Source organism: Sander vitreus, chromosome 6, assembly GCF_031162955.1.
Source record: "Sander vitreus isolate 19-12246 chromosome 6, sanVit1, whole genome shotgun sequence".
Classification (NCBI taxonomy): Eukaryota; Metazoa; Chordata; class Actinopteri; order Perciformes; family Percidae; genus Sander; species Sander vitreus.
Genome location: NC_135860.1, coordinates 28,820,568 through 29,046,459, shown reverse-complemented (window position 1 = coordinate 29,046,459; position 225,892 = coordinate 28,820,568). Strand labels below are relative to the sequence as shown.

The 225,892-nt window shown below is 41.6% G+C and overlaps 8 protein-coding genes across 13 annotated transcripts; 6 read left to right on the top strand and 2 right to left on the bottom strand.

Moving 5' to 3' along the window:
* The first annotated feature begins 1,660 nt into the window (after positions 1–1,660).
* LOC144520029 (aldehyde dehydrogenase, mitochondrial-like) lies at positions 1,661–26,484 on the top strand. Of its 2 annotated transcripts, XM_078253621.1 has the most exons (13): positions 1,662–1,842; positions 5,082–5,186; positions 8,470–8,610; positions 13,374–13,453; positions 14,248–14,359; positions 16,955–17,083; positions 19,412–19,525; positions 21,887–21,989; positions 22,864–23,048; positions 23,700–23,864; positions 25,239–25,396; positions 25,492–25,606; positions 26,259–26,484. In XM_078253621.1, exons 1-13 carry the CDS (start codon positions 1,726–1,728, stop codon positions 26,289–26,291), a joined length of 1,557 nt encoding a protein of 518 aa, XP_078109747.1. In that variant the 5' UTR covers positions 1,662–1,725; the 3' UTR covers positions 26,292–26,484. The 2 variants fall into 2 exon arrangements, with proteins under 2 accessions (XP_078109748.1, XP_078109747.1); XM_078253622.1 differs by lacking the exon at positions 8,470–8,610 and having other exon boundaries at positions 1,661–1,842.
* Positions 26,485–30,593: 4,109 nt separating this feature from the next.
* On the bottom strand, positions 30,594–41,877 carry LOC144519077 (zona pellucida sperm-binding protein 3-like). The gene is made up of 8 exons (XM_078251960.1): positions 41,655–41,877; positions 40,072–40,643; positions 38,370–38,482; positions 36,793–36,896; positions 33,081–33,255; positions 32,874–32,982; positions 31,573–31,643; positions 30,594–30,679 (listed from the first exon to the last, which is right to left on the bottom strand). Exons 1-7 carry the CDS (start codon positions 41,875–41,877, stop codon positions 31,599–31,601), a joined length of 1,341 nt encoding a protein of 446 aa, XP_078108086.1. The 3' UTR covers positions 30,594–30,679; positions 31,573–31,598.
* LOC144520028 (uncharacterized) lies at positions 41,153–53,482 on the top strand. Of its 3 annotated transcripts, none has more exons than XM_078253620.1 (8): positions 41,153–41,928; positions 44,047–44,187; positions 44,299–44,977; positions 45,154–45,307; positions 45,480–45,646; positions 46,284–46,433; positions 46,613–46,779; positions 48,468–53,482. In XM_078253620.1, exons 2-8 carry the CDS (start codon positions 44,143–44,145, stop codon positions 49,749–49,751), a joined length of 2,646 nt encoding a protein of 881 aa, XP_078109746.1. In that variant the 5' UTR covers positions 41,153–41,928; positions 44,047–44,142; the 3' UTR covers positions 49,752–53,482. The 3 variants fall into 3 exon arrangements, with proteins under 3 accessions (XP_078109746.1, XP_078109744.1, XP_078109745.1); XM_078253618.1 differs by having other exon boundaries at positions 41,155–41,928; positions 46,613–46,797; XM_078253619.1 differs by having other exon boundaries at positions 41,156–41,928; positions 45,154–45,292; positions 46,613–46,797.
* Positions 53,483–54,176: 694 nt separating this feature from the next.
* On the top strand, positions 54,177–63,740 carry LOC144520027 (dysbindin-A-like). 2 transcript variants are annotated; one of them, XM_078253615.1, is made up of 10 exons: positions 54,177–54,388; positions 55,780–55,833; positions 58,360–58,410; positions 58,504–58,564; positions 58,786–58,918; positions 59,526–59,658; positions 60,767–60,789; positions 61,416–61,562; positions 61,645–61,773; positions 62,219–63,740. In XM_078253615.1, exons 1-10 carry the CDS (start codon positions 54,333–54,335, stop codon positions 62,476–62,478), a joined length of 1,047 nt encoding a protein of 348 aa, XP_078109741.1. In that variant the 5' UTR covers positions 54,177–54,332; the 3' UTR covers positions 62,479–63,740. The 2 variants fall into 2 exon arrangements, with proteins under 2 accessions (XP_078109741.1, XP_078109743.1); XM_078253617.1 differs by lacking the exon at positions 54,177–54,388 and adding an exon at positions 54,763–54,794.
* A 489-nt stretch (positions 63,741–64,229) lies between these two features.
* Positions 64,230–107,534, bottom strand: LOC144520026 (IgGFc-binding protein-like). Its single transcript, XM_078253614.1, has 36 exons — positions 107,489–107,534; positions 103,063–103,113; positions 102,834–102,964; positions 101,749–102,407; positions 99,348–99,781; positions 98,410–98,576; positions 97,442–97,618; positions 96,132–96,357; positions 94,969–95,217; positions 94,686–94,787; positions 93,132–93,279; positions 92,758–92,878; positions 92,305–92,637; positions 91,373–91,544; positions 90,665–90,762; positions 89,921–90,051; positions 88,588–88,757; positions 86,674–86,888; positions 86,352–86,546; positions 83,808–83,996; positions 82,625–83,037; positions 81,311–81,429; positions 80,741–80,937; positions 78,015–78,153; positions 77,541–77,723; positions 75,707–75,849; positions 74,632–74,978; positions 73,404–73,627; positions 72,433–72,574; positions 70,842–71,178; positions 70,209–70,325; positions 69,982–70,089; positions 69,524–69,719; positions 69,027–69,290; positions 67,117–67,259; positions 64,230–64,912 (listed from the first exon to the last, which is right to left on the bottom strand). The coding sequence occupies exons 2-36, from the start codon at positions 103,109–103,111 to the stop codon at positions 64,709–64,711; spliced, it is 7,242 nt and encodes a 2,413-aa protein (XP_078109740.1). The 5' UTR covers positions 103,112–103,113; positions 107,489–107,534; the 3' UTR covers positions 64,230–64,708.
* Positions 107,535–115,401: 7,867 nt separating this feature from the next.
* On the top strand, positions 115,402–152,370 carry taf2 (TAF2 RNA polymerase II, TATA box binding protein (TBP)-associated factor). Of its 2 annotated transcripts, XM_078253613.1 has the most exons (27): positions 115,402–115,789; positions 115,986–116,040; positions 117,508–117,668; positions 119,818–119,936; positions 120,244–120,385; positions 121,083–121,314; positions 123,568–123,752; positions 124,880–124,993; positions 128,155–128,254; positions 130,472–130,557; positions 130,868–131,003; positions 131,135–131,289; positions 131,792–131,906; positions 132,396–132,505; positions 133,099–133,164; positions 134,480–134,606; positions 136,073–136,198; positions 140,201–140,341; positions 140,774–140,884; positions 141,184–141,377; positions 142,276–142,415; positions 142,894–142,963; positions 144,362–144,471; positions 148,826–149,055; positions 149,759–149,923; positions 150,047–150,149; positions 150,361–152,370. In XM_078253613.1, the coding sequence occupies exons 1-27, from the start codon at positions 115,740–115,742 to the stop codon at positions 150,657–150,659; spliced, it is 3,642 nt and encodes a 1,213-aa protein (XP_078109739.1). In that variant the 5' UTR covers positions 115,402–115,739; the 3' UTR covers positions 150,660–152,370. The 2 variants fall into 2 exon arrangements, 1 of the variants encoding a protein (XP_078109739.1); XR_013502165.1 differs by lacking the exons at positions 149,759–149,923; positions 150,047–150,149; positions 150,361–152,370 and adding an exon at positions 145,586–145,762 and having other exon boundaries at positions 148,826–148,916.
* Positions 152,371–155,236: 2,866 nt separating this feature from the next.
* On the top strand, positions 155,237–191,475 carry enpp2 (ectonucleotide pyrophosphatase/phosphodiesterase 2). Its single transcript, XM_078251937.1, has 25 exons — positions 155,237–155,254; positions 156,610–156,715; positions 162,615–162,770; positions 164,715–164,840; positions 166,123–166,183; positions 166,668–166,765; positions 166,950–167,029; positions 167,909–168,028; positions 169,322–169,377; positions 172,116–172,181; positions 173,217–173,289; positions 173,395–173,503; positions 173,680–173,805; positions 174,764–174,795; positions 174,997–175,124; positions 177,463–177,538; positions 180,741–180,828; positions 180,949–181,118; positions 184,868–184,913; positions 185,965–186,104; positions 187,403–187,538; positions 188,324–188,401; positions 188,599–188,731; positions 189,464–189,617; positions 190,559–191,475. The coding sequence occupies exons 1-25, from the start codon at positions 155,237–155,239 to the stop codon at positions 190,727–190,729; spliced, it is 2,547 nt and encodes an 848-aa protein (XP_078108063.1). The 3' UTR covers positions 190,730–191,475.
* Positions 191,476–195,648: 4,173 nt separating this feature from the next.
* On the top strand, positions 195,649–206,930 carry nod1 (nucleotide-binding oligomerization domain containing 1). The gene is made up of 12 exons (XM_078253612.1): positions 195,649–195,696; positions 199,072–199,268; positions 199,387–199,561; positions 200,351–202,160; positions 202,243–202,326; positions 204,036–204,119; positions 204,237–204,320; positions 204,825–204,908; positions 205,000–205,083; positions 205,173–205,256; positions 205,360–205,443; positions 206,698–206,930. The coding sequence occupies exons 2-12, from the start codon at positions 199,092–199,094 to the stop codon at positions 206,768–206,770; spliced, it is 2,823 nt and encodes a 940-aa protein (XP_078109738.1). The 5' UTR covers positions 195,649–195,696; positions 199,072–199,091; the 3' UTR covers positions 206,771–206,930.
* The last annotated feature ends 18,962 nt before the right edge of the window (positions 206,931–225,892 follow it).

The following is a 225,892-nucleotide window of genomic DNA, read 5'->3' as shown; positions in this document are numbered from 1 at the left end:
TGACAACTCTGTCTGTCCTCACCTCCTCTATCCCCTGTAGCCTTAAAATAATAGCAACCATTTCTGCTGTATATACAGATAATTTATCATCAAGTCTTTTACATATAACTACATTAAACTCAGGTATATACACTCCCGAACCTACACGTTCACTCCCTGGATCTTTTGATCCATCTGTAAAGATTAGCATATAGTTGTAATAGTTCCTCCTCACATAATCTTGAACCAAATATCTTTAATATTACTTTCACTCCATTCTTTCTTCTTCTCTAGTAGCTTCAAGTCCACAATAGGCACAGGAAATATCCACAGAGGAACGTTACCCCATACAATAGCTGGTCCACAGTCTATGCTATTTAATCCGTACTCTTAATAGTCCAACCAAATCCTTTACCTTTCAGTTGTTGTTCATATTCCCAACAATCACACAAAACCTTTGTTGTAGGTTGTTCCTCTCCAGATCCTTTTAACTTGACCCAATATGCCAATGACAACTTAGACCGTGGTGTGGAGTGTGGATCACAATATCTCATTTGTACAATATTCAAAATAGCCTAACACAGGCCTAATAATAATAATAATAACAAATAACTGAATGCATATATTCTTAATCATATCAACGTGTCTAAGATACTGAAATAGTACTCGATAACTCAATTTCTTGGGTTCTTTTGCAGAATATCTTTTAGATCACACTTTTATCTGAGTGAGGTTTTGAATCATATTTAAAGGCCTTTCTCTTCTCATATTTGTGACAGTAAAGTAACAGCTGCTCTGGCCTCAGTATAACATCCACCTGTGTTGTGCTGACCTGTTCTGAATCTGAACACTGTGCTGTGGAGTCCAGTGTGTCACAGTCCAAGTCTTGATATTATTCTCTCCTCTGCTTTCCTTTCAACTCTGTAAAACTATCAGACTTTGCTCTCTTCCTCCCGTTGCTTTTGCCCCCCCGTTCCTTTAATCTCTGTTTAATAATGCTCTGAACTTCTGTTTTGCTGAACGTTTGTTGTCCATATCGCGTGTAGTTATTTTCCCTACATACAATGAAACAGAGCGTAAACATAATCAAGTAGCCTACAGAATGAGGGTCATTCATGTATTCATATTAGTACAGAACTGCCTCATTCAGTTAAATGGATCAATATTCATTATTAATTTTTTTTAGGATTCAAATAAGCTAAACATAGATTACATAGGGCCCTACATTAAGTCAGTGCTAAAAGCTAACTGGAGATTTCAAAATATGACTAAGTGTTAGTTTCAAACCGAGCCGCCCCACTGTACCACTGTAGTTAAAAAAAGAAAGTCTTAAAAAATACATTCAAACATAATAACATGTTTATGTAACATAATTCTTCCCAGTGGATTAGGCCTAGTGTGGGGCAACTTAGGCCTGGTAGGCCACCAGGCTTGCAATACACTGGGGGGGAACCCTGATATTAGAGCAGAACTGCCTCATTCAGTTAAATGGATTCATATTCAAAATGATTTTTTTTTTCACAATTGATTTATAATTAACATATTAGTCCACGTGACCCTGGTTGGACCGATCTGTTTAACGCATATAGACTGTATAAATAAAATATTCTTACACAGTTTATGGGTTTAACGTAGGGCGCTGACGTCACTGGTGTGGGCGGGGCCGGAGCTCCAGCTCTGCCTGATCCTGCCTCCAGGGCCCACTGGCAGCTTGTTTGTGTCGGCTCTGCAGTAGAAAGAAGCACCATGCTCCGCGCCATCATTTCTCATGCCCTTCCCCGACTGAGCCGGCCGCCGGTGTGTCACTACTCTGCGGCCGCTATCCCTGCACCCAGCGGCCAGCCCGAGGTCCATTTTGACAAGGTACAGACACTGGCAGACACACTGATACAAGCACTTTTAGACGTGACTTTGGACATTGGCCAACTGCGCAACAAGTGCGTGTTAATGCAGAGCAGCATGGGAACCGTTACACAGTGGAAGTGAGGAGGGGTTGATTGGTCAATTGTCACTGATTAGGCCGATTAGTTAAAGTAATGTTCCGATGTTTGCTTCGTGGTGCAGCAGGACACGAGGTGAGCTCCAGGACTAGACACACATTTCATTTCTCTGCAACCACTTCCTGATCCAGTCAGGAGCTGCAGCTGCAAGGAATCCAGATAAACTCCCATTGCGAAATCCTCCTGGAAAGTTTCTTAATATTAACTTTATTTTTACAAATATGCGATACAAAATCGTTTGAACAATTCGGCATGGTACTTAAAAAACATAAATAAGGCAGTCATTTCCATTCAATGAGAATTACAACCTTACATAATAACGTAACAAATACACAAAATGTTCATATTATGCTCATTTTCAGGTTCATAATTGTATTTAGAGGTTATATCAGAATAGGTTTATGTGGTTTAATTTTCAAAAAACACAAACGCATCCTTGGTAGGATTTCTGTGAAAAGTAGTCAGCTACTGAAGACAAATTACATGGCAACTTTCCATTGGGTTGAAAACATGTAATCTAATTTGAATACTTTAGGATTACTTCAAAATCAAACATTGAAACTAGTGCACCTTATACTGAAAGAATGGATGCAGGAACACACATTTGCGTTCCACAAATATTCGTTTTTAAACATCAACACATTTCAATAAGATAAGATAGACTTTATTAATCCCACACTGGGGACATTCATGTGCTACAGCAGCTCAAAAGAAAAATGTACACACATCAGAATAACACAAATACACATTAAGTACACATAGGAGAAAAAATATACATAAAGTATAGGGAATGGAAAAATAGAATAGAAATCGTAATAATATAATAATAATAATAATAATAGTAATAAAACCGTATTTACACAATAAACAGACAGTATATAAACAGATATACAGATAAATAGAAATGACATTGTACAGTTGGAGGTGAGAGTAATAAATAGATAAATGTGCATAGTGCAGAATATGGAATGGATGGTAGCGCTCCTTCTTGCACTGAGGGTGCAGCAGTCTGCTGCTAAAGGAGCTGCTGAGGGAACTCATAGTCTCATGTAGGGGGTGAGAGGTGTTGCCCATGATTGATGCAGGCCTGACTAACATCCTCCTCTCCCCCACCTGCTCTATGGTGTCCAGAGGGCAGACCACAACAGAGCTAGCCCTCTTCACCAGTCTGTTTAGTCTTTTCCTGTCCCTCTCTGTGCTCCCAGCTCCCCAGCAGGCTACTGCATAAAAGATTGCAGAAGCAACCACAGAGTAGGAAAATGTTTTTAACGGAGTCCAGCACACACCAAAGGTCCTCAGCAGGTGGAGACGGCTTTGGCCCTTTTTTTTTTTTTTTTTACAGGATGTCTGTCACCTGAAAGCACAGGAGAAATCAAAAAACATGACCCTCACAGTGCTCCCAGAGTTCTCCAGATGTGACAGTGATCTGTGTGATAGATAGATAATGGCATCCTCCACCCTTATGCCTGGTTGGTAAGCAAACTGTAGGGGGTCCAGTTCTGAGCTCACCAGGGTTCTCAGGTGTTGCAATACAATCCTCTCCAAGGTCTTCATCTGGTGAGAAGTTTAGGCCACCGGTCTGAAGTGGTTGGGCTTCCTGGGATGCGCAGTTTTTGGAACTGGAACAACACAGTCTTCCACAGGACTGGAACTAGCTCCAAACTCAGGCTCAGGTTGAAGATGTGCAGGATGACCTCACTGAGCTGATCTGCACAATCTTTAAGCAGTCTGGAGCAGATTTCATCCGGGCCCAGGGGCCTTCCTAGCCTTGATCATTTTTTAGCTTCTTCTTCACCAATGCAAATAAAATGCAGCATTTTGCATATTCAACATTTACAATCCAATTACCCGTACTAAAACACTCCTGGCCCAAACTACAGGTGTGCTGTGTGTATTCTACAACACGTCATGAGCAGTTTCTTTTGTGTAAGTTTTAGTTCTCCTCTTGCGTTACAAGAGCAAAGTCCTCTGTGTGGCCTGTGATTAAAAACTGCAGCAACTAAAACTTACACAAAAGAAACGGCTTCTCAGGTGTTGTAGAGTACACACAGTGCACCTGTAGAATAGGAACTTTGTAAAGGTCATTTTCAGTGTCATGAGCTACAGTTCTCCTCCCTTTTATTGGGCTGGTGACAGAAACCAAAGCACTAAAGAAATGTGAGAAAACGCATTGTTTTTATTTGGGTGAACTGACCCTTTAAGGCCATTTGTTGCTTATTTGCAGCATATTTAGTCAGATTTGTTTTTAGGTCACTGTCATTACTCAGCTCTTACTGTCAGTAGTTACTGTCAGTATCGCATACAGTGGCAGGGATTTGTTCGACCCACATCAGTAACCCTGACCCAGTCTAAGCTACAACACAAGGTTATACATTGATGGCAAAAGGTCTGACTTTATTGATCCACGGGACAGGTGGGAGATTTGCATGTCACATAAACTGTGAATTCTTATTTAGTTTTGTTATTTAATTAAGAAAAAATGAAATTCAAAAGCGGGATACATGATAACCTATGTCAGATTGCAGGGAGCCAGGTTCCATTCAGCCCAAGATGATTTGTTCTGGGAGATGGGTCAGTCCTAAGCGGGATGGATAAGAACATAAGAAGCTGGGTCCAGACTAGTTTAATGATAGCCAGACAGATTCTTTTAGGACGATGGAAGAATGAAGGGCTGCCGTCTATCCAGGAGTGGGCTTGTGAGATGGCTAGGGTGGCAGCGTTTGAAAAGATGTCATATAAACGGTTTGCCAGATTGGATGTCTATAGTAGAAAATGGGGAAAGTAGCTGAACTTCCTGGAGGGCTCCTAAGAAGCTTTGTGAGAGACGTGTATGATGGGCTGATGGTGTCATTTATACATATGTTTATTTGGTTTACTGTCTATATTGTTATTTTGTTGTATGGTCTTGAATGCTGTGGTTGCTGTGTCATCTTTTCTTGAATTTTGTCTGGGTGGGTGGTGGTGATGATGAAGGGGGGGATGTTCATGTTGCGAATTGTATATTTTGTCTGTTTTTTATATATATAAAAGTTTTACAAATCCTCTAACTAAAACATTTCTTCAGCAGTGTGTGAAATGTAATGATCCATTTGACTATTTCAGCTGTTCATCAACAACCAGTGGCAGGATGCAGCGAGCGGAAAAACCTTCCCGACCATCAACCCCGCCACTGGGGAAGTCATCAGTCAGGTTGCCGAGGCTGATGGGGTAAACAAGCTCTCTGATATTTTCATTCATCCATCATGTTCCAGCTGGAATTTACCATTAAACTGAAATTGATCTGGGTTGGTCCCACTGAAATAAAATAGAATAAAATCCAATGCAAATAAAAGCCACAAGTGAAAAACAATGTATAATAGAGGCAATACAACACTGTGAAATAGTACTAACTACAACTACTAACTGGCATGTGGATCGGAACAAAAACTCTTGCACACATATTCCTAGTGTGCCATTGGTTGAGCTACTGGCACGCATGCCGTAGGTTTCTATGGTAACAAGTTTAAAGCAGTCCTACCCAAGTCCAGTTATTCTAAAGCTGAAATGTCGATCATCATCATTGGCTTATAGTGACACACAGTTGTAGATCAAATACAGCGTGCCATTTGTACTTGGAAGTCCGATTTTCCGAGGTCAAAGTCGGAAACGCCCCCTGACCTCAAATTTCGGAGCTCGGAACTCGGACAACCACCGAGTGGTCAAAATCCAACATGGCTGCTCCGTGCATCAACAGTTGAGAAAGCTGTAGTAACATACAGTTATTGGCACTTCTGTCTTATTTGTGTCTCACTAAATCGGTCGTACACACAGTGCTGTCCATCTTCTGTCTGTGGACATGTTGATACACTGTCTGTATGCACAAAAAACAGAGTGATGCGTTAACTGGTATTGCTAACAATAGCTTACCTGGCTACAGCTAACCCCAGAATAAAAAAAAATTGATTTATAAATGGAACGCATTCATCTCGGGTGTGATGTCATTCCCAGCTCCGGCTTCTGAGTTTGGAGGTCAATGGAACGCACTATTAGACAGCAGCAGTTAGCTAGAAAGCTAATGTCTGCTTCTGTTCTACACATTCAGAGGCATGGCCTGGCTTGTTGATGGGCTGCGCGGGGGAAAATGTCCCTGCTCTGCCATGGCAGGAAAACATTTCTTATCTCGCAGCATGAACCTTAACATAAATGTTCCAAACTTTCACTGAAAATGCTACTTCCATTTTTAGCTTCAGACCTACAAGGTGGTGTGATTATTAATATACAGTGGGGCAAAAAAGTATTTAGTCAGCCACCAATTGTGCAAGTTCTCCCACTTAAAAAGATGAAAGAGGCCTGTAATTTTCATCATGGGTACACTTCAACTATAAGACAAACTGAGAAAAACAAATCCAGAAAATCACATTGTAGGATTTTTAATGAATTTATTTGCAAATTATGGTGGAAAATAAGTATTTGGTCAATAACAAAAGTTCATCTCAATACTTTGTTATATACCCTTTGTTGGCAATGACAGAGGTCAAACGTTTTCTGTAAGTCTTCACAAGGTTTTCACACACTGTTGCTGGTATTTTGGCCCATTCCTCCATGCAGATCTACTCTAGAGCAGTGATGTTTTGGGGCTGTCGCTGGGCAACACAGACTTTCAACTCCCTCCAAAGAATTTCTATGGGGTTGAGCTCTGAAGACTGGCTAGGCCACTCCAGAACCTTGAAATGCTTCTTACGAAGCCACTCCTTCGTTGCCCGGGCGGTGTGTTTGGGATCATTGTCATGCTGAAAGACCCAGCCATGTTTCATCTTCAATGCCCTTGCTGATGGAAGGAGGTTTTCACTCAAAATCTCACGATACATGGCCCCATTCATTCTTTCCTTTACACGGATCAGTCGTCCTGGTCCCTTTGCAGAAAAACAGCCCCAAAGCATGATGTTTCCACCCCCATGCTTCACAGTAGGTATGGTGTTCTTTGGATGCAACTCCGCATTCTTTCCCCTCCAAACAGGACGAGTTGAGTTTTTACCAAAAAGTTCTATTTTGGTTTCATCTGACCATAGGACATTCTCCCAATCCTCTTCTGGATCATCTAAATGCTCTCTAGCAAACTCCAGACGGGCCTGGACATGTACTGGCTTAAGCAGGGGGGACACGTCTGGCACTGCAGGATTTGAGTCCCTGGCGGCGTAGTGTGTTACTGATGGTAGCCTTTGTTACTTTGGTCCCAGCTCTCTGCAGGTCATTCACTAGGTCCCCCCGTGTGGTTCTGGGATTTTTGCTCACCGTTCTTGTGATCATTTTGACCCCACGGGGTGAGATCTTGCGTGGAGCCCCGGATCGAGGGAGATTATTAGTGGTCTTGTATGTCTTCCATTTTCTTATAAAGGCTCCCACAGTTGATTTCTTCACACCAAGCTGCTTACCTATTGCAGATTCAGTCTTCCCAGCCTGGTGCAGGTCTACAATTTTGTTTCTGGTGTCCTTTGACGGCTCTTTGGTCTTGGCCATAGTGGAGTTTGAAGTGTGACTGTACTGATAAGTTCAAACAGGTACCATCAATACAGGTAACGAGTGGAGGACAGAGGAGCCTCTTAAAGAAGAAGTTACAGGTCTATGAGAGCCAGAAATATTGCTTGTTTGTAGGTGACCAAATACTTATTTTCCCGAGGAATTTGCAAATAAATTCATTAAAAATCCTACAATGTGATTTTCTGGATTTTTTTTTCTCATTTTGTCTCTCATAGTTGAAGTGTACCTATGATGAAAATTACAGGCCTCTCTCATCTTTTTAAGTGGGAGAACTTGCACAATTGGTGGCTGACTAAATACTTTTTTGCCCCACTGTATATGAATCAACCAGCGCTCGAAGAAGTATCCAGATCTTTTTTCACTTAAGTGAAAGTAATAATACCACACTAAGAATACTTTGTTACTAGTAAAATTGCTGCATTGAAAATGTTCTTTAAGTAAAAGTGTGTAAGTATCATCAGGAAAATGTAGTTAAAAGTATTAAAAAGGTAAAGAACTCTGGAAAACGATCCAAACAGTTGTGTGTTTAATGGTCTAATCATTTCAGCTGGACTTGTAGGCCGTTATATTGTTGGCTAGTTTCATTTAGAATAAAACAGATTTGATAAACTGTTTGTGTGCAGAAATCTTAATGTGTAAAGTAACTAAAGCTGCCAGATGAATGTAGTGGAGTAAAAAGTACAATATTTCTCTCTGAAATGTAGCAGAGTAGAAGTAGAAAGTGGCATGAAAAGAAAAGACTCAAGTAAAGTACCTCAACATTTGGACTGAAGTACAGTACTGGAGTAAATGTACTTAGTTACATTCCACCACTGGAATCAACAGAGAAGAAGTGGGATTATACTTGATATAATTGAGTGTTTTGACCCTTGGTCACCGTTGGAATCCTTTTCCTTAACCTCCGATATTTGATGTCTCAGGAGGATTTCTTTTAAAAGCATCAGCTGACTCATGTCGTGCGGTTATGTTCCAGGCAGATGTAGACAAGGCGGTGAAGGCAGCGCGGGATGCCTTTAGGTTGGGGTCACCGTGGCGACGGATGGACGCCTCTCATCGTGGCCTGCTACTCAACCGATTGGCCGATGCCATTGAGAGGGACTCTGCCTACCTCGCTGTGAGTCATTAAATGTCAAAACACAAAACAGAACGAAGCTATTTCATCATAAGTCCAGACAGAAGCCACACTGACTATCCAGTAATTACATTTCTACTGTATTAATTTGACTTTCTATTGGACATCTCTTTTAAAACTGTCTTGCTCTTTGGCACATCCTTCAGAGAACAAATCAGAAAGAAAAGATGAAGAATCCAAACAATCTTGTATCAAAAACAAAGATATTTACTATGTGCTTGTATTGAATAAGAATGCTCACATACGTTATAGGAGCCATGTACAGGTGCTGGTCATACAATTAGAATATCATGAAAGAGTTGATTTATTTCAGTAATTCCATTCAAAAAGTGAAACTTGTATAATGTATACATTCATTCCACACATACTGATATATTTCAAGTGTTTATTTCTTTTAATTTTGATGATTATAACTGACAACTAATGAAAACCCCAAATTCAGTATCTCAGAAAATTTGAATATTACTTAAGACCGATACAAAAAAAGGATTTTTAGAAATGTTGGCCAACTAAAAAGTATGAACATGAAAAGTATGAGCATGTACAGTACTCAATACTTAGTTGGGGCTCCTTTTGCCTGAATTACTGCAGCAATGCGGCGTGGCATGGAGTCGATCAGGCTGTGTCACTGCTCAGGTGTTATGAGAGCCCAGGTTGCTCTGATAGTGGCCTTCAGCTCTTCTGCATTGTTGGGTCTGGCGTATCGCATCATCCTCTTCACAATACCCCATAGATTTCCTATAGGGTTAAGGTCAGGTGAGTTTGCTGGCCAATTAAGAACAGGGATACCATGGTCCTTAAACCAGGTACTGGTAGCTTTGGCACTGTGTGCAGGTGCCAAGTCCTGTTGGAAAATGAAATCTGCATCTCCATAAAGTTGGTCAGCAGCAGGAAGCATGAAGTGCTCTAAAACTTCCTGGTAGACGGCTGCGTTGACCCTGGACCTCAGAAAACACAGTGGACCAACACCAGCAGATGACATGGCACCCCAAACCATCACTGACTGTGGAAACTTTACACTGGACTTCAAGCAACGTGGATTCTGTGCCTCTCCTCTCTTCCTCCAGACTCTGGGACCTTGATTTCCAAAGGAAATGCAAAATGTACTTTCATCAGAGAACATAACTTTGGACCACTCAGCAGCAGTCCAGTCCTTTTTGTCTTTAGCCCAGGCGAGACGCTTCTGACGCCGTGTCTTGTTCAGGAATGGCTTGACACAAGGAATGCGACAGCTGAAACCCATGTCTTGCATATGTCTGTGCGTGGTGGTTCTTGAAGCACTGACTCCAGCTGCAGTCCACTCTTTGTGAATCTCCCCCACATTTTTGAATGGGTTTTGTTTCACAATCCTCTCCTTGTGCAAGGTGTCAATGGTCGTCTTTTGGACAGCTGTCCAGTCAGCAGTCTTCCCCATGATTGTGTAGCCTACAGAACTAGACTGAGAGACCATTTAAAGGCCTTTGCAGGTGTTTTGAGTCAATCAGCTGATTAGAGTGTGGCACCAGGTGTCTTCAATATTCAACCTTTTCACAATATTCTAATTTTCTGGAGATACTGAATTTGGGGTTTTCATTAGTTGTCAGTTCTACTCATCAAAAGTAAAAGAAATAAACACTTGAAATATATCAGTATGTGTGGAATGAATGTATACATTATACAAGTTTCACTTTTTGAATGGAATTACTGAAATAAACCAACTTTTTCATGATATTCTAATTATATGACCAGCACCTGTATATTATGTTTGTTTATGGTTTATAGTTTTCACCCATTATGTAACGTAGGACGTCATGGGGGTTGGTCTCACAATAAGCAGTCTATTTATACACCTGCATGGCGGAGGCTAGAGAGGGGGTGAGCTTGGGTTTTTGCATTTTCTGTTGACCGCAAGTTTCTCCACATTTACATTCACCTTTTTGCATTATTTTTCAGGCAATTGTATTTTGTTTATTCATATTTTTTCCGACTTTCAAACAAACAATAAAAAGTTGAAAGCATATCTCAGAGTGGATCTGAATTATTCGAACGGCGCGTCATGCAGGTGATTGTTCCCTGACTCAGCATCTTGGCGGCTTATGGAGGTTGCAAAGAAGCCGCTACATACATAGAAATGACTTGAATGAACACTGTGAGCTTTTTGTAAAGTAGACTCTGGGTTTCTGGCACAACCTCACCTACTTCCAAGGTGCATGAAGATGAGAAAGAAGTCTGAAGAGGTCAAAACTCCAGCAACACTATACAATATACAGAACACATGCATTGTTTCGGCTTGTGACCCCAATGAAGGCAACAAGCTTTAACTATAGTTGTTTTTTTATATCGCAAGTGTTGTATTTATTGTCAATAAATACACATCACTTCCTCAACATTCAGGGTTTCTGTGGGGTCTTAAAAAGTAAAAAAAAAAAAAAAAAAAAGTCTAAAATTTTAAAATCTAAATTTCAGGCCTTACAAAGTCTTAAATTCGCTGTATTGTGTTCTAGGTCGTCAATACTTTTTTAAAAGTGAATTTTTTGGCATTTTTAGGCCTTTATTTCTGACGGGACAGCTTAGACTTGAAAGGGAAGAGAGAGTGGGAATGACATGCAGCAAAGGGCCGGCGGCCGCTGCGTCGAGGACTGAGCCTCTGTATATGGGCGTGCGCTCTACCAGGTGAGCTACCCAGGCGCCGGTCTTAATTTTAAACGGGTCTTGATTTCCTACATCCATGCTCCCTACTTTTTGATTCCCTGGTGTTGTAGTTTTATATTATCTTTTGGGCATTTTAGGCCTTTTATTTTATTTTTTTTACCAGCAAAAGGGTCGTACCCGGGCCCGCTGCGTCCAGGAGTAAACCTCTATATATGGGCTCCCGCTCTACCAACTGAGCTATACGGGTGCCTTAGTTGTTTATTTCCCTAGTCCAAATATAATTTGCTATATTACAAATACCAACATGCTAATTATATTGCAGCCAATCAGCTTTCTTGTTATTGGTGTGAGTCTCTTTCAGGATTGTACCACAGACATAAAACAGATTCTATTCTTCAGCTATGGGGAAGTGCAAGTTTAGCGATACTTGGCTTGAAAGAAAAACTGAATTTAGGGCTTGGTTAAAGCCAGCTGCTAACATTTTTTTTTGTTTTTTGTTATATAGGTCTTAAATTTCATTCATAATAGTCTTCAAAAGGTCTTAAACAGTCTTAAATTTGACTTGGTGAAACCTGCAGAAACCCTGAACATTGTCTCTTCTGCTGCTGCTTTTTATTAACAGCATTCTATGATATTTGGAACTCATCATATCGTACATGTTACACTTTTAAGAATGAGGTGACGCTCACTCTTGGAATAGCACATTTATTTCCTGTAGGAAATATGAAAACACAGTTCAGATCAGGAGCTGTAGCATGTACACTTAAACTCGTTCATCACGTACTGACTTCTACTTCGGCACTACTGGTTCAAAGCATATACTTTCATAACTCTTACTCAATTACTATCAATAACAATACACAACTCATACACTAAACAAACATGCTACTCTTGGTACCATACTCACTATTGCTTCCACTGTTACTTTGTGTCAATACCCATGTTAAGTACCCAAATACATGTTTACTTACTCTTACAGGGACTACAGGTAAGTATTTAGCAAGTGACCGTAGCTACAAAAATACTGTCTCTTTTTAGTGTCAAATTACTCTTTTTAACATACACACAGGTAAGTAATGTATAACTTGAAATTACATAAAAACATGAAAATAACAGTTCAGTAATACTACATTACTCCAGACTGAATAATCTCAATGCTTTTACTGTTTTTAAACCTCTATGAATTATGTTTATGAACTGAATTATGTAACATAACTAATCTTTAACCCACAGCCAGTTACTGTATTATTTTCACAAATATTTCACAATTAACGTTTTAAACACCGACTACCGCACACTCCACTTATCAAAACATCACGAAATGCTCCTTTAACCTTCATGACGCTCAGGCTGTGGCGTTAGCATTTACCGGTGATTAGCATTAGCTTGGCCTGCTAAACAATACACACAGTTAAACAGTTTCCTACAACATTCACTCGGTTCATCCCGTTTCACACCGTTTGTCCTCACTACTGTCTTAACCACATATGTCTCCAAACATGCGTTTCACTCCTTACAGCTCACACAGAAAGGTAGTAGCTTGTGTTTAGCAACCGAAGTCATTACTATCGGCGTCCGCCATCTTAGACACACTCATAACACGGTCAAATTCAATGTCTCTTAATGTCACAGTTGTTAGCTAAAGCTCTAATAAAACAAACTACTGATGTCTATTACCCGGGTTCTGATTAGTCAGCTTACCTGTAGGAAATACGAAAACACAGTTCAGATCAGGAGCTGTAGCATGTACACTTAAACACGTTCATCACGTACTGACTTCTACTTCGGCGCTACTGGCGTCAGCTACTGATACCCAGTCAAGTGTAAAGCTTAGCGCGCCCCCTGCTGGCAAAGCTGAGTTAAGCCAGACTAATATCACCCATTCAAAACACATTCATTCAGAATCCCTTGTGGTATATTATAGACAATAGAGACAGTAGTTACCTCGTGTTTTTAGACGTTAGCTTCACTCAGTTCAAAATTTAGAGGGGGGGGCAAATACTTAACACACAAATATTTAACACACAGTGCCACATATACAGTACTATTGCACAGCTTTAATTGGTTCACTGTTGTACGAAGCATGTCAAATTGATATTGTGTTGTTTGCCCAGGAACTGGAGACCCTTGACAATGGGAAGCCGTACGCTATTTCCTACATGGTGGATCTGCCCAACGTGGTGAAATGTTTCAGGTAACAACACCCACCACACAGATTTTGAAAGGCATTTTAAAGCTTTATTGTTTGCCTTTTGGGCCACAGGGAGGTAGAAAGGTTTCAAATAACCCCGCCTTGTTACCTCTCACCGAAGCCCACGGCTGTCTCAGTCCAGGTGGACAATTCTCTCAAACAGAGAATGGGAGGAGTGGATGACAGTTGGATGTAATCCATAACCATGGCAACCTGATTGCAGCTAACGTGGAACTGGATTTTCTGAATTTACTGTTTATCAGACCACAAATGAGACTAGAATTAGCACAACACAGACTCTGTCTTTAAGTCGTATAACTGCTGCTGCACAGAGCAGCCGCACTGCTGCACCGCAGGAAAGATAGACATCAGCATCGTCGGCTCTCGCCTCAGCTCCCAGCACCGACACCGCGTCGTGCTGCACTGTGGTTCTTTTTATTCTCTGACGGGACGTTTCTCTTGTTGCTGCACAGAGATCTTCTTTCTGTCAAAAATGTCAAAATACACTGTAGTGATGATTTTAATGCAGTGTAAATCTGCCCCATCTCGCAATGTTAACAGAAGTGAAAAATAATTTGTGTATCCGCCCTGTGATTCTGATCGGCTCCAAAACGTAATGGGTTCCTCCTCAGCCAATGCTGCACCCTTCCACCAAAGTTCATGAAAATCAGGCCAGAAGTTTTTCTGTCATCCTGCAGACAGACAGACAAACCAAATCGAAAAACATGACTTCCTCCTTGGCGGAGGGAATGAGCTTCTGCCTTGTTGTAACCCATGTCCCAACCTGCTGTGTGTAGGTACTACGCAGGCTGGGCTGACAAATGGGAGGGAAAGACCATCCCCATCGATGGAGAATATTTCTGCTACACCCGACATGAACCCATCGGAGTCTGTGGACAGATCATCCCGGTGAGGAGGGGTGGGGGGGGGGAATAAACTGATAAATGAGAATAAATATGAAAGAAGGGAGTGGAAATGCATATTGACTGACTGACGAGCTGGAGACAGACCGAGAAGCTCTTAATACCCCTTAATTGATCCATCGCAAAGCTGTAGTCAGGTTTAGATGCATATCCAATCTGTGTATATAAGCTTAGTCACAATGCAGTGACTGGACTGCATTTAGTGCTGTTCGGTGTGTGGAAAGTGTGTCTCTGTGGTGCTCTTAGGCTTAGATCCAAGTGTACATGGGTTCAAAGACACTGAGGCACTCAGGTGGACACAGTTTAAAAAGCCTTTATTATATTTCTTGGCTAAATCATTAAAACAAGGCAACGCGGTTTGATTTATTGTAAGTTGTGGATATAGTTTAATGTTTATATCCCCTTTTCTTAAAACTTTGGCTCATGTCTTGAGCATTTCTTTCAAAATCTTCTTCTGAATCACAGATGCGTTTAGGTCTCTGACCAAAGGGCATGTTATTTATTAACCAAGGAGGGTGAAAACTGGCTGCTCAGTTGGTTTTCTAAATATTGTAGTATGTAAATCACCATAACCATCTTTAAAGATCTTTAAATCAAGAAAATGAATTTGTGAAAGTGAAAAGAAATCCAAACTAAGCTTCAAGTTGCTGCGTTGCCTTGTTTTAATGATTTAGCCAAGAAATATAATAAAGGCTTTTTAAACTGTGTCCTCCTGAGTGCCTCACTGTCCTTGAACCCATGTACGCATATAAGCTTGTTAGGTAAATACAGTGTTCCACACGCCTCTGCTGTAGCTGTAAACGCCCTGTCGTTGGATTGATTCATACCATGATTACCCACATTCTGTGTTATTCAACTGATATAACAGGAGTGCAGTGCACACAGAGCTCAGACGGAGGAGAAGAGGCTCTGTGTGTATGAGTGTTGTGCCTTTAGGTTTGACTAATGTTTTGTCCTTCTGCATGCTGTCTCCTCTCTCTTCCACTAAAGAATCAAAGCCAGCCATTGCTATCAGAACTTTTGCAGTTCTTTCAAGTTATACTTTGACTGTCCCAGGATTCAGCGTTAAACCAGCGCGGGGGGCTGCGTTGTTGAAGGTGGAGCAGCAGATTAGTGTGTTTAAAGGCTTATCAGATGCCAAAATGGTTTGTAATACTCAGCAGGGTTTTACAACTCTGAAAAGCAAATAATTGATTGTATTATTGTTATGATTGCGAGGAAAACCATAGAAATATGGCGTTCACATTACAAAGTAATCTACCAGGAATGTTGGCTCACATGTATTTGATTGACCAGCACAGCAATCCCACCAATCATCCCAGTTAGAGAGGAAATGCCCTAAACATATTCTTTGTAAATCTTTACAGTCGTTCCCTGAAAGAACCAAGCAGGCCTGCCTCGTTGCATGGTCTTATCGTTTCTTCAAAACGTTTGGTTACAGTGTAACCTTGGTTCTCTGAGTGAAGAGACTATCTCTCCAGGGCAAGGCTGCTCGGATACCGTTCCAATCAGTGTAAATCAGTGAACCCATGCCCGAGCATGGGCCACGTAGTGGCGTGTCCACATCAACTGCCCTCAGTGGGTCAGTGGAGAGATAGTCTCGATACGATAGAGAACTTGCCATTTTCAGCGTGTAACGTTAGCTTGCTAGCTCAGTGGTTGTTCTTGTTGTGAACGCCGGATGTCCGGCTTATCCTGGCAACATACTTCAGTTGATCCAGACTAGGGCTGCTCGATTATGGAATAAAATCCTAATCACGGTTCTTTTGGTCAATATTTACATTAGGAGTGTAAGAAAAAATCTATACACTTGAGTATCGTGATATTTTATTTAGAAATACTATATCGATTTTCAAAAACGCAATATCGATTTTTATTTTTTATTTTAAAAATATTCATGTAAGACAGTGGTTCACGTTTATGTTGTGTTTAAACCCCCTACCGCTAGATGGCTATGCTGAGACGCACCGCTAGTGTCCCTGCCTAACAGTGCCTAGCAGTGCCTGACCTTTAGCTAGAAGCTAACTATGTAGCTATGGCTGAACTTTGGCCTACTTTAGCATATAAACATTAGCTCACTAAGAACCTTTGAACCACAATCCCAAACTGGCAGTTTGATTTTCTGTGAATTGTTTACCTAAAGTAAATTTCTTTGACTTTTATGAACAACAAGTCTTTTTTTTTTAAATATTAGTTTTTCTAAAATTATACTTTAAAAAAATCCCAATATATCGCCTTACGCACAGTATTGAAATATATTGCAATATATTGAATCGTGACCCATGTATCGTGATACGTATCGTATCGCCAGATTCTTGCCAACACACAGCCCTAATTGACATCACAAAATAAGAGTTTACTTGCAAAACATAATGTGCAAAAAAAAAAATTGTTTTTGTGATCATTAGGAGCCAAAATCGTAATTGTGATTCAAGTTTTGATGTCTGATTTGTCTGTCACTCACTTTGCTTATCAGGAGATGCATTGAAACGTCTGCTTTAGTATTATGGGGTTAAGTGTCAGAAGTTACTCAGTAGAAGTGAAGTGTGATGTGAACATACCTTTCCCCCCCGCCCCGCAGTGGAACTTCCCTCTGCTGATGCAGGCATGGAAACTTGGCCCGGCCCTGGCGACCGGTAACACTGTGGTGATGAAAGTCGCGGAGCAGACGCCGCTCACAGCACTCTACGTAGCCAGCCTGATTAAAGAGGTACTTTGTTTCTTTTCTTTTTTTTTCTCCAGTTATTGTGACTTTAACTACCATCAGTGCAAGACACAGGAACATTAAGACCTTTTTTTCTTTTTCACAAATATATTATTTCCGCCTAACTGTTGAGTGGTTAAAATCAGTTGGATCAAAGCAACACATTCTTTCCTCGTTCAACCTCTAGTTTTGGTAGGCTTGTGTTGAAGCTTGCACTAGTCTGCCGTGTGTCCACAACATTAGAAATGTCTGATGGGAAAAGTTATAGAATTATGCAATCCGTCTTTGCTTTCCAGGAGATGAACTGCAATGGTTAGCCTCGGTATTATGGGCATAAATAATGTGGTTAAGTGTCAGAAAGTTACTTTCCATCCTTCAGAAGAACTGTCAGACGGGTTCCTCTGACTGGTGTTTTTTAGCTTAATTTACCTTAATGAACAGCTTCAGAGTCATTGGAATGGTTATATGACTTTTTTTGAGTTGAATGGTGGTCGTCTCGCTCCCCCCTAGTGCCTGTGAGCTGAAAAACTACCCTTGCAACTTTCGGCTGGCGAGTCGCCGGCCTCAGCGTCAGGAAGTATTGCGTGACATCAGGTCTCGCGATGTAACGAATTGCTTCACGGCACTGCACACATACGCCCATTCAGGAACCAGCTAATAAGGTAGCGAGGGAGTTTTTCACACTATCATCACGGCTGAGCTGCCAAAAAAGAAGCAGAAAGCTAGGAAAGCATTGTCGGAGGAACAGAGAAAGAGGAAACGGCAGACTGACCGAACGAGGAATCAGACACGAGTAAACATAGGAGCTGCCAAATATCTATTCTGAAGCTGTAGGTGGAGCTCTACAGAGAAACCTGCCAGCAAAAAGAGAGAAAACAGCGAAAAAATGGCCAAAACTGCATAGCGCCCCTTTAAACTATGAAAAAGCTGGGTAGGTTTTATATTTTTTTTATTTCTGAAGAACCTATAGGGTGTTTGATTGAGGCATCATTCTCTCTGAGGTTATTACAGAGCTCTTCATCCTCCTCCAAGGGTGGAATGTAATGAAGTACATTTACTCAAGTACTGTCCTTAAGTCCAAATGTTAAAGGTACTTGTACTTTACTTGAGTCTTTTCTTTTCATGCCACTTTTCTACTTCTACTCCGCTACATTTCAGAGAGAAATATTGTACTTTTTACTCCACTACATTCATCTGTTACAGCTTTAGTTACTAGTTACTTTACACATTAAGATTTCTGCACACAAAACACATGTAGTTTATCAAATCTGATGTTTTATTCTAAATGAAACTAGCCAACAATATAACAGCCTACAAGTTAAATAGAAGATTAAACACTTAGTTGGTGGACAGAACTGTTAGGATCGTTTCCAGTTTCTAAAATGTGAGGATATTTTCTGCATTGAGTACTTTAAATTGAGTACTTTAAGTACGTTTTCCTGATGATACTTACATACTTTTACTTAAGTAACATTTTCAATGCAGGACTTTTACTGTAACAGAGTATTTTTACAGTGTGGTATTAAAGCTTTCTGAATACTTCTTCCACCACTGGTGACTCTTCAGTCATGCAGTCGACCCCACACTGTAAAACATGTTCTACAAGCAAGATGTTGTGTAGTCTAGAGCAATGTGTTATTACCAAATCCAAACACCTGCTAATGGGCTCAGCAAAAACGACTCGCTAAGATTTCTTCCAGAGCAAAAAAAAATAGGCCACTACGAACGACTCTGACCTTACAACTAGGGCTGGGCGATACTGAGAAAATCAAATATCACGATATTGTTGACCCAATACCTTGATATCGATATTGCGGCAATATTGTAGGGTTGACATTTGGTGCTTTCACAAAATATTTTATTAGATTTTTGATATATAATCATCAGTAACATGGATTTAATGACTAAGTGGGTAAAGGCAAATAATAGAACAGCTAGAACAGTCTGGTAAGTTCACAAACTGACATCATTTTACTGTAATGCAGCTTATAAAACCAGGAGAGACAACACTTGTGTCATATTACGATATCCAAAATCAAAGACGATATCTAGTCTCATATCACGATATCTATATAATATTGATATATTGCCCAGCTCTACTTACAACTACTTAAACAGACCTGAAACAAGCAATGAAGCTTCACAAGTTCAACGTAAAGGTTCCTTAATCTATTTTATCTAGTCTTTTAATTTCCTGTGCAACTTCAGAGTTGAGCATTGTTGCAGAGAAGAAGGGAGAAGATTGGTCCAGATATAAGAAAATATAAAGAACACAGAAAGAGCTGACACAGAAGTTACTTGTTTTTTCTCAAGCTTGTGTTGACTTGTTTCCAGGTGGGTTTTCCTGAAGGTGTTGTGAATATCTTGCCAGGCATGGGACCATCAGCTGGCGCTGCCATTGCTAGCCACATGGATGTTGACAAGTTGGCCTTCACTGGATCAACAGAGGTGGGATAATTCTCAGTTTTTTAATACATATATTGCATATATAAATAACATGCTGTCTACATAAAAAAACTAATTCAAAAGCCAGGAGGTATATTTATGACCACGTGGGAGCAAAAAGACTCTCCAAAGTCTCTCCGTTCAAAGGGGACTTTTCAAGAATAGAAACTCTTAAAGGTCCCATGGCATGAAAATGTCACTTTATGAGGTATTTTAACATTAATATGAGTTCCCCCAGCCTGCCTATGGTCCCCCAGTGGCTAGAAATGGTGATAGGTGTAAACCGAGCCCTGGGTATCCTGCTCTGCCTTTGAGAAAATGAAAGCTCAGATGGGCCGATCTGGAATCTTCCCCTTATGACGTCATAAGGAGGAAGGTTACCTCCCCTTTCTCTGCTTTGCCCGCCCAGAGAATTTGGCCCGCCCATGAGAAAGAGAGAGACATCATGGCTTGAAAACGAGCAAAGTGGCAGTTGGTCAAGGCCAAACCCCCACCCTTCACCTTGCCCCCCCCTCTCTCCTCCTCAATAGCTACAGACACAGAAATGGCACATCCTAAGTAAAGCTCATTGTGGGACTGGTTCTAGTGGCTGTAATTCTGCACCAAGGCTGAATTCCGGGAAAGAGACTTCAGATACAGTATTAGGGGACCACTAAGGTCTATATAAAAGAGACTTCAGATACAGTATTAGGGGACCACTAAGGTCTATATAAAAGAGACTTCAGATACAGTATTAGGGGACCACTAAGGTCTATATAAAAGAGACTTCAGATACAGTATTAGGGGACCACTAAGGTCTATATAAAAGAGACTTCAGATACAGTATTAGGGGACCACTAAGGCCTATATAAAAGCATCCAAAGAGCACCATGTCATGGGACCTTTAAGATACTAAGTGTCATGTAGCATGTGAGAGAGCATTTTATAAGATTTTGGATTTGTTAGATCATTTTTGCAGTGGAATAGGTTGCTGTATACAGCAGCTGTCATCACCAATGGGCTCATATCCTATCAAGTTGCACCTTGATAACAAGATAGGGAGACTCACTCTGACCCAGCTAAATTGGTACTGCAGCTGTCCTGGAGTACATATCAGCCCGGTCATATATATATATATATATATATATATATATATATATATATATATATATATATATATATAATATATATATATATATATATATCAATAAATAAATAAAGATCCGGAGGTCTATGAGAATGGAAATGGTAACGGATTGTATCTGTTGATGATAAGGTATTCACCTGTGCTACATTAACTTGTGGGGTACCCTAGGGGTCAATTCTTTTATTTTCACTATATATGCTCCCCCTTAGAACACCTGATCCATCAATTTAGTTCTGTGTTTTATCATTGCTACGCTGATGATACACAGCTATATTTATCTTTTCTCCAATTGTACTACTATGCACAAGTGTCTGGCCCGAGATTAGTAACTGGATGTCACAACACTTTCTTCAGTTGAATCACAGTAAAACTGAATCTCAGATTTTCTCCACTTACATCCTACAACACATCGGTTCTTTGGCCATTTATAGAAAATCTTTTGCCAAAAACCTTGCCGTCACTTTTGACTACTAGCTGAAATTTGACAAACGGGGGGTGAACTAAAGCTCAGAGAAGAGTAGATTGAATTTGTAGGTGGTTTATATCAGGATCATAAAATAAAAAACCATGAAAGGGGAATTTAGCTATTTTTCAACCTGGACCATATTTGCCCATGCATTGGTGTCTAAGTGACAAAAAGTAAACAAAACATCTTTGAAATTGGTCCAACATTGAGCGAGAACGCTGTAACCGGCAGCTGTGAACCGAGCTGCAATGTAACCCTACAGGACAAATGTTCAGCGTCAGTCAGCGTCCACTAAAAGTTCTGTTTTTGCCGCTGACAGACTCGGATTATTATTCTAAGTGTCTGACAACATTATGCATGGAAAAATAGGGTCCAGATAAAAAAAATGAAGTTATTAAATTATTTGCAGAGTGAAGGTCAAAGCCTGTCACTTTCACACCTCATGGATATTAAACTATGCCACTTTTTCTAACATTTAACAGACTTAAAAAGAGCAGATTTCAGAAAATGTGTCTGTCAGATTGAACATTGAAAAAAATCAGACAATGACATCCAGACAATTCTCATCCTGCAGTCTGTGCTTTTAGTGTCTCTCGTATGTACAAAACAATGAGCAGTACGAGGACTTTCTGCAAACGTCTTAACAAACGTCTCTCAATCTAACAGTCAGCCACTGCAGTGTCATCTTATGTAAGCTGTAGTAGTTTTTCTAACTTTTGTATTTGAAGCTAATGTGTCACCATCTCTCTTCTTCCCTGTCTGTGTCCATCAGGTGGGTCATCTCATCCAGCAGGCTTCAGGCAGCAGTAACCTAAAGAAAGTCACTCTGGAGCTGGGAGGAAAGAGTCCAAACATCATCCTGTCTGACGCCAACAGTACGTCTCACAGATATGAGCTCAGCAGTCATGTTCTAACACAGCTGGTGCACTATGGGGCAACTCAAACGCTGCGATGGCAGTTTGTCAAACTGTCTACTGTAGAGATAAGTGGCTGCACTGCTCACACAAAGTGTAACAATCAGATCAGAACAAACGGACTGAGAAACAACTTTTTTCCTCACAGGCAGTGTTCTAACAAGCTGAAAGAGCAGATCCCATTCTCTGAATCTCTAGAACAAGAAAATTGACTTTCAGCCCCTCAAATCTGGACGTCAGTTGTATCCAATGTGGAGGGATATTTTCTGATATATATTATAGATTCTGAAATTGACCTTGTCTAAATGGCAGTGATGAGTCATTGTTCCATCAGAATACATGCAGCCAGACTAGACGTTAATGCACTTTCATGTAAAGGGCATGGCTACGTCCCAACACTATGTTGGATGTTGGATGTGCTCTGTTGCACCTGTCAACAGACCTAACACCCTGGAGTACACTGCTTACATCACTACAGAAAAGTGAGAAATGAAACAAGATTTTCACCGCCTATTAGCTGCTCTTTAAAGAGGAGACGTCCTGATTAACGTAACGGATTAGTATAAAGGTGGAGCATTTTAAAGATTATTTTTTTGGGGCTTTTCCGCCTTTAATGGACAGGACAGCTAGGTGAGAAAGAGGAGAGAGAGGGTGAAGACATGCAGGAAAACATCACAGGTCGGACTCGAACCCTGGATCTCTGCGTCAAGGCATACACCTCCTATGTATATATACATCTGCTCTACCAACTGAGCCAACCCAGCCACAAGGAGGAGCATTTTAATGTTTATTTTTAAGAATACTTTAATGGTGTCTTTATCTTTTCCTCATGCAGTGGAAGATGCAGTGGAGCAGTCCCACTTTGCTCTGTTTTTCAACCAAGGCCAGTGTTGCTGCGCCGGCTCCCGAACGTTTGTCCAAGCCGACATCTACGATGAGTTTTTGGAGCGGAGTGCCGAGCGAGCTCGGAGACGCGTTGTGGGAAACCCCTTTGACCTAAAGACCGAGCAGGGACCTCAGGTAACACACACACACAATTATAAATAATAAATTTATATAGAGCTTTATCATAGATACTCAAACTGCACCGTCATTTGGGGGGGGGACTACTCTCTACCACCCCCAATGTTTAGCACCCACCTGGGTGATGCACGGCAGCCTTATAACACCAGATGCTCGCCACACGTCAGTTCTGTAGAGAGGGAAACATGTTTTTAGTGGTGGGGGAAGCAGCCGGAGGAAACCCACGCAGACAAGGGGAGAACATGCAGACTCCACACAGAAAGGCCCGTGATGACCAGGGTTCGAACCGCTACCTTCTTGCTGTGAGGCCACAGTGCTAACCAGTGGGCCACCGTGCTGCAAATTAGCACTCTGACCCCCTCCAAATAAATGAAAAATGAATGTTATTTTATGCCTGTATAATGGCCAGGATTATCAGTTGTTTCTTTTGAAGGGAAAAAAGGAATTCAATGTATGTATGAACACTCATACACCTACCTGCAAGGAACACAAGAGTTCTACCCTCTCACATACCCATTTCATGCAGTGTTAATATAAAAAGACACATGATCAGTGCAGTTTTAAAACACAAATAGGTGCATATGAAGTGTAAGAACTCTCTCTCTCTCGCTCTCTCTCGGCGCTGTTGGCTCTGTGACGTCCTGCCAGGTGGATCAGGAGCAGTTCAACAAGATCCTGGGCTACATCAGCAGTGGGAAGAGAGAGGGAGCCAGGCTGATGTGTGGGGGAGGAGTGGCTGCTGACAGAGGCTACTTCATCCAGCCGACGGTCTTTGGAGACGTCCAGGACAACATGACCATCGCCAGGGAGGAGGTAACCATCCTACGGAACACTTAAACTAATCAAACTAATTTAACACATCGTTATATGTATTACCTTTTCATGAATGCAGTAACTCAGTCATAACTAAATTCAAATCATATAGTGTTAATGGAAGGGCAGTCAATAGTAGTGTCCATAATCAAATAGAACACGAGTGCACTGCGCCGCTGCTGTGAGCCGCTGATGTGTGGCATCCCATTAGATGCCTACTTTATATCATTTACAGCCTTCACCTAATACTCCTGAAAAAATGGCTGTGGTTCTAAATGTAATCCATGGATTTAAAGTTCTTTATTTGTTCCCGTCGGTTGCTATACATACTTCTTTCGTTAAGTTCCAGTGTGGTAAAATGCAGACCTGATCAGACCAGATCTGACACCTCTCCTGTTTGTTGCTATACTAAATTCATCTTCAGAGAGGCGAATGCTGACTGGTGCTCTGACTGGAGGGACCTCTGTGCACGGTCCTTTTTCACTCTACAACTCCACAAAAACGGTCACCCGTTCTCAAAGTTTCTGCGCGCTTCCATTTGCTGCCTTTCTCTTTTTGTGGGAAAGTATATATTTTCTATTAAGGCTGGGACTAAATGCTTTTGTCCCGATTCGATTCTTTCCCCGATACATGGGTGCTGATTGGATTTGTGTTGTGATTTTCATTTATTGCCATTCTAGAAGTATTGTGATTCGATAGCATTGAGTATTGGGATTTTCTTTTCCTTCTTTATCAAAAAAAAAGAAAAGAAAGTTGAATAATACACTTCTAGAGACAATATATCATGAGACATTTCTAAAAACTGATAGTTTTCTAATTAGAATGCACGTCACATGCCAGTCAGTCAGTCTGACGTAACATGGATCTTCTGCTTTTTCTGCTTTCACTCTATTTAGCTGGAAACTGATATTACTGTATGTAGTCGCCGTTAAATATTTATATTTAGGTCAATCATTGGTTAAAAAAAATCACGATACATACAACTATGTGACTCGATTTATTTATTTTTTCACCACCCCTATTTTCTATATTTGTTTTCCATTTATTCTAAAAAGGCATGGTTTAATATAGGGGGATACTTTACAGAGGAACAGTCATCTAATGGGCCCGTTTCTCAGGCATAATTATACACCAAATTAGCATAGTTGCAGTCTGTAATAATGGCATACAGTCTTGGGGAAACGCACCACAACTATATGAGCATATTAGGTATTACGGGGCAGCCTCTCCTCTCAAATATTAGGCTCGGGTTTGTTCGTTCCTGTGGGCGAAGGGATGTGAGAGGGAACATGTTTATTACACGCTTTGCTTGTGTGTCCTGTGTTATTTATCATTGATTTTCTGTTTTCTTTTCGGTCGTGTTTTCTCTGGCAGATCTTTGGCCCAGTGATGCAGATCTTGAAGTTCAAAACACTGGAGGAGGTGGTGACGAGAGCCAACGATTCGAAATACGGTCTGGCAGCCGCCGTGTTTACTAAAGACATCGACAAGGCCCACTACGTGTCCAACGCACTCCGCGCCGGCACAGTCTGGTAGGGCTGTTATTACCGCAAACATTAGTCTCTGAGCTGCAGACATCCATGGCTAACGTGTGCGTCTCTGTCTGTCTCTCCCTCTCCCCCTGCAGGATTAACTGTTATGACGTGTTTGGGGCTCAGGCTCCGTTTGGAGGTTACAAGGCCTCCGGTAACGGCAGAGAGCTCGGAGAGTACGGCCTGGACAACTACACAGAAGTCAAAACGGTAAGTACTGAAAATAATATACGACGAGAATTATTTCAGGCTTATCAGATGAATTGCTCTGAATCTGAACCTCCAGTATATGGATCATGAAGCTCAAAGCTAATCATAACTTGCTAAATCAGCAATGTATCAGCAATGTGTGCATAATCCAATCAGTAAACACAGCTCGCAATCGTTATTTTTGAACTGAAGTATGTTTAAAATAACACTCCTGTCCAGTCTGGGTTTATCTGAATAAATAACAAGGTTGTCACCATACCAGAATTTTAAACTTCTATACAATGCTAGAATAAAGAAAATGATACTAGATACCTAGACACACAAAATAGGGTCGTTTTTTTTTCTTTTTTTTATGAATCCCCTGCACAGTACTGGTACAGAAAAAGTCCCTGAACACACCAACGTGTATGCGTGTATGTTATTATTGCTGTTAGTAGTGCTTCTTCTTGTTGCTTCACTTGTAAACACAGGTTGATGAGAGCTCGATTTTCCTCCCAGTTGTTCCATCTGTGCAGCCTTGCCTTGACGATCTGATTGCCTGTCCGTTTTTATTTTTTTCTTATATAGTTTTGGTACTTTTGAATGTATAATTAGCAGAATTTGTAATGTTTGATATCCTGAGAGTAAACGTTCTTTTTGTGTGTGTTGTCAGGTGACCATCAAGGTGCCACAGAAGAATTCTTAGACATCGGACTGCTCTCTGTCAGACCTTCATTTCAGCACTTTGGATCCCTTTCAGCTGTGAAAATGCATCCACTGTCCACACGACATATCTTAATTTTTCCACCTGAGTCAATGTAATCAAACTATGAAGACACAATCTGTTTTTGATCATTGACATTTATACATTTTCATAATAAAGGCATTTGAGGCACTTAGCTTTCTCTGTCATCTTTCTGTGTTATTTACAGGAAATGTTGAAGTTTGCATTGCAGCCTCATTTTCTTGCCTTAGCTGAGCTAGCCTTAGCTAACATGGCTGACTTTAGCGAGCGTATGCCCCATATAGACGGTGCTTAGATAGTAGCCTGTGCCTGGTGGATCTTCAATAACATGCCATACGTTTGCCTGGTTGACTGCGATGTGGAGTTTTATTTGATGCAGGCAAATGTGTGATCACGTTCTATTAAACATGCAAAACATAAGTAGTTTTGCCGTGCGTTCAATGGCATCGTAAAAACATTTTTCCCAGTGAAAACGTCATTCACGTCACTTCCTGTGGGAATCAGAGGTGGGAAACTTGGGCTAGATTTTGCTAACCGAGTTTCCCTGTTGGTGACGCGTTGTTGACAACTGACGTTTGATGGAGGCGACTTTGGTTCACTGAACATATTTTAATGACAAACTGTTTATTGTGGACAAACGCCTCTGCCAAGAAACATACACAGACATAACATGTTTCAAATTATTCATAAATAGGCCTATGTATAAAAAACACCTTTCCCATTCGTTGTCCTGCAGATAACACAAACACCTGTCCATGTGCTGTTTCTATGCTCGCATAAGAAAACGGCAGCAAATCTTTTGTTATTGAGGCCTCCATGTTTTCACACACCTGATGCTCTAGGCTATGGCCAACCGTTGGTGGCAGTCATGCAACAAGTTGTTATGCCAAACGGCAATATAACAGAAGAACACGCATCCCGACCATGTGAACGCTGGCAGTCGGAAAAACAACATAATCACGGGGGCGGTCCCCGATATTCCCAGATGGCATGAACGCACCATTAGTTTGCTTTAAAGTTGTTGCCTCCAAATCTCTGTTAGGGATTTGTGTGATTGGTTATGGTGACTAACGTTATAGCCATGTTAGCTAAGGCTAGCTCCATGGATCAGCATAATGTATGCTTGTAATGAGCCAGAACTCCTGCACTAATTATGACTGCTCACACAATTGTTTAATAGGATAAGATGAAGTGATGACATTTTATAGCCAAAAGGTCAAAGGTCAACTTCACTGTGACAATCTTTAAAAACACTTTTCCGGCTGTTATTCAATGCCGTAAATTTGGAACACAAGGGGAAACGGAGCTGGTGAAACTGCAGTGATTGGTTAGATCTTTCGTATGTGTGACGCACGCATGCATAGAACTTGTATCTTCGGGGGCGGCTATATCTCACCTGGTTGAGCACACCGCCCCATGTAAGCTCAGTACTTGCCAGCGGCCCAGGTTCAAATCCAACCCGGGACACTTTGCTGCATGTCAACCCCCCCCTCTCTCTCCCCCGTTTCCTGTCTCTCTTCAGCTGTTCTAAATAAAGGAAAAACATAAAATAAAAATAACAAACTTGTAGCTTCTTTGCAGCAACATCGTCTCCTGTCATGGCTACAACATTGTGTTCTCTGTTCGTCCGCAGCCAGCCGTTTGCTTCTGCTGATGTTGAGCGTCGGCTGATTGGTGTGCACCATGTAACTGTACATGGTGTACTCCTCTGTAACAATAGTCTGTAAGTGAAGACAGCATGTTTGCAGTAGGGGTGTTGAAATGTATCACTGCATCGGGATACGGACCTGGCCGATTCTCAATCAATCAATGCAGTGATAGACCATAATGTATTATTGCCTACTGAGGTTACTTGTTGATTTAGCAGTAGCTGATTTTTTTTTGGGGGGGGGGGGGTTTGCCTTTCGTCTGCTCGTTGACCGGATCGAATCGTGAGACCAGTGAAGATTCACACCCCTAGTTTGAAGGCAAACAACCGCAAGGCTTTAAGAAGCTGTAGCAGTTTTGCAAACATGAGTGGGGAGAAATTTGTGACGTGCAATAATGGTACAGATCCTCAGCCACATAAACTGAAGCTCCAACCATCCATTAGCTACAGTAACTGTAGTGAGCAGGGCTGAAGAGGTGGGTGTACACACAACCTATATTATGTGAATGAAAACAAGGCACAGGTAGGCGTGGGCTTGGTCAAAGAAGTTTATTATTCACAAACATGTCTACATGGATACAGCCAGCTGAACACCATGCTCTGCTTCAGTCCTGACATAAGTTTGCCTGAAAGTCCGGCCTGGTTTCCAAGTCCTCCATGTTCCATAGGAGCAGTTTGGGAGTTCCAATGTTCCACTCGACTGTTCATGGTCCTGGAGGTTTCCAGAAATGTTCCACAAACCTAGAACCTTTGAAATAAATGATTGCAATGTTTGAAAAAGTTGTGATAAAAGTCTGATGAGATTGACTTGCTCCTGCTGATGCTCCGTGTGTGTATTCTCTCCCTCTGCCCCTCATCCATATTGGAACAGCTCACTAATACAACAGCTCAGCATGGTTTGGTTCAGTCCCATTCAGACCTGTTAAACCGTTGGTTTGTGGTGAGGTTATGCTAGATGCATCATAGTGAAAGGTGTTTCTAATATTTTGTCTACTACGTATACAGCAGTGGACCAGTCAACAAAAACTGAATTTGATAATCTTTATTAAAGATACGATTATTTGGTGGGCTGTTGAATTGGATTAGACTGCACGGGAGGGTTTGCATCTGTTCCTCCAACACCAAACGTCAACACCTCCAAGAACAAGTCTATCAGTCTTATCTTAATATAAGTCATCCATCTCCTTCTGTCTCCACTCTTCGCCCCACCCTGGCACCAACCAGGCCAAATCCCAGTCAGACATCTGGTTGCTCTCCGAGCCATGCCAGCACATAACGGTCACCATAGCTGAGGAACTGGGGCTATCTTGAAGCATTTCCTCTGAACTAACCGAACCAGAACTGACCCTGTGTGGTCTTGTAATGTTTTTTGAAAATTCTTGTACTTCTTCCTGCCTTTTTGTCTTCGCCGCTCCAGTAAATTGACCCAAACGACGAGCTCCACCTTTTTCAATTCCAGAATCAAAATCAGACTCGCCAAGTGACCCGTCTCCAAAGCTCGGGTCCCTGAACCCAGACTGGTCCGATTCCAACCCTCTGAGCAGTAGACTGTGAAGCATAGCATCATCTCCAAGAGCTCCTTTGCCGTTTGCGTGCCCTTGCATCCCGTCAGACTTGGTGTCCACTGACTTCTTGCCAGACTTGACCTGTTCTGACCACAGCAGAGGGTCCGACTCATCAGACTCCAGCCAGCTCTTTCCTGACTTGCTGACATCAGAAAAACCTGGGGGGTCCATTTCAAAGTCCTTGGTGGCCAAATGTGTCCCCGCTAATATCTCAGGCCTACTGCCAAACGGACTCACATTGACTTTTGAATCCAGAGGAGAACCAAGTGTACTGGCACCAGGTGGAGCGCCAACATAATTCGGGGGAAAGCTCTCTGCACTGATAGGCGCAGACATGACACTGTGTCCTGTACTATTAATAGGGGCACTGCAACTCTTTGGATCACTGTTAGGGCACAGTTTAATGATAGGAATCACAGTTGTGGAAACATGTTCAGTAGAACCAGGCTTACTTGTATTATCATTACCTATACCAAAACTTGAAAACGCTCTTGCAGTGATAGTGGTGGGACTATAAGGATCTCCTAAAGCATTAATGCTGCTGTAGTCACTGGACAAACGGCTCCCAGAGAGGAGCTCCTCCCTGGCCTCCTGTGGTCCAGTCTGGTCAGACATAACCATGTCATCTGTTGCCAACTCTTCCAGCCTGCTGTCTGCCTCTTCCATAACCATGTCATCTGTTGCTAACTCTTCCAGCCTGCTGTCTGCCTCTTCCATAACCATGTCATCTGTTGCCAACTCTTCCAGCCTGCTGTCTGCCTCTTCCATAACCATGTCATCTGTTTCTAACTCTTCCAGCCCGCTGTCTGCCTCTTCCATAGGCACATCTTCTGTCTTGCCTTCGTCCTGTCCTCTCTTTCCCTGCTGGCTGGGTGCAGCACTATGCCTCCATTCGGTCTTCACAGCAGTCTTCTCAGGAATGGCTTCTTTATTTTCCTCCTCATGGCCAATCTGTGTCTCCTGTGGAAAAGTGCGGATTTTCTTATGGTGCTCATCCATTCTTTCACCCCTCTTCTCTTCATAATCCAGCCTTTGTCTTTCGTCCTCTGCTTGAAAAGACGTCACCTGCATCCTTGGTTTCTCTTCAGCCCTTTGTCCAATGAGCCAGCCTGGACTGCTCACTGTGTTCCCGATAGCTGAGTAATCAAAAGGACAAGCGTTAGAACATGTTATGCCAGAGATGATGCAGGTTTTAGACAATTATGCTATTTTCCATCTTAATGGACAGCTGGATCGGAGCTAACTGCACCAGATTATGCATTACAGAATTACTTGTACTGTGATACAACACTATCATAGATACATCATGTCCTATGTATAATGTGAGATACTCCACAACTAATAGGTTTATTTTATTGTATATTATTACCCTGATTTACTTATCTTCAGTTACCAGCTGGTGTGGTGTTAATTTAGCCCATCTCACACATGCAGCCCTGAACCTGTCTAGGAGCTGTATGTAGGGTTCAGACTTAACTTTATGTCCACCAGCCAAATACCTGGTGCAGGGCTCAACGTTTTTTAAGCCAAGGACCCCTTAACTGAATGAGAGATAGCGGAGGGACCCTCTTACTACATATTGTAGAAATTGCATACAAGACATTTTCGACAATAATTTGAAGGCCCCCCTGCATTGACTCTGAGGACCCCCTAAGGTTCCCGACCCCCTGTTGAAGATCTCTGGCCTAGTGAATGTTCACATTTTACCAGCCAATCAATTGATTACCATTATTTTTTTGACACATTCAAGGAACGGCGAGAGACTTGTTCTTTGGTACCAAATTATCAGCGCGACTGCTATGTAATCTGCGTCATGTCCTGCTTCCTGCCCGCTCTGTCCAGGCGCCACCCCTCGCCTAGACCAAACGGAGGATTTCAAGTAGGTGAAAATGCTTCTGACATGGACAATCTGCCGTTGTGTGCTAAATGTGAGACAGGGAAAATCTAGACGATGTCAGGACCTGATTCGACAGACATTCTTCATGAGAAAACTGTCTTAAAAAGAGTAATTTGTTCAGTCAGAACTTACAGTCCTGCATGTCCGTGCACATGGAATCACAGCAGGCGCATACTGAGGCTGTGGCCTCCAGCTCCTCCCACCTACACACACAAAAACAACAAAGCAGTCCATCAGTACAAACACTTGACTTCATTCAAGGCACCCAAGTGATTTGGCCATGAAATCATCGCGCTGCCTTCCCAAAAGTACTGCCACCCGTGGTTGTACAGATACACCAGATTTGTTTTCATATTGTTATTCTTTTTATAGTTTATTTATCATCTAATTGTCCTTTCTCATTCAACCACTTATGTAGAAGGCTCTGTTAACATGGGTTGCCGACCTGCCAGCAGTCTCGTTGTAGCTGCAGGACTTTGAGCTGGGGGACGCGCTGAACCCGACTGACATTGAACAGTGGAGGTACAGCACCTACACGCAGACAGACAGGTAGAAAGACGTTATACACTCGCCGGTGATTAGAGAGCCCGCTAGGTGTATAGTACGTCACATGTGGATTTGGACTCCACCGTTATGTCCAGCATATTGTAAACACACTGGACAGCACCTCTTCAATCGCTCCTTAAGGTTGAGGTAGGGGCAAAGGCGTAATTCACAGGGGGGATGAGAGGGGTTACACCCCCCCCCCCCCAAATAATCAAAACTGGCCAGTGCAACACCCCCAAAAACGTATTATAATTTCCTTTACATAAAGACATTTGCACCCTAAATTGATGCAGAAAAGGCACAGATTGTTGCAGAAAAATTCACCAGAATCCAGAAAATGAAGTGTTTTGTGTTCAAAATTTTAATTATGCTTAAAAGTGGCAATCTCAAACCCCCTCCCCCCCAATGTTGAATCCATTGGGTAGGGGCCTAAACTATTGTGGTAGAAAGTTGCTCAAATGTACTGTGTGTGTAAATGGCTGAATCAGTGTTAAATCATCAGTTGAGTGACTCAAAACTCTGCAACCTTTATACACTCTTTGACATGAGAGGAGGTTCAGACAGAAAGATAAGAAAACTTTAGGGTGTGTCAATGTCTTGAGATATGCTTGTGGGAAACTGGCCCTGCCAGGTTTTGTTGACCAGACAGCCGAGACCGATAGCTTGTGGTCATAACAGCTGTATATGTGCAGTGTGTGGCATTTGCTTCCTGGCAACAGTACTTTCAACCTCCCCAAGTTCTCTCACACTACACCGCTGCTCCGCTCTCTTCACTGGTTACCAGACACACTGCTGAGGTCTGCTCAGCCAGAATAGGTCAAAAGACTTCAGGGCTTGCAGGGAGTTTAATGTTTTTTGTAGGATATCAAATAAAGAAATGGTCTTACTTGTGAGACTGCTCTGAAGAGAAAGGCATCCACAGAGAACTTCAGCACACTGCCCACTCCCGCCAGGAACAGGGAGCTGCTGCCCTCCCTATTGCTGTCGATCATGCAGCTGCAATCCAAAGCACAAACATCAATCAAGACATGCAAAGTGACAAACCAATTACTGTAAACACATTGGGTGACTGCATGTTCTGGCTGGAGACACACCCATAATTAGTAATGATGTCCACTTTGGGCATGCTGCTTGGGTCTTTGGAGCTCGTGGCATAGCATGCATCTACATAAAGCCTCTCCCCAGCCAGCAGCACTCCTGTCTGGGCCACAAAATACACTGGCTCCCCTAAAAAGAACCAGTAGCCTGGAGGGATGGGCTCCCCCTGGGCTAGAGAGAGAGAGAGAGAGAGACAGACAGACAGACAGACAGACAGACAGACAGACAGACAGACAGACAGACAGACAGACAGACAGACAGACACAGACAGACAGACAGACAGAAACAGACACTTATTATATCTGTGTGCAATATACACCCCTCCATCAGAATCCCCATACCATGATGAAGACTTCTACAGCTCTCTACAGACAGAGCTTTGTCAGTTTCAAGCCCAAGGCAAAATACTTCTGTGTGGGGACTTCAATGCAAAAGCAGGCTCAGAATCTGACTGTATAGACCACACAGGAGATAAACACGTTTTTAGACAATCACTTTTGACCCCCCATAACCACAGTCAAGAGGAGTCAAGAGGTATATCTTAAATGGGAGGTTAAGAGGAGACATTCTGGAAAGCTTTACCTACTGTTCAGCATAAAAGTGTAGTTTACTATGCCATCTCAGACATGGACCCCTCCTCATTCAGTGCCTTCACTGTACGAGCACAACCCCCCCTCTCAGATCACAGCCAAATAAATATATACTTGGGGGGGGAAAAACACAGTAGAGACACTAAGAAACATCTAAATCAGGCATACAAATGGGCTCCAAACTGTGATGAACAATTTATACACACTTTGAACTCAAATTAAATAAAACATGCAATAAACGCATACAACATAGTCCACTATCAAAATACCTCTGAAGACGTTAAAGCAACAAAAGACATTACTCATATCTTTAAAAAGCTGCATTAAATGCCAAACTTGGAAAACCAAAAAGAAAACACCTTCAAAGTGAACAAAAAACCTGAGAAAAAAAATGGTTTGACAGTGAATGTAAAGAAATGAGGAAACATTTAAGACCGCAAACCAAAAACACAGAAACCAACATGACCCAACACTACATGAATACTTTGAAACTCTGAAACAATATAAACAGACCATAAGACTAAAGAAATTCCCCTATACCAATCAAACACTTCAGGGGATTGAAAACGCAGTAGACCAGGGTCATGTTGAACAGTTTAGAAACCACAAAGCCACAACAATTGGCAATACAAATGGAGACATCTGGGAAAAATACTTCAGTGACCTTTACAAAAGTATCCCACCTGAAGACTTGAACATAAATTAGACAATCTTGAATCAGCCATCAAAACCAACCACAATCCATTAGATTATCCAATTACACAAAAAGAGTTAACAGACAAACTGAAATCTCTTAAATTAAGAAAAGCTTTTGGCACAGATTGCATAAAAAAATGAAATGCTGAAAAACAGTACCCCTGAGTTACAAATTGCAGTTGTTAAACTATTCAACATGGTGCTGACATCTGGCTGCTTTCCTGATGCCTGGAACCAGGTGCTGATCACCCCAATCCACAAAAATGGAAATAAATCAGACCCTAATACCTACAGAGGGCTCAGTGTCTCTCTCTCTCTCTCTCTCTCTCTCTCTCTCTCTCTCACACCAATGTGCTGTGAAAATTAATAATCAAAAGAACAGAATATTTTACTCAAGGACACGGTGTGGTGCTGTATAAGTCCTGCATTATTCAACCTGTCCATAAATGAACTTGCAGACCAGTTGGACCGATCAGCAGCTCCAGGCCTCGCACTCTTAGACACAGAGATTAAATACCTGCTTTATGCAGATGACCTTATTTTGTTGTCTCCAACCAGAGATGGTCTTTAACATAACCTGTCCATCCTGGAACAATACTGCCATAACTGGGCATTGGCGGTCAATTTCAAGAAAACTCAAATTATGATCTTTCAAAAAAAAAAAAAAATAAAAGCCAGATGTCTTGAAACCAAACACCATTTTACTTTGAATAACACCCAAATGAAAACGCACACAAAATGATACTTACCTTGGTCTGACCTTATCGGCATCAGGAAATTTCAATAAAGCCATACATTCACTCAAAGAAAAAATATGCAGGGCGATGTATGCATTAAAAACCAAGCTGTTCAGCATTAACATTCCAATTAGAATCTGGACTAAAATATTTGATAGTTTAATTGTACCAATAGCTAGCCTGACATCATCATACTCAGATTCTAGTCAGAATGTGAACTTCCTGACCTCGAATGTTGTGGGCGGGGCCAAGTTTGGCCAGCATCCAGGCTAACCAATAGCACTATATGGAAGAGAAATTTGGGGCCCACTCAGTAGATTGGAGCATGACTCCTGGGACAAACGCCCGATAGAGACCCTGCTTGACAAATAACACCTGTCGAGCAGAACTGGGACGTTTCCCATTACTGCTAAATATACAGAAACAAGCTATTACATTTTGGACACATCTTAATTTAAGCCAAAAAGACATCACTTCATTTCAAAGCACTAAAAACCCAAGAGCTGAATCCTGAAAACAGTCCCCTCAGTCAGCTGATGGTGACGCTAACAAACCAGGCTTCCATCAGCACTGGTTCAAAACATCACAACAAAACAGATTATGAATCATTCAAAAGATCAATATTTAGAACATTGGAAAAGTCAAACAAAAACACAAAGTAGACTAGATTGTTACTTGACTCTTAACAGAGAATATAAATTGGCTGAGTATGTGCACACTGTCAGAGATCTAAAGCAGAGACGGATCCTGACTAAATACAGGCTCAGTGACCACCAACTGGCCGTAGAGACAGGAAGACTCAAGACAGACATGGCTGCCCAGAGGGGAGCGTATGTGCTCACTGCTCAACAGGGGAGATAGAAACAGAAATACACTTCCTCCTCCACTGTGAAAAATTCTCTTCACTAAGAGATTTACGCTTTGGAAAAATAGCCAAATAAATAGCAAATTTCCCCAATGTTAACATCAGAAAAGAAGCTGGTAGTCCTCCTAGGAGAAGAGACAGCAGCTCCACTGGCAGCTAAATATGGATCTGCTTGCCACAACCTGACTCACCACTATAAGATCCCAACATTACAGATTGGTTAAAGATTGTACAGTAATTATATTGTACAAAACGGTTAAGTATTATGTTGTGTTATATAATTGTTTTGTAATGTAGTGTTGTACAACTATCAGTGCAGTATAGAATCTGTGACACCTACTGTATGTATTTAATATGTGATATGTACTATATATGCATTTTCTGTAAAATGCTTTGGCAACATGTTTTTTGTTCATGCCAATAAAGCAAATTGAATTGAAGAATTGACAGACCGACAATGACAGACAGACGAACAGACAGAGACAGTCTTAAGTTGCATTTGCTTCTGTTCTTTGTTGTACATGATCAAACTTGCAATTTATAGATTTGAAGTTACAGTAAAAGATAGAAGTTTTAGAAATTTGCTGACAATACCGATGTGTTGATTAAAATCAGAGTGGTAAAAACTAATCAGTGTAGACTTTAACACTTAAAGCCAACTGTTCACATTAAAGCTGCATTTTGTAATAAACGTCAAATATTAGATTTGGCTTTAACAAGACGTGATAACAGGTTTAGGCAGATCATTTCAGGTGTTTACAGGAAACGTGTCATCTTGCAGTGATAGCGAAGCCTGATTTAGATGGTGTAGGTGCGTTACCATTGCAGACAGTGAGGCTGTAGCTGCGTTTACTCCTGATGCTCTTTATCAAGGTTGTGTGCTGGACCTGAGGTCTGAAGCCAACTTGGTAAGAGTAATGAAACCTGAGAGAGAGAATGAGAGCTGTTTCTACCACATCACTCCAGAGGCTGACATAAGACATTTTGTTCTTCATTCATAATTATCATTATTAATCATCTAGGATCTAACGGTAATTCTGTACCTTTCTACACATCAGTGTAACACAGAGGTTCCAAGTATATCCAGGATATCTTTTAAGAGGTTTATTCATATTTAAAACAACCTCTTGAGTGAACTACTGTTAAGATCATTTGTATTTCAGTTAGTGGGGTGACCTTATGGAATGGACTTAATGAAATCAAACCGAGCCATACTATTATATTATTATAAGGAAGACCGCTTCAGTCGGCAGCGACGAAACAAGCTACAGTATAAGTTAATCGGGCAATTGTCCAGCTTGAATTTACGTTTACAAAAGTGCTTGTTTTGCCGCTGACAGGCTCAGATTAATATTCTAATTGTCTGACAACATTATGGAAAGGATTTCTAAGGTGGTCGACCTTTTTGTTAAAGAGTAAGATCCTTTTTTTAAACATCAAAACATCTGCAACATTGCGTTCGCTAAAGCCACCAGACTACATGTAAATAAACAGTAATTTTAGCATCGTAAAATAAACTTAATTCAAAGTCGACAGAAACATAAAACTATGAAAAACTGTTTTGGGTCGTCTTTCCACTTTTCCAACCATCACAACTCTAGTTTTAGTTAAAATAAACACAGTTTACCGATTTACATGTGAAAATATGTTGCCTCTATATGCGCTAAAAGTATAGTTTTTTTTAAATGGGAGTCTGGTGGGTTTAGCACTAGCGACCTCAGAGCTGTTTCTGGTTAAACAGAAAGGTCTTAAAGAGGATTTAAAGGTCTATCTCTGTATCATTTCATAATGTTGTCAGACACTTAAAATAATAATCTGAGCCTGTCAATTGTAAAAACAGCACTTTTAGTGGACGTTAACTGACGCTGAACATTTGCCCCATAGGGTTACATTGCAGCCCAGTATGTGGCTGCCGGTTACAACGTTCCCGCTTATTTCAAAGATTGTTGTTCCCATCAGTCACTTACACACGAAAAACATAGGAAAATAGGGTCCAGGTTGAAAAAAAACAGTATATACCCTTTAAGTACATTTTCCTGATGATACTTATACTTTAGTAACATTTCAATGCAAGACTTTTACTGTAACAGTATTTTTACAGTGTGGTATTAGTACTTTTACTTAAAGGATCTGAATACTTCTTCTACCGCCGTTTTAATTAACAGCCACACGGCTCAAAGACATGTTAGTCTATTCTCTTTTCTGCCTGCTGTTGCTTTCACTCAGGATTTAAAAAAATTGATTATTACGCGACCTGACAGAGTGAGTGGATTGGGACTACGAGCAGGGAAATGTTCAATAAAAAAGACCTGCAGACGCCTCCTCATCTCGTTTGTCATTCTGGGTCACAGAGAAGACACACACTGATCTGAATGCTGCCGAAAGCCCTGACCTTACCTGTCGTAATAGCACTGGATGGGAAGGTTCAGCGGTAGGACTCGGATGATGTAGCCTTGCGGAGGAGGAGTGTAATACAGAGAATAAGTATACACCAGCTGACCACCAACAACCTGAGAGATAAAGAGTTTGATAGATTCAATATGAAATCATGTCCCAATCCAACTAAATTTAAAGCCATTTGAGTCAAACTAGATTTCACCATCTTTACATCTGGATTTTTACTGCCTAAAAAGTAACAACAGCCTCATACATACTCACATAATCACTTCGCTATCATATCATTTTTTCATATCTGTACACATCTCTATGTATGCTATTCCATCAACTTTAAATGATAATTCTGTTTATTAGCCTACAATTTAGCTTAACCTAAAGATCTAATCTCAAAGATTTCTAACACTTCATTTCCTGCATTCTGGTGAATTTTTATGCAACAATTTATGTTGCAAATGTCTATTTATGTAGGCTAAAAGGAAATTGTTATTCTCCTGTATTGTTCTAAACTTTCTGCATAGTGAAAACATCACACGTTATCTTGTTCGGGTTTCTTTTTAGGCTACATCTCAACAACAAATCTGTTAGAGAATGAGACCTTGTTAAAGCCAGAAGTCCAAATCTATAAAAAGACATGAAATCACATCTTATAGCAAGAAAATGGGAGCGAGAGCTGAGCCCTGAGGGGAATGCAATTAATTGGGAGACAGTTTGGGACAACATTTTCCATTGTTCCAAGAACCCAAATCACCAGCAGATCCATTTCAACATGTCATAGGACATACTGGACTCCTTAGAAGAGATATGTCTCTAAAGTCATTCCCACTCCCTATTGCACGTTCTGTCAAGCTCAACAAACTGGAACTGTCCTACATATGGTGTGGGAGTGTGAACAGGTGCATGAGTTCTGGAATAAAACAACATCAATAATAACTGATGTGATAGGATGTCGACTTCCTACTGACTCGATTGTTTTGTTACTTAATGACGACTCTAAATTACACCTGCTTGGGAGACAGAAGAAAGTTTGGCTAGCCGGCTCGACAGCAACCAAGAAAATGATAGCTCAGCACTGGCTCCCCCACTCGCTCTGTATAAAACAGTGGTTGGCATATTTTCTAGACAGTTATGCTTGAGCTCTCTACAGCAAGGTTTAACAAAGCCAAATTGTCGACTATAGACCTATGGAAAAACGCAGCAGCACAAGTATCAGTCATAATGACCTCAGACTAACAAGAATTAGAGTGTGACTAGGCAAGGTGTGATTTCTGTTTGTTTTTGAGAGAGGGTTTTTGTTCTTGTTCAATTGTATTTGTTCTGTATGTTCAAAATATTAAAAAAAATAAAATACAAAATTGATAAAAAAAAGAAAAAAAAAGAAGAAATTCACATTTTATTTTTCTCGCTCGTTGTGTTCTTTAATCCCCCCCCAATGTTGCAAAGAAGACAGTTCTTGTTTCCCGTACATGTTTTGAGCCCCCTGACTAGTCATTTTTACCTCTTTTGGGAAGTGGGTTGTCTTTCACATCTTTTAAGGTGAGAAAAATCTACCTCTTCTAAATATTGGGGGCTGGGGGAGAGGGCATATCCCCTGCACACCCCCCACGCCTATGATATCACTTGCACTCAGTAGGCTAAAGTGTGGATCTACGAGCAGGAATAGAGGCCGCTACGGAGCTGTGAAATGATACCCATGTGTCCCGACCTTGGCCTCTCCGCCGCATTCCGTCAGTCTGAAGCGGAAGAACAGGAAGCGGGGGCTGACGCTGCTGGCTTCGCACGAGCCCAGTCGGAACAGGGACGGAACGGTCCACGCGCGCAGCTGGAAACGGTCCACGCACACGGACACCTGATCGAGACCGCACCAGACTTCCACAGCGCGTGCACCCGTCTCCTGGACGCTATGGTGTGGTCTCGGGGTCGGTAACAGTAGCGCAGTCAGTCCGGCGGGAAGCGGTCTCCTGTGTGGAACCGGCCGGAGCAGCTCTCGTGCTACAAGTGGCCCAGGTGCATGCAGGGACATGGGCAGGCGGTAGAATGAAGCGCGCGGGGAAACGCCATATTCCTCCTGGTTCGTCTGTGCGGGATTTACTCCCTCCGACCGTGCCGCGCGCTGAACCGGACCTCCCAGTGTACCACGTAACAATGCCCAAAGAAGCAACGCGAACACCGACATGATGGGAGAAACAGAGAGCAGAAAGACGGCGACTACTGGAGAGCCTGGCATAGTCTGGCCCGGCCTGGCCTGGACCTCATTATCACACCTGCTGCTGCCTGCTGATTGGCACAGCCAGCGCCACACACAGCTGTTAGAATATGTAGGCCTACTATTAGAATCTTATTTATCAATATTGGAATACTTTATTGAGCCCCTCAGGGAAATTCAGGATAAAAAAGAGTAAGAAAGAGCAAGTCAATAAGTGTATAAAGTAACATAAAGTAACATAGTAAGAAATAAATAAAAACCTTAAGTAGAAGTCAAGTGAGAATAGGTTACGATCAGGTTAAAAAGATTGTTTCAAATGGATTGTACAAGTTGTATTGCAGTGTCATTAGAAATACAGTACGAACATGAATAAGTAGAGTGTGAATATCAGTAGCAGCAGTGAACAAATAACACATGTTGCACGTGTAGCTGATAAGCTATTGCACCAAGTAATTATTTATTGGACAATTATATAAAAAAATACAAAACACAAAATACATTCACACATATACACACAACACTCCCAAGCCTAACTACTCCAACACCGACTGACCCCCCCACACACACACACAAATACAAAAAATAATAAAATAAAATTATATACAAGTAAATACACAATAAGTCTGCACACATGCCAATTGTACTACTATTTACAGTATATGCACAGACAGATGGCAACACATTAAGGAGGAGGAAAGTAAGAAACTAAGAGAAAAAAAGAAGAAAAGAAAATTTAAAACAATAATCATGTTTCATTAAAATAAGAAGCTAGGGCAGGTTGATTGTAGATAATTAAAGACAGATGCCTTAATAACGAGAATAGACGCGCACTAGAATCATGGAGTCGGCTGAAGTGACCGTGCATTGCAAACGGCGGAGAGCGCAATGGTTTGTGGGTGAAGCCGGGATCGAGGGATGACAAACGACGACATTTGGCGTTTGGTATCAAATATCCTCTATACTGTTCTAAACTGTCTCTGTTGGTAGGCCTATTTAATACACGACCAGAATCGGAGCCTCGTGAATGGTGGACCTCGACCGACTTCCGGGTCAACTGGAAATGACCCGCAGTCTGAACCGACCGTAGTTACGACAATACAAGCGCACAGAAACATAAGCAGGGCTGGCCTTGGTTCGGAAGCCGCAGTGATGCTGCCTTCCTGCGCTCCACAGCCGTGCAGGGGCCGAGTCCCATCGGCACACCGGGCCTGACGGCTCTGCGAGGGCAAGAACGGCACGCTCGAGCTGCTGGGAGATTTCATGTGATCCGTTGTTCGTTATAGTGTGATTGGCTCCGTGTGCCATCCGCTTCGGTTTTCGCTGTGCTCGTGGTGTAGGCCGATAATCCTGCTGGAGGTGGGTGATGGATTATTGTTTGATATTTGCTCTGTTTAAGGACTAATATAACCAGAATAGAGATGTTAGGCGCCCTTACAGGCTGGTCAGGGTTGCACACAGAATTGCCATCCGCACTCCCTATCGCAGCCCGTACACCCTGTAGGCTACTGAACTGTACTGACAGAGATCCGTCCATGTAAAAGCTGGTTGGAGGCAGGTGTCCCAGATCCAGCTGTGATCGGATGCACTGTGTGTCTAAAAGGCAGATGTTGAAATGAGGGAGACGCAGCGTTGCTATCTTTCCTGAGTTTTAATTTAATTACATTCCCAACACACTGATCAGCTGTGCATGTGAGTAAAATGGTGTTGCCATGCAGCAGGTCTCTCCAGCCACACTGTGGAAGAGAGAGAAAGGATCATTGCTGTGTCAGTAGAAAGAGAGCCGTGTGGAAGCAGGCCTATCATCACCTGATTTTCACATCAACCTTTTGACAGTGACACCACGCACAGTGTGGCACTTTCAACAGTAGCCTACACCTTTTTTTTTTAATATCATTCAGAGTTTAAAATCACAGAATAACATTTTACTTCCTTCCACATTCATAGTGTGGCAGGTGAACTCTGCAGAGCGAAACCATCTCACTCACAGCAGAAACCAAAAAAGGAGCAAATGTGACATTTCATTAAGACAAAAAGCATCCATGAAGACAGCAACGCTTCGCCAGTTAAGTCAGATCACAGGTGGATCTGGAACACCTTTCCTGCTGCAGGTGACTGCAGGTGGTAGCTTTGCTTGACATATCTCCAGTGTTTGCTGCAAGGGCGTAACGGCGGTTGAGATCTCCAACTATCTAGGGAGGTCCCGGGACAAAAAAAAGAAACAAAACCAGTCAAATTTAGTTTTTTTTTAACTCGAAAAAAAGAGACAAAAACGTTGAAAGTAGCGGGGGTTGTAACCCCCCTATTCCCCTGTAAATTACACCTATGATTTGCTGTAATATCTTCATGCTACATGTCCTGACTGATGCGTGTTGCAGTAGTAGATGGTACACACTTTTGTACTTTAACCAGCAAAAAGCTCTAAAGCAGCGCACTCTCCCAAGGCTATAGCCTCTTTCTGACCAAGTAGTTACAGGAACATAGTTATAGGAACAGTCCACTTCTAAACAGATCTACTAACTACTCTCACCCAAAAAACCTTTTTTCCCATTTGCATTCACACTGGCCAAGTGGCCATAGGAACTGACCTTTTGTTATTATAACACAACCATCTAACCACCACTATGCAGAAAAGGGAAAAGTAAAAAGACCAAAGGAAGTAGGAGCTGAAAGAGTTACAGGAACTGTGGTCAGAGGAACTTAATAATCCCCAAATTGGTCCAGTCAGAACACGAGAAAAAAAGGGTTCTAGGAACGTTATGTTCTAGGAACTGCAAAAATCCCTCCGGTCGGAAAGAGGCTTATGTAACACAGAACATAAGATCCACTGCGGCCAATGGCAGGTTTAGTCGAAGCAGTATATTATTATAATAGATTATACCACGCTCATGGTACTAAAAAAAAACAAATAAAGTTCTACTTGACTCGAAAAAAAAAAATCTTGACAAGTGACCGTGGTATAAGCAGGTTAAATGGCCAATGAGGTGTCCCTTCTCGGCTAATTAATGACTCTGGAAGCCATTAGTTCCTGATAATGGACACTGTCAGTTGGGGATAGACCCTTACATATCATACACGTGTGAAAACTTGGATGCAGTCATTGTTCTGCCGTCCCCAAAATCGTTCTTATTTTCCATGTCAAGAATGAGACTCCACACCCAGATTGTTTGGAGCTTTGCTCTGTCTTTACATCGTGCCGTGTTGTCAGTTTTAAATGCAACGCTGTTTTTTTTTAAATGTCTTATTCAAAGCCAGTTAGGCTGTGGCAGTAGGAAGCATCATCCCTCAGATAGTCTAGACCAAACTCCATTTCCAGGATAAAGCCTAACATCCATGTTGTTTCTTGACTCTATAATTGTTTTTGTACTGATTGTATATTCATATGTCTAAACTGTTGGTGTCTTTATTTTTGACCACAGCCATCAAGTCAAACTAACATTTGTGTTTTTCTGTTATATCCTGACTCCTCTTTCCCAGGACGGAGCGGTGGAGTTTACATTTCCACACCTGTAGAGAAAACAAAGTGAAAGAGGCTTCTGTACTTCATGTGCCCATTAGCGTCTGCTTGGCAAGATGAGTACAGACAGACCCAAACGGAATATCATCAAAAAAAAATATGTAAGCAAAACTTTTTTTCCACTCTGTGTCCTCATTAATGATCTGGATTTTTTAGATGTACCACACACATTTGTTTTTACACCAAATGTGTGTGTGTGTGTGTGTGTGTAGGACATCAGTGACGGGATGCCTTGGTGTGAAGAACGTCTGGTCCGCAAAGTTCTCTTCCTCTCCCTCAGGGAATTCAGAGACACACACCGTGCCTCACACATACACACGCGCGCACACAAACGCACGGTGAAAAAAACACTCTTACACGCTCAGCGAACAACACGGGCACAGAAAAACACGCGCACAAGACAGCGTGTGCACACGCCGCAACAAAGAGTCACACACAGAGCACGAAACACACAGAAAAACGCACACAGTGCACAGAACATGCACATTTCAAAACACCTACGCCCTCATGAACACACCAACAAAGGGCAAAAAATGAACTTGTCTCAGGACTCGCACACACCAAAAAATAAATGCACTCACACACTACAGAACATGCAAACACAATCAACAACGTGTGCAGGGAAAATTACACACACTGTACAGCAAACCCACCTCCAAGAAAATACTCACACGCTACAAAAGAGTTCTGGATCAACCAGGACACTACGCTCGCATAAGACGCAGAACACACAGTCGCTGCTCGACACGAAATACACAGAAACTGCAAAACACACACACGCTCCTCGGCACAAACACTCAGTGAAGACCACCTGCACTCCTGAGAACACACCGCTGAGCCCCCCTGTCCCGGCCAGGACACTGCGCTCACACACTCCCACAAGCCTCAGCGGTCAGTACCGTCCACACCTTTCTCCTCTTCTGTCTGAGTTACAGCTCAATCTGATTCTAGTCCGCCCTTTACAGTTTCTGCTCATACCACTTTGATTTCTGTGACGTTTGTGGTCATGTCTCTTAAGACGTGAAAATGCTTCACGTAAGAAACTAAAGTCCTACCTGTCCTCTTAGGCCCCCGCGTTAATGGCATCAGCCGGCGTCAGTCACTGCTGTCTGCTGGTCCCAGCTGGAGCTGGTCCTTACAGACACGGCCTCAGCAGCGCCGCCCTGCTAGCATCCATCGTCACAAGGATGACCCCGCCAGCAAGAGGTCACCTGCTTTACTGTGTGTGTTTGCATGTTCGTGCCATATATATATATATATAGGGTGTATTTATACATATACATACATATAGGGACACTTGGATGTATTGCATGACATGTATTAGAATATATATATTTTACCCAATAAACTGGCAACTGACAGTGTGTGAATGTGGTTGTGCATGTGTGTGCAGACCAAGGCTGCGAGCGCAGAGGAAGTTCGCCCAGTCCCCCCCCAGCTCTCCAGGACCTGGAGTGTTGATGACAGCAGCACGGAGTAACCACAGCCTGGCCGTGGTCACCTGTCTGACCAGGTGCAGACCCAAGACTGAGGACTTCTTGTCTTTTCTCTGTCTGAGAGGTGAGCTACAAGCACACACGCTGCCCATTCACCACATAGGTACAGTCTATGTGCAGTAGTGGTCTGATCGGAGAGCTCAGCTCCATATCATCGTATAACTGAGTATACAACAACTGTTCAATTAATGCTGAAGAAAGACCGACGCACCGGTGTGTAAACCCATCTGATATCTCAATTATTCAAGAGAAGGAAGGTAAGTACTACTGCATTAGCAAAAAACAAACGCAATGAGCTGCTGAGAAGGGTCCAGTTGCGCCTCACAGACCCTACAAAACACGCCCCGTACAAGACACGGCCACCGTAGAACACGCCCCGTACAAGACACGCCCACTGCAAAACACGCCTTGTACAAGACACGCCCACTGCAAAACACGCCTTTTTGCCAGAGGAACCACAGCTGCTGACTGAAATTAGTCTGAGCAGCAAGTCGCAAAGAGGGTCTGAAAAGTCGCTAAGTCCTGAAAGAAAGACGCCAAGTCGGGAACACTGTGTGTGCAACATTTAGCTAGCCGGAGTTGGGGGATGGAGGGCTCGGCCAGACGGGCACAGTGGATCCGGCGGGCGGGCGCAGACCCGCACCAGTGATCATACTGCATCTCCTCCAGAATCAATGAAGGCATTTCCTCTTTCACTTCAGGTTCAGCAGCGCTGCCTAGCAACATGGCCTTCGTAGCGAGTGGACGAGCCAAGGGGTCAGCTGGTGCTCGGCATCTTACTTCCTGTCTTTCCACCAATCACAGGACTGCAGCTGAGGGGAAGAACATGAGCATATTCAGGAGAACAGCAGGTACCCCTCCACTCGCCTGTCTGTGGATCTGCATGTATTCACTTACATACAGTCTCGTCAGTCTCTTCAACACTCTGATGATTGAGGCAACATCGGATTAAAAGGTAGTTTTAATTCATCCAACAACATGCTTTTATATAATGTGGTTGTGCCTCTGTGTCTGTCCTGCTGTCCTACAGTGCAGCGAGACTCTCTGAGAGGGAGGCCTGGAGGCTCCTTCTGCCCTCTAACGGCCCGGGAACAGAGGAGAAGGGAGAGAGAGAGGAGAGAAGAGGAACAGCAGAGGAGGATGAGGGGAGAGGGAGCTGAGAGACACCTCCTGAGACCTCGCCAGCTCTCCCTACAGGTCAGCAGGACTAACCAGGTCTGATCATCTTTTCTACATGCTTCTCTGTCTGAATGTCTGGTTGTATCATCAGTAACATGGATAAGATTGAATCTCACTCTGATACACATGCAGTTCAGTTGGTTGCGGTGCAAAAAGCATTATTGTCTTTATCTTGTTGATCACAAATTAAAGGTCCCATGGCATGAAAATGTCACTTTATGAGGTTTTTTAACATTAATATGAGTTCCCCCAGCCTGCCTATGGTCCCCCAGTGGCTAGAAATGGTGACAGGTGTAAACCGAGCCCTGGGTATCCTGCTCTGCCTTTGAGAAAATGAAAGCTCAGATGGACCGATCTGGAATCTTCTCCTTATGACGTCATAAGGAGGAAGGTTACCTCCCCTTTCTCTGCTTTGCCCGCCCAGAGAATTTGGCACATCCATGAGAGAGAGGCATCATGGCTTTCAAACAAGCAAACCCCCACCCTCCACCTTGCCCCCCCTCTCTCCTCCTCAATAGCATTTAAAGCTACAGACACAGAAATGGCACATCCTAAGGAAAGCTCATTGTGGGACTGGCTCTAGTGGCTGTAATTCTGCACCAAGGCTGAATTTCGGGAAAGAGACTTCAGATACAGTATTAGGGGACCACTAAGGCCTATATAAAAGAGACTTCAGATACAGTATTAGGGGACCACTAAGGCCTATATAAAAGAGACTTCAGATACAGTATTAGGGGACCACTGAGGCCTATATAAAAGAGACTTCAGATACAGTATTAGGGGACCACTGAGGCCTATATAAAAGAGACTTCAGATACAATATTAGGGGACCACTAAGGTCTATATAAAAGAGACTTCAGATACAGTATTAGGGGACCACTGAGGTCTATATAAAAGAGACTTCAGATACACTATTAGGGGACCACTAAGGCCTATATAAAAGAGACTTCAGATACAATATTAGGGGACCACTAAGGTCTATATAAAAGAGACTTCAGATACAGTATTAGGGGACCACTAAGGCCTATATAAAAGAGACTTCAGATACAGTATTAGGGGACCACTAAGGCCTCTATAAAAGCATCCAAAAAGCACCATGTCATGGGACCTTTAAGATTTTAGAGCATCAACATTAAAAGCAAAATTCAGCCTTTTTCATGATAATTATCTCAGAAGTGAATACTTTGTTGCACCTTTAACCATCCTACGAGCTTTTCTTAAAAAGCATACCTGCAGCTCAGGGCAGACCTAAACAGTATTGGGGGGTGGTGATGCTATCGCTGTTTCACTTCCTGCCCAGCTTTCCGAACGCCCCACGGCTCACGTGAAAATAGACCTGGCGCGTATCTTTGGCAGAGCGGAGCCGATAGCCGCTTCATGCACGCTTCTGGGACGCGCCGTGACACAGATGGTGGAGTAGGAAGCATTGATGATTGATTGATTACTTGATTGGCCGTGATGGGTCGCAGTGCCTCCAGAACGCAGCGCAGACGTGCCCGGTGGAAAATAAGGGTTAGCGATTAAATCAAATCCTTCTCGAAGTTTTTCCTTTTTACTGAATTACATTACAGAAGCTAAATATGCTGCTGTGTCACTGCGCTGGTAAAGAACAGAGGGCCATCTGTTTACAGAATCATGCTCATAACTGTTTTTTTCTAATTGAATTATTCCCAGGCCTTATCTAGCCATATCTCTTTCCTTTGCAGGTTGCAATGGTAACTGGACTCTCCGAACAAAGAACTTCCTGTGTCCGGTCAGTTCCTACCTTAAAGCATGGCACTGGGGCAGGCAGCAGACGCTCCCCCAGGCCCTGCACAAGGCCGAGCAATACCTGTAAACCAAGACCCCAGGAAAGCAACAACCAACACATCTCCCGGCATAGCAAACACCAGCTGCCTCGCAATCAGCACCTTCCTCTCCACCACCAAAACGTCTCAAAGTACTATAGCAACGCCAAGACCTTCGGTAGTGTCCAGAACTCAGGAAGACATTCAAGCAGGACTCCAGCCCAAATAGCATTGACTAATGGCACAGTCATCAGGTCGCTAAGGGAGAGCCCTGGGGTCCTGAGGTTGTCCAGGAGAAAGAGAGGCCTCCCACCAGACACCAGCCCTCCCCCTCCGAAGCGGGTTCCTTCGGACAGCAACTCATCGAAGAAGTGCAGGACAGTGCAATACAATGATGGTGATGTCCCATCGGAGAGTGACTGCCATATTGGTGAGATCCCACAGAGGGAGGCCAACTGTAACGAAGAGGTTAGAGTGGAGGACGTGAGTCATATTGGTGATATCACTGGCCGCCATGATGAAGAACTTAGACAAGAAGGCAGCTGTGACCACGTTGGAGAGATGAGACTGGAGAGGGACAGTTGTATTAGTGAAGACCTACAGGACAAGGGCAATGTTGGAAAGTTAAGTTTGAGCAGTGTCTCTGCTCTGGAGCCCTCTCAGGAAGGGGTCAACTTCACCAACATCATCACCGACTATGACCTGAGCCCTGTAACTGAGGTCATATGCAGACATGTGAGAGACAAAAGGCTGCAGAGAAATCAGCCTGTGTCATCCACAGTCCCTACGCTACTAACCAGGACTACTGAATCTAGGACTGTTGCCAGAGCTGCTGCTGCTGCTGCTAGGACTACTGCAACTAAAGCTGCTATCAACTCAGTGACATCCAAACACATACACACTGACCCACCAGCAAGTTATTCTGCCAAGCACACTGCTAAGGGTACTAACAAAGCTACTAGTAAGGACATTACCAAGTGTACTTCACCAGCCAGCAGGTACTCTATCCATAATTCCAAAGGTGCTGCAAAGGACACTTCCAAGGGGACCACAGAGGACTCGACAAAGGACTGCACACCTGTCAGTAGCTATTCTAGCACTTCCAGGGGCTCTACAAAGAGCCTTACCCAGACCAAGTGTACTACCTCAGCCATTAAGACCAGGACCAGCCCTAGAACCCTTCAGAAGCGCCGACAAACCTGAGCTACGTCTGGAAACGTTGACAGATCCACTGTTTGCTATATTGAGAATTGATGTTGAAGACAATTAGCCAAGTATTCAGAACAACATTGGATACTGTTGATCATAAGTGTCGCATGATGATGGTTGTTGGCTGGTTGGATAGTGACGTAGTGACTGTGTACTGTTCTCTACATGTGTCAATGATTGTAGGAACATTTGAATTCTAAAGGTCAAATAAATAATTGGAAGACAGCATAATGGCAGACACGCTGTATACTGGACTGTATAAAGGCCACTGTTTTCAGATGCTTCACTGCTGAATCTGAAATTGCAGCTTGGTATCATATTCACATGGAAAAGGCACTGGTCTTATTAAAGCACATAGTTTAACTTGAGTCGGTCTGTACAGTTTTCAGTAGCTTAACTAAGCCGTTTTAACATATGAGTTTCCCTTTCACACATGTTGCGCGCAACAGGAGAGCTTTCACTTCCTGGAAATCCTCGGTTTGGTTTAGGCGAGGGGTGGCGCCTGGCTAGAGTGCATAGGAAGCAGGACATGATGCAGATTACACCGTGGTCACAGAGCCGGTTCATAATTTGGTCATAAACAACCGAGTCTCTTGCCTTTCCTTGAATCTGTCTGACCGTCACCCATTGGTTACCAGAAGTAACCATATTTGGACAAGAAGGCGGAGCTTGGGACGATGACACGGCTAAACGCTAAAGAGGAAAAGTCGCTGATTTTCAACCGGCCGACGCAAAATCATCCAGAGGAGTTTATTTTCTTTCTTTTATTTTTATGCTGCAGTTTAAACAGGGACCGCCGGGTACTGACGCCATTCATCTGCATGAAAGGCAGTACACAGAACATCGGCACTGACTAGTCTAGGTTTGCAGTGCATGTGTGAAAGGGGCTCTATGTGTGAAAGCTGTCATGCATATGGCTACATACCATTGCTCTGGGGCTTTTTGGCAGGTCTTTGGCAGTCAGGTCACAATACAGTCCTGCCATTTTATTCAAACCGAAATAATCTGTCCAGGATCGTCTACATACAGTAAAAGTCCTAAAGGTTTCTCATTTAAAATCCTCACCAGAGTTAAAGGACAGGTTCATATATTTTTTCAAATACATTATGTCTTGAAACAATAGTGCTGATATGAACAGTGAAACAGGTTTTCTTTACTGTTGTAATTGTTCCTCCTGATAATCTGAGGGCTCAGCAGTCTTAGTCAAATAAAGTAGGAATCTTCCAAAGTTAGTGTTTGTAGTATGAAATTCCATATTTGTGTTACTGTCCACAGATCAGCAAGGAAACTGTCCAGGGTACCAAAAAAGGGGGAATTTTGTTCACAATAGGCTGTAAATATGAAAGATACCCACTTGATTTGTCTAATTCAGACAGCTGAAGCCTCATATAAACTTCAAATAAACTTTGTCCCCATCACTTGCATTGAGTTTGCGTTAGGAAAGATTCTCTTAATGGCCAGTATGAATGGCGTGAATGATTACAGTAAGCACAACCAGTTTCAATGTACATATGGGCATGTGAGTATAGTTTTAGGACAGACTTAAAGAAAACGTGAAAATCTCCTTTAGGAAGTCAGTGGCACAATGGAAACCATTGGATCCACATTGACTCTGGCCTCCATTACGTCATCTGCGTAAAAACCAACTAAACTGTGATCACCAGCCTGTGGAACATCAGAAGGACACCCCCCCCCAAATATTCTGGTCTGTTCAATGGACAGTTGTTTTCAAGTGTATTTAATGCAAAGTATACAAGTAGTAATAGTATTTAATGACTTATTTCTTTTATTTTCCCCTTCCACCGAAGCCTTTTATGCCCGTACTGTACATATCATTAACAGGTTTTTGTCCATGCTTCACTAGGCGTGTAAAAGGGTGTGGAGGTGGCCGTGTATTGACTTGACGTGTTTTTTTTCAGCGTCTGTGAGGATCGATACATTTGTAGAAATAGAAGGATGTGTGTATTGTGAGGCGGGTGAACAACAGACATATAAAGAAACGCCTCAATAAATACTGTTCACTGTTAACACGGCCATCATACTGTATGATAAATGACTGTATAAGACCCCACACTGGATCTGATAGATACTATTGAAATGTCAGAAGGTTTTTGGATTACATCAGGTTCTATCAGGTGCTATTCGCTTGCTCATGAGATGATTTTAGGGAGGTTAAATAGATGTGATAAAACATTATGGATGTCAATACATTCATTAATATTGCACATTTGCTCACAGTAAAACCACTGTGAATATTTTTTAAGTTGCCGTAATCCCATAACATTTCTACTCATAGGGGCTTTAAATGAGTAATTGAATAATACGTTTGTAAACGCGCTCATTATACTCTGTCCGTAATGATATATTTTATCAGTCAAAATCACAGGTGGCAGGTGTTCATTTATGGCCAGCACATGTTAAACTAAGTTCTGCGTTAAGGTTTGGATCAATTTCATATTATGACATGTTTGAGCTGTGGAATTTTATTAAACCATATACTGACATTATGTATGAATGTTGGTGTATGCTGCAGAAAACTGCACTCCTTAAAACAATTGCTTACTACAGTTATTATGCCATGAAAGTGTGCTTCTTCACCCCCGTCACACCGTCAAATCCCAGACTCATCAGGTTTGTTGCCGTTATTGTAAATGCTTTTTACAAGAGTTAAGTATCAGCAGTTTTCTCCTGGTTGGTATTTTGTGAAAGTTATCCGATCTTTTAAAGCATTTCTGCTATGCAAAGTACCTTTCGTGAACTCATCAGCGATCATTTATTTTGGATAAATTGGACAATCTGGCTTTCTGATACAGGATTCACACACCGCCAGTTTATTTAACAACTCACTCATTCCAACTAACACATTGTAACAAAGGATGTTTTCATTAAGGATCCTTACAGCTTGTGTGGTTGGAGCTACACATAATATTGCGCTTCAGCCATTCACCTTTAATAATGTGGTGCCAGTGTTGGCTAAATGGCCTTCAATGGGAAGTCATTGAATGGATATGCAGTGTGTAACAGCTGGCTTTCATCTGGGACACAAAGTCAGTGGTTTCAAGTTCATTTGAAAAAAAACATGTTATTGAGCATCTTCCACTACTCATTTAGCTGTCTTTAAAATATTAAAGTGCAAGAATGTGCAATACATTAGTGCGTCTTGCAGATACAGACATGTGGACAGAGTAGAGTAGAGATATGGACAAAGTAGAGATACCATTTTTTGCTCCCCGATTCCGATACCTGAACTTGCGTATCGGCCGATACCGAATACTGATCTGATACCAGTGTGTCATATATTTTATTAAGTATTAACAGCTGTATACTACTATCCCTGTATGGATGTGATATGATTTCTATCTTTGTTGTACGGTCTGGCTCAGGTTAAACTCTTTGTGAAACACGAACAAACACAACAGAACATCTCTAGTCTCCCGTTTCCCCTCTATTCCCATGAGTTCATCTCATGCCAGTTAATGCAACTTTAAAGTGTTATGGCGTTGTCAGTCAGTTGTTTTGTTATATCTCTATCTGTCATTGTGTGTTCATGACTTTTTGGTAAGATGAGCCAAGTTTTTCATCCCCAAGGGAATATGATAACATGTAACAAATGAAAAGTCAAATATTTGTGCAGCGACATCTAAGATAGCCTAACTGTAAAAAGTCCGTATTTAAATGTGAATCATTTGATTGAAAATTTGCAATAAAATCTCTTTGCATATTTATCTGCTGGGTGCATTTACATTGGAGGGGAATTAGTTAATTAATTAATTAATTTATTTTTCAAAAACGCAGCCTACAGTAAAATGACTTCACATTCTTTATTTGCAATATTTGAAAAGTTAGTCGTAGGAATTTTAAGGAAGTTTAAATGTTTTTATTTACACAAAGAAACTTACAAAAGTATCACCATTCAAACTTCAGTAACATGCAGTGCAGACACCATTGCAAACATGGCACAAATAAATCAATTACAGTAGTTACTGTATATCAAAATCATAACATAAGGCTTTGGTTTTTTACAGCTTTGTCCAGGTAAGATTTAAACTAGGATATAAAGACAGTAAAGTTTGGTTTCTGATTTGCACATTTGCTGGCGTGTAAATGGATTTTGTTTTTACTTATAAAAGGATGAGATTAATGACATGCAATTCTTTTCTGCACAGACATTCTTTCATCGTTTTGTGTTGTACTGAAAAAGGTATTATACAAAGAATCCGGTAAACATCAATAGCACATACACATCAAGTGTAATTCTTAGAAAGATATACATTTAAAAAAAGCACACGAAATAATACAATCAATAAAATAACAGATCCATTACATTAAAATAAAATCCAGGAAGTTTTACGCATGAGGAGGTTTTTGTTGACATCACATGATCACCGGTACCTTAATTACTTGAATATTCGCGCAACAAAACCCAACGGCTCACGTGACTGCAGTGAAAGCAAACAGCGTCCACGGCTCTCCCGAGTAGGGTTAATGTTACAGCTAGCTAGCTAGCTGCCCGGAGTACAGTCGAGGTTGACAACCAGTTCTAGTTAAAGAAAGATCAAATGACAAAGAGGAATTATGTTCGAAAACTTCAGAGAACGACTTCACATGGTTCAGCAGGATTTCACAACGGGGTTGGTCTGCTTTCTGACATCTCGTTCATCTCTGTTTTCACGTTAGCTAGCTGTGGAAACCTCCCACCTCACATATAATTAAATGTGAATGCCAGACCTTGACTTTTAGCATACCATGTACACTTAATGATGGAACACTTGTAGAGATTAGCAGCTAAAGTGGCTAACGCTAAAGCTAGAAATCTGTAACGCTATTTTGTGGCGCACACGTCGATTTTAAACAGTAACGTTAGTTAGTTAGTTACAATACTTGTGAATGTCATTTGTGAGTTTCGATTTGTTATCGTCCTACTAATGTTAGCTCGGTCCGAGCTGTTCCTGGAACAATTGCTTTCAGCTGACCATCATGTGAGCTTTATTTTTCCAACCCTTTGAGTCAGAGTGAATACATGAAGTTACCACTCAGGTGAAAGAAGGATTCAGATCCTTTATTGGAAGTACTAACTAATACCACACTGCGCGAAAACACTCTGTTACAAGTAAAAGTCCTGCATTGAAAATGTTACTTAAGTGAAAGTCTGTAAGTATCATCAGGAAAATGTAGTTAAAGTATTAAAGGTAAAGAACTCTCCTCCCATTGTAGAAAGTGTGAAGGATCCAAAAAGTAAGTGTTTAATGGTCTGATCATTTCAGCTGGACTTGTAGGCTGTTATATTGTTGGCTAGTTTCATTTAGAATAAAACATCAGATTTTATAAACTACATGTGTTTTGTGTGCAGAAATCTTAATGTGTAAAGTAACTAGTAACTAAAGCTGTAACAGATGAATGTAGTGGAGTAAAAAGTACAATATTTCTCTCTGAAATGTAGCGGAGTAGAAGTAGAAAGTGGTATGAAAAGACAAGACTCAAGTAAAGTACAAGTACCTCAACATTTGGACTGAAGTACAGTACTGGATAAAATGTACTTAGTTACATTCCAGCACTACTCAGAGGACAGTGAATACATGAAGTTACCACTCAGAGGACAGTGATAAATACATGATGTCACGTCCACATCGGTTCTGCAATTAAAGAATCTATAATGGAAATTAGAAACAAACTCAACTATGGAATTATAAATGTCCCAATTTCCACAGTGTGAATTCTAAAAGCCATCTTTCTACAATCTACTGAATGAGAGCTCACACAAAGGGGTCCTTTTTTAAAAGCTGCTCCGCGTCATTTCTATATTTAATCAAATGAACCTGAAAAATGTGTGTTGGGTCTGTTCATACAACAGCCTGCTGTGGCTCAGCATTTGGGGATGGCAGTGTCTCAGCCCCCCCCACCTCGCAGAACAGAGTGTAACATTGTAATTTTCCCTCTGGGGATTTTTAAAAAGTATGAATTACTATTATTGTTCTACGTGAATCTTTTTTTCAAACTTCTCTTTATTTTTCTCTTCTTCCAGCTTCAAGACTCTTGGAGACAAATCAAGAGACACCAAAATCAGGAGGAGATCCAGGTGTGTGTGTGTGTGTGTGTGTGTGTGTGTGTTATGGAAACAGCTGTTTTTTTTTTTTTTTACATTTACTGGATTGTTTGAATTATCATTTAGTCTTCAAAATTCCTAACCATTTTAAAAGCAACAACATTTTTACATTAAAATCTTACCTGACCTCCACCTGAGTTTTTGTTTCGATGACTGGTGCCCAGCTGACTCCACAGTGTCCCCAACTTTAGGGGGGCATATAGATTGATTAATTGATTGCTTTAATTTGATGGTTAAAAACCCCCAGTTTACCCCAGGGCCGGGTACCGAATTCAAGACTTTTTAGGCATCGACCGAATTGCCTCTAAAGTATCGAGCATCGAAAAATGCCTCGTCATTCAATACCCAATTTCAATACCTAAGGAGTAAATCTCATCAGCGTCAGTGAGCCAATCAGCATGCAGAACGCTTCTACCAAGATCTAATAATGTCTGTGATTGGCTGTCTAGCGTTACACGCCGTAGAGACACGCAGGAAAATCTCTACGTTACACAGAGACGGCTCACGTAGTCGGAGCTGAAAATTAAATAATTAATAAAATTGGTACCGCAAAAAGTATCGTTTAGGAACCGGTATCAAAGTCACAGTATCGAGCATTTATTTTAACGCTACCCAGCCCTAGTTAACCCTGCATTGCAGTCATTACATACATTAATAATCACAAGGATGAAAACGCTATAAAGCCCGAGGGCTTCTTTCCATCGTGGTCCTCTGGTGTAACACCTAAAACACCACGAGATAAGACAACTCAACAAAGAGTCAGCCTGTGCAGACAATACAGTCAACCCGTAAATAGCAGGCGGCACGTCAACATGCTCTTGTTTTCAGGGATAAAAAGTTAAATGTTGAAATCAAATATGCTACATGGCATTTAGTTTGTAACCATCTCTGCTAAAGTGTTTCCTGAGAAACCCTGAGTTTATTGTTATTTTTAGGCGACCAAAATGTTCCAGTTAACTTTGCTGAAGTGAAAACACACAGTGAGAGGGTCAAAGTTTGAGATGAAAACACGAAAAACAGCCAAAAACAAGTTGAGGTCTATTTTAATGTCCACAGTGTTAGCATGGTTAGCATTGCTAAGCCTCTGTCCTGATTGACAGGTCCTAAATCCTCCCCTGCTTTATCCTCTATTTTAAAATAAATGGAAGCATCATTTACTAAATGAACATCATGCTGTGTTGAAGAAGACTTGAAACTAGAGATTGAGACCATAAACCTATTATGAAAATGTTTACTGAGGTAATAAATCAAGAGAGAAGTAGGCTCATTTTCTCATAGACTTCTGTTTTGAGCCAGTGGAGTCTCCCCCTGCTGGAAGTTAGAGAGAATGCAGCTTTAAGGAGCTTCAGCTTTGGCTTCATTTCTCAGACCTAGGGTCCGTTTCAGAAAGCAGGTTTAGTGACAACTCTGAGTTTGTTAACCCTGAGATGAGGGAAACTCTGGGTTTTCTGTTTCAGAAAGGGAGGTCAATCAAACCTGAGAGAGAGTTGTAACTCCAGCCCGTTTCAGAAAGCAGGTTTAGTGAAAACTGAGTTTGTTAAAGGTGCTCTAAGTGATGTCACACGTTTTTTTTAGGCTACAACATTCTTTGTCACATACAGCAAACATCTCCCTATCCGCGAGCTGCCTGTCCCCTGAACACACTGTAAAAAAACGTGGTCTCTGTAGACAGCCCAGGCTCCACAAACGCCAACAAAAACAAACTGCGCCAACCTGCACCACCAAACATAACAAACAGTGTTCCAGCCAATAACCGACAAGAAGGAGTTGGGGGAGTTAGTGCACGGAAGCACAGAAGGGAGGGAGAAGGGACGGTGTCACTCAACAGGATGAGGAGGAGGAGGAGGGGCGAGCTAGTCTCGTTTTGTTTGAAAATACTTCGACCGTCAACAAGAAGTGACGTCACCCAACATCGCTTAGAGCACCTTAAACCCTGAGATGAGGGAAACTCTGGGTTTTCTGTTTCAGAAAGAGAGGTAACTTAACCTCGAGTTTCTCTCAGTCTCCTCCCTCTGACACAGCGCTCTTTCATTTCCTCATTCATTCATTCAGTCTGTATCAGGCGCATTTTAGCGCAGTGTCGTCATCTGCATGAATAAAAAAAACAGGGTTGGTTTATTAACCGTGTTAGGCAGACTATAAAATTTTTTTTTTTTCTCAAAACATGACATGTCCTTGTGTCGACGATCCCGTTGATGAAGAAGCTGTATTACTCCGCAGGGAGTTAAACATACGTCGGGAGATGATATTGAGGCCCCGACTGCCTCTGAGTTGATTGAACCAACTCAAATCAGCTGTTCTGGAACCGAAAACTCTGAGTTTCCCATCTCAGGGTAAATCAACTCAGACATCAGTGTTAGACTCAGAGTTTGTTAAACCTCCTTCCTGAAACGGGCCCCTGGAAGCTTCGTCCATTATTTTTACAGTCTATGGTTGAGTCTAAGGTGTGTGAATGCTCACATTATTTAACATTGTGTGATTCTTCTGTGTGTTGTTCAGGTTTGAAGAAAGCCCTTCTCATTTCAGTGCTGGACTGGACATCCTCAACAGGTTACACGCACACGCACACACACACACACACACACACACACACACACACACAGTGATATTAAGTGTTTGTGTCTCTACAATGTGTTTCTTTAGGTATGAGGAGAGCTGGTTTGTGCTCCATAGAAGAACTAAAGACTGTGCTCAGGCTGCCGAGGTAGGCAACATCACGTCTTTTCAAACCAATAATGATTCTAGATTTGATCTCCCCCGTCATTGCCATGCTGTTGTGCTAAAAGAACAAACTGAAACAACATGTTAGTCAGTCCTGACTGTGGCAGCCCTGAATTTAAGAAAGCACTGGAAAATGTTGGTATCTTTCAGCAGACTTTCGTGTGTGTGTGTGTGTGTGTGTGTGTGTGTGTGTGTGTGTGTTAGACACTAGATGGGGACATAGTGATGCTCTCAGCACACTGGGAGAGAAGAAGAGCAGCTCTGACACAGCTACAGGAACAGCTGCAGAGCGTGCCGGCCTTCATCAGTGAACTGGATGCCATTACTGCTAACATAGGTAGGTACTGTATGGAGTCTGCTTCATAAAGCCAGCCACCAGCAACACCAACAGATGGCGCCCTAACACCACACAGCGGGCCTCATGCTGCGTTCCATTTACCTCGGCAGCCCGAGCCATCACCGTAGATATAAAACATATCTGTGGTCACAACCCAGTTGATCGCGTTCCAGTACAACGAATCGCAATGTTTGCGCTAGCCAGTTTAGCCACTGTTAGCAATACCGGTTGATAACAACGCATTGTGCTGCATTTTGTGCATACAAACACTGTAGCAACATGTCCACAGATAGAAGTTGGACAGTATTGTGTGTACGACTGGTTTAATGAGACACAAATGAGACAGAAGTGCTATTAAACGGTATATTACTACAGTTTGATGCACGGAGCAGCCATGTTGGATTTTGAGGTCGGCTTTGCTCGGGGTACTGTAAAAATCCGGGAAATCCGACTTCAGGGGGGCGTTCCATTTGAAATTTCAGACTTGGAACTCCGAAATTTCGACTTCCAAGTACTAATGGAACTCACCATATGCATGTGCTACCTGTGTAGTTTTTTCATTAGTGTGTGCGTGCGTGTGTGTGTGCGTGCGTGCGTGTGTGTCTAGCTCATTTGGAAGGTGACTTTGAGGAGATGGAGAGCAGGCTGGTCTACCTGGAGACACTGTGCTGTCAGTGTGAGCAGCAGACATCCAAACAGCATCACATCAACCAACTGGAAGTCTACAAGAAAAAGAAGAGGTACAAGACTGAATGTTCTGCTTTTTTCAATGACTATTCATTTTTTGTAACCGGTAGTTTTTATTGTTTTTTTTTAACGAGAAGAAAAGACAAAACATCAAATAGCCTTCAACGTTAGGCTATAAGAAAACAAAGACAAGATACCCAGAATGGACGGTGGTATCAAATTATAGTTAAACAATAAACAAATCTGACACAAACTGGGTAAAAGAAAATTAACAGTAGAAAATAACCGCAAGTAATTTAAATCAAAATGTATATATTTTTTCAGTGATTGAGACGGTACAATAGATGCTTGTTATTGAACAATGCTCGATGCTTTCTGAGTACCAGTTGAATTGTGTCTTTAAACCCAGTGTCAAAAACTGTCAGGTACTTAAAGTTCGATGGTCACTACTTTGATCATTAATGTCCTCACTCATGTCCTAATTCAGTCATTTTATACCCATACTAAATGATTGTCTAGAGATTGAACTTTGAAATGCTTTAAAAGTCCCAGTGTGTAACGTGTTTAGTTGTTCATCATCAAAATCTGTGTTGCCCGTTCACAAACCTGTCCTTTTTCATGAATATTTACCACCACCATCAATTCCAAGTATTCCTTTTGGCTTTTCGCATGAACTGGGGTCATAGACTGTATATAGAATGGACCAACAGATCCCGTTGCTCTGGACGGAGACCAGTGAAGGATATTAGAAGTCACTTTTCCGGTGATGGCTGAGCGTTACTGCGCAGCCTCCAACTGAGACAGACGACGTAGATGTGACGTGAGCAACCTGTCTGAAAGTTGGAAGTCTTCTGGTAGCTGTGCCAAGAGAAATCTCAATCATTCCCAATCTTGCAGAGACGGAGGGCGTAGCTATATGTAAGGAGGTAACATAGGCACAGGCTAATTACTGCTAACTAAAATGCTAGTTAACATTAGTAATTAAACTTAAACAGCTAATGTAAGTAAAAACTGCCTGTCACACCTGTCATTTTTGTTCGGATCAAACTGAAAAGTCTGAAAGTCCGGACCAAACGAAGTAGGTGTGAAAGCCCCCTAAAACAAACCAAAGAGCAATGGAAGAACATAACGCTGACTTGTCTGCTGTTTGTCTTTTAACAGGAGGGAGTTGGAGGTGCTGGAAGGTGAGACACACACACACACACACACACACACACACACACACACACACACACACACACACACACACACACACACACACACACACACACACACACACACACTCTACTGTATTACAGTGCTGTCGAGTGTTTGCCTCTTTTGTAATGTCTCTATTGTTCCATATGTGTCACAATGACTGGATGTATAGAAAAAACGTAACATTAGACAAAAGGAACACATGACATTTTTCTCCTCAAGAAAATGTGATGTTATTCAATAAAAAAATATGCATTTTGACATTTTGAACCATTATTATTACCATATCTGTCTCGAAAAAAGGTTGGAAAAGCTAGAGCAGATAATAAATAAATAACTCAAAAAGCTTAAAGGCAGAACTTTCTAAAGAAGTCCAACTACAATCCCCCTGTAGTTATTATCAATAGAAATAGGTAGACTGGTTGACTGGTGTGTCGGTGTAATTTTCATGTTCTATGCCCGTGACAAGTTTGGCTCCAGGTGACTGGGACATTGAATGTTGAATATTGGTGCCTTAAAGTTCTAAATGACTGTACACCTGTTGATCACGTAAAATGCTGACCGCTGACTAATACTGCTGTTAATGGCATGATGACGTGTCTTCTGTTTGTAGTGGAGCTGAATTCTGAGCATGCTCAGAAGGTGGCCGAGCTGGAGCAGGCCACGCAGCAGAAACTGAGAGAACGACAGAAAGTCTACGAAGAAGCCTTTAACCAAGACATGGAGCAGTACCTGTCCAACGGATACCTGCAGCACAGAGGCAAGGCACTCTCATTTACAGCATATCACTTTATATAATACATTATTATATAACTACGAACCAATCAAATTGTGTGTTGCAGAGCCAACAGCAGCTGATGAGGGTGTTCTGGATCAGATGACAGTCAGTAACATATCAGACCTGGAGGCTTTGGACGACTTCCTCAACTCCACTGTTGATGACATCAGTACAGGATCATCGCTGACCTCAGGTAAACCCTGACGCCGTTACTCTACAACCTGAGGACAATGCAAGACATGCACATATTGTATGTTACACAAAGTAAGATATGGTACGTCGTCAACGCTTTTAAAGCTGCAGCAATCATTTTCTGACTGAATGACACAGCCATGGCCACCGCTGGCTTCCGAAGATGTAATGTGTACCTGGTGGACATGGAGCAACATGTGGGAGGATCAGTTAGTACAATGAAACCAGCTGGTACATGGTTTTATATTTCACGTCTGTACAGGAGTGATAATCAATGACCATCCATTATAAAGAAATGAATGGGCCTGTGGCTGATCTATCTCCCGTGTGAATGCACCAAACAAAACTCAGATGTAGCAGGTTAAACTTGAGTGAATGATGGACACTAGTCCACGGAGAGTGAAGCCTTAGTTTCTCCGTGAAGTAACAGCTGTCTTCTCTAACAGGTCCAGACCTCGAGTCCTGCTCCTCTGAATCTTACACAAGCCAAACAATCCCAGCCCCTCCCACACTCAACCAACCGTCCGACCAGGACGCAGCGGGGGAGCCCGAAGACGATGCAGCCAGTGAGGAGAGTGAGGAGCCTCTGGTGCAGTCGGACGAAGAGGACGTTCAGCCGGATGTGATACTGGTCGGCCTGCAGGAAGTTGGCACCGTAAGGGACTCTGATGACAGTGACCCTGCAGGGGACCTGCCCTCTGGGTAACTTGGCAACCAGGCCCCTGAAACACTGAGACACACCCTTCTGCACAGCCGTCACACAGCTGCCATCTCCAGCCAACACGAGTCCGCATTTCAGTGCTGCTTTCCTCTGGAGGCTGAGATCAGCAAACTGACACCAAAACATGTCTTTAACACAAATGCTGAATTTTCATTGGTAGGGACACTTGTGCTGAGACAAATTAAAGCTAAACAGATGAAGTGCTTGGCTTGTATCCTTTGGTATAAAGCATCTTTAATCTTTAATCTGGCTGTGTAACACGACTCCATTCACACGCTACAGTAACTTCCAACCTTTTTAGCTTCGGGCAGAAATTCTGTACACAGGACTTACTTAGTGACCTTATTTAGTTGCGGACTGTTAAAGTCCTCAAGATATAGATTGGTCTTGTATTTCTCTTTGTGCTCACTAAAAACCAGCCAGTGCCGCTATACTACTCTAGGAAGAGCTGGTGCCTCTGCCCAGCATCAGCAGCAGGGTAGTGTTGATGTACTAGTACTGGTACTGTCAGCCTAAACAAGAAACGAGCTGAACTGTCCTACTTCAGATCTAGACAAGAAATCTGGAGCAACAGACTGACTGTCAACAGTGCGGATATTCTATATTATTAATGAAAAGCAACAACTTCATTTAATATTGTATGTGGCGTTTTCTTTTCCACCAAAACAAGTTCCTTCCAGAGACTATTTAGCAGAGCCACCGTCGCTGCGTCCAGAGCTTAGCGCCGCCCAAGACCATTGGGATTGGTTTAAAGAAATGCAAACAAGCCAGAGCGGTTGTTTTTCGACTAGGGCTGTCAGCATTAACGCATTAATCGCGATGCGATTAAGGGCCGGGCATAACGCGTTCATTATTTTCACGATTACCGAACTGAGAGGATAAAATTGAGGTTTGTGGGATAGATCTGATGATAGACCAACACACTGCACAGCTGTCCTACTACTGGGAGACTGGATTTTACAATTCTTAAAAGTTATCATGGTTATAGTTATTTTATCGTCCATTGTGACGATTTCCAGGTGAACAGTAGAATTCACTGTTCCAATGTACCACAGACAGGGCAAGTTAAAGGGTTGGCACATTGTTTTAAGCTTTAATTTGTTGGCTACACCAGATTCATTATTTAACATTTCTGTATTCTGTTTTTATTACCAACTACTACCAACGTCTTTGTCTGACAAAAAGATAAACAAGTCTGTTTTTGTCTCTTTACCCATTCAATAAAAATGTCAGTCTGCTATGTTGAACGCTTTTGAAAACTGTGTGTGTGTGTGTGTGTGTGTGTGTGTGTGTTTTTTTTTCTGGCTCTATAGTCTCAGAAGTGTTATTGCTGCAGCAGACAGTGATATTTTCAACCCCAACAGCAGTTTGTGTTCCAAAATGTCACGTTCCAATGATCACATACAGATGTTGTCCACATACTTTTGACCATATAGTGTGAGAAAATGAAGCATGTTTTTGTAGTTTGGATGCACTAACCTTTAATGTTGCAGCTGGGTGATGTGGCATAAACACAGTATGGCTAAAATAGATAGTTATTAGGTCAAATATCGTGGAGCAAAAAGTACATTTCCCTCTGAAATGTAGTATAAAGTACCATGTAACATGTCATACTCAAGATGCACTGCAGGTTTCTTCATCATAACCTGGAATCAGTGATCAGTATTTAGTAGTATCAATTCCATTTTTCAAACAAGAGTAGAAGACGTGTACGTCAATAAGAGACACGACAATGGTGACGTTGCTGAAATGCGTTTAATGATCTTTAGAAATGAGTAAAGACTGAAATGAACCATACATGTTATTGCATATTCATGAGGAAGGGACTTACAAACATTGCACACTGTCAGAGTCTTTAACAGGTGATTCTACGGTGAAGTCACATGACCAAGTAGTAGTAACCGTAACACAGTGTTCTGAGTACATTATGTAACCTGGAATACATTGTTACTGCAATACATGCATTTTGTAAGTAGCAGAGTGACAGAAATTAATCTGATTATTGATACATGCTTTATTACACATTAAAATAGGATACCCTTTAAGATCAGATTTTTGACAATTGTTTATTTCTTTAATTGTGAAACAAGTAGACGCAGTCACCGTAGAATAATCTCTAACTATAATCATTGGAAACACAGCATTGCTGGATATATTCTACCTAAAATAGATTCAATTAAGAGAAGTCCCTCTTCTATCCTGTTTTGTGACGACCTCAGACGTTGGCGTAGCATCCCCTCACTCCATTCTGCACTCCACAGCTCTGCTTACTTTGGCAGGGTTTGTTCTCACAGGAGACTATCCCTCCGTTACACACACACAGGCGCTGGCAGCCCGAGTCGGCGTAGAACGTCTGACCAGACACGATGTACCGGCCGTCGAATTGGCAGCCGCACTCAGCCAAGGGCACACAGCCAGCCTACATGGTACAGATGATGAATAATCATTTTATTTTGGTTAACATACATGAAAGAAACAATTCATTCCTGCAATTTGCCACCGTAGCTAACCGAAAAAGGAACAGGCTGAAGCCAAGGCTTATTTTTGCCTATCCCATCCCATAATCCCCACAGAATCGCCCAGAAATCCAACAAAACTAAATGAAACTAAATACTTGAGTAAAGTACAACCATACCAAGGGTAATGAAGTCATTTTACATTTTATTCAAAATTACTTCATTACCCTTAATTGTTTTAGATTTTAAAGCTTTTTTTTAAAACTCAGACAACTACACATTTTCAACTCATTAAGTTAATTTCATAAGTTTAAAGGACAAATCCGGCGCAAAATGAACCTAGGGGTTAATAACACGTGTACCGAGTCGACCGTTCTCTGGGATATGTTACTGGTTGCACGGCGTTCGTCGTTCGACTGGTTGTGACTGTTTTCCCAAGATGGCGCCCGCCTGTATACGTGAACGGTACGGTCTTTCTAATAAACTGTCTGTACACTTACAAAGTTCTCAATGCTTCGGTTTACATGCAGGGACCCTCATCATGCTACCGTGGAAGTGTGGTGATATTTTGAGCCTTGTTAGTGGTGTAGAAATAGAGATTTTGTTTTACTTTACCAGTGCCCCGACGACTAGCGTTATAAGCTAATTAGCGGTTTGTGCTAAAACTGGTCACATTGGATTAGCATGAAAACATATTCCAGAGAACGGTCGACTCAGTACACGTTATTAACCCCTAGGTTCATTTTGCACCGGAATTGTCCTTTAACCCCCAAAACTGAAACTGAAACATTAGTCCTCACTTTACCTTTAATTACCTTGTCTTAATTAAAAAATAATAATAATAAGAAGAATGCAGACAGGAAGGCAATTGTTCACAACTCGAAAAAGTATTTAAGGTTTTAAATATACAAGATCTGGACATTTTAAGATGCTGGAACATTTTTTTCAATCAGATCAGATCAGTCAGGACAATGTCACAATGCGCACTCATGACCTCAGCGTTTCTAAAACCCTAACTACAGTCTCCCTAAGTAAGATGCACACGCATACATGATAATTCCAAGTGTGAACATGTTCAGAAACATTTACAATACCATTTTCAATATTATATATATATATATATAAAGATGCATGTGAAATACATCCTGAAATAAATGAGGCAATAAATATATAAATAAATGTGTACAATATATAAATGAGTCAATGTAGTTAAATACAAAAATGAAAGTTTTAAGATGTTTTTTAAATGACTACTTTTATTTATTTCAGGGGACATTTATTTCATAATGCCACATTTATTTAAGTCCCCTGATATAAATCAATGTGGACTTATGAAATAAAGACCACTTAAATAAATACGCACAGTATCAAAATATATTGCAATATATTGAATTGTGACCCATGTATCGTGATACGTATCGTATTGCCAGATTCTTGCCAATACATAGCCCTAATAAGTCATTTAAAAATGTCCTTTTTAAACCGAAAACCTATTTAATGAACTATATTGACTCATTTATACATTTTATATTTATTGAGTCATTTATTTCAGGATGTATTTACTTAATTGTTATTAAAATGGCACCCATAGAAACTGTATGGGTATTGCAAAATGAGAAGAAAAGATGTCCCCCTTAGGTCTTTTTGACTCCGATCTAAATGAGAAGAGAGAGAGTAAGAAGAAGAACAAAGTCACGTTAGTTTAAAGGAACACGGCGACTTATTGGGACTTTAGCTTATATATTATATATAATATATGCTATATTCTCAGAAAGGCGACACTCTGCTACTTCTGCTACTTTGGCGGAGTGATTTGCTTTGCAGCAAGCCTTTCTGAGAATATAGTTCCCGGTTTGTTTGCGGTTAGAAGTGTTCTGTGTCTCATGTTACGTTGTTTTTTGTACACGCTGTGACTCTACAAATCACAACATGTAAATAGGAACATGTTGGCGTTATTTTGTCACTTATTCGGAGCAGTAGGCTAGTTGGAACCAGTTATCTGCAGGTTCTGTGCTAGGCTAAGCTACTGATGGAACCATCAGACAGCGTTACAACACGCACGGACACGAGAAGGGTATGTGTCGACTTGTCTTACTCTGGGGGTTACGGCGAATAAACTAAAGTCCCAATAAGTCGGCGTGTTCCTTTAAAGAGTGTGGAGGATTACCTGACTCAGCAGGTAACCAGGGTTACACACACATCCCTCGCTGGGGGGGATCTCACACTCAGCGGGGGGAGACGGAGAGGTGCAGCTGACTGGACAGCCAGGAGCTGTGACACTGTACAAACTATTGGCTGCACAATGCATCCCTGAGAGAGACACACACACACACACACACACACACACACACACACACAATTACAATTACGTAGATTACCGTGCCGACGTCGGAAAATGGTAAATGACTATGCACAGATATAGCAGACTGATCTCATGAAGTGGCGTATGTATGACACGCCAATTCGTATGCCATTTTGGCGTGTTATCAAGACCCATACTCACTTTTTAGCGTGTTTATCAACGCCGTTTGGCCTCCATTGACTTACATTACCTTGCGATTGCGTCTGAATTTACGCCATAGCGAGTAGTATGAAAGAGCGAAAGCGAGGTTGGTCGGGGTGGGGGATGGGTCAAACGCAGGACTTCCACCCAGGAGACCGGGGATCGTGTCCCGAGTGTAGGGTTGGGAACCGTTTGAATTTTTACGATTCCGATGCCGAACCGGTACTTTTAAAACGATTCCGATTCCTAAACCGATTCTTGAAAAACTGAAAAATGACATCAAAGAAAGGCTCTTTTATGGAGTTTTTTTAAAAATTGAAAATTATTTAAATTTAACAATATATTAATGTTTTAAAGTACTTAAATACATAATAAGTAAACCTAAGTCACCTAACACATAACTACAATAATTTAACAAATAACAGTTACACTATTAACAAGTAACAACAAAATAAATGTTGAGTTGGTATGCCAACCAGCTTCAAACTTTAGCAGTTCTTTTGCAGAAAAATGACCATATTTGCTTCTCTGGCAAGATAGACACCTCTCCTGACTTATGGCATGTCCTGCACAGGAGAACACTCTCTCAGATGGTGTCCAAGAGGCCTGTAGGCTACACACAGGTATGAGTTTGAAAGGGCAGACCATTTGGGGAGGGTGTTCCGCCTCCCCCACCACCAGGCTACAGGGTCTGGTCCTCAACGATAGACTAGCAGAGCAACTGTAATATGTTTACTAGCGATCACGTGCAGTGAATGGTTAATATGCCTTTACATCCGTTTTGGTGAGCCCAGAGGGAAAATATGGCATTTTAAAAGTAGCCTACATTTACGATAGCTAGCTAACAGTAGACTACAGAGAAAGTGTGATATTTGTAGGTCCGTTTCAGAGCGTGTACAAAAAAGGGAGAAGAAAAAAAAAAAAAAAGAGTCTTTGCTAGTGCAAAGTCAGGAGCGTTTGAAACTGGATGTTGGCTGGAAGGGCTCGTCTAAGCCAATCACGCTAGGTTGGGTTGCGGGTGCTAGGGCTGGGCCTGCCGGTGCAACTGCAGGCAGAGGCGGGCCGACAGTCTCCTCACTCAGGCTGCTCTCCGTTGTCATGGTTGCGGTACTAGTGTTCTTCTTCACTGGTGGTGGTTTTCCAAAAAAATCCGAAATCCGTTTCTGTGCCGTATTTCCTCCTCGTTTCTGTCATTAGACTATGTAAATGTACTAGCCTGCTGCTGCCATGGATGGATGTATGCTGCATGGAAACCTCTTTACTCGGCGACCACTAGCCTGCCTGCCTGCCTGACGTTGACAACGTAACTTCCGAACCTGTGTTGATTAGGCTTCAAAATAATTCAATTAAAATCCAAAATACACGTAATAGCCTACGTGTGTCAAAATCATTTCCTAAAATATTCATAAGGAATTTATAAATTGTGCAAAATATTTTTAATACATTTTTTTTTAAATCTCCCTCTCGCCAATAGGGGGTGCTGCAGTGGCCTGCCATGGTATTGACCGATGCTTGTAATGCTGTAACGTCCATTGGCAGGCGTCATGTGATCTGTAACGTCCCAGAGTACTTACAGCAGAGGCGCCTGGTCCTCCATGACTTCACGCAGCCTCCTTTTCTCTGACACTCTTCCACATAGTCACTGATGATGTCACAGGCTGCTTCCTCTTTGCCCTCGTTAAGCACCATGTCATAGATACAGTCGTCCCGGTACTGCTGGGAATCTACTCGGCCCACGCAGTCGGCCAGGGGGCCGTCCTTCGCCGTTATGACATCACAGACGGATGTGTAGCTGGGTGGTTTAAAGTTGGGGGGGAGCGGCAAAGCACAGTCTTTACCTGCAGCACAAAGGCAACGCACGTTATAAAGACAACTGATACCCAGTAAGAGGAGCAGTGAGTGCCAGAAGCCTGTTTTAACAGAATATTCTTTACATAGCTCTTTGCAGAATGTTCTTTTAACCTTATACTGAATTCAAATTTGTTTTCCATCATATGATATGCATGTCTGAAAGGGACTAAAGATGCACAGCACAGTAGTGAAGATGAAGAATACTGCTCGGGCTGCTTACACTCATGGGAGCAGCCCTCCACGTCCGCCAGCCATTGGCTCACTCCAAACTCATTGGCGTTGGAAGCCAGCTTCCCATTGGGCAACATCAGGTCATCAGCAGGGTCATTGTTCATGTTTCCACAAAGGCCGCAGGCAACACTGTGATAACTGGTGGCCACCTCCACCCTCACTGCACTCGCAAAGTCAAAGGAGACCTTAAACAACGAGGGAAGTAAAAGAGAAGTTAGATAACAGTTCAGGTTGAGAAATAGTAGTACTGAAACCGACACTGGACCAACAGATGTGCTTTCATAAAACCAGGGACGCACCTTCAAATTCAACGTCCCTTTAAAAATACCTAAAAATAAGTAATTGGCCCTAATCACATTAAGGTTCAGACCACCGCTGGTGTCAGAGGTTTGTAAGGAATGTAATAGTAGGGTGTGTGTGTGTGTGTGTGTGTGTGTGTGTGTGTACCTTTAGAAATGCTGTCTTAATGACAGCCAGTCTGTGTTGACGATAAACCTGGACCAGTGTTTGATTGGATGAATTGGAGAATGGAAGGGAGTTTTGAAGCCCGTCCACCTATAGAGAAAAACACACACGGTTATGGGTTGGTTTTGCACATCTGCTTCCCATGCTGTGGATCGATAATCAACGTTTCGTTTTCGCGACCAATCATTGAAACCGCTGTCGTGTCTCACCAGTACACTGCCTGGGTAGTCCACTGACAGTGTGTATGTGTTGCCGTAGACTTTAACAGTCACCACTTTAGCGTATGACACTCTTTTGTTGCCACGGTTGTTATTCTCCAGGTTCACCTGCAATTCAGCACAACAGGAGCAGAGGAGGGAAAGAAAGACATTTCATTAGGATTAATAAGACTAATTACTTGTTCTTTTGACATAGATGTACAGGTACAAGACAGGACTGTCTTCCAGTTGGGGTCAGGGATGTGAGCTTGAGCAGGTGTGACAGCAATGAAAGAGAACAAATATTCAAGCCTTTTACTTAACGCAGAAATAACACAATGTAAGAATACTCCATTGCAAGTAAAAGGCATGTCAAATTTCACTTAAAAGTACAAAAGTATTATCAGCAACATATCATTTAAGCATCTTTTTCTTCATGTTTCTTGGTTGATATTAATGGACTCTAAGCTTGCTGTAACTGGGCATGTTTAGTGTTGTTTAATTCAATTATTATTTATAGTGTCAAATCCTAAGAAGAGTTATGTCAGGACACTTTACAGATAGACTAGGTCTAGCTTTACAGAGACCCAACAATCCCCCCCCCCCCCCCCCCCCCAAGAACATGCATGTTCTCTCCTCCCTCACCTCAAAGTGCGTCAGACCCGTCGTATCTCCACACACACTGGCCAGTTTGTAGACACAGTTGCCCTGGAAGTCAAACTTGCGTCCATCGAAGGACTGAAAGTGTGGATCTCCGTGCGCAGTGCAAGACTTAAAGCCGATTGGGTAACAGCCCTGGACTCCGTCCACAATGCTGCACTTCTCTCCGGTTCGACAGGCGGCGCGCTTACACTGCACCTTCTGTGTCGCTGCATCACACACACACTTCTCGTTACACAGCGAGTCTGCCCAGAACACCTCGCCAGGGAGGTAGTAGTGGCCGTTGTGGTTACAGCCACAGCCCTTCTCCTTAATAACACACCTGACAAAAACCAACAAAGACAGCCAAATAAAAAGTCATGTAGCAGCGGTTAGTCTTAACATGTTTCATGTCCCTGCAGTTCCTTAACTTCAACTCAATTCAGTTTTATTTATAGTGTTAAATCCCAACAGGGGTTACCTCAGGACACTTTACAGATAGAGTAGGTCTAGACCACACTCTATCATTTACAGAGACCCAACAATTCCTCCATGCATTTGGACTGAATCCTTTCTTTTAACAGGCAGAAACCTCAGGCAGAACCTCTCGGGACGTTTCGGGAAGTTCCTTCCTGAGACTATTTAGCAGAGCCACCATTGCTGCGTTTTTTTGTCATTTTAGGCCTTATCAGACAGGATGGCTAAAGACAGGAAAGGTAAGGCTGCGGTAAGGACAAGCCTTTGTACATGGGGGTGCACGCTCAACCAGGTAAGCTACCCAGGCGCCCCGATTGGGATTGGTTGGTTTAAAGAAATGTAATAAAACGTTTTTTCTCCTATCCCAGAATGCATCTGTGGTGTAGCCAGACCTTACTCCACAGTGCTGTGGAGATAGAGCTGGACATGTGGGACTATAAATGAGTTGCCAAGAAAACTAGGACAAAATGATGTTTAGGAGATCTAATAGGAAGACATTTGTAATATGAATAAAATAACCTTTAAAGATTCTTTTTTTGGGGGGCATTTCCGCCTTTTAACACTGGGACAGCTTAGATATGAAAGAGGAGAGAGAGGGGAAGACATGCAGGAAATTGCAGCAGGTCAGATTCACACCCTGTATATACACATTTAGAGGAATAAACCTCTACATGAGAGAGAGAGAGAGAGAGAGAGAGAGAGAGATAGAATTTTATTGATCCCAAAATGGGAAATATCAGTGCTACAGCAGCAAAATATCAGACACACAGCACACATACAGAATATACATGAAACAATAAATAGGATAGAATGCAAGAAAAAAAATATTAAAAAAAATGAAGATAAAAAATACAAAGTGGAGAATGTATGTATATACAAGTTGGGAATAAAAAAAAGTATTGTGATGTGTGTGAGTATTATCTAACACTCAGTGATGAAGTGTTTGAAAAGTTTGACTGCCTGTGGTAGGAATGATTTCTTGTAGCGGTCCGTGCGACATCAAAGCTGTTGGAGCTTCTTAGAGAAGATGCTCCTCTGTGGGCGCGCACTCTACCAACTGAGCTACCCTGGCGCCCTAAAATAACCTTTAATGACATACTAGTAGAAATGATATACTCACTCTTTTCCACTGAGCACATATCCCGGGTCACAGAAACAGCCCTCCACACAGACCTCAGGGCACACCTCTGGCTGGGGTCCACAGCTGGGTTGACAGGCGGAGCCGCACACTTTGTACTGGCTGTGGGCGGGACATACAACAGCTAGACGCACAACAAGAGCCAGGAGGAGATTAGGAGACGGACAGACAGAGAGAAGGGGAATTGGTATGTTAAAGTGTCTTTAATAAATGTTTTATTGTAATATTTCTATTCTATATTAATGTCCTTGACAGTTGCAGTACTTAGCTCTATTGTTCCTTTTAATAAGTTTATTGTATGCACAAGTTAAAAGTAACGGGCCGGCTATTGTAACATATATGGAGCGGATGCTCCAACACTACGCTTTCACTAAAATCTAATCGTGTAAGGGGTGCATGTGCACCGTGGAGATCCGCTGGACAAGCGTAAAAATAAGACAGTCTTCATAGAAATTTATCATAAAGTGTCTATATTTCTTGTAAATTAAACTATGATATACAAGAAATGACTTAGTGACTGTCAGTGAGTGTATTTGTGGTTATTTGCAGTTTGGTTTGGATAGTTTCTGTTTGGATTTCTTGTTACCTGTGTTCTTTGATAATAGCTGACAATGCTAAGCATAACAGCAACGTGTCTGATTGGTGGAGCTCGCTGTTACCATGGAAATGTTTACCGCACCCGTGAAGGCTAGCTAGCTGCTATCCACTGAAGTGTGTCTTTTCCATGACATTGTGGATAAAACGTGTTTTTTAAAACAAGGTGGATTTTATACGGACTTGTGGCTTCTACAGAAGCATAAACCTTCGTTTACAATCTTTTAGCTCGTGGTCAGTCTATCTTGCATGGTTTAGACATCATGGCTGATAATACAAATCCTTTAGGGAAAAAAGGAATTGGAACTTGCTTTCAGAATATAGTTGAGTTCTATATAAATGTACTATCTGTAACTTACGGCAGTTGACCAATTGTCTCCATGGCAACACTGATGCTCCAGCATTCTGGCACTTTGCCAGGTAGTTGCTCAGGGCCTCACACAGCACTACTTTCCGTCCATCATTAGTGCAGACATCATACAGACAGTAGGAAACAGACTTTTGTACCGGCACCCTGTCATGACAGCCAGAGAAAGGTCCCTTTGTATCGCTCAGAATCCCACAGTACTCTGGACCGGTGTACCTGAGGACGAGCAGGGGAGAAAAGATACACATCAGCTTTCTCAAATGAAAATACATATGATAATTGGGCATTAGTTGAGTTTTTCCCAGCCATGCTAGCAGCAGGGCTCTGGGGATGGCAGTGGTCGGTCGGTCGGACCAAACCAAAGTGTGAAAAAAAGAAACACCTAAATGTGTATTTAGGATGTTTTTCCCACGAGTATGAAAGAAGACATGTTATGGAAACTGTAGAAATATTTTATTAACGTGTGTGTATGTGCTCGTTGTAAAAGAGCTGTGTTAGTCATTGAGGAAGTGGTTAAAAGTACTCCGGGTGACCTCTGATGCACAGAAAGTTAAGCTTAAGTCATAAAAATAGTTTAGGCTTTTATGGCATAGAGGTGTATTGTTTGAAGGTTGCGAGAACGGAGGAGGACGTGTGTGTCTGTGAAGATACCAGTTTCTGTCTAGAAACAAGAAGACACCCCTAAGGAATGGATAAAAGCTTGCGGGGAGAGAACAGATCAGAGTTCATTTTCAGATGAGATCTTGGTGGACCAACTCTGACTTAAAAGTCTGATGCCAGGGAAACTTAGATGCTGTTTGTGAATCCACAGCTGTGTTGTAACTCTTATGTTATACTCAGTAAATTTGCTTAACTGAACTCTTCGTCTCAGATTGATCCTTGCGTTCTTGTAAACTTACATGTAAATCAGATTAAAGAAGGTGCAGGGAATTAGGTAATTGAAGTCAGATTTCTCTGGCCTTAGTGCCTTATTTTGGGCCTGTATTTTAGACATAATTCCCACTTCAAAACAAAATTGTCCAAAACCTCAAAATTTAAAATTGATGTTTTTGCCTGTAGTGTCTCCCCTTAAGTGAAAGTAGCAGATACATTTTTTGCCATATACTCTCAGTTTATTATACAATCGTCCATCGTGCAAGTTTTTAAATTGGATAAACCTAACAGGGCCATCTATAGAAAAGAAATCTGGTTATTTCAGTCGCTTTAAAAGTCAACATTACCTTATGCGGTCCTTGTCGGAGCACTGAGGACACTTGCCGTCACAGTAATGGTAGCAGAATGGGTCGTAGTCCTCGACGCTCCACAGCCCCGCCCACTGGGTCACATTCACAGCTGTGCTGCCTCCGGCGGTTGCCAGCTCATCCTCCTTGTTGCCGTTGTAGTTGCCACAGAGCCCACCGACATTACCATAGTAACTGCTGCTGATGGACACCATGACTTGTGTGGACCAATCAAAAGTGACCAGAACGCCAAAATCACTTTGGATTTCACATTTAATTCCAGATTGTGTTATAGAGATGCTGCCTGCTTCAAGAAGGACAGGAAGACGTGTCTTAATCCCATCCACCTAGAGACAGAGGGAGAGAGAGGATATATCCAGAACATAAATCAATCATAAATGTTCATATTACTGTTTATTGAGTTCTGTCCAAATATTTGGGCAAATTGTATTTTGATGCTTTGGCAACATTGTTATTGAAACTTCCATGCCAATAAAGCCCCTTTAAATTAAATTGAGAAGGAAAGGGAAATGGTAGTGAAATCAAATGTTTATTGTATGATGATTATTGAGCGCTGTCTCGCATAGCCAGACCTTCCTCCACAGCGCTGCGGAGGACGGTCTGGCTAGTTCACACAGCATTCCGGGATGGGAGAAAAACGTGCTCTGGTTTATTGGCATTTCTTTAAACCAATCACAATCGTCTTTGGCGGCGTTAAGCGCCAGACAGAGCCACGGCGCCTCTGCTAAATAGTCTCGGGAAGGAACTTGTTTTGGTGGAACATGTGTACGCTCAAAAGTTGTTTTAGTCGTGCAACAGAAAACTCAGATTGGACAGATAGTCCAGCTAGCTGTCTGGATTTACCCTGCAGAGATCTGAGGAGCAGTTAACCGTAGTCCTCAGAAATCCACTGGAGTTTTGAACTCCAACACAAAGAAAGAGGAAAGTGAAAGCCAAAAATGAGGGACATCCGGCGGAACCTCTGGCGGCACCGGATACTTGGGACACTTATATATAAATGTATACAAAGTTCTTTTGTGGGTGACAGCAGTCTATGTTCTGGAGTAATACCCACCAATATGACGCCTCTGTTAGTCGGGATGACTATACGGTGGCCCAACATCTCCACAGTGAGTGAACGCACAAAGGAGCCTATATCATTCCCACGGAGCTCATTCTTGCTGGTCACAGTTACCTTCGGCAGGGACGGATCAAGCCCTGAGGAAGGCAGGATAGAACCTTTCAACAACTGCATCTATGAATGTATCCTGCAGTCTTTAGTGAACAAACTGTGTGCAGTTTGTATATCCTGCAGCTCAGGTTTGATTGCAAAGTGTAATTCCCATTTCCAGTGAACACAGCATATAAATCTATACCAAATAATGACCACTGCAACTTCACTTCTAACATCAGGGTTTCTCAGACCAATCACCAAAAATCAACACATTTGTAAGTAGCTTACTGATTAACAAAAAGTGAAAACGTTGAAATGTGCATGCATGCAGCATCATTTCTTTCCAGAAACAGTGTCCACGTCACTCTGGTGAGTTCTGTGGAAAATTGATTTACTTGCTGTGTAAACCAGAGATGTTCACAAGTCATTTGTTGCAAGTCCATGTCAAGTCTCAAGTCTTTGAGCTCGAGTCCAAGTCAAGTCTCAAGTCTTTGAGGGGCAATTTCAGGTCAAGTCTCAAGTCTTTTGCCACAAGTCCAAGTCAAGTCTCAAGTCTCTGGCCATCTGATCTGTCCCTAACACTGTATTGTTAAATCTTATGAATTCAAAACATGTCCTGTAGCTACCATCCAGACAGTACAGTATCAACATCTGTTGTAGGATAACTTTATGGGGTCTACTTAACACATCCCTCTAGACCTCGGACCTGGTGAAATATTAACCTAAGTCTGTCACATCATATGGATACAACTATAAAGATACAATTTGCATGTTCCCAGCATTAGCACAGCACTTTGCGATGGTTAGCTTGTTACCTGTGATTATATATGCTAAATGTAGCGTCTCTTTCACTCAAAAAAAATGTCTAATGTCGAAATGGAAATCAAGAGAAAATTGGCAGCGCCACACCAGTTACAGAACAACATGCATCTCAGTGTCAGTCCAAATTACGCACAATAAGCAGTTTGAACTCACTGATGTAATGCCATTTATTTTCTAAGTGTTAGCAGGCTCAGTGAAACTGAGTCCAGCGCGAGGGAGACCCGACTCAGAGGAGGAGAGGTTAGTGAGGCCAGCGTCTCCACGGCAGGTGACAGTGCGCACGGATCCGCTGTGCCACGCATGGATGAAATAATGAAATAGTAAATAGGACTACAGCAACAGAAATATGTGCAGAATGACTGACCTATTTAGGTGCGTTTGGAGACACCTGATGAAGTCCGACGTTGTTGATCCGGCATCATTTATCTTGGTGCCACACTTTGCATGTAGCTGTTCGCTTACTGCCACTGTTTACCAAGTTGTTGAAAGCAAAACTAATGAGAAAAGGCACAACTCCGGGAAGATCTGGTGTCGCCATCGGCAATGCATTTTTTGATATGTGAGTGCGCGCACATAGGCGCATGCGTTACGTTGCACATTATGGCAAAGGGCAGGGGACATACAGCTCGTCATACGTTTCCCCGTATGTGCGCCAATAAAAGAAAATAGAAATACATGAATACATTTTGATTTAAAAAGCAATAATTGCATGAAAACAGCTTGTTGACGAGTCTCGAAGCTCGAGTCGCAAGTCAAGTCTGAAGTCAGCTGTTTGTGCGACTTAAGTGCGACTCGAGTCCGAGCCTCAGACTCGAGTCCCCATCTCTGGTGTAAACCAATGTATCTCTCTCTCTCTCTCTCTCTCTCTCTCTCTCTCTCTCTCTCTCTCTCTCTCTGTTAGGTTGGTGCAAACCTGTGGTGTTGACGAGGACGTAGGTGCAGGTTCCCTGGAATGAGTAGTCCCAGCCGTCAAACGTTCTGTAGTGGGGGTCACCTGTAGCCCAGCATGTGGCCTTGGAATCAGGAACACACACTCCTTGGCCTTCTGACACCTGACAGTGCTCCTTTACCCTGCAATGGACCTCAGCACAGGGGTCTGGAACACACACACACACACACACACACACAGAAATATTGAAAATACACGTGACAATAAACAGCCAAATTCTGCTAAATGTCTTGTTTTGTCCACAACTCAAAGATATTCAGTTTCCTGTCACAGAGGAGTGACAAAACTACAACATATTCACATTTAACAAGATGCAATCAGAAGTTTTACTTTTTTTCATAATAAATGACTTAAACCGATTAATCAATAATCAAAATAGTTGGCGATTAATTTAATAGTTAAAAACTGATGTATTCCCAGTCCCAGCCAGTGTTTGACCTGTGGAGTAACAGCCAACGGTTCCATTGCGGTTGCGACACTCCTCGCCCTTCTGGCATCTGGTGGAGTTGCAGCTGAACTGTCCAGACTGGCAGACGCAGCGCTCTGTGCAGTCGTCCCGCAACACTGACGTAGCCGACTGAAAAGAGTCATGCATGCATTAGAACAGAGAGGTCTGGGACCCCTAGGGGGTCCCCAGTTACTGCATTACTTGCATCAAATTATTGTTAAAAGTTTTTTCAAAAATTAAAATGTCTTAACATAAATCCAACATAGTATTAGCAAATATAAATCAGCCTCTTTGTGAAAAAAAAAAAATACATTAAAGTGCTCATATTATGCTTTTTGGCTTTTTCCCTTTCCTTTATTGTGTTATATATCTTTTTTTGTGCATGTAATAGGTTAACAAAGTGAAAAAGCCCAAAGTCCACCCCAAAGGGACTTACCATCTCCAACAGAAAACACTGTTCACAAACTGCTCCAAACAGCTCTGTTGTAGTCCAGCCTTTACTTCAGAGACAAACGTGGTCACTTTGTAGCACCCCCTCATACTCTGCTTCTGACTGGCTAGTAGTCCTTACCTAGCTACTGCGCATGTGCGACTCCCAACAAAGATGGAACAGAAGTGAGATGTCTCACTCTATAGCTAAAACAGAGAGCTCAACACACAGGGTGAAAAGAGGAGCTGCAGCAATGTGCAGTACAACAAAAATATGGTATTTTCTGAAAATGAAACCACATAAACCTATTCTGATATAACCTCTAAATACAATTATGAACCTGAAAATGAGCATAATATGAGCACTTTCATGCTTACTGGCCTATAGGTAAGGTGGTCACTAGTCTATATCCTTGACGTTCCACTTCCGGGATTGCTCCGTTGCCGCCGGAAAATCTGCCGGATTTCACTCATTTAGGCCGACTATCCCTTGCCTTGGGCTTCCTTTGTGTTGCCATTTTAAACTCCGGTGGATTTCTGAGGACTATGGTTAACTGCTCCTCAGATCTCTGCAGGGTAAATCCAGACAGCTAGCTAGACTATCTGTCCAATCTGATAATTTTGGATAAAATTTGCACACGTCACAATTGGTGAAATTTGCAACGATTCAAAACAATTACTCATATGCACCACTAGGTTGGTACTTATGTACTTTGCCGAACTATTGCAGAAAAAAACATATGGTTTATAACTCCCAAGCCGTACATCGCACATTCAAAAATCATATATCTTCACGTTCCCTGGATCCAGCTGAATCTCCTGATATAGGCCACGCCCATTTCCGCCAGACTTTTATGCATGAAAAATCGCGATTTATCGAAAACCTACTTTGCCGAACTCCTCCTAGACCGTGCGATCAATCTGCACGAAACTTGGCAGGTAGCATCTCCAGACGGACCTGACAAAATCTTATCCAAAGAATTTTTATAGGATAAAAATTGCACATATTACGCACAAACAAATTTGTGTAGCTAAGTATGAAAACACCAACTTTGCTATATCTTGACCAAAATTATTGCTATCAATGCAAAACTTAAGATTCTTGTTTGCCATGACCCTCTGGAGATGCCCCACACATTTTACAAAAATTGGCCACTAGGGGGCGCTACAAGTACATAAAGTTTATAGCTCATGAACGGCACATCTGATTTTTACAAAATTTCAAGGGTACCATTTAGGGCCACTTATAAGGCCACCCCTACAGTAAGGTACTGATTGGTCAAAGTGGGCGTGGCCTATGGGACCCTAATTGGTTTTAGCCATTGGGCACATTTTTGACGGCCTCAATATATACGAAAACTCACAAATATTATTTTTTTTATTAATTAGCCACATCGCGATATATGGGAAACTGTGAGTCCAGTCTGCACGAAAACTTGGATATAGACTCGGTGGACCCTCGTGACTGAAAATTATCAAAAGAATTTTGATAGCTAAAACAATGCGCAAGTTATGGAGGAACAACTTCCTGTAGGTGGCTGTTACGGTTGTATCTTGGCTAAAGTTATTCCGATTTACATGAAACTTAGAATGTGTGGTCTACATGTGATGTTGCGTCTGCCAGTACCAGACTGCAAGAAGGTGAGGGCCCGTTCATCGCTGCTTGCAGCTTTAATTATTATTATTTTTGGGCATTTCCGCCTTTAATGGATAGGAAAGCTGAGAGAGAGGGGGAAGACATGCAGGAAACTGTCACAGGTCGGACTCAAACCCTTGACCTTCTGCATCGAGGAATGAACCTCTACATCTGTGCACCCGCTCTACCAACTGAGCTAACCATCCACTTAGAGTATATATTTTATTTGAATACATATGATGAGAAATATAATGTATATTTGGATGAGTTTAAAAAAATGAGGAAGCTTGTTAACTAACTAACTTAAGACTTAAGGATGCAGTAGGTAAGACTTATAAAACTAACTTTCTGTCATATTTGCTGAAACTGACCCTATGTTCCAGTAGAACTACATGAAGCAGGTCATTTAAAAAAAAAATCCGGCTCCTCTGGCTCCACCTACAGCCTGTAGTGCGATTTGCAAAAATCCACCGCTCCCTGTTCAGATGCACCAATCAGAGCCAGGGGGGGGGGTGTCTAACTGCGTGTCAATCACTGCTCATGCACACGCATTCATTCTCCCCTGTGGGGGCAGGGGCTTAGGAGACCTGTTCTGTACCAAACAAGCATTATGATGACGAAGCTGATGTGGATGACGATGAAGATAGTTACCCTGTAATATTTCCCCCCCACCACGCAGCCACATTGCTCCACCGGGACGCAGCGGCTTCCGTCAGCCATGAGGCTGCCGTCACACTGGCAGCCCTCCTGGCACAGCGGGCAGGGATCGGACCTCTGCAGGGAGGAGCAGGTGGAGGAGCAGGCGGAGGAGCACAGCTCATAGTGGCTTCCTGCGGGACATCGCACAGCTGCAGGGACAAACAATGCCCGCAGGGTCAGTGCTCAGCAGGTTGGTGAGGATTTCAGTTGACAAATTTGGTAGCAGCTTTTCTGATTTCGTTTTTTTTAAGTTGCTGGTTTTAATTTGGCACATTTAATCATTCATATGGCATTAGTAGATTGGATAAATTTGATTAATAGAATATGCATAACAACAACAACAACAACAACAACAAAACAATAATTTCACAAAACTCTCAAATGTTCCATTTTCTAAAGATATTTTTGTAGTATTATTTCTGTGTTGTACTCAGGACCACCACAGTTAACGGTATGGGAGAATGAACCCATCCAAACAACCATTCAGCTCCAGTGAGCATCAGCGAATCAGATCAGACTTACGACAGAAGCTGTCGCTCCTCCATTTGCTTATCGTTGTGCCGGCTAGTTGACAGGCGGTAACATAATTCTGGATGTGACGACAAAGGATGTCCACGCTTCCTTTGCCTGTGGACATCTCCCTAACTTTCATCTTATTACTTTTTTCCCATGCATTGGTGTCTAGGGTTAGTGGTAGTTAGCAATATTCAAATAATGTGCAATAACCCACACTGCATATCACACTGTATAAAACAACTTTTTTTTAATTTTTTATATATGTATATAGCGTCTCATAACTGTGCACCTTACCCCCCTTTTTTTTGCACTACTTATTTTATTCCATGTTGTTATATTTATTCTACGTACATGTTGGCACTGGAAAAGGAGTTGCTTTAAATCTCATTGTACATGTGTATAGTGACAATAAAAGGCATTCTATTATATTCTATTCTAAGTAACCAATGTAAAATCTTTGTAATGTAGGGCAAATGCGCACCATTAATGTCTGTCCACTAAAAGTTCTGTTTTTGCCGCGGACAGGCTCAGATTATTATTCTAAGTGTCTGACAAAATTATGGAAAGGATCCCTACAGAGATAGACCTTTTTGTTAAGGCAGTTACACACCGACCAGACGGCCGACCCTCGGCAGAAAAGGCAGTTGGACTGATCAGTCTCCCCGAGTTGGTCAAAAAAAGTGCCTCGGAACACACCAAAGCGACGAGACGTAATATGTCTCCATAACAGCAGGCGGCACTAATCTGTATTGTCGCCCAAAAAATGAAAACCGGCAGCTGATTGGACGAACGCGTCACATGGATCTGGCTTCTGCTTCCAGATTTTTGATTTTTCGAACGGCCATACTGGCGACTCATTCAGATTACGATCTCATATTGTACTAAAATAGTTCACCGAAACATGTTTCTGAAAACATTTTAAGCGAGAAATAGGTCATGCAGGTACTGAATCTGTATTCATTTAAGATTGACAAAGGTCAGTTTAAAAGATTTTCGTCAGATTTTCAGAGGCTTAGTCACGCTCATCCCGCTCGCCATTTCCGGGTGAGTCCCGACTGCCCTGTCTCCGACTGAGCACGTCAGGTCGACCAAAACGAAGGCCGAAAGCTCCTCCAATGGACGACGGCACGGAACACACCGAACAGACTCGAGTCACCGACCTCACCAGACTGTCCAACGGCCGATTATCGGCCCGGTGTGTAACTGCTTTTAAAGAGTAAGATCCTTTTTGTTTACTTTTTGTTAACCCACCAGACTCCATTTGATATATGAAATATGTATATAATGCATCCCTTGGACATTAGAGGTAAAGATCCTTGCCTGACACAAGCGTCGTAGTCGGGAGTTGGGGGCACTGTTGAGTGGCAACCTGCAAATGGGCCCTGCTGGGCTTTGATGATGTCACAGTCCTTTTGGGCTTGCGGGACCTTCAGTGGATCTGGCCCCGGGCAGGAAGTGGCACCACAGCTCGCCTCACATACAGTGTTTTCTTTCTTTACCAGCCAAACTGCAGCTGATGCCGGGTCATCAGACAGGTTGCCGTTATAGTTGCCACAGAGACCGCGTGGTGAGCTGCGATAGGTGGATGGGACTTGTAAGAGCACACCCGCCACACTGTCATAGGTCAGCTTCAGGTCAAAGTCAGTCTCAATGATGATGTGGATGCCATTTTGATTCACTTGCACTTTTCCGTCAGCCAGTGACACTGGAAGGGAGACTCTGACATCATTAACCTGAGACATAGAGGAATACAAAATATTTCATCAGATGTGCTGGTACCGTATTAGCTCTGTCCCACTCATGGATGTATTATATTGACTGGATAGCGGATTGAGATAAATATTGGACGATAGAAATATTAACAGAGCACAGATGCTGAAGACTTGGAAACGCTGACCAATCAGAGCAGACTGGGCTTTTTTAGGAACGGGGTCTTAAAGAGACACGTGCCAAAACGGAGCGTTTCAGACAGAGGGTGAATACAGGTATATTCAGACAGACAGTATGAGAAAAATTATGTTTTTTTTTTAACATTAAAGGATGTAAACATGTTCTAGTAGAAACCCAAAAATACAAGTATAAACTGAAAATTAGCAGAATATGGGCCCTTTAACATTTAAAAAGGGCAGTTCATTTTAAATCCTTGGAAAGATCTGCATTTCAACTAAATGAACAATAAAGACTGAACTGTTGTTCATTGAGGCCACAATGTTTCCAGATGAGGTTGAGTGTTCAGAATAGACACATGTGGACAGTGCTTTTACTTGTGTTCTTTGGGCATTTATTACTTGAAGGGGGAGAGGGGGGGAATGACATGCAGCAGAGGGCTGTAAGGTGGAGTTGAACCTGTGGCCGCTGCATCGAGGAGTAAACCTCTATATGTGGGCGCCTGCTCTACCCGGTGAGCTAACCAGGTGCCCTTTATTTGTGTTCTTTTGCAAACAATGATCATCCTCTGTGGGAATAAACCTAACACTTGACCAATACAAACTCTCAGTCATACCTTGACTTCCCATACAACCCCGGTCTCCATAGTGATTTCTATGTTGTAAACCTGGAGCTCCACACTGCGGTTGACGGAGCCATCCTTATTGGTCTGCTGTTGTACATAGGCAGAAAAGGCTGTCATCCCTCCTTCTTTCTCCTCCACTGCTGCCAACAAGAACAGACAGTTTCCCCACAGAGGATATGCCTGGAGGATGGAGGAGGAAGAGAGATATTGAAGAAATTATTTAATATTATGTCAGACTGCCACTGGGATTGTCTTAAAGGCACAAAAAACTTAATTAATGACTAAATGTTCCCCTATGTTCACCAGCTAGTCTCTAATGGTGTCTGCCTGCTGAGCAGGTATAGAGTACAGAGGCTTTTTACGGCTTTTTCTGTAAAAGCAGCTGCATGCCCTGCTGCAGCTGCAAACACCACCATGAGAGCGCTAAGAGTGAACCAGAACAGCAAAGTTGTGGGTCAAACAGTTAAACAACAAGCTCAAACTCTATGAAGCTCTGTAAAGCCAAGGGAAGCTGCACATTCAGCTGATCATTCTCTGTTGGTTCATCGCTACCAGCGACACATTTCACACTGTCGCATTGTCTTTTGATACACCGATGAATGTAAAAATGCCACTTTAACGGGGCTTCTGCATTGGCTTCAGCCTCCAGATGTGGTGGTTGCCACTTGGTTGACATATAATCCAATAGCGATATATATACAATAAGCTAATATCAGCTGATACATTGGCCCGGATGATCTATCTGTCTACACTTTACAATAAGGTACACTAAATCATGAGTAGTTACCAGGGAACACATGAGGAACTAACTGCTAGTGAACCATTAGTTAATGAGTAACTCCTAATCACATTTCATAGACTTAGTTCTCTAAAACTCTAGATTAGTTAATGATTTGTTAATTGGAAAAAGTGTGAGAAACAAACCAGGAACAACTTGACACAAAAAAAGTAACTCCCGTTTAAGTAATTAGTTATCATTGAGTCGTTGCCAGTTAGTGCCACTGAGCAGCTGGTTCAGAGTTAATTTAATAAGAAATGACTCATAAAGAAAGTGTTTGATAGATTCACAGATATTCATGAACTAATCATTACTTAATGATTCATTAATATGGCATCTCCCAGTCTGTTGTCTAGTAGTCTCGCATTGCCAGACCTTCCTCCACAGCGCTGCGGAGGACGGTCTGACTACTCCACACAGCATTCCTGGATGGGAGAAAATCGTGCTCTGGTTTATTGGCATTTCTTTAAACCAATCACAATCGTTTTGGGCGGTGCTAAGCACCGGACAGAGCCACGGTGCCTCTGCAAAATAGTTTCGGGAAGGAACTTGTTTTGGTGGAACGTGTACGTTCAAAAGTAGTTTTAGTCGTGCAACAGAAAACTCAGATTGGACAGATAGTCTAGCTAGCTGTCTGGATTTACCCTGCAGAGATCTGAGGAGCAGTTAACCATAGTCCTCAGAAATCCACCAGAGTTTAGAACGCCAACACAAAGAGAGAGGAAGGGGACGGATATATAAATGAGGGACATTCGGTGGAATTTCCAGCGGCACCTGAACAATCCTGGAAGTGGAATGTTGAGTATATAGACTAGTTGTCTAGTAACTGATCATTATCTCTTAAATAGTCCACAATTAGGAATTATTAGGGAATCACGTATTAATGATTTGTCAATTATCAAGTCGTTCCTGATTCGTTCCTCAATTGTTTCTCAATTAACTCTTCAATAACTTATCTTTATCTGCTCTATAACATTGGATTAGAAGGTCCTCATTTGTTTCCTGGTGACTACTCACCATTTCGTGTACCTTATTGTGAAGTGTTACCCAAACATTCCAGAATGTGTTTTAATGGGAAGTGGTATGCTTTTCTTGTAAAATATGATTCATCACAGTTGGATTTGGAAATATTTCAGCATTTCTCAGCGAGAACATTTTAAAACGTTGCATAGATGAAAAGGATCTTCATTAAATTTCTGACAAATTGTGATGATGGAGAAAACAACATGGACTGGCAATAAACATTTCCTTAAAGGTGCCGTAGGTAGGATTGTGAAGATCCAGGACTTAGCCCAAAAATTTGAACATCAACAACTTCTCAGTCCCTCCCCCCTTTCTGCTAAAGCCCAAAACGGTCTCCTAAGCCCCTCCCATCACAAGGGAGAATGAATGCGTTTGCATGAGCAGTGATTGACACGGAGTCAGACACCCCCCTGGCCCTGATTGGTGCATCTGAACAGGGAGCGGAGGATTTTTGCAAATCTCACTACAGGCTGTAGGTGGTGCCAGAGGAGCCAGATTTTTTTTAATTACCTGCTTCATGTAGTTCTACTGGAACATAGGGTCAGTTTCAGCAAATATGACAGAAAGTTAGTTTTATAAGGCTTACCTACTGCACCTTTAAGTTAAAATGTCCACAAATCCACAATGTCATTATTTAAATAGATAATTACAATATGTAATGCATCATCTATTGATTTAGAGATATAGTTCTGAATAATATGCTTACTTTTGCATTTCAGAAAAAAAGCCTTTACCTGTCCATCAAATGACCTGACTGTTCGGACTCCACTCACAGAGCAGGAAGCTTTACTGCTGGGGGAACAGGAGGCGGAACCTCCTTTCACAACACATTTCTCATTGGCTGAACAGCGGAATTTAGGATCACACTGTACTATTCCACCTTCTGAACATACACAGCGATTGTTACATGACTGTCCTGGATAGAACACCTGAGGAAAGAGGAGTAGTAATGGAAGTGGCAGAAGAAGTAGCAATGTTATTAAAGAAGTTGTTTTAGCAGAGGTATTAGTTGTAGTAAAGGTGGAGTTTAATATCATTGCTGCTGTCGTAGCCCACCTGTCCAGTTTGATAATACTGTCCTTCGTACTGACAGCCACACTCTGCCAGAGGGACACACTTGTCATCACTCAGCATGAATCCATCGTCACACACACAGCCTTCTGTGCAGGGCGCGCTCTTGTCACAGCCCTCAGGGGGGGCCAGACCACTGCAGGTGGGCTGGCAGGGGGGGGCACACTGATCATAGTGACTGTTTGCAACACATGACGGAGCTGGCACAGGGACACACACGGGAAGTCAATCAAAATACAATACAGTACGGAGTGATGATGTTCCTGACAAACAGTCTTTCATAATCCAAACATTACAGTTTGTTACAACTGCTTACATCAGTTTTCAAAACTATGTCGCCTTTTTTCAAAACTCTAAACTCAATTCCCAAAACTGCACACCCAAAACGCAAAATACCTCAAATCTTTTTCAAAATGAAACACTGCATTCAAAATGCCATAAACACCTCTCAAAGTGAAGCATTTGCATCAAATGGCAAACACTTCTTCCATAATAGTACATTTTTGGATATACCATGTACACACTGTTGTTCTAAATCTAAAGCGCTTTTGTCTTTCATAAGCTTATATCTACATTTCCATACAATGTTTTAGAGTGAAAGTAATCTCCAGTGATCAGTAAGTGTGGCCCTGATCTCATCAGTGATGGCTCTCCTTCCTTCTCTTCTTTGCCTTCGTCCTCTTCTTCTTCCAAGTCTTCCTCCTTTAACTTGTCCTCGTTGTCACCCCCTGCCTCTCCCTCCTACTCCCCTTGCTCATTGTCAATTGTTGGCATCCATTGTCCAAAACAGGTAACCTGACCTTTGACCTATTTATAGGCCTGTACTAAAGCAGTGGTTGGTTAGTGTTCAGTTACAGTTTTATTTCCAATTGCTAAAACACAATTTTGCAAACTAGGCTGGTTTTATCAAAATACTTAACACAATTCACAAAACCACCCACCCAAACTGCAAAATACCTCATATATCCTGCAAAATGAAGCACTGCAACCAAAACTACATATAGCATTATCAAAATCAAACTTTTGCACCAAATGGCACACACTTCATTCATATTACCAGATTTTTGTCTAACCAACTACACACTGTTGGGCATTATGAGAAGCACTCTCATCTTTAGTATGCTTTGCCATAATACTAAAATAGTTCAAATTGTAGAAAATGTCAGCCCATGGTTGATGACATGATCAACTAAAGTTGCTCTGATTTCATTTGAAAGTTGTTGTTTTCTTTGGCCATTGAACTCCTCTACCAGCTCTACCCCTACCTCTCACTCTTCCTCTCCCTCTCATTCTCACCCTCCCTCTTCCTCTTCCTCTCTCTGCAACGTCTTCCATTGTTGTTGTGCTCACCTGTGGTCTTTTCATAGTGCTTACTTCCTGATTGAAGTGGTAACAATTAACTATTGAGGTGTTTGGCCAGGTGGCACATATATTGGCCAATTAGCTCATGTAATGTCATTTTGAATGGCAGTGTTTTGAAATGGCAAACATGTGACTTTATGTCAGATTGTTGTGTCTTATGCAGAGAACCGTGTTCAGTGCAGTTAAAAAGTGCCATTTTGAATTGCAAAATGTGTGTAAAGCAGAAAATGTGTTTAGACTTTTGGAGACTTGAGAAGAGGTTTTGCTCTCTGTGTGTCAGTTTAAATAATTGTGCTGTGCATGTCATTTTAGTGTGTTAGCAATTGGAAAAAACTGTAAGCAGTTAGTGTTTGCATATGTGAGGAGTGTGTGTGTGTGTGTGTGTGTGTGTGTGTGTGTGTGTGTGTGTGTGAATAAGTGTAGCAATTTGATTGGTTGTGTTTGGAAAAGGAAAGCAAGTCACTTCCCGTTAGATTTCTGTGTCTTAGCTAGAGAATTGTGTGTGCATTGAAAAAAGTGCGTGCGTGCGTGTCTCACGACAAAACTGTTGCGTTCTCCAACTCTCCACTGTAGCTCCGGCCTGTTGACAAGAGGTGCTGAAAGCTGATAGGCTGTTGCACAGGGCCGAGGCGTGGCCTTGGTACATGCACAAATCAAAAACACAGTCTGTGAGGAAGGGGGTGTGGTCCAGTTTACTGTGACACTGTCTGTATGGACAGAAAAGACAGTCAAAGTGAGGGCTCAGACACATCAACGGTACTGTTTAACAACCCTTCACTGGGATTTATCATTTATAAATCTCACCACATCTAGTTGTTGGTTCATTGTTCATTATTTCTTACTTAGCATAAATACATATTTCTTTCCTAACCCAGGAGGAGGTACATTAATGAAGTGTTATTGAAATGATAGGCATCCTCCGGCCGTAATGGTGAATATTAAGCGCCTGATCTGATTAATCTCTCTGGTAGAACAATATATTTTTTTAAATATCTGCAGCCAATTTTCCTTTTAATAGAGAAAGATCAGATATGGTAGATGCTCATTAACATTGATCCTTACTCGGTTCATTAGTATTAGACATACAGGCTGAAGACACGCTTTCCCCTCAAGTCAGACTATGTAACTTTTGATCTACAGAAACAAAAACTGATACCAATACAAAACCTTTTCTATTGCAATGTATATAACTTGAGAATAAATGTGATTTTATTCATTTACAAGCTGTACGGTGTCATTCCAACAAGGCGCAATGACTGATGGGTAATCTTGCTTGTGAACTTCCGGTGTTCCACTTCCGGGATTACACCATTGCCGCCGAAAAATCCGCCGCATGTCCTTATTTTCGGACGGATGTCCGTTACCTTCCTCTTTCTTTGTGTTGCCGTTCTAAACGCCGGTGGATTTAGCTTGATGGTGTTTTAAGCCTCCAACGTCGCCTTCAAGGCAGCTAACACTAACCTTAACCCTAAACATAACCATTGCCGCACTGCCTGGAAGGCGCCGTTGGGGGCTTAAAACCAAACACTGTGGATTTCTGAGGACTATGGTTAACTGCTCCTCAGATCTCTGCAGGGTAAATCCAGACAGCTAGCTAGACTATCTGTCCAATCTGAGTTTTCTGTTGCACCACTAAAACAACTTTTGCACATCCACCAAAACAAGTTCCTTCCCGCACTGGGGCTCCGTCCGGCGCTTAGTGCCGCCCAAGACGATTGTGATTGGTTTAAAGAAATGCCAATAAACCAGAGCACGTTTTTCTCCCATCCCAGAATGCTGTGTGGACTAGCCAGACCTTCCCCCGCAGCACTGTGGAGGAAGGTCTGTTTCTGTTTTTTGTAGGGGCTGAACCTGGCCCAGGAGGACGTACTTAAAGGGTCCAAGCTTGTCAGCGATGATGCCACAGTAGCGCTGCTGTTGGTAACGCAGTAGCAGTGCAGGCTCACACTCAGGACATTTACCATCAGGACAGTCACTCGTGCAGCCAGCTGCGCCTCCTGCCTGCGTTCAATGACATTCAAAAGCAAAACTGTCAACATATGCAGAGTATGCAGTATATTTTAAAGCTACAGCCTTTCAAGTACAAAGTTCCCTCTTCATGTCGCTGTACTCCTCCTGCAGCTTGGAGAGCAAACACAATGTGTTGATGCACAAAAGAGGGAATTTGGTACTAAAAAAGTCTATTATTATAAAAGGTATTGCCTATATTAGCATCAGCTGATCAGCTCATGTCGATTCCCCCATCACTACCAAATGAATATTGAATAAATGAATCTCTTTGTGGCCACTGTAGACAGAAAGAACAATTAGAGCATCCAAAAAAAAAAGAAAACAGTTGCGTCAGATGGCCGCCCACCTAGAGCGGGGTTTTGTCTGAGGTTTTACTTCGCCGCTGCTGCAACAAATGCTCTTGAGGGTATGGTTTAGACCTACTGCTGCATTGAGCTGGAGAAAGAGCAATAGACTTAATATGTACAGCTGTACACATCTGCTTTGTGCTTCTAGTATTCGACTTAATGGTGTTTTCACTTGTGTGGTTTTAGGGTTTGTGTAAGATACTCATGGGTCCTTCTTGGTAGACCCAAAAAGACCCCCAGTCTCAACTGATACACACCTTCCAGCTGTGTCCAAAGTCATTAATGTGTTTAGCCTGGGTGCCATCTGGTTTCATTAAGTCATCACCAGGTTTGCCATTGTAGTTTCCACACAAACCTGATAAAGAGAAACAAACAACAAGCACATCAGTCACATGTAAGATAAACACTTCAGTTCAACTACTGTATTTGGAAGAATGGAAATAATTTGAATCATGGACAGATGGCAAGTTTGTGATGCTCTAAATATTGTGCAAAACATAAGCCCACTGTTAAAGGAGTAGCTCAATATCTTTTTTGGAAAAGTCAGTTAGACAGCAATGACATTACCTTGCATGTTCGCTTGCTTTATAACGACAGTGCTACTGTCATATGTTGAAATCTTACACATTGTTGAGTTGGACTGCAACTAACCATTTATTTTATCAATTTCTCGATTAATCGTCTGGTCTTTACAATGTCAGAAATTAGTGAAAATGTCCATCCTAGTTTCTCAAAGTCCAAGGGATGCCTTAAAATGTCTTGTTTTGTCCAAAACCCAAAGTAATTTAGATGAATATATCAAACAGAAAAGAGCAGGAAATCTCCATATTTGAGAGGCAGAAAACAGCATTTTCTGCGATTAATCGATTATCAAAATAGTTGGCAATTATTTTCCATCGATCGACTACTTGATTAGTAGACTAATCGTTGCAGCACTATTATTGTTGTAGGCACACACGCCTTACCAGCTGTAGCAGCAGAGAATGAACTGGGCAGCGTCAAGCTGACATAGCTGTTCCAGTTGAAGCTGAGCGTCAAACCAAAAGATGTCGTCACAATGCCAAAGAAGCCACGCCGGAACAAGGAAAGCTTTCCGTCTTCCGTGGAGTAAGGCAGGTTCACTGATTGGCTGTTAACCTGGGGGGGAGGGGGGTGGTACAGAATCAGTATAGCAGCTGTAGAAGGCAGATATATCACACCTTACCCCTGTAACATCACATTCAGTCATTACTATAGAATGTAACAATAATGGACAAAGCTTTTGGGTCTGAGAAGTGAAGCCAAAGCTGAAGCTCCTTAAAGCTGCATTCTCTCTAACTTCCAGCAGGGGAGACTCCACTGGCTCAAAACAGAAGTCTATGAGAAAATGAGCCTACTTCTTTCTTGATTTATTACCTCAGTAAACATTTTCATAATGCGGTTATGGTCTCAATCTCTAGTTTTAAGTCTTCTTCAATACAGCATTTAGTAAATGATGGTTCCATTTATTTTAAAATAGAGGATAAAGCAGGGGAGGATTTAGGACCTGTCAATCAGGACAGAGGCTTATGCTAATGCTAATGCTAACCATGCTAACACTGTGAACATTAAAATAGACCTCAACTTGTTTTTGTCTGTGTTTTCATCTCAAAGTTTGACTCTCTATATGTTTTCACTTCAGCAAAGTTAACAGGAACATTTTTGTCACCTAAAAATGTGTTGTTCTGCCAACCAAGCTAGCTAGCTGCCACTAGCGTTAGCTGGTAACTTAAGGGAAAGTTTGCCGATTTTTTGGACTGCCGTACATGCAGATGAATAGCGGAGCGGCAGTACCCGTAGGTAACTACTACAGAGTGAAACATGGAGCCTTGGTGAGCAGGACTGGGGCTAAATACTCTAGAGTACAGACTAATCTTACCAGTATTTTCCCCACGCTGGCACGACTCATGCTGACAGTGATGTTACCGAATACAGTAAGAGAGACGGACTTGGTGTAGGCCACAGCCTTGTTACGTCCTCTGTTCTCATTTTGGACCAGCACTTGGAACGGTTCCAGGTCCTGGTCTGATCCCTTGGTGAGTTGAGACAGGACATAGGTACAAGTACCCTGGAAATCAAACCGCCACTTGTCAAAGCTTTGGTAGTGGGGGTCTCCAGTGCCCTGGCATGTTGCATAGGATGTTGGGTAACAGTCCCTAACCCCCCCCTTCAAGGCACAGAGCTTGTTCTTCGTACAGGTCACCGATGTGCACTACGCCAGCAGGGAACAGAACACAGAACAGAATATCAGATCACACACACACACACACACACACACACACACACACACACACACACACACACACACACACACACACACACACACACCAACCGTGGCTTTCCCGTTAAGGCATTTACACCTGGTGGTGCAGGTGTTATCGCCCCAGAAAGTGGTGTCTGCTGGGTAATATCTGCCCTGATACGTACATCCACAGCTAGACTTAGGAACACATCTGAAATACACACACACACACACACACACACACACACACACACACACACACACACACACGATTGAATGTACAGTACATCAAACGTACACGGTGTTCTTGTCTTTTGTGGGTTAGCCAGAGTGCTGCTGTTGTTATATATGAATATAACTATTTTAGGTATATTTGTGATGCAGTGGTTTCTATTGTTAATATCAGGGTGTGTGGGTTAGGGAGAGTCTGTGTCAGTCGGGGTTCCCACATAGCTATATGTTACCTGTCTCCACTCAGCACCATTCCTGGATTGCAGCTGCATCCCTCCACACAGGGGCCTTTACACAGCTTCTCACTGTCTGGATCCACGCAGGAGGCCGGGCAGGGGGAGCCACACGCCTCATAGTGGCTACCTGCTGGACAAGAAAGGGCTGGGGACAGGACAGTAGACATCATTGATCATCATAATTAAGTTTTTAGCTCATTGTTCCTATCAGTGCGAACCGATACAACACCATCCAATATTAAAGAATATCAATATGCTTGTATTAGTTTTACATTATACTTATTCAACGGATCAATCTTCAATCACATGATCCCATCCTGTAGTTTAAAAAAAAAACTTATTTACAACTCAACTAAAAAAAATATTTGGGGCAGAAAAGTTGCGACAAAAAGCCCTTTAGATGACCATTTAAAATGTTATGACCTTTCCTCATTTTTAGTCTGGTGCAACTGAAATACATTTGCAGGGTAAAGCCTGGCCCCTAACACTGCATTAGAGTGCATTCTGTTCAAGGCCGTCCTGCATCCGACAGAGCAGTAACTGAATCCGGCCCGAGCTCGACAGGCATTGAGATATTTATGTCCGAGCCCGACCTGAGCCCGACACAGTTAAAATCTTGTTTTTTTCTCATAGTAATGACACATGTACGTTTGTTTGTGTGGAAAGCCCGCTTTTATTAAGCAACTGTAGAAAGCATTCGGAAATGTCAACAGATGAGTGCATCAGTGCACACGGGGCAACAAGCGCACGTTAACACAGGCGCGCAGTTGGCTACCTATATAGTATATATAGTATAGGTGAGGCGTTACGATTCTTAAAAGAGAATTCCGGCCAATTTTTACGTTAATCTTGATTGCTATAGCTACGCGAGTACTTTCGATAGAAAAAACCCCGACCCGAATCAGTGCAGGTAACACGGAGAAGCTGCAGCTACGTACAACAAGCGTCCCCTGAGCTAAAACGGCAGTGGTCGGGGCAAGTTTTAGAGTGCCTTTGTGCCTCTTAACAGACACAAAATGCAATTAATATGTCTGTGCCACATGAACAGGGACCTTACGTGTCAACAAGATGTGTTTTCAACTCAGACATTGTTTAAATTCACCTACCCCGATTCTGCCGGTAGCTAGCTTGCCCTGCTAGCTAATAGCCGTTAGCCGTTAGCTGCTGGCACAAAGGCACTCTAAAACTTGCCCCGACCACTGCCGTTTTAGCTCAGGGGACGCTTGTAGTACGTAGCTGCAGCTTCTCCGTGTTACCTGCACTGATTCGGGTCGGGTTTTTTCTATTGAAAATACTCGCGTAGCTATAGTGATCAAGATTAACGTAAAAATTGGCCGGAATTCTCCTTTAAAGACAATTGGCCTCTCATCTAAAAGAGGGGAAATGTTGTATAGTGATGCACAGGTTCAAGAGACATAAGATCAGTTGTAGTCCAAACCTTACAATTACACTGCAAAAAAACAGACACAGTTAAACACCATACAAAAAAATAAGCAACACCTTGCAGTTATGACAGTGTTCAAAGCAATAATATTTTGCTTAGTGACTTACGGCATTTGGTGACCATTCTCCACTGAGGATTAACTTTCACTCCTTCTGACAGACAGGCATCTTCATAACTCTTCAGGTTATCACAGAGCGTTTGTCTTGCACCTGGACAAACACACACATTATGATTCACAGGAACTGTCAACAAATACATCCTGACATACTAAGACGTCAAAGAATGATTTGATACATGCATTGATACTGTTTATGTGAACATTAATATGTGATCTGTGAATATTTTCAGTGTTCATTCTGCCCAAAACTGTGAACCTCAGTATTGGCTCACCTTTATTGATACAGACATCATAGACGCAGTTATTCAGGTACATAGAGGGGTCAATCTGTTTGTGGCAGGCTGAAAATGGTCCATCTGACACGGTCAGAATCCCACAGAGACTGGGTTGGCGGAAGTGTGTCTGCTGCTGTGGTGAACACTGGGGACAGTGACCAGCACAGTTATCACTACAGAACAGGTCGGACTTGTCATCCACCTTCCACGCCTGGATCATTTTCAGCACAGCAGAGAAACTGGAACCTGCAAGTCAAAAGCACAACATGTGAACTTCTGGCTGAATGAACAGTTAAATATTCTCTTCCAAAGACTGATGACATATCTTAAGTTGAGAGGACTGTTGGCCCGGTGTCTCAGTAGTTAGCACTGCTGCTCTGTGTTCCTCCCACTATAAAGACATTCTAGGGGATTACCTCCTGGGTCCCATGCTCATTTTCAGTGATGTTTCGGTTTATACAGGTCCAACAGTTTAAGTCTCACTGACTCAGAATATGAGGGCGGTCAAAACTTCTTCCACCACTACCTCATGCCAGGGGCAGGACTAGAAGGGGGAGCACGTGGGGGCATGTGGGGGCACCGGCCTCCCCTGAAATATGAGTGCTGCCAGTCTGACAATTGTGATTTCCATTGGGTCAGAGTTCCGTCACTTGGCTGCCTGTTCTGCAATCTTCCCAGCCCTTGTCACATGACCAACTAATGTTACCATGACAACTATCTAAAATTCTGATACCATGGAACCAGCACTGGAGTTGTTTTTAAAAAGAGTGGCAGACTGAGCCTATAGAAAATGTGTATTGTATTTTGGATATACAATTTGTTTAAAATGAAAACAAGTGAAACTAATAATGAATGTGATGTTTTATTTAGCAGAATTACATTATGTTCTATCCTATCGAATATTTTCTATATTTCTAAGCAGATTTTCTAAGCTGTATTCTGATAAAATGTCCCCCCTGTGCCACCCCACTTAAAAAATCCTGGAATCGCCCCTGCTTCATGCTACCTGGCACTGCACACCAATTCTACACTTCTGGGGGAAAGTGTAATTTCCACCTCTGTTGGATATTGGAAGTTACATTTTGGCCACATTGGACAACTTGTTGCACCCGACCATCTCTCCTGCTACAGTGTTCTCCCTCTATGCCCCCCTTCCCCACCTGTTGGTTCGGGCAGGTCATCTCTCCCGTCTCCATTGTAGTTTCCACAGAGGCCTCCCAGGTTTTCATAGTAGGAGGATGGCACTGTGATGTACAGCCTCATGTTCCAGTCATAGTTAACACTCAGGCCAAAGTCAGTGATGAGGGAGGCATAGATTCCACTCTGCTTTACAGAGACCTTTCCACCCAACAAAGTGACAGGCAAGTACTGAAGTTCTCCATTCACCTGAAGGTAAAAACAGAAAAAAACATTCAAACAAACTGTACATAGAACATTGCAACATATAACAGTGCATATGGGCAATGGTAAAAACTGTAAATGCATTGCAATACAAGAACAGGTTGTGAGGAAGTTGTGTGTAGTTGTATGGAAAGCAAAGAGAACTGCGTTAAGAGAGCTAGAAATCATAAAAAGTTATGCTTGCATTCAGGGCTTTAAATTGACACCCTCCAACCCGACAAATGCTGGTAAATAATAAATTTTTTGGCGGGATATGAAAGCAGCAAACAACACTGCGTCTGTTTGAATCGGCCAGCTGCAGAAATGTTGCCAGATTGGTCGGTTTTCCGCCAAGAAATTTGGGCGGTTTTGTGTGTGTTTGGCTTGGAAATGTAATCTTTATCTGGCAACAATGCTCATAGTACTAATCCTATATTTCCCATGAACACCATGTCGTGATGTGTCATACAACCGTCGACTACGTGTCTAACGAGCGGTATTGATGAAATTAAGTAATTAAGTTATTAAAATGTGTTGAAATTAGTAAAATCATTTGGCTAGTGGAAAATCTGATTGGCTGGTAAATGTGAAAATGTACTAGCCATATTGGCTGGTGATTAAAAAACAGTTCATTTAAAGCCATTAGTTAATTGGCATCAGTGGCTTCATTCATGTTTCACCAGCTGCTTGGCTACTAGCTGACTGTAGCTGCGTTGCAATAAGAAATTATTATTAAAACATTGCTTGTGCTCCTTTTGGGTTTGAGCTGTTTCTTTTAAATTATCTGAACCTTCTGGAGCCAAACATCCTTAACGAATGTCTGTTGCTGACACATATTCAGGAAGAGAAACTATAAACTCTAATAATAATAGAACTATAACTATATTTAGAATCAACAAATTAGAAAGTAACTTATGTGTTGGAAGGGCCCAAATACAAGTCACATATGTGTGAATATTTATAAAGGGTAAGGTCATGTCATGATTTGAGAGAGGTCTTTGTGTAGTTTAGTATTCTCATAAAGATGTTTCTATATTTGAACAGATTATTACATTCATTGCTAGTTACAGTATACTAGGAGATATGTTACCTCTACTTGTCCATTGTGTCTGCCGATGATAAGTGTCTGCCCGTGAACACTGACAGTTACAGTCCTCACATATGTAACGTGAAGGTTACCTCGATGGTCATTCTTGGTCGTCACAGTGAAAGGCACAAGGCCAGATGCCGTCTTTGCAACTGTTGTCATAATGTAAGTGCAGGAACCCTGAAAGAAAAGATGAATGTTGGCCAACAGGTACCAGAAACAGGGAGTTTGAGTTATAATAATAGGACATCGCTATTCCACCAGACAGGCAAAATAACAACGGCTGCTTGAAAATGCAGCAGAACAAGGCTTTGTGTTTTTGTGTGTGTTGTTAAGTAAAAACTCAGGAGCAGCACAACTCATATTTACATACATGAAGAATGTTCTGGAGACATTTACGACCTACACAGAAGCATTTAATGAACTGTCGATCGAGGAAAATTAGGATTAGTGATACAGTTACAGTAAACACACGTAAGGTCATTTGGTGCCATCCCAAGTGTCTGTGCATTTCCAAGAGGCATATGTCTATCGCTGAAACTGTCAAGTTTACGTTATCCAAAGATATTGATGGCACCATAACAAAGATGCTCACCTTAATCTAGTTCAGTCAACCTTTTCTGGGAAATAGAGTTTTGGGAAATGTTCCAATCCACATGCCAACTGACCTCTACAGTAGTTTGACTTTTTTCCCCATCGCATTCCGCGAAAACCCTCCCTACTCTGCCTCTGATTAGCTAGTACTCATTGCCTTCTTCATATAATGCTGCGCTAAGGCTAGAAATAACACACCTTCCAAGACTATTGTGACCAGTTTAAAGAAATGCTAACACCCCAGAGGGTTTCTTTCTCCTATTCCAGAATGCATCTGGGGTGTAGCCAGACCTTACTTGCAGCACTGTGGAGATAGAGCTGGCAATGTGAGACTAGTGGATATTTGGTGATGATTGGTCGGGCTGTCCCAACCCTACCTGGAAGTCAAAGAGTCGGCCATCAAATGTCATGTAGTGGGGGTCACCCACTGCCCGGCAGGTAGCTGTAGAAACATGGACGCATTCTCCCTTCACACATCGCTCCTTCACTCGACATTTCACCTTTTCACAGGGATCCGGGGCTGGTGTAGGAGGGGGGGCACCACCTACAGGAAATACAAACACACCATATGCATTGCATGTAGCACCATGGCAGACACATTTTATTGTGCCATCATCATTAACTGTGCACGATGCTTCATCAATTTTCTCTCATCCCTTTTAGCCATAAATTAAGTGAAATCTTCAGTTACCAACCCATTCGCCTCCCTTTTCTCATGCTAAACAGCTATTTCGTATATATTTGTATTTACAGTAAATCGTATGGCTTTATTTCTGTATTTATTGTGTATTTCCTGTTCATGTTAAATGTTTGTTTGTGTATGTATGCACCATTCACCAAAGAAAATTTCACGTAAGTGTAACTTACTGTGGCAATAAACCCTTTTCTGATTCTGATTCTGATCATAACTAAATGAATCCATCATTTGTATGCATGTGTGTGTTGTGGACAACAACAGCAGTACTCTGGCTAACCCACAAAAGACAAGAACACCGTGTACGTATGATGTACTGTACATTTAGTCGTGTGTGTGTGGGGTCCAAAAACAGGGAATACAGTATTCTTGTGGGGTCCGGACAGCTTTGTGGGGCCAAAATACTGAACCCCACAACTTCAAAGGGCTGTTTGAGGGTTAAGACTTAGTTGTAGGATTAGGGTTAGAATTAGGTTATGGTTAGGGTGAGGGTAAGGGTTAAGGTTAGGCATTTAGGCATTATGTCAATGACGGGTCCCCACAAAGATAGTGAAACGCACTATGTGTGTGTGTGTGTGTGTGTGTGTGTGTGTGTGTGTGTGTGTGTGTGTGTGTGTGTACCTCCAGAACAAACTCCAGCAATGCCATATGAATGGCGGAATGTTCCCCCGTAGGCGTAGACTGCCATACGGGCGTCACCTTTCACTGTGACATGACTCTGCCATTTCCCCAGTGGCATGTTGGACCACACCCAGCCCTTATCTGACAGGAAGTCGCTCCACTTAGGTGTTTGGCACAGTCCCTTCACACACACCTTCACACTGCCGGCCCCCTGCCTCTCTGACAGGATGGCAACATCATTGTCCAATCCATTCACCGTCTCCACCTCCCAATCAGTGGCAAGCTTGCAGGAAGGAGTCAGCGTTATTAGAAAGGGGTCATTTGGCAAGTTGTTGCTGAGAAGCAGCACCATTACTTTCTTGTTGCTCTTGACAACCAGTGGCTGTTTGTTGATCAATGTCTGCAAGATGACGCTTCCAGCTGTCGGCAGCCTCCTGTTTGTGTAAATGTGATATGTTTACTTCCTTAGTTAGATAAGTGTAGTCCAAGTTTAGATGAACTGAGTAAAACATATATAGTTTCATTTATAGTGACTATTTTAATAAAGAAAATAGAGACACACAGAAGTTTCAGAGGGAAGAATGGACAAATGTGATGACTATTCGTCAATGATTTAGCAAAATCAATCATAGATGATTTTACTTTAATTACACAGCTTTGTTGAATATTCGATTCTGGTTGGTCAATTACAGCATTCTAGGGTCTGTTAATACTGAATAGCAGACTGCTTGTGTTAATTATTTGCTGCATCTTTTTCCCTAAATGCTGTCTACACCATTAGGATTTTCAAGGAACTTTGCTTCCTTGAGGGGGTTCCTCAAGGAACCTTTTTGAACTCAAAAGGTTCCTCCACAGTGAAGGTTCCTTCAGGCTCTTCTACTTCTAAGAGTGGTGTAGGTGTATTTTTTTTTCCAGTTGTTTGTGTTTTCTTCAGTTGCATTGCGTTGCGCTCTCTTTGCCGGTTAGAAAACTAGATTAACATGTATATATTCAAACCTATATTATTTACAACAAGCCTTTCAAACCATACGACAATATGGGTGGTGTGTTCCCCCCTCCCCTCTAATACTACCCACAGGAGAGTTTTATAAGTTAGCACCCCTAGTGGTGGCAGGAAATACGTCCTCATATCTAAACTAGAGAAGGTAACGATCGCGGTTTTAAACACCTTGATAACATTGTGAAACGGTCCCACTACTTAGTTAAGTTGATTCAAAATTGGTGGTTTGGGTTTAAATCAGACGTTACTTCACTTCGGGTTACGCGCTTGTTCCGTAAAGTTAAAACATTTTTTTTTACTTTACTTTTGTTTTCAACTCGAGGTATTGCAACAAAAAATCTCTCTGCAGCTCAGTTCTATTATGATTTTTTAATCCAAGGACTTTTTATTTTGGAAAACTTCCCTCGAGCTGAGAAAAGTGATTTAAAAACCTGCTCACAATGCCAGCAGGCAACTCCATTGAACTGAATAGACGCCATTTTGGAACACGAAAATTTGGTGCTGTCACATACCCGATGTAAGTCAAGTGCAGATGTGAGTTGTGCATGCGTCACTTTGCGACAAGGGCTCCCCCTCCTCACCAGTCCCACACAGGTAGGCTAGACCAGATTTCGCGCAGATCTGTTTTGCTGTTAGCCACAGAATAATGAGATAGGTACATTACATAGCAGTAATTTATTATTTAGCGTAAGGCATCGCATTTTCACGGCATGATCCCTGATGTCAGTTCTAGATTAGAGGCTGAAGTAGCCTACAAGAACCTGCTAACGACAGACTTCTGTAATGTCAGTACAATAAAAATGGACCTACATAACGAAGTTCGTTCACTGCAGGCTACAATCAAACACAACAAAGGCTAACGTTAGCAATCAAACAATCATAGATAGCTAAAACGTTTTTGAAATGAGAAATGATTTCCATCTTCTGTTATTGTTTGTAATGAGAAAAGTTTTATTATTTTTTGCTTGCAGCCGGATCCGGATCCCTTGGCGTTATGCCGTAAACCGTTTGAATCTGAACACGCGCAACTCACATCTGCACTCGACTCACATCGGGTAGTGACAGTGCTCTTATTCTTGGTCATCTTACTTCCTGCTTTGCTCCCGTCATACATACTACGGCCACTGGAGGGCGTTGTCAAAATATAGGTCGTATTTGCTGCTGCAATGACTTATGTGTTTCCTGGGGAGGAAAGTCTCATTACGCTGTGTTCTTATATGTTAGATAGATAGATAGATAGATAGATAGATAGATAGATAGATAGATAGATAGATAGATAGATAGATGGATAGATGGATGGATGGATGGATGGATGGATGGATAGGTAGACAGACTGGCAAACAACTTTGTTGTAGCTTCAACAGTATACTGTATATTGTAATGAATAATATTGAACTCAACTGTTTTTCTAAGTTACGGTCCCTGTGCACTGTCACCTCAGTGTTGTCTTCAGCAGCTACAATCACTGCCCAGTTTGTAGCCTTACAGCTGCCGGTCCAGGGTACCATATATTCTTTACCCAGGCTTGCCACATGGGGAAGCTGTTCATACACATGTTCACACAGGTGACCCAACGACAGACACTGGTGGCCTGCTAGGACAGCAACAGGCTGCTGGGATCGAATCCGCGTGCCTGTCAAAGTTGTATGACTTCGTACAAGGTAGGATGCGTAGGGTGCCAGGTTAATGGTCACTGCCGTCCCACGCTGCCACCTAGACCCACCTCTCAGTGACACATCAGCACCAGGTAAGATGATGATCTGGTTCTGACTATTGCCATTAACGATAGCCAGTAGACTGTCCATGTTAGGCACGCTTCCTGTGGGCGTGTACACAAAGTAGTCAGTGCCCAGCTCTTCTGTTGGGGAAACCACCGCGCCATCCCCTGTGGCGAAGCGTTGGTTGAAAGAGACCACAGAGATTGCAGTACTAGATGAGATTCGAACCGCTGAGTTTGCAGTAACAAATTGCTCCTTGAGCTCGGATCCACATGGCAGAGAAAGCCAACGGCTTTCACCTGCAGAGAGAGTCAGCCGGCTGGAGAAAGACACTGAATCCACCTGCAGATCAATACGTCTGTATTTGTTAAACATTCATGAGCACATTAAAACAGACTGGATGTTGTCTTTCATGGAAATGTAAAATGAGCCTAATGGGAGCATACAAAGAGTCTGAATTAACGAAAGTACATTTCCAGGATAAAGCCTTAAAGAAAATGTGGACCTTGCAGCAAGGCAGGCCTGCTTGGTTCTCTCTGGGAATTATTGTAAAGATTTACAAAGAATATTTTTACATCAAAAATCATATCTCGTTATTAAGATCTGTGTTTGTCTTTGGTGAATGTGCTTTGCTTCTGGGCTCCAGCCTGAAATGTACTTTTCATTTTGCTAAAATGCAGACATCTGCATGCTGCATGAGTGATAATTAAAGGACTTTTTTGCACTGTTGCATTGTCCAACTCATTTACTTAAAAATATGATTCTCACCTGTATGTGAACATTGGCTGCAGAGCCCTGAGCAGTCAGAACCACATGGAGTCTGTGATCAACAAAAACACCCTCGTAATTAGGAAGAAATGTTGTGATGAACTCCTTTCCTGTAGAGCAACCATGGCATACTGGAGAAGAGAAGAAGAGAGGAGATTTTGCAAAGTGAATGACAAAGAACTTAGACTTAGTACTCAGTGTTAATATTGCTGGCCTCCTACAGGTATACCTGCCAAGAGTGCAGAACAAACAGCCAAACACACTGCAAGGATTTCCATGGCTGAAAGAGAGAGAGACAGAGGGACAGACACAATGGTAAGAACTCATGTTAAACCAATTTTGCAGGTTTTCCCACTTACAAAGCATGTAGAAGTCTGTAATTTTTATCATAGGTACTCTTCAACTGTGAGTGACGGAATCTAAAACATAAATCCAGAAAATCACATTGTATGATTTTTAAGTAATTCATTTCCATTTTATTGCATGACATAAGTATTTGATACATCAGAAAAGCAGAACTTAATATTTGGTACAGAAACCTTTGTTTGCAATTACAGAGATCATACATTTCCTGTAGTTCTTGACCAGGTTTGCACACACTGCAGGACCTTGAGATGCTTCTTACGGAGCCACTCCTTAGTTGCCCTGGCTGTGTGTTTCGGGTCGTTGTCATGCTGGAAGACCTAGCCACGACCCATCTTCAATGCTCTTACTGAGGGAAGGAGGTTGTTGGCCAAGATCTCGCGATACATGGCCCCATCCATCCTCCCCTCAATACGGTGCAGTCGTCATGTCCCCTTTGCAGAAAAGCATCCCCAAAGAATGATGTTTCCACCTCCATGCTTCACGGTTGGAATGGTGTTCTTGGGGTTGTACTCATCCTTCTTCTTCCTCCAAACACGGCGAGTGGAGTTTAGACCAAAAAGCTCTATTTTTGTCTCATGACCACATGACCTTCTTCCATTCCTCGTCTGGATCATCCAGATGGTCAATGGCAAACTTCAGACGGGCCTGGACGTGCTGGCTTGAGCAGGGGGACCTTGCGTGCGCTGCAGGATTTTAATCCATGACAGCGTAATGTGTTACTAATGGTTTTCTTTCTTGTTTTCAAAAAGTGGACCTTTTTGCAGTTTTTTCCTCATTTCACTTCATTACTTTACTTTTTGTGACTTTGTATGCACTAATTTGTGATGGATTAGTTTATCTGCTGGTATCTTAACGAGCACCCTTTTTGATGCACCGAAAATATTTACTACAATTTTGTCAAATTACTTACCAAGATCATTTACCACCTTCTTTAGTCCAAATGCACACACGCACGCACGCACGCATACACGCACGCATACACACATACACACACGCCTTAAACCTCACAGATTTAGCTATGAGTGCATAAAGTTAGTTGTGTGGATTGTTGATACATTAGAAGTTAGATTGTTACATGCGTGCCAGTTAACACATCTTTAGGAAGACAGGGACAGACTGAGGACTGTCACTGACACCAGAACAATGGGTGGAGGCCCTTCATTTTCAACATGACAAAAATGTGGAGACATGAGGTATGCAGGTTTTAATTTATACTGTGTGTGTTTTTATGTTGTAGCTGGTTGATGGAGTGCTGTATACTTATATCAGACTTATATCAGCGAGGGGCAGAGACACAAAAACTATCACATGCTAGTGTTTAGTTATGCTTGATTGAAAAGCAAATTGAATATTGGTGTGTTTATTTGCCGTGTGTTCATTTGCCGTGTGGTTACTGCATGGAAAAGGTGTTGGCCTGCCGTGGATGTGTTTGCCCATGTCACTTAGATGTACAGTATAAACATCAGCCAACTAGGTTACTTTAGTCCCGAACAATGTATCATCATGTTATAAACTCATCATAGGTCTGTGTAAAATGTGTAAAATCTTAACCTGAGAAAACATATTAGATTAAAGTAGTAGAGCATAAAGAACAATATTTCCCTCTGTAATGTACCGTAAATAAATGTATATTGTTACATGTTACCTCAAAGTTCCAGATTTGCAGATGCAAATATTTCTTGATTTACAATTTTTTATTAAAAAATATGTACACACACACACCGCACACGCACACACACACACACACACACACACACACACACACACACACACACACACACACACCTCAGTATAACACAAAGCAGCAGCTTGCAAACTCAAAAATGACCAATGCCCAAACAATTCTAACAAAATGAACATTACTGTGACTTTAAATGTAGAAGTTGGACAGAGTTTGTTTTATTGGGGTCCTTTCTACATTTTCTTTTTCTCTGTAGGACTACTGAGAGAACCTGTAGAAAAGGAATCATCCGACCATCTGTGCTACATGTGTCAAACACAAAAGACCATAGAGTAAGTAGCCACCCAAAGGCCTTCAATTGGGTCATATTTCTCATATTTCTTTCTCTCTCTCTCTCTCTCTCTCTCTATCTCCCCGATGGCCGCTCATCAAGAGTCAGATTCTGTCCGAAGTTTCCGCCTGTTACAGGAGGTTTTTCCTTAACGCTGTCGCACCAGATGTTACAGAGTGTGGTCTAGACCTGCTCTATCTGTAAAGTGTCCTGAGATAACTTCTGGTATGATTTGACACTATAAATAAAACTGAATTGAATTAAGTGGAGCTCAAGTTTTACTGTAAATAGTTTTGACTTATCAGAAATGAATCCTGTAGCATGATTCCAATCAAACTAATGTTATTACAGCTTGATAATGTTGATAACTTTATTGTATACATTCTGAAAGGCAAATAGTTTAAAGATAATTTAGAGTGCTCATATTATGCACATTTTCAGGTTCATAATTGTATTTACAGGTTATATCAGAATAGGTTTATGTGGTTTAATTTTCAGAAAACACCATATTTCTGTTGTACTGCACATTGCTGCAGCTCCTCTTTTCACCCTGTGTGTTAAGCTCTCTGTTTTAGCTACAGAGTGAGGCATCTCACTTCTGTTCCATCTTTGTTGGGAGTCGCACATGCTCAGTAGCTAGGTAAGGACTACTAGCCAGTCAGAAGCAGAGTATGAGGGCGTGCCATGCTAGCAGCTAGGCGAGCATTATAACTTGTCACGGAAGTAAAGACTGGACTACAATAGAGCATAATATGAGCACTTTAAATAATCAAGCTTAATCGTCAGATCACTTACAGAAATATTGAACCCTCAATCTTTGTGACGTTGTAATAACAATGTTACTCTGAAAAATGCTTTTGGTTTGTCTTCCATATTAATACAGCTGGTTGAGCAAACCCGGTTTAAATATGTAATCAGAGGAACGTTAGTCTGTACTAACATTGTCCATTGCTAGTATTAAGCCTGACATCTGGCGCATGATGTCCCTCTCCTTATGCGGACGGTTGTGATTGGTTTGAAGAAATACAAACAAGCCAGAGCATTTCCCCCCCTCTAACCAGAATATATAAGCGGGCGGCTGGATTGGATCAGTGGGAAGCGCAGGTGCACATATACATAGAGGTTTATGCGTCGACGCAGAGGTCCAGGGTTCGAGTCCGACCTATGACGATTTCCTTCATGTCTTCCCTCTCTCTCCCCTTTCTCACCTACCTGTCCTGTCCATTAAAGGCAGAAAAGCCCCAAAAAAATCTTTAAAAAAAGAATAGATATGCAGTGTAGCCAGACATTACTCCATACTCTGGCAATGCAAGACTACAGGAATGCTAAATTTGCATTTTGCAAATCCAAATTATAGATACATTTGCATTATGGCTATGGTTATGGCTAACTAGCATTAGCTCTAATACTAGTTGAAGTAGCAGAAGTACAAACACAACCCTGGCTGGCTGAAGACAGTTTACAGTAATAATGTGAAGGTATCAGCAGATCGCCACAGAACTGAACAGAAACATGCACTAAAGTTACCTGAAGGAGCCGGAACTGTGTAAGACCATAGTTTTAAAAACAATGCTTGAAAGTTTCCATGATTCTGTAATACAGTGTTAGATGTCACTGCAAGCAATTATAAAAAAAACCTCATCAATCAAATTACAGCTGCATGAAAAAAGCAATTCTTTACTAAAAAAACCCAAATCAAGATAAAGGTAAATGAATGTATGGGTAAAGTAAGGCCCTGCAGTGGAATTGCATGGACTAGAATGACATCTGTATTATTTTATCGTGCATACAAGTATGTCCTGCCAGTATTGGGTTAGGTAAATGAATACATGCCAGATCCAGAGTAGTGCAAATAAATCCTCAAACAAATCACAAAAAGTCAAAGAAAAACAATTTAAATCGCGCTCACAGTTTGATTTTCAGACATTCATGTCTGCTACTAATTTTATAACTGACAAACTGTAGACACTGTTTAGTAATAATAATATTAATAATAATGGAGAAATGCAAATCAATACTAATTAAATATATTTTCCATACTTTGAGAGGAAACTAAACAGCCATTTCATTTTTTACAGAAACTACCCGTGTATTGAGTTTATATACGGTAGTGATGAACTGCATTTCATCACCTGCAGTCTTCATAAACTATAAACATGTAACACGTCATAAACCTAAACATTCTCATCAAATGAGCCAAGATCCAATGTCGCAATGTAAAACCCTGTTATAGTTCCCCAACCAGCACAATTATCAGTAGAGGCATCCATACTGTACCTGCAGCTGATCAGGGAGAGAGTGGATGGAGGGAGGCAGGACAGAGGGAGACTTATATCAGCGAGGGGCAGAGACACAAAAACTCACATTAGGTGTCTAGTTCTGCTTGATTGAATAGCAAATATGAATATTGGTGTGTTTATTTGCCGTGTAGTTACTGCATGGAAAAGGTGTTGGCCTGCCGTGGATGTGTTTGCCCATGTCACTTAGATGTACAGTATAAACATCAGCCAACTAGGTTACTTTAGTCCCGAACAATGTATCATCATGTTATAAACTCATCATAGGTCTGTGTAAAATATGTAAAATCTTAACCCGAGAAAACATATTAGATTAAAGTAGTAGAGCATAAAGAACAATATTTCCCTCTGTAATGTACCGTAAATAAATGTATATTGTTACATGTTACCTCAAAGTTCCAGATTTGCAGATGCAAATATTTCTTGATTTACAATTTTTTATTAAAAAATATGTACACACACGCACCGCACACACACACACACACACACACACACACACACACACACACACACACACACACACACACACACACACACACAGTATAAACATCAGCCAACTAGGGCTGCACAATTAATCACATTCTGACTGAAGTATTGAGTTGCAGCAGAGCCTGCTCCTAGTCTGATCCTATCCTACAGACTAAAGAAAACATCTTTGTTTGGTACAGATCTTCGCAAAAATTAATTTTAATTTTAATATTTTTCAATGAAAATGAGAATAATGATACAAAAATCATCATTCCCTCCAATATCGTAAGTCACATCGCAATTTCAGTCAAAATAATCGCAATTAGATATTTTCCTCATATTGTGCAGCCCTACAGCCAACATTATCCATTCATCCTTGCATCCTTTCATCCATCCATTTCTCCTCCCTCGTTTCCGTCATCTAATTCCAGCTGAGATGACGCTTCTTGAAATCTGTTGTTGAAGTCATTGGTGAATTTACAGGGGGGGTGGGGGGGTTACAACCCCCCTGATAATCAAAACTGGCCAGCTGAGCAGCCTAGAATGGTCATTTAACGCTTTGTCCCACACCAGGCTTGCTTTGGGTCATAAAATGTGTAGTCTGGATCAACGGAAAGACATTTCCAGGATAAATGCCTGAAAAATACACATTCTACACCTTATACAGACCATGCCTCCCTCCCCGTTTGTCTTATTTTACGCATACCCTTTGAAAGCGAACTTCCTGTTCCTGTTGAAGGTTAAGTTGAGTGTGCACCTTGCTTGACAATTGATTGTTCTTCCATTTAGTTTTTGAAGGTGTATCTGAAGACACAAAAGTCAAAATAATCTCTTCTTTATTAACTAACCCACATCCAACCTGAGCATCCTTAGCTGGCAGACTCTGCTCTTAAACTGTTGATGCCATTTCCAACAACCTACAACTGTGATTTTCCACACCTGTTGGTCTGAAAACAGAGCAGCAGAACCGGATTAATGTGGACCCCGATATGAGACTAAAACTCTCTAGTTTGGAGCCAGACATTGCTTCCCTGATGTCTCAGCATTATAGAGGATGGATACCCGAACTGAGCCCGTCGGGTCCCAACGGTACCCGATGGGCTGGGCCGGGTTCGGACAGATATTTAGAAATTATGTTCGGGTTCGGCTCGGGCTCGGTCACGGTCACATCAGCGTGATAAGGCATTGAACATTTTAAATTTAAAAAAGCTTATTATGTAGGTGCGCACCTGTGTTAACGTGCGCTTGTTGCCCCATGTGCACTGATGCACTCATCTGTTGACATTTCTGAATGCCTTCCTACAGTTGCTTAATAAAAGCGGGCTTTCCACACAAACAAACGTACATGTGTCATTAGTATGAGAAAAAAATGATATAATATATCATTGCCCGTCGGGCATTAAGATATTAATCGGTCGGGTTTGGTTACTGCTCTGTCGGACACGGGCCGGGCTCTGGCAGAAAAATGCAGCCCGATCCGCACTCTACAGCATAAGCAGCACAATTCTTCCCATTAAGATGGCAAAAGAGACAATGAGTGAGTCAGCTGTTTATAAAACTGTCATTTTATCTGGCTGGAATTTGTAATATACTGTTGAAGTAGGATGCCTATTTTCTTTTGGGAAAGTGGGCCTTGGTCTGAAAAAAACAACAAATACAGATAGATAATAATGCATTTGTGTAAAGTGTCTGTACTTGATTTCTCGTCAAGACTAATTACACGACAACAGATATGTCATTTCACCACACTCACACTATAATTTTCCTCTGTAAAACTCTTATCTCTTTACTGAACAACCATTTCTGGCTCCGCCTGCATCCCTCTTTAATCTCTCTCACAACACACTGAAACATTAGTGGACTGACTGTCAAACTAACATGTACTAAAGGTGGAGATGGGTTAACATAATGACATTATATACACAATATATTGTATTCCCAAGAATGAAAACTAATCCAATTAATATATTAGTATGAGCAGTCTATCATATCTGTTTCACATGGATGAAAACATAACCGCCCTGTTTTCATAACTGCACTAAGCTGTGTACAGTTGACAGTCCCGGCCTGCCCAAAAGAAGGTGGCATCCTGTCCTGGACCCAAGTAATTTATTGACCAAAAGCAAATGAATGGAACATTGACAGGGGTGGTTTCCAGTGGAATCAGAAGTGTATGCCTGACTGCATGAAGCTTTAATGAAGCTGTTTGATCGTCCCACGTATCACTAAAGCCAACAACATCATCTAGACAGCGCAACCTGCAAGACCTGCTGCAACCATATTCACAAGGGAATGGAAAGTGGTGGGCGCTTAGTTTTGAAAACTAAAACTAATTATAAATATATGTCTACAGTCCAAAAGCTATATGAATGCGCGGACATTTTGCGTGCATGTGCAGTCACAGGAACTCCCCACACCTTCAGTAAATCAAACTTTCCAAATAATTTTGCTGAACCAACATGGTCAACACAGTACCCGTTCGATTTATCCACCAGCAAACATGCATCTCACCGCCAACTCCATTATTTTACGTTTATCTGACGACAAAAACGATAAAAACAATTGTTTAATTGGAGAATTATCAGTCTACCAACATCAATGTTGTGTTCAATAAGATGTGTACACTCAATAAGCTAGGGTAGTATGAGCTAACAAAAAGTCTCTAAGTTGTTTTTAGACAGGATCATCACCGTCCAACCTTACATCAGGAACAGCATCAGGACCTGAAGACTAGAGGATGGATACCCGAACCGTCGGGACCCAACGGTACCCGACGGGCCGGGCCGTGTTCAGACAGATATTTAGAAATGATGTTCGGGTTGGGCTCAGTACATCAGCGCAATAAGGCATTGAACATTTAAAATTTAAAAAAGCTTATTATGTAGGTGCGCACCTGTGTTAACGTGCGCTTGTTGCCCCATGTACGCTGATGCGCTCATCTGTTGACATTTCTGAATGCCTTCCTACAGTTGCTTAATAAAAGCGGGCTTTCCACACAAACAAACGTACATGTGTCATTGATTCATGTCAAAAAAAATTGATTTTAACTAATTGTGTCGGGCTCGGGTTGAGCTCGGACATAAATATGTTAATGCCTGTCGGGCTCGGGCCAGGTTCGATTACTGCTCTGTACGGACGAGGGCCAGGCTCGGACAGAAAAATGCGGCCCGATCCGCACTCTACTGAAGACACAGGATCAACTAGGAGTGCAGGACTAACATTTGCTTGCTGAGTTGGAGTCCAGTAGGCCTACATTAGAAACAGCATATGGCTTCAACACGTTAACGTGGCACAACTGAGAAGGTTTTCTCAGTTGTAATGTAGCAATCAAATCGTTCAGGATATGGGCCTATGAAGCTTGCTTGAAACGGAAAACCTACAAGTAGTCGGTGCCATCGGAAGTTACGCCGGATGTCCCTCATTTTCGGCCAGATGTCCGTCCCCTTCCTCTTTCTTTGTGTTGGCGTTCTAAACTCTAGCTAGACTATCTGTCCAATCTGAGTTTTCTGTCGCACGACTAAAACTACTTTTGAACGTACATGTGTTCCACCAAAACAAGTTCCTTCCTGAGGTTATTTGGCAGAGGCACCGTTGCTCCGTCCAGCGCTTAGCACCGCCCAAGACGATTGTGATTGGTTTAAAGAAATACCAATAAACCAGAGCATGTTTTTCTCCCATCCCAGAATGCTTTGTGGACTAGCCAGACTAACCTACAAGTGACACGAGAACCTGATCACCAGGGACGTGCACCGACATTTTGGGCGGCAGGGGCTCAAGGAAAAATAAGGCCTTATAGTTAATAAATAATTGTTTATTTAAATTTAAACAAAATGTTAAAGTGCCCATATTATGAAAAAAATCACTTTTTCTGGGATTTGGGGTGTTATTTTGTGTCTCTGGTGCTTCCACACGCATACAAACCCTGGAAAAAAACAAGCATCCATGCTGTTTTGAGTGAGATACGGTTTCTGAATGTGTCCTCCCTTCAGTCTCCGGGTGAGCTGTTCAAAATCTGCGTAACTAGCCGAGACGAGGTGGCTAACCGTAGCATGCTAGCTTGTTCTGAATGGCAAAACACTGCTACAACACACACACTAGTTCACGATAATCTACAAAAGAACTACTTCCATGTCCCTGTTCTGCAGGTATTCCACGCAAAGTTGGAAGTGTGCCCTCCTTTAGAAGAAGTCTCCCGGCTAATCCTGCCTTGGTCAGGCCAAAGTTGTAGAAACAGCTAGCTAGATGATGTGATCTTACCTAGCTACTGCGCATGTGCGACTGCCAACAAAGATGTTACAGCAGTGAGAGGACTCACTCTGTAGCTAAAACAGAGACCTGAACACAGGGTGAAAAGAGGAGCTGCAACAATGTGTAGTACAACAAAAAGATGGTGTTTTTTGAAAATTAAACCATGTAAACCTATTCTGATACAACCTCTAACTACAATTATGAACCTGAAAATGAGCATAATATGGCCACTTTAAATATATTAACACAACTCTGACTACCTTAACTGATTTTATTTCCCTTGTGCAATTGTTCAATAGATTTAAGAAATACTCAACAAAATAATCAGTTCACACAGAGACGTTTGAGTATTCACCAGGTTAATCAGAAACAGCAAAGGAAACTCTGCCACAATGTGCATGTTTTCTATGCTACTAGTTTCAAGTATGTATTTAGAATAAGTGACTGCACCAAGGAGAGGGACATCGTTTCAATAAGAATTTGTTTATTTTGCAAATGGCAATAAATCATTTAAATTCTTTTGGTGCCATTGGAATAAATAACACACAACAAAAATGTTCACACTAAACTGAAGAAGGCTGTTGCTGCAATTTTGTTAATTTTACAGGAAAAAAACACTACACCAACAATGAAAAAACACTGTTATTATTAGATAAGGAGCCTACAATCCAAATGATGAAGTTACTGTTTAATGCAGGACACTTTTTTCATGTTGTGGTCAATTTAGATATTTTGGTCTATTTTGCTTCCATGTCTTCTTTTACTCTAATGGAAATAAAACTTCCAAAATACACATTTAGATGGTATTTGTTTTAGGCTGCATCTGTAGATTTCTTCTTAATTAATCTTTTTTTTAAAACTTAACATTTAAGGGGGAAAGACTCTTAAATCATTAAAGGTGCTCTAAGTGATGTCACACGTTTTTTAGGCTACAACATTCTTTGTCACATACAGCAAACATTTCCTCACTATCTGCTAGCTGCCTGTCTCCTGAACACACTGTAAAAGAAACGTGGTCTCTGTAGACAGCCCAGGCTCCAAAAACGCCAACAAAAACAAACTGCGCCAACCTGCACCACCAAACATAACAAACAGTGTTCCAGCCAATAACCGACAAGAAGGATTTGGGGGTGGGAGTTGGGGGGTTAGTGCCCGGAAGGGAGGGGACGGGATGAGGAGGAGGGAGGGGCAAGCTAGCCTCTGTTTTGGTTGACAATACTTTGAACGTCAACAAGAAGTGACATCACCCAACATCGCTTAAGGCCCAGACACACCGACCAGACGGCCGACCCTCGGCAGAAAAGGCGAGACGTAATACGTCTCCATAACAGCAGGCGGTGCTAATCTGTATTGTCGCCCAAAAATGAAAACCGGCAGCTGATTGGACGAACGCGTCACGTGGGTCTGGTTTCAAAGACAGACTGTCATGGCGGCTTGTTCAGAATACGATCTCATATTGTACTAAAATAGTTAGTAATAGAAACGTGTTTCTGAAAACATTTTAAGAGAGAAATAGGCCGTGCAGTTGCTGAATCTGTCTTCATTTCAGATCGACAAAGGTCAGTTTAAAAGATTTTCCTCAGATTTTGAGAGACTCTAGTCACACTCATTCCGCTCCCCGTTTCCGGGTCAGCACTCTACCAATCAGATTGGTCATTTGAGTCCGACTGCCGGCAGTGCCCGCCCCGCCGGTTATACATGTCAAATCAACCAAAATGAAGGCTGACGGCCCCTCGGACGGACAATGGCACGGAACACACCGAACAGACTCGAGTCACTGACCTCGCAAACTGTGTAGTAGGCTTTAGAGCGCCTTTAACTGGGCCTTGTCAAATGTATGCATATTAGCGCATTTTAATTAGTTAACCTGACACAGATTTTACTGTAGCTGTCCACCTGGAGTGTCTCCATTAAGTACAGAACATTAGCCTGTACGGCCATGATGCCTCTGCTAAGTTATCACACAAGCTAGTAGCTCATGTTAGCTCGACAAAGTCTCATCTCCCTACCTTATATTTAGATTTTATAATCAATAAATACATTTGTTTGACAGGGAAGCTGTGTGCAAACAGGACTATATATAGGCTATATTCATAAATAAAAAAATAAAACATGCATCCAGAAAAAAGGGCACTTTCTCTCGAGGAAGAAAAAGGGCAGGTGCTCAAGCCCCTTTTGATGTCGTGTGTACGTGCCTGACCTTTTCATATTGGCCTGTGAACCTCTTATCTTTTTCTGTGCCAACTCAACTGCTGTGTAGCCTACAGGAGATGATGAAACCCATTCACACAATGAATCCTAAACCCAAATCTTTTGGCTACCCAAACTACTACTACTTTCGGCAGAAGAGCCGTGAACCGTGATCACTCTGAGTACCATCCAGGCATTATTTATTGAACTGTATTGACTCGTTTATATATTCATATTTAAATGTATATATGTATTGCCTATTGTATTTCTTTCAGGATGTAGCCTATTGCATATTTTTATTTTTTTTAACATTGAATAGAATGCATTCCATTCCACACTTGCAGGCTGCAGACGGACCCAGTGCATGATGTAAACCAGTGGTCCCCAACCTTTTTGGGTCCAAATGTATACTATTATTATTTACACAATAGCGTATATCATAATTTTTTTCATACAACTAAACCGTCAAGATCTAGGTTGGTTTGGTCAGCAATCATACTACTTGGGAGTAAAGCTGAATGTTTCTACCATTTATTTATTTATTTATTTATTACTTTTAGCTAACTATTTGAACTGTTAAGTCAATACTTTCAGCTAACCAGGTATAACTGCTGATATATTTTTGTAATCAAATCACAATTTCTATTTTGTTTAATTAACTGAGCTGCTCCACAATCTACCCCCCAACAGGAGAAGTACCCCCTGTGGTACAAACCATGGGTACAACACATGAATCACTGTAAACTATCGTTTCATTGTGCGCGCTCTCGCGGTTCTTGTGCACTGCTCGGAAGGCGGGCAGTGTACGCCCCGCTATGACGCAGCAAAGCATTTTTGTTCTTTTTAAATATAAAAATTAGATTTATTCGCATTTGTTTTTTAAACAATTACATGCCGACTGTAATATATGTGCTGTACATGTTGGTGGTTGTCTCTGGATATAAACAATATACATATTTGTTTTATTTTTTACGCGGGAGGTCAAAGGTTACTAACAAAATGGCTGCACACACTCGAGCCGCCACCACAATGCTGTCAGCAGCCAGATTGTGAGGACATATTTGGATGTTTTGGTCCCCGGCGACCGCAGCAATCATTATACGAACTATTCTCTCTCCACACACCACCGACTGCTGGCCATGGCCGACTTATATTTATGGATAAGTCCGCTGCGGCTGAACTAAAAACACTGTACAGCAATCTGCGGGGATACAAATCGAATACAGAGAGCCTAACGTTAGGATAGTCAGCCCAACACGGCTGCGGGGAAGAAGGAAACATCACGGGCATGTTGGAACTTCAGTCAAGACACAACTGCAACGAAGATGAACAGGAAGAAAGATAAAGGATTTGAGAGCCCGCGCCCCTTTAAATTATAAGTATTTTTTGTATAATTGGGTCCTTGCCGTTAAATGAATGTGTTGGTTTGCAGTCGATAGTAGGGCAAATATGACGTTAGCTTAACATTAGTAACATGTACATAGAGTACAGAGTGCTCTGCTTATTGAATGAGAGGGAGTACCGTTAAGTTCATCACATATTTACATTGTTCTCCTGTCACTGCTTTTTACGACCCACCAGGTGGTGTGCATCAACAACATCAACTTCCAGAGGAAGTCTGTCATTGTGAGTACTACAGAAGTTACAGTATATATAACGTTACAGTACCAAATATAATATACAACGGTCATTCTGCTGTGGCTAATATTAAACCAAGGTGCATCCTATCCAGTGCTGCACCCATTGTTACAGTTGACTGCTTGACAAGGGTTCAACCCTTTTTTGGCCACCTACACCTATTTACACATTACACTCATTCACATAGTATTACACGGATAACTCAGGTTTATTAAATTGTTAGTCTAATGATTCATAATTTGTATTTGCTAGATATGATGAAGGCTTATGTGTCAGACTTAAAGAAAAATGTCAGTATTTTTCAACCTGGACCCTATTCTCCCACGTAGAGCTGGGCGATATGGAGAAAATCAAATATCAGGATATTTTTGACCAAATACATCAATGTCGATATTGCAGCAACATCGTAGGGTTGACAATTGGTGCTTTCTTAAAATATTTACACAATGAGATTTTAGATAAATAATCATCAGTAATGTGAATATAATGACTACGTGGGTAAAGGTAAATAATAGAACAACTAGAACAGTCTGGTAAGTTCAGAAAATGACATCACTTTACTGTAATGCAGCCTTTAAAACCATGAAAAGAAAAACACTTGCCTGTGTCATATTGTGCTATTACGACATCCAAATTGTAAGACGAAATCTAGCCTCATATGTCGATATAATATGGATATATTGTCCAGCCCTTCTCCTAAGTTTTAGCTTAGTGCTTTTTAAACAGACCAAACTCAGACCAAAAAATGGACCGACAGCAAAGGGACTCAATTCTTTTTTGCGTTCACATTGTCAGTTTACTTGAAAGAGGACTCAGTTCTCTTTCTGATGTGGCATCAGGGCTAAAATACCTACAGGGCAAAAGGCAAAACAAACCTGAAGTGTGTTGTGTTCACAATGTACAGGTGAATAGAACCGTAACACCAACTTGAAGCAAACCATACTCAGACCACCTCCCACGGAGGTCTGAGTACGGTTCGTTCCAGAAGGGTCTGAGTCCCTTTGGAGTGTTCACATATGTGCAAAAAATACGGACTAATAGATCTGAGTTCTTTTGGAGGGTCTGAAACACCAAGTGTGAAAACCCCCTAAGTAACTATTGGGAACGACATTGTTTGAAATTAGACCAGTATTTAGAGCGAGAGCCCTGCAGCCAACAGCTGCAAATCGGGCTGCAATGTGGGGAAAAAGTGAACGTTCACATCCACTAAAAGTGCCGTTTTTGCCACTGACAGGCTCTGATAATTATTACTGTGCTGCAGCCCAACAGAATTATGTGAAATGTAAGAACAAGGACACAGAAAGTCCAGCACAGATAATAGTGTTTGGAACATTTCTTGGTGAACAAACCCTTTTTATGTAGTTCATCTAATCCAGACAATGAAAATCACTTTAGCTACTGATGACAATTGTAGTCCCTTTGACCAACTTCTTCCTCTCTGTTGCGTCCTTTTAGGGCTATGTCGAGCTGACCATTTTCCCCACAGTGGTCAACCTGAACAGGATCAAGCTTAACAGTAAACAGTGCCGCATCTACAGGGTCCGCGTCAATGAACTGGAAGCCCCATTCATTTACAATGACCCGACACTGGAGGTGTGCCACCATGAGTCCAAGCAGTGAGTATTCAGTGTAATAATCAGTGCTCCAAGTGGGCCGGTACGTAGTAGTAGTAGTACATTTTACTCTTAAGCGTACCTGCACTTTTTCTTGTGTACCGCTATTTCTCGCATGTAGCCGGTACTCTACCACTGACAGAGAAAGCGTCAGTGTCAGAGAGATTGACCCTAACGTTACATAAACTACACTACCCAGAGGGCACTACATGATTTACCTCAGTTCAGAAAAGCTGTCTGATGCTTGCAGCCTGATTGTAACAGATCTTTCACTGCTGAAAACCTAGAAACTCAAAAGAAGTGTGTAGAGTTTGTAAATCGTTTTGTTAGCCTGGCTTCAGAAAGGTACTAAAAGAACGCGTGTGCCAGAGCCAGACACGTCAACAGAGGTCCAAGTCCAACCAGAAACATCAGGTACGATTCACGAGCTTCAAACTAACGTTAACGTTGATGTGAGCGGAACAGCTAGCGTTAATGAGGAGTCTGCAGCTACCAACCTTAACGTTACCTTAGTCAATGACACCAACGTCAACATTAACGTGAGTAACGAAACACATGGATGACCTCACTGTTGGTCAAGGGACCAAATGATGTATTTTTGCTCCACGAACAGCCGGCTCGTTTTTAAAGATAACAAACTGGGCTGCAAAACATGTAGCAGCATCCCGTCACTTGCTGGCCAGACAGATAGGGGACTAAAGCTGTCAAGAGAATCTCACACACACACACACACACACACACACACACACACACACACACACACACACACACACACACATACACACGACTTGTTAAAATAAATACATACATTTATGTTGTTAATAAATAACAATAAATTGTTGTTGTACCAGCAATATCTCCAAGTTTTGTTTTTCACTGTAGATATCTCAAATGTCATAATGATTTGTAAGAGAGTACCGGCACCTTTTTTTTTCCCACTTCAAGCACTGGTAATAATAATGAGCAGTTCTGAAATTGACATAGCTTGGAATTTTTTTGCCAGAGGCTTCTAGTTGTTGGTCTATAAATGAAATCTTACTGTGTTGCATTAGATCTGTCAAATCAACATTGTCTACTTACTTTGCTAGTAGGCCGACAACAACAATAGCTAGTTGTATGGTTGAGTGAAAGGCTGAAAAACGTCAGCTTAAAGGCCCAGACACACAGAGCCGACGGCCGACCCTCGGCAGAAAAGGCAGTTGGACTGATCGGTCTCCCCGAGTTGGTCAAAGAAGTGCCCCGGAACACACCAAAGCGACGAGACGAAATACGTCTCCATAACAGCAGGCGGCGTAAAATACGAGATCGTATTCTGAACGAGCCGCCATTATGCTCGGTTGTGAAATCCGGGAGAAGCCAGACCAAGTGACGCGTTCGTCCAATCAGCTGCCGGTCGACGTCCCTGGTCCCTCCCCTTTTTCACTTTGTAGTCAAGATGGCGCCCGTTTAGTGCGCGTAGGATCCATCGTTCCACACTGAACTTTTTGACCGTTTTTTAGGGGGTCATCCGGGTTCTTTCAGTGCACTGACTTTTTGCGTTATCTACACTATATACTTAAAACTAAGTGTTTGAAGTGTGCAAGTAGGCAGTTTGAGACACAGCCAGTGTCTTTACATTCCTGCCTCATCAGCTCCAAGGCATCAAACCAAAATAAAACTGTCATGCCAAATTAATTTGAAATGTTTATGCTTCATAACTAGCAATATTTAATTTATTTACTACTCATCAGGATATTTACCATCCAAATCTCCAAACAGGTTTGGCAATAAATGTGACTGTAAAGATAAGGTTTGGGGGATATAATCATATATATTCTGTGAGACTATACATTTGTAATCCGTCAAATTAGATTTACAGGATTTTTGCAACAATTTTATACATAATCCTATAATACATAAACCGAGTATTTATTTAACTGAAAACCCAACATGGAAATCTAGCAATTTTATCTGTAAAAGATTTCTCAATTGAATTTTAAGAATATGTGGGAAACTAATTTCTATTTTTTTTTTTATTAAATAGACAAAGTATTTTTATTGTTACATTTGGACTACTGGCCAACATTTGACCATGGCTGGGTATACAGGTAGAGAAACTGTATGGTGCCAATATGGTCATTTAGTGTAAATGTTTTTTTGTGTGTCTATGTAGGAGGAACCTCAACTATTTCTCCAGTGCGTACACCGCAGCAGTGAGTGCTGTGGACCCTGATGCAGGACATGGGGAGCTGGTCATCAAAGTTCCCCCTGAACTCTGGAAACAAGGAGATGGTAAGACAGCGGCCACTTCAAATTAAAAAGGCACGCAGAGTTGTTTTCGATCAGGAGGAATCCAAAGTGTGTTTATGCCACGTACACTACTGGCCTTTAAAATGCCATCATCTTCACCAGATCGAAGAGGATACAATTCCACAATAATAATCCCTTACCTGATAGTTTAAATTGACATGGGCACATGAAGTGGATTACCAAATTCCCCTGGAACAAGTGAAACATTTTTCAGTGTGGGGTTATTAATAGACATGGAACTATAAGGTCATGACTGATAGACCAGTGTTACTGTGTTTTGTGTCTCCAGATTTAAAAGTTTTGAAGGTGTACATAGAGTTTTCCCTGGACCAGCCGAAGGGAGGTCTCCACTTTGTTGTTCCTGATGTGGAAGGCAGCATGGCGGAGCGAGGAGCTCATGTGTTCTCCTTTGGATACCAGAACTCCACCAGGTCTAGAAACAATGGCTGCGTCTGAAATTCCACACTAACATGCTTTTTATTTAGTAGCTAAAACAGTGTGAGATTTTGTTTAGTATGTCCGAAACCTTAGTATGAAACCAGTAGTGCGCGAATTGCATACTATTTCCGGTAAAATATTACAGTATGCAGTACTGGACACTACGCCGGCATAAATATCCCACAATGCAATGCGGTAGCAACGACAACGTTCATACCAAACAAACGGATAGAAACCGCGGAGCTCTGTAACGTCGATAACGCTCTGGTTTACATTTCTACATATTTAAACGACGGTTGGTCTAGTTATTCACCTCTTTCAGTAATTTAAGCGTTATCTGGCTAGAGCGGAGGTCGGCAGGGGTTACTATGGTTACGCGTCTTCAACGGCACGGAGGCTCTCAGGAAGTGACGTTGAAAATTACAGCTTGGTGCGTCCGAACAGATCCACACTACTGTTTATTTACACAAAAGCCTGTTGAAGGATAGTATACATGTCGCGTATGCAGGGCAGAGGAGGAGATTTCAGACGCAACCACTGACTTACCATGATTTACAGTAGTTGATTCAAATGCCAGTTGTGGAATACATCAAACTGGAGATTGAACCATTTTGTGTATTGCTACATGCACTCTGTCCATTTCCTGTATGTGCATGTGCTCAAAGCTCACCATAGTGTCTGCTTCCTCAGGTTCTGGTTCCCCTGCGTCGACTCCTACTCGGAGCTGTGCACGTGGAAGCTGGAGTTCACCGTGGATGCTTCCATGGTGGCCGTGTCCTGTGGCGATCTGGTGGAGACTATCTACACCCATGACATGAGAAAGAAGACTTACCACTATGTCCTCCCCATCCCCACCGCGGCCCCAAACATCTCCCTGGCTGTGGGGCCCTTTGAAATCCTTGTAGACCCCTACATGCATGAGGTGGGTTTGCAGTGACCAGTGGTGGCTTTAAATGAGGATGTTTCTGTAGTTCTGTAGTTTGGGATGTTGAAAAGGAACAGATTTTGATGTCTATATTGATTATTTTTTAGACTAGCAAAAGGTATAATGGTGTGATTACTTTTCCGAAACATCTGCTTGGACTTAAACAGTAAGCACAGAATACCTTACATGTTCTGGCTCATGTGTTTGAAGTCACAGTGGAACAGCAGTCGGAGCATTTAGCTTTATCTTCTGTCATTTGATGCATTTGTAATTTCATTTCATTTGTTTATTAATAAGGACAATGCACTTTGATCAACATGTCTGTAAATGTGCCAGTGTTAGCCAGCCGGCGAAAGTCCTGCAGTCCTGGTTGAAACAAATATGTGGACGAGGTTTAATTACGAGAGAGATTTAAAACACTTGCGTCATCAGGTCAGGAAGAGCAGCGTAAGGGAGGAATGAACAAATTAGATCTCAACCCCACTCTTTAGAAATGGAACGGTTTTTGCTGACTAATATCCAAACACACACCTCTCAAAATAGCTGGTCAGCCCAAATCACATTTGATTGGATAAACCTATGTGACCGCACCCGTGTTTAAGATGAGTCATCGAAAAATAATTTTACACTAAAAGGGATATTTCATATAAAAATACTCAAACCAATTTTTTTGACACATTTAGTGTGTAAAAAGAGACGACGAACGAAGGGACACAGGAATAGAAATTGGAAAATAGCGGTTAAGTTCTGGTAATTATTAATGGGAAATTTGCACTGTTTTTGACATTTTGTAGGACATGAATGGGTTCTGAATATAATCGTTAGTTGCAACCCTGAAGTGAGTTTCCCCTACGCTGACACTGTGGCTGAGGTGCTGTAAATAACTGGCAAAGGGCGTTTCATAAACCGCAGCACGGTGGCCCAATGGTTAGCACTGTGGCCTCACAGCAAGAAGGTTCTGGGTTTGAGTCCAGGTTGTTCTGTGCCTTTCTGTGTGGAGTTTGTATGTTCTCCCCATGTTTGCGTGGGTACCACGTACTCCGGTTTCCCCCACCATCAAAAAACATATACCATCAAGTACCCTTGATGAGACCTTGAGAGATGGTATACACTGGCTCAGATCTGGAGTTGGTCCCCGGATGCTGTAAATGGCTGCTGTAATGGGTTAAATGCAGAGAATGAATTTCGCTACATGTATGTGACAATAAAAAGTACCTGTAACAACTGAAGCAACGCGATGTTGTTCCACGCATGTGGAATTTGCCTTGGTGTACATAAACAAACAAACAAACAAACAAACATATTAAACATTAGAATGAGATAAACACTAATACAGAAAAACAAATGTATACATAAAAAGTAAGAAAAAAATCTCCACTATTCTAACATATTAATTACTTGCTAAACAGCACAACAATCTACAGCCATCTGTTGAACATTATCTCTTCATCTAACTTTATCTCAACATAAAAAACCTGATGACATCGACTGAATAGTTTTTTTACTACAGGCCTGATGTAGTAATATTTTGTCCATCCTTTTGTTTTCTACTAATGACCACTAGATGTCCCTAAACACACGGTAGCAGCACTGAAGATGACTTCAGTGAGGTAGTGTGGTATATGGACATGTGTCATGGTAGTAAATCCAGTAAAGAAACACAAAGGGGACATTCCTGCTATTTAGACAGAATCATAGGCGTAGATTTCAGGGGGGGCGGGTGCAAGGTGCAGGGAATATGCCCCCCCCCCCCCAATATTTCGAAGAGGTAGATTTGTCCCCCTCATAAAATTTGTCCAACCCACTACCCAAGAGTTAAAAATAACCGTTAAGGGGGCTCAAAAATATTGTTTAATCCCTTGTCAGGGTTGCGTTTCTACAAAAGTTGAATATTTCTCAAATTTATTACAGTATTGAAGGAAAAACAAAACAAAATCTTCGTATCCCAAAATTGAAAATCAAAATACTTACCCAACAAATGAATATCTGTATAGTTGGATATTTGGATCCAGCCCTACTTCTTACCAGTAAATATATGTTTTCCAATGATTTCAGACACATAACTATATAGTTAACTTTACGATAACTTTAGTGTTTGACGCTGAAAAGATTTTGGGGGGACACTATTACCACCACTGTGGTCTCACCAGAAAGCTAACTTTGTATCGGCCTTTTTCTCCACTTTCTTTTTCTGACATTTTGAAATCTGTTGTAGCTATACCATCGTTCTTTGTCCTGTCCCCCCCTCAGGTGACCCATTTTTGCCTGCCACAGCTGCTGCCACTGCTCAAACACTCCATGTCCTACCTACATGAGATTTTTGAGTTCTACGAGGAGATTCTGACATGCCGCTACCCTTATTCCTGCTTCAAGACTGTGTTTGTGGACGAGGCCTATGTACAGCTGTCTTCCTATGCTTCCATGAGTATTTTCAGGTAAGCATGAGATGGAGTGTGTGCATGACTCTCTGTCTTTTCAGGTGAGGTTAGGATCGTGCCTGTTCCGTGTCCCCTACATACTAGTCTCGCATTGCCAGACCTTCCTCCACAGCGTTGCGGAGGAAGGTCTGGCTAGTCCACACAGCATTTCGTGATTGGAGGAAGACATGCTCTGGTTTATTGGCATTTCTTTAAAGTGCTCATATTAGGCTAATTTTCAGGTTCATAATTGTATTTAGAGGTTATATCAGAATAGGTTTATGTGGTTTAATTTTCAGAAAACACCATATATTTGTTGTACTGCACATTGCTGCAGCTCCTCTTTTCACCCTGTGTGTTGAGCTCTCTGTTTTAGCTAAAGAGTGAGGCATCACACTTCTGTTCCATCTTTGTTGGGAGTCGCACATGCTCATTACCTATAAGGACTACTAGCCAGTCAGGAGCAGAGTATGAGGGCGTGCCACGCTAGCAGCTAGCCGAGCATTATAACGTGTGTTACAAAGTGACCACATTTGTCTCTGAAGTAAAGGCTGGACTACAACAGAGCTGTTTGGAGCAGTTTGTGAACAGTGTTTTCTGTTGGAGATGGTAAGTCCCTTTGGGGTGGACTTTGGGCTTTTCCACTTTGTAAACCTATAATGTGCACACAAAAAAAATATATAACACAGTAAAGGAAAGGGATAAAGCCAAAAAGCATAATATGAGCACTTTACTCACTTTATTCACTCACTTGGGTGGCGCTAAGCGCCATACGGAGCCACGGTGCCTCTGCAACATAGCCTCAGGAAGGAACTTGTTTGGGTGGAACATGTGTACGTACAAAAGTAGTTTTAGTCGTGCAACAGAAAACTCAGATTGGACAGACACAAGGACAACACAAAGGAGGAGGAAGGTAACGGTCATCCGGCCGAAAATGAGGGACATGCGGCCGAATTTCTGGCGGCACCTGAACAATCCTGCAAATGGAGCGTTGTTGATATGGACTTCCTAAATACAACCCCAGCTATAGACAACTGGCAGTATTTACACTAATATGTCATTAAGGCAGGTTGTTGTAATACTATATGTATTCGCTGTATTTATCTCATTGGTTCTCACCTTGACTTGTTGGCTTTGTGTTTCAGTACCAACCTGCTCCACAGCGCTACGATCATCGACCAGACCCCGCTGACACGGCGCTGCCTGGCCCAGGCCTTGGCTCAGCAGTTCTTTGGCTGTTTCATCTCCAGGATGTCATGGTGAGATTTTAAACAGTGAGGCTGTCAAGTCTGAGCCACACAGGCAGATATGACTATTGAAGGCTCATTTCTCATTGGCTAATCACAGTGTCAATCAAGAGAGGTGTCTATGCACTGTGTGTGCATTTTTCTCCATCCACCAGGAAACAAACTTTAATATAATAATAATTAAACAAAACATAAAGCCCTTTTCAGCAGTAAAACATTGCAGTGGTGGCAAGCAGTGGATGAGTTTGAGTTGGTGAAATATAGAACATGTCATCCCTGAAAGATGCTTTACCAATGTGATTGGCATTTAATGAAGAGCCATTGTCCTTGAAAAGAGTGCTTGTTGTTACATGATGGATTAAAAGCAATACAAAGGTGCTTTTTTCTCTTGATCATGCATGCATGAACTATCTATGAGACTAGCTCTGGCCTAAAGGGCTCAGTGTGCATTGAACAAAGTGCTGTAAAAGTCTTGACACAGTGACTGGCCAGGTGAGCAGAATTGTAAAAGTATGGGCGGTTTGAACTTCACTGTCTGTTCACTGTTTTATTTCATTCTTTACACAATTACTTCTGTCACTTTCCATGTGTACTACTAGGTGCAGTGCCTTCATGAAAAGACTGTCCAACTGTGTGTGCTGTTATCCTTATTTGTACAATTCATCGTGTCTTACCCCTCTCTATGACAGCAGGCCACCTTTTAAGTGTGGCCATAAAAAATCAGTTATAAATTCTGAAGCAAATGCGTTACTTTAATTAACCTCAGAGGCCAGATTTGTATGAAATGGAAAACTACTGTCGTTATTGTTTGGAAGCATACTCTCATAATGTACAAACCACTTTCAATAGAGCTCAGCAATTCTCTCAATTACAGTGTGGTCTTTTTGAGAAGTGTGGTAATGTTTAGCCCTCAGAGCATAAATATAAGGCTGGTGATTAGAGATTTACAACAGAACTAAGCTATTTTGTCCGTACTAGGAGCCAGCACTGGCCTGAGTGACTGTATTCGTCGACATGATGGATCGCTGGGTTACCGCTTGGCAGCTTGGCCAGTGTGGTGAGAGACTGACGGAATGATTCGGGGGAGGTCGCTTGTGTTTTGAGGCCCTTTAACAGAGTTTAACACTCTCTAGTGCTGCTAGTACGGTGGAGAGGTCATGTGATGCTTTGAAGGTAATCAACAGGATCTTATACTATATTCAGAATTTTTCCGGAAGCCAATGAAGGGATGCAAGGATTGGTGTGACATGAGTCCGGCGACTTGTTCTGGTTAATAGTCTGGCCGCTGCATTTTGTACAAGTTGTAGACGACGTAGAGCAGCTTGACTGAGGCACGAGTAGAGGGCGTTACAATAATCAATAGGAGAGAAAATGGATGTATGAATAGGGCTGGGTATTGTTCAAAAATGTTGATACCGGTACCAATACAGTGACTTCAATACCGGTTCCTGAACAATACATTTTTATGATACCAAATGTTATAAAACAAAAAGAAATTACAACATTACACATTACGGCACGAATGTATTTATGTATTTGTCAGCTCTGACTATGTGAGCCCTGTCTCTGTGTAGTTTTTGTGCGTGTCTCTACGACGTGTAACGTTAGACAGCCAATCACAGGCAACATTAGAGCTTGGTAGAAGCATGCTGCATGCTGATTTGCTCACTGACGCTGGTGAGCTTTACTCATTAGGTATTGAAATTGGCTATTGAATGACGAGGCATTTTTCGATACTCGATACGAAGTAGGCAATTCGGTTGGTGCCTAAAAAGTATTGAATTTGGTACCCAGCCTTATGTATGAATTAAAAGTTCCAGATGTGAAGGGGACAAGGTACATTGGATTTTTGCAGTGTTTCGTAACTGAAGAAAACGAGACTGGATCAGCTTAGCTTTTGTGATTGTGATTCTTCTTTGAAAATGGTCCAATAAAGGGACTTTGAAAACCAAACCTCTCCTGTTTCCTCCTCTCTTCTCCTGTTTCCGACTTTCCTGTTTCCTCTCCTCTCTCGCTGACCTTTAAACACACATCAGATGTGGGGCCTCGGTTTGCTGTTGTTGTTGGGCTGGCTGCTGTCGTGTAAGAAAGACCTTGGGAAAGTCAGATCTCTTTGATTTTAGGAATATGTGGCGCTGCCTGCTAGCAATTAATCAGACTGGGGCCTGTAATTGAAAACAGGACATAAAAGTCTGACATAAAAGAAGGCACAAGAAAAAGAAAAAAACTGCTCTTTTCTCCAAATCTATGAAACTGTATTGACAAATAGTAAAGTTAATTATAAACCTGCCCTGTGTGTCTAATAGAAGAGGAACCAGGTTTTCTTCTTGATGAATGTCTGCTGATGTGAAGATGGACTTGACCAATAGTGAAGGTTCTGTTGTCCAATATGATGTATTTTAGGGCATTTTGCTGCTTTCCAAGCCTGAATTTGGGTTTCTTACGTCATGACAGAAAGGAAATGAAGGAAGGAAATTCAGAGCTACAAGAAATCGACGGTTCTTAATTATCCATCATAATATGATCCGCAGACAGTTGTAGGGCAAAGAGTGGATCACATCTTTTATAGGAAAATACTTCCATACACTCTATTCTGCTGATTATAGCAGATGCACAGATGAAATCATCTGTACTACATAAGCCAGACTGGATTCAGTTCAGCCTCAAGCGGTGAACTCACCAAGGTGGAATCAGCGTATTGTGTCCCTTTTTTACGAGCTAATAAATCCAGGCTGATACATTTATAAGAGTTGTTTGCCAAGTCTTTTCCTTGGAATACCACAAGGGTCATATTTCCAATAACACAAAAACACAAGTATGGCCTTAAATAATTAAAAAAGGGTGTCAACTTTTAAGAGCTCCAAACTTTGTGGGCAACAGGGTCTCAGTTCTCAGTTTCAAGGTGTTCATATTTCATATGCATATTCATTGTAGCTTCACACTTCTTAGTTGCCATAAATCATAAGAAGAGGCCCTTTAAGTCTGAATAATTGCTGCTCTGAAGTTAATTCACTTCAAACTCATGGAGTTGAACTGCACTTCATTTGCTACCATTCATTTGGAATAATTCCTGAAAGGTTGTACATTTACCAAAAAACCATGAAGGGAACTAAACTCACCCCTATGTTTTTAATTGATTTGTATTTTGACATATTATGTTGTTACTTCTGAAGGGCTGATGAGTGGGTGTTGAAGGGGATCTCAGGCTACATCTACGGCCTCTACCTAAAGAAGACCTTTGGAGTCAACGAGTACCGGCACTGGATCAAAGAGGTAACACTTTTAGTTTCACCTGTTTATCCTGTCATAACTCCTACACACTTTCTCCAGGAGATTGGTCAGTGGATTAGTCCTTACTTAGTCTATATCCACGACGTTCCACTTCTGGGATTGCTCCGGTGCTGCAGGAAATTCCGCCGGATGCATGTATTTTCGCCGATATCTGTTACTTTCCTCTTTCTTTGTGTTGGCGTTCTAAACTCCGGTGGATTTCTGAGGACTATGGTTAACTGCTCCTCAGATCTCTGCAGGGTAAATCCAGACAGCTAGCTAGACTATCTGTCCAATCTGAGTTTTCTCTCGCACAATTATTTTACAGCGGCTCCATGCGGAGCTTAGTGCCGCCCATGACGATGATGATTGGTTTAAAGAAATGCCAATAAACCAGAGCACATTTTTCTCCCATCCCGGAATGCTGTGTGGACTAGCCAGACCGTCCTCCACTCCACAACGTGTGGATGGTCTGGCAAAGCGGGACTAGTCCTTACTTAATGCAGTCCATTTACTTTCTCAACTTGTGATGTGTAATCGATCAATACATCACTTGCTAAACTGAGTCTATCCTGATGCATCTCATCTTGTCAATGTAGTTCCTATATGTTGGTTTAAACAGTTGCCTCACTCACTAAATATGTTACCTCAGCTGTGTGATGTAGCACTAGGGCTGAACGATTTCATCGCGATTTGAAAGAATGCGTTTAGCTAATTGTAAAGACTTTATCGAATGTGCAATAATTATTTGAATTTGTCATTTATTTTGTATTACCTTATTTTACATGATTGTAGAAGGTGCAATATGTTGATTGAACGGAGGCATATCACACATTTCAGTTTACAGGAAAGTACTGATATTTTTTTTTTATAGAATTGTTTATTGTTATAACTTTAGCCTTTGTGCTAAATGTTCTGTTTGACTGTTCAGTGTTCCATGTTTATTAAAAGAAAAACACTTATTGCCGGCAGTTCATATCTATGTTCCCATCCCTGCATAAGAATACAGAGCAGTTTTGATGGTGTCTCGTGTTATAATGCTCCATGACATGTTTTATTTGTTACACAGACAATATTGAACTTTAGCTAAACCGAATCGTAATCGCAACATCTGGCAAATTGTTCAGCCCTATGTAGCACTCAGTTTCCCTGAACCTCCATAACCTTAACAGTTGATAAACACGTAACCATGTCTTATGTCGTTAGAGGAGGCCCTCTTTAGTTCAGGCAGATTACCTCCACTACGAAACACTTCCGATAGTGCCAGGAAAGATCACTTTAAAGGTGCTCTAAGCGATGTTGGGTGACGTCACTTCTTGTTGACGTTTGAAGGATTGTCAAAAAAACGGAGGCTAGCTCGCCCCTCCCTCCTCCTCATCCCGTCCCCTCCCCCTCCATTCTGCACACTAACCCCCCAACCCCCACCCCCAAATCCTTCTTGTCGGTTATTGGCTGGAACACTGTTTGTTATGTTTGGTGGTGCAGGTTGGTTTGTTTTTGTTGGCGCAGTTTGTTTTTGTTGGCGTTTGTGGAGCCTGGGCTGTCTACAGAGACCACGTTATTTTTACAGTGTGTCCTGCTTCTCTCTGCCATATATCGTTAGGCCTTTTTAAGACATCACTTTGGGTTCTGGGAAGTTGTGATGGTTATTTGTTATTTGATGGTCACTTATTGGCATTTCGTTAGAGCTGTAATGACAAGTCAATCGATTAGTTGTTCAACATACAATTAATCGCTTTTAAGTCATTTTAGTTATTTTTTCTGGCCTTCCCTGGTTAAAGCTACTCATGTAAGGATTTGTTGCTTTTCTTTGTCATGTCAGATTGTAACCTGAATATTTTGTGTTTTGGACTGTTGGTCAGATAAAACCAACAATTTGAATAGATCATCTTAGGCTTTTGGAAATTATAGCAGACATCTTTCTCTATTTTCTGACATTTTATAGACAAAATGATTACTTGAGAAAATAATCAACAGATGAATCAATAAAGACAAAGGTTGCTAGTTGCAGCCCTTCATTTTGTAGACTAAATGATGAATCGAAAAGTAGTCTGCAGATAAATTGATAGTCAAAATAATAGTTATTTGCTGCCCCACAAATAACGTGCATGAGATGCAAAAAAAAAAAAAAAAAGAAGTGTGTATATATAAAACAGAAATGAAATGACTGAATTATTTCCTGAGCTGTTTGTTAATACATGTTATCTGGTTGTTTCCCAGGAGTTGGACAAGATTGTGGAATATGAACTAAAGATGGGAGGGGTTCTGTTGCACCCAACCTTCACCGGAGGCAAAGAGAAGGACAAGTAACACATTCAATTTCAGTCCATTAGAGTTCTTTAGTTTGAACATGTGAAGTATAAGTGACAGGCAGGGTCCAAAATTAACTCTTTTGTCCACCAGCCAAATGGCTATTGAATGTTCAAATTGTACCAGCCACTCAATAGATTACCACTGTTTTTTTGGCTGGTGAGTGAAGCAAACTTGCATATTTTACCAGCATTTTGCTAGTAGATGGTGCTAATTTTGGACCCTGGTGACGGGTCATTTTCCTGGATCATACAGTATATAATTAGATATATACATGACACACTGACAAAACATTTTTCTCTTCAGTCCAACTCCCCACCTTCACTTCTCCATCAAGCACCCCCACACCTTGTCCTGGGAGTACTTCAAGATGTTCCAGTGTAAGGCCCATCTAGTGATGAGGCTGATAGAAAACAGGATCAGCATGGAGTTCATGTTACAGGTTAGACACAAGCAGCATTTTCTCCTCTTCTGCCTCTGTGATTCAACGTCAGAATTTGTGAACTCCATAACAAAAAAAACAACTGGTTTTGTCTTCATTTGAATTCTCTGTTTTCTGCTGCCGTCCTATAGGTTTTCAACAAGCTTCTGAGCCTGGCTAGCACAGCCTCATCCCAGAAGTACCAGAGTCACATGTGGAGCCAGATGCTTCTGTCTACTCACGCCTTTCTCAAATCCATCTCCAACGTCTCGGGCAAAGACATAGGCCCCCTCATCAAACAATGGGTGTATCCTTTTACCTGTAATGGATCTCTGATTGCAAACACATATAGTGATTATTAATGACCTAACACAGTTGGGAGCAATAGAGGTTAAATGCTTAGTAGGGCTGGGTACGAATTCAATACTTTTTAGACACCGACCGAATTGCCTCTGAAGTATCGAATATTGTCATTCAATACCCAATTTCAATACCTAAGGAGTAAATCTCATCAGCGTCAGTGAGCCAGTCAGCATGCAGCACGCTTCTACCAAGATCTAATGATGTCTGTGATTGGCTGTCTAACGTTGCACGTCATAGAGACACGCAGGAAAAACTCTACGTTACAGAGGGATGAGGTCATGTAGTAGATGCTGAAGTAAATGCAAAGATTTGTGCCGTAATGTTGTAATTTCTTTTTGTTTTATAAAATTGGTATTCAAAAAGAGTATCATTGAGGAACTGGTATCAAGGTCAAGGTATCGGTACCGAAACTTTTTCTCGGTTAACTTTAACCTTTTCGTACCCAGAGACCAAAGTTCTGTGGTGAAGTTCTTTGGCAGTTTTGCCTTTAACAGGAAGAGGAACGTTCTCGAGCTGGAGATCCGTCAGGACTACACATCATCTGGAACTCAGAAATATGTGGTGAGTGTTCAGAAACAGTATGTGGAATGGATGTGATGTCTGTGTCTAGAGCAGCTAAAGTACAACAAGTTGGTGGATGTTTTTTTTTATTTTTATTTTTTTTTATATATATAACAGAAGGTTCAAATGAGAATTAAATAAATAAAATCAAGGTATACTGCTGGCCACAAACCTAATCTGAATGCCCAAGATTGCTGACGCTATTAGTCAATGAATGGAGTAGTTTTTTTTTGCAGTGCAGAGTAACAAAGACTAAATTAAATTCCTCTCTTTAATCTTCTATCCCAGGTACCAAATATGGCACAAACATTGCTGTTCTTCCTGAAACAGTCCTGTCATGGTGACTTTAAAAAAGCCATGACCTAAACAGAGAAATGAATACACTAATGTTACAGATTCCCTGCTTGTTTGGGGCTAGAAGGGCCCTTACATTTACATTATTTATTATTACTTTGGTTGTCATATCATGATATGTAAATTTACCTGCAGGGTCCAATCAAAGTGACAGTGCAGGAGCTGGATGGATCCTTCAACCACACGCTGCAGATCGAGGAGAACAGCCTCAAACATGACATCCCTTGTCATTCCAAGAGCAGACGGTACCTACTACAGCACAACACCTCTGTCAATATTGTATTTTGCATACTTAATATGTTAAGTAGGGGAGGGGGGGGTTACTCTACACATGATTAACTGCCGTGCGAGCCATAAATTAAAGCTTGGCGAGCAACAGGAGCCTCAAGAGCAGCACGATGAGTAACACTGGTCTGGAGGCACGGGGGAGACTTTGTTCTACCTCCAGGACAGATGTTGATGCTCACTACACAGCACGACTTTACTGTTCATTTCTTCTCTGCTCCAATCGCCAACAGCTGTCTGCTCTGATCCACCAGTCACACTCTCCCCCTAAAAAAAAATGTTTTTTTTTAATGGTGATAGTATATTTTATGCTGTAGTTATGTGGTTGCTGTAATGTTGTATTGTAGAAGTAGTTTTCATCCTCATACTCCAGTATCACTGCCACCCGTTGTCTTTGAGTAAATGTCTGACTGTTTGTTTGATGTTTCCTGGTGGCTCTGTGGCGCCGCCTGATACGTTAATCTAGTTGGCCTCTATTCCGTCTTTGCTGTTTCTCTCCTCAGTCCTCTCGTCTGTTCTGTCTGTTGATTGTTCGGTTTGTTCCTTTCCACAGAAACAAGAAAAAGAAGATCCCTCTGATGAATGGAGAAGAAGTTGACATGGATTTATCGGCCATGGAGTAAGACCTCATCGCTGTCACTATTTGATATAAGATCCAGTTATTGTCCTGAAATTGAATTAATATATTATGTGGATGTTGTCTTTTCCTGGTGTTAAAGGTGCATTACAGTTATATAAAATACAGTTTTCAGAACTTATTTGACTACTCTAGCTCAAACAAACCGTGCCTCTACCTGCTAAGCCGTTACATCCACATGACTCATCATCATCAGCCGCACCTTGTGACAGATACAGTGGCCGACCGGGGCAAACACACTGCAACTCAAAAAAACCACACGCAAATAGACAAAACACAAGCAAATTAAGAACAAATCTGCACTAATTTGACAACACATGCGCAGCATTAAGCAAATGCGCTGCAAATACACACAACACAACCAAATACAGAAACGCGCTGCAAATAAAGAAACAGTGCAAAATTAAAAGTATGCAAACCCCGAAAACAAATGCAACAGCAAAAAGGCTGCATCCAGTTTACACGACGGAAGTTCTCCAGGCCACTAGGAGGAGCGCTAAGTAGAACAGCTTGATTTTTGACCCCACGGAGAGAATTAAGACCCTATCTTGCAACCGGCACAGCGCAGCGCAAAGCCCCACGCAAGTGTCTTTGCTAGTTTAAGACCGACGCAGTTGTCAGTTTTTGTCCAGCGCCCACGTTGTTTAAATAGCAAATGCACCTGGGCCCATTTTTTGATTTTTAGAACGTTAAAATAGGGCCCAGAGAGAGAGAGCAGATGAGAGGTTTGTTTTGGAAGTGTAGTAAAGGGGTGACATAAAAGGTGCATATTTATTTGTTCGTTTGGCCCTAGTCTTTTACAGTGTTATAAAAGAGCATCAGGACTGCCTTCTACAAGAGCTTGCTAGATAACAATAGTAAGCCCATATATGTAGATTAGGAAAACTAAATATCCACTCTCTTTGACATAACCTCACCTTCCGTCGTGTAAACTGGATGCAGCGTTTTTCTGTTGCATTTGTTTTCGGGGTTTGTGTGCTTTTCATTTTGCACCGTTTCTGTATTTGCAGCGCGTTTGTGTATCTGGTTGTGTTGTATGAATTTGCAGCGTGTTTGCTAAATGCTGCGCATGTGTTGTCAAATTAATTTCGATGTTTTCACTATTTGCATGTGTTTTCTCTATTTGCATGTGTTTTCTCTATTTGCATGTGTTTTCTTAACTTGCAGTGCGTTTGCCCCTGTCGGCCACCGTAGTAGAAAGATCTCTGGAAAACAGCTTGGATGCAGTGCAGGATTCGGGTGTACTTTACTTTTCTTAACTGTCTGTTCATGTGTTTGCCTCCTGCTTGGTGTGCAGTGCTGACTCTCCTCTCCTCTGGATCCGGATTGACCCAGACATGTCCATTCTGAGGAAGGTGGAGTTTGAGCAGGCGGACTTCATGTGGCAGTATCAGCTGCGCTATGAGAGGGATGTCGTTGCACAGGTGGGCTAATGGCAAGAGTACAGTCCTTCACACTGGCCTTTTTTTAACATTTCTAAATCACTGACCTAACTTATTATCCTATACATGAACCATATCACCCTGCAGTTTGTTCAGTTTTTTACCTCAATCTTTTGAGGAATTTCACTTACTTATGCCCCCTGTATTTTAAGGAAGAACATTTATTTATTTACGATACATTATTCATTCACAAAGAAAATTGTTGTCCTTAAAGGTTGGATTTTTCCACTGTAACGTTCAGTTTGTGTTGATTTTAGCGTCCGCTTAAGACAGAAGCGGTAGTGTTTTTACCACACTTGTCTTTTCTTTACCGTGCTGTATTTCCCACTGTAGATTACTGAGTTAGCGTTACCGGGAGGTCATATAGTTGCGATGAATATTTTGCTCAGACAGAAAATCATTCATATACAATAAGAGAATATGTTACCGATCCATCGTTGCATTTCGAGTGTTGCATACGGTAACTTAGCCTACTTTGGATGTCTCGTGAGCTAAACCGGATAACCTTATCACTGTCGCTGTGTCACAAACCGAAGCATTAAGAGTTTGTGGTAGCAACCAACGTAAAAATAATAATAACTTAGATTTATATAGCGCCTTTCACGAAACCCACGGACGCTTTACACAAGTACAGGGGGACAAGGGGAAAGAAAATAGTAGGCCAACACAAACACGGACTGAAAAGAAATAAAACCGGGCGCTAAATGGAAGAGGGATGTAATTTGATGTAGGGTACTGACAACCACATCACGCATTTTAATGTAATTTTATGAATGAAATAGACATATTACATACCTGAAGGCCAATTCGGGGTTGGTTTTGAATCATTTACAATCCCGTAATTGTCTCCATCTGTTAAAAAACATCTGTCACTCTCCCTTTTAGCTTTTAGTTGTTATTCGTTTAATTTCCTTTTTTTCCTGTGATGGCCTGCCCCAGTAATAAAATAAAATAAAAATACAATAAGTCCTATATAAAGAAATCTCCTGCTACCTTTTACCTGGCTAGATACAATAACACAGGCTTTTCCGTTGTTACGCCAACATCTGTGACCCATCAGAATGTGTGACTGTAGCGCCGTCTACCTGCCGTAGAATGTGTGACTTCGCGGGGAAAATCGGACCCGGGCAAAGGCTTTAATAAAAACTATATAAAAATAGCGTTCTTTTCACTGTTAGTCTCATTTGCTGTTACAGGTCATTTATGATCATCAGATGGAACATTACACAGTTTCAGAAACATTTCAAAGTTACATATAGTAACTATACTATACTATACAAATCAAAATCCTATCAAATCCTTTAAAGTAACTATTAGTTACTGAAAGGCTTTTGATTTGATAACTGGATTCTGTACTGGATTTGAACAGGATACAATGCCATTAAACCACATCCAGAGCTTCCAGTTTGATGCTCATCAGATGAACGTTTACTTTATCTCTCTGCTAGGAGGAGGCCATCTCAGCATTGGAGAAGTTCCCAACTCCTGCCTCCAGACTGGCTCTGACAGACATCCTAGAGCAAGAACAGTGTTTCTACAAAGTCCGCATGCAGGCCTGCTTCTGTTTGGCCAGGGTATGTGTCAGTTGTGTGTGTGTGTGTGTGTGTGTGTGTGTGTGTGTGTGTGTGTGTGGGTGTGTGTGTTGTATTTCAGCAACACTGAACCATAATAGTTCTGAACAGCACAAACTAAGGTAGAAAATTGTTGAATGATTGTGTGACACTGCAGGGTTTACATCTTCACAATTGATTTTCTGGAGTCTGTGTCACGAATACACACGTAGACTCGGGCGTCACTAAGTCATACTTTACAAAAAGTGACTTCCCTATAATGGGAAAATGACAGTTTTTTCATCAGGCAAATACATTTTAATTGTCAGGGACGTGTGTCTTCATCCATTATATAGCACATGATTGGGTTTAAGATATGACATAATCAATAAATATGACACAATTCCAGAAAGGCCTGGGCCAGCCATTGTAGTTTAGCCTAAGCAGATAGAATTCAAGGTAAGTCATGTCAGGGCTGGAGAAAGGTGTCGCCTGTCAGAGGGCCCAGTAGATTTATGACAGCATAGCCCAATGATGGGTCAAACATACATGACTTCCATAGGAATGGTAATCCAACTTTTGGCACATTTGACTGTGTTTTGGTAACTGAGCAAAAGAAAGAGACTGTACGTGTAGCTTGGCAAAGAAGGAGTGAGAGGGGAAGAGGAGATATAGAGACGGAGCGCATCGCCCCATACTCTGAAAGCCACACCCACCTTAAAGGAAAACAATCTGCGCCACAATATGCAACCAAGGGCTGAAACGCTAACAAAATGCCTGTAGCTAGCTAAAAACATCAGATTTAATTAGATTAGATCAGACGGACTTTATTGATCCTAAATTGGGAAATGTCAGTGCTACAGCAGCAAAATATAAGACTCACAGCACACATACAGAATATACAAGAAATAATAAATAGAATACAAGAATATTCAAAAGTAAAGATAAAAAAAATACAAAGGAAAAAATGTACAAATGTGTGTGTGTATGTATATGTATGTGTGTGTGTGTGTATATATATATATATATATATATATATATATATATATATATATATATATATATATATATATATATATATATATATATATATATTTATTATAGTGCATATACTGCAGCTTTTAGGCATTTTGTTGTCGTTTGCTAGCTGAGGGAATTGATGAGGAGGCACCTTCCAGTCAATGGAGAGCGAGTCTTTGGCTTCCCCTCCGGTGGGGGCGGGACTTAAATGCACTCTGTCTCTATAGGATGCAGTGGTGAAATGTAACTAAGTACATTTACTCCAGTACTGTACTTTAGTCCAAATGTTGAGGTACTTTACTTGAGTCTTTTCTTTTCATGCCACTTTCTACTTCTACTCCGCTACATTTCAGAGAGAAATATTGTACTTTTTACTCCACTACATTCATCTGTTACAGCTTTAGTTACTAGTTACTTTACACATTAAGATTTCTGCAACACAAAACACATGTAGTTTATAAAATCTGATGTTTTATTCTAAATGAAACTAGCCAACAATATAACGGCCTACAAGTCCAGCTGAAATGATCAGACCATTAAACACCAGGGCTCCAGACTAACTTTTTTTATTTAGGTGCACCAGCACAAAATTTAGGTGCACCCAAATTTTTCCTTGCGTCGCCGTTAATGCTGAATGGCGATACACAATATATAGCTCTGTATTTTTTTCAAAGTGGGCTATATGTTCAGTTTTAAGTCAAAGCCACTTTTCACAAGCTCTTTTATTAAAACAGATTGTGATTAAAATAAAATGCAAAGACAGGGTTTCCTTCCCAGTTTGAAAATATACAGCTGCAACACATGTAAATGAAAGTTATCTGAAATAAATAGCTTAGGATATATTTAAAAAATATATATCTCTGAGAAAGCTTCTTCACTTGTTTTCAACAACAATAACAGACTGATTTAAAAGAGAGAGAGGACGCCCGGATAGGTCAGTTGGTATATATAGAGGTTCAACTCCGACCTGCGGCCCTTTCCTGCATGTCATTCCCCCCCTCTCTCCCCTTTCATGTCTTCAGCTTTCCTATCAAAATAAAGGCCTAAGTCTTTTTTTTAAAAAACAAAAAAACAGAGGGGGAGAGAGGAGGGGGAGTGCGATGGACTGAAGCATATACTACTCTGAGTGACGGCTGACTCATTATGAATGGGTCCAGCACGGGTCGAATGCACTTTGGCGGGTCAGCGGCGTTACACACGTCTTGTGCAGGCTATGAAATGTCTGTATCATCACTGCGCTGCATTTTTATGAACTATGATATTCTGGCCATGGGTCACATCTCTCGCCCAGGTCCAGCAGGCTCCGTCTCACACGCTATTACTCAACCAACTGAAGTTAGTTGCATCTAATAACTTCTAATGTGTTTTTCGCTGTGGCGGCCGCAATAACAGAGAGTTACCAGCGGAAACACTGGTACCAATACAGGTTTCCCTGACAAATGTCAGCAGCAGCGGAGCCGTGTGTGAGTGAATGGGAGGGGGGGGGCTGCGCGGAGGAGAGATCCAAACACAGGCACGGCTTTACAGAAGGAATGGGTAAGGTAACGCAACATTAAACCATATCGATATAAACGACATTGCTTCGTTCGTGGAGAGGCAGCGGATGCGAGGATGCGAGGACGTTAAGTGCACCGGTGCGACCTAGGAAAAATGTGTGGTATTAGTACTTTTACTTAAGTAGCGGATCTGAATACTTCTTCCACTACTGATAGGGAGTAATTTAACGTTTATAGACTCTCAAACTAGCTTGATTCAGCTCTGATAGTTTCTAATGGATGGTGACAGTGTCTTAACCATATTTCTTGCTCTTGTCTCATCTCTCATTTATTTTGGTAAAAATCTTAATTGTTTTCAAAAACCTCAGTTCAAACAATATTGTGAAACAGGCCACAGTATGTGAACAACATATAACTTCTGAGCCGGTGAGGCCACCCACCTGAATAATCCTATTCTGTGGCTCCAGGAAACTCTATTCTCTGGATTTGGTCTATTCCAACTTAAACCGCACTGGATTTCCACCATTCGGGTTCCACCTGAACCAATATTTTTACAACATGATAAACTGAGTGGAGGTTGAAATGGCAGCACTTCACTTCTTTCATTAAGTTGTTGTGTTTGGCCACAGAACCCCCAACAGACTCCATCGTAATGGCCTTTGGTATATACTACACGCACACGCACACACACACACACACACACACACACACACACACACACACACTCACTTTCATACCCACACTGCCCACAAAGTGAAATATGACTGACCTCGGATGGACTATTGCATTATGATTTGTTGGGATGGCATTGACGTGCTTGTTATTGGTAGAAAATGTTGGAAGGCAGAAGGAACAGCCCAGGGCTGTCAAGCACATGTTAACAACTCTGACACACAAAAAATACAGATGTGTTCATGAATGCGGGCATACACACGTACAAAAACATTCCGGTGTGCATGCCCCCCTTTATTTACCTTGCCAAATGACAACATCCTGTGTCAGTGACCCTTAGCCCTATATTACCACATTAACATAAATTCCCCAATATCCTGTTGGAACCCAAAGGCCACTGGAGCTGCCAGTCTTCATGCCTGTGGAAACCTCATGTGCTGCTCATGTGTACATTTGCCTTTTACCTTGTAGTTCAGTTCTCACCACAGCGATTATAACGGACAGAAAGGACATTGTTATACAAGCTACAACATTCTTGACTTGTCATTTGTGTGCCACGCAGTGTTTCTCATGTAACTCCCACAACTCTTGAGAGTGCGTGTATATTTTACATTCCACATGCTTTGCTGAATGTTTAGTTTGGCCGTTATTTTTACGGTGATCACAGCAAATGGAGGACCCCCGACAGATGCCGTCCTCCGCGTGTGGCAGCTTAGACAGACGTGAACTGTCTAAGCTGTCAAGTACTTTAGTCAAGTAATTGACTAAAGTAGAGCTGCGTTCTTCTCTTCTCGTGTGTGTGTGTGTGTGTGTGTGTGTGTGTGTGTAAACCGTGCAGATAGCCAACTCCATGGTGAGCACGTGGCAGGGCCCGCCGGCTATGAAGTCCCTGTTCACCCGAATGTTCTGCTGTAAGAGCTGCCCCAACATCGTCAAGACCAACAACTTCATCAGCTTCCAGAGTTACTTCCTGCAGAAGGTACGTCTAACGGACAGGCACACACAGTTCAACACACACTTGTTCTCAGTACCGTAAACACACTCTCAACAGACTATAAAAAACAGAATTGATCTGTCATTCCAGGCGATTTCAGCTTATCACAGATATACGTCAGCTGCTAACAATACATTACCGTATAGATATATTTCTAAACAGTGTTTCTGTATTTGTTTTAGTATTTTGTCAACCATTTTCCAGCAGTAAAATGTCCCAGTCAGAACATGTTTAGCGCACAATTCCTAAACAACCAAATCTAAGGAGCCTTATTTAATCCCAGCAGCAGTTGGGCTCTATTATACAAGGCCACGTGGCACAGTGAAGCACAGTGTAAAATGAGAAATTGGGTTCCTCTGTTTTTTTCGCAGCAATATCACAACATGATTACTGTCTTCTCTTTGTTGTCCATGTCAGACGATGCCCGTTGCCATGGCGCTACTTAGAGATGTCCAGAACCTCTGTCCCAAAGATGTCCTCAACTTCATCCTTGACCTCATCAAGTACAACGACAACAGAAAAAACAAAGTAAAGACACACACACACACACACACACACACACACACACACACACACACACACACACTCTTTTACATGCATAGTAACTCTTAAAGACACGATCAGTTATGGCCATCAAGTACACACAGTATTTCATTTTCAAGTTATTCAGTGGTATTCTAAACATTAGTGGTTAAAAACCTGTGGTATATTTAAAACCCTAAAAAACTTATTTTGATTTTACAGATGCTAACAGTAAAACTTTGGCCCCAGTGATCAGCATCCACTAACAGGGGTTTAACTTCTCCTCTTTCTTCCGGTGTCTTCAGTTTTCAGATAACTACTACCGTGCAGATCTGATTGAAGCACTGACCAACTCTCTGACCCCCGCCATCAGCATCAGCAACGAGGTGCGCACAGTGGACAACTTGAACGCTGACGTCCGTCTCATCTTGGAGGAGATCACACGCTTTCTCAACATGGAGAAACTGCTGCCGAGCTTCAGAAACACCATCACTGTCCGGTTAGGAGCGCAGTCTTTGCCTCTATATGTTCCACACATGATCCCCTCAAACCTGTTTCTCCTAGCAACTCTTCATCTCAGCTGTTAAAATAATTTCAAATGTTGCTATATTCCTTCCTACTGCTGTAAACAGAGTAAAAGAACCCTCTTATCTCCAACCATGAGCACCAACCACTAGTTATTTTAGGAAATCAGGCTTAGGTGCTAGGAATCCGCCACAATAATTGGACAACAAAATAAGGAAACACATTTTTACAGGATACAATACCTGTTTTGTAACAACAGTGTATGTAGTCTCGTTTAGCCTTTGCTTAAAAGGTTGGTCTTCCATATACCACAAATAATATGTAACATGTGAAAGAGTGTAGAGGTATGTTAACCACACAAAATGTTTTTATTTATTTATGCTGAGATTGTAGATATGGAAGATAACTTTCAATGAAAATATAATGGAAATATAGCATTTATCTTCAGTTAACAAAGTTTCCATTCCCTCTGCCTGTAAACATTACTGAGGGATTAAAAAATAAATCACTTCATCTCTGGTATATGTGTCCCATGTTAATATTATGTCAGCTCAGCTTGTAAATCTCATATTTGTTTTCAAGCACCTAAAGGCGGCATAGCTTTAATTTAAAGGTAGACTCCGTTTTAGATTATGCTCAATGCATATCCATCTGCCACGGTCAGTTTAGCATATTAAATAAGAAAAGTAACTGTAAGGTTTGTGGGAAAGAAAGAGGGAGTCACGAGGTTTCATTAATGTATTATTTATATTTATTTTTATCCAAAATGAAGAGCAAACTGTGGCGTATTGCCTTCCGTTAGAACTCTTTCTGCATTCATTTCACACACAACTAGAAGATCCCTGATTCCTCTGTTCCCCTGCTCTCTCCAGTTGTCTGAGTGCGATCCGTCAGCTTCAGAGGAACGGCCATATTCCCAGTGACGCGTCACTCTTCAAGTCCTACGCTGAGTACGGACACTTTGTGGACGTGCGCGTCGCTGCACTGGAGGCTCTGGTGGACTATACTAGAGGTAGGACATGTATCTCAAGGATGCTAGCTGTTATTGGTATTATTATTATTATTATTATTATTAGCATTTTTGTGAAGCTCATTGACCTAGCTCACAGGTCCTGGAGAAGTTATAGGTTTGTTGAAGCCAGTTAAGGTGGATATATCTATCTGTCAGTGTATTTATTAATAGGATGTGTAAATTACAATCCCATGTTTAATCAGATTGTGACCCAAATTTTTTAAATTCCCACACATCTTATAGTTAAAAAAACACAAATGATATTCTTTTGGTATGCGGCGCTGATAGGTGGAGGTTAATTAAGGCCAAATCCTCAAATGCCAGTAAACATAATATTTGAATGTTTATTGAAAGCAACCGCGGTTGGGTTTTATTTTGACAGCATCTTCAGGATCTTGAGGATGTTTTTTTCACAGTGACATGTCTTCATGTGTTCAGGTCTCTGACGTGTGCACGATGTCTTTTGTTTGTCCCGCAGTTGAAAGAAGCTCAGCGGAGCTGCAGTGGCTGCTCAACATGGTCCAGAATGATCCAGCTCATTATGTCAGGTCGGCTAACAGCCAGCACACACATGCATTCATTACATACACGCTCATGTGTACGTTATCACTGTAAGTGCAGTGTCCTTGCCTCAACGTTTTTTCATTCGTTTGCATGTTATTAAATCTGTCCCTTGACACCTTCAGAGGCCTTAAAGTATGGGTTCATTTTTTCAAGTCTATCTTAAAGGAGAATTCCGGTCGATTTCAACACGTAGCTCTGTTGTTTGTAAATTTGGAGTGCTGTCAGTAGCGAGAAAGACGAAAACAATCGGTGCTGCCTACAGCGTGTTATCATCCTGCTACAGAGGGCACCCAGGAGGATGAAACAGGGCAAGTTTTAAACGTGCTTTTAGCCTCTTAACATGTTCGAAGTGCCATTACAAGTGCCTACCCATGTGAAGTGATTCCTTCCGAGGGAACACAGTGAATATGGCTGCAGTAGATGTGACAGAAATGCATAAAGGTTGTGCTAATTCAGCTCTGTTTAGTTCCGGTGGTGAGACGGCAAGACTTCAAGGACCATCTACAAACTACAACACTGAAAAGAGATCAAAAATATTTATTAATTTAATGATTAAACAAGGTAGCGTCTCCAAACTTAACTCAATTATAATTTGTCTCCTGATAGTTACAGCACTCCAAATTTACAAACAACAGAGCTACGTTTTGAAATCGACCGGAATTCTCCTTTAATACAATAATTGCATACCCAAATGTACATTGAAAACGTTTTTGGCTGTCCATACGGAGGATCCCTTCCTAAAGCAATTTCAGTGTAAGTAAAGAGCAAAGGGTAACAAAAGCCGGAGACATTGTTTCATTTTTGGGTGACTTCTTAATTTCAGCTGAAGATGATATGAGGCTTTAGCTGTCCAAGTTAGACAAATCACGTGGGCGTCCTCCAAAGTGAGAGTGAAATTCCTGCTTTGCCTTACTCCCACTCTGCTGCGGCTCCGCAAGAAACCCAAAGAGGGAACTTCATACTAAAAAAGGCTGAAACTTTGGAACGCCTTTTGCATAGAACAGGTCTGAAATTGTTAAACGTCTTTCTGGCATGAACAATAACAGCAACCAATAAGCCTTTCAGCGTACATATACGAGTATTTTAGTATTGTTTTTAAGATAGACTTGAAAATATGTGAACTCTTCTGCCTCTGCCATTCCAATGATATGCAACCACTTGTCTGACACAGTCACACAGACAAACCTGTAGATTACAGTTTAGTAATACCCGTTACCCTTTAGTGTATTTTACCGTCTGGATAAGTGATCGTGCGTGGGTACTCTGATTGACTAACCTCATTTTATGTAGATGTAGTTTATGTTAAATGACCTGTAACTTAGAAATGGCCAGCATGGATTTTTAATCGTCTTCTTGTTCTTGTCTTTTTGTTGTCCAATTAGACATAAGATCCTGGGTATGCTCAGTAAGAATCCACCTTTCACCAAGACAACAGACTCAGCTCTGTGTAACGAAGCTCTGGTCGACCAGCTCTGGAAACTAATGAACTCAGGTGAGGCACACACACACACACACACACACACACACACACACACACACACACACACTCACACTCACACACACACACACACACACACACACACACACACACACACAGGGCCTGTTCTGACCTGGTATTAAAATCCGAACCGAGTGGACAGCTCTAGGTACGGGTGTTTTCACCTGGCAGCAGAACGTGTCTTCACACACGTCTTCAGTGACCACTTGTGATCAGATCTCATTTCCCCGCTCTATATGCAAATACACCCGTGCACCATTTCCATTTGCATGTTGGCTGGTTGTGTGTTTATAATGTCAGTTGTTACTCTCACATATACAAGTGGAACATGAAAAAAGCGCTTCACACGGTCTGTCTGCGAGCCGACATAAGGAGATCTACTGACGGGTGGCAGGACCTGTGCAGGAGAGAAAGAGGTTTTTAAAAGTTTCTGCGTGTTCAGCTCTCAGTACGTTTGTATCTTCTAACTGAATCTCTGTGGTTTGAAGTTTAGTTTATATTATAATTTTTTTTATTTTACGTTTCATGTTCGCTTATTGGAGTCGCGTTACGTTACTGCTGATGAAGCCCCAACATTTCCTGATCTTCCTGCTTCATAATAAAAGCATTCGTTACCAAAATAACGGAGGGCTTTTATTGTGAAGAACTTACAGGAAATGAAAGCGTTTCACAGCCGCTGCGATTACCACGCATTTCATCGTCAACTCCAGCTCTGGTAATGCCAGACTAATAAATATAACAGAAGGAGACGCAATATTTGTTCAAGGCAAAATGTGGCAAAACCATTCTGACTGAAGTACTGTGGTGCTGCAGAGACGTCCCGGCCTACAGATGCTATCCTACAGACTAAAGAAAACATCTTGGTTTGGTACAGCACCTCGCAACAAATCACACTATAATCATTTTCATTTCTTTCAATGTTAATAATTTTCAATGAAAATGAAAATAATGATACAAAAACGATCATTCCCCCCAATATCGTGAATCATATCGCAAGCACAATATCAGTCTAAATAATCGCAATTATTTTCCTCATGTCGTGCAGCCCTAATCTGTTATCATCCCATTCATAACAAGAAATTATAACAGATGGCTTTCTGTCCTTCAGATGGACCAAGGCAGAGTTCAGTTAGTTTCCCTTTCCACATGTGTTTGACTGGACAGACTTCTGTCAGACTGCCTGTCTGCTGTTGCACAACTCACTGACACCGTTTGAACGTCATCGTCCATGAAAGCTGCCAAGGAGTTCTGAATGAACTTTAAAGGAATCACGGTGACAGAGTTGGTATGCAGCACTCATGTTTCTCTATCAGCTGCTTTCCAGACCTTTGCTCTGTCTGTTCTAATCAAGTGAAAAACGTTGAAGCTTAGCTGTTCCATTTCATTCTATATTTCACTGATTCTCTTCTTACCTGTGTTCTTCTTTTCTGAGGGGGAATTTTTGGGACTAGCGGCACTATCTTGCCTTACTTCCAGTTCCACTAGTTTACTTCTGTGTACATGGCTGCACATTAATTTCCAGTCAGTGTATAGCCACGTGTATTGTAACTGTGTGGTTTTAACAATCATTTATTCTATAAAACGTAGAAGAAACTGAACCCTATCACAAGTTTTTGATGTCCAAGATGACTGCTAAATAGCTTGTTTTGTGGGAACAGTCCAAAGCACAAAGAAATTCTCTTTACAATTAAGCAAGTCAAAGTACTGAGAAGCTGGAGTCAGAGATAATCTGGCATTTTCTTTTGATACATCACTTGATACATTTTTCATCAACAGTGAATTGTGTAGAATCGTTTCATCAACGGTTTCTGCACTATTTCATTGACTTGACAGGTCGTCTTTGCAGTGCCACTTCCATTATAACGTTTCATATGAATTTTTTTGCTTCCTGTGCTTTTCTTTCATTATTATCTTGTTGTATTATCCAGTCTATGAACTGAAAAGGTTTAAGGTCTACTTTTTGGCCGTGCCGCCACCATATACGCACATGGTTCTGCCTTCTATTGAGTCCTCAGGTTTCATTATTTCTCTCTCTTCCTGGGGGTCCTATGTGTCTTTCATCTAGCTAGCCAGGCCATTATGGTTCAGTCTGCCAATCCAAACACATCCCATCTACAACTATATGTTCACTATTCCGTTTTCCTGAAGACCATTGGGCTCTCATTGCAGCAATGTATTTAATTTGTTGACTCACAAGCTTGAAGGATGAACAAAAATGTTGATGCTGATTGTTCCCAGTGAACTTGTGTTTGTCGGTCAGTCGGTGTGGGTGGCTGCTGCCGCTGGACAGCCTGGCCTGTGCTGCCAGTTTAAATACACAGTGACCAGAGTGGTAACTTTAAATACTATGTTATAGAAATGTGTTGGTGCTTTTATTCTTCTCCCCCCATAACCCACAGCCCCCCACGTGTTAAACACACTCACACAGGATGATGTTTCACTGGCTGAAGGTCAGTGCCGTAAGAACAAAAACTCTGTGTACTCTCTGCTGCAGTTCGAGCCATTTATTTCAACCTTCTTCTAAAGCCACAGCCCCCCCCCCATGTTAGGTGCCTGGCCTTTGAATTGTCAGCTTCAGCAATAGTTAGTTTTTGTTTAATTCATTCCAACTCTTAAAACACTGCTACTCAAATGACTCGTATAAAGATGTATTTAGCTCTGATGTCGCTGAGAGCTGATCGTCTTGTGTTAAGTTAACATGTCTCTTCGGTTAAGTCAATGAAATGTGTGGTTGAAGAACAGGCAGCTCAGGATAACAGTGGCAGCAGTGTTGATAGCTTTTCCGAATGGCGACACACTAACGTGGGATGAGAAGCAGGAGCAAGATACAATAATGGTTGGAGTGGGGATAACGGTCTTTAGTCGAAAGTGCTCATGGTGTTGCCCTCGTTTTTACACACCGTGACTGTGTGACGTGGGAAAGCTGTGGGCAGAGGAGGTTTCAGACAATGATCTTCCCATAACGGGTCTTTGTGTCTGGACAGCATGAAACATGGCCGACACTAGCTGACATGGAAGAACTGCTGGGCAATATGTCAATATTATATCCACATCAATATATGAGGCTAGATATCGTCTTCAATTTTGGATATCGTGATATCTTGATAAGTGTTTCATGGTTTTAAAGGCTGCATTACAGTAAAGTGGTGTGATTTTCTGAACACACCAGACTGTTCTAGCTGTTCTATTATTTACCTTTACCCACTTAGTCATTATATCCACATTACTGATGATTATTTATCTAAAATCTCATTGTGTAAATACTTTGAGAAAGCACCATTAGTCAACCCTACAATATTGCCGCAATATCAGTATCGTGGTATTTGATTTTCTCCATATCGCCCAGCTAGTTAAAACAAATTCCTGAAGACCTCTCTCCGTGTTTCTCTCCTAGATGGTTCGATGGCCACGGCCTCTTGTTTTGTTTCCTGTTAGCAACCTCGTCTTCTTCTCCTCTGTTTACTGGCCGGTTTCTGCCATGCGTAGCCTAAAGCGCCGACTTCTGACCAAACCACGCCGTAGCCCGGTTTATTCACTCCAAACCAGCTGACGGAAACGCACCGGATTCACGTTAGTTTTTTTGCAGACAGTTGAATGGAAACAGGGCTATTCCTGTTTCTTCCCTCTTCCCATTCTTTCTGTCTCCATCTCTCTGCCTCTTCATCCAACTCACGGTACTGCTGGCTGGTTAGTTTTGGAGGTAAGGCTTTTTTCATCATGCTTTGTCTTTCCATCTCCTTCCTTTTCTCTGTAATAACTGGTCAGTTACGAAGTGACACAATTAGCCTTTACTTCTTTGTTGGACTGCATTTGATCTAGTCTATATCGACGACGTTTCATTTCTGGGATTGCTCCAGAAATTCCTCTGGTTGTACCTCATTTTCGGCCGGATGTCCGTCCCCTTCCTCTGTCTTTGTGTTGGCGTTCTAAACTCTGGTGGATTTCTGAGGACTATGGTTAACTGCTCCTCAGATCTCTGCAGGGTAAATCCAGACAGCTAGCTAGACTATCTGTCCAATCTGAGTTTTCGGTTGCACGACTAAAACTACTTTTGAACGTACACATGTTCCACCAAAACAAGTCCCTTCCTGAGGCTATTTAGCAGAGGCACCGAAAATGAGCCTAATATGAGCACTTTAAAGAAATGCCAATAAACCAGAGCACGTTTTCCTCCCATCCCGGAATGCTGTGTGGACTAGCCAGACCCTCCTCCGCAGCGCTGTGGAGGAAGGTCTGGCTTAGCGAGACTACATTTGATCTAACCGGCTTTGTGCTTTTGTTTTCAATCCCACTGCCCTCAATTGTCACCCCCCATAACTCCCTTCCACCTTGCCCTTTCTTTTCTCAGGTACCTCCCACGACTGGCGGCTGCGCTGTGATGCCGTGAACCTCTACTACACTTTGTTCGGTTTGACTCGACCCTCCTGCCTTCCACTGCCAGAACTGGGCCTCGTGCTCAACCTGAAGGAGAAAAAAGCTGTCCTGAACCCCACCATCAAGCCTGAGCTGGAGGTCGGCCCCGTTGTGGACACCCCTGCCAGTATCGGCATCCATGGCGTGGGCATGTGCTACGCAGCTGTAAGTGGTGTGCACTCGTTTGTCAGGACAGTTGGTTTAGTGTAAATAGAAAATGCACTTTATGACCTACTGACCAAACTGTATTTTAAATTATTTCTTGACAGGTCGTATTTGTATTTTGACCATAAATTGTGTCGTTTCAGCCAACACACACATTCGTTAAAGACGTACTAACATCAAGCTGCAACTTGACTTTCAGTGGTTTCTATGCTCATGTCATCAGCGAGCTGCTTGGTGGTCTTCATTTCCCTGTTTTGAATGTCTTTGATTTATGAAACCTTTCAGATGGCACGCAGATAGTAACTGCTGCATTAAAAACTGTGTTATCTTAGGTTGGATCTATGTAATTATGGCTACTGTAGTGCTGCCAACAGTATTTGGCTGTACCTCGTTCCCATTGCATCACTGTTGTACCCAGACTCACTGTTCTCACGGCTGAGAGCACAAATGTGGTTATAAAGCATCTGATTGAATCAGTTGTATCAGCACATTCAGCTTCATGATGAATCACGCACAAGTTTAAGGAGCTGATGGGATTACATTTTACCTCGTACAATTTCATGAAATGACTCAACATGGAAGCATGTTAAGTCATCCATTCTGGTTTCATATACACCATTTGAATGTGTTACAAACTCACATTAATATTAACGTTACATTAAGTAAGCCGTGCTACCACATACTGTTTGTTTGTGTGTGCCAGGTGGATGAGGAGCCAGATCCTATTTCGTTAGGGGTGTGTGGGGTGGGCCAGCCCCCTCAGGGCCTGAAGAGGAAGGCTGAGACCCCGCTGGGCTCCCCCCCAGAGCCGGGACAGGTGCTGCAGCAACAGGACGATGATGCAAGAGGAGGCCACTTCAAGATCCGGGTAAAGGACGGCAGACCTCTACATTCCGGCTGGGCTCTGCTTTTATTCAAGCTAATCATTTATAAACTTCTGTTTTTGTTTGATTTGTATCTGGTGTTAATATGTAGCTCTGGTTTGTTGCAGTTCAACACAATGGAAGATGAAGACATTGATATGGAGACGGTTCATGATAGTCAGGCTTTCATTCACCAACATCTCCATCTGTTAGAGAGACCCTCTACACCAGGTACACACACAGGCACCCACACACACACAGGCACACATGCACACACACACACACACACACACAGGCACACACACACACACACACACACACACACACACACACAGGCACACACACACACACACACACACACTATTTCTTACATCATTCTGGAAAATAAATAAAAATAGCCATCACCTGGGAACACACACCCCTTTCCTCTTTATCTTGTTAGGTAAAGAGCCGCCGTCAGTGGAACAGTCCATGCTCTCCATGCCGGCCACACCCGTGCCGTCCTTCTCCAAAGAGACATCCTCTTTGTCCTCCAAACACGGCGGGGAACACGGCCACCACCACCACCACCACCACCACGAGCACAAGAAGAAGAAGAAGAAGCACAAACACAAGCACAAGCATAAGCACAAACACGAAAGCAAGGACAAGGAGAAGGACAGAGAGAGGGACAACTCGCACGCCTACAGCAACAGCCCGGCCAGCGGCAGGTCCCTGCGCTCGCCCTCTCTGTCCGACTAAACATCCAACTGCTATTGGGTCAGTTAGAGTTAACTGAAATGGAAAGCAAAACATCTTTGGTTTATCTAACTATCAGGGTTTCCCCCAGAAAAGTTATTTTAGCCCGGTGGCAAGTGTCTTTTTTTCGAGGCGAGCCCGGCTGTGATGTTTCTGTGATACCAGAATCATGGACAGAATCGCAAAATTGAGAATTTAAAAAAAGCTTCATTATCAGACAGATTCCATAGGGCCGTACATTAAGTCAGTGCTAAAAGCTAACTGGAGATTTGAAAATAGGACTACGTCTTAGTTTCAACCGAGCCGCCCCACTGCAAGTGTAGTTTAATAAACGGCTCAAAAATACCTTAAAACTAAATTCCTGTGGCTCAGGCCTGGTGGGGGGGCCACCAGGCTTACAATACACTGGGGAAAACCCTGAATATTCATTACTCAGTGGTATTAACCTTAGAGCTGCAAAGATTCATTGATTAGTTGTCAACTAATAAATTAGTCTCAAACAGTTTTTTTTTTAGTTTTTTTTAAAAGATAATTTTTTGGGCATTTTCGGCCTTTATTTTTACAGCTGAAGAAATGAAAGGGGAGGGAGGGGGGGAATGACATGCAGCAAAAGGCCGCAGGTCGGAGTCAAACCCTAGCCCGCTGCGTCGAGGAGTAAACATCTATATGTGGGCGCCCGCTCTGCCAACTGAGCTATCCGGGGCACCCGTCTCCAACTATTTTCATAATTGATTGATAATTTTGAGTAATTTTTTATGAAAAAAATGTCTGTAATGTCAGCTTGTTAAATGTGAATATGTTCTAGTTCCTTCTCTCCTCTGGGACAGGAAACTGAATATCTTTGAGTTGTGGACAAAACAAGACATTTGAGGACGTCATCTTGGACTTTGGGAAACACTGATCCACATTTTTCACCATTTTCTGACTTTTTAGAGACCACACGACTAATCCATTCATCCAGAAAATAATCAACAGATTAATCGACAATGAAAATAATCGGTAGCTGCAGATCTAATTATCAAACAGGAAGACTCGAGTGTTGAAGAAAGGATGCTGTTCCAAGTGTCATTAAGGTAAACCCTCCGGAGGCGTCACACCACACAGCCTGCAGCACTTTGTGGACTTTTTGACGCTGCTTCCAATCTGTCTGAGGCATGCAACCACGTACACCTCTCTCCACAAACAGGCCAATAACTCTTCCCCCCCCACCCCCTCCCTACAAAGATACCACTCTGGTGTGCCTCATCCCCACAGCTCAATGCAAACATTCATTGAGTGGCTTCGGAGGCGAAACATGATGATGATGGTGGCGGTGTGGATTAAACCATTCTGTCTGGACTGAGCCTCCGCTGTATTTCACATCCTGCAAATGACATTTCCCCGCTTGCTTCCAGATGAAAAAAGAGGAATTTCCTGTTAGATTTTTTTTGACTGTACAATTGAAACTCAAGTAATACTAGTGTTTTTTTTTCTTTTAAATATATATTTTTTTTCTGTTTTTTAACTGTCACTGATGATGAAAGATACTTTTGTATTCATGAATGTTTTAACTAGATTGAATCCAGCTTCACAAAGGCATTCATGGCTGGTTTACTCTGGCACTGTTTTCTTAGTTTTGATTAGGTGGTTTTAAACAATGAACAGAACATTCAGAATTCAATATTCTTCATTTAGGGAACCAGAAGACGATCAAAACTGTGATTCCACATGTTAACGGTTTTCTTATTTAAACAGCCTCCTAAATGAATCTTGCCTTGTCTATTTACAATAACATTAATGTAAAGATTCTTGCCATAGTCCCTGTCAGCATTTGTTCCCAGTTAGTGCTTGTGAATGATCCTGGGAACCCTTTTATCCAGTGTGTATGGCGTTTCCCCTGATGCTTGTGAATTCCCTTCTTGGGATTAGAAACTGTTAACCAGGTGTTTAAAATACAAAGTCCACCGGTTTATTTAAACACAATAATCTACTGAAAGCTGCGACAATATTAGATTTACCAAATGTACAGTAGATTTAAAGTAGAATTCACAAGCTTTATGGAAAATTAAGGATGCTTAATTTAGGAACCTGAGCCTAATGATTCCTACATTGTAATTTTGTTTTATCATTTCTGGGTTTAATTATGTTTAAAATAAACTGAAAAAAAATTCTCCCTCCTTTTATTTTTTTTGCCCTCCTCGCTGCTCCCGTCGCACTTATTCAGACATTCGTCATCGTCTGGCAACATACAGAGGTCATCGCTCACATCTTTCTCAGAGTTTGGTTATTTCTTGACTTCACTGATATGCATTTACAGTGAAAATGAAAATCTTTACGTCAAAATGAAGATTTTGAAATGTTACAAACTCCAACCCAAAACTATGTTTAGATGCTATAAGCAATTATTTAATAAATTAGAAACGTTCACTATAATACCCATTGAAAGAGTCAGCTAGTGTTGTGGGGGGGACATTAAGTCAGACTCAGTGGTGAGTGAATAAATTAACTATCGGTTATCGGGCAGATACAGATAATCAGCAAACTGCCAAAAAACGGACCGATAATTGTCCAGAGCCGATAATCGGTCTATCCCTAGTTTTTAACCTCATTTTCCTCTTAACCGGCTTTCTTACTTTTGGTCAAGGCCCACCTCTACATCTTCTCCAACACCCCATGCTTATTAGAGATAGGCAACACTCTTTCTGAAGACCACATTTTTGTTATTCGGTCATTATTAGGCTATACTGTAGACCTGGATCAACCATCTCAACAGGCTGGCTAGGCTTCTTCTAAAACGTTCTTCAGGAACTTCTGTTCAGGGCGCTGCTCCTCCATGTCCGCCATTGTTGCACCAGGAACATCCGCCTTCATTTCACCAGGTTCATTGGTGGACTCTTCTCCTCTCTAACGCTTCAGTCCGGATTTCTCTCTCCTGTAACAGCATGACTCCTCCCCCCCCCCCCAGCTGCTCCTAGGCCATTTTGTCTTTGCCTCTCATTCCCAAGCTCTTTGTTCTCTTTGATGAGGTTCACATTGTGTTGCATGAGGAACTTTTATTAATATTTTATGTGTTACTGAGATCCTTATTGCGTTTTTGAACAGCGTCCCGCTCCTCTAAAAGATTTTTTTCCCCCTCAAGTCTTCAGTCTGTTCTGAGGGCCCATAAAATATGCTAGAATGAATAGCTGTGGATGTGGAGGGGCCCATAGAGAATGCCTTTCCACAGGGTCCAGCATTTTGTGCTACGCCCCTATGTGTTTCTGTGATATTATGCCTTTCCATCAAACTGAACTATGTGCATATGCCACTGTGAACTCTGACACTGGCCCTGTGTAAATTTGTAAACTGTGGTCGGAAATTGTCACTTTTACACATGCTTTTACACCACGTTAAAGGAAAATGGAACATTCACGACAGCGCCAGACCATTGACATATGCGCCAGACAGGCACAACAAAACAGAAGAAAGATGGCGCCGCCAGGCGGTGCTGTTTTGGGTATTCCGAAATTTGCTGAAAGCCAAAGAAACTTGCCTATTATTTGGGTAGACATTCCCAATATATTATATACGCTAAATACCAGCGACAACTAATACTTAGCGCAATGAGCAATATAGACAGAAAAGTAGTTTCCCCACCAAGAAACTAGCTAGCATGGCCAGTGTAAACGATATAGCCTAGCTAGCTAACGTTACCGCCGCCAACAAGTGTCTTGCATGAATGAAGAACTAACGGCATCCCATGCTTCAAAGGAAAGGTGAGGACATGTCTCAGTGACAGCTGCACAATATTCAATATAAAAAAAAGCAATTTACCCCATACTTTTTGTGTCTTTGTTGGATTTTGTCTCTCTGGGGGTTTTTTTGTCTCTTTGTAATCGTGTTGTGTCTCTTTTTGGTCATTTGTTGTTTTCTTTGGGTTTGTTTTGTCCCTCTGCGGTAATTTTGCGTCTCTTTGTAGTCGGTTTGTGTCCCTTTGTGGTAGTTTTGCGTCTCTTTTTCACATTATTGTGGACCGTTATTATTACCATATCTGTGTTTAAAACATTGGAAAAGTTAGAGCAGATAATAAATAAATAACACTCAAAGAGCTTAAAGACAAAACCCGTTTAAGAAGTCCAACTACAGTCATTAGATCTGAGTCTTTTAGTTACATTCATTTGGTTTAAGTGCTGCCCAAAACGGCTCTGGTGCTGTACCTAAATCCCTATAACGGACGGGGAAACCCTGGTCTTGCATGTTTGGCTCTCTATCCTGGGCTGACCTGCAGTCCTTTGACATAGGCTACCCTACCACATGGACACCCCCAGCTCCGGTGTCGTATTGGCTGGTAAACTGGCTGATCTATAGCGCTGCATTAAACCCTCCTCGTGTTTCTTCCACGATCTCCCTGATTCATCTGAGTCCCGGCTGAGATAGGAGCCCTCCTCTTCCCCACAACACCAATAAAACTCCGGTGCGCTCCTCTCCGTCACCTCCCCCTCTCTTCCTTCCTTCTGCCTCCTGTTCTGTTCAACGGCCCTCCTCTCCGGTGGTCCTCCGCACTCAGCATCACTCACTGTCCGACCTACAGCACAGGAGTACGCTCAGCCCGGCGCAGAAACATGTTGCTTCACAAACCGGTACGGTAAGAGTGCACGTCTACACCTTTTAGCTGCAGGGTCACGGCAGAGTACAGACATCGCTGTGCGTAGAACCGTGCGTAATTACGCCAAGGAGTTCAACTCCGCACATGTTTAACTGTATTGAGAGATAGTCTTGATACGCAGTGGTGGAATGTAACTAAGTACATTTAGTCCAGTACTGTACTTAAGGACAAATGTTGAGGTACTTGTACTTTACTTGAGTCTTTTCTTTTCATACCACTTTCTACTTCTACTCCGCTACATTTCAGAGAGAAATATTGGACTTTTTACTCCACTACATTCATCTGTTACAGCTTTAGTTACTAGTTACTTTACACATTAAGATTTCTGCACACAAAACACATGTAGTTTATATAATCTGATGTTTTATTCTAAATGAAACTAGCCAGCAATATAACGGCCTACATGTCTAGCTGAAATGATTAGACCATTAAACACACAACTGTTTGGATCCTTTACACTTTTCTAAAATGTTTTAATACTTTAAGTACATTTTCCTGATGATACCTACAGACTTTTACTGAAGTACCATTTTCAATGCAGGACATAACAGAGTATTTTAGAGTGTGGTATTAGTACTTTTACTTAGGTAAAGGATCTGAATACTTCTTTCACCACTGGTTCTCTTAGCTTTTTTCTGGAACACCCCCCATCTTCCCTCTTTCCGTCCTGCTGCTGAGCATTTGCAGAACAATTGTAGATTGGTCCAACTATCAAAGGCGATTGTTATGCGGATGCGGGTGGTCTCCATTCACTTTGATCTAAGCACCGCAGTAGTCTTGACAGGTCACCGACAACATGCAGTCAGCACGACCTGTGTAGACCAATTCCAGTAATGGAAGAGCTCTGTGTTTTCTGTCCATGTCTGGATTGAGTGCTTCACAAACTTTTGAAAATATAGTTGAGATTTAATTTTAGAGCAGCCAGTGAAGGCTGAGCCCCCCCCCCCCCAGGATAGAAAGTTAACACATTTGGAAACATTTCACAATCATCACACCAAATGTAAAACCAACCAAAATACACAAATTGTTAGTTACTGTGTTATAAAAATGGATCTTTGTTGTTTTAAGCCCCCAGCACTGCCTGGAAGGCACTAGGATTAGGCAATGGTTAGGGTTAGGGTTAAGGTTAGGGTTATGTGCCTTGAAGTTGCCGGTCGCAGCGCTGCCTTGAAGTTGACGTTGGGGGCTTAAAACACCATCAAGCCTTATAATGGAACCGTGCTAAACTGTCTAACAAGTGGCTGTGATCTTTTGTTGTATTGTCGACTTGGAACAGACCTTAGTCTATGCCGCAGTTATATTCTAATGTCCGACGTGTTGTTGTCTCAGTTTGTTTGGGTCCTGTCAGTCCTGTGTGCCACTGACGTGTGTTGGGGATTTGCCTACGACCGGCCCCGACGCTCCGGAGAGGACGGGACTCCAGCCAGGACAGAGTGTAAGTACGCTGGGAAAAATGGAGAACATCTTTGAACTGCTTTAACCCTGAGCTGACAGGCATCCACCACCCCCCCCCACCCACACCTTATTGTAGGCCCAGTTTATTATGAAACTTCATTTTAAACAATATATGTAGTAGGGGGGTCCCTGCTCCGTTTCTCTTTCAGCTAAAGGGTCCTTTGCTTAAAAAAACGTTGAAGACCCCTGCCTAGACATTAACAATGTACATTAGGTGACATACAGTGTGCGGCTTATGCCCCTTTCATAAGCTTGATTTTTAGTTCTGCGGAGGCTCCATGCAGAGCACCGTAACCTACGTAAGTGGCCTGAACTTTATACTTGTGCGTTGGTGTGTGCGTCGATCTCTTTAAGAGAATAGAAGGGCCGGCATATGTGTGTGTGGGTAGTGTGTGGTAGAGTGAGTGAGAGAGTGAAGGCGATTAGCTTCAGAGCGAGTAGCGACTCTAGAGTCATAGTGAGAGAAACAAAGTGTGTCCCCTGTTCTTTCTGACCACGGTGGGAAATCTGGAGCAGGAAAAGTGAACCCTCTCCTTCATTTCCTGTTGTTTATGGAGAAGGAGAACCAGGAAATGAGTCGGGGGGGGAAATGCAACGCTACAAAGCCACGGCCGAGCGACGTGCGTCGCCGCAAGGTGTAGTTACATATTTCGAGAGGTGCGTAGGGACGGGATCTCCACGGATGTAGATTTTACGCAGAAGCATAAATCATGCTATACAAAGAGTTGTGTACTCCTCGTCACAGGTTGCATGTGTCTGAGCCGCGAGGAGTTGAACTAAACGGGGATTTTCCTTCACACACTAACATTGTTATCATTTCTCGAGTGTAACTGTTCACAAAACAGCAAAAATAAGAGTGAAATAAGCCGACCTTTGTGTAGAAATGTTTTATTTATGTTTTCCTAAGTCTGTTAATTCTCTTGTGGACCTTTGGGTCCTTTAGAGTAGGGCTGCAGCCAAAGATTATTTTCATTATTGATTAATCTGCAGATTGTTTTCTTCATCAATTAATCATTTTAGTAGTGAAGAAAGTCCATTCCAGCTTCCCAGAGTCCAAGATGACAACAGTCCAAACCCCAAATATATTCAGTTTACTATCACACAGACAAATGTGAAGTTTTGCTGCTTTTTAAATTGAAAACATTTGGGGTTTTCACTGTTTGTTGGACACAATTAAACAATTTGAAGATGCCCCATTGGTCTCTTAGAAATTGTGATGAACATTTGTCACCGTTTTGCGACGGTTTCTAACAATGAACTAATTAATCATAATGAAAATAATTGTTAGCTGCAGCCCTGCATCACCACACTGCTAGTCTCCTATTGCCAGAAGTGTGACAGCCATGAGTAATCTCTGCCAATCAGATGGCAACATTGCCAGCGTTGGGGAGTAAGGTCTGGCTACACCACAGATGCATTCTGGGATAGGAGAAAAACACTCTGGGTTGTTTGCATTTCTTTAAACCAGGGGTCTTCAATGTTTTTTTTAAGCCAAATACCCCTTAACTGAAAGAGAGACGGAGCAGGGACCCCTACTACATATTGTAGAAAAATAAGTTGTATATTAAACTGGGCCTACACTAACGTGTAGGGCAGCCTAAAGCCTTTATACATACAGTACCTTTTTTTGCATAGAATACTAAGCTTTTAAAATAGCGTTATAATTGTTGGCATGATTTTATAAATCATTTTTTTAAATTTTAAAACATACATGTGGCACAGTGAATCTTTAGGATTAACTGTATACGTGGATGGCTATTTTACCTATAGGCCAGTAAGCCTATCATCAGTGGGGATTTATATTTGCTAATAATATGTTAACTTCATGTTAAGACTTTTTTCATTTTTGAAAAAAAACTTTCAAAAATTAACAACATTTTGGAGGCCCCCCTGCATTGACTGTGAGGACCCCCTGTTGAAGATCCCTGGGTCAAGGAAGGCTTGTATCATGTGGACGCGCCGACAGATTGGTTGTCATTAATTAGAATTCCTCATGGGGGAGACAGAAACTACGCACTACAGATTAAAATTAGCTTACCATGGTTAAACCTCATCGGCTCTTACCAGTCCAAGACCAATCCCACCAATCAGTCCCAAAACCTCCCAGTTAGAGAGGAAATGCCCTAAACATATTCTTTGTAAATCTTTACAATCATTCTCTAAAAGAACCAAGCGGGCCTGCCTTGTTGCACCGTCCACAACTTATTCAAACTTGACATTTTCAGTGTGCACCTCGCTAGCTCGAAGTTTGTTGTCGTTTCCCGTAGCGTAGGGATTTCGACAATGACAACACGTATACGTATGTTGTGTTTTTCTGCTGTCAGATTAATGAGAACAATGCAAAGGTGCATTAAGCTTCTTAGAAACTGTGTTCAGTAATGCAAACAAGAGAAAAAGTCACACACTTCACTTTAGTTGCCAAAGTGGCTGAGCGCAGGCGAGTGTATTTTGGACCCGCATTAATGTATCTTGGCCAAGTGTAGGTAGGACATGCCTGAAGCTACGCTCCAAGACACACGCAGAACACAACTTTTCAGGTTTTTTTTGGAGCAGAGCAAATCTTGAACCCCTATGTGAGCTTCAAGTGTAATCAGTCACCCCAGCGTCAACTGGAGTGACACGCGTCCTGACCCGGCTGTCTCCAAGATCACTCCTCTAATGAACAACATGCAGTTAGATGAGAACTAACTTTCCACACCAGGAATTGCAGCTCCAGAGGAATGTCTCCTGCTCAGTTTATTTGCTGGGTTATTTTCTATATGAAGTGTCTGCCAGCGCATGTGAAATGAGCGAGCAGAGAGTATATGGTGGTGTGTGTGTGTGTGTGTGTGTGTGTGTGTGTGTGTGTGTGTGTGTGTGTGTGTGTGTGTGTGTGTGTGTGTGTGTGTGTGTGTGGGGGGGGGGGGGGTTACAACGGATCACTGTGACACTGCGAGGTTGTGATTGGGCAGTCCGAGTGGTTTTTTTTTAGGAGAGAGAGTGTGTTTGTGTTCCTCTACCTTGAGTCAATATTAATAGAGCTCGGAGCTCATTTTGTGCCTCAGATTCTCCTGTCGGCGTGAGAAGGTAGAGGTTGGCTTCACTGTGCCACAGATTGTCATAGCAACAGGCAGCGGCTGCAGTCTACTCTGGAATTTGGTTGCTGTATGTTTTGCTACATTTTTGCATTAGAAGACTTTACAAAAATGACATTGGTCAACGCCCTGAGAGTGAAATGAAATGAATGTCGCGCAGCCCTCCTTCAGATTCCCAGGCTTTATTCACTGAAACATCTCGGCTCTCTCGCCTTCATCTGAAGCTGTTTGCAGTTTCATTACAGTCCATCAGTTAGTCGTGAGACTTCATCTATGCCAATTATCGGGCAAACAGGTTGAAACCCATTTTTTTCTATAAAAAAATAAAATGGCCAATTTTGTACTCTTTCTACTTAATATTTCCAAACACAGTATCTCTTCCATCTCTGAACATGTGTGGATAATCCATCATTCTGCATATCACAGTTCTGATCGTCATCTGTCAGGACATTTGAGTCACTCAGCTCAGGAAATTTGTTACATGAAGAATGTAAAAAAATACAAACTTACCAGTCGCTGAGCGATCGTAGCGACCGTAAAGTCAGGATTTACTCTGACCAGAAAGGTCTCTGCCATTTCTGTAGATACAAACCATCAACCAGCCTACAGTTGCACCACTGAGCGCCCTGCTGCTGAGCAGAAGGTATTTCGCCAGGTCTCAGTAGAAAAAGCACAGGTGTGCATAACGAAATGAATGATGTAGGGTTCCAACTAACGATTATTTTCATTGTTAAAAAATCCGTGGATTATTGTCTGGGTGAATGGATTAGTTGTTTGGTCTCTAAAATGTCAGAAAATGGTGAAAAATGTGGATCAGTGTTTCCCAAAGCCCAAGATGACGTCCTCAAATGTCTTGTTTTGTCCACAACTCAAAGAGATTCAGTTTACTGTCACAGAGGAGAGAAGGAACTAGAACATATTCACATTTAAGAAGCTGACGTCACACAAGTTTGACTGTTTTTCATAAAAAAATGACTCAAACAGACCAATCAATTATCAAAGTAGTTGGAGATTGATTTAATAGTTGACAACTAATGGAAGAATCTTTGCAGCTCTAGAATGCTGGCTGGATTCCATTTAGCTGCTTCAGTTTCAGTTGTATCATCATACAACAATGTTAATGTTGTAATTAATAATAGCTGTGCTTTTCCTACTTTGACAAGTCTGCTCCGATGTGAAAGCTCATTATTGACTGTAGGAACAGTCATTTTACCAAAAAAAACCCATCAAGATCCATTCCCAGAGCTTTCAGTCTCATAATTCATGTTTTGTTATTTTACCTGCCTGGCCTTTTTGTTCCACACTAAAAGTTGCTAAACCATTGCCAACAATCATTGTGTATTTTACGGCACGCTGTGCCAGCCAGCTGGGCAGCATTTAAAGTGTTACTCAGTTGCTTCACACATACTGAGTACATATGCACGTGCACTTGCAAAAACACACACACATACACGTACATACAGTATGTCCACACAGGAGCACACAAACTCCCGTTGGCATCCTCTGGTTTTCTCTGTGAGTAAGGCTGTTGGTGGACAAGGAGCATGTTGTTAGAAATGAAGCAATATGTTCAGTCTGTCTCCCTCTCAGATCTCCAGGATGTCTTCAGTTAAGCCAGGGGGTTCTCACAATGTGGGTCGGGTTCCATACCGGGCCAGCGTCCTTTGGGACCTAAGTGGACAAGAGCGTTAGTGTTAGGGGACCTGTCCACATAGTGAGACAGAATTACCACAGTTAGTTAGTAGGTTTACAGACCTTTGTCACATTTATAAGAAGTTGTTATCAAATACAAAACTAAACTGAGTTGCTCATTTTTAGTTTGCCAACCATGTTTGTTGTTTTTGACAAAGTAGTATGTTCTAATGATGACAGCAGGTCAGTACAGGTTAATACGTTTCATTTCCTCTAAAAACCTCCAAAATTTGAACAGTGCAGCCATTCACACAGTGTTGTGTTATGTCCTACCCAGTTCTCTGTTAATGATTTGGAACTGTGGAAGGTGTTGAGTTCAATGACCAGGACATTTGTGGGCCAAACCAAAATAAGGTTATTGTCGTTTGAAGTCACAGTGAAAGTGTGTTAAAGCTATAGTGCGTAGTTTCTGCCGCTCCCATGAGGAATTCTAAGTAATGACAACAAAACTGTCGGCATTTTTTTATTGCGAGATTAACGTTCTGTTTGGCCTAGCAAACTTTGTAGTTTTTTTCACATGCTGTTGCAACAACTAGTAACGTTAGAAAAACTACAACACCACACCGGATCTAGCTAGACCGGAGACAAAACAACAGGCACACCATGCGAGCCGGCCAAAGAGTAGTAGGCTAACGTTACGTTTTGAGCGGATGGCGAGCGCGAGACGCCGACATGGATGCCAATAAGATTCTGAATGGAAAGTTTACTTTTAAAAAGTTGTCAAATGGTTCCATTGAAAGACCAAAGTGATCTGTGTGTTTTGTCGTTGTGAACTGAGCTCTCATCGCAGCACGTCCAGTCTGAAATACCACTTGATGGCCAAGCACACAGCTGATGCCAATTCTCCGCCCCCTCGTCAAAGCCAGGCGACAAAAGCACAAAGCAAGCCGATCCACTTTTCCATGTTGATAAGAGCATTATCAACATGAGAAAAAATAATTGGACAAAAAGAAATCTAGGGACATTTAGAATAGATAAAAATGTGCGATTAATTGCGAGTTAACTATGACATTAATGTGTAATAATAATCGCTCGTTTGACAGCACTAGTTAAAACACAAAACACAGGTATACGACACACAGGCAAACTGAACTGAACTGTTCTGTTTTTCAGCCCGCTCTGCGTCTCAGTACGTGGCCACCTCCGGCTCCTGTAGGAACCGGTGCTTTGAGCTGCTGGAGCTGGAGCCGCCAAACTGCCGCTGTGACAACCTGTGTAAGACGTACAGCGGCTGCTGCTTGGACTTTGATCAGCTCTGCCTCCGGACAGGTACTTAATCCTCTTCTTCTCATCACTTTTTCCTTTCTCCGTAGCTTTTTATCCCCTCTGTCTTAGTTCTTAGTACTAGCAAAATATAGCTGATGAAAGTAGACTTTGTCTTGGTTCTGTTGTGTGTTCTGCTATTTTGAGCAGTGCGAGTAATTAAAAAGTGCTTGCATTGTTTAATGTAGTTCGATATATTCCTAAAGTAGGGAGATCAGGAGTTGTGCTGTGACTTTTGGCGGTGTGTTTGCTATCAGAGGAAAAGTAATCAGGCCGGGCCAGAGAGGCCAAGTGAAACAGTCTCAGATTTTTATCGTCATCAAGCTGGAGGAAATCCTTGGACATCTGGCGTTTGATATCCATCAGGTGGTCAGGAATACAGCTGCCATTTTGGTGTGTGTGTGTGTGTGTGTGTGTGTGTGAGTGTGAGAAGGGACAGGATGCTCTTGATTTACAGCTTGATTCCACATTTCAGAATGAGTTTTGCTATGTTACACCTGACACACACGTGTGTGTTACATAATTCTCTAAATTATGAAAAGGAAGCAGAAGAAAAACACATTTAACTTTATAAATATGCTCTATGATTAATTACTTATAAGCAGGCCCACACGGACTGTTAACACATCTCCAACCCAAGCAGAAAAACATTCTGCAGGTTTTCATGCCGGATCACCACAGAAAACTGTGAAAAAATTGGCTGGTTCCATTTGGGTCTGCTGATAAGTTACTTTTGGTGGTGGAAAGTAACTAAGTACATTTACTCAAGTTCAGTACTTAGTACAAATTTGGGACCGACTTGAAATTTACTTGAGTATTTTTTATCTAACGCTACCTCATACTTCTGCTCCACTACAATCTAGATGGAACATTTTAAAGCTCTAGTTACATTACAAACTAATATTTACATACCAAACATATGATTAGTCTATAAAATGTGTTGCAGTTCTATAGGTTACACTCACAGTACATATATATATATATATATATATATATATATATATATATATATATATATATATATATATGTATATATGTATGTTAGCTGTAAAGCTGTGAAGTCGTACTTACTCACATACTTTGGATACTTTTAAGTTTTGTTTTAGTCAGTTTAAATCTCCAGACATGTCTTAAACATTGGTGAGTTCAAATTATTGTTCTTTTTTCAAAAATACTTTCTCCTTTAAATCCAGACTTTTATATAGATAGATAGATAGATAGATAGATAGATAGATAGATAGATTGATAGATAGATGGATTGCAGTGTGCATAAAAAATAAATAAATTAATATAAAATTAGAATAAAAAAAAGAATAAAATAGAACAAATGTAAGTAAACAGAACAAAGGCAACTAGAAAACATATGAATAAAAGCAAAATATATACAACTTATCTTAAATGGTAAAAGACAAGTGTTTAAAAAGTGACATTTGAAACAGTGGTAATATAAGTTAGCAGCGTAAAATGGATCCAAGACAAGATCTCTGAGAGATCTGATCATTTCTGAGCCTGATTGTTCCACTGTAACATGTCGTTGTGATGGGTGTGACTTGCTGTTGGCCTTTTCTTACTTTTCTTCATGTATTACCGTCGCTCTTTCGGTCTGTCATCGTTTGCCCCCTGCCGCTTCCAGCGTTGGTGGTCTGATTTTATGTCCTCTCCTTCAGCCTGGTGGTCCTTGGCTTACCACTGTAATCCTCCCTGTGCCGGAACATGATGATAGACTTGTGTTGGTTGTACCCAGGGACTTTAAGCTACAGCTCTCATCTGGTGTTCTCATCTTGAGAATTTTGGCCAGAATACAAATGTCAGTGATTGTCCCAAACTACTCAGCTGTATAATATGCAGCCAAACCACTGGAGCATTAATATATCAGCTCTCATTTATCAGCACTAATCTGGGTTTTGGAGTCTACTGTTTTCATTCACATCTCTCTGTTCCCGTTTACAGAGGGGGGTTATGAGTGCAGTAAGGATCGCTGTGGGGAGACTCGGAATGAACAACATGCCTGCCACTGCTCTGATGACTGTCTGGCCAGAGGAGACTGTTGCACCAACTACAAGTCTCTGTGTAAAGGTTTGCAACTTTAAATGTCCTAAATGTTATAGTACATACAATGATTTTTATCTCTGCAATCAATGATTAATGTGTGGATTATTGTCTGGATGAATGGATCACTTGTTTGGTCTCTAAAAAGTCATAAAATGGTGAAAAATGTGGATCAGTGTTTTCCAAGGTGACGTCCTCAAATGTCTTGTTTTGTCCACAACTCAAAGATATTCAGTTTCCTGTCCCAGAGGAGAGAAGGAACTAGAACATATTCACATTTAACAAGCTGACATCACACAAGTTTTTTTCATAACAAAAATGACTCAAACTGATTATCAAAATAATTGCCGATTCATTTAGTAGTTGACAACTAATTGATTAATCTTTGGAGCTCTAATGAAATGCATGGTAAGGCTTAGAATTCAAATCAGAGGTTTTCACATCTTGCACCTTGCCGAACAAGCTTGAAACCAAACAAAGGTGCACTGCTAACTTCAGATGATGCTATTTATCTAGTAAGATGTTGCGTCTTAAAGACATATACCCAGTTATCAAAATCAGTCAGCTTAGATGCTAAATGCTTTTTTCTTTAATACAAATATGAACAAAATGCTGCCTGTGCTACAGTTAACATGCTTGTTCATATCAGTCTGTTTACATGCATTTAAGGTCTTTCTAATCTGCTTTACAATTACGTGCATGCATAACAAAGACTCAGACAGGGAAAAGATCAAATCAGCTGATCTCAGCAAAACATTTGACTGTATTGTAGAATTCAGACTCCGCTGTCCTCTCACTGTCAGTCTGCTCAGACACACACAGCAATAAAACAAAAGTCAGGAAGCTGCGTCTTCTGTTAGTCCAGTTAAAATAAGGTTGAGGTGTAAAAGAAGCGTGATCACTGACCTATATATGCAGCTTTAAAGTCACCTGGTAAGCACACTGGTGATTGTGTCTGTGTGCCCTGCTGGCTCCGCCGCCAGTCAAACACATTCAGAGGTTTGGAGGCGCAAGGTTCAAAGTTCTTTATTTGTCATGTACATGACAATAACGGAAGTAGTCATTGGCAGGCCTCAGGCACCTCCAACAATGCTCATCAAATAACTAAAAAACACAAAACACACAAGGAAAAGCTAAATCTGAATCTAAGACAAAAGAACAAAGAAATAGCTGAAGGCTAAAAGAGCATTTCTGATATATCATTGAAGACTTTTGTTTCCTTTCTATAAGATAAAAATACAGTATTAACAATGTGGACTTTAATATTTGCTATGTTGTCTCAGTTCCTCCTGTGATCATGTTCTTTCAGGGGACAGTTCATGGCTACAGGATGAGTGTGAGGAGATCAAGACAGCTGAATGTCCTGCTGGGTACGTTCACATCTGAGCAGTAAAGGAGAATAAAGGGATCGACCAGTGTTCATATTAAAGCCTTTTTTGTATGCCACATATCTGAATGATTTGCTGAGGATTGAACTACGCTGACCAAGGTTGATTTCATTCATCCTTTTTCTTCTTCCTCTGGTGTGTGTGTGTGTGTGTGTGTGTGTGTGTGTGTGTGTGTGTGTGTGTGTGTGTGTGTGTGTGCGCGCGCGTGCGTGCGTGCGTGCGTGCGTGCATATGTGTGCGTGCGTGTTTATGTATGTGTGTGTGTGTGTGTGGGAGGGGTATGCTGAGGGATATGCTTAATATTTTAAAGACCTGCTGTATGCCAATGGCCCATTATTTTGTATATGTATTTAACTGCATCTATAATATTTATGTCTCTGTAAATTATTCATTTCAAGTGGACTTAAATAAATTGTTAAAATGTGTGTGTCTGTGTGTGTGTGTGTGTGTGTGTGGATGTGTACAGGTTTTTGCGCCCGCCACTCATCATGCTGTCAGTGGATGGATTTCGAGCTTCTTATATGAAGAGAGGAAGCGCTGTCATACCCAACATTGAGAAACTGAGTAAGAGTTGGTTTAGCTGTAAGATCTCTGTGCTTTCTCCTCGGCAAGGGGAAGACTGTGGATGAGCTGATTTATGGAGCCATGGGCTTCAATAGACGACCGGTAACTGATTTGGTGTAATTCACAGGGTTGTGGGTTATTCTGTGCTAATCTAGGGCATCCATTTGCTCTGTTGTCCTTCCAGGAACATGTGGATCCCATGCTCCATACATGAGGCCTGTTTACCCGTCAAAAACCTTCCCCAACCTCTACTCACTGGCTACGGTAAGGCACAGCACAGCATGTTGTCATCAATATTCAGGTTGTCAGATGTTGTCTGTGTCATGTCATGTCATAAAACATTGTTTGCCTTCAGTGTTTACATGTGTTAACCTCAGCTGTATCTTAAAATGCAAGTACAGCTGAGGCTAACTGCTGAAGCTGAATATGTTAGCATGTTTACAGTTATTATGCTGTCATGTTGACATTTCACTAGTACTTTTTACCAAGTGTAGCTGTGATATCTAGTATTGGTAACATATGCATATAGCCTAGAGCATCTAGAGCGAAATAAGTCAAGTCAAGTCAGCTTTATTTGTCAATTTCTTCACATATACTAGACATGCAGAGGAATCGAAAGTTCATTTCTCACCATCCCACGGTGAAGACAAAAAATGCACAACAGATAAGACAAGACATTTCTACCACGAGTAAAGGCTTACAAGAGTAAAAACAAAAGTGCTCAACAGATAGGGACATTTTTCCTAACACTAAAACAATAAACGGCAACAATATCACAAGATAAGATCGCAAGACAAAAACACAAGAATGTCACAAGCAGCAAACATTTTTATATGATGTGCAAAAATGCAACAGTGCAACAGCAGCAACTTCAGAGTCCAGAGTTTGTGTGCAAAAAAAAAAAAAAAATAATGTAAAAAGTACAATATTCCACTCCAAGATCTTTGAGTAAATGTCAATGTGCAGTCCCCTGGACATGTCCTAAAATGGCTCTGAAACGGAGTCACAGTATGCATGATGTAATGCACACACTCTTACAGTTTATTCTTTAAATGTTGTGTAGGCAATACAGAAAAAAAGAAGACTTACCAAGTATGGTTATTAAATGAGCCTAAGCATAACCTCAGTTTGATTGGTTCTCAGGGTCTTTACCCAGAGTCTCATGGTATCATCGGCAACTCCATGCATGACCCGCTGTTTGATGCCACCTTCACGCTGAGAGGCCGAGAGAAACTCAGTCACCGCTGGTGGGGAGGACAGCCAGTGAGTACTGCCTTCTTGATGATAAATAACTTGTGTTGGCTTGGAACGTTGTGTTTTTCGAATTCATCTGACAGGCCACAGATCAGAGGCCAACATAGGCAGGAAAGACTTTTCTTTTGAAGCCCAGTGCAGTATGAATGGCAGGACTCAGATCTGACGAACCAAGTCTGATAGGCTTTATAAACCAATGATTAAAAACAGATGTTAATATGAAAGCTGGGTTGGGATCACTTTTAGTTCTTACATAGACCGAAGCGTTGACATTAAATGGTCTGAATCTCTTCAGGGCTTTGTTTTTGTGGACTTACTTAAAGAACTTTATCTGTTGTTCGACAAATTGATCAAACTAAATATTGAGTCAGGATCATAGACTGTAAAAAAAAATGCACGTAGCATTGGTGACATCACCCATTGGTTTGTGGAGTGACGTTTTAAAGCCTCGAGTTTGCATTTTGTCTGTCACCATCTTGTTTTTTCGGAGCCAGAAGGGACCATATTTGGACAAAAGCGTGGTTGAAAACTGGCAGACTTTCTTCTTAAGCTACCAGCTAACGCTAGTGCTAGCTAGCTAGCTTGGTTGGCAGAACGCTGAACAAGACATTTTTAGGCAACCAAATGTTCCAATTAACTTTGCTGAAGTGAAAACACACAGTTAGAGGGTCAAAGTTTAAGATGAAAACACGGGGTTTTGTGTCCCCAGTGTTAGCATGGTTAGCATTGCTAAGCCTCTGTCCTGATTGACAGGTCCTAAGGCATCCCCTGCTTTATCCTCTATTTTAAAATAAATGGAACCATCATTTACTAAAGGAACATCATGCTGTGTTGAAGAAGACTTGAAACTAGAGATTGAGACCATAAACTCATTATGAAATTGTTTACTGAGATAATAAATCAAGAGAGAAGCAGGCTCATTTTCTCATAGACTTCTGTTTGAGCCAGTGGAGTCTCCCCCTGCTGGAAGTTAGAGAGAATGCAGCTTTAAGGAACTTCAGCTTTGGCTTCACCTTTAAGACCCGGAAGTTGCCTCTTGGTCAGGATGCATTGCAACTACCAAGGTGGACCAGTGTCTTTCACCACCAACACCAACCTACTGTACGGTTCTGTATCAACTGGAGTAACACAAGTTGGTGTGAAACCCACACGCCCACACACTGTGGGATATCCTTTTTAGTTTACTGTAGTGTACTGTACACCATGGCCTTGGTCTGTGTCCTGGGTAACGCTCCAATAGTATCATCCTAAACTATATCAGTCAGACCGATAAATAATGCGACTGTACTGTTTCTCTCCTAGATCTGGATCACAGCACTCAAACAGGGAGTGAAGGCTGCCACCTTCTTCTGGCCTGTGTAAGTCCACATCTGCAGCTTTCAGTCACAAAATATTTTTCTGACTACTTTTCCCAGCATGCCCTTTTACAGCAGTGTGTTGGTGCTCTGCACACTCCTTGGATGTCCAAAAAAATAAATGTAAATGTCTTCCTTTTGTTTTTTTCCAATATGTGTGCTTATTTTACCTCATTAACTAGATTAGTTTATTTGCACAAAAGAAGCAATAAAGTACATACAATATATATATAAAAATCAATTTTAGTGCAGGAGAGGAAGGAAGCCTAAAAGGCTTATTCAGAGTCCTCCCCTAATGCAAATTAAAAAAAACTAAGATTGATATAATAACTCTACAAAAGTAAAACAAGCAATACAAGAAACAAACAAACAAATAAACAAACAGGGAAACATACAATATAACACACACAAAATATATGCATCTAAAAAAATAAAGGGTAACGTTTTAGTTTATTCAATGAATTCCACAGCAGTGCACCTCTATTTCTGATTCTTGATTTACAACAAATAGGCAAATGGAAATCATTTTTTGCCTAGTTAAATGTGAGTGAATATCTGCAATACATGGATTTATACATAAACATGTATGTTTGAAAGACTATAGACAGCAATAAATATTTTCTGAATAGAGGTACTGATGGATCCTGTCTGTAACCTCACAGGGAGTCAGGTGTAGCTTGTTTAAAATACTGAATGCACTGTTTATTGTAATTCATGTACTCTGGTACCACGTTAATAAAGTGCCAACAATGACCTTATTGATATTGGAAGCGTGACAGCCATGAGTAATCTCTGCCAATCAGATGGCAACATCAATGTCTCGCATTGGCTCTGTGGAGTAAGGTCTGACTACACCACAGATGCATTCTGGGATAGTAGGAAAAAAACACTGGGTTGTTTGCATTTCTTTAAACCAATCACAATCGTCTTGGGCGGCGCTAAGCTCCGGACGCAGCGACGGTGGCTCTGCTAAATAATCTCTGGAAGGAACTTGTTTTGGTGGAACATTTGCACCCCGCAAAAGAAAACGCCACATACAATATGAAATGAAGTTAACTGTTGACACAATACAGTATCGTGAGCTATTTAAATGAGCTGATAGTTAGACCTCATTGGCTTTTACCAGTGTATCTCCGTGTGTACTTCGTCCACAGCAATCCCACCAATCAGTCCCAAAACCTCCCAGTTAGAGAGGAAATGCCCTAAACAAATCTTCACAATCATTCCCCGAAAGAAGTACGTAGGCTTGCCTTGTTGCACCATCCAAATGTCCGTGTAACGTTGGCTCAAAGGTTGTTTTTGATTCCCCGAGGTGAAGGGATTTTGAGAACGGCAACACACAGTGAGCGGATGTTGAGGGACATCCTAAAAAATGTACTTCCATTAATCCAGACTAATGTCCTCCTCATACCTATGAAAGCATATGTTATGGGATGTTTCCGTTGTTGGTTTGTATAATGCCCTAACTAGTGATTGTAGTGCACTGCAGGTTACTTACACCTGGTCCAGTGACCAAACCTGACGTAGGGCCACCTGAGCCCAGGTGACGTTGTTCTCATCTGCCCAAACAAAGTCAGCTAAACAAATAAACTCTCCAGAGTTTGATGTTAATGTGCATTAAAGACCACTGCGGATGCATCCTCTTATAATTGATAATTTAGGGACTGTAAATAATTTGGTGGTGAAAGTTGTCAAAGGAAGTTATCAGAACATGTTCCTGCTGCTTACTCAGACCTTTAGCCTGTGGAATACAAAGGAGCCCACATTTATCAGCACAGAGAAGGCTTTGATGGAGCGAGAGGCACATCTCAGCAGAGGGCTGTTTTTACAGCAATTTGTGCAAATGGGCCTGTTTACACTGTGCAGGATTCCTCTGTGAGCTGGGGTCGCAGACATGCTACCCTATAGAACCAGAGTGTGGTTTACAGTACTGTTCTTGCACTTGGCACTGCCAGAGGTGTGTGAGGGAGAAAGAGACAGGAGAGTGCATACGACTGTGAAGGTCTGTGCTGACATTTCTGTGTGGCTGAGAGAGACTATTTTACAACACACATTACATAATATTGTGTGCATTGTGGGGTTGGCATGGTAATGGAGACCAGCGATTATAGCTAAATGATTGGCGGACTGGTTGAAGGTCTGTATCGAGTTCAGACCGAAAGAAGAGAGAAGAAAGGAAAAAAGGGAGAGTGTATTAAAACAGATAATTGGAGGAGGGGGCATTTTTTGAAAGAGTGAAGATAAAAGACAAAAGTTCAGAAAGGAATCGAACACGGAGAAAGTGTAAAGCAGTGTAACCACGCCTTCACGCTCCCCCCAGCTGCCTCAGACATCAAGCCACGTTCAGGGCCTCAGTCCTGAGCCTGATGGTTGACAGCTGTGGGCTGTGTGACAGCCAGCAGCTTGGTTGGTGGCCTCTTCACTACACAGGCAGCCTTTGACTGCCAGACACTTAAAACAGCGAGGGGGCTTGAAATTGGTTCTTTTCTACAACCCTCAACTTTATGAGTCTTTTTGAGTTAATGGTTTAATGGTTCATGAAGGCAGCAGGGCTCCAGAATCAGAGTCTATTACTGCCACTCTGTGTTTCTGTCTTTGCCTTGTTGGTTTTCTTCCCCTTCATTGTGTGTGTGTGTGTGTGTGTGTGTGTGTGTGTGTGTGTGTGTGTGTGTGTGTGTGTGTGTGTGTGTGTGTGTGTGTGTGTGTGTGTGTGTGTGTGTGTGTGTGTGTGTGTGTTGCAGTGCTATCCCATTGGAGAGGCGCATACTGACCATGCTGCAGTGGCTCCACCTCCCTGAAGCGGAGAGGTGAGTCTTTCATTGTTTCTCTGGCTCACATTTGTCTTCCATCTTCCTGTTTTCTCTGGGCTATTGTTTTTTTTTTTTTTTTGCAGCCACAGCTTTTCAAAAGTGGGAGAACAGTTTCACCCATTATCCCGTTAGTTGTTTGGAGTTCTGTGATGTAATCCAGTACCACAGCTGGATGTTCGTAATGAAAATATCTATATCAGTGTTCATTTGCTAATGAGTGCATTATGCAAATACGTAGCTTTATTGTGCTCCTCTGTAACCCTTACAACCGCTGATGATGACACTTTCTCATTTTGGTTCAGTGGAGAAAAGCCGTCGATGATCATGAAAAATAGTGTTTAGAAGAAAAGTGTTTAGAAGAAAAAAGGTCTGAGGTGCTCAGAAGTTCAGACAAATCATGAAGGTGCTTTTTGGAAGGGAACACAAAAGTTCAAAAAAGACAGGTCCAAGGCACTCTTCTTGCGTAGTTAAAAAGCCTTTATTTGAATGGCTATTTCATATTGAAATGGTTAGTACATTAAAAATAGAGCTGGGTAACAACGTACGCGTAGCGGCACAAACAGCCTTCTAAGGCTTTTCAAATAGAGGCTTTTGAACTTTTTGCAAGATGAGTGCCTTGGTCCTGTCTTTTTCAGCTGTAAGTGTTGTTGGATAACCTTCTGAAGTATTCACCAGGAATGTTCTGTATCTTTCAGAAAACCACACGTTTCACTCTGTGACTTTGTAAATGTATTGATAATAATAATCCTACTACCGCTACTACTAACACAGATACCATTGCTGCTGCAACTACTACCTCTGTCATTACTGCTAGTACTGTGGCCTTCTACTTCTACTACTACTACCACTATACTAAACCACTGTAGTTGCAGTTGTACATACTGTGGCTGCTCCTGCCATTACTGCTTCAGTCAGTGACAGTACTGTTGCTGCTATCAAATGAAGCACTGTAAAGAAAAGGTAATAATATTGATTATTACTATCAGGCCCACAAACAAAGACATCTGCAGTGTGACTTGCATCTTGTTTCAGGCCCTACGTTTACGCCATGCACTCTGAACAACCAGACGTATATGGACACAAAATGGGACCCATGAGCATAGAAGTGAGTATTGTGTGTGTGTGTGTGTGTGTGTGTGTGTGTGTGTGTGTGTGTGTGTGTGTGTGTGTGTGTGTGTGTGTGGGTTGTGACCCCTTTTCTGTGTTTCAGTTGAACAACCCTCTGAGGGTGATTGACAGAATTGTTGGCCAACTGATGGACGGACTTAAACAGATGAAACTGCACCGTTGTGTCAACATCATCCTGGTGGGGGATCATGGTACACACACACACACACACACACACACACACACACACACACACACACACACACACACACACACACACACACACACACACACACACACACACACACACACACACACACAAAAGCATTTCCATTCACTTCATTATAGGTTTCACCAGCCAATCACACATGCTCCTGTGTGCTCTCAGGTATGGAGGAAGCCCACTGTGATCGCACCGAGTTCCTCAGTAACTACATGACCAACGTTGATGACATCATCCTCATCCCGGGGTCTCTAGGCAGAATACGCTCAAGATACCCCAACAACCCGAAATGTGAGAGAGTCCAAGAGAAAAGCTTATAATAAAGAATTTTATCACTTAACGTTTTTTAAGATTTTTGCACTCTAACTCATGCAGACTTCATTGTGTTCACAGCTTTTGGTCAGTTAGACCTTCATCATTAAACATAGACACAGACATAATCATTAAAAGGCACCAACAAAAAGCCTTGGCTATCACTGAGTACGTTTACATGCACACTAATATTCCATTATTATTCCGAATATGACAATATTCCGGATTTGATACAGGTAATGTAAACAGCATATTCTGTTTGGATTTTCTGAATAAGACCCATTTCCGATGAAGACGTGGGATATGTCGGTATTATTCAGGTTTTAGGTTTTCAGGTATTTGGACATATACAGCACATTCAGAATCTGCGTCTCAATTGGGGTTTTTACTGCAGTTTGTGGCCGTTTATGGCCACTTGCCTGTTTACGTCATCCCTGAGCGTTGTGGTTGTTGTACAAAACCAACCAGCCAACAGTTTGCAGGGCTGTGCAATGGCCAAAAGCAGTGCCGACCTTTTCAAGAAGCTGGTTGAAGGAATGAAAGAGGGAGGCTGTGTTCGCGCGGTCCAACAAGTCCACCACCGCTGGAAAACTTAAAAAAAAAAAAATCCTGTGTTGCACGGCTGCATGTAAACGGGAATATTACTGGAGTATTCAGAATAAGGGCAAAAAACTGAATAATATGTGCATGTAAACATAGTCATTGCACACCGTAAACATGGTTGTTAGAGTGCTGTTTCCGACCAAAGCCATGTTTTAGCTTCTTGATGTCTACATTCATTTGTCCTACCAACCCCCTTCTCAGTAGTACACCAGTTGGTGTTTTTTTTCTGAGAGTGAACTGTTAAAATACACAGATCAGTACTGTATGTTGCTTTGTTGGGAAGGTAAATGCTTTGCAACAGTTGTATCTGTTCTGACCATGTTCTTTTTTTCAGATAACCCCAAGGCTGTTGTTGCAAATCTAACAGTAAGTGTCAGGCTTGAATGGAAAATATACTGTGTGAACAAGTGCAAAAGTACTGATTGAGAATTTAGTACATTTTGATAAGAAGAGAGATTCTACTATTGTTGCACAAATAAGGTGGAACATGCAATACTGGGTGGTGATGTGTCTGTCGCCTTTTTGATTGGCTCTTACAGGATCAAAATGATTGTTTCTTTGTTCCAGTGTAAAAAGGCAGACCAGCACTTTAAGCCGTACTTGAAGCAGCACCTGCCTAAGAGACTGCACTACGCCAACAACCAACGCATCGAAGACATTCACCTGCTGGTGGAGAGGAAGTGGCACGTTGCCAGGTACAGTAGCACCACTACAACAGGAAGCACAAATAACCAGACGCAAACTGAATTTGCAGATTTTTTTGTTGTTGTTTGCAGTAGTGATCCAGAATGAAAATCTTCTTGGGATAACGATACAGTATTTGCTGATATCACAAAGTCTGCCACGATTAGATCAGATTTGATTCAAAAGCCTGCAATCGACATGAAACGATATCATTAACGCCCATTTAACACAATCAGTTACATTTATTATTTATCAACTCACAAAAAGCAACTAAAATATGATTTGACAATTTGATTACTGAGCTCTTTCAGCCATTTAAAAGAAAAACAAACTTCTTTTAAAAAAAAAGAATAAATATAAAGTGGGAATTTCAAATGAAGGTGCATCTTAAGGATGATATGTACCTGCGACCCTTTACTGCAGGTCATCCCCTCTCTCTCCCCCTTTCCTGTCTATCTGCACAATTAAAAAAAAATATTAACATATTTAACATATATCATTGATGATATTGAATTGTTGATCATTCAATATATCGATCAACATCGGTGTACAGTATGTTACATCCCTACCAACCTGACACATGTCAGGTTGATAACTTAGCCAAACCATGACACACAGACATCACACACACAAACTCCAGTGCTGCAGTGAGGATAAATAAATGTCAATAAGGCGCTCCTTGCAACTTCAGATTTTGCCCCCATAATTCATTTTTTGAAAGGATTTCTCCAGAAATTCTAACTAATTTAGTTTAAATGTGTTGCTGCATCTACAGTACCAGGAAGGGCTCTAATGTTTTGTGCAGTCAGTGTAGATGTGGCGTCTTCAGCCCACGCGTCACTGAAGCTTTTTATTGCACATCTTGCTTAACTTAACACATTCTATGTCAACGTGGGCTGCTACCAACGCATCATTAACACATGTAGTGCTGAAAAGTTTTAGGATGTGCTGTACAAAAAAACAACAACTCACATCTTTTTTTTTAAAACGCAGCTGCTAAAGCGTTAATGACTCGCTAAAATCAACTCTGACAGGCGACAGTGACGAAACTTACTGCAGTGATTCAGGGACACAAAGTAAACCATGAAGTCATCAGGACTGAAAGTGAAAAAGAAAACAAACCACCTCAGCCGACAACGCTACATATATATATATATACACACAGACACACACACACACACACACACACACACACACACACACACACACACACACACACACACACACACACAGCTGCTAAATGAAAGAGATCTTTGAGGTTTCTGTGCAGCTCACCAGATAGACAGACGGTCTAATCATTGGCACCGGAGCTTTGAGCAGAGTATCAGAGCGTTTATACACACACACACACACACACACACACACACACACACACACACACACACACGCACGCACGCACGCACGCACGCACATACACATGCACACACAGACATAGTCAATGTCTGACCACTATTCACACCAAATGAAACACTACGTTATTTCCCTGTCAGCTAGTCATTTACATTTTTAACATGCTTGTGGCTTCACGCACACACACACACACACACACACACACACGCACACGCACACACACACACACACACACACACACACACACACACACACACACATATAAAGGTGTATAACGGGAAGCAGTGTTTTAATGGACACTGGCCTGGGTTGTGTGAAGGGGTGCTTGTCCTGGGCTGAGGGCTAAAGTCACTGAATACTGACAACATATTGCAGTTCAACTGTTACCACGATTTAACCCTTTAAAACCTGTGTGGACCTGACAACACACTGCATCAGGTCTTTCTAAACCATCTGCATATTTAACCCCTTGAGATTAATGTAGTAATTAGTTTTGTTGTTTTAATGACTTCTTAAGTGCAATGTGACTTAATGAGGCATGCACCCTGAGAGCACATGGTATGTCAGTGTGTTTGTACTGTTTATTCCTCTTTTGGTCACTTTGACCCCACATTTCACAAAAACATTCAAAAACGTACTGCACTGAGGAACTGAAAGAGATTCAACACGTTAGGTACCACTAATCCTGAACAGTTTGTTCATGATAGAAGTTCTAGATTGCAAATTGTTTTTACAATTGTTTTAAAAGTTGTTCTCTATCTCTATTTGCCTGATTTGACCACGCCATCTTTCAGAATTGCCAAAAGAAATGTAATTAACAAATAATTAGCTGAGCAGCAAATGACAGCAGTTTGAAACAACAGTGGTTGCTGTGATATGCAATATTTTAGCTTGTATCGCAGCTTGTGATTGGACTTTTGTTGCGAAACCTTCATGTTCAATATGTGGTCAATGTGCATCAACCAAACTCTGATCTATGATTCATACTATTCATTCCAGGAAAGCTCCGGAAGGGAAGAGGCACTGTGGCTTCTCTGGGGACCATGGCTATGACAATAAGATCAACAGCATGCAGGTACTCCTGATGATCTACAGTGGCATAAAGAAGTCTGACAGCAGGCTTTTATTATCTAGTGCAGCAACATAGATTATAACGTGATGTTATAGATAGGCCTGTCACGATAGTCAATAAATCAATTAATCGCACGATAAAAAAATGTAATGAGCTCGATAATTTTTCCGGTGATAATTTCCATCTGCATGCTTGTTTGTTTTCCTTGTCTCTCTCTCTCTCTCTCTCTCTCCCTCCCTCCCTCTCTCTCTCTCTCTCTCTCTCTCTCTCTCTCTCTCTCTCTCTCTCTCTCTCTCTCTCTCTCTACCAAAGAGACTGGAGGGCCACTCTCGGTTCCTTAGCGTAACGAGGCGTGAACCCTCTTGTCAGTCGCATGGTCTTTGTGTGGGCGGGACTCCTGGCGGAGAGACAGAGACAGAGAAACGCTAGTTGAGAGTTGGGCCCGTTACACACTGGCTGCGTGGCGTGAGTGTGGCGTTTCTGTTGCGTGTCAGCTGCGTGGCCGCTGCGTGGCGTTTTCTATGTCTTTAAATACCAGAAACGTGTCTGACGCGGCGCTGCTGCTGCTAGCCTTGTCTGTACACATGTATGTTTCCCATTGATAAAATGAAATACCATGTTATACATAAATATAGACTGATCTGATTACAGCAAAGACAACGTCGGCAGTATTTACAGCAAAATAGGCTACAGAATATTTTGTTCTGTATTGACAGGTGCAATGTTAGAAAATCGATTTTTTTTAATTACATTTATATCTGCATTTATATCAAAACCTAGATACTTTCAAACATCAACATGTCATTTATTAATATGTATTAGTGTCAAAACGACATATAAACATCTTTTCCGATTCTATTGTGCCTGGAAACGCTTCCAACACGCTTGCGTGTCGCGTGAAAAATAGGCGTCGGTTCTATTTCTAGCATGCACGAGTTTTCGGTGCAGCTCGAGCCGCGCCTGAGACGTGCAGGCGGTGTGTAAGCTCTAACCTGTTGACATAGGAGCCGAAATATAAACGGACATGCCACGCAGCTGACACGCTCGCGCGACGCATCCAGCGTGTAACCGGCCTTGGAGCAGGGTTTCCCCGCAGCACTTTGCAGTTAAGGCGGCGTCAGTATATATAAGCGATATCCGCCGTGTTACTCGGCGTCCTGTTTTCTCGCAAGCGGTTTCAGGAAAGTGGCTGCATGTGTCTGACAATGCACAGAGCATTAACCGGTACAAACCTACAGCTGTCCGCAGACACGGAGTGCGGAAAGTGTGTCAGAGTTGCGCCTGTGTGTGTGTGTGTGTGTGTGTGTGTGTGTGTGTGTGTGTGTGTGTGTGTGTGTGTGTGTGTGTGTGTGTGTGTGTCGGCCCGCCCGCCCCCGCGAAGCTCTGACCTGCAGACAGCAGAGCAGCAGCAGAAAGTAGCTGCTCCATCGGCAAAATGAAGACTGAAAAACAGAACTATTTTGGTACAAACATTTACTCGCCATGTGGCAGATAGCCACATAGATATAGATAGATATAATTTATTAATTATATATTATTTAAATTTAATATTTAGTGTTTAATAAATAATTGTTAAATGTAGTACAGAGTCTGTAGTCTATCGCACAAACCCTCGACGAATGCTGCAAACATTTGACAGCCTGTAGGCTATGAATTGCCTGGGAGAACAGCAATTCCACAACTGTACAACGGCGTGAAAGACGACATACTAAAGGAGCTCAAAGACATATTGTGGATATTTAAAATGTCTTCCAGTTCCAGCGTTGAATATTCTTTAGAAATAAAAGTGTATTGGTCTTTGAAAAGGTGTACCTGCATTATTATGCCATTATCATTATATTAGATGAAAATCATCTCGGAACAACAATATTATCGTTTATCGCAGTAATTTCTGGGACAATTTATCGTCCAGCAAAATTTGTTATCGTGACAGGCCTAGTTATAGAGCCAATCACAATATTTGTTTACAATAACTTCCGGATAGAAACCTCCTGCGTCCCGTACATTCAATTTAACGTCTCTGAGCAAACCGGACGAGGAACAACTGGATATAGATACCTAATGCATGTTTAATGCTTTCATATGTCAACCCTAATTTACCTGTTGCGCCACTAAAGAAACTGACAGCACCCAAACTAGCAGTCAGTTCGACCGACGGTGACATGTTGCTGTTCCTAACGCTAGATTTGGTTTACCAAAGACGCTAGCAAAGCAACACAGGACAGAAAATAAGCTCAGCAGAGACCACTGATAGGTCGGAACACCGTGTTTAACTATATATCTTTAAATGTTACAGTTATAGCTATAAAACACATTCTATGTCAACGTGGGCTGCTACCAACGCATCATTAACACATGTAGTGCTGAAAAGTTTTAGGATTGTGCTGTTCTGATCCACACCCGTGTAAAAAGAAAAACCTACATCTTTTTTAAAAGTGCAGCTGCTAAAGCGTTAATGACTCGCTAAAATCAACTCTGACAGGCGACAGTGACGAAACTTACTGCAGTGATTCAGGGACACAAAGTAAACCATGAAGTCATCAGGACTGAAAGTGAAAAAGAAAACAAACCACCTCAGCTGACAACGCTACATGTATGTATGTATGTGTGTGTGTGTGTGTGTGTGTGTGTGTGTGTGTGTGTGTGTGTGTGTGTGTGTGTGTGTGTGTGTGTGTGCGCGCGTGCGCGTACCATGATACCCCCACCAGGATGATGTTGACACAGCGGTGCAGTTTCATCTGTTTAAGTCTGTCCATCAGTTGGCCAACAATTAAGACGCGCACACACACACACACACACACACACACACACACACACACACACAAGCAGAGCTGCTAAATGAAAGAGATCACCAGATAGACAGATGGTCTAATTGTTGGCACCGGAGCTTTGAGCAGAGTATCAGAGCAGAGACCACTGATAGGTCGGAACACCGTGTTTAACTATATATCTTTAAACGTTACAGTTATGGCTGAAAATTACAATAGACATGAACAAGTTTGCCCATTACACAAATCTCTGCAAATTATTCAAATCAACTGCCCACTTCTCTACCCGGAAGTGATTTTTTTTCTTTGCGCGACACCATGCTGATTCCCATTATTGACACTGAACGGTTACACAAGTATTAGGTCTAAATCTGAAACTGTTGTTATTTATTGTGACAAATATATGTATAACTTGTGCCCTCAACTTTTACTTTCAGACTATTTTCTTGGGGTATGGACCTACATTTAAATTCAAGACTAAAGTTCCAGCCTTTGAAAACATTGAGCTTTATAATGTCATGTGTGGTAAGGCATATTTTTGTATGCATGTGTTTGATTCTAGTCCTCTTGGACCAGCCACAGTGTGTTTTAATGAATATGTTAGTGGTATATGTGTGTCTACCTCACTGATTCTCCCACTCTCAGATCTTCTGGGTCTGAAACCAGCTCCCAATAACGGAACCCATGGCAGTCTGAACCACCTGCTGAGAAGCCCACCCTACAGGCCCACCATGCCGGAGGAGGTTTCCAGGCCAGTGGCCTCTGGTCTGGTTGATGGGGGAACAGAGGACCTGGGCTGCAGCTGTGAAGACAAGGTCAGCCATGAAGACTCAGTGGCAGACATGGGCCCGGCTTCCTGTACACTGCTGACAGGAATACTACTTTTCAGGAGATTGGCTTGTTGAACCAGGCTACTTAGATTAGTGATAACAGCAGTAAAACCAAAAGCATCCTGGTCTTCATCACCTGCCACGGAACTCCACACTAACACGCTAACTCCATTTCAAAAGTGTCAATAATTCACTAACTATATTAACTTGCATCCTGCAAGTTTCAGCAGCTGTAAAGCTCAGTAATATGTTATCTGATATAGATCATAACATCATAACATGTAGTCAATGATTCAGTTTATTATAATTTTTGTTTGAACATTCTATGGTTTTGGTAATATTGTATTCACCAAAGTAACGGCTGAGTTCTAGGAATACTTTGTCATTAGCTATTATTCTGGGTTTTGCCCTTATTCTGAAAAAGATCATATTCCGACTAAACTGGTTACTTGACTAATGAAAGTCAATATTCCACTAATATTTCTGTTTACATGCAGATGTGCAAACAGGATTTTTTTTCCAGTTTTCCAGCAGTGGAGGACTTGTTGGACCGAGCGATCACAGCGTCCCTCTTTCATTCCTTCAACCAGCTTCTTGAAAAGGTTGGCGCTGCGATGTTTGTGCATGTCCAAAAACCTGTTGATATCCAAGTCTTTCATAATGATTGAAAGTAGCTGTGTTTCTCCGTTTTTCTTTTGGCCATGCATCTCTACTACAGCCCTTCAAACTGTTTGCTGGTTGGTTTGTGAACAAAAACCACAGCAACGCACAGAGAAAACGGCAGTATTAACCCTGATTGAGAAGCAGATTCTAAATGCACTGCATCCAAAAAATGCCTCTAAAACCTGAAAAATACCGGCAAATGCGTCTTAACTGGAAAATGCTACATTCAGAAAAAGGCCATATTCAGAATATCCAAACAGAATATGCATATAATGCATAATGCATATATGCATATAATATAATATATTTACATGAATAATTTTTAGAATATTGTCATATTCAGAAAAATAGTGGAATATTAGTGTGCATGTAGACGTTCCTACTATAGATCTCAGCTAATGCTTTGGTGGTAAAATGTCATCACAACTGGAAGCAACATTACAAAAATAACATTAAAGTTGTAAAAAAATGGAATTATCCTATAATTCTTAAACTGATATGTATAATATATGACATTGGGAAGATGTATATACAGGATGATAAGACCAGGGGAAACATCAGGCCTTATGTTACTCAGAAATAGCCCTTCTCTGTGGGACCATGAGCATCTGCAGCAAATCACTGGTAAACACAGAGAGTAGTTCTCAGATAGCTTGTCCCTAAGTGTGGTCCTCGTTAGGCCTCACAGATCACAGGGCACCTGATAACAGGTTGATCACATTCCACTGATTCAGCTAAATTAGCAGTATTATGAATGAAATCTGAATTAATTAAATCTTTATATATATATATATATATATACAAAATGTATGAAGAAATAATAAAAATAATAAAAAATAAAATATATAATATAAAAAACGAAACAAAATTTCAGCATAACACTCGACCCATTCGCAAAGGGATAGGTAGAAGCCCTTATCCAACAGATCCCACCCCCAGTCTTTACAACATCTAAATCACAGTCAGACAAGATAAGTCAAACAGACCGTTATGAATAATACAAAAATACTGCTCCAATTTACGTCCTACTTTATGTAGATATTAAGAGCATGGAGCACTGCAGCTGATGGTGACACATGGATGCTTTTGGTAACTTTTGTATGTTTTAGGTGATCAACAAGCCAATTTCCAAAAAGGATTCTGTATTACTTTATTGTTATGGTGGTGATGATGATGATGATAATGATGATGCAAGGGAATTTGTTGAGTCTATGCAACAAGGCGGTTTTTCTGTGATATAGTTTTGGTTGATTCTCTTACACTCACAGCATATACAAATGATAAAATACTATAAATGTTGGTAAAACTGCCAGTCAGCATGTTCTCAAACTTCTCCTGTATATCATGACCTCCAGGGTTGCACCTAATGTTACAGCTCCCACTGCTGTGGTCACAGTCAAATGGCCGGCTTCATGCCAGCACTGTACGTCTGGTGAGGGACGATGCACAATTCATTTATTGTACCAGATATAGCTATGAGGTCATCTGTAGTCCCCGAATTACCAAACTGGTATTTTGTAATACTTTGATATTACAGATATGAAGGAGCTATACGGAGCTATCCACCATCCCTCCATTCAGTCCAAAGACTGACCCAGAACTGAGTCCATTTTTGGATTGAGACGAGCTGAGACATGAGGATCAGTTGGTTAATCTTATTGCTCATGTGATCTGTTGACTTTTTTGGCTGCTAAACGCGATCTGTAACTCAAAATCCATTACCGGCTGCTCTGAAGAGTCATTATATTCTGTTTGTCTACGAATAGGAAATTGTGTAGAACCCTGGTACTGGGGAACAAACGATTCTGAATACCAGAGTTTACAGCTGATCCTGAACTACTGTGAGGTGTAAACTGAAAAAAGGTCAAATGAGCATGGAAACTAATTCAAAGGTTCATGTGGTGAAGGTATTGGAAACGGTAACACTTTATAATAACCATCATTAATAGATGGTAAATTGATAGTTAATTCATCTTTAGTTAATTGTCATTTTACTGTTAACAAATAATGCAATTATAATTAATAATGTTTACTAATTTTTAGTAGTGCTGTAAATTAACAGATTATTATATATATATATATATATATATATATATACACACACATACACACACATTATATCCCTCATATACTATATAAGGTATCGGGTAATGATTAAAAAATTTTTTGTAAACCTTTAAGAAACCATTTTTAAAACATCTATCAACATTACATATATAGACCAGATATTCCTAACACTTTAAGGGTTACTAGTTGGTTTGTAAAACAGTGTCTGGATGGTTATTATAAAGATGCAACAGATGACTATAATACCTTGTTAAGTACCGGTAGTTAAAAAATACTTTGTAAACCATCTATAAACATTATTTAGATATATAGTTAATACGTTCTCAGTGGTTACTAGTTGGTTTGTAAACTGTCTATAAACAGTGTCTGGATGGTCTCTGTAGCGCACTGGAGGACCAAACAGCAAGGAAAGGGGTTTGGAGTACAGATGTCTGTTTTGCTTTTTAAGTGCAGTTAATATTTTACAAAGAGGACCTGTAAAAAGAATCATCTACATGGTTACTTTATAATGTGCCTGTGACTGTTTGACTTGTGAACATGTATCTAAATACCTGATTGCTTTGTTGTTTCTTCTATTCAGCTTCCTTAAAAACTTCAATAACAATTTTGCATCTTTGCTTTCTGCTGCAGAGTGGGTGTCAACTCACCTTCAAGCCAAGTCATTTAAACAGAATCTGTAGTTCATTTGCTCACGAAAAGGCAATCTCTCATTTCATTAAGGCTAATCCGTCCCATTAGACTTCTCCGTCCAGACATTGTCAAAGCATTTCTGAGATCTTCTTCCTGAATGGCTTGGATTGAAAGTGACTTGGAGCCAGCCTCTCTCTGCAGTGTTTCACCTTATCTATGCTGTGTTTGTGATTCCCATGTAGATCTCTGGCAAGAGATTGTTTCAATCTCCGATCTTTTTGCAGTTGCGTGTAAAAAGTAGGGGCCAGAGAGGTTTGAAAGTGACCCTTGTACGAGGCTATAACCTGGAGTCACTCTGGCTCTGTCTCTTACAGAACAAAGTGGAGGAGCTAAACCAGCGACTGAGGCAAGCTATTGATGGTCAGTCTGTCATGATGTTACTGAGAATGACCTGTCTCTTATACATAGACTGTAAAAAAAAAGTGGACGTAGCGTCCGTGACGTCAGTCATTGGTTTGTGGACTGCTGTTTTGAAGCCTTGATTTTGGTGATACAGGCATCGCCATCTTAGTTTGAAATCGAACGTTAAGATTTTTGACAAGAGGGTGGAGCCGGGGAGGATGACGCGGCCAAGCCAGTGTTGCAATAGCGCTGTGCTAAGCTAAACGCTAAAGGGGGAAAGTCACAGATTTTCAAAGCAACTCATCCAGTGGAGTGGACTGCCGCCAGAAAATCTGCTAACTTTACCTTAAGTTACCAGCTAACGCTAACACTAATGCTAGTTTGGTTGGCAGAACACTGAACAAGACCTTTTTAGGCGACCAAAATGTTCCAGTTAAATTTTGTTGAAGTGAAAACACACAGTGATGTCAAAGTTTGAGACAAAAACACAGACAACAGCCAAAAACAAGTTGAGGTCTATTTTAATGTCCCCAGGGTTAGCATGGTTAGCATTGCTAAGCCTCTGTCCTGATTGACAGGGCCTGAGGCATCTCCTGCTTTATAAATGGAACCATCATTTACTAAATGAACATCATGCTGTGTTGAAGAAGACTTGAAACTAGAGATTGAGACCATAAACTCATTATGAAAATGTTTACTGAGGTAATAAATCAAGAGAGAAGTAGGCTCATTTTCTCATAGACTTCTGTTTGAGCCAGTGGAGTCTCCCCCTGCTGGAAGTTAGAGAGAATGCAGCTTTAAGGAGCTTCAGCTTTGGCTTCACTTCACTTCTCAGACCTGGAAGCTTCGTCCATTATTTTTACAGTCTATGCTCTTATACAGTCAATACAGTAATTGAGAAAATAAATTGTAAATACAGTAAATGATCCACCATGTCCCAAGTAAACCTGCATCATCATCCTTTGCATTCTCATGGATTTTAGCTTTCACATGTTGCAGTTGGCTCACTTCGGTGTAAACGTGTGGTGTTACACACCTGCGCTGTGTCCCTCTGTGCTCTTCCTCTCAGACAGCAGGAACCTGCCGTACGGTCGGCCTGCTGTACTCTTCCGTACCAAATACTCCATCCTCCACCACAGTGACTTCATCAGCGGCTACAGCGAGGCTCTCTCCATGCCTCTCTGGACATCCTACTCCGTCAGCAGACAGGTACTCCTCATGTGCTGCTGGACCTTCTTGTGAATATTTACAGTCAGCAAACAACCTGAAAAACAGTTAGACGGCAGCATGGCAGTCTCATACAAAAAAACAGATTGATTCATTAGTATGATTATTAGTTTATAGACAAACATATTGAAGAATTTAGGATCCAGAACCAGCTCAAAAAAAACTAATTTTACCTTTTGAACACTGGCTCTGAGGTTTTCAAACGTGGCTCCACAGACATATTTACAGGACACACAACTCTCTTCTATAAATACACAGATTAGACTAATCTGTTAAATTTCTGAACAGCTATTTTGGCGATTTTGGATGTTCAGATCTTAATATTTGCTATTATTTGATAAAGACATTTGTGACTGACATATTCAAACCCAGTGGTTCCCAAACTTTTTCACATGAAGGACCACAGGCCCCACTTTTTTTGATAATATTTCCTCCCAGGGTCCCCCATCTGATACTTTTTTTTTTTTTTTTGCTTTTAGATGTACATTACATTAGGTGTATTAACTCATGACAAAAACAGTCATACATTCTGTCATTGTGTTACTTATGGATGGAACTATAGTCAAAGTTATAGTGGAAAAAAATAAATGACTCTTCTTTTTGCTGGGGACCCCCTGGAACACCCACAGGGACCCCTGGGGGTCCCCGGACCCCACTTTGGAAACCACTGTCTTGACCAACCAACAGCCATTGGCCAAGTGGTCTCATGTTTTAATGGACGCATCTGTGTGTCAGACCCCTAACTGTTACATTAGTCATATTAGATTAAATGTAATTGTTACTAAAAGTTAACATCTGATGATGTTGCTTTCTTTTACAATGTGTTTGACGATGAAATGGCTATCAGGGACGTTTTCAGACATGAAACTATCCTGAGAGCAGTGGATGAAAGCGACTGTTCTCTAGGACATGACATGTTTAATATCAGATATATTTGTTGTGTGTTTGTACGTTCAAAAGTAGTTTTAGTCGTGCAACAGAAAACTCAGATTGGACAGATAGTCTAGCTAGCTGTCTGGATTTACCCTGCAGAGATCTGAGGAGCAGTTAACCATAGTCCTCAGAAATCCACCAGAGTTTAGAACGCCAACACAAAGAAAGAGGAAGGGGACGGACATCTGGCAGATCTTCTGGCGGCACCTGAACAATCCCAGAAAAGAAACATCGTAGATATAGGCTAGTTGACCTGTGTGTGTGTGTGTGTGTGTGTGTGTGTGTGTGTGTGTGTGTGTGTGTGTGTCTGTGTCTGTGCGTGTGCGTGTGCGTGTGTGTGTGTGTAGGTGGAAGTGTCCCCTCTGCCTGAAGCCCTGTCTAACTGTGTGCGAGCTGACAGCAGAGTCCCTCCAGCCTACAGTCAGTCCTGTACCAACTACAGATCCGACCGACAGATCAGCTACGCCTTCCTGTTCCCGCCACGTGAGTCCACCTCCGCGGCACACACACTGTCACACAATCCAATCAATATTTTGCATGTTCATTTTCACGTTAATTCATTCGTTAGTTCATTTTCACGATCATTCGGGGTCGTGGATTGTTAATTAGACAAAATCACAAGTATGGCTCCAATACATGTGATGATATTTTGTTACATTTTTTACACTACATGATCAATTAGTCCATTAAGAAAAAAAAAAAGATCTGTTAATTGGCTGTAGAAATAATAATTAGTTACTCTGATATAGGGCTGCAACTAGCGATTATTTTCGATTAATGTGTGGATTATTGTCTGGATGAATGGATTAGTCGTTTGGTCTCTAAAATGTGGATCAGTGTTTCCCAAAGCCCAAGATGACGTCCTCAAATGTCTTGTTTTGTCCACAACTCAAAGATATTCAGTTTCCTGTCCCAGAGGAGAGAAGGAACTAGAACAGATTCACATTTAACAAGCTGGAATCACACGAGTTTTGACTCAAACTGATTAATGGATTGTCAAACTCGTTGGGGATTAATTTAATAGTTGACAACTAACCCATTCATCTTTGACACTCTACTCTGATATGTTGGCTTATATTATTATAGTTTTGAACAAAGGCGCTACACTGGTAACACAACTTCTGCTGGGTGTTTCATGTTTTTTCTAGTCTTATCGTCCCTATCTGGTATGATATCATTTTACTCAGCAGCTTCATCGCTGAGATCTAACAACATAACTGCACCTGGAATGGTTTTTAATCACGTTTCATTCTTTTCTTTATTAACAGAGTTATCCTCAGCCGTAGACAAAAAATATGATGCCGTCCTCATCACCAACACCGTTCCCATGTATCCTGCGTTCAAAAGTAAGTCCATCAGTGATTAGAAGTTTCTTCAAGATGTCTGGAGTCCTGTTGAAACCTTGTACGTTGTGCTTTTCCCAAATCAGTGCTGATGGGATGCAGTGCAATCACTGCGTTGCAGCCCATCTTCCCTGTTTCACTCTCATTTTCCCTCTCCGTCTGTCTCTCTGTTCCCACCCTCCTCCACCTCTCTCCCTCAGGAATATGGAGTTACTTCCAGAGAGCACTGGTGAAGAAATATGCCACCGAGAGAAACGGAGTGAATGTGCTCGTTGGACCCATATTTGACTACGACTATGATGGTGTCAGCGACTCGGCTGAGAAGATAAAAGAGTAATAATAATAATAATAATAATAATAATAACTTTTATTTATATAGCGCCTTTACAGAATTACTGTGGCTAAGCTAAAGGAGGTTGTAGGCTGTGGTTAAACAGGTGGTGTTTACCACAAAGAGCAAGAGTTACAGAGCTACACACACTTTTTTGAAGGTTGAAATGTTCGTGTAGGATTCAGTCTTTAGTAAAAAACATGTAATACACATTACAGTGTCAGATGCTGTATGTGTTAAGATTAGCATCATTATCAGTCCTAGAGATCTCAGCCGTACATGAGCATTATGGTTCATATCGATGCATGAGGAGGACTCAACCCATAAATAAGCAGCTACAGAGCATTAGAAAATAATTAGTCTATATACGACTATTTATTTAGGGGATTGCTCTGGTGCTGCCGGAAATTCTGCCGCATGTCCCTCATTTCCCTCTGTTGCACGACTAAAACTACCTTTGAACGTACACGTTCCACCAAAACAAGTTCCTTCCCGAGGCTATTTTGCAGAAACACCATCATTGAGTCCGGTGCTTAGTGCCGCCCAAGACGATTGTGATTGGTTTAAAGAAATGCCAATAAACCAGAGCAATAAAAGGTCTGGCAATGCGAGACTAGAAAACAATTAACATAGCATGTTTTTGTATATAAAGATAATTTTGTAGCATTGTATATAAAGATAATGCTTTATATGAAAAGTTAGAGCTCAAGTCTTTTGTTGGACCTTTATTGCAGGTATGTGAGTGGGACATTACCCGTCCCCACGCACTACTTTGTGGTCCTGACCAGCTGCTTAGACTTCACTCAGGCCGCAGACTCGTGTAGCGGGCCGCTGAGCAGTGCTGCCTTCATCCTGCCACACAGAGCCAGCAACGACGAGACCTGCAACGTAAGGAACAACTTGAAATCACTTTTTAATAACACTCACATAGAGACCAGCTATGGATACCTCACTCAGAAATAAAAAATGAAAATTTTGCATTATCCTTTCACCTGAATACAGAACAGAATCTAAATAAACTGATTGAATGTCCTGAAAAGATTTGATAGTAAAAACAAAATCACATATTTGAATATTTAATTTGAACATATTTAAATGTAAAAATTATAATGGAACTGAAAAATGTGTTTGTTAAAGGAATAGTGCAACGCGTGAGAGATAAGCTTATTAGAATAGGATGAGAAGATTGATATCAGTCCCATGTCTGTGTCAGAATGCAGTTCGGAAACAGTTAGCCTGGCTCTGTCCAAAGTAAAAAAAATAACCAACATGATTTCCATCTTTGATTTTTTAACCTTTACACACAAAAAAAGTTTTTTGGGGGAAGTTATGTGTTGGAACTATTTCTTGACAAACAACCGTTTGCACTTCTGTGCGGTGTCTCCAGCTCCAGGTTGCCAGATACAGTCAGTGAGCACATGTGTCTGTGCAGGCACAATGGTAGCAAACCTGGCAACCTCACTGCGAAAACACGATGTAACACATAGTCACTGTTGTTCGCTAAGAAGTAGTTCCAGCATGTAACTCCTAATGAAACTACAAACGGTTTTACATTTCTGTTGGTGCGCAGATCAAACAAACCAGAAACATGTTCCTGAGTGAGCGTTTGGTCCGTGTATTTTTTCCCCCTTTTGGACAGAGCTAGGCTAGCTGATTCCCCGTGGTTCCATCTTTTTACTAAGCTAGGCTCACCACATCCTGACGCCAGCTCTGTACTTTACACACAAACATGAGAGTGGTATTGATTTTCTCATCTCACTCTCATGACAATGTGAACTATGTTCCTTTTCTGGAGGGTTACGAGTGCTAATGTTTGTGTGCTCCCGCAGAGCTCGGAGGACGAGTCTCGCTGGGTGGAGGACCTGATGAAGATGCACACAGCTCGAGTCCGAGACGTGGAGATCCTGACGGGCTTGGACCTGTACCGCAGAACAACCCGGAGCTACGCCGAAATCCTCTCGCTCAAGACCTACATGCACACGTACGAGAGCGAGATCTGACGTCTGCTGGCTCTGTTCACATTAATGTTGCTGATCTTTATCAACCGTGGTGGATGTATGTGGTACAAGGAGGAGATGTGATCATCTCTGTTACACTCTCGCTGGATGCTACGGCTGCTGGATCAAGCTGCATGTTCACTGAGCATTTGGTTTAATCTCATTCATTTCATCCATGAAGCTCCAGCTTTTACACCACTGAGCTACTAGCTGTGGTACTGTCCACTGTATTCTGAAAATATAAAGACATGACCGGCACTCAAATCCAATGAAATTACATCAAACTAAAAAAAACTCCACATCAGGAACAACATGACCTACATGCAGTATTATTCTGGCAGACACAGTGCTTAGTTTGTCTTACTTTAGTATGCAGTTTTTATAAGCAAAGGGTATATACAGTATATACTGTATAAATAAAGGGCTAAATTGAATCTATACCATTTATTTTGTGTCATAACGTGTAAATATCAGACAGGTCATTAATGGTCAAGTTTCCTTGGGTTCATGTCTCAATGTAGCAGAAATCTGCAGCAGAATCAGTCTCAGACAAAAGCATCACCTCAGTATTAAGGATTGTTCCACAGGTCTGTGGGACATAAAGCTGACTCATTATTACACGTTGTTCTCATTATGTTCAGTAATTAACAACAAATTGTCTTTATTTTTTGAATGAAATGATAATGAAATGTTGTTGTGTGTGTTTGTGTACAGTGTGTATATGTTGAATTCAAGATATTTTCTTAGTGTGTGTGTGTGTGTGTGTGTGTGTGTGCGTGCGTGCGTGCGTGCGTGCGTGCCTGCGTGTGCGCGTTTGTGTGTTGTGGTGTTGACTTTTTGTTCCGTGCACAAAAACAATAATGTCAATGATAATGAATTATTAATGTATTCCCTAAAACATTTTCCACCTGTGAGACCTATTTATGCTTTATGCTTATGATGACATACTTATGTCATCACAATAAACCAGTGTTTTTACTAAAATGAAGTGTGGTGCATATTAAGTTAGTCCAGCTGTTTTTTTTAATCCATCTTCCAGCTGTGGGCTGCACACTGTGGAGACATGGGTACTCAGCAGTAGTGAAGCATCTAAGCTACAATACAAAGCAGCTTCATATTCGTCTACACGAGCCAGCCAGCAATACTACACTGAAAAAGATCTGTCCCTCTGTCCAGTACTGCCACCTGATGGACACTGGTAGAAGTCCCATCTGAGATGTGAGCTCAGGCGGTTTCCCTGAATAAAACAAGAAAAATGTGTTTTCTGGAGACAACTGTGTGACTCCTGAAAACAGCAGTGACTCAGTGCTAAGCTGTCACACAGCAATGGTGAGAGGGAAGGTGAAATCAACAAGAGTTTGTATAAATAATAAGTAAGATGGTACGGTGTGAGTAGAATAGTCATAGAAGATAGTCTTTAGGTTTAGAGGTTTAGGGCCAATGTGAAAACTGTATGAGTTTCATTTTTAACATTGGCCCTAATCCTCTTCAGTAGTGTTCCTAGCTGTCTGCAGTGCTGCTCCTCATTTAAAGTGAATGTGTTTAGCTGATACGTCTTGTGTGTAAAAACAGCCACTGCTTAGCCTGTGCCCATGGGCCGTTTTGCACATGGAAACCACAGTTAGCAAGGTTCTAACCCTGGAGCTACAGCCTGAATGTAGCCTTTATTTGAATTTTTATGTTTCGCAGTGGCAGAGAGCAATAAGCCGGAGTATATGTTTTCACACCGCACCTTGTTTCATCTCATTTATGATTTTCCACCTTATGAGAGGAAAAAATAAATTCTGACTTTTCCCTTTATTTAGCACTTCCTTTTTATTTCTATTTGCTTTAAATGACATGACATTTTGAGGTAAGACATTTGTTTGTGATAGCATTGCCAGCTTTGAAGTTGAACTCAAAAAACATAAGTCATGCTTATTGTGTGTCTATGTAGATATATTGCATGCAGGTTGCTAGTGCTAATGTTTTAGCTGTTCAGTTGTATTTGTGTGTTTTCTTTGAATTCCAGTATGCCTAGGTCTTGGAAAAGAAAGAGGAACTGAGGGGTGCCTCTCAATCAACACACACACACACACACACACACACACACACACACACACACACACACACACACACACATACACACATACAAAACATTAATAATATCCTACCGAAAGGATTTCATTTTTAAGCATTCATACAGTTTCAATCTTGGCTTATTGCACTTGATACTACAGTAAATGATAGTATCAGGAATGTTATCTTCCAACTTATGCAATTTAACAGGAGTTGTGTATACACACATCAGCCATTTATACTGTATCTGTTTCAGGCTACTGTTGACTGTCTCTGAGACTTCTTACGAAACTGTATTCTTTTTTTATCACATACACAGAGTACAATGGCGTAAAATTGAATTACTGCATTTAACCCATCCTAAGTATTAGGAGCAGTGGACAACTATACATACATGCCTTATTACTCCAGTCTTCTAAAGATATTCCATCATCTGTATCTTCCTTCCATAATCTCAGATTGGATTCTGAGGATGCATCAGACCCAAACACAAACAAGTCACACAAAGATGATCATCACAACAATAATGTCCTATGACTGCTACCTCTAAAGGCTCTGACACACCAACCCGACGGCCGACCGTCAGCAGAAAAGGCAGTCGGACTGATCAGTCTCCCCGAGGTCCAAAAAGTGCCTCAGAACACACCGAAGCGACGCCGACTTGAGCGTACGTTCTCCCGCGTGTGCGAAACGTAATACGTCTCCATAACAGCAGGTGGCGCTAATCTGTATTGTCGCCCAAAAAATTCAAACCGGCAGCTGATTGGACGAATGCGTCACATGGGTCTGGTTTCTCCCGGGGAAAAAAAAGAATGACACACAGCTGGAATATTCTAGATGACACATTGGGTTCTTAGCCTTTGTGAGGTCACTTGTAAGATGGGAACGATGAGGGAAGTGCTTCAACTGGAAATAATAAGACTTTTAAAAATGTCACCGCCATACAGAGAGAGAGAGAGAGGATTTCCAGGTTCATGAGAATGACATGCTGTCTGGTAAATCCTGTAAATACCTGGTGCAGAATGTGAAGGGAGAGGAGAGCTTTGTGAAAGTGGCCTGCTGTGTAAAGTTAGACACAATGGAGAATGTGGCGGTCAAGATTGTGAAAAAACATTTAACCTGGGCTGGTGAAAACGAGGCATCTGCTTTTAAACACATCTGTATCCTCGACCTGAACAAGAGCAACTTGGTGACATTTTTGGAATCCTTTATGCACAAAGGCCACATGTGTCTCGTTCTGGAAAGACTGGACAAAACTCTGCATAACTTGATGAGAGAAAGGGACCGAAGGCCGCTGTGTTTGTCTGAGATCAGAGTGATCTCCCAGCAGATGCTGGTGGCTCTGAATGCCCTCGAGAGCATCGGCCTGCTGCACACAGACATCAAGCCAGACAATGTGATGCTGGTTAACCACAAGCTGCAGCCCTTCAGGGTCAAACTGATTGACTTTGGTTTTTCTACTCCAGTGTCCAGAGTTAAGTGTGGCACCACCATTCAGGCCCTCGGCTACAGGGCCCCTGAGGTCATCCTGGGCCTCCCATTGGACGAGGCTGTAGACATGTGGTCTCTTGGCTGCGTTTTGGCCTTCCTGTACCTGAGCAAGCACCTGTATCCAATCAGGTGTGACTATGAAGTCATGAGAGTCATCGTGCAGATGCAGGGTCAGCCCGGCGATCGCCTGCTCAATGCTGGCATCCATACCAAGATTTTTTTTAGCAAGAACAAAGACTCTACAAAGCAGGTATGGAGGCTGAATACGGGAAGTGAATACGTGCTTGCAACAGGCAAGAAGACCCGACAAAGCAGGACCAATTTCAACAAGTACACTTGTATGGGTGACATGACAAAGGACCACCAGAAGCCGAAAACAGTCACTGAGCATGAGGACACGCAGGCTTTTTTAAGCCTCCTCAAACGGATGCTGCGTGTGGATTCGGCCACCCGGATCAGCCCCGCTAAAGCTCTGAGGCACCGCTTCATCACAATGACACACTTTCCCAGAGACGCTGACCCAGACCCTTATGTGATATCATCCCACGTGAACATGACAGTGTTCCCACCACAGGACTCCCCAGTTGAAATCCACAGCTTTGTAGGCCTACGCTCCAGTGAAGGTTCACACCATGGAGCAGCCAGCTCCAGCTCACATTCCTCAGGTGATGTTGATGACGGACCAGCAGCCTCAGCTTACGGAACCACCACTGGTAATGACACTGGCCCTGTCCCTGCTAGTCCTAATGAGGCCTGTGGCAGTGATGAATGCACCACATGCTTCATCACAGTCCGAACTCGGAGGACGATGCTGCAGAGGAACAGGGAATTCTTCTTCATGATGGCCATGTGTTGCTGCTCTGTAGATGTCAAAGAGTGACATCGTGAATGAATCCCCAGCAATGTGTGGCCTTCCAGCAAGAAAGTCCTCACACTCACACACCTTAATAAAAAAATAAAGTTATATATTGGGGTTGTTTCTTTATTCCTGTTCTTCTACGATTGGCTGTTTTGTAACCACTCAAAAGCACCAAAACAAGTTTCTGTGAGTCAGTGTGTACAGATAGATCACATAGTTAAAAGGGGCATAGGCTGTGTAGGGGCTTATTTTGCTTTTTTCACAGTTTTGCAGTTAGTTATTTAATATTTAATATTTCTTCAGTTCCTTTATTTTCTTGGACCCACGCTTGCACTGTAAAATATGGCTGCACGAGATTGATGTTAACATCCTGTGAATAATTACATCTGGACTGCATAGTAGTTAGTAAAGGGTAGAAGAGTAAAATATACTACATTTCGTGTGCACATGAAAGTAGCACGGTTGGGAGATGTGACGCGGGTGGGGCTTCTGAATACTTTCACTTCCTACAGCAGAAAGAACAGCGGACACACACAGCAGACATGGCGAACACAAAGTAACAGTAAGTTCTTTTTAACACTCTGAAGTGCAGTGTTTACAGCATAGTAATAATGGTTTACAACATATTGACGCAACACAACGGTAGGGTTATTTTGTCGTTATGTAGCTTAGCATTGTGTTTCTAATGGACTGGATAACAGCTGATGTAGCCGCCCGTGTCCTCGCGATTTATTGTCGAAAAATGCTACCTGCCTTTTGTGTTTTTCACAATTTCCGTCTGTGTTATGACATATTTATTTCTGATGTATTACAAACAGTGTTACTGTAAGAATACGTGGAGCATATTTTGGGACAGTTGACAGAGGAGAGCCACTGGGCGTTGTAGTTGATTGTGTGAGTGTGTGTGATTCATAGATACATATTTCTTCACTGAGGGCCTCACTGTAAACACAAAAGGAACCCTTAAACGATTTAGGAACAAGCTGTGACACAGAAGAGGGATTGTTATGTACAAATATTGGGCATTATATTATCTAAATTAGTTTAATTTATTAACAACATGAGCATGTCACATATATACACAGTAAACAACTTTTGGGCAGCTTTCAATCTAACAAACATTGGTGATTTTAGACCCTTTTTAGGGGCGCTAGAGCACCCCCTAATTTTAATCTCAGCCCCCCTAAAAATTATAATAATAAAGACTTCTTTTTTTTTTTTTTAAGTCAATTTTAGTGCTTCAAGTGAGAGTTTGCGAACTTGTCTGTTAGTGACAGAGGACAAACAATCACAGGTTGAAAGGGCTTGAAACAGGTTTAATATCCTGCTCATATCCTTGTCTCCAATGCTATGCACCTGTAACCCAGTCAAGGAAAGGGTTAACACAAACGTAGTGTTGGCCAATCAGAGGAGGTTGTGCCAGACTCCCTCCACTAAAATTGCTAAATGTTAGAACATTGTGTGAAATTGGTTGTCATTACTGTGACTTATAAAGTGTCAGGTTTAGTTCCATCGTAGTGTTAATAGTGTCAAAAAACTTTAGCTGACGTTGTTGTTCAGTCTCAGAGATTATCAGCTAATGAAATTACTGATTTAACAGGGGGAGTTAACACTTTTGCATGGCACTGTATCCCTGTCACATTCTCATCAGGGGCTGAGCCCCCTTAAAGGTCTGATCCTAGAATCGCCCCTGCTAACAAAGTTCTTGTTAGAAGCAATTGTGTGTATTTCTTTTGGAACAATATGCTTATTAACATTTTACACAATGAAGCACGTGTGTACACACACTGTGTTCACTTCCAAATGTACAGAAGTGTACTTCAACCACTCAAATCTACACTGAGGTAAAGATGATGGAAACAAAAATTCAAACAGACAAACAGGAACAGCAAACAGAAGTCAAAAGTAGGGCTGCACAATATGTCGTTTTTTTTTTGATATCGATACAAATATTTGGTGATATATATATATATATTTTAAATCCAGAAACGTGTAACAAAACATAACATACATAACATTACTTATTTGTAGTTATTTATGAGTCCTCACTAAAATAATGATTATGCAGTTTAAAAATAAACTTTTATTGTTTTATTGTCACAACAGAACAGGGGAACATCAAAATATATTAAAGTTCTGATAAATAAAATGTATAAAAATACAAACATAAGATATGAAACTTAATTTCCTTTGAACAAAAACACAATAACAACAACAAAATCAAAGAGTGTTGCCAACAGGGAGGTTGTAGAGCCCTCTGGTGGACAAACTATGCAACGCCAACACTCAGAACATGGTTGAAGGGTGTTTCGTCCGTTTTTATGTTATTTTTAAAATATTCATTTATTGGCCATTATAAAGGCCATTACCGATAGTTTGGAAAATGCCTAATATCGGCCGATAACATCGGCCCGCAGATATATCGGTCAGGCTCTAATTACAAGCTTTACATTAGTCAGTACTCAATTCTCCTCTTCATCTGCTATCTCCATACCTTTTATGTCTGTGTCTATTAACTGTAACTTACTGCCAACACTTGAACCAGTAGGATACTGATCAGCAATGTTTTAAAGACTAGCTATTCCTGCATCAGACTCAGGTCATGTAACCAGTGTTGTAATGTAACTAAGTACAAATACTTAGTTACTGTCCTTAAGAAGAATTTTCACGTATCTGTACTTTACTTCGTATTTTCATTATATCATTGGAAACTTTCACTTTTACTCCACTACTTTTCCTAAATAAAATGTATACTTTTACTCCGATACATTTCCCCTCAGTGTCTTCGTTACCTGTTACATACAAGTAATATTTCCGTGCGTTGGAGTGAACAAAAACTTCCATTTCAGTTTTTCCTCTCTGTTGATGTCAGACTTTGAGTTAGATGTTTAAGAAGTGTGTGGAAACCCTGAATATTATGATTTAAGACAGCAACAATAAAGTTCATTATCAAAGTTTTTCTTTACTTTTACTTCTAATAGTTAAGTACATTTCATATCAGAAAATTACTTTTGATACTCAAGTTCAGTAAATATCAGCTACTTTAAGACTTTTACTCAAGTAATGTTCTAAAAGGTGACATCAAAGGTCCGATGTGTAGGAATTTCTCCATCTAGCGTTGAGATCATATATCGCAATCAACTCTCTCGCGCCACGCAGTTCAAAGTACGTATTACAGCTTCAAAAAGCCGGTCTCTTGCTCTTTTCAGTATCCTTTTTCTTTTTCTGTTCCTGAAATTTGGATTTTGAATATGTGTCCTCCATGTTTCCTTCTTCAAACTCCCCGGGGCCGGGAAGCAACAATACCCATTAGCAGCATTAGCAGCATCTGGGAGTTTATCATGTGACAGCGAAAACGTGAAAGGCGGAGCAGTATGTCCTGTATGTCCCTTACCGCCTAACGTAGTTCAAGATGGAGCATGAATATGGAGCGTCTACCCCAGTTCATGCAAATGCAAATGTAGAATTTCAAGCTAATAGGAAAACTTGGAATTGATGGTGGTGGTAAATATTCATGAAAAAGGACAAGTTTGTAAACGGGCAACACAGATTTTGATGATGAACAACTAAACACGTTACGCACTGGACCTTTAACTTCTACCAAAGTCATTTTCTGGTAACATACTTGTGCTTTTACTCAAATATTGCTTTCAAGTACTTTGTACAATGCACGTAAAGAAGAGTTCAGACATTTTAAATTATTATCTGGACTCATCAAAACAATTAGCCTACAGATTTATGCCATTATCATTGGCTATGGGAGTCCGATTACAATATCTGTGATGATCAGTGTGAAGACTGCATGTTGGAAGATGTCAACCATTGTGGCTGGTCTTACTGTAATTTGCGGATCTAAAATGGGATTCTAGAGAGAGTTAGACAAGATAAAAGGCTTACAGTACAGTTTAGCTGTCCTGTCATCTGTAATCTCACACAGGTGACTGTTGTGCAGCAAATATGGGTCAGATAGAAGAAGCCCGGGCGTCGTGCCTTGACACCCTCACCTACCACAGAGAGCTGCTGGTGTCCAGGCTGAGGAGCGTTCAGTGCATCCTGGACAACCTGTTGGCCTGTGGCTTCGTCTGTGAAGAAGATGTTGAGATCGTACAGCGAACCGGCACCAAGCCAGAGCAGGCAGGAAAACACATCTACAACACATTGTCTTATCTCTCTGTAAAATATCCAAAAATAAAAAGCAAAGTTTGTGAAATTCTCACCAACACAGATCTTCTTTCCTGCAATTGTTTTCTAGGTGCGCAAAATCCTGGATCTAGTCCAATGCAAAGGGGAGGAGTCCTGTGAATACTTTATTTACATCATATATAAAGTATGTGACGCATACATAGACCTGCAGCCATGGCTGAAAGAGATCGACTACAACCCGAGCAGGGATGTTACAGTGATGACAGTGGTTAACACAGATCCCAGTAAGTGTTACTAATGCTGTTCTAGACCACCAGATGTTCTTTTATTTATGCTTCATAGGTATCATGTAAGGGTGTTTGTGTTAGAGAGTTAGGTTTGCTGTGTTGTAAGATATACAAACAACAAGTCAATCACAAATGAGGAACACATGGCTCAGTTTGTGGTTCTACAATAAATCATTCATTCAACCTTTATTTAAACTCAAGAGATCATTGAGGGGCGGCCCTCATTTACAATGACATTGAATAAATCCAACCTTCATGAAAGTTATCATTTTCAATTTGGAGGTCGTTTTTGTGATGCTGTTATATTGTATTGCATCACACAGAGACGTGTTTCTGCTATTCTGTCCACCCCGTTGCAAGAAGAATTTCTACTTTTGCATGCTTCAGTAGAAGTACAGAAGCAGCAGAATTTACAGCAGCTAATTTTGATTAATTACTGCCGTATTTTAAAATGAATGGAACCATCATTTACTAAATGAACATCATGCTGTATTGAAGAAGACTTGAAACTAGAGATTGAGACTCATTATGAAAATGTTTACTGAGAAGTAGGCTCATTTTCTCATAGACTTCTATAGAAACAGACTTCTTTTTGGAGCTAGGGGAGTCGCCCCCTGCTGGAAATTAGATAGAATGGGCTTAATGGGATGGGATAAACCAGGGCACATTTTTTTCCCATCTCTCAGAATGCTGTGTGGACTAGCCAGACCTTCCTCCGCAGCGCTGTGGAGAAAGGTCTGGCAATGCGAGACTAATATTGCACTAACTGACTGTGTACCTCCTCAGTCAGCAGGTACTGTGAGAAGTTGAGGCATGAGATGATCCGGGACACGTGCTTCATCATGTCATATGGCCAGCAAGAGGAGAGCCGTCTGGAGGACCTCTACACTGACACACTGATGGAACTGTTGAACGACTGCAATGAAAGTTTGGGCTTCTTAGAGAGTCTGGACCAGCTCCTAGGAGACCATGCGGTCTTCAATCCCCAAGGGGAAACCATCTATGTGATGGGGGATGCCGGTGTGGGAAAATCCATCCTCCTACAGAAGCTCCAGAACCTCTGGTCCAAGAAAGAGCTGCAGACGGACGCCATCTTCTTCTTTAAGTTCCGCTGTAGGATGTTCAGCATCATCAAGGACACAGAACAGATCTCCCTCCGAGACCTTTTGTTCAAATACAACTGCTCTCCAGATCAAGATCCAGACCATGAGGTGTTTGACTACATCCTGCGCTTCCCGGAGAAGGTTCTTTTTACATTTGATGGCTACGATGAGATTCAGACGAATGACCTGATGAATGTTGCTGAAGTGGTGTCTCCAGAAGCTAAGGCACACCCCCTCCAGCTGCTCGTCAGCTTGCTCTGTGGCAAACTACTCCAGGGCTCCCATAAGGTGCTGACGGCCCGGACAGGGACCGAGATCCAGAGTAGGGTGATCAGGAAGAAGGTGGCTCTGCGCGGCTTCTCCCCAGCTCATCTGAAGACCTACATCCATCTGCACTTCAAGGAGCAGGAGCACCGAGAGCTGGTGTCAGTCCAGCTGGATGCTAGCCCCCACCTCTGCGCCCTCTGCTCCACCCCGCTCTTCTGCTGGATTGTATTCAAGAGCTTTAGGCACCTGCACACCATGCATGACAGCTTCCATCTGCCTGAAACCTGCATCACACTCACGGACATCTTCCTGCTGCTGTCTGAGGTGTTCCTCAGCCGCTCAGCCTCGTCTGCACCATCCCTGCTGAAGAAAAGCACTCGCTGTGCCTCCGACACATTCAAAGCCGGGCTCCGACCTCTCGCAGCATTTGCCAAACTAGCACTTCAGGTTTTGGAGAGAGGTAGCTTCATTTGCAGCCAAGAAGAGATCAGTGCGTGCGGCCTGAAAGAGGAGGACCTGACCCTGGGCTTTCTTCGACCCGTCAGTGAGTATGATGCCAGTGGAGGCCCTGCTACATTTGAAATCCTTCATATCACCCTCCAGTCTTTCCTGGCGGCATTTGCTCTGGTGTTGGATGAGCAGGCTGCTGCCAGCTCCATCCTCAAGTTCTTCACCGAGTGCAGCAGGAAAAGAGAACCGTCCTGTCTGCCTTTTGACTTCTGCATCTGTGGCTCCTCAAAGTCCAGTGAAAAGCATCCATTTGCAACTAATGACCACCTTCAGTTCACTAATCTGTTCCTGTGTGGACTGCTGTCCAAGGCTCACAGCGGCCTGATGGAGCATCTGGTGTCTCCAGTGTTATTAAAGAAAAAACGGGCCTTACTGAAGTCCTACCTTTCCACCAGTGTAAAGTCCCACCTCCATGGCTTACCCCACTACAACGGCGAAGAGGGCAGGAAAGTTCATGTTCTGCCCAACTTCCTGTGGATGCTGAGGTGCATCTTTGAGACGGGGAGCAAAGACATCGCTCAGATGACAGCGAAAGGCATCACAGCGGGCTTCATCAAGCTGGGCTACTGTAACGTGTACTCAGGGGACTGCACGGCCCTGAACTTTGTGCTGCAGCACCGGCAGAAGCTGCTGGGCCTCGACATGGACAACAACAACATCAGCGACTATGGGGTGATGCAGCTGAGGCCCTCCTTCAGTAAGATGACGGTAGTGAGGTAAAAACTACAAACATGTTTAAACTACCTTCTAATCTCCATCATAATGTCTGTAACTCATCTAACCAAAGAGTGTCTTCAGATTGTGCGTCAACCAGCTGTCTGACAGCAGCATGGAGGTTCTGGCAGAGGAGCTGTGTAAGCACAAAGTGGTGGAGGTCTTGGGGTGAGTAAGATACATGTGTACCAGATGTGGAAGAAATATTTAGATCGTTTATTCAAGTAAATGTACCAATACAACAAGAATACTCTAGCTGTGTTGGAAACCGTTCCCTCATTCACTATTCCTTATATAGTGTTTTTAAAAAAGTAAACTACTGTATATAGGGAACGACCAAACCAGATTCCAGACACTGAAAACACATTGTTGCGTGACTTGCGTCAGTAGATGGGCCGGTTATTTGTGTGACGGAGGTGGACACGCCCAGCATCATGCATCACGAAACTAAAATACTTCTAATACGTCCCTGAAACAAAGCGAGCACTCAGGAGGATAGTAAAGGTTGTATATTATATATGCGCCATGTTACATTTTCCACTGTTTAGAAACCAAAGCTCCATTTTCCATTTTCCTTCTGCTTCTTCTTCTCCTCCGGGAAAACACGAGTTTCATTGAACGCACCGGCTGTGTTGTTTCTCCGACGGCAGCTGCAGATTGTTACATACCGGTGTTGAATCCTCTACAGTAAAACACAGTCACACTTTACACCGTTTAGCGTTAGCTGTCAGCATTTTAACCGTGTTTAATCCAGCTACTAGCTAGCGGTAGGCTAACGTTAGCTGCTGTTGAGTATTGTGTTAACTAGCGTCATGTGCAGCGGGGTTTGTGTTTCCTGTAACGTCTGTTTCAGAGCAGCAGAGAGAAGCGCAGACATATCAGTGGCACCAGATTTTCGTCTGTATGCAAACGTCAATATGGAATGGATTCATCTGCGTTAATTTTTTTAGCGCATTATTTTTTCTCAGATTAATTAATCAAAATTAACGCGTTATTTTGACAGCCCTAATATATATATATGTATATGTATACATATATATATATATATCATTATATATATATACCATTAGATTGTAAATACAGATACATCAATGAATAAGCAGAGTTTTACTGTTGTAGCTGCTCCAGGTGGAGCTAGTTTTAACTACTTTAAATACAGCTAGTTTAGTCCAGTTGTTCCAAACCTAGGGGTCGGGTCCCTTCTAAGGGTCTCCAGATAAATCGGAGGGGTTAGTAAAGGGTCATGATGGTGATGATTAATGGGAGAGGAAAGAAGAATTTCAGCTACTGTGTTCATTTGTTGGATGTTTTTCTAGTTTTTAGGAGTCTTCTTTGAAACTGCTAACTCATAGACATCTGAAACAGGGCCCCAACTTGTTTTTTCAAAAGGGTCAAAAGCCAAAAAGGTTGGGAACCACTGGTTTAATCTTTAAAATGCCTTGTCTTTTTTCAAGATTATCATGTGCTTTTTATCTAAAATTGTGATCTGAAATGAAACAAGCCACTCTAGCTGTGATATAATTTGTTTTAAAATGTAAGTATCTAAACTGTATGCAGTACTTGAGTGAATGTAGGTGGACACAAACATCCAGTCGGAGTTTTCACATTTTTCATGGAGTTATAGATCATCATCCAGTATGTTAGGAAGAGTTCATGTTGCTGGATTGAAAGCTCATTGCTGACTTTTGGAAAACATTCTGATTTGACATGTTGGTCCCTAGGTTACGTAACTGTATTTTTGGCAACACAAATGCCAACTAGGAATTATGGTAGGCTACTTCGCTAACAATTGTTAGTGTTTCATAAAGTCAAATTCTGCTTTGTTTTTCTGAGTGTGAAACAGAATCTTTTACCTTCGTTTGTATTTGTGTCCTCAGGCTTTACAACAACAACATCACAGATGTTGGAGCCAAGCTGGTTGCTCAGATAATTGAGACATGTCCAAAGCTGCGAATCCTCAAGTATGTTTCTAACTTGTACCAATATCACATTAGAATAATATAGTAGTTATAATAATTGTAAAGTTAATATGTCATGGTCTCTTAAATTTATGTTGACATTTATTTCTTTGTCCTTAGGTTTGGTAAAAACAGGATCACTGGTGTTGGTGGGAGGTTTTTGGCCAGTGCGATTCAGAAGAGCACTTCTATATTTGATGTGGGGTAAGACTTGTTTGCTGATGCAGGATGTTGTTGTCCCGCTGTGCTCATGAAAGCAGTGGGAGCAACTAGAGATGATTAATGGAGGAATGTTTCAGATGGTGACAAAAAAAAAATGTTTTATCACTATTTCAGGTGACACAAAACATACGTAACGTGTTATTTAAAAAAAAAAAAAAACATAGGCGTTACTTATATGTGATGATGTAACCCAAATTTGCAAAACCCTTAGAATACATCCAAGATAAGTTGCACAATTCTCCAAGCGTTTTGGGCTAACTTGACAGGCATCCGGCCCGGGCATTAAAAACCCTAAGTGAATAACAATGTTAAATTAGAGAGGACTTTTATCTTGATGGACGTGTGTGTGCATTTTAACGAGAAATTAAAGCATGAAAAGGATGTCAAATTAATTATTTCTTGAAGGATTAAGTAAGGCAGACCCTTTAAGTGGCACCATGCTTCCTGATGTGGCTCAGACAACGGTTTTGATGTGTTTGCTTGCAGAATGTGGGGGAACAGCGTCGGCGATGAGGGAGCAGAAGCATTTGCAGAAGCTTTGAGGCGCCACCCCAGTCTGACCAACCTCAGGTGAGAAGGCAGCTACCTATAGCGACAATAAAAACCTGCTGATTTAAACTTATTGATTAAACGGAGTAGTTACTGTGTTTCTGTGTTCTAGTCTCGCAGCCAATAGCATCACTACTAAAGGTGGGAAGTGCCTGGCAGAAGCGCTGAAAGAGAACAGTGTCCTCAGGATATTCTGGTAGGCCGGTCGCGCAGTTTGAGCTCAGAGATTTCACGGTTGTAAGAGAAATACTCTGTGTAGAGAATAACCTGTTTGTGCTGCTGCAGGTTGGTGCAGAATGAGTTGACTGATGAAGCAGCTCCACACTTTGCCCAGTTGGTCCAGGCGAACACAGGTTTATGCCACCTCTGGTAAAGAAAACACCCATGCATGAACACACTCTGTATTCACTCACATGCTGTCTCCATGGCTGAGACTGTCTGAAACTCTCCTGCTGTGTATATTTGTGTGCAGGTTAATCAGCAACCAGTTCACTGTGGATGGGATCAAACAGCTCGCTGAGGCCCTTACTCACAACACAGCACTCAAAGAAATATGGTGAGGATCAGGTAGTGCTCTTCCTTTTCTCTACTGGCCTCCAGATGGTGTGGACCAACATTTTCACTGAGCCTTCCATCTGTGGTAACACTGAATTTAATTCATTTATCAAAATGATAGAAGATTTCAGGAAAAAAAGACAGAAAGACTCACAGTTTACGTGAGACTATGTAACATTACAGCAGCAACGTGATCATTTCACGATAAAGCTGAGTACTTTAACCTACTGTAACAGGTGAGTAAACTGACAGCAATATCTACTTTTAGGGATTAAGTGAAGCCGAAGCTGAAAAACATGTTTTTTTTGGTCATATTTAACCTTTTCATTTGTAGGGAAAACAAAAGTTACATGCTCTCACCCTAATGTTGCAGTGATATATTGATGTTTATAGGGAGCTTGTAAAACTTTTAACAGGCCCTATGAAATTGCATATATGTCCTTCCTTAATGTGGTGTATTTCCTGTGTGTATTTCATTGTCAATTACAAACCCAAGGGACATTATTATTTAAGGTAGGATAGCTGGTAGGAGGGCAAAGGGGGGCTGGGTTTTCAAACATATTTAGTTGTATTGGATGATAGATATTCAGCGACTATGATCAATATTTTTATCACAACAATGTACCAAATGACAATGTAATGACAGTGTAAAATGTGCCACTCGTAGTGATGAACCTACAGTGTGCTATCGTCTGAATGTGCAGCTCCCCTCGTCTTTACAGAGCTTTATACAGTTTCAGCTCATTGTTTATCTGTCTGACCCACAACTTTACTGTTCTGGTTCACTCTCAGCGCTCATGGCGGCGTTTTCAGAGAAAGAAAGCTGTGAAAAGCCACAGAACTCTACCTGCTCAGCAGCAAACAGCAAAGGGACAATCAGAAACAAGCTGGTGAACATAGCGGAACATTTTGCAGCTAAAGAGACATATCTTTCCCTCAGGAGCTGGTAGAAAAACTAAAAACAGCTGAAACAATGAGAATATTGGACTGACATTAGGAACAATATCTACTGTAAAAGCAGTCCTTTGCTGTTGTCACGCTCTACAGAGTGCTTTGTATTCTAACACCAACCTGTCTGGGTGTGTGCTGATGCCCTTCATGTTGAACCACACACTGAATTCATGTGAATGTATCTTAAAAGACAACATGGGTTGGAATTGATAAACATAAATAGTTATATTCAATGCTTACTCAGTGTAGGAGTTGTAGAAGTAATTTGAATGTGATTGATGTGTGTGTGCTCCTGTTCCCACAGTGTGAAGGGAAACCAGCTCTCTGAGGAGGAAGAGAAACAGTTTGTGGCAGAGAAAAGGCTGCGGTTCCACTGATGGGCACTCACGTGAGACATTCATGTGTTGCTGAGAAATGTCTGTATGGCACAACAGATGTAGTGTATGTTATGTTATAGGGCTGCACCATATTTTGTTTCATCTTCTACATCACGATGTTGACGCTAAAACTTTTTTGCTGCTTGATAGAAAAGTCAACTTTCACAACGTGTGTATGTGATGGAACGTTAGTCCGATGGGGTTTATTGTTATGGGAAGTGAGGCTCTCCCGTGTGTAGAAAAGTAGCGTAAGCTGCCGCTGACACAGTGATACACATGCTTTTCCATGGGTAGTGAAGCTCCAGTAGTCAGTGTTTTATGTTGGCTGCAAAGACAAACTAAATCACCTGATTAATGCAACGTTATCAAGACGTCTCCCGGCCATTTTTCACCGCAGAAAGCTGCTACCAGCCAGGCTAAAGCTAACATAGTTAGCCTAAAGAAACAAGGGGTCCCAACTAACGTTATGGTTCGGAGCTGCGACGCTGGAAACGTAACACTAATCTACAACAGCAGCCTGTGTCTGATATAACATAATTTACACTGATTTAAGTGCTGTTGGATACACAGTTTGTTGCGAGAGTGTGACATGCAGGCTCTGCATGCACAGCCAACCACCAATCATGATCAATTTTAATCAATTTATCAACAACCAAAGCAGGCCCCGCTAGTCGACCACAACCTGACATTTAGAGGAAGCAACATGCATTAGTAATATCATTCACTTTAGCCTGGATTGATAGTATTATATGAATCATGAACCAGTGTATTTAACTAGCTAATGTCCCTCTCTAAAACCACTTCAGAAGAGTAGTCACAGCCTTACTTGCTTTGGTTTTTGTAAAGCATTAAAGTTCAACAAAGACTGGTTCACATTAGAAAAGTTACTTTTTCATTTTTATTTTCTTTGTAGATGCACTCCCCTACAACACCACCCCAGTAGTTGAGAATGATTTATTTTTTCCAAATAGCACTATTCATGTCATCTTGTAAAAATTAGTCTTTTTTCATATCACAATATATATCGCATGGAAAAAATATCGCAACGTCAGTTTTTTTCCAATATCGTGCAGGCCTGTTATGTTATGTTATGTTATGTATGAACAGTGTGGTGTATTATTTCAATTTCACCTGGCTGCAGCTGTTTGGCTGTGGGCACAGAGCCTGACTATAATGTAAAGGAAAATGTATGAGTATGTATGTGTATTGATCACATTGATCATTGTTGATGAAATCATTTCTGGACTCGGTTTCGTGTCGGAGATGTTTACCTGAAATCTCGACCAAATGTTTGACATTTGACAACCGTGACTGTTACGAAAAGGGAAGTAATAACACTGATGAAAAAAGGAAAAGAGTTTCTTCCTCAGGAACCTGTGTGACTTTAGGTGCATGTTTTGATTTGCATGCATATATGAACAATAACTTTATTCTATTTATTATTTGACTGTTACGACTTGACGGAGCTGTTAGCTGATGGTATGTGTGGCGGTGTACTTCAGTGTGAAGAGAGTGAATCATGTTTACTGTTTGTGTGATAGCTCTTTGTGCAGAGGTATACAGAAACCCTTTGGCTACTGGATCCAATCAGAATGTGTTCTGCATGACATCAGCGAATTCATTTCTCCTGATGGACTCTGGTGAATGAGAACAAAACATGGAGCTTAGTTAAATCAATAATTGGTTTTATTCTCGCTGACCTGTTTCCCTCTATAGATCTTTTTTCACAGCAGGCAATTTAAAGTAACTAGCAGGAAAGTGCAGGTAGAACTTATAAAATGAATTATGGCTCTGTTCCATTGAAGTGTTCCAATAATCTACAGAAACTCACACACCTAAATGAAAGGCAGCCAATTAGCCAATTAAATCTGTGCGTTTGTTTACAGCTATATGTCAAAATGTCTGCTGTGTATCCTGGTTAACATCTTCCAAAGCTACCATTCCCTCTCATACAGGAGCGAATCACTAATCCTAATGCCTTTTTAAAGGGGCACTCAGGGACTTATCACTGCACTTCCATACAGTAAGGGGACTTGCGAGAGACACATGCAATAAATAATGGTTAAAATTGAAGTAGCATATTCTAGGATATACTGATTTATAGTTCTTAGTATGGGTCAAGCTCCAAAAACACTGGATACTCAATGCATTAGAACCTCCCTGCCTGCCCACATTGCTAAAGACCTTTACATGGTAATCAATGAAGTGCCTCTTTAATTCAACTGTTGAATTGGACCGCCAGCACAATCACGATCAGTCGTTGAGCCCCTGAAATAAAGTGGCCAAACGTAAACTTCTTCACTGAACCTTCACTAAGCTCCATGTTTGACACATTTGTATTTGAATTGGAATAAAACACTTCATGCTGAATAAACCGCACAAAATTAACGAGGTATAATAATTCCATAAATACACGAGAATGATTGGTCTCCAAAGGTTTCACTCTTAATTTATTTTTGTATGCAGTTTTACAGAAAATAAATATTTTAACATATTGTATGTTTCTTATTATTTTTTGACCATTATAGATTGAACAGCACACAATCTCAGTTACATTTCATTAGATAATGATTGTTGCGGCTCAGAACTGGCAAGAAATAAATTAATTATTAAAACGCCCCAAAGTGTGACTTATCCTAAACTTGCTCATAGGGTTACTATTAGGACTGTATCCTCCCAGTTTATTTCAAAGACCTAACATACAACTCTCCTAGTCCGTCCCAAACCTGAGCCAATACATCACTGTGTTTCTTTCAAACTGTATGCACAGGATTTCTCACTACATGTGCAAAAAGAGGAAACCCCGACCAGATGTAAAGGTAGTTGCAAAATAAAATGTTTGTGTCAACACACAGTGTAGAACAGAAGAATCTGACGCTGTCCAGTGAAAGCGTTCACCAACCTGGAGAGACCGGTACAAGAACAGTAAACTAGTTTTACACCACGGACAGATAGTGGAAATCACATTTTCAAGCTATACTTATATATACTTATTATGACTTTTTTTCAACATACTATTCTATGTCTTTTTTCGACATGCTATACTATGACTTTTTATGACTTTTTTTCGACATGCTATATTATGACTTTTTAATGACTTTTTTTCGACATACTATACTATGACTTTTTTATGGCTAAACAGACTGGTGAAGAGGGCTAGCTCTGTTGTGGTCTGCTCTCTGGACACCATAGAGCAGGTGGGGGAGAGGAGGGTGTTAGCTAGGCTGGGCAACACCTCTCAACCCCTACATGAGACTATGAGTTCCCTCAGCAGCTCCTTCAGCAGCAGACTGCTGCACCCTCAGTGCAAGAAGGAGCGCTACCATCCATTCCAGCAGCAGTCAGACTCTTTAACGCAACGTCATAATGTAGCACTGCTAGCTGTTTCTGCAATATGAGCCATCACTGGACAATATTCTGCACTATGCACATTTATCTATTTATTACTCTTTGTTACCTCCAACCGTGCAATATGTCATTTCTATTCATCTGTATATCTGTGTTTACATACAGTGGGGAGAACAAGTATTTGATACACTGCCGATTTTGCAGGTATTCCCATTTACAAAGCATGTAGAAGTCTGTAATTTTTATCATAGGTACTCTTCAACTGTGAGTGACGGAATCTTAAACAAAAATCCAGAAAATCACATTGTATGATTTTTAAGTAATTAATTTGCATTTTATTGCATGACATAAGTATTTGATACATCTGAAAAGCAGAACTTCATATTTGGTACAGAAACCTTTGTTTGCAATTACAGAGATCATACGTTTCCTGTAGTTCTTGACCAGGTTTGCACACACTGCAGCAGGGATTTTGGCCCACTCCTCCATACAGACCTTCTCCAGATCCTTCAGGTTTCGGGGCTGTCGCTGGGAAATACGGACTTTCAGCTCCCTCCAAAGATTTTCTATTGGGTTCAGGTCTGGAGACTGGCTAGGTCACTCCAGGACCTTGAGATGCTTCTTACGGAGCCACTCCTTAGTTGCCCTGGCTGTGTGTTTCGGGTCGTTGTCATGGTGGAAGACCTAGTCACGACCCATCTTCAATGCTCTTACTGAGGGAAGGAGGTTGTTGGCCAATATCTCGCGATACATGGCCCCAGCCATCCGCCCCTCAATACGGTGCAGTCGTCCTGTCACCTTTGCAGAAAAGCATCCCCAAAGAATGATGTTTCCACCTCCATGCTTCACGGTTGGAATGGTGTTCTTGGGGTTGTACTCATCCTTCTTCTTCCTCCAAACACGGCGAGTGGAGTTTAGACCAAAAAGCTCTATTTTTGTCTCATCAGACCACATGACCTTCTTCCCATTCCTCCTCTGGATCATCCAGATGGTCATTGGCAAAATTCAGACGGGCCTGGACATGCGCTGGCTTGAGCAGGGGGACGTTGCGTGCGCTGCAGGATTTTAATCCATGACGGCGTAGTGTGTTACTAATGGTTTTCTTTGAGACTGTGGTCCCAGCTCTCTTCAGGTCATTAACCAGGTCTTGCCGTGTAGTTCTGGGCTGATCCCTCACCTTCCTCATGATCATTGATGCCCCACGAGGTGAGCTCTTGCATGGAGCCCCAGACCGAGGGAGATTGACCGTCATCTTGAACTTCTTCCATTTTCTAATAATTGCGCCAACAGTTGTTGCCTTCTCACCAAGCTGCTTGCCTATTGTCCTGTAGCCCATCCCAGCATTGTGCAGGTCTACAATTTTATCCATGATGTCCTTACACAGTGCTCTGGTCTTGGCCATTGTGGAGAGGTTGGAGTCTGTTTGATTGAGTGTGTGGACAGGTGTCTTTTATACAGGTAACGAGTTCAAACAGGTGCAGTTAGTACAGGTAATGAGTGGAGAACAGGAGGGCTTCTTAAAGAAAAACTAACAGGTCTGTGAGAGCCGGAATTCTTACTGGTTGGTAGGTGATCAAATACTTATGTCATGCAATAAAATGCAAATTAATTATTTAAAAATCATATAATGTGATTTTCTGGCTTTTTGTTTTAGATTCCGTCTCTCACAGTTGAAGTGTACCTATGATAAAAATTACAGACTTCTACATGCTTTGTAAGTAGGAAAACCTGCAAAATCAGCAGTGTATCAAATACTTGTTCTCCCCACTGTACTGTCTGTTTATATAAGGGTGTTTATTGTGTAAATATGGTTGTTTTATTACTATTATTATTATAACTAATTCTATTTTTTTCTACTTCTTATACTTTATGTATATTTTTTTCCTATGTCTACTTAATGTGTATTTGTGTTATTCTGATGTGTGTAAACAAAAATCTTTTGAGATGCTGTAGCACAGGAATTTCCCCAGTGTGGGATTAATAAAGTCTATCTTATCTTATCTGATATGAATATTTTCGACATACTATAATATGACTTTTTAGACATGCTATACTATTACTTATTTTTCGACATACTATACTATGTCTTTTGATGACTATTTTCGACTTACTATACTATGACCTTTTTTGACATACTATACTATGACTTTTTTTGACATACTATACTATGACTTCTTTTAGACATGCTATACTATGACTTTTTTCGACATACTACTATGACTTTATCACTTTTTAGACATACTATACTATGACTTTTTTTGGATATACTATACTATGACTTTCTAAAAAGAACCATGAAATGTTCCACTTTTGATGAATTCATTATCATTCAACATTTTAATGAACTTTATACTAATTAAAACCATTCCCACTTTTCCAACTATTCTCACTTCTACTAAACATTCTTACGCAATTATGCCAGCAATTCAATTTAGCTATTCAGCATTCACCAGCATTTTCTGCAGGAAATGCATGATCTAGTTATTATTCATCCTTCCTGCAATAGCACAATCATCTTCCACCTACTGTAACAAAAAACAAAACCTTTTAATTTATGATAAAATGATGATGTCTGAGGAAAAGGCTGGTGTTAAGTTAAACCATACCCAGGGAGGTGGAATTTTAGAAAAGCTTAAATTCGGTGGTGTGAGAATACAATTCCTCATCCAGTCACTTGTCTCTGAAGCTTCCCAAAGCTTTTAGTCAGTGGATGGAGGACGACTCAACCATCTCCATGACAATTGAGCAACTCAACCCACTGAGGAAGCTTTGAAAAAAAATCATAAAAAGTCATAGTATAGTATGTTGAAAAATAAGTAATAGTATAGCATGTCTAAAAAGTCATATTGTAGTATGTCGAAAATATCCATCAAAAGGGGAATGGAGCCCTTCCATGTTCGAACATAGGGATGCTCATAAGTGTACTTGATACCAGAGCACCCTAGGCCAAAGGTCAATGATCGATTTTATAATCGTTTCATCTGATCTGAGGCCATATGTTTTGGACACTCGGGTGAAGAGAGGGGTGGAGCTGTCAACCGATCACCATCTGGTGGTGAGTTGGGTCAAGGGGTGGGGGAAGACTCTGGACAGACCTGGTAAGCCCAAACGGGTAGTGCGGGTAAATTGGGAACGTCTGGAGGAGGCCCCTATCCGACAGACTTTCAATTCACACCTCCGGCGGAGCTTTTCGTGCATCCCTGTGGAGGCTGGGGGCATTGAACCCGAGTGGACAATGTTCAAAGTTTCCATTGCTGAAGCTGCGGTGAGGAGCTGTGGTCTTAGGGTCTTAAGTGCCTCAAGGGGCGGTAACCCACGAACACCGTGGTGGACACCGGTGGTCAGGGAAGCCGTCCGACTGAAGAAGGAGTCTTTCCGGGATATGTTATCCCAGAGGACTCCGGAGGCAGTTGCAATGTACCGAAGGGCCCGAAGGGCTGCAGCCTCTACCGTGAAAGAGGCAAAGCAGCGGGTGTGGGAGAAGTTCGGAGAAGACATGGAGAAGGACTTTCGGTCGGCACCAAGGTGCTTCTGGAAAACTGTTCGCCACCTCAGGAGGGGGAAGCGGGGAACCATCCAAGCTGTGTACAGTAAGGATGGGACGCTGTTGACCTCAACTGAGGAGGTAATAGGGCGGTGGAAGGAGCACTTTGAGGAACTCCTAAATCCGACTAATACGCCCTCTATGGTAGAGGCAGAGCTGGAGGATGATGGGGGGATTGTCGTCAATTTCCCTGGTGGAGGTTGCTGAGGTAGTTAAACAACTCCACAGTGGCAAAGCCCCAGGAATTGATGAGATCCGTCCAGAAATGCTTAAGGCTCTGGGTGTGGAGGGGTTGTCTTGGTTGACACGCCTCTTCAACATTGCGTGGAAGTCTGGGACGGTGCCTAAGGAGTGGCAGACCGGGGTGGTGGTTCCCCCTTTTTTAAAAAGGGGGACCAGAGGGTGTGTGCCAATTACAGGGGTATCACACTTCTCAGCCTCCCGGTAAAGTCTACTCCAAGGTGCTGGAAAGGAGGGTTCGGTCGATAGTCGAACCTCAGGTTGAAGAGGAACAATGCGGATTCCGTCCTGATCGTGGAACAACGGACCAGATCTTTACTCTCGCAAGGATCCTGGAGGGAGCCTGGGAGTATGCCCAACCGGTCTACATGTGTTTTGTGGATCTGGAGAAGGCATATGACCGGGTGCCCGGGAGATACTGTGGGAGGTGCTGCGGGAGTACGGGGGTGAGGGGGTCCTTCTCAGGGCCATCAATCTCTGTACGACCAAAGCAGATGAGCTGTGTCTGGGTTCTCGACAGTAAAGTTCAACAAAGACTGGTTCACATTAGAAAAGTTACTTTTTCATTTTTATTTTCTTTGTAGATGCACTCCCCTACAACACCACCCCAGTAGTTGAGAATGATTTATTTTTTCCAAATAGCACTATTCATGTCATCTTGTAAAAATTAGTCTTTTTTCATATCACAATATATATCGCATGGAAAAAATATCGCAACGTCAGTTTTTTTCCAATATCGTGCAGGCCTGTTATGTTATGTTATGTTATGTTATGTTATGTATGAACAGTGTGGTGTATTATTTCAATTTCACCTGGCTGCAGCTGTTTGGCTGTGGGCACAGAGCCTGACTATAATGTAAAGGAAAATGTATGAGTATGTATGTGTATTGATCACATTGATCATTGTTGATGAAATCATTTCTGGACTAAGGAAACTGTCGGTTTTCGTGGTCGGAGATGTTTACCTGAAATCTCGACCAAATGTTTGACATTTGACAACCGTGACTGTTACGAAAAAGGGAAGTAATAACACTGATGAAAAAAGGAAAGAGTTTCTTCCTCAGGAACCTGTGTGTGACTTTAGGTGCATGTTTTGATTTGCATGCATATATGAACAATAACTTTATTCTATTTATTATTTGACTGTTACGACTTGGCGAGAGCTGTTAGCTGATGGTATGTGTGGCGGTGTACTTCAGTGTGAAGAGAGTGAATCATGTTTACTGTTTGTGTGATAGCTCTTTGTGCAGAGGTATACAGAAACCCTTTGGCTACTGGATCCAATCAGAATGTGTTCTGCATGACATCAGCGAATTCATTTCTCCTGATGGACTCTGGTGAATGAGAACAAAACATGAAGCTTAGTTAAATCAATAATTGGTTTTATTCGCTGACCTGTTTCCCTCTATAGATCTTTTTTCACAGCAGGCAATTTAAAGTAACTAGCAGGAAAGTGCAGGTAGAACTTATAAAATGAATTATGGCTCTGTTCCATTGAAGTGTTCCAATAATCTACAGAAACTCACACACCTAAATGAAGGCAGCCAATTAGCCAATTAAATCTGTTGTTTGTTTACAGCTATATGTCAAAATGTCTGCTGTGTATCCTGGTTAACATCTTCCAAAGCTACCATTCTCTCATACAGGAGCGAATCACTAATCCTAATGCCTTTTTAAAGGGGCACTCAGGGACTTATCACTGCACTTCCATACAGTAAGGGGACTTGCGAGAGACACATGCAATAAATAATGGTTAAAATTGAAGTAGCATATTCTAGGATATACTGATTTATAGTTCTTAGTATGGGTCAAGCTCCAAAAACACTGGATACTCAATGCATTAGAACCTCCCTGCCTGCCCACATTGCTAAAGACCTTTACATGGTAATCAATGAAGTGCCTCTTTAATTCAACTGTTGAATTGGACCGCCAGCACAATCACGATCAGTCGTTGAGCCCCTGAAATAAAGTGGCCAAACGTAAACTTCTTCACTGAACCTTCACTAAGCTCCATGTTTGACACATTTGTATTTGAATTGGAATAAAACACTTCATGCTGAATAAACCGCACAAAATTAACGAGGTATAATAATTCCATAAATACACGAGAATGATTGGTCTCCAAAGGTTTCACTCTTAATTTATTTTTGTATGCAGTTTTACAGAAAATAAATATTTTAACATATTGTATGTTTCTTATTATTTTTGACCATTATAGATTGAACAGCACACAATCTCAGTTACATTTCATTAGATAATGATTGTTGCGGCTCAGAACTGGCAAGAAATAAATTAATTATTAAAACGCCCCAAAGTGTGACTTATCCTAAACTTGCTCATAGGGTTACTATTAGGACTGTATCCTCCCAGTTTATTTCAAAGACCTAACATACAACTCTCCTAGTCCGTCCCAAACCTGAGCCAATACATCACTGTGTTTCTTTCAAACTGTATGCACAGGATTTCTCACTACATGTGCAAAAAGAGGAAACCCCGACCAGATGTAAAGGTAGTTGCAAAATAAAATGTTTGTGTCAACACACAGTGTAGAACAGAAGAATCTGACGCTGTCCAGTGAAAGCGTTCACCAACCTGGAGACCGGTACAAGAACAGTAAACTAGTTTTACACCACGGACAGATAGTGGAAATCACATTTTCAAGCTATACTTATATATACTTATTATGACTTTTTTTCAACATACTATTCTATGACTTTTTTCGACATGCTATACTATGACTTTTTATGACTTTTTTTCGACATGCTATATTATGACTTTTTAATGACTTTTTTTCGACATACTATACTATGACTTTTTTATGGCTAAACAGACTGGTGAAGAGGGCTAGCTCTGTTGTGGTCTGCTCTCTGGACACCATAGAGCAGGTGGGGGAGAGGAGGGTGTTAGCTAGGCTGGGCAACACCTCTCAACCCCTACATGAGACTATGAGTTCCCTCAGCAGCTCCTTCAGCAGCAGACTGCTGCACCCTCAGTGTAAGAAGGAGCGCTACCATCCATTCCAGCAGCAGTCAGACTCTTTAACGCAACGTCATAATGTAGCACTGCTAGCTGTTTCTGCAATATGAGCCATCACTGGACAATATTCTGCACTATGCACATTTATCTATTTATTACTCTTTGTTACCTCCAACCGTGCAATATGTCATTTCTATTCATCTGTATATCTGTGTTTACATACAGTGGGGAGAACAAGTATTTGATACACTGCCGATTTTGCAGGTATTCCCATTTACAAAGCATGTAGAAGTCTGTAATTTTTATCATAGGTACTCTACAACTGTGAGTGACGGAATCTAAAACAAAAATCCAGAAAATCACATTGTATGATTTTTAAGTAATTAATTTGCATTTTATTGCATGACATAAGTATTTGATACATCTGAAAAGCAGAACTTCATATTTGGTACAGAAACCTTTGTTTGCAATTACAGAGATCATACGTTTCCTGTAGTTCTTGACCAGGTTTGCACACACTGCAGCAGGGATTTTGGCCCACTCCTCCATACAGACCTTCTCCAGATCCTTCAGGTTTCGGGGCTGTCGCTGGGAAATACGGCATTTCAGCTCCCTCCAAAGATTTTCTATTGGGTTCAGGTCTGGAGACTGGCTAGGTCACTCCAGGACCTTGAGATGCTTCTTACGGAGCCACTCCTTAGTTGCCCTGGCTGTGTGTTTCGGGTCGTTGTCATGGTGGAAGACCTAGCCACGACCCATCTTCAATGCTCTTACTGAGGGAAGGAGGTTGTTGGCCAATATCTCGCGATACATGGCCCCAGCCATCCGCCCCTCAATACGGTGCAGTCGTCCTGTCACCTTTGCAGAAAAAGCATCCCCAAGAATGATGTTTCCAACTCCATGCTTCACGGTTGGAATGGTGTTCTTGGGGTTGTACTCATCCTTCTTCTTCCTCCAAACACGGCGAGTGGAGTTTAGACCAAAAAGCTCTATTTTTGTCTCATCAGACCACATGACCTTCTTCCCATTCCTCCTCTGGATCATCCAGATGGTCATTGGCAAAATTCAGACGGGCCTGGACATGCGCTGGCTTGAGCAGGGGGACGTTGCGTGCGCTGCAGGATTTTAATCCATGACGGCGTAGTGTGTTACAAATGGTTTTCTTTGAGACTGTGGTCCCAGCTCTCTTCAGGTCATTAACCAGGTCTTGCCGTGTAGTTCTGGGCTGATCCCTCACCTTCCTCATGATCATTGATGCCCCACGAGGTGAGCTCTTGCATGGAGCCCCAGACCGAGGGAGATTGACCGTCATCTTGAACTTCTTCCATTTTCTAATAATTGCGCCAACAGTTGTTGCCTTCTCACCAAGCTGCTTGCCTATTGTCCTGTAGCCCATCCCAGCATTGTGCAGGTCTACAATTTTATCCATGATGTCCTTACACAGCGCTCTGGTCTTGGCCATTGTGGAGAGGTTGGAGTCTGTTTGATTGAGTGTGTGGACAGGTGTCTTTTATACAGGTAACGAGTTCAAACAGGTGCAGTTAGTACAGGTAATGAGTGGAGAACAGGAGGGCTTCTTAAAGAAAAACTAACAGGTCTGTGAGAGCCGGAATTCTTACTGGTTGGTAGGTGATCAAATACTTATGTCATGCAATAAAATGCAAATTAATTATTTAAAAATCATATAATGTGATTTTCTGGCTTTTTGTTTTAGATTCCGTCTCTCACAGTTGAAGTGTACCTATGATAAAAATTACAGACTTCTACATGCTTTGTAAGTAGGAAAACCTGCAAAATCAGCAGTGTATCAAATACTTGTTCTCCCCACTGTACTGTCTGTTTATATAAGGGTGTTTATTGTGTAAATATGGTTGTTTTATTACTATTATTATTATAACTAATTCTATTTTTTTCTGCTTCTCATACTTTATGTATATTTTTTTCCTATGTCTACTTAATGTGTATTTGTGTTATTCTGATGTGTGTAAACAAAAATCTTTTGAGATGCTGTAGCACAGGAATTTCCCCAGTGTGGGATTAATAAAGTCTATCTTATCTTATCTGATATGAATATTTTCGACATACTATAATATGACTTTTTAGACATGCTATACTATTACTTATTTTTCGACATACTATACTATGTCTTTTGATGACTTTTTTGACATACTATACTATGACTTTTTTTGACATACTATACTATGACTTCTTTTAGACATGCTATCCTATGACTTTTTTCGACATACTACTATGACTTTATCACTTTTTAGACATACTATACTATGACTTTTTTTGGCTATACTATACTATGACTTTCTAAAAAGAACCATGAAATGTTCCACTTTCGATGAATTCATTATCATTCAACATTTTAATGAACTTTATACTAATTAAAACCATTCCCACTTTTCCAACTATTCTCACTTCTACTAAACATTCTTACGCAATTATGCCAGCAATTCAATTTAGCTATTCAGCATTCACCAGCATTTTCTGCAGGAAATGCATGATCTAGTTATTATTCATCCTTCCTGCAATAGCACAATCATCTTCCACCTACTGTAACAAAAAACAAAACCTTTTAATTTATGATAAAATGATGATGTCTGAGGAAAAGGCTGGTGTTAAGTTAAACCGTACCCAGGGAGGTGGAATTTTAGAAAAGCTTAAATTCGGTGGTGTGAGAATACAATTCCTCATCCAGTCACTTGTCTCTGAAGCTTCCCAAAGCTTTTAGTCAGTGGATGGAGGACGACTCAACCATCTCCATGACAACTGAGCAACTCAACCCACTGAGGAAGCTTTGAAAAAAATCATAAAAAGTCATAGTATAGCATGTAGTCATAGTCATAGTATAGCATGTCTAAAAAGTCATATTGTAGTATGTCGAAAATATCCATCAAAAGGGGAATGGAGCCCTTCCATGTTCGAACATAGGGATGCTCATAAGTGTACATGGTACCAGAGCACCCTAGGCCAAAGGTCAATGATCGATTTTATAATCGTTTCATCTGATCTGAGGCCATATGTTTTGGACACTCGGGTGAAGAGAGGGGCGGAGCTGTCAACCGATCACCATCTGGTGGTGAGTTGGGTCAAGGGGGTGGGGAAGACTCTGGACAGACCTGGTAAGCCCAAGCGGGTAGTGCGGGTAAAGTGGGAACGTCTGGAGGAGGCCCCTGTCCGACAGACTTTCAACTCACACCTCCGGCGGAGCTTTTCGTGCATCCCTGTGGAGGCTGGGGGCATTGAACCCAGTGGACAATGTTCAAAGTTTCCATTGCTGAAGCTGCGGTGAGGAGCTGTGGTCTTAGGGTCTTAGGTGCCTCAAGGGGCGGTAACCCACGAACACCGTGGTGGACACCGGTGGTCAGGGAAGCCGTCCGACTGAAGAAGGAGTCTTTCCGGGATATGTTATCCCAGAGCGACTCCGGAGGCAGTTGCAATGTACCGAAGGGCCCGAAGGGCTGCAGCCTCTACCGTGAAAGAGGCAAAGCAGCGGGTGTGGGAGAAGTTCGGAGAAGACATGGAGAAGGACTTTCGGTCGGCACCAAGGTGCTTCTGGAAAACTGTTCGCCACCTCAGGAGGGGAAGCGGGGAACCATCCAAGCTGTGTACAGTAAGGATGGGGACGCTGTTGACCTCAACTGAGGAGGTAATAGGGCGGTGGAAGGAGCACTTTGAGGAACTCCTAAATCCGACTAATACGCCCTCTATGGTAGAGGCAGAGCTGGAGGATGATGGGGGGATTGTCATCAATTTCCCTGGTGGAGGTTGCTGAGGTAGTTAAACAACTCCACAGTGGCAAAGCCCCAGGAATTGATGAGATCCGTCCAGAAATGCTTAAGGCTCTGGGTGTGGAGGGGTTGTCTTGGTTGACACGCCTCTTCAACATTGCGTGGAAGTCTGGGGACGGTGCCTAGGGAGTGGCAGACCGGGGTGGTGGTTCCCCCTTTTTAAAAAGGGGGACCAGAGGGTGTGTGCCAATTACAGGGTATCACACTTCTCAGCCTCCCCGGTAAAGTCTACTCCAAGGTGCTGGAAAGGAGGGTTCGGTCGATAGTCGAACCTCAGGTTGAAGAGGAACAATGCGGATTCCGTCCTGGTCGTGGAACAACGGACCAGATCTTTACTCTCGCAAGGATCCTGGAGGGAGCCTGGGAGTATGCTCAACCGGTCTACATGTGTTTTGTGGATCTGGAGAAGGCATATGACCGGGTGCCCGGGAGATACTGTGGGAGGTGCTGCGGGAGTACGGGGTGAGGGTCCCTTCTCAGGGCCATCCAATCTCTGTACGACCAAAGCGAGAGCTGTGTCTGGGTTCTCGGCAGTAAGTCGGACTCGTTTCAGGTGAGTTGGCCTCCGCCAGGGCTGCGCTTTGTCACCAATCCTGTTTGTAGTATTTATGGACAGGATATCGGGGCGTAGTCGGGGTGGAGAGGGGTTGCAGTTCGGTGGGCTGGGGATCTCATCGCTGCTTTTTGCAGATGATGTGGTCCTGATGGCATCATCGGCCTGTGACCTTCAGCACTCACTGGATCGGTTCGCAGCCGAGTGTGAAGCGGCTGGGATGAGGATCAGCACCTCTAAATCGGAGGCCATGGTTCTCAGCAGGAAACCGATGGAGTGCCTTCTCCAGGTAGGGAATGAGTCCTTACCCCAAGTGAAGGAGTTCAAGTACCTTGGGGTCTTGTTCGCGAGTGAGGGGACAATGGAGCGGGAGATTGGTCGGAGAATCGGCACAGCGGGTGCGGTATTACATTCAATTTACCGCACCGTTGTGACGAAAAGAGAGCTGAGCCAGAAGGCAAAGTTCTCAATCTACCGGTCAGTTTTTGTTCCTACCCTCACCTATGGTCATGAAGGCTGGGTCATGACCGAAAGAACAAGATCCAGGGTACAAGCGGCCGAAATGGGTTTCCTCAGGAGGGTAGCTGGCGTCTCCCTTAGAGATAGGGTGAGAAGCTCAGTTATCCGTGAGGAGCTCGGAGTAGAGCCGCTGCTCCTTCGCGTCGAAAGGAGCCAGTTGAGGTGGTTCGGGCATCTGGTAAGGATGCCCCCTGGGCGCCTCCCTAGGGAGGTGTTCCAGGCACGTCCAGCTGGGAGGAGGCCCCGGGGAAGACCCAGGACTAGGTGGAGGGATTATATCTCCAACCTGGCCTGGGAACGCCTCGGGATCCCCCAGTCGGAGCTGGTTAATGTGGCTCAGGAAAGGGAAGTTTGGGGTCCCCTGCTGGAGCTGCTACCCCCGCGACCCGACCCCGGATAAGCGGACGAAGATGGATGGATGGATGGAGTATAGCATGTCGCAAAAAGTCATAAAAAGTCATAGTATAGTATGTCGAAAAAAGTCATAAAAAGTCATAGTATAGTATGTCGAAAAAAGTCATAAAAAGTCATAGTATCGTATGTCTGAATAACGTCATAGAATAGTATATCGAAAAAAGTCATCAAAAGTCATAGCATAGTATGTCGCAAAAGAAGTAATAGTATAGCATGTTGAATAAAGCCATGAAAAGTCATAGTATAGTATGTTGCAAAAAAATGATAAAAAGTCATAGTATAGTATGTCGATAAAAGTCAGTATAGCATGTCCAATAAAAGTCATGAAAAGTCATAGTATAGTATGTCAAAAAAAGTCATAGAATAGTATGTCGCAAAAGAAGTAATAGTATAGCAAGTTGAAAAAAAAGCCATAAAAAGTCATAGTATAGTATGTTGATAAAAGTGATAAAAAATTCATAGTATAGCTGTCCAAAAAAAGTCATAAAAAGTCATAGTGAGGTATGTCGAAAAAAGTCATAATAAGTCAGAGTATAGCGTGACAAATAAAGTCACACTATAAGTATGCCGAAAAAAATCATAAAAAGTCATAGTATAATGTCGAAAAAAGTCATAAAAAGTCATAGTATAGTATGTCGAAAAAAGTCATAGTATAGTGTGTCAAAAAAAGCCATAAAAAGTCATAGTATAGCGTGACGAATAAAGTCACACTATAAGTATGCCGAAATAAATCATAAAAAGTCATAGTATAGTATGTCGAAAAAAGTCATAAAAAGTCATAGTATAGTATGTCGCAAAAAGTCATAAAAAGTCATAGTATAGTATGTCGAAAAAAAGTGATAGTATAGTATGTCGAAAATAGTCATCAAAAGACATAGTATAGCATGTCGAAAAAGTCATATTATACTATGTCGAAAATAGTCATCAAAAGTCATAGTATAGTATGTCAAAAAAAGTCATAGAATAGTATGTCGCAAAAGAAGTAATAGTATAGCAAGTTGAAAAAAGCCATAAAAAGTCATAGTATAGTATGTTGATAAAAGTGATAAAAAATTCATAGTATAGCTGTCCAAAAAAGTCATAGTATAGTATGTTGAAAAAAGTCATATGAGGTATGTCGAAAAAAGTCAAAAAAAGTCATGATATAGTATGCAGGAAAAAAGTCATAGTATCTTATGTCAAAAATGTCTTAGAATAGTAAGTCGAAAATGGTCATCAAAAGACATGGTATAGCATGTCAAAAAAAGTCATATAGTATGTCGAAAATAGTCATCAAAAGACATAGTATAGTATCTCGAAAAAAGTCATACGATAGTATGTCGGAAAAAATCATAAAAAGTCATAGTATAGTATGTCGAAAAAAGTCATAAAAAGTCATAATATAGTATGTCAAAAAAGCCATAAAAAGTATGTCAAAAATGTTATAGTATAGTAAGTCGAAAATAGTCATCAAAAGACATAGTATAGTATGTCGAAAAAAGTCATAAAAAGTCATAGTATAGTATGTCGAAAATAGTCATCAAAATACATAGTATAGCATGATTGGATAAACCATCTGTCTATCACCACCTATGTTGGTGATAGACGGGTCAAATCAACCAATCAGATCAACGATATATCAAACTCTTGCCGAAACCAGTCAGGAGAAGAGCAAAAGCATCTTTTCCCTACGAGAAAAAGTCATCCAGTGCAGCTATGCTCTTCTTTGCAAAGAAGAGTCACTTTCTAGTCGGATAAAACTTGCGCGATAGCTACGCTCATCTCATCCGTGGAAGCTGCCAGTCGCTTCTCATTGCGTCACAAACCCGCCTCAAAACCAACGCTGATTGGTCGGTCATTTGGTGAACAGCTCAAATATTTCTATCGTAGTTGTCGAGAATGATCTGCGAGTGGAAAACTGGAGCTTGCGAAATCAGGATGGTCTCACGAGGCTAAAAAAGTCATAGTATAGTATGTCGAAAAATAAGTCATAGTATAGCATGTCGAAAAAAGGCCTAAAAAGTCATAGTATAGTATGTTGAAAAATAAGTCATAGTATAGCATGTCGAAAAAAGGCTTAAAAAGTCATAGTATAGTATGTCGAAAAGAAGATAAAAAAGTCTTAGTATAGTAGGGTAAAAAAAAAGTCATAAAAAGTCATAGTATAGTATGTCAAAAAAGTCATAATAAGTCATAGTATAGTATGTCAAAAAAGTCATAGTATGTCGAAAATAGTCATCAAAAGACATAGCATAGTATGTCGAAAAAAGTCCTAAAAAGACATAGTATAGTATGTCGAAAAGAAGATAAAAAAGTCTTAGTATAGTATGTTGAAAAAAAGTCATAATAAGTCAGAGTATAGCGTGACAAATAAAGTCACACTATAAGTATGCCGAAAAAAAATCATAAAAAGTCATAGTATAGTATGTCGGAAAAAGTCATAAAAAGTCATAGTATCATATGTCAAAAATGTCATAGAATAGTAAGTCGAAAATAGTCATCAAAAGACATAGTATAGTATGTCGAAAAATAAGTCATAGTATAGCATGTCGAAAAAAGGCTTAAAAAGTCATAGTATAGTATGTCGAAAAGAAGATAAAAAAAGTCTTAGTATAGTAGGGTGAAAAAAAGTCATAAAAAGTCATAGTATAGTATGTCAAAAAAGTCATAGTATGTCGAAAATAGTCATCAAAAGACATAGCATAGTATGTCGAAAAAAGTCCTAAAAAGTCATTGTATAGTATGTCGAAAAAAGTGATAAAAAGTCATAGTATAGTGTGTCAAAAAAGCCATAAAAAGTCATAGTATGTCGAAAAAAGTCATAAAAACTCATAGTATAGTGTGTCAAAAAAAGCCATAAAAAGTCATAGTATAGTATGTCGAAAATAATAAAAAGTCATAGTATAGTATGTCGAAAATAATAAAAAGTCATAGTATAGTGTGTCTAAAAAGTCATAGTATGTCGAAAAAAGTCATAGTACAGTGTGTCGAATAAAGTCACACTATAAGTATGCCAAAATAAATCATAAAAAGTCATAGTATAGTATGTCGTAAAAAAGTGATAAAAAAGTCATAGTACAGTGTGTCGAATAAAGTCACACTATAAGTATGTCGAAAAAAATCATAGTCATAGTATAGTATGTCGTAAAAAAGTGATAGTATAGAAAGGTAATAGTATAATATGTCTGAATAACGTCATAGAATAGTATGTCGAAAAAGAAGTAATAGTATAGCATGTCGAAAAAAGGCCTAAGAAGTCATAGTATAGTATGTCGAAAAAAGTCATTGTATAGTACGTATGTCGAAAAGAAGATAAAAAATAAATATATAAGTATAGTAGGGTGAAAAAAGTCATAAAAAGTCATAGTATATTATGTCAAAAAAGTCATTATAGTATGTCGAAAAAGAAGTCATAGTATAGTAGGTCGAACAAAGTCATAAAAAGTCATAGTATAGTATGTCGCAAAAAGTCATAAAAAGTCATAGTATAGCATGTCAAAAAAGTAATAAAAAGTCATGTCAAAAAAAGTCTTGTATAGTACGTATGTCGAAAAGAAGATAAAAAAAGTCTTAGTATAGTAGGCTGAAAAAAGTCATAAAAAGTCATAGTATAGTATGTCAAAAAAGTCATAGTATAATATGTCGAAAATAATAAAAAGTCATAGTATAGCATGTCAAAAAAGTAATAAAAAGTCATAGGATAGCATGTCAAAAAAGTAATAAAAAGTCATAGAATAGTATGTCGAAAAAAG

Excerpts from the sequence above, each read along its gene's own strand:
- taf2 (XM_078253613.1), top strand. The coding sequence starts at position 115,740 with ATGAACAGGAAGAAAGATAAAGGATTTGAGAGCCCGCGCCCCTTTAAA. Across the intron at positions 131,290-131,791 it reads CCCCTCATCAAACAATGGGT|AGACCAAAGTTCTGTGGTGA; the intron begins GTATCCTTTTAC and ends TTTCGTACCCAG. Across the intron at positions 134,607-136,072 it reads AGAGGGATGTCGTTGCACAG|GAGGAGGCCATCTCAGCATT; the intron begins GTGGGCTAATGG and ends TCTCTCTGCTAG.
- enpp2 (XM_078251937.1), top strand. Across the intron at positions 173,504-173,679 it reads CATCCTGGTGGGGGATCATG|GTATGGAGGAAGCCCACTGT; the intron begins GTACACACACAC and ends GTGTGCTCTCAG. Across the intron at positions 173,806-174,763 it reads ATACCCCAACAACCCGAAAT|ATAACCCCAAGGCTGTTGTT; the intron begins GTGAGAGAGTCC and ends TCTTTTTTTCAG.
- nod1 (XM_078253612.1), top strand. The coding sequence starts at position 199,092 with ATGGGTCAGATAGAAGAAGCCCGGGCGTCGTGCCTTGACACCCTCACC. Across the intron at positions 199,562-200,350 it reads AGTGGTTAACACAGATCCCA|TCAGCAGGTACTGTGAGAAG; the intron begins GTAAGTGTTACT and ends GTACCTCCTCAG. Across the intron at positions 205,257-205,359 it reads ACAGGTTTATGCCACCTCTG|GTTAATCAGCAACCAGTTCA; the intron begins GTAAAGAAAACA and ends ATTTGTGTGCAG.
- LOC144520028 (XM_078253618.1), top strand. The coding sequence starts at position 44,143 with ATGAGTACAGACAGACCCAAACGGAATATCATCAAAAAAAAATAT. Across the intron at positions 45,308-45,479 it reads AAGAGGTCACCTGCTTTACT|ACCAAGGCTGCGAGCGCAGA; the intron begins GTGTGTGTTTGC and ends ATGTGTGTGCAG. Across the intron at positions 46,434-46,612 it reads CATATTCAGGAGAACAGCAG|TGCAGCGAGACTCTCTGAGA; the intron begins GTACCCCTCCAC and ends GCTGTCCTACAG.
- LOC144520027 (XM_078253615.1), top strand. The coding sequence starts at position 54,333 with ATGTTCGAAAACTTCAGAGAACGACTTCACATGGTTCAGCAGGATTTC. Across the intron at positions 58,919-59,525 it reads TGCCATTACTGCTAACATAG|CTCATTTGGAAGGTGACTTT; the intron begins GTAGGTACTGTA and ends GTGTGTGTCTAG. Across the intron at positions 61,563-61,644 it reads CGGATACCTGCAGCACAGAG|AGCCAACAGCAGCTGATGAG; the intron begins GCAAGGCACTCT and ends TGTGTGTTGCAG.
- LOC144520026 (XM_078253614.1), bottom strand. The coding sequence starts at position 103,111 with ATGGAAATCCTTGCAGTGTGTTTGGCTGTTTGTTCTGCACTCTTGGCA. Across the intron at positions 92,879-93,131 it reads ATGGTGCTGAGTGGAGACAG|ATGTGTTCCTAAGTCTAGCT; the intron begins GTAACATATAGC and ends TGTGTATTTCAG. Across the intron at positions 72,575-73,403 it reads GAGACAATTGGTCAACTGCC|CTGTTGTATGTCCCGCCCAC; the intron begins GTAAGTTACAGA and ends TTGTGCGTCTAG.
- LOC144520029 (XM_078253621.1), top strand. The coding sequence starts at position 1,726 with ATGCTCCGCGCCATCATTTCTCATGCCCTTCCCCGACTGAGCCGGCCG. Across the intron at positions 5,187-8,469 it reads AGGTTGCCGAGGCTGATGGG|GCAGATGTAGACAAGGCGGT; the intron begins GTAAACAAGCTC and ends GTTATGTTCCAG. Across the intron at positions 14,360-16,954 it reads TCTGTGGACAGATCATCCCG|TGGAACTTCCCTCTGCTGAT; the intron begins GTGAGGAGGGGT and ends CCCGCCCCGCAG.
- LOC144519077 (XM_078251960.1), bottom strand. The coding sequence starts at position 41,877 with ATGGCACACGGAGCCAATCACACTATAACGAACAACGGATCACATGAA. Across the intron at positions 38,483-40,071 it reads AATGCGGCGGAGAGGCCAAG|GTTGTTGGTGGTCAGCTGGT; the intron begins GTCGGGACACAT and ends TTTATCTCTCAG. Across the intron at positions 31,644-32,873 it reads TCTTCAGAGCAGTCTCACAA|GTGGGAGGAGCTGGAGGCCA; the intron begins GTAAGACCATTT and ends TTGTGTGTGTAG.